Source organism: Pseudorca crassidens, chromosome 3, assembly GCF_039906515.1.
Source record: "Pseudorca crassidens isolate mPseCra1 chromosome 3, mPseCra1.hap1, whole genome shotgun sequence".
Taxonomy (NCBI): Eukaryota; Metazoa; Chordata; class Mammalia; order Artiodactyla; family Delphinidae; genus Pseudorca; species Pseudorca crassidens.
The window spans coordinates 34,131,984-34,389,687 of record NC_090298.1 but is presented as its reverse complement, the minus strand read 5'-3'; the positions used below and the strand labels follow the sequence as shown (position 1 = coordinate 34,389,687).

At 40.6% G+C, this 257,704-nt stretch overlaps 5 protein-coding genes, 1 long non-coding RNA gene, 1 other non-coding gene and 3 pseudogenes across 10 annotated transcripts; 5 read left to right on the top strand and 5 right to left on the bottom strand.

The window, feature by feature from the left end:
• Positions 1-46,269: 46,269 nt before the first annotated feature.
• MROH2B (maestro heat like repeat family member 2B) lies at positions 46,270-114,330 on the top strand. The gene is given in 48 exon segments (XM_067730210.1): positions 46,270-46,297; positions 47,432-47,493; positions 49,041-49,151; positions 50,451-50,610; positions 51,250-51,348; positions 54,016-54,096; positions 54,099-54,166; positions 57,118-57,258; positions 57,650-57,742; positions 57,835-57,861; positions 57,864-57,906; positions 59,782-59,895; positions 60,884-60,918; positions 60,920-60,958; positions 62,791-62,913; positions 63,897-64,007; positions 66,179-66,231; positions 66,272-66,375; positions 66,522-66,562; positions 67,191-67,332; positions 67,898-67,941; positions 71,793-71,900; positions 81,948-82,064; positions 84,601-84,708; positions 85,256-85,389; positions 85,391-85,406; positions 87,923-87,949; positions 88,677-88,796; positions 89,007-89,086; positions 93,980-94,115; positions 94,211-94,306; positions 94,565-94,654; positions 94,977-95,051; positions 95,053-95,107; positions 97,140-97,237; positions 100,033-100,185; positions 102,320-102,477; positions 103,011-103,137; positions 103,611-103,798; positions 105,077-105,217; positions 105,622-105,736; positions 106,369-106,524; positions 106,775-106,948; positions 111,251-111,406; positions 111,742-111,876; positions 112,556-112,658; positions 113,700-113,765; positions 114,224-114,330. Coding segments are annotated over 48 exon segments (4,758 nt in total).
• A 6,235-nt stretch (positions 114,331-120,565) lies between these two features.
• LOC137220967 (uncharacterized) lies at positions 120,566-122,938 on the top strand (annotated as a pseudogene).
• A 6,515-nt stretch (positions 122,939-129,453) lies between these two features.
• On the bottom strand, positions 129,454-184,342 carry C7 (complement C7). Of its 3 annotated transcripts, none has more exons than XM_067730594.1 (18): positions 182,579-184,332; positions 177,014-177,069; positions 175,145-175,220; positions 172,048-172,189; positions 170,020-170,167; positions 168,872-169,010; positions 161,521-161,691; positions 159,997-160,240; positions 157,824-157,934; positions 154,562-154,728; positions 151,819-152,047; positions 149,102-149,273; positions 145,499-145,586; positions 143,173-143,305; positions 138,947-139,138; positions 134,966-135,056; positions 132,112-132,296; positions 129,454-130,652 (listed from the first exon to the last, which is right to left on the bottom strand). In XM_067730594.1, the coding sequence occupies exons 1-18, from the start codon at positions 182,582-182,584 to the stop codon at positions 130,471-130,473; spliced, it is 2,532 nt and encodes an 843-aa protein (XP_067586695.1). In that variant the 5' UTR covers positions 182,585-184,332; the 3' UTR covers positions 129,454-130,470. The 3 variants fall into 3 exon arrangements, with proteins under 3 accessions (XP_067586695.1, XP_067586697.1, XP_067586696.1); XM_067730596.1 differs by lacking the exons at positions 129,454-130,652; positions 132,112-132,296 and adding exons at positions 132,350-132,404; positions 132,507-132,548 and having other exon boundaries at positions 182,579-184,341; XM_067730595.1 differs by lacking the exons at positions 129,454-130,652; positions 132,112-132,296 and adding an exon at positions 133,027-133,703 and having other exon boundaries at positions 182,579-184,342.
• A 10,813-nt stretch (positions 184,343-195,155) lies between these two features.
• On the bottom strand, positions 195,156-195,702 carry LOC137220662 (large ribosomal subunit protein eL21-like). The gene has a single exon (XM_067730063.1). The coding sequence runs from the start codon at positions 195,673-195,675 to the stop codon at positions 195,193-195,195; it is 483 nt and encodes a 160-aa protein (XP_067586164.1). The 5' UTR covers positions 195,676-195,702; the 3' UTR covers positions 195,156-195,192.
• A 2,233-nt stretch (positions 195,703-197,935) lies between these two features.
• On the bottom strand, positions 197,936-206,347 carry LOC137220661 (uncharacterized). 2 transcript variants are annotated; one of them, XR_010941731.1, is made up of 4 exons: positions 206,217-206,347; positions 200,523-200,693; positions 199,211-199,279; positions 197,936-198,210 (listed from the first exon to the last, which is right to left on the bottom strand). It is a non-coding gene; the product is annotated as an uncharacterized lncRNA (long non-coding RNA). The 2 variants fall into 2 exon arrangements; XR_010941732.1 differs by lacking the exon at positions 197,936-198,210 and adding an exon at positions 198,590-198,715.
• Positions 206,348-209,230: 2,883 nt separating this feature from the next.
• LOC137220966 (kinetochore-associated protein NSL1 homolog pseudogene) lies at positions 209,231-209,880 on the top strand (annotated as a pseudogene).
• Positions 209,881-215,757: 5,877 nt separating this feature from the next.
• CARD6 (caspase recruitment domain family member 6) lies at positions 215,758-219,455 on the bottom strand. Its single transcript, XM_067730593.1, is given in 3 exon segments — positions 215,758-218,667; positions 218,670-218,780; positions 218,783-219,455. Coding segments are annotated over 3 exon segments (1,815 nt in total). The 5' UTR covers positions 219,420-219,455; the 3' UTR covers positions 215,758-217,600.
• Positions 219,456-225,354: 5,899 nt separating this feature from the next.
• Positions 225,355-234,065, bottom strand: LOC137220965 (caspase recruitment domain-containing protein 6-like; annotated as a pseudogene).
• Positions 234,066-234,600: 535 nt separating this feature from the next.
• On the top strand, positions 234,601-237,331 carry RPL37 (ribosomal protein L37). The gene is made up of 4 exons (XM_067730592.1): positions 234,601-234,749; positions 235,487-235,622; positions 235,866-235,950; positions 237,215-237,331. Exons 1-4 carry the CDS (start codon positions 234,747-234,749, stop codon positions 237,282-237,284), a joined length of 294 nt encoding a protein of 97 aa, XP_067586693.1. The 5' UTR covers positions 234,601-234,746; the 3' UTR covers positions 237,285-237,331.
• On the top strand, positions 237,056-237,134 carry LOC137222881 (small nucleolar RNA SNORD72). Its single transcript, XR_010942658.1, has one exon. It is a non-coding gene; the product is annotated as a small nucleolar RNA SNORD72 (small nucleolar RNA).
• Positions 237,332-257,704: the final 20,373 nt, after the last annotated feature.

Below are 257,704 nucleotides of genomic sequence, written 5' to 3'. Positions count from 1 at the left end.
TTTAGGCATGAAATATTCCCACATTCAAAGGAGAACCACCAACAACTGAGTCAAGACACTTTGCTCAGGACTGACGATTCTCACACCAGCTCCACACCTTTCCGGGCTGTACAGCAAGACTAGGGGTGGGAGGGGAGCCATAGGGAGCTGCAGGCGCAGGAAGGCAGTGCTCATAGTAAGAGTCCTGTTATCTCCCTCAAGTCCTTTTCTTCTCCTTGCTGAGGAGGAGGATGCTGTAAGTATCCACTGAAGCCAGGCAACCAAAGCCTTGAAAGAATCATTTGTTAGGGCACCAACATCCAGGATATACAGTGCTGCCCTCGACGGCTGGAGGCTGTGGAATCAGAGCTGCCACTGGTGAGCAGGTTGCTGGAGGAGTTTCTGGGAGGCATGGATTCACACCGGGAGAGTTCTCTCTTACAGGAGCACAAGACCACTTCCTGCCTAGGGCATGCTGAAGGCAGGATGATGACAGAGTGGTCTGCACTGTTTCCATAGTGACAAGGGAGTGCTGTGGCATGACTGGGAAAAAGATGGATGCAGCCCTTTCTCCATCTCAGTCCCAGGGTGTAAGGAAAGAATGGAGAACTTTGGTGGTTCCCATGGCTCCCTAGGAAGGAGCAGAGAGAAGAAGAAAAGCAGGCGCTCTGAGGCCACCCTGCATCTTGGACATGAACCTACGGGAAGCATCAAATGGAGACTTAGCTGTCTCTCTCACAGGAAGTTCTGGGGGACAGTGTTGGTAGGAGAAAAGCAAACACCACCCCAGGGAGACACAGGGGCCACCAATAACACAGGACCAGATTCATTGAGAACAAGACCAAAGGGGACACCCCATCACTGACTCCTGCCGTCTCTCTGAGTCCACTTCCTTCCAACACCAGATCCAGCAGGTGCAGGGGACAAGGTGTCCTAGAATGAGACATGCCTCTCCATCACTTCTATGAGGGGTAGGAAATTTGCGAGAACAATCCTCATCAAGACCCCAAGTCCTCTGACCCAGAAGCCTGGCTGACACTGGAGGTGGGGAAAGAGATGAGATGTAAATTGGATATAAGATTAGAGACTTAAACTGGACTGACTTTTTAAAATAGTGACTGACCAGCAATCCATGTGATCTGTCTCAGACTTAATTGAGGCAAGAGAAGACAGGGATTTGGCAGAACCTAGAGAAAACCATGACTATTATTAGCTTGCTGGGGCTACCATAACAAAGTACCACAACCTGTGTGGCTTAAAATAACAGAAACATATTGTCTCATGGTTCTGGAGGCCAGAAATCTGAAATCAATCTGTCCACCAGGCCACGTTCCTTCTGAAGACTCTAGGAGAGGATTCTTCCCTGCCCCTCTGGCTTTTGGTGTTTGCCAGAAATCCTTGCCATTCCTTTGTTTGCAGATGCATCACTCCAGTCTTTGCCTCCATTACCTCATGGCCACCTTCACTGCCTTCCTTCTGTGCATGTCTGTCTGCCCAAATGTGCATCATCTTATGAGGAGAGCAGCCTTGTTGGATTAGCGTCCACTCTAATGACCTCATCGTAATTAGATTACATCTGCAAAGACCCTATTTCTAAATAGGTTTACATTCGCAGGTACCAGGGGTTTGGACTTCAACTTATCTTTTACTGCAGACACAATTCAACTCACAGCCCTGTGACTGGGAAAAAAATGTTTCCTGTTTATACCCCATAATATAATCGAAGGTTTATACCAGCTATTGCATTCATATTGTTTGATTAAGATCAGTCAAGCTTGCTTGTTTGCTTTAAAGTATTTTATTCTTTAACTTGTAGCAATCTTCCCTTTTAATGGTCATTGGTTGGTCTTTTTAGCACTTTAGTTACCTTTGTTTCAAAGGATTTTTTTAGTGCAGGAATCCATTAAAGTTTGCATTAGGCTAATTTGTATACCATTTACCCGTTGAATTTTTCACACTTTGACATTAATATTTTTTAACGTTTTTATTGGAGTATAATTGCTTTACAACCTTGTGTTAGTTTTTGTATAACAAAGTGAATCAGCTATATGACATTAATATTAATATAGCAATTTAGTACAGTGTTAAGAGCTAGTGATAAAATTGTCATCATGAAGCAGAGCGCAAAACTGAAACATATTAAATACCTGGAATTTGGACCTAGAATCTCCTGCACTGTCCTAGAAGATTAAACAAATTCTAGATCAAAGGTAAAATCTTCATCCTCTTAGGCTATTAGAGATGAATGCTAAGCTTTGGTGCCTGTAGCTTAAATAACTGGAAACCAACTCAGGTCTTTTTTTTAACATGGATTTTAATTTTTGTTGATTTTGCAAGATATTGACAAAATAAATGAGACCCCAGTTTAAAGAACTTTATAAATAGATGCGCTATATATCTCAGATGTCCTAGAAGCACAGAGTTCTAAGACTGTGCTTTTTTCCAGTCTTCTGGTGGGGTGATATTCAAGTTTAAATGATGATTTCCTCTTTTTGGCGGTCTTCAGTAAAGCTCACTAAATTTTAGACTAAATTGTTACTCTTTCTACAAAAGCCTGCAACTCCCACAACCAACATTCCTTAGAGTTAAAGACTGAGATCTTCTGTTGTTTCCAGAAGAGCACCCACAAGCTAAACAGAACCCACATCCCTTCCTAAATCCTGAGTAACAAGAATCTGACATATCATGATGGCTCTGGTTGGTGTTGGGAACCAAATACCCTGAGGCTTGATTAACTGGATTCTGAATGATTGGCTGTCTCCAAGGTCACCTTCATTCTTTTGGGATATATTGTGTGTGGAATCAATGAGGCATCCAGTTTTTAACCAAATAAATGGCCTGCAAAATTATACTTGTATCCATTTTATTTTATGAGCATGAGACAGGCCACTGCTACACTATTTGTCTTCTTAATAAGTTCTAGCTACACAGCTTCAGCCCCATGTGTCAAATATCAGTTAGCAGAGGTACGTGTCACCAGTCAAGGGACTCCAAAGGACGGATGGTACATTGAAAATCATGCTCACAAAGATTTATATAGAAGATGTTCATCACATTATTTATAATAGCAAAAAAATGACAGAGCCTAAACGTCCAATAATAAATTATGCCCCCTTTATATGATGGAACAGTATGAGACCACTGACAAGCATCTTTTAAAAAAGATTTTAAAGGACATAATAAAGTGAAAAGTCAGGCTGCAATACTATATATACTGAGAGTTGTGTAAACTGTGTGTATACACATGCCTTTAAAAACAATGACTGGGAGAACGAATCTCTGGAATTTGGAGTTATTTTTATTTTCTTATTTATGTTTTTCTGCATTTGCTAGATTTTCTACAGTCAGCATGCATTTTTTTAAAAATCTTTTTTGTTTTTATTCCAGTCATGAAGGTAACACAAGCTTATTGCAAAAACTTTAGAAAATACAGTACAAAATTTATTCTTTAATAAGTTATTTTCATTTTGATTTGTTCTCGCGCTCACACATTTGTTATTTGTTGTTGTTTGTTGTTAAATATATTATTCAGCATGCATTTTTTTAATATAATCAGTCATGAAAATCATTCTTAAATCTTCTCTTCTACTTAGGTAGAAAAAACACATAGCTAATTCTGCTTGTTTAGAAAATTGATAGCAAATAGGCCTTGGAGTTCAAGCCAGCTCAACTGGTCTGGATTGGCATGCGTAAAGCAGGTAGTAGCTTTCAGCCAGACATGTGAACCTCACACGGATGCATTCATTCATTCAAAGCATTGTCTGAATACCTGCTAAGTCACAGGGTTAGACCTATAATTGTGCAAAGATTTTGGACGTACTTACAGTACACTGGGAAGATTTTAAAGATATAATTAAATCAGTATTATACAAAATAGAAAGCTATTTAAAAATTACAGGTGCAAATAACATCTTTAGGGAATTAAAAAAAACTGACAGTTAATAAAATAAAATCAAGCCTAAATTCTCAAAGTTTTGTTACAGTTGGAGACACTGAGTAGCTGTTTGAACTTGGACAAACATCTGAGACTGTTTCCTCATATGAAAACCAGACGATACCAGCCAACTCACTCTATTTGTGCTGAGGATTGGCTAGAGTGTACTATATATTTGTATATATATATACACACACACATACATACACACAGAAACTACTAAAGAGCCTAGAATGAAATGTGCATTCAACTATTCAAATACTATTATTATTATTACTATTATTATTTAACACCAATGGAGAAGAGTGGCTGGACTTCTCCCTTTATTTCCTGTCACATGAGACACTTCCCCTATTGCCATTCTTGCCATTGAAGCTTGATTTATTAAAGAGTCCATGGACTGACTTAGATTGTTCAGGGGCGAGAAATGGCTGGAGTATTCAGACTAAATATTCAGACTAAGTTTTCAGACTAAGTTGATTAAATGTACTTGTTCACTGTGCTTGCACAGGCATGACCACAATTATCAAAATCAGCAATAAAGGTTTTAAGTTCTCTTTAGAATGAATCACCCTTTATACCAAATAAATGGAGATGGCCCAACATTTACAATCAAAAACCTAACAATCTATGATATCAAGCAATGTGGACAGAAGACCCATGATTAGAAAGTGAAGAGGAAATTAGACTGGGCAGCTGGAAATACACTCCAAGGATTACTTGCTTGATACCACCCTTCCAGTATGCAGTGACACACAGATTTGAAAAAGGCTACATTTTTACCTAACATGAGGGAAAAGCCATACCGCAGTTCAAGTCATGAGATGAGATTTTCTGTCCTTGCTGAAGCTGTATTTGTAGTCATACCAGGGTATAGAGCACCACCCTAACTGAAGCATTTCCATTTTGGTTATAACAACTGAGGACTAATTGTTCCTTAGGGCATGTCTCCCCTCCCGTTGAAAGACAGTGATACACACTGGTACATTGTTGCAGTTGTCAAAAATACTGCTCACCAGTGTTGCTGGCTCTCCATCTCCCAGGGACTTGGCAGGAACATACTTCTTGGCCCCCATGGGTTAGGGTGTCATGTAATTGGTTCTGACAAATAAAATGACTAGAAGTACATGTGTAGCTTCTGGACAAAACGTGTAATTGCTGGCGTGAAGTTTCCCCCAAGCCCCCTTTTCCCTGTGGCACATTTGAAATGCTGGCTCCCCCGACAACCTGAGTCCCTGAGTCAGTAGCATGAGCAGAGTCCTCTATACTCCATTCAACTTCTATGGGTATATGGCATGAACAAAATATAAACGTTTCTGAGATTGGGGTTGGGGGGGGTATATTTGTTACACTGTTATCTAGCCTACTTGTCTGATATTAACTGTAACAGATGACATGATGACCTGGGAAGCTGATCTCTTTCACTTGTGCAAATTTCGGTTTTCCTATGGGCATTACTGAGTAAATAGGAATTGTACTGCTGTGAACATGGCCTATAATCACTAGTATGCTTGGGACAAAAATACAGAAGAAATTAAAATTAGGAAAAGGGAGTGATTATACTTAGTTCTTAAATACATTCTTTTTTTTTTTTTTTTTTTTTTTTGGTACGCAGGCCTCTCACTGTTGTGGCCTCTCCCGTTGCAGAGCACAGGCTCCAGACGCACAGGCTCAGCGGCCATGGCTCACGGGCCCAGCTGCTCCGCGGCATATGGGATCCTCCCGGACTGGGGCACGAACCCATGTCCCCTAGCATCAACAGGCGGACTCTCAACCACTGCGCCACCAGGGAAGCCCCTTAAATACATTCTTAATTGCATCCATCATTTTATAGAGAAATTGATTAGTGGAAAATTAAAATTGAAAGAAAATAAATCCTTACATAGAGAGTTTACCTGCTAAGACTATAAAGAAACATAAATGCAAAAATGGTGAACACACTTTTAACAAACTCCTTACTATACTTGGGAAGTTTTTTAGACTCTTAGAAACACTTATTATTTTAAAAAGCATTTCAAAGTTAATTATATCTACTTCATCTTTCTTGATTACCAAATCATTACTATTATGTTTCATGTCAATTGCTTATCAAAACTACATTCTAAAGAACTTCAGGCATTTGCTAATGATGCAGATATACAAAAATGGATTTTTCATTCTAATTTCTAATGCTTGGATATAACAAAATCTAACTAGTATACTGTAGCACAGGGGTCCCCAACATGTCCGCAGCCTGTTAGGAACCGGGCCGCACAGCAGGAGGTAAGCGGCAGGCAAGGGAGCATAGGTAGCTTCATCTGCCGCTCCCCATGGCTCCCCATCGCTCACATTACTGCCTGAACTGTCACTCACATTACCACCTGAACCATTCCCTGCCCGCCAACCCCGTGGAAAAATTGTCTTCCATGAAACCAGTTCCTGGTGTCAAAAAGGTTGGGGACCGCTGCTGTAGCAGGTAGTATTTATTGCCCCTCCTCCCACATTTTTTCAGCTCCCGGCCAATGGCCAGTATTTCAGGAGAGGCTGGTGCCAGTCCCAACACCAGACCCAAGAAGTTAACCACAATTGGTTTAAGTCAGTTAATGGGGGTTCCATTTCCCTTCCACAGGTGGTTTGGACATGGGCAAGTGATGCAAATCTGATGAATGAGCGGTGAGGAGAATCTTCTGGAGGGCTTCTTAGAAGGAGTTCTCACTCTCCAAGAGTTCACAGGAAAAGATGGTCTCTTCTGAATGTTGCCATGTCTGAATGTGATGCTGGAAACTACTGCAGCCATCTTGCCACCATGAGAAGGTTTCCATTTGTGGTCTAGGCCAACCTATGGAAGAGGCTCCAATAGAGGTTTTTGTGGTCTCTTAGACCAAAACTTTTGTGGACCCTTGTGGGATCACTGAGCCACTGAATTACCCAACTCTGGAGCATCCATGCTGCTGGTCTTCCTCTTATAAAATAATACAATTTCTCTATAGCTTAAGCTATTTTTGAGTTGGGTGTTCTACTACTTGTAGCCAAAGGTATCCTGATTCAGAAATTAGGTTTGCTGTACCTTCATGATGCTGGTAGATTGATAATACGTTTTTCTTTTAAATGACTATAACTTGTTTTTAATAAATGGGGAATTCTCTCTCTTGGTTGATGATGCTTAACCTGCATCTAACAAAAAGAAGATGAACCTTCAGAAATGGGAACTCATAAGGCAACAATTTAAGTGTATAATAAATGTCTTCATTATTTCTTAGAAAACCAAAGTCGCCTCTAAATCTTCCCAGCCAACCAGTAATTAATTGTAGGCCTGTTGAGCGCTCAGTGACATGTTTAATTCTCTGAGGTGAAAGGGAGACCTAAAGCTTACTCAGCCACTACTGGGTGCCAGAATCATCGCGTAAGTATTTTATTAGGCCTCACAGCCACCCGAAGACATAGGTATTTAGAGATGAGGAGACTAAAGATCAGAGGCCAGAGCTACTTACCAAAAGTCTATACCTCATAAAAAGCAGAGACAGACTCCAAACTTGGCCAGTCTAACTCAAGAACCAGGGGCCAACGGTACTGTATCAGTGCTAAATGTATTGATTTTATAATTATACTGTGGTTATTGTAGTGGTTATAGAGATTGCTGCAAATCTTCGACACTCTTCCATTAAGATATGGGTTCTACAATTGTCCATCAGCAGATGAGTGGATGAACAAACTGTAGTATATACTACATACAATGGAATATTATTCAGCTTTTTTTTTTTTTTTTTTTTTTGCGCTACGCGGGCCTCTCACTGTTGTGGCCTCTCCCGTTGCGGAGCACAGGCTCCGGACGCGCAGGCTCAGCGGCCATGGCTCACGGGCCCAGCCGCTCCACGGCATGTGGGATCTTCCCGGACCGGGGCATGAACCCGTGTCCCCTGCATCGGCAGGCGGACTCTCAACCACTGCACCACCAGGGAAGCCCTTATTCAGCTTTTAAAAGGAAAGAAATTCTGACTATATGCTACAACTTGGATTAACCTTGAAGACATTATGCTAAGTGAAATAAAACAAACATTGTATGATTCTGCTTGTATGAGTTTCTTCTAATAGTCAAATTCATTGAGATAGAAAGTAAAATAGTGGTTGCCAAGGGCTGGGAAGAGGAAGGAATAAGGAGTTATTTGTTTTACAGGTACATAGTTTGAGATGGGAAGACGGAAAATTTCTGGAGATGGATGGTGGTGACGGTTGCACAAAAATGTGAATGTATTTAATGCCACTAAACCATACACTTAAAAATAGTTAAAATGGTAAATTGTATGTTTTGCATATCTTACCCCAAAAATTAATAAATAAACATAAATTAAAAAGATGTGGGTTCTAATCTCCCTACGCTTGAATTTTGGCAGACTTCTGACTACTTTCATTAAGGAAGTAGAGCAAAAGTGACGTTATGTGACTCTGAGGCTGTCCAAAAAAGGCCCTGACGCTTTCACATTGTTCACAGAAACACTCATTCTTAGTGCCCTGAACTGCCATAGCAGACGCCCAACAGCACTGAGGCAACCCAAGTAAGGAAACCCAGTGAGGAAACCAAGACACAAAGAGGCCACATGTAGGGTCCTGGTCAGCAGTCACAACTTAACCCAGATGTTGAGATAACCAGTCCAGACACCAGACATGTGAATGAAGAAAGTTCTAGGTAGTTCCAGATTCCAGTGTTTAAGACATCTCCAGAGGTTTGAGTCTTCCCCCTTGAGGCTCCAGACAGTGTAAAGCAGAGGCAAGCCATCTCCACTGTTCTCACTCCAAATTCCTGACCCACGGAATCCATAAGCAATACAAAATAGCTGTTGTTTTACACCATTAAGTTGGAACTGGTTTGTCATATAGCAGTAGATAACTAGAATAATTATGCACGAGAATGTCTCTGTCTCAGGAAATATACATTGAAGTACATAAGAATAAAGGATATGATGTCCACGTCTTACTTTCAAATGGTTCAGGGGTGCGAAATATATATATGAATATAGAATATATATATTCCCTCACATATATATTAAAGAATTATAAAAGTGGCAAAATGTTAACAATTGGTGAATCTGGTTGGTGAAATGTGTATCGAGTTCTTAGAGATGTTCTGTAAGTTTGAAACTGTTTAAAAATAAATGTAAAAAGAGAGAAGCCATGGGCTTCCCACCATTACACGTATGAGACATCATACCTTATAAAATCATAGTAAAAACCCAAAGCAATATCTAATTTTTTGTTGTCACATGATACAAACCACTTCATTCCATTTCTGCACATCAATCTCATTCTGGAAGGGAGATATTCAGAAGTAAAACAGATTTTCTTTTTCACCTCAGAGTAAGAGACAACCACGTAAGCAGAACACAGCATTGTGGTCTGATCTGGAACATAGGACGTATTTTAACATGTACCCATTTTCTATCCAAAATATGGCTTTGTAAAACTGTAACATGCAATTATGGTGTGCTCTCCAAAATGTTTGTTTGAATAAGTGTTTAAAAGATAACAGGCACCTAAGAAACTGAGTAGTGTCTCCCACTCTCCAAAGGAGAGTTGGGTGCTCTTATAAAGCCAAAAACCTAGGTGAAAGCAGATTAAAAAAGCAAACAAAAAGAGCTCGATTCTATTTAACTATAAACAAGAATCAGTTAGTACTCTTTGCCTGGCTGATGGCAGCTAATCATTCCACACTGAGCATTAGCGATCACAGCCCTGATTGCTCACAAGCCTCTCATTATGGGGCCTGAGTAGACAGAGGGAAAGAGCAGAGCTCTGGGGTTGAATTTCACTTTGTGGACGCTGTCTTCTTCATCCGATCAATATGCCCATTTTACTCAAGACCAGAGATCTCATTTTTCAGATTGTTGTGACTTTCTGCTCTTCTGTCTAAACAATGGCTGTAGTCTTTGGAGGACTTTACTGCTTGCCTCCCTTCCCAAAGAGAGTGGCTGGGCAGGAGCAAAGAAGGAGGATCGGGTCCAAGCCCAGTATCTTCTGTCTGTTAATGCAAGGGTACCAGAATCAATGACCATAAGACATGTTTTCGTGGAGCTACGGGCAACTGAACTGAGAGTAACTCAGGAGTGTGGCTTCTGGGTCCTCAGTCACTGGAAGCCATCCCCTTAGCACCACAGGATTGGCCAATAACACTAAGAAAGTCTCAATTGTGCCTTTGTTTTCACCGGGTGCTGCCTCTATAACAAATTAGCATAAACTTGGTGGCTTAAAATGACATACATTTATTATTTTATGGTCTGAGAGTCAGAAGACCAAAATGGATCTCAGCTAAGAGCAAGTCTGCATTCCTTCTTGTGGCTCTAGGGGCAAATCCCTTTCCTTGTCATTTACAGCTTCTAGAGATCATCTGCCTTCCTAGGCATGTGGTTCCCTTCCACCACCTTTAAACCCAGAAATCTCATCACTCCAACCTCTGCTTCTGTCATCACATTCTCCTCCTTATCTCTCTTTTCTCTTCTCACTTTCTCTTATCAGAACCCTCGTAATTACATTAGTCCCACCCAGATAATCCAGGATCATCTCCCCATTTCAAGATACTTAACCTAATCACATCTGCAAAGTCCCTTTGTACATGTAAGGTAACACAGTCAGAGGTTCTGGAGATCTGGACAGACAGCTTTGGGGAGTCATAGTTCTGTCTGCCACATCTGGTATACCCCACATGTCATTAGCCATAACAGATCAGAGTTCTCCATGAACTTGGAAGTTGTTTTTTTTTTTTTTTAATTAAAAAAATCATTTTACAAAGCAGAAGACCAACATCATTCCTGCAAATAGTAAGGATACCCTGCCCTCTTTGCTCCTGACCCCATAACAAGGGACCACAGTTGCTAGAACCTTCCAAAATACTTGGATTTGAATATTATCAAGACTGTCTCCCTATCTCATATTTAAGTTTCTATAAGCATTCTGCTTTATTCTCTATCTCCACAGATGAGCTCTATCCCATAGTAGAAAACATGATAGCCAGATTTTAAGGAAATAATGAGTAGATAAAACTTGGCTCTCTGAGTCTCAAGTTAAAACCCCAAGAAAGACTCTCATTAATCCTGCTTCAGGGAACTTCCCTGGTAGCGCAGTGGTTAAGACTCCACCCTCCCAATGCAGGGGGCCCAGGTTCGATTACTGGTCAGGGAACTAAATCCCACATGCATGCCATAACTAAGGTGCCTGCCTGCCGTAACTAAGACCTGGCACAACCAAATAATAAATAAATAAATAAATCCTGCTTCAGTAAGATGGCTACCTCTAGACCAATCAACTGTGATCAAAGAGCAAGGTCATGTAGAGCAAAGCAGCTCTGGCACTAGCACTCTGGAAGAGAGAGAGAGAGAGAGAGGTGGGGGGGTAGGGGCGCAATCCCCTTGAGATTGGATACCATAACTAATACAGCAGTGCAATGTCACAACAAGCTTCGACAACGATACCTCCCTCAGAAAGTGGAGACACTGTTACCACAATAAGAAATCTCCTAGCAGTGGTTCCCCAACCTGGTAATCATCAAAATCATTTGGAGAGCTTTTTAAAAATATTGACTCCCAGGACTTCCCTGGTGGCGCAATGGTTAAGAATCTGCCCGCCAATGCAGGGGCCACCAGTTCGATCCCTGGTCCGGGAAGATCTCACATGCCATGGAGCAACTAAGCCCATGCCCCACAACTACTGAGTCTGTGCTCTAGAGCCTGCAAGCCACAACTACTGAGCCCACGTGCCACAACTATTGACGTCCACGTGCCTAGAGCCCGTGCTCTGCAACAAGAGAAGCCACTGCAATGAGAAGCCTGTGCACTGCAACAAAGAGTAGTCCCCGCTCACCACAACTAGAGAAAGCCCACACACAGCAATGAAGACCCATCCCAACCAACAATAAATAAATTAATTAAAATATATATATATTGACTCCCAAGTCCCACCTCCATCTACTAAAATAGAATCTCCAGAACTTAAATAAAAGCACACATTCAATTAAAAGCCCAATCAGGAAAACTCTTTCAGATCTGGGCTGAGGCAGGCAATTTATAACAGGAATCATATTACCTACCTGTTCTGAGTCCTTGGACACTGGTGCTAATCCAAACTCTATCCCTCACCCACTTTCTTACACCCACTTTAAAGCCTCCACACCTTTCCCAGGTTTGTACCAGTGCAATAAGATCACTTGGCTACCTGAACCTTTCTCTGAAAGTTTGTTCCCTTACAGATTGTGCTCAAGTCCTCCACCTTGGCTGGATGCACTGGCTGACTCTAGCTTTAAGCTCAGGAATCACAGAAATCCACACCCACTGGTTAAGGGAACTATTTCATTCCTACCCATTACCTCTAGAATGTTTACTGCTCTAAAATAGCAAGGAATGGAGGAAAAATGAGGAGAGAAAAATGGTGGAGAGTAAAATGAAAGTACTATGACAGTCTGCGATGAAAGAGAAAAGAATGTGTCATTGTAGGCAATTTAGGCACAAAAACAGAGATACAGACCAACGGAACAGGACAGAAAGTCCTGAGATAAACCCATGCATATATGGTCACCTTATCTTTGGTAAAGGAGGCAAGAATATATAATGGAGAAAAGACAGCCTCTTCAATAAGTGGTGCTGGGAAAACTGGACAGCTACATGTAAAAGAATGAAGTTAGAACACTCCCTAACACCATACATAAAAATAAACTCAAAATGGATTAAAGACCTAAATGTAAGGCCAGACACTATAAAACTCTTAGAGAAAAACATAGGCAGAACACTCTATGACATAAATCACAGCAAGATCCTTTTTGACCCACCTCCTAGAGAAATGGAAATAAAAACAAAAATAAACAAATGGGACCTAATGAAACTTAAAAGCTTTTGCACAGCAAAGGAAACCATAAGTAAGATGAAAAGACGACCATCAGAATCGGAGAAAATATTTGCAAATGAAGAAACTGACGAAGGATTAATCTCCAAAATATATAAGCAGCTCATGTAGCTCAATATCAAAAAAACAAACAGGGTTTCCCTGGTGGCGCAGTGGTTGAGAGTTCGCCTGCCTATGCAAGGGACATGGGTTTGTGCCCCGGTCCGGGAAGATCCCACATGCCACGGAGCGGCCAGGCCCGTGAGCCATGGCCGCTGAGCCTGCGTGTCCAGAGCCTGTGCTCCGCAACGGGAGAGGCCACAACAGTGAGAGGCCCGCGTTCCGCAAAAAAACCCAAACAGACAAACAAGCCAATCCAAAAGTGGGCAGAAGGCCTAAACAGACATTTCTCCAAAGAAGATATACAGATTGTCAACAAACACATGAAAGAATGCTCAACAACACTAATCATTAGAGAAATGCAAATCAAAACTACAATAAGGTATCACCTCTCACCAGTCAGAATGGCCATAATCAAAAAATCTACAAACAATAAATGCTGGAGAGGGTGTGGAGAAAAGGGAACCCTCTTGCACTGTTGGTGGGAATGTAAATTGATATAGCCACTATGGAGAACAGTATGGAGGTTCCTTAAAAAACTAAAAATAGAGCTACCATATGATCCTGCAATCCCACTACTGGGCATATATGCTGAGAAAACCATAATTCAAAAAGAGTCATGTACCACAATGTTCATTGCAGCTCTATTTACCAATAGCCAGGACATGGAAGCAACCTAATTGTCCATCAACAGATGAATGGATAAAGAAGATGTGGCACATATATACAATGGAAGAAACGAAATTGAGTTATTTGTAGTGAAGTGGATGGACCTAGAGTCTGTCATGCAGAGTGAAGTAAGTCAGAAAGAGAAAAACAAATACCATATGCTAACACATATATATGGGATCTTAAAAAAAAAAAAAAAAAAAAACTGGTTCTGAAGAAGCTAGGGGCAGGACAGGAATAAAGACACAGATGTAGAGAATGGACTTGAGGGCACAGGGAGGGGGAAGGGTAAGCTGGGACGAAGTGAGAGAGTGGCATAGACATATATACACTACCAAATGTAAAATAAATCATGGGAAGAAGCCACATAGCACAGGGAGATCATCCTGGTGTTTTGTGACCACCTAGAGGGGTGGGATAGGGAGGGTGGGAGGGAGACGCAAGGGGGAAGGGATATGGGGATACGTGTATAGTATAGCTGATTCACTTTGTTATAAAGCAGAAACTAACACACCATTGTAAAGCAATTATACTCCAATAAAGATGTTAAATAAGAAAAAAGAGCAGCCACAAAAAAGGCATTGCTAACTTCCACACTATCAGTAATAAGAAAGACTAGTAACCAAGTGTGAAGACAGTTGTTTGTCTTTTTAAAATATATTATGGCAAGAAAAATCATAAGTATAATGTAAGTTCTCAAATTAAATAAAATGTTGATTCACGCTGCTACTAAAAAAAAAAAAAATTAATGGTTTTAGAATCAAGGAAATACTTTGATCCCCCAGGCCATTCATTCCTCAGCAACAGGAGTTTTAGAAGGCTTAAGGCCTATTCCTGGCCTCCCACTTGGATAGTAAAATTTAGTTTTCCTTAGATCCATTTTGTGAAGTCCTTGCGAAATCGCCAGTTTCTCTCTCTCCTTCCCCCGCTCTTTTGCTCTCTCCAGCCTGTAAAAATCTTTTTGAAAGTCAGGTGTGCTTGTCAGCGTCACTCTAGCTTCTGGCTTTGTAAAAAGATGAAATGTTCCTTTTTTTCACTATTCCCTGGAACTGTCTCAATAGTTTAGGAATATTTAAAACTTAAGATATGAAAAAAATGTACCTTTGAAAACTTTTTTTTTTCAGTGTCTCCTATGCTTACTGAGCTATTTAAACATTTCACTTCTTTCTGCATCATCTTTTTACAACTATGTAGTCCTAGAATTATTTCCTTTTTATCTAAATTTTAAAAGTTATTAACATAGAAGTCTGTAGAATATTTGTATAATTCTTTTCTGTTCCTCTGTATATATAATGCTCCTGGTGTATTCCTAATTTTGTTTGCTGAGTTTCACCTTTTTTTCTTAATTAGACCAGTTAATGGATCATCTATTCTTTCTCATTTTTTAGGAAAACACAATTTTTTTCTGCATTTTCATTTACTAATGTCTTTCTATACTTATGAATGAATTTCTTCTGCTTTCCTTTGGTTTATATTTCTTATTATTTGCTTCTTGAGTTGACTGCTGGATTCATTTATTTCATTTTTTCTTGTCTAGTAAATGGCTGGTAATCTGGGGAAAAAAAAAAAAAAGGTAGGCAATTTCTCCTCTAACTCAAAAGTTGGTGCCAAGATCACCTGTACTGAAATCATCCCAAGTAGTGCTACTCAAAATGCTTGTCTGTGAATTATTTATTGTGGTCTCCAAGAAGATAATGAGCTAGCACCAAATGTAAATCAACAAACTGCTTCCTTTATCCACAAAGTCTTGCTTAAAAAAAATAAAATAAAAAAGTAGGCTAAACTAAGCAGTGTAATTAGCAATAAAGTTCACATGCATTCTGTCGTAGACTCTTTGTCCCATGAAAACCAGCAAAAATCGGTTCTCAGAAGGCACTTCAAGTATACTTGACTTAGGGTACTTGTTTAAATAATAACAGCAACAACAACAATAATAATATACTGAATGTTTACTATATGTTTCAGTGTTATATATATTGTAAGTTTTATGAGTTGTCTACTAAAATTGATAGCACTATATATGAGGAAAGGAGCTATACTAAAATCCTTCGTAGTAAACCTCAAAATAACTGGCACAGAGCTACTGATACAGCAAGTGATCAAAATATACTTAATTGAATAAAGTAAAAGCATAAGAGAAATAAAGAAAATGTTGGACTAGAAATATAAATTTAGAAGTTATCTACCAGTGACACAAAAAAACCATATAAGTAAATAATTTCCCTAAGAGAATAAAGCCCAATTTTCTTTTTTGAATTATTCATCCACTAATTCTTTTTAGTATTTATTCATTCAATTGAGAGCTTACTAGAAGCATTATTAGGGACAAACATGACTCTTACTCATGGAGCATAAATTATTATGGAAAAAACAGAAAATAAATGATTAAGTATTAATAAGTAAGTTATTGCAAACTGCGATGAGATCCAAAGAACTGGAAGAAGCCAGACAGCACGTGAAGTCTGAGGGCAAGTGGAGCAGACAATGAGAACAGCCCAGGTAAAGACCCTGAGACGAGAAAGGCACTGGGGCCTTTCCAAGAAGTGAGGCTAATTTAACTATTGCTTTCAAGTAGGTTGGAGGCCAATATGCTGTTGAAAACAAAAGAAAAGCCAGACAAATTTTAAATTATATATTAAGGCGTAAGAAAGCTGTAGAAGCAACAAGGACCAAACGGGATAACATTTCAGAGAGGAACTTTCAAGAGGTGAGCTGAGGATTTGCTTCTGTCCCCGGGGACACATGCTGATCCTGACATTGGCTACATGCCAAAAATCAGGGCGAGGACAGGCAGGGGGCCAATGCTGGGAGACAGAGAAACCAGTGGGATCTTTTGGTTGTGCAGGATGGAGTGATAAAACTGGAGAAGTGAACGGCCTCAGGCACATGGCCACTTTCTCCCTCAAAACACTGACATTCCAAAGATACAGAACAGGAGGCTAAAACATTAAACTGAGACCTTAGAAAAGCAAAGGGATTTCTTGCAGTCTCCCAGTGCTTAGGAGCAAAAGACCTGGGAGGAAAAGAACAAGTAAGAGTCAGGAGCCCTTGAGGGAATGATGAGATGACCCTGGCAATATCTTACCACATTTTACATGAGGGCATGTGCCAATACGGAAACATCAGCACTTCTAGAAACTGAAAATCCAGGCTGGTTCCTGGCAGTGTCACAGGTGGGGTATGGAAAAGCCAGCAGAACTTTCAGCAGTCCTGTAGGCTAGGAGAGTGACAAAAATGGAGATTTACGGGCTTCAGCACAGAGTAAGTCTCTCCCTCAAGACATCTGTCAATTCTGAAGCTTCATGGGGTAGGAGGCTAAAGAGCTAAGCCCAAAACCTCTCAAAATAGCCTCAAATTAGATTGCAGTGATGGCTGCACAACTCTGTAAATATACTGAATTCCACTGTACACTTAATGTGGGTGAATTTTACAGCTCAAAAACAGCTATTAAATAAAAAACTCTCAAAATCAGAGTAGAAATTCCACACCATATCTCTCCACTGAGAAGATGCAGTTCCACAAGACACTCATTAAGAAGCCCCAGAAGACCAAGTCCTAAGAACAGGGGTGACCTGGGATAAACTGTAATCCAACCTCAACCAAGCTCAGTCAATGAGTAGACTAAGGTCATCAGTGCTGCCCTCTATCTCCCTAGCAAAGAAAAGAGTGAAAGTTCCTTGATGAGTTATAGCATTAACTGGAGCCTCTACATTTTTTAAAATATATATATACTGGGCTTCCCTGGTGGCGCAGTGGTTGGGAGTCCACCTGCCAATGCAAGGAACACGGGTTCGTGCCCCGGTCCGGGAGGATCCCACATGCCATGGAGCGGCTGGGCCCGTGAGCCATGGCCACTGAGCCTGCGTGTCCGGAGCCTGTGCTCCGCGAGAGGCCACAACAGTGAGAGGCCCGCATACTGCCAAAAAAAAAAAATATATATATATATATATATATATATATAGTCTAATATTTAACTAAAAATTACTAGACAGGATCGTATAATGGTTATAAAACCAATAACCAAGAGAAAAAAGTAGACAATAAATACAGACTGTCATGTGACCCAGATATTGAAGTCAGGACATAGGACATTTAAATAAGTATGATCATTAGAAGTATCATTATTATGATAAGACCATAATTTTATTTTATTATTATTTACATTATTATAAATAATGTATATATTATGTATATATAAATTATATATTATATATTATAAATAATGTATATATAAATTATATATTATTTACATTATTATTATAAGATCATTATAAGTATTATAATAAGTATCAACAAAATACTTTTAAAATAGAGAAATAAGGCCAATGTGGCTGGACCATACAAGAGAATGAAATATAAGATTGAAGATACAAGCAGGGGCTGATCATTCAGGGTCTTTTAAGCCATGGTAGAAAGTCTTAATTTTATTCTAAGTCATAGTTTTAAGTAAGAAAGCAAAACAACCCAATTTGCATTTAAAAAAGAAGAATCAAGGTAATCATCTAAAAAGCTATAGCTCTAACCCAGCTAAGAGATGATGGTAGCCTCGACTGGGATTGCTGTAGAAGATCTGGAGAGAAGGAGCGAGATTCAAGATATATTTTGGAGGTAGAAGCTACAGGACTTGCTCATGGTTTGAATGTAATGGATCAAAGAAAGAAAGATAGCAAAGATCTCTCAGGTTTCTGACTTGAGCAAGATGGAGTAGAATGATAGTAGAAAAGGTTAGGGAGCGGAGGGAAGTTCCATAGAAGCTGGGAGGCTTTCCTAAGATTACCAACTAGTCAGTAGCAAAACAAGGACTAGAATCCAAGTCTCTTGATTCTTACTCCAGTACTTTCTACCATAGTGAACTTACTTTCCTCTAGGAATTCTTTTCAGTACTATGATGTCTGTCTGTTTTACATAGACAGTGAAGAGTGTGTTTAGAAGTCTAGTGTCCAAGAGTAGTCAAATATTAATTTTGAAGCTTTAAACATGGGTGGAAAATGCCAGTGCTTTCAGAGCCAGGACATAAGATGGGTAAAGATTGGGTTTTGTGCTAATAGAGAATGGGGGGAGGGCTCTTTTGATGAACCTGCAGCATATACACCACCTACAGCCATTCAAATTCAATTTTTAAAACATTTTTAATTACTCTCATGCCAATGAAAACATATTTATATGCAGTTTACCAACTCCCGCTAATTAGATGCAAATATTTTTGGTAACACCTTATTTTGCCTTTGAACATGAGCAAAAGATAGGAGAGTTCCGTTCAAGGACTTTACTCTTGTCTAGCCACTTATTGGAAATGACAACGTGTTTCTAATTGCATGAATATTTATATGTAAAATAGAAGTCTAAGGTTTATTCCATAAACAAACAAAGAACTAAAAGAAGGCCATGCCTAAACCAGTGATGATAATGTATTGTGATCCAGCGACCATGATTAATCCAACCTTTTACAACCAAAATCCAAAAATCAGTTAACTGGATTATCTTGCCTGATGCACTTATTGTTCTCCTGAGATATGATACCGGGAACCCTCAACCTCATCACTTAGGAACAGACAACAGAAAGAGGAAGAAAAGCATGATTACAAAACGGAAGCTGCCAGTGATGTACTAACATACGGGTATTCAATAAGAAAGCAATGGGAAAAAATTGTGACATAAAAAAACCTAGTTTGCACCTATTTCATGAAATTGTTTAATGCCTCAAGAAAATGTTTAATTTTTGTATGTTTCAATTGGGAAGACATTCAGCTTAAATGTTTCTAGCCAGTTTTATAATTTCTAAACTCATTCATATAGAACCAAATTTGGCAGGATATCAGTGTAGTGTGTTTTTCACAAAATTCCTGAATGTCTTTTATATGTTTAATTTTTGAAAATGTATTTAATGAAAGGACAAAAATTCAATTCATTATATAATCCACAAAGCAAAATAATTAAATAAAAATGAAACATCTTGAAAGCATATGACCCACAGGATTGTCATTATCAAGTTAATATTTTAGAATTTTTATTATCACTTTTGCATCTGTTTTTTCATAACATTTTATCTTTTGGGGGGGAGTTCTCAATATATCTGTTGTGACTTGATGAATTTATTTCCTTCCACTCATTAATAAAAGTGAGCAATTTGATTGATCTATTTCTTCTGCTGTTTTGTTATAAACAGTAACTTTAGTGTGATTATATAAACATGACTGTTTCCCTTCATCTGCTTCCAAAAATATATGAATGAACATCAAAAGTATTGTTGTGCATGTAGAAAATCAAAAGCTGTCTTGCCGACAGTTTGTATGAAAATAATCTAAGAATTTTAGGTGATGACAATCTTAATGGGAGCCTACACAGCACTAATTACTAGTATTATTTCTACTGTTACTATTACTACCACTGATAATAACAGCAATACTTTACCCTAGTCAAGGTAGTATATAAGATTTTCCATTAAATAAACAACTTTAAAATAAACACATAACAATGATAAATAAAATATTTGCATATGTTTTAAAAGTTGTATTTGTGCTTAAAATGATATTAACCAGGTATTCATGAACCAGAAAGAGAATTACACTGGGTTAGGACCCCAGACCTACTAAACTTGAGGATGGAACCAAACCAAACATCTACATCAATTTCTGGCTGATTAGAAATTATAACGTCACATACATTTTAGACAACCAGGGTTAGTTTTGTGGCATGAATTCAAAGACCAGCAGAGGCTTCTTGTCTCAACAAAGTCTTTTTTTTTTTTTTTTTTTAAAGCCCATCCTATCTGGAGAGAGTAGTAGCATTTGAGACCCCAAACTTGGGTCAAGCTAGCCTGTTGGCTTACAAAATGGGTCTTTGATATTCTCCCAGCATAGTGGATCCATGTTACCAAAGTAAGGTCTGGTTCCACAATGAGGATCCAGCATACGGGGTAAAGCCAACTGGAAAATATTAATATAGAGACATGAGTGAGGCAAGGAAGAAAGAAAACACATACAAGTGCACACACACATACACATACATCCTATACAAGTTAAACTTGCAAGTAAAAATGTCAAAGCACATGAGAATAATAAACATCATAAAGCTCAACAAAACAAGAAATTACTCTACAATAATAGCAAATACTAAAACATTCTTCTAAGGACTTTAAAATCTCCATAAAGAGGAGGGGAGTGGGGAGAGGAGAATAATAATAAAGTCAACAACAAAATAATAGCAGCTAAAATGAACTGAGTACCTCTGCCACAATTCTCAAGTGGACTGATTCATTTACTGTAACAAATCAATGAGGAGAATAAAGGAAAAAATACAATTTTTACCTGGACCCCATTCTTCCACTAAAAGTAATGCTTAACTTCTCAACTTCTTGACTTTGGAATCAGCAAACACCTCAAGGAAAACAAAAATGTTGCCAAATACTGAACACTCCTTTGTGAACTTTCTCCCCTGAATCTCACTCTCACCTCTATAAGACAAAATCAATCATCATGAAACAATGACCAGAAGACAGGAAGCAAGATTTAGTAGAGCAAGAGGAAAACAAATCACAAAAATGAAAAATACAATCACTGAAATAAGAAAAGACAGAATAAGGATCTAACTGACGGGATAACTGGGGAATTGGAGGATAACAGTCAAGAATTTTCCTGGAATGAAATGTAGAGCATAAATAAAGATAAAAACTTAGAAGATGTGAGAGAAGGAGAATAGATGAGAAGCTCCAACATATACCTGACCATTTTCCAAAATTAAAGACTAGAGAATATGGCTAATAATTTTCCTGAATTAAAGGAAGACAGAAATTATCAGAAAGAAAACTCTTGGTGGTCCAGATCTCTTTGAAGGATGTTGTGACAGAAGATGAGAGAATTACATAGCCCTGAGGCAAAACTTTAAATGAATTGTCTACATGGATGCAAATTGTTTCTATTCCATTGAAAATGGAAAAGAACACATTCACCCAATAAAAGGCCACATAGTATGTACCTGAGACTTTATTATTCTGGTCTACAAATGATGTCATGTCTGGCATGGCAGATGCAATTGGGACTCCTACAAGGATAAGAGTGCAGGAGTCTATACTCACCAGCATCCATCAGATTTCTTCAGGGGCTGGACTGGCTAATTAGAGGGATAGGTTAGGTACAACCACCCAGGCATCTTTTAGATCTTTATGTCCAACATGAATATCCATCCCCCCTTCCAGGATTTTATATTTAACATCTTGTTCAAGGTTTAACACAATTCAGAGTCTTAAACTTGCCCTTCCCCATCATAGTAGCTGTCAACCCACAGGCCAAAAACACAATGTGAGGATTACTCTAACTGCCAAGTGTGTCGATTCCAATCAGTGACAAGGAATGGACCTGTTGTAAGGCAGGCTTTGGCCAGGACTCCATTTATTACTTAGCTCCCGCGTGTCTCCACTCTAACAAGAAAGATTCAATGATGCTTTGAGTCTCTGTATCAACTCAGACCCTGTGTCCTACGGTCCTCAAAATATTTGACATCCCTATTTTCACAGTGTATAGTGACCTGAATAAATGGCTGTAAGTCCTTTGGAGAAGGACTAGAGGTACTTTTATAGTATGCATTTGCCATGGCTTTGTAAGTTCCTTCCTTTTGACCTGACCACCCCTTGATTCATTGAGTTCCAGATCTGAAAATGGGCTCATCAAGGAAAAGTTGGCTGAGCAAGGGATCATGACATTTTATTGGGCAACTGTCCCCACCCTCTTGCTCCTCTGTTGTTTTTTAGTTTTTTATGTGCATCTCAAACTTCTTTAAACATAGGATTACTTCATGAAGGAATAAAGCAAACTCAAAACCCATTGATAAAACCTGAAGTAAATAAAGAAGGGAGGATTTTTTTTTTCTCTTGAGACAACAGATTACAGGTCAAAAAAAGTTCATGCTCCAGAAGATTCAGAGAAAGAAGAGAGGTGAGGACACATATCAGCTTTTACTTGCTGCATGAGAAGCCATTCCAAAACTTAGTGACTTCAAACAATAATCACTTGTATTTTTCCCACAAAGATATAGTTTGGCTTGATGGTTTCTACATTGGTCTTGCCTGGGCTCACACATGTGGCTACATTCATCATGTGAGCATATTCCACATCGATCAAATTTCCCCTCCTTTGCTAGAAGTACTCCTCTGTTCTTGCCTTCTTCTGATAGTAGAATGAAGCAGCACCCTCACTGGCTGCCCCTCTTGGGCAGATGGTCTTAATGAGTGGAGTGTTCTCTGGGTCCACCTATGCAATGCAGTCTTCTGGTGGATCTGCTGACCTCACATAATACATCTCCTCCAGCAGGCATAACTCCCTCAGCCTTTTTGCTTCCTCTACAATCTGCCTCAGCAACTCAAGCATTTCAGTTTCACTCAGCGTGAGCTACTACTTTCTCCAGGCTTTTAATAACCAATCCAGCAGTTAACTTGCCCCCATTTTCTGGGGTCCTTGGCGGGGTGTTAAATCCCATGTTTGAGAAAGTGCTCCTAAAACACTGAATTCTTGCTTATGTTGTCTTACATTCCAACAACTAGTTCAAAAACCCTAAGGGATAACACTTTAAAACCTTTAAAAATATATCAGCTACAAAATAAAGTACTTACAACTGAAATGGTTTGACACCTGTGAATTTTTTTAAAACACTCAATAGAAAAGTAAAGGAAATAAAATGCGCGTGTGGAAAGTGATAGATGAAATTAGAATACCAAAATGTTGATAAGTACTGAAGCTGGTTGATAGACTTATGAAGGCCTATGTGTGGTCCTTATTACATGTTTTCTTTTTTTGTGAGTATGTTTGAAATTTTCCAAAATAAAAAGATAAACAGCAACAAGGAATTTGAGAGCTTCAGATTTTTTATTTTCCTATGGAGTTTCAAGATGAAAACATTTTTGGATATTTTTATAGAAGGCAGGAAGGAAGGTTTAAATATAATGGAAGTGGGCAACATGAGAGAGAAGGAGAAAGCCAAGGAAGAGAAGGGGAGAAGGAAGAGACAGAGAGGGAGGAAGGGAAATCTGACATATAATAGGGGATGGAGATCCAAAACTTAAATGTAACTTAAACACTGCCCATTGGACATTCCTTTTTCACAGAGCTGCGGTCTCTGGGAATTATATGCCTTGAGAAGATGCTGTGTGTGAGGGCTCTTCTCAGTCTCATAGGTGACCACACGGCCTTTGGAAGATGAGAAACTGGTGTTCTGAAATCTCCAAGAGCCTCAGGCATGCTACCTTGAGGTACTATGTCTATGTTTAACGTGTGAAATAACTCGCTTTGCATAAGGGATTCTAATTTGGAGTCAGGTTGAGAACCACTGGATTAAGGGATAAAGGTGTAGGCACTGCCCTTCACTGGGAGGCTACGTCGAATTATGATTAGGAGCATTATTTTGGAGTCAGACAGGCTTGTGTTTGGATATAATCCTGCTATTCTTAGCAAGTCATGTAACTTCTCTGGGCCTCACTTTTCTTGGTTGTCAGGTATAAATAGCGATACCTACTTCATAAAGTTGTGAGCAGTGAATATAATACGATGTGCTATTGTTTGAAAAACATCTAACTCTACTTCCTAGATAAGTGTTCAATGAAGGGTAGCATTGCTACTTTACAAAAGGTTCGTGAAGCCAGAAAAGCCTTCAAATTTCCAGAGGAAAAAGTCTCTAATTATGAAAGAGCATTACAGATGAGTAGGGGAGATTTGGGTTGTTGTTTTTTTTTTTAAATAAATCTATTTATTTATTTATTTTTGGCTGAGTTGGGTCTTCGTTGCTGCACGCGGGTTTTCTCTAGTTGTGGCAAGCGGGGGTTACTCCTCGATGCTGTGCAAGGGCTTCTCATTGCAGTGGCTTCTCTTGTTGTGGATCATGAGCTCTAGGTTCGTGGGCTTCAGTATTTGTGGCTCACAGGCTCTAGAGCGCAGGCTCAGTAGTTGTGGCGCACCGGCTTAGTTGCTCCGTGGCATCTGGGATCTTCTCAGACCAGGGCTCGAATCCATTGGCAGGCAGATTCTTAACCACTGCGCCAGCAGGGAAGTCCTTTGAGGGGTTTTCATAGGAACCCTCAAATTACACAGGAGGCGGCATTAATCCCCATGGTTCTAAGTCTGACATCCTCCTCTTTCCACACATGCCTATATAAGGTTACAGAAAGGGGCATTTCAAAAATGTATGAGAGGGACTTCCCTGGTGGTGCAGTGGTTAAGAATCCGCCTGTCAATCCTGGGGACATGGGTTCAAGCCCTAGTCCGGGAAGATCCCACATGCCTTGGGGCAACTATGCCTTGGGGCAACTAAGCCCTGTGCGCCACAACTACTGAGCCTGCACTCTAGAGCCCGCGAGCCAAAACTACTGAGCCCGCATGCCACAACTACTGAAGCCTGCGCGCCTAGAGCCCGTGCTCCGCAACAAGAGAAGCCACCGTAATGAGAAGCCCGTGCACCGCAACGAAGAGTAGCCCCCGCTCGCCGCAACTAGAGAAAGCCTGCATGCAGCAACGAAGACCCAACGCAGCCAAAAATAATTCTTTTAAAAAAAAATGTATGAGAAAATGCAAATCAAGAGCACAATGATAAACAAATGTACCTCATATTGTTAGGAAAAATTACTCTGACAATACTGAATGTGAAAGAATAGCTATATCATTGGGATTGTTTATCTACTGCTGATGCGGTATAATTGTGACACTTGGGAAAATACATTGGTATTATATTGGGTAGCTGAGCAGCCATATACCTTACTATCTAGCAATTCCACTCCTAGGGTTGTAACCAGGAGAAATTCCTGCACGTTTTACCTAAAGACATGAAAAAAGTTCATATCATTTCTAGGTTGTAATTAAAAACAACAACAACAAAAAACCTGGAAATAGCCAGGGTGCTAAAAAAAAAATTGTAAAAGATTTAGAAAATATGGGCAAAAATAAAGAAAAATCATAATTACATTGTCTTCAGTATTTTTCCTATGTATAAATACAATTTAATGGGATAATACTACACATAGTTTTAGGTCCTGTCCTTCTGAGTTCACATATGAGTTGATATTAAGCTGGAATGCACAGTACAAACATTTCAGTTACTAAAATATTGAAATATTTCCATAGTGGTTGGAAATAGTTGCTACCCCGAGGCTTCCATATGCCCCTCTTGAATTTGGTGTGGCTCCACCCGAGAACTTACTCAGACTCCCTCACATTTCAGAAACTAGAGGAATGTGTCTGACACTGCCAGAGGGTTCCAGAACTCTACTGCAGCACAAATACATTAGTACTTGTGCCGTACCAGTAGCATTTGTGCCACACTATACTTCTACCATGCCATGTAGGATTTTAAAATTTTAAAAATGTTTATAATGTCCATGCTGTGGTCATGCCATAATTTATTCAATTTTTCCCTTATTTTTTAACAATTTTTAAATATTTTTATTTTGTAAGTATTACCGTGATAAACATCTTTGTTTCATTGCTTCTTTGGGAGATTGTGACTAGGTCACACAAGGACGAACAATGCTGAAGCCCTTGGTATATGCTTTCTAACCTTGGTGATGCTATTTGAATATGGCACTGGGTTGACTTGAAAAGAAACTTATATAACAAAGGAACCTCAAAGGCTAAAAGATCCTGAAAATGTGAGACTCCCGAATGAGGGTTTTCCTGACATAGATACAGCACTTTAACCTTTAAAAAGAACTTTCTCATTATATATTGTTTCATTTCATACTCAAAACAATTCTGTAGAAGATATTACCATTGGTAATGTGTTCCAAACGTATCAGTTAATAATCTATATAGCTGAGATCAAAACAGGCCTTGTGAATGAATGCATGTGCACTCTCCTTATTCCACAGCTTTCAACTTGATATAATATTGTATATATATGTGGATCAATACTAACCCTTTTTAAATGAATGTTGCTGAAGTTTTACTCTCATACTTGTGCTTAAGTTTGATATTACCGAAAAAAGCCACTAAGAACAAGTTCTGACTTTAACCAGATAATGGCCTTACCATCCTTAAAGTCAGATGACTTTTCTTCCATACACATAAATAATTTCCAAGTGCTGATGAGTTTAGACAAAATGTCATGGATAATTTTCACCTCTAATATAATAAAAGTGATTGTATTACTCCTGCTCAGCACTGGAATAAAAATTGCAGTGCTCCAGGAAAGGAAAGTATGATAACAGATCTAACGATTCTAGTAGAGAGGATGTATGTCCCCAGAGTTATTTTTTCACTTTGAGCAGAACTTTCATTTGGGCTCATCCTTCTATTCTGCCTCAACTGTACAAACTGGCATCCTTTCATAGCCAAAGCCCATTTTCCTAGCACTGAAAATATTCCTGCTAGAAACTAATATATTTTTTTGTTTGTTTCTTTGATGGGAATTTGATACGGCCCGTGACAATTCTGCCATGACAACAAATTTGATTCCATCCTGTTCTGTAATGTCAGTTTGGTTGCAAGCATACCACCTCATGCACTCCCAGCATGCAGCATCTCTCTGTTATTTCAGTCTGCTGCAGGATCAGAGAACACTGTGGTGTGTCTGTAATTCATGTTTATTTTTAGAGTTATATGGTTTTCATTAGAAATCACAAATCTATCTTAACCCAGTTTAGACTTGTGTTCTGACAAAAAAATCTTCTTTGTCAGGAGAGTTTTCAGTGAGCAGGCTTTGAAAAATAATTGAAGGAATTATTCTTGGGGAGATATGATGATGGTAGAATATGTTCATCTGCATCCCTCTTGTAAGATTATTAAGAGTCCTTCTAGGTAGTTAATTCATGCCACCAAACAATATCAGGTGAGGGTTTCATTAAAGATAGAGATTATAAAATGAATCTGATAAATAAACCACAGTTCCATAAAGCAAGATGAAGAGATATTTGAAAGAAAGCATGTTTGAAGAGGGAGGAACTAGCACTTATTAAGTGCCTACCAGGTTCCAAGCACTTTCTACAGCATAAGTAGATATTGTTACCATCCCCATTTTAAAGTTAACAAAACTGAGCAAATAAAGAGCAGAGCCAATGTGTGAATCCAAGTCCGTTTAAATTCCAAAACCATTTATTTTTTCAACCTTGAGAACTGTAGTGCACCTGTTGAATGAGAGTGTGATCTATCTCTTAGTGATAGATTGCCTTAATGCTCCCAAATTTTCACTGCTTCCTGTACAACCACCCTTTGCCATGTAGCTCCCAGTTTCCTGCATATACACCCTCTGCCAGGTAACTTTATAGGGCCCTCTCACTATAGATGGAGAGTAAACTCTACATCTCAAGTCTGGTCTCAGCCATGTGACTTGCTTTGGCCCATGGGATATTACTAGACATAATGCAAGCAGGCACTTTAAAGCATTTGCAAGATTGGGTTTGCCTTCTTGTACCTCTGCTAGAACCATGAGAAAGACTCACTGGTCCAGAGGGAGGATGAGAAAAACATGAAACAAATCCACCCAGCCTGGATCAGCTGAACCCAGCAAACTGCAGACACATGAGTAAATGTAGCCAAGACAAGCAGAACCATCCAGTCATACTCTGCGCCTAACTCAGCCACCCTCAGCCAACCTATAGACCTGTGAAAATAAATCCCATTGTTTTAAACCACTGAGCTTTGGGGTGATTTGTTACACAGCAGTTTTGTGGCAATAGCTGACTAATCTACCCCCCAAACCTGTCGCAACATAGCACAGGAATTGGGTTGTATTTTTCTTTTTAATCCTGCAGGTTGCAAAACCTACAAAACAGTGAATGTTGCTTCTATGCACAATGAAGGAAAATCCTTCAGTCAAACAATTATTCCTAGAAATATTCCCTAAGAGTTCTTAAAATATTAAAATGTTAGCCACACTACACAGTTAAGCAATTATGAAATAATAAGTATCAAGATCAGCAGTCGTTTGACTTCACAGAATATAATCAACATTCCAGGGATAAGGGTGATGTGTTTCTAAGAGACACTGGCCAGCTATGACTCTGAAAGCAGGGGTTATGTAAAAATTTCAACCTATGAAAATCACACTTTAAATACAATAACTGTAGGGAAAGTTTAACTAGTTTTTATCTTTTATTCCTACAGTTTCATAGTCTCTCTTCCTCCAAAGAACTTACTTAATGTAAGTAAGAGAAAAATGACTTTATGTAAGAGAAAAATGACTTTATGTAAGAGAAAAATGACTATGTGAAGATAAACAGATTAGTTATATTTTCTCTTTTTGCTTATTATTGCCCCTTATACTAACACCCAGGGCATGCTTTTATTTTGCATATTCTTTAGTGTCTGAAGGCCACTTATTAGGATAAGACTTTTTACCCATGATTTGAGACTCAATTCCAATTTTTGCTCTTTAATAAAGAGTTCCATAGATTGTTCTCTTTCTAGCCTAATGACTTGCCAACTAGCCAAAAATAATCTCTGTCCCAGAGTTCTCCCCTGGAAATTTATTTGCACTTTTTTTAGTAGTTTTTTGATACTTTCCAGTTGGACTTTGAGGTATTTTTGTGCATTTTGACCCATCTGCAATACAACAGGTCATAAATTGAATTGCCTCCAAACACCAGAAGGGTAATGATGAGTAAAGAGAGTTGACAAATGGCAATTCTGGGTGGTGGAGTTCCTGGCTATCTGAAAGAGCACATCTCTTCTGAGGGGTGGAAGCTATACTCGGGTCCACTTAATTTTTGCCAGTAGGGAAATATAGGCTCAGAAGAAAAATCTATCAAATTTAAGATTTGAGAATCCAGATTTTTCTATAAATGTGTCCACTTTTATGTGAAAATCACCGACTTTAAATGTTGTGGTAGAGATTTCATTATGGTTCTGAATTACACACCCACTGCCTTGTGGTGTAGTGTAATTCCTATCCCCACTGAGGAAGGGCTTGGCCATGTGGCTTGCTCCAATTAGTGATCATTGTATTCCATGTCTAACCAGAGCTGTAAACATGCCACTGTAGCCCCTGATCTTAAAATGAAAGACACATGGAAGAAACCCCTGACCTGCCACCTAAAGCAGAACCACCCCAGCTGACCTGCAGACTCAGGAGCAGGAAACATAGATGTTTGTGGTTGCATGTCCATGAGATTTCCAGGTTGTATTCTATCCAACATTACTGTACCTGAAATATCACTGAAACATTTGGCCATAAATTTAAAGAAGACAAAAAGCTTCTCCTTTAATACTCAAGCACCAACCCTAGCTCTCTTTGTGTATCTTTTGTTTTGAGGGAAACACTAAGGGATTTCCAAAGAATATGCCACTCGGAAATGTAGCTTATTAGCTTCCTGGCACCACAGTTATGACTTTCAGGCCTGCTCTATTAATATACCAATTAATCTTTACACCAGTCTAGCTCTCTACCAAAAAAGCTGTGTAGTCCATATGAATAGAAAATAGCTCAGGGATGTGTTTGTCCCAAGTCTCTGCTTCTTTCATGGAAGTCTTGTTGAGCTGCCAAAATGATAATAGACCTCCTCAAGAGCATCCCAACAGTCAGTGCTCAGCAGAAATTGAACAGGAGGATGCTGGGAAATTACCACTGCTGTGCCAAGATGCTGAGTGTAAATTAAAAGCAGCAGGTTTTTCCTGAAGGAGAGTAAGGTCCAAAATAAAGTAGCACTTCTGGATTATACATGAGCCAGGATATTTTAGTGAACTATGGTTTCTATTTTTAGGGTTTCCATTCTGAACCCTAATTTTTTTCTTATTTTCTTATTAATACTATTAATATCTTATGGCTATTGCTCTCACAAAACCTCACTCAGTCCCCTGCCTCCTGGGCTAATTGCTCCCTTTCTACACTGCTGCCTCCTCCATGACACCCATAAACATCAATTAAGTCCATCTTGTTTAATGTATCATTTAAAGCTTGTGTTTCCTTATTTATTTTCATTTTGGATGATCTCTCCATTGGTGAAAATGGGATGTTAAAGTCCCCTACTATTATTGTGCTACTGTCAATTTCCCCTTTTATGGCTGTTAGCATTTGCCTTATATATTGAGGTGCTCCTCATGCTGTGTGCATTAATATTTACAATTGTTATATCTTCTTCTTGGATTGATCCCTTGATCATTATGTAGTGTCCTTCTTTGTCTTTTGCAATAGTCTTTATTTTAAAGTCTATTTTTTTCTGATATGAGAATTGCTCCTCCACATTTCTTTTTTTCTTTTTTTTTTAAGCAGAGGTCTTCTTAGAAGCCCATATGATTTAAATTTATTTATTTATTTATTTATGGCTGTGTTGGGTCTTCATTTCTGTGCGAGGGCTTTCTCTAGTTGTGGCAAGCAGGGGCCACTCTTCATCGCGGTGTGCGGGCCTCTCACTATCGCGGCCTTTGTTGTTGCAGAGCACAGGCTCCAGACGCGCAGGCTCAGTAATTGTGGCTTACGGGCCCAGCTGCTCCACGGCATGTGGGATCTTCCCAGACCAGGGCTCGAACCCGTGTCCCCTGCATTAGCAGGTAGATTCTCAACAACTGCGCCGCCAGTGAATCCCTCCACCTTTCTTCTGATTTCCATTTGCATGGAGTATCTTTTTCCATCCCCTCACTTTCAATCTGTATGTGTCTCTAGGTCTGAAGTGGGTCTCTTGTAGACAGCAAATATATGGGTCTTGTTTTTGTGTCCATTCAGCCAGTCTATGTCTTTTGGTGGGAACATTTAATCCATTTACATTTAAGGTAATTATCAATATCTATGTTCCTATTACCATTTTCTTAATTGCTTTATGTTTGTTATTGTAAGTCTTCCCTTCTCTTATGTTTTCTGCCTAGAGAAATTCCTTTAGCATTTGTTGTAGAGCTGGTTTGGTGATGCTGAATTCTCTTAACTCTTGTTTCTCTGTAAAGTTTTTAATTTCTCCATCGAATCTGAATGAGATCCTTTCTGGGTAGAGTAATCTTCTTTGTAGGTTTTTCCCTTCCATCACTTTAAATATGTCCTGCCACTCCCTCCTGGCTTGCAAAGTTTCTGCTGAAAGGTCAGTTGTTAACCTTATGGGGATTCCCTTGTATGTTATCTGTTGCTTTTCCCTTGCTGCTTTTAATATTTTTTCTTTGTACTTACTTTTTGATAGTTTGATTAATGTGTGTCTTGGCATGTTTCTCCTTGAATTTATCCTGTATGGGACTCTCTGTGCTTCCTAGACTTGATTGACTATTTCCTTACCCATATTAGGGAAGTTTTCAACTATAATCTCTTCAAATATTTTCTCAGTCCCCTTTTTTTCTCTTCTTCTTCTGGGACCCCTATAATTCAGATGTTGGTGCGTTTAATGTTGTCCCAGAGGTCTCTGAGATTCTCCTCAGTTCTATTCATTCTTTTCTTTATTCTGCTCTGTGGTAGTTATTTCCACTAGTTTATCTTCCAGGTCATTTATCTGTTCTTCTGTCTCAGTTATTCTGCTATTGATTCCTTCTAGAGAATTTTTAATTTCACTTATTGTGTTGCTCATCATTGTTTGTTTTCTCTTTAGTTCTTCTAGGTCTCTGTTATATGTTTCTTGTATTTTCTCCATTTTATATCCAAAATTTTGGATCATCTCTACTATCATTACTCTGAATTCTTTTTCAGGTAGACTGCCTATTTCCTCTTCATTTGTTTGGTCTGGTGGGGTTTTACCTTACTCCTTCATCTGCTGCATATTTCTCTGTCTTCTCATTTTGCTTAACTTACTGTGTTTGGGGTCTCCTTTTCACAGGCTGCAGTTTCATAGTTCCCGTTGGTTTTGGTGTCTGCTCCTAGTGGGTAAGATTGGTTCAGTGGATTGTGTAGGCTTCCTTTTGGAGGGGACTGGTGCCTGTTTTTCCTGTAGATGAGGCTGGATCTTGTCTTTCTCGTGTGCAGAACTATGTCTGGTGATGTGTTTTGGGGTGTCTGTAAACTTATTATGATTTTAGGCAGCCTCTCTGCTAATGGGTGGGATTGTGTTCCTGTCTTGCTAGTTATTTGGCATGGGGGTCCAGCACTGTAGCTTGCTGGTCATTGAGTGGAGTTGGGTCTTAGCATTAAGATGAGATCTCTGGGAGAGCTTCACCATTTGATAGTACATGGGGCTGTGTGGTCTCTGGTGGACCAATGTCCCAAACTCCACTCTCCCACCTCAGAGGCTCAGGCCTGACACCTGGCCGGAGCACCAAGACCCTGTCAGCCACACAGCTCAGAAGAAAGGGGAGAAAAAAGAAAGAAAGAAAGAAAGAAAGAAAGAAAGAGTAAAATAAAGTTATTAAAATGGAAAAAAATTATAAAATTTTTAAAAAGTAATTAAAAAAAGAAAGAGAGAAAGAAAGAAGAGAGCAACCAAACCAAAAAACAAATCCACCAATGATAACAGGCACTAAAAACTATACTAAAAAAAAAAAAAAGGACAGGGCCCTAGGACGAATGGCAAAAGCAAAGCTATACACACAAAATCACACAAAGAAGCATACACATACACACTCACAAAAAGAGAAAAAGGAAAAATATATATAAAAAGGAAGAGAGCAACCAAATCAATAAACAAATCTACCAATGATAATAAGCTCTAAATTCTAAACTCAGATAAACATAAAACCAGAAACAAATTAGATGCAGAAAGCAAACCCCAAGTCTACAGTTGCTCCCAAAGTCCGCCACCTCAGTTTTGGGATGATTCGTTGTCTAGTCATGTATTCCAGAGATGCAGGGTACATCAAGTCGATTGCAGAGATTTAATCCTCTGCTCCTGAGACAGCTGGGAGAAATTTCCCTTTCTCTTCTTTGTTCGCACAGCTCCTGGGGTTCAGCTTTAGATTTTGCCCCGCCTCTGTGTGTAGCTCGCCTGAGGGCGTCTGTTCTTCATTGAGATGGGACAGGGTTAAAGTAGCAGCTGACTGGGGGCTCTGGCTCACTCAGGCCCGGGGGAGGGAGAGGTATGGAATGCAGGACGAGCCGGCAGAGTCCAGCGTGACGTTGCAATAGCCTGAGGCGCATCATGTTTTCTCCTAGGGAAGTTGTCCCTGGATTATGGGACACGGGCAGTGGCAGGCTGCAAAGGTTCTCGGGAGGGGAGGTGTGGACAGTGACCTGTGCTCGCACACAGGCTTCTTGGTGGTTGCAGCCGCAGCCTTAGCATCTCATGCAGTCTCTGGGGTCTGCACTGATAGCCGCAGCTTGCATTCGTCTCTGGAGCTCGTTTAGGCAGTGCTCTGAATCCTCTCTCCTTGCACACCCCAAAACAATGGTCTCTTGCCTCTTAGGCATTTCCAGGCTTTTTCCCGGACTCCCTCCCGGCTAGCTGTGGCGCATTAGCCCCCTTCAAGCTGTGTTCACGCAGCCAACCCCAGTCCTCCCCCTGGGATCTGACCTCCAAAGCTGGAGCCTCAGCTCCCAGCCCCCACCTGCACCAGCAGATGAGCATACAAGCCTCTCAGGCTGGTGAGTGCTGGTCAGCACCCATCCTCTCTGAGGGAATCTGTTTTGCCCTGTGCATCCCTGTTGCAGTGCTCTCCTCCGCGGCTCCGAAGCTTTCCCCCCTCCACCACCTGCAGTTTCCGCCCGCGAAGGGGATTCCTAGTGTGTGGAAACTCTTCCTCCTTCAAAGCTCCCTCCCAGAGGTGCAGGTCCCATCTATATTCTTTTGTCTCTGTTTTTCCTTTTTTCTTTTACCCTACCCAGGTACTTGGGAAGTTTCTTGCCTTTTGGGAAGTCTGAGGTCTTCTGCCAGCATTCAATAGGTGTTCTGTAGGAGTTGTTCCACATGTAGATGTAGTTTTGATGTATTTGTTTGGAGGAAGGTGATCTCCACATCTTACTCCCCCGCCATCTTGAAGGCGCCCAGTCAACAAAATTTTTAAACACTCAATCAATCCATTTTCCAACTCATGTTGAGCACCTGCTGGTTTCACTAAAGAAATTAAGGAAGGGAATTTTTCCTGAAGTCAGGAGATGTGAGCAAGTTGCCTGTCAGTGGAAGCCTTGGCCTCCTCAACAGTAAAATGTAGTTAAAAATAGATGCCCTTCTTTGGGGCTTTGATGAGATGAGGTATGTGTAAGCATTGGAAAGATGACAACGTACACTATATAAGCCAAAGACATGAGAAGCAAGGTATCCCCTGAACACACTGGGCATGGGATGTTTTAAAGACTCTGAAAGTCTTGCTGTCTTCATGACTTTACTCCTGCCTCAAATCTCAGAATAATCCAGCTTATCATGATACCTGAAATTTGCACACTTGTCATTTTCAGGGGTCTCAAGAAGTCCCCGTGAAAATACACAGATCTACCCTGTATCGGTAACATCTGAACCTCGAGGGCAGATGCAGAGAGACATTTATTGGATTATTCCATTCTGATCTTGCCAAGTGGAAGGCATACCTTAGAGGATGGGATATGACATAAGTAAATTTGGACTGAATTCAAGCTTGAACTATTTATGTGCTTGGGTAGGACACAAGGAGGATAGACATTAGAATCGGTCCCAAAAGGAAAATGTGAAGGCAGTACTATAGAGAAACTTCCTGTACTTAACCACTTGACTCAATTCTAGATCATAAAGACCAAGTTTGCCTTTGAAATTTAATTATCTTTCTTTCCAAGTCCCTTTCATTATGTCTTCTGTCAGCCTTTGTTTCCTCATTCGTGAAATAAGAATAGTAATGCCCACTTTATAGTTCTGTTGGAGGATTAGACATTAAAATAATTAAATACACCAAGATATTGTATCTAGCATCTAGTATGTGCTCAATAAACCTACTTTCCTTCCCTTGTACACTCTGTGAAATTTTACTGTCTGATGTTTTGATTAGGGGTGCAGAAGGAAGAATGAGCATAAAGGGGAAAAGAAAAAGTGAAAATGAGAACTAGGCTCATAGAGAATTACTTTGATAGATATGGACAGTCATAAATAAATGTACAATCTTTATAAAACAAAACAAAAGCATTAGGAGTGCCTTAAAGAGCATAGTTTTATTTCAACTGAGCAATTAACAAAAACTCTCACAACCATATAGTCAAGAGAGAAAACTATGTAATGGATACATACAGGGAGAAAAATTCATAGAATTATTGAGAATCAATCCTCAAATAGGTGGTTCATCAATGTCAATAAAGACAGAATAATCTAGGGTCCAGCCTCAAATTTCAATTCCTGCGTGATTTTCCTTGCTCCATCTGTCCCATTTCTAGAAAGTGACTCTCCAAATTCTCCCTATAGGCAGTCCAGAACCAGACCCCTTTCCCGAGCCAATCTTGACAGCAGAACATACACCAGCTTCTTGTTGTAACCTCACGTGGCAGAAAGAGGGCTAGAGACCTCTCTGGGGTCTCTTTTATAAGGGCCCTTATACCATTTATGAGGGCTCCACCCTCATAACCTAATTACCTCCCAAAGGCTCCACTACCTAATACTACCACATTAGGGGTTAGAATTTCAACATATGAATTTTTTTAATTTATTTTACTGAAGTATAGTTGATTTACAATGTTGTGTTAATTTCTGCTGTACAGCAAAGTGATTCAGATATATATATGTATATATATATATATATTCTTTTTCATATTCTTTTCTATTATGGTTTACCACAAGATATTGAATATAGTTCCCTGTGCTATATAGTAAGACCTTGTTGTTTATCCATTCTATATATAATAGTTTGCATCTTAATCCCAAACTCCCAATCCATCTTCCTCCCATCCCCCTCCCCCTTGGCAACCACAAGTCTGTTTTCTATTTCTGCTTTGTAAATAAGTTCATTTGTGCCATATTCTAGATTCCACATATAAGTGATATCATACAGTATTTTTCTTTCCCTTCCTGACTTATTTCACTTAGTAAGATAATCTCTAGGTCCATCCTCAACATATGAATTTTGAAGGAACACAAATATTCAGTCCATAACACTGACACTCTTATCCCTCAAGGTCTTCTTCCAATTAGATCCAGATCTCAAGAACTAGGAGTAAATCTTGGGCACCAGGGTAGCAGTCCTCAAAATGCAGTGCTAGACCCACTCCCTTCCCCATGCAGTCCATCTGTAAACCTATATGACCCTGTTTTCCATTAATTATTATTCTGCTCTCTTCCTTCTAGTAGCTGAGTTTTGTCCATTGGGTTGGGGTTGTTGAGGCCTTCAGGCTCCTGCTGTGCTCCTCTCTGGGACAGTCCCTGGTCCTCACAAACTCAATTCTCCTTCCTGCTGACAAGTATGTCTCTCCTCGTGTCATATGTAGCTATGATTTGTTCTATATTTGTATGTCACCTGAAATCCCAGGATCCAGAAGTCGGCTCACCTACCTGGGTAAGTGTAAGCTTATTTTCTTAGTTCTCTAAAAATATTTATCCTTCATCTCAACAAATATGTCTCTGGTCCCTTAATATTCTCTCCCTAGTGGCTGGCCAGTGTTATCAATTCCTAAATATTCCTGTGGGGGAGATACCCAAGTTATAGGCTCTAAAATATTTTTAAATGTTTATTTTAATTTATTCATTCAACAAATATTTATTGAGCACTTATTATATGCCTAGCACTATTTTAGGAACTAGAAACAGAGAAATGAATAAGCAAGTAGAATTCCTTGCCCTCATTTAAGGTAGATATATTTAATTTTTTTCTAAAAACTAGGAGGTATATTCAGTAAGTTAGGAGACAAAATGATCAAAGTAAATTATAATGATAAACCAAAATAAATAAGACTATATTTAACAAAGTAATACATTTGGGGATTGGCTTTTAAAACTCCTTTGCACAAATGTAAGTTGGGGGAGATCTGGTATGCTGGCAGTTCAAGTGAAAAAGCATCTGTGAGTTAATTACAGCATAGAAACCCAATGTAATGGAGCTGCTAACAACTACCAAAAAACAAAACAAAACAAAAAATCCTTAAATCTTATGCTGAAGTAAGAGAAATTCAATGTCCACATCAATATGAAATATTGTTATCAGTTACAGACAGTAAAGAGGGGCTTTTAAACACTAGAAAGTATTCAGAAGAAAATGAGAAGGATGGTAAGAAAGGTGGAAACCATGTTATTGGAAGAACTATTTAAGAGAACATTTAGAGAATTTCCTAGAAAACAGAAAATCTGTGAGGTGTAGAATGGTTCTGCAAACCTTTCCAAATATTTGATGTACTATCATATGGAAGCAAGAACAGAATTTTCCTACTACAAAGGACAGATCTGCAGCAAACATAGGCTTTCCAAAACCAAAGAAATGGACTCATCAGATGGGCTTTCTAATGATTTGGAGTTGTGTCAAAATGGTATAGTCTAGCTGTGTGGAAGCAGTAAAGTTCCTGTCCCTGGACGTTTCCCAGCAGAGGCCAAGTTGCCACCTGATAAGAACTGAAAGAGTGAGGAGGAGAGTAGGAGTCCTGCAGTAGACGTAGGTGAGCCTGTACAACCACCTAACATCCCTTCCAATTATAAGGTTCTCTCATACATACATGCTATTCCACCATATGCCAAAGGAAGGAGAGATATTCCCAGACAAAGCAAAATACGCAGCGAAGCCTGATGATCCTCCTGCAGTGGAGAAAGCTAAATCTAACAACAATGCAGTCAGCACAAATTGAGGCAAAATGGCCCTTGTGAGAATTTCTAGTTCAGTCGCTTAAATAAAACTGTCTAAATTTAGATGTGCATATGGTACTCATTTAATAAATCTTATAAGTGACATTTCTTGACAAGCAAGGGAAATATTTAAGTTCCAACTTCAGAGCTACAAATATGTCTAAATACTGTAACTTGTGAATGAGATATTTTGCCAATTTTTAATGCAAATAAGGTATATACATACACACACAGACACAGACACAAACATGTAGACATACACACATGCTTTTAAAAGTATGCCTTCTTATGTTGTATAGTTTATCTTTATAAAGCAAATGTTTATAGTTTAAATTGTACAGTTTACAGTTGCTGTCTTTAAGCTTATTTTCTCTTCTTTTCCTTAGTATTGTCTTTTCTACTGCACTAATGTTTTGTAAATTGGGAAAAACAATTATCCTGATATAGCCCACATGTTGTTAAGTTACAGTAGGCAGTAGCAGATTTTGATTCATGTTGGCCTTAAAATCATATGCAATATTGTTATATATAAACATATATATTTTTATCGTTCAGATAACCAAAACATATTTGTCATATATATCTGTTTTCCACCCAGGTTCCTGGCTCAGGGCTTCTAAAACCCTTGGAATTTCCTAAGTATTAAGAGTGATAAAGAAGTTTTTGTTATGTTAATAAGGTGACTTTTGGAAAGCATCAAAGGATGGGACTAGTTGCCAATAGAGCCAGCTTAAGATCGGAACTTTCAGGCCATGACCTCTGCAGATGGGAGAGGGGTTGGAGATTGAATTCAATCACCATTGGTCAACAATTTAATCAATGAAGCGTAAGCAATAAAGCCTCCATAAAAACCCAAGAGGGCAGGGTTCAGTAAGTTTCCGGGTGGGTGAACACTGGGAGATGTGGGCAGAATGATGCACTTGGGGAGGGCATGGAAGTTCCGTGCCCTTTCCCCATACCTTGCCCTATGCATCTGTTTCATATGGCTGTTCCTGAGTTATAGCTTTTTGTAATAAACTGGTGATCCAGTAATAAAATGTTTCACTAAGTTTCCGTGAGCTGCTCTAGTAAATTAGCGGAACCCGAGGAGGGGTTCATGGGAACCTCCCATCTATAGCTCGTAGGTCAGAAGCACAGGTGATAACCTGGGCTTGTGACTGGCATGTAAAGTGGGGAGTGGGGTGTGGGGCAGTCTTTTGGGACTGAACCCTTTACCTGTGGAATCTGATGCTATCTTTGGGTAGGTATTGTTAGAGGTGGATTGAACTCTTGAACAGAGAATCCAGCCAAAGGGGAAAACTTCATAATTCATGGGACTCAGTACTCAGAAAGGCATCACCTCAGTAATGGGGCCAAATTAAACATATATTAAGGTTGCCTGGTCCCCACACCTTATAAAACTTAAAAGCAAGCTCAGAAAGGATCAAATTGTTTCCAAGTGACTTAGCTGTGTCACAGGACAAAGTTCAAAAATATTCAACACTTGACAAGAAAAAAATTAAAAATGCCCATCATCTAATGGGAAAAAAAACACATTCAAAGAAACAGGAAAATATGACCGATAAGAGAAATAAAAATAATCAATAAAGAGAAACAGACTTAGAAATCACATAGTTTAGGTTGTAAAATGATCTGTGTATTTGCTTTTGTTGAATTAATATCCTATCAGGAAGCAGTGAGGATTTAAGGAATATTATTTGACAAAATATAATATAAATGAGAAATGCTTAAGAAGTAACTACTATTGAGTAACAATTAGATTGATTATATCATGAGTGTGATTATTTCATAAAGAGTCCTGGAAAAACACATTTTCTTAAAATCAGAAACCATACTCTTAAAACTTCAATAAGCATAATGCTGCTGGAATAATGTGGCCTGATTAGTCTATTTTCTGTTTACGTTATAAATTCAACAAGAACAAGAACAACACAAACAAAATAACAATAACTTAATGAAAACTTGGTGCCATGCCTTTCCCTTGCATTACCCATTTAATCTTCTCACTTAACCATTTTATAGAAGATAAAAGTGAACCTTGGGTAGATCAAGTAACTTTATTGCTAAACATCTCCCATATTTATTAATGAATATATCTACTTTTCTATTTTAGTCAGCACAAAATGCTGTCATGGGCTCCAGTTTCCTCTTAAACTGTGTGTTCATCTCTGTGCACTACAGAAGCAGAGGAAGAATTACATACATCAACACAAGGACCAGCCATGAAAGTTAGGTTTGTTTCTCAATCCTGGATCCAGAGTATGGTCTTGTGATTTGCCTTCTTTCCAGCAAAAATTCCTACTCATATTTGAGTGTGACTTGTAACCAGAAATTTTATTATTTGAAATTTTACCTAACAGTTTACTATCACTTGATTAAAATGTTTTGAACAGTTTTATTTAATAAGTTGTTTTTAAAAAATTAATTGAACAACTGTAGATTTTTTTTTTTTTTTTTTTTTTTAGCGGTACGCGGGCCTCTCACTGTTGTGGCTTCTCCCATTGCAGAGCACAGGCTCCGGACGCACAGGCTCAGCGGCCAGGGCTCACGGGCCTAGTCACTCCGAGGCATGTGGGATCCTCCCGCACTGGGGCACGAACCCACATCCCCTGCATCGGCAGGCGGACTCTCAACCACTGCGCCACCAGGGAAGCCCAACTGTAGAATTTTAAAAGTTTCTTAGTCTAATGTGAAGATATCCACATTTTTGAGAGAGTATCATTGACATATATACGCTACCAAATGTAAAATGGATGGCTAGTGGGAAGCTGCTGCATAGAACACGGAGATCAGCTCGATGCTTTGTGACGACCTAGAGGGGTGGGATAGGGAGGGTGGGAGGGAGGCTCAAGAGGGAGGGGATATGGGGATATATGTATACGTATAGCTGATTCACTTTGTTGTACAGCAGAAGCTAATACAACATTGTAAAGCAATTATACTCCAATAGAGATATTAAAAAAAAAGATATCCACATTTTTCCAGCATACCTAGAAGCCACTGAAACCATCAAAATCATGAATTAGAAATGTTTTTAATCTTATAAAAATAATAAAATTACTTATTACAAAAAACAACAGAAACGTGATTGTTTCTTCAAAAACAAGAGTTTTCTTTCTAAATACAAGATAATCACCCATAGGCAATGGAATTGTCTCTTTTTTTTTTTTTTTTTTGGGGGGGGTGGGTACACGGGCCTCTCACTGTTGTGGCCTCTCCCGTTGCGGAGCACAGGCTCCAGACGCGCAGGCTCAGCGGCCATGGCTCACAGGCCTAGCCGCTCCGCGGCATGTGGGATCTTCCCAGACTGGGGCACGAACCCATGTCCCCTGCATCGGCAGGCAGACTCTCAACCACTGCGCCACCAGGGAAGCCCGAACTGTCTCTTTTTTATAGTATTTTTAATTTATTTTCTCTGAAGTAAAAAATAATCATTACAAAAATTAATAAAGCAAAACTTAGAAATATTTGTTGGAGATATAAGAGCACAATGAATGAAAGAGCTGAAAAGAATATTGTATTTCTAGAACTATTTTTCTACTCCTTAAAAATATACTGATGATTGTTTCTTCTAAGATTTGTATACTTATGCAGTTACAGGACCCAAGTAATTCATTCTGAAATGCTGTGGTAATGAAAGAATCTTATTTTGAATTATCTAGAAACCATTAAAGGTGAACTCCTCAGCCAAAAAGATGATGTTTCATTTCTCACTAATGCAACCTGAGGGTCCAAGAGGTCACTGAGACAGTTAAGACCTAGTCCTTCTAAAATCTCTGACTAGGGTTGAATAAGCTTCAGAAAGCAGAAAACCAACTCTCATGATGCCAGGCCACCAGGCATGGTGTTCAGAGGTACAAAGGTCTCCTGTCTCTTCTCTCACTACTCCAAATTACAAAGTCAGGCTGTGTTCTTCTCCTGACACCTGTTAGTAATGAAGCTAGAAATGCCTAATATGAGAGGCTTTGGGGAAACAATTTGCTAGAAAATTACTTACTCATCTGCAGAGGCTTGAATTATTTATCACTTGAGAGTGAAACCACTTTATAAATCCATCAGCAAGTTCCCTTGTCAAGACTAAATTCTTAAGCTTCTTCTGAATTCCTGAGGGATGACTTTAAAACCATAGCCTCAATTTTAAAATGCAGCATGCTTAATAATATACAGGAGAGTAACTGCTGTTTATACATGTTTCAGATTAGCAATTCATAGCTCATGTCTCTTGAGGATTATTAATCAAGAATCATTAACTGAGGCTCAAGTCATTTTATGAGGCTTTGTGAAAGTACATTCATGTGTCTTCCTTTGCTGTCCACAGTGCTGGTTGCCTTGTATTCAATCCCTAGATGCTCCTCCAACTTCCTCTCCCTACATCACTGTCTGCTGCTATCAGTGCAAGGAAGAAGGAAGTCTCCATGCTGGGTTTATGTGGGGAAGAGTATCAGAAATTCCCTATCCACAAAAGGGCACAGTCCATACAATTCATTTATAAGTTTGTTGTTTAGGGATTAAAAACAACAGTATACCTGGTTTTGGTATCACTGAGAAAGTGAAAACAAAGTTGCTTCATGCAGGGAATGATTTTTATGTTAACTAACCTGATCATTTCATCTTTGCAACTGAAAACTCAAACTCCGTCCAGAGAGACTGATTTTTCCCAGAGTAATACAACTAGTTTGTAGCAGAATTTAGACACAATCCAAGTTTCTGAACTCCAAATCTCATACTGTTTCTTCATTTTATTTGTTTCCTATATGAATTCTGCTCTGAAGAAAAACAAGTATTTTGAATATATATTTTATCATAGTATCATGGCTGAACACTGTACATTTGCTTTGAATAGCAGTCTAAATTTTGGTAAATAAATAGAAAAAAATAGAAAAAAATCAAAATGTTATTATTTATGTTCACTATTCATATTGATGAAGAAATAGGTTAATTAGAGGTTAATAGGTTAATTAGAGGGTCTGCTGTCTTCTACTTAGAGAAAGAAGATGAGTTTCTCTGTATGTTGTCCAGAGGCCTCATCTCTACTTTCAAAGACCATCTCAAGCACTACCCTTGTGCTCTGTGGACAGAATTCACAATTCGTTATGCTCTTTGTTTATGCCTTAGCATAATTATCACTACTCTGTATCATTTCTCAGTTAGTTGTGTCAGTGGACTGGCTTCTCCCCATAGATTGCAAATTCCTTCAGGTTAGGACGTGACCTCTCATGATGGTACATCCATGCACCTCCATCACAGGGCTTCTTGCCCAACAAGTAGTCAGTAAATGTGTGTTGAATTGAACCACGCTTAACTATACTGGACATCATTCTTTTGTTGTTATTGTTTACTACAAGAAGAAAAAGCAAAGAAAGAGGAAGAGAAACAGGAAGAGAGGAAGAGAGACCAGAGAGGAGGAGAGAAGCAAAGAGAAGACAGGAGAGAGAGGAGAGGGAGGAGGGAGGAAGGAAAGAGGAAGGGAAAATAAAAAGAGGAAAATGGGAGCCCACTTACAACAGAGACATATTTAATCTACTTCTGTATGAAACTGCTATCTCATATTTACTGCCTGTTTATGTACTAGAGTACGAGGAAGTAGGCTTATATCATGAAACAAACCCAAAAAATCAGAGCCTAATTTCATTTTTAATACCTTTTATAAAATCCAGCACTTCTTCTAAAGAATAAAAAGATTCATGTTAAGGTTTAAGTGAATTGTACTCTATGATGAAACCATTAAAACCGCTAAAATTTAAAATTTTATTTTCACAAAATTTGAATTTCTATATTTTGATAATATTTTCATATATCTATTCTCCCATAGTTTTATATTTTTCCTTTACTGCCTTATTAATATTCTTGTCCGATAACACTGCATTTGGGAACATAGTACTCCTAGGGTTGGGTAGTATCGTTTGACAAGTCACACTGAAAGCAAGTGGTTACACTATACCCAGGGAGACACCTCAGTTCTTTAGCAAGTTGAATATCAGCTCCCCTGCAATCATATAACTAGAAACAATACTTCATTAGTTAGCACCTGCCATCCTATTAGCTTTGAGAATTAGGGTTTAGCACGCTTCTAGGGCTTCAGAGAAATCAAACCCATATTGTGCTAGCTTAGCATAAAGAGTAGGAAATAATGGGAAAATGACTTTTAAAAAATCTATCTGCAATATTACCTTATGAAAAGAGAGGTTGATGCATAAATTGCTTTATCTGAAAGAATATTTAGCAAAAAAGATGTTTTGATTGCCCTGATGAATAAATTACAAAGTCAGTATAAATCAATCATCTCCTAGCTTCCCAAATCTCTATGAAACTGAGAAAATCTTTATGTACAGACACTCGAAAAAATCATTTGTCACAATTCACGAAAAGAGTAAGAAATTGATTATAACAATCACCTAAATGGCTGGCTTTCTTAGTATTGATTCTGTACATTGTTCTTTAAGATTCTAAGGGTACATCATTTCCGACATTTTTATTTCCCTATAAGACATTAAGAGATTCGGGTTACCTCTCTGACCCACTAATTCGTGGTCTATTCTCCAGCGGGTGAGTGAGTCACGGTTCTGGAGATGAGCAGCTGCTGTTCTTGCCCAAACACAATGAACACCCTTCAAGTAAGTGTTAAATTCTCAATTATCGACTAGTGGGTGACTCCACAAGGATCTTGGCCAGTGCCTCTCAGACTTTAGTGAACCTAAGGTTCACTAGGGGTACTCATTAAAAACACAAATTCCAAACCCCGCTGTAATTTACCAGGTGTGAGGTATCCCTGGGAATGGATATTTTAAATACGGACACCAGATTAAATAAGGACAACTGTTACAAGACACTTGTGGGCCACACTCTGAGAAACAGTGATGCTGACTTGGGAAGCTGAAAATGTTTTTAACCACCAGCCTATTGAAGACCTCTGTAATAGATCCAGAGCAAAGTATCTATGAAAAGGAAGATGAGTCCAAAGGTTTAGTTGGAAGCAGTTAACCTTTGAATCGGAAATATCCTTAATGAAGGGAAGATGACAGCTGGAGAAGAAGCAGCAGCTGAGAACAGTCATGAGCCCCTCTCCTTGGCACCTTTCACACCCAGACCTATAGATTGCTGGTACCCAGTTCCTACTCTCTCTGACATCTGCCACCTTTACATACAATCTGGACATACATTGGAAATTGTACATAGATTTAGGATAGGGGTGGGGGGGAGTTGAGAACAGATTGAAGTACTAGTAAAGTTGAAAGCATTATAGCCAAGAGGTCTAGATAAAGAATGATTTGAAAACAAGAAGAGAGAATGGAGTCAGAGAAAAAAGCCTGAGCCTGGAGTGAGGGCAGCATCCAGATCAAATCAGGGATAGGGGACATAGCGAGGGAGGCTGAGAAAGCGAGGGAGGCTGAGAAGGCGGGGGAGGCTGAGAAGGCGGGGAGGCTGAGAAGGCGGGGGAGGCTGAGAAGGCGGGGAGGCTGAGAAGGCCGGGGAGGCTGAGAAGGCGAGGGGGGCTGAGAAGGCGAGGGGGGCTGAGAAGGCGAGGGGGGCTGAGAAGGCGAGGGGGGCTGAGAAGGCAGGGGAGGCTGAGAAGGCAGGGGAGGCCGAGAAGGCAGGGGAGGCTGAGAAGGCGGGGGAGGCTGAGAAGGTCTTGCTTTGCTGCTGTCAGTTGGAGGTTCCATTCAACTGCCCCTGACGGGCATTCCAGTCCACTGAGCATGCCCAGTTTGTGGACTGACTTTCACCAAGTAGAACAATCAACAAGATCACCATAAAGGCTTGACCAACACCAGCCCAGTAAAGTGACCACTGAAAGCCATTCCCAAATCTGTGATCAATGGACCCAGGCTTAGGGAGAAGAACTCCTTTGGTCTACCAAAATTGTTTGAGTTTCAGTCTCTAATTTCTTCCTTCTCAGATACTCTGGTCTCCACCAAAGGGACACTATTCAGTGAGATGAAGCCATTTTGTTGGTCAGCAGGAGCTCAGAAGCAAGAAAATGTCCTCGTGGTAGAATACAGCATCATCTTTCTCAGCAGCAGCCCATCACTGGAAGCTTCCAGATCATTGTGCCAATCAAGTGGTGGAGGGACTTTCATTTAAAGACCCTTATGTGAACCTTATGTGAGAAACTTGCCAACCTGCTTCTTCGATTTGTTAGCCTTATTATTTCTGATACTTAGGTGCTGTCTCTTAGAGAGCCTGAAACAGCCAAGACATGGCCAAGGACACAGAGGAATCTGCAGGTGAGCATCGTCGGATCCTGAGGAATTAGGTGTTTTGTGTCTGTGTGACGATATGCATATGTGAGGTGAGGAATGGTGTACATCACTGAGGGAGATCTGTACACCTTAAAAGGTTTTATGAAAAGCTATGCTAAAGCAAGATTGTTTCTCTCTACTCTCCCTTTATTCCAAAATAATAAAATCACATGGATTGTAAAGGACCAATGATTATGTCCTACCTTCTTTAAAAATGTATAGTCTACTCGAGGAGAAAGTGGGGCTACAACACAAAGAAAGGCAGTTGCTTATTTAATCTTCAATACTGGCAGAGTCCTTTGGAAATATTCTGCTTTGCCAAAAAAGACTGTTCTAAAGGGTTATGTTGTTTGATTTGGAGGCTTGTGGAAAATCACTACGTCGAGAAATATCTCTTCTACCAAGTTGCCATGTGGTGTGAAATTGCTCAATTCCCTGGACTCAAATATGTGTTTTCAGTTTTCCAACAAGCTTTATTCAAATAATTCCTGGAAGGTACAAGTCAAAAATATTTAGATCATTATCAGAAAAGAACAAGGTTGCATGAGCATGATACCAGAAGAGGGACCTGAGAGGGCCAGAAGGGAAGTCAGAGAGAAAGAGGATGTGAGTAAATAAGTTGGGGGGTGGGGGCAATGAGGAAGGAGGTGGAAAATAACAAGCTCTATTACACTCTTGCCCTCCCCTACTCAAGTCAGGTGTAAGGAATTCAGTTCATGGAATCTGAGAGCTGAGCCTGTCTCAAGAGGATATAGGGTGATGCCTACATGACTGGAGAGATAAACAGGGATCTAGCATCTTTTATCTTCCCCTCCACATTTAATTCAGGTTTTGAAACATACTAAGCATCTTCTATTTTCAAGTATGTCAATTATAAGAAGTATGAATAAGACACAGTTTCTGCCATCAAAGAGGTGGCAGTCAAGAGGAAGAGAAGAGTAGGAGAAAGGGAGAAGGGGAGAGAGGAAAGAAGGAGAGAGAAGGAAAGAAGAGAGGAGAGAGAGAGAAGGAGAAAGAGAGAAGGACAGAATGAGAAGGAGAGAGAGGTAACCATAGCATAGTAATTCACAGGAGGGCATTTCAGCATGTTCTTAATTCTTCTTTCCCTGCCCATTTTAGAGATTTTTGGAGAGATTAACCTCACTCTCGGCATGCTGAACAAGGAAGATAATATTAGCAAGGTAAGGAAAATAGAGAAAAGTCTCTTCCCCATTCACTTTTTCTAATCCAGTTAATGCAACATTTCATCTACATCGGTCTTTGCTTCAACTTCCCCTTTTCTCTCCCGCTTCTTAAGCGGCATTCAGTTTTTCAGAAAATGCAGTTTTAATGGAAGTCATTGTAATGTTTAAACAATGATATTTGGCATTTGAGGATTCAGAGTATCCAACTGTAGAAGCTAGCAAAAGAATGCCCCCTTACGTAACCTTACACAGATAGATGTGGAAAAAGGGAGATGTCAGACTTACAACCATGTGGATTAGAGCCTCCTCCTGTGGAATTTGAGGGTTAGCAGACATTTGGTCCTGTCCAAAATATGTCAAGGACTTTTAGGTGTGGACCAAATGTCTTATGAACGTTTTGGACAGGACCAAATGTCCTGTAAGGAATTTGAGGGCTCCTATGAAAATCCCCAAATATCTCCCCCTACTCATCTATAATGCTGTTTCATAATTAGAGATTTATTTCTCTGAATTTGAAGGCTTTTCTGGCTTCAGCAACCTTTTGTAAAATAACAACAGTTACTGTTCATTGAACACTGACCTAAGGCTGGAGAGAGCTAGATGCTTCCTAAACAATAGTGCATTGTATTATGTTCACTCCTCACAACATTATGATGTAGGTATTGTTATTTCCATTTGACAACTAAGAAAAGTGAGGCCCAGAGAAGTTACAAGCCTAAGACCAGCAGGATTAAATCCAAACACAAGCCTGTCTGACTCCAAAATAATGCTCCTAATCATTATTCAACATAGCTTCCCTGTGAAGGGCAATGCCTACACCTGTATCCCTTAATCCAGTGGTTCTCAACCCTGACTCCATATTAGAATCCCTTATGCAAAGCGAGTTATTTCACATGTTAAACATAGGCATAGTACCTCAAGGTAGCATGCCTGAGGCTCTTGGAGATTTCAGGACACCAGTCTCTCATCTTCCAAAGGCCATGTGGCCACCTAAGAGACTGAGAAGAGCCCTCACACGCCAGCACCTGCCAAGCCATATAATTGCCAGAGGCTGCAGCTCTGTGGAAAAGGATTTACAACTTCTTCTCCACAAAGGCATGAACAAAGGAAGGGCCTATAAATCCCCTTTAGGAACAAGTTTCATAACTTAGCAGCCTCTTTGGGAATCGCATTGCATTCCTTAATGCCATAGTCACTCTCTGGTAGTAAGAGCAACAATTGGGTTTTCCATTGCCCTGAGTGCCCTACAACAGTGAATTTCAAGAGACTTTAGTATGTTGGGTAGCCCACCCCTACCTTCAGTTAGATTTTGCCATAGAAATGTAGTCAAATTAAAATAGGTTTTAGAATGAACTTTGCTTTGCCTATAAGCCTTTGATTCCTAAAGATAAATATTATGTTAAGGAAGTCCCACTTAGGATATATAAAATCCATTGTGTAGTAGAGATATGTTGCTTAGTTTAACCATGTTATTCATTTGGATTTTATCTGACTCCTTTAGTTTTGCAACTCAAATTTCTGTGTGTAACCTTGTATGTTCACAGGAAGACATTTATGGTCATCTCACTTCCGTTATTCAGAATACTGACATCCTGGATGATGCAATTGTCCAAAGGCTGATTTATTATGCTTCTAAGGACATGAGAGACGACAATGTAAGTTTGATCCTTGATGATGAGTCAGTGTCAGGACCAGCAACAGGTCTTTACCTAACCCAGCTACACCCATGCAGACACCCATAAACTTTTCTACATCACTGCCAGGACCACAGGTCACTTTTATTAGTTCTTCATGGTAACCTGGATACAGTTACAGCACATATTATTTACCCCAACACAGATGAGGAAACCGAGGTAGAGTTAAGAAAGTCTTTAGGAGTAATATTCCATCCACTTGTAGATGAGGAAGTTGGTGCTTAGAGAGATTGTTTGCAAAGTAATACAGCTATCTATTGACAGAACCAATAACTAGAACCAAAGTTTCTTGGCTCCCATATGAATTCTTATCTCTTCTCATGCCTACTTGTCTATATCTACTAGACATTGTATCTGAAAAATTATTTGTAGAAATAATTTGAGTCTTAAAATAATGTCATTTCCTTCCAGAAAGAATTTTTACTTGTTTACCTGCCAAGGGCACAATCTATGATTAATTTCAGGGCTTGAGATTTTTCCGGGCAACTTCTGTGACTCAACGTTGTACTACAGTCTACGGAGAGCCTATTTAACCTTTCATATCAATGCAGCCCTTTGAGGTCTTAGCCAAAAAGATAAGAGGTGAGATGACCAGGATCTCACCATTGGTTGGCTACAAAGCAGCCTCAAAAGCAGGGCTTATCTCTCTGGATTTCCAGTCTTGTCCAGCTCTCAACTGAGTAATTCATTCCACCTTATATTGTGATCTCTTTGATGTTTCTATGAGTGTATTTTTTAATATCTTGCCCAGCACTTTTTATTTTCCTGAGCAGGAAAGTTGATCAAATTGACCTTGTTCACTATTACCAAAAGCAGAAGTCCCTCCAAATATCTCCAACATCAAGGATAATTAGATCAGGACAATACTAAAACCCAAATCTCTAGCTAGCTTTGGGTTTTTCTAGCCCAAATCCTAGCCCATTTTTCGTTCTCCATTCCCTTCAGTAATTCATATCACTTCAACATAAAACGTAAATCTTATGTTCACGGTACCTGATTAATTAACAAGAAAACATGTATTGCCCCAAGTTTACAAGAATCCTATTAAAACCTGGCTTTGAGGTGCTTTTGAATTACCTCTGCTTTCCCAGCTACTGACACCTACCCTAGGGTCTTACACGCTGGGTTTGTAACAGCCTGTTCTCCCTCTATTGAAAAGGCAAGGAACTTATAAATATTATGTAAACTATCAATATTTCCCCTCTGCTGGCTCGTTCCGCTCTTCCTAGCTGTTATTGTTATTTTCCTTTTCTTCCTCAGATCCTCAGAGAAATAAGAATGCTAACTGGGGAGGTGTTGGTGTCTCTCGCTGCACATGATTTCAACTCTGTGATGTATGAGGTACAAAGTACCTTCAGGATCCTGGAGCTACCAAATGAATTCGTTGTGCTTGTCCTGGCTGAACTGGCAACGAGCTACGGTACGGAGGGAATAGTGTCCACATTTTCCCTGGGAAACAATCATTCTAATTGTGTAAACCCAAATGGGAGCAAACAGCAGAAGGGAGAGGATCTCTCCCTTCTTTTATACTAAAGAATACTGATAGCGGCATTTGGGCTGTTGTTTATGAGCACAGATGAGCCTGTTGGCCAGTCATGGGTCCACACTGCTCTGAATTTGTCTGGACTCTCTCCCACCCTCATTTTTCCTTTCATCTGGCTTTGTGTTTGCAGAAGCACATTTTCCACAAGCCGTATTCTGCAAACCACTCAACTCCTACATGAAGTAAGGGTTTCCTAGGATGTTCTTTTCTAAACCACTTCATTTAACAGATATTTATTGAGCACCTATCACCTGTGCTAGGCCCTGGGGATACAGGCAAGTTCTGGTGGGAGGGACGAACATAAATAAAATAATTATTCAAGTAAGTAATTGCTACTAAGCAACGGGTACAGATGGCCGTATAGCCAGTACCTTATCTTAAGGTACTCTAACTACAGATTGATTCCCTAACTACAGCCTGGCATTACAGTGGGGGAGGGATAGAGAACAACTTCCCGCTGCACGTCATCTGCCTCCCCTATGAAGCCTTGAAATGCTTATCGATTCCTCACTGCAGCATCCCAAAGCATTCCCTTCATGATGATGACCCTGCTCACCATGCAAACCATGCTCAGGCTGGCGGAGGAGGAAAGGATGAAGGGAGCCTTCTGTATCGGTGGGTATCCCCGTGGTTTCCTCTTTGTTAAGACCAGACTATGAATGGAGCAAATGTCTTATTTTTCCCTTTACTTCAGTCTTGTCCTTTCTAGTAATAGTAGCTACCATTTACTGAGGGCCTACCACATGGAAGGCCTTCTTCAGGAGTTATCTCTGTCAATCCTCACAGCAGTTCTGCAAAGTACTATTAGCCCATTTTACAGATGAGAAACTGAGGGTCATGGAGGTTAAGCGATTTTCTCAGGGTGGTGACAGTCAGTGAGATGGAGAGATGGCATCCAGGTCTACATGACCACCCAGTCCATATTCTTCCCACTGTCTTACACCAGGTCCATTTATACTAGCCTCCTTCTTCAATTGGATCACACTTTTCAAAAACGATTATGAGAGCTTATGAGCTCTTAGCCATAGGCTAAATTCTGGCATCTCTTTGTAATGCAATATTGTGAAAGTGATAAGTAAACAATCTAATCAAAATACAAGCAACTATACAATCAAGGAAAATGGGTAAACAAGCTATGGTCACAAATCCCTCAACCCCAAAACTGAAACACATCTACGGTAATCGACAATCTACAGAGAAAAACATGCCCTTGAGCTCCTGGAAAAAGCATTTTCAGCACAGTGAGAGACTTCCTGGATGAGTCTGAAGACCAGGACTCTTTTCTCCGATCAGTCACTGAGCCATCAGGTGATTCTGCCCTTCTCTCAACCTCAATCTCACCTCTAAAAACAACAAATGAAGTGATTGCTAAGACCCCTTCCACCTCTGACATCCCCAGCACTACTCTTTTATAATGTTTTAAAGCCTATACTGTTAGGAATATCTTCTTTATCTATCAACCAAGTCTTTTCTATTCTATTTTACCCATTTCCTCTTGTCTGTCCTCAATAAAGGTAATATTTGTATCTGATAAATATTGAGAATTTACCATGTGCCTGGGTACTGCCTTGGGTATTTTAAGATTATTATTTCATTTAACCCTCATAGCGACCCCATTAGGTGGCTAACATTTTCTGTTCATTTACAGATGAGAAATTGAGGCTTAGAAAGGTTAAACAGCTTGCCTGCAATCACACAGCTGGTACGTGGCAGAGACACGTACAGTCAGACTCAAGGACTCAAACTACTATACTAGATTAGCCCACTTTTCAATATTTTTTATTTTCCCTACTCACTATCACAGCAAACATTGTGTCCCAGCAAAAAAATATTGGTGCCACTAAGTGCACTTCTACCTCCAATATCAATAACCAAGAAGGTAAAAGAAAATAAAATCAGAAATCATCGTGGCAATGAATAAGGGAATTCTCATCTGTGTGTTATAAATTTATCTAAGTGCGCTTTAGTCTTAAAGCAACTTTGCCCGACTGCCAGTAAAGAAAAGGTATAAAATTTAATAGCCATCCATCTAGCTATGTGTTCAATCAATCAGCAAATAAACAGACATTGTGCTTGTTGTTTCAGATACCATCAACGAACCAGGCACCATCCCTTCTCATTATAGGGCAGTGCAAGACACACACACACACCCCCACACACGCAAAATGGATTTGACAAAATGGAACATGAGGTTATCAGAGAGAGTTTGGAGGGGATAGGAATAAACCAAAACTGACCAGCTCTAAAGCTAAGATACTTGGGATCTTTTCCATAGAGTTATTTGTAGATGAGGTATTCTTGAGAGAGTAAACTACAGTTTTTTTACTATCTAATGAAAGGGATAGCATGAGGGGCTGAAGGAAAAAATATTATTTAATGCACTTGATGCAAATATATATGTGATATATATGATATTTTTGCAGGCCCAAGATTTTTTAATTTTATTAAAGTAAAACATACATGGAGAAAAACATAAAAATCAGAAATATACAGGTTGATGAATTGTCACGAAGTAGCTCATCCATTTGACCAAAACTCAGGAAAAAATTTGGACATTACTAACTCCCTAGAAGTCCCCATCTTTTCTCCCAGTCATCACCTCTCCACCCTTTCCAAGGGTAACCACAATCCTGAATTCTAACACCGTAGATTAGCTTTGCCTATTTGTGAGATTCATACATGTTTTGTGTACCTGTAGTCCATTTTCATTTCTGTACACTATTACATGTCTATACTACAATTTTTCCATTCTACCTGTTGATAGAATGGAAATTCTACCAAATATTTGGATCATTTTTTTTGTCTGAGGCTATTACAAAAATAATTGAATGGAACATTCTTGTACAAGATTTTTAGTGCCCCTATGTATGCATATCTAGTGCCCATATATATACCTTGGAGTGGAATTTCTGGGTCATAGACAAAGCATATTCAACTTTGGTTGATAATGCCAAACAGTTTTCTAAAGTGTTTGTAATCAATTCACACTCTCACCAGCAGAATGTAAAAACATCAGCTGCCCCTTAGTCCTGTCAACACTTGACATTGACTATCTGAAATTTTAGCAATTCCAGATGGTATGTTGTAGTATTTCATTATGGTTTTTAATTTACAGTTCACTACAGTGGCTTGAACACTTTTTATATATTTACTTGGTGCAGTCAAAAGATTTTATGGAAACTATTACACATTTGCTAATCATCAGTACATTTTTCTCAAATTACATTATGGTCCTACCTACCTTGATATTTTTCTCAGTCTGTGGTTGTTTTTTAAATGCAGCCCTTGAGAAGTTCAGCAGAGCCATTTACAAGTATGTCAGCCACTGGAGAGACTTCCCCTACCCCAGATTGGATGCCAGTCGCCTGACAAAATCTTCATGCTGTTCCGGTATATCATGGACAAGTGGGCCGCCACGACCTTGCCCACACAAGTGAGTGAGGTTCAGCATGCCTCCAGCTAGCTCTCCTGGCATACTGGATGAACTTCCTCTTCTCTTTTTGACATGATAATTCATCTTAGTTCTCTTGGAAAGCTGTGGGTTGTATCTTATCATGTTTATAAAATCTTTTGTTTTTCCTGTTTCAAATCACTATTTACTCATTATTTCAACTAATATTTATTGAGTCCCCATGACATGCCAGACATCATTCCCATACTGGGGATACAGCAGAGATTAAACAGACCCAAATCCCCACTCTCATGGAACGGACATGCCAAAGTGTGCAGAGAACAATAACTAACTAAAATGAGCAAAATATATGGAATTTTAGCTATATCATAACCCATATTTGGGCTGTCACTGATTAGGGAAAACACCAGTCCAGAGAAATTTCCTGTGTCTGTGAATATCACAATGCATTAAAATGATATCTAAAGAAGGAGCGTGTCTGCTTCAAAATACTGTAATGACTTATAAAGAATAGATTACAAAGTGCATTCACATATATAATCCCATCCTTATTTTGCTTAATTGCTATGATTTTTTTTTTTTTTTTGCATACACGGGCCTCTCACCATTGTGGCCTCTCCCGTCGCGGAGCACAGGCTCCGGACGCGCAGGCCCAGCGGCCATGGCTCACGGGGGGCCCAGCCACTCTGCGGCATGTGGGATCTTCCAGGACCGGGGCACGAACCCGTGTCCCCTGCATCGGCAGGCGGACTCTCAACCACGGCGCCACCAGGGAAGCTCCAGCTATGATTTTTTAATGTAGGTGAAATTATATTCTATTTCAATCTCTTTATTGCTATATTATAAAAGATTTAACACTTAGCTACCTTCTCTAGTTCAGTTTCTTTTCTATATTTTGAGCTTTTAAAGCATTCATTTTTTAACATGCTGGGATAGTTAAATCATTAGCAAACATGAAATTTTTAAAATATTCTGAGGAAGTCTTTTCTTCAAGCCACTTGAAAAACAAAATTCAATGCAAATTTGCTGACTACTTTCCTAGCCTCCCACAGGAAGTTAGGCAAGTAACAAGAAGGTGCACAAAGTAATAAGGGAGCACAGGGAGAGAAGCACTTAACCCCTGGCGAGCACTGGAAAGGCCATGGCATTGGAACTGCGCTTGCAACCCATGAAGTCATCACTACAGGAGACATGCAGTCCCTAAAGAGGGGATAAAACCCACTGGAGCATAGGTTAGGGATGGGATAACGTGATACTTGAGTGAGTCCAGTGGGAGAAGGGGAAGTGTGGAGAGGAAAGGGGATATAAAGAGGCAGAAATAAAAGAAACTCAGAAGGTGGTCTTGGCCACATAATAAAGAATGCTACACAGTACTTTTTTTTTAAGAAATAAGAAACCTTGGGGGACTTCCCTGGTGGTCCAGTGATTAAGACTTCACTTTCCAATGCAGGGGTGCGAGTTCGATCCCTGGTCAGGGAGCTAAGATCCCACATGCCTCGCGGCCAAAAAACCAAAACATAAAACAGAAGTAATATTGTAACAAATTCCATAAAGACTTTAAAAATGATCCACATCAAAAAAATCTTTAAAAAACCAAAAGAAAAGAAACCTCAGAAAGGCTTAAGCAAGAAGAATGAGATCTTAGAAACTAAGAAAGGAGTGATTTTCAAGAAGCAGAGACAGATCTACAGAGGACATTGCTATGGTGCTCAAGAAAGAAAAATCTTGAAACGTGTCTACTGCATAGAAATGTGGTAGAAGAATTCTTCCAGCTGACACACAGTGTTGAGTGAAATAAATGGTTATTGTTATTAGCCACTAAGTTTTGACATGGTTTGCTGTATAGCAAAATTTAGCTAAAAGGAAAAAAAGCATTTATTAGGTAGAAAAAGCAGAATATAGAACTATAGATTAAATGGTATCAATTTTTAAGAAATTAAAATACATAAGAAAAAGATAGGAAAGAATAGGTCAAATAAAGAAATAACTTATTAAAAATACACCAGACAGTGCTTATCTATGAGTACTGTGGGTACTGTGTTTTCTGCTTCCTCCTAATTTTTGTGATTTCTACATTTTTTTAAATAAATTTATTTATTTAATTTATTTATTTATTTTCGGCTGCGTTGGGTCTTCACTGCCGCGCACGGGCTGGTTGCGACAAGTGGGGGCTTCTCTTGTTGCGGTGCACGGGCTTCTCATTGCAGTGGCTTCTCTTGTTGCAGAGCACGGGCTCTAGGCACGCGGGCTTCAGTAGTTGTGGCATGTGGGCTCAGCAGTTGTGGCTCGCGGGCTCTAGAGCACAGGCTCAGTAGTTGTGGCGCACAGGCTTTGTTGCTCCGCAGCATGTGGGATCTTCCCGGTCCAGGGATCAAACCCGTGTCCCCTGCATTGACAGGCGGATTCTTAACCACTGTGCTACCAGGGAAGCCCATGATTTCTATATTTTATCATCAATATATTGCATTTATATTTTGTACTGGTTCATTTTTCATGTCGTGTGGAAGCCAGATGACAGTGGATTGAGAAATAAAGGGGAGGTGGGGAGTGGAGGTAAAAACGGTAGACCACTCCTTCCAAAAGCTTTGCTCTGCGAGAAAGGAAAGAGAAACAGAATTGGATGAGGATAACAGTGGGGCTAAAATGATACGGAATCAAAGAATTTTTTTTAATATAAGGGAAATTTTTAATTTGTTAATATAGTAAAAGAAAGTGACCATTAGAGAGAGGTTAAAGAAATAGAAGAGCGGGACAAATATTGAAATGAGCATCAATATAGATAGAGATGTAGATACAAATAGAACTCTCCTTCATACAATGATCTTAACCTAAACATTGTTTGAAGAAACCTTGCTCGGTTGAAAGCAGTGAGGAAAGTTTCTTGGGGGGTATCTAAAGCTTCTGGTATACTGAGAAATGTACAAAAAGCATAGTGAAGTGTGAGAAACGGTATTTGTTTGCTGCCTCTGCAGATTTGGGCCATCATTAAGGCTCACGGCCCCACAGTGAGCCTGCTGCTGCATCGGGAGGACCTCTGTGAATACGCCCTGGGCCAGGTCCCTTGGCTCCTGAAGCAGTATAAAGACAAAGAGATGGATTTCCACGTCACTCAGGTGAGAGCCACACCCGCAAGAAACCGATTCTGATAGCTGACCAGCAATCATCCTGGAGGATGTTAATTTTCAAGGGGCGGGGGGGGGGGGGGGTCAAGGAACTCAAACACGTGTTTGGGCAGCCGAACTTAAATACCTCTTGGGAAATATGAGGTAGAGAAGCGGTCGGTGGCATAGCTGGATGGTGGAAACTCCAGAAGGAATTTCTGTTCAAGCCGCTGGGGAACTAAACAAGGTAGAGGAGCAGAATCACTAAAGACAACTGGTAACCACAGAAAGGTGATGGGTTTGTTCTCCTCACAAAAGGTAGTGAGTAATGATTTGCTTTCCACATCCTGTGCTGTTGCTCCGTAGGCAGCCTCCAGCTAACCTTAGAGAGCTTCCATTCCAGAGTCTAAGACAGATAGTGACCGCGGCAGTCCTTTATGATGTTAGCCTTCCAAAGGCCTTGAGGAAGACCATCTTTATCAATTTACTCCACCAGGTAAGAAGACCATGTTGTCAGATCTGATTGTTTCATTTTCAACAGCTTTCTCTTTTTAACATCTACCACCTGAGTTTTTTCTTCTCATTCAGGTGTGCAGAGTTCTAGATCCTCCAGTATAAAGGAAAATGAAATCAAAGCTTCAGACTGTTTCCTCATTCTAGGTAGGACCCAGCATCCAGAGGGTTTTTAATTAAAATGTCTCCAAGTGATGATGACGACAAGGATGAAGTGCGTGCAAACTGTCACATCTGTTACTTTCACACCTACACACAAAATGTTTCTTCAACTCAAAGTATTCTGTGCCTTTCCCTATCTTCCCTGCAGCTGGTAGAGTGACCAGTCATCCTGATCTGTCCGGGACTAAAGGACTTCCAGGAAAATAGAACTTTCAGTTCTAAAACCAGAAAAGTCTCAGACATATTTTGGATATTAACTCCTTACTGGATATAAGGTTGGCAAATATTTTTGCCCATTCCATATGTTTTCTTTTCATTTTGTTGGTGGTTTCCTTGTCTGAGAAGAAGGCTTTTGGCTTCTTTGATGTAATCCCACTTGTTTATTTTTGCTTTTGTTGCCTCTGCTTTGGGTATCAAATTCAAAAAAATTCATTGCCAAGACCAATGTCAAAGAGCTTCTTCCTATGTTTTGTTCTAGGAGTTTTACAGTTTCAGGTCTTATGTTCAAGTCTTAAATCCATTTTGCTTTAATTTGCATGTTTGGTGTAAGGTAAGAATTCGATTTCATTCTTTGGCAAGCGGCTGTCCAGTTTTCCCAGCACCGTTTATTGAAGAGACTATTCTTTCCCCATTGTTTATTCTTGGCTCCTTTGTTGCAAATTAATTGACTATATATGCATGGGTTTATTTCCAGGCAAACCTGTAAGAGTTGGCAACCCTAAGGCTAGGAAATGCTTTTTTCTTGGCATTTGAGATTATTTGAAACTCTATCAAACCCCAGTCATCTTTTTTCCTCCTTGTCATTTCTTAGTATCTATCCCTTGTCTCTCTCTCCCTCCTTCACTCTCTCCCTTTTGTTCTTGCTTTCACATCACAATCCCACCCATCACCTGGTTAGAATACCGGACACAGGTTGTCGAGGAAGCACCAAGTTCCCAGGGTCAGGATACCAAACTATACTCTAATATAGTCCCTCAGGGCAAGAGACAAGAGCAATCCTAGACCTCCCACACCTGCACCCTCCCAAAATATGTCATTTCCTCTACTTCACTGCATACCTTTCTAGTATGGTCTAGTTCTCTCCTAACTGACCACCTCTGTTTCTATAGTTTCCACTTCTCTATGCCCCAGCCTAATTAAGTTCTTCACTTTATCTCTAACATTTCCAACCCAAACCTCTCTACTCCATCCAGGTCTCTCTTCACTCTTCCCTGCTTCCTTCTTACCCTTGCGAGTCTCCAGCTGCACAGCTGGTGAAGCATCACTTTGATCTCTGCCTCCATGTTCACAAGGCTTTCCTCTGTGTCTGTCTGTATCCTCTATCCATTTATTATAAAGACACCAGTCATATTGATTTAAGACAACCTCATCTTAACTTGATTTCATCTACAAAGAACCTAATTTCCAAATAAGGTTACATTCACAGGTATGAACAGAAGTGGGTCTAGCTCTCTTAGTGACCAAACTGTTTAATTAATTCTGTGATACTAAAGAAGTATGGACATAATAAAATCTGGTTACCAACCAAAGAGTGACTTTGACAATCCTCATGGAACGATCCTCTTCCCATTCACAAGTATTTTACCTAAGGTGAAAATGAGTTCTTATGACTCCAGTATTTCTTTTTTTTTTTTTTTTTTTGCAGTACGCGGGCCTCTCACTGTTGTGACCTCTCCCGTTGCGGAGCACAGGCTCTGGACGCACAGGCTCAGCGGCCATGGCTCACGGGCCCAGCCGCTCCGCGGCATGTGGGATCTTCCCAGACCGGGGCACAAACCCGTGTCCCCTGCATCGGCAGGCGGACTCTCAACCACTGCACCACCAGGGAAGCCCTGACTCCAGTATTTCTTAAACCCACAGCCCATTCCAGCCCTGCAGACCTGACAGAATTTTTTGATGAACAAATGAGAGGTAATAATGAAGCCACTCGAATGGGAATCTTGACTGTGTTAAGATCGGCTATCAGTGCTGAAGGTAAGCAGTAAAGATGACAGCAGACTTGTTTATTTTGTACCAAAAAGCAAACTGAAACTTGTGCATTGTCTCTAATTCTATCCCATATCTTTGGGAAATTTATAGAGCATCATATTCAGGTGAAGCTTGGTTTTCTCAGTTGTCTACAACCTACTACTTCTAAACAGGCATTTCTAGTTACCTCTCTTCTTTCATGATATTTACGGATGCACCCACTAAATGAGTAGAATGTTTGAGAATTGAATCTAGAATTTAAAAGAGCTAGTAAACTGGTTAAGTAGCCTGATAAACAGGGAGTGGGTGGGAAGAATGTACAATATTCTAAAAATTAGTACATTTAGAAAAGAGGAGAATTTAATAAATTTTCATATTTCATTAATTCCAAAAGGCACATATTTTCACAGTATCAGAATGCATCTTATAATTGATAGCATCTTTAATTATCATCAGCTACTAGAGTTTTTCACTTGGCACAATATGAGATAATGATGCCTCATAAAATATATCTTGGATTCAATAAAATGAGACAATTCATTTTTCCACAGCATTGTAATAGTTTTTTAACACCTTTATTACAGTATAACTGCTTTACAATGGTGTGTTAGTTTCCACTTTATAACAAAGTGAATCATTATAATAGTTTTTTTAAAATTCAGTTTACTCTGGGATTTACTGAAGACTTGGCAGAAGAAACATGAAGTTGTCTATGAAATTTAAAGCCAATCCATTAGGCATGATGTATTGAATCCACTTAAGAATCTAACATTTTAAACAAGGTGAAACAAAATGTAACAGAGAACAAAAAAAAGCAATAAACATGTGTAAAGAGTTGGAAAAGGAGAATGTAGGAGGGAACTGAATAACATAAAATGTTAAGGACCAGAGACTTTGCAACTATGTACCATAACTCTAATGGGTTTTCATCAATTCTAGAACATACTGTAGTCCTTCTGAAGCGGGTCTCTCAATTTCTCCCTCTATCTTTCAGAGCCCAAGTTGAGGGATCACATCACTTGAATAGAAAAAAACAGTCAAAGTCGTCATGGGCGACCTCAGTATTAAAGTAAGAGAATTAATGGGGACTTTTATTTGGATAATGATAGTTTTAGGAGTAAATGAAATGGTTTTGACTGTTTAAGAATCTGCTTATGAGATTGCTTTATAAAGAATTCAGTTATCAATTCTACTTTTAAAAGAACTCCATCTTTCCCCAAAAGATAAACTCTATCGAAGTAAAGTTCTAAAGCACATTCAGTTCAAGGGCTTCTCAGTAGAAAAAAAAAGATTTTTGCCCAGAGCATCACTCTGCCATGCTCTTCAAAAAGTTTTAAATTTAATTAGTTGAAAACTTAATTGTTAATTATAAAGATAATACTTCTTCCTCCAAAAAATAATAACCCCTGAACCCTGTTCTGAGCAGAGACATCCTATTTTCCAATCAGGGAGCACCTAGAGCAAGTCTTGCACACAATAGATTTGTCATTATTTCCTGATTATTTGATTAAAGTATTCCACGTTGGAAAAGACATAGAACTTAAATGGGAACAATTTTTAAAATTAGCAGTTGTAGTATTATTTGTATGAAAACCATATTTTGTTTGGATCAAAGCCCTACACAGAAGCCAATGAAGAGGAAAAAATTCCCCTAAGAGGCTTTGGTCACCAATAACTATGTTTAAAATAACCAAAGCTATGCAATAAATAACAATGGAGTGATTATATATAAAAACCTGACCCAGTAACTGACCAAGCCAATCAAAGAATTGCTAGGATTTAGGGTAGAATAAAAGAGCACAGAAACTTTAAGGAAGGCCAGTTAATCAGGCAAAAATAAAGAGAAAATATACCTCTTTCTCCTTAATTAGGGAGATTACTGAGTCCCTGTATGCTAATTGTTAATTGCCACCTTGTGGCCCTTCCTCCCTGTGCAAAATTATTTTCTTCTCACCCTCCATTAAAAGACCCGTTCACTAAGGAATTAGATCTGAGATTTCTATCCTCCAGGGAAGCAATCCAATAAATTAATTGAAGCCAAATTATTAAAAACCTGTGACACACGTTCATAATTCTTTATTCGAATCCGTAGAGCCAGACTTATTTCAGAATTCACAACTTTCCAGATTTCAGAAAAACATTACTGTGACAGTAGCCCACAGTCAAACCTATTAATATTTTTTCAAGAACATGTATGCATATCACACTACATAAAAGAGGCAGGGCTTCCCTGGTGGTGGCAGTGGTCGAGAGTCCGCCTGCCGATGCAGGGGACAGGGATCCGGGAAGATCCCACATGCCGCGGAGCGGCTGGGCCCGTGAGCCATGGCCGCTGAGCCTGCGCGTCCGGAGCCTGTGCTCCGCAACGGGAGAGGCCACAACAGTGAGAGGCCCGCGTACCGCAAATAATAATAATAATAAATTTTAAAAATAAATAAATAAGAGGTAAAGACTACAAATAGCTTTAAAACAGTTCAGTTTAGGTTTTGCTACCAATGAGTTGGCACCAAATTTAAGAAACAAAATTCCAGTTTTCAGAGTCATTTAGTTTGAATTTGTGGATAAGGAATTGTGGAACTTTATTTCAGTGTGGTATCTTTCCCTGAGGATTTTTAAAGCGAGGCCATGTTTTAGCCCAAAGTTACTAATGTTTCATAATATATAGTAATAGAGAATATGTCTTGGGAACTAGGAAGAAAGATTTTGGTTAAAGAGAGCTTTGCCAGTGACACTTAAATCATAACCTGTAGATTACTTCCTGCTCCATATATTACAGTAAGATCATTCAATTTATACTCTTTTTTGGAAAGATTCCACTGAATGATCCATGAAGGTTACAGAATAGGAGAATCTAATTTCTATTCAGAGTAAAATGTTGTGAATGCGTTTTCCTTACTCTAGGTGAGGAATTCCACCCTTCTCCTCAACCAAACCATGTGTGAAAAACGCTACATTGAAGCCCAGGAAGGCTGGCCACTGATTGACTACATCTTCTCGCAGTTTGCAACGTCCAACAAGAATCTGGTACGAAGAGGGCGCCATTTTGAGTGCTGCCCTGTAGCAAGTTCAGTTGACTCAACTGGATTTTAAAAAAATATCTGTGGTCCAAGTTAGAAACTGACTTAGAGGTTACATTTCAGCCTTATCACTTTCACTAATAAATTTTTCAGCTTCTAGTGTTCTCGGTTTTCTTTCAGTGATATCCTTTTTAACTTATAATAAACCCAAGGTAGGTTAAATCAGTTTTTCCTAAAAAGGAGGAAACCTGGCCTCAAAAGCTTGGGGGTGGTTTGGAGACAGGCAGAGAAAGTGAATTGTTTCTAGAAAACAAGAAACATCCATACTTGTTACACCGGTTCCTTTGGATGAAGAGCCTGAAAAACATGTGCTTAAGATCTCAGTAATCTTAGCAAATTCATTGTAGCTGAAATTACAGTCCACTCCACTAGGAAGCAGTGTCATTGGAAATTTTTGCCCCAGAGATAAAAAGGGGAAAGGCCTGGGCTTCCCTGGTGGCGCAGTGGTTGAGAGTCCGCCTGCCAATGCAGCGAACACGGGTTCGTGTCCCGGTTTGGGAAGATCCCACATGCCGCGGAGCGGCTGGGCCCGTGAGCCATGGCCGCTGAGCCTGCGCGTCCGGAGCCTGTGCTCCGCAGCGGGAGAGGCCACAACGGTGAGAGGCCTGCGTACCGCAAAAAAAAAAAAAAAAAAAAAAAAAAAAAAAGGGGGAAAGGCCTGAGGGAGAAAAGGAGTAACTGCAGTCCAAGGATCCTCACAATGTTTGCTTTTCTGCTTCAGCCAGGGGTGTTTTTTTCTAACCCATTCCTCCAAAGAGCACCTTATAACAGGATTAGATACTGGAGACCAAGATTGCTGGATTCCACAAGCCCTTTAAGTTGAGTGACTGCATCCTCCACCCCAGAGGCTAAGAACACCTCCAAGTAAGGTCAGAGGCGACCGACAGCAAGGATTATGAACAAGTCACCTATTTCATCTTTCTTAAAGAGAAACCAATAAAAGCTAACTCCCAGGAGACCGAAAAGGGAGAGAAAGGTATCCAAGAAACAAGCCTGGAGGTCTTAAAAACCCTGGACCCACTGATCATTGGAATGCCTCAGGTAAGGGGTCTTTTGTCACCACTCACAGTTAATTTGATCACCTTTCTAAAGCTCTGAACATTTAGGAGTAAAGATACGAGTTGGTACTCCATGTGTCATCAGCTTTTTGATGCTCTGACTAGAGGAAGTATGTTGGGACGCTCAGTGCCAGCACATAATAGTTCCTCAAAAACAGGTGTAAAATTAGCTAAATAATCTTTTATATCTGGATGGCAAATGGCAGTTTATAAGCATCTTAATATATTATTTTTCTTCTTCCCCTGACGTACTTAGACACGTACTGTAAGTGGTGATTCTAACGCAGTGAATGCTAAACTTTCCCCATTTATCTGGGAAGGTGTTAAAAGCACACATTCTCAGACCTCACTTGAGGCCTAATATAACCTGAACCTCAAGGGGAGGAGCCTTAGAATCTGCATTCTGCTTAAGCAAAACAACCTGAAATGTGCCAGAAATACATGGCACAGCCAGGAGACAATCAGAAGGCCAGTTTAAGGGCATCACAGGCTTTGTCTAGGATGGTTTTTTAAGGTGTGGGTTTTGGATTACCGGGGCTATTTATTTAAAATGCACATTTTCAGGCCACGTGCCAGATCTAAATGAATCAGCGTATCTGGGCATGGGGCCCATAAATCTGCATGCAAACAAATTCCAACATTTCTGATGCATATTAAAGTTTGGGGAATTCTGATCTAGCAGTGAATGATGAAAGAGTAGTCTAAGGCCAGACTCTGAAGGGTCTGAAATGCCAAATTCCTTCCTTGTCCTTGAGGAGCCAATGAAAATTTTAAGCAAAGGCTAAACATTTTAAATGATAACTGTAGGAAATCAGTGTGTTGACACTGATTTAAGAGTAGACACTGATTCTAGAGTAGACTAAGCACAAAGAGTCTATATATGAGATGAGATGAGATTCACAGGGACTGGAACTGGGTCATAATAGTAGGAAGGGCATGAGAAATCTTACAGTTTAAGAAAGACTAGGGGGCTTCCCTGGTGGCGCAGTGGTTGAGAGTCCGCCTGCAGATGCAGGGGACACGGGTTCGTGTCCCGGTCCGGGAAGATCTCACATGCCGCGGAGCGGCTCGGCCCGTGAGCCATGGCCGCTGAGCCTGCGCGTCCGGAGCCTGTGCTCCGCGACGGGAGAGGCCACAACAGTGAGAGGCCCGCGTACCGCAAAAAAAAAAGAAAGACTAGGCTTGGGACTTCCCTGGTGGCACAGTGGTTGAGAATCTGCCTGCCAATGCAGGGGACACGGGTTCGAGCCCTGGTCTGGGAAGATCCCACATGCCTCAGAGCAACTAAGCCCATGCGCCACAACTACTGAGCCTGCGCTCTAGAACCCATGCTCCGCAACAAGAGAAGCCATTGCAGTGAGAAGCCCGCGCACCACAACGAAGACCAAACACAGCCAAAAAATAAATAAGTAAAAAAAAAAATTGTTTTTTTAAAAAAAGAAAAGGATTAGGCTTAGGCTTGGTGATTAAATACAGATGCCAAGACAAAGGGAGGAGTCCAAGTGGACACCTAAGTTTCCATTAGGTGATCAGCAGATCAGCACCTGGGGACTTCCCTGGTGCTGGTGATCCAGTGGTTAGGACTTGGCGCTTTCACTGCGGGGGCCCTGTGTTCAATTCCTGGTAAAGGAACTAAGATTCCGCAAGCCATGTGGCATGGCCAAAAATAAATAAATAAATTAATTGAAAAAAAAGAAGGAGAAGATCAGCACCTGGAGCACAGCCAGCAGCAGCAGCGCAGGCGCCATCCACTCCCCGTCATTCTCACTCTGGACAGTTCCACTCGAGTCTTGGAGTTTGCAGAAATATTTGGGGGCATTTTTGGTTGTCACATTGACAAGGGGTTTAACGGCACTTGGTGAGTGGAGCCCAGCCCTCCCTGCAGTGACCCACAATGACAACTTGTCCTGTCCCAAATTCCAGCAGCAACCTCACGGAGAAACACTGACCATCACTCACTGCAAGTGGCACCTGAAAGTGAATGTGCTGTGCAGAGACTGTGTTTCATGATTTCATTTTGATTTGGCCTGAAGAGCAAAATAATCACACGTGAGAGAAAGTTTTCTAAATTAGAGGGAAACACACGGAGAGGACCAAAGAGGAATAATGAAAAGGAATAAGCAATCCTTGCATCTTGCCTTATGTTTTCCACAGATGCTATGGCCAAGAATTCTGACTCTTGTGGTACCTGCAGAATATACGGGAACGCTGTATATATACGCAGAATATACGGGAATATACGGGAATGCTGAAATACCTGTTTAATATCATCAGAATTCTGTTTATGGCAGAGGAGAGGAAGAAGAAGAATGCCAAGGACTCAACAGCACTTGTCATCTCTACAGGAGCTGGTGTGTACATTCAAAAACAAAGCAAAGCATTTCTCTTATGAGAGACTAGTTTCCGGAAAGGCTACGGGGCTTTGCTTGTAAACCCAAGCCCCATCTGATTTTTTCTAGGCCCCATAGCAGTAATGAAAATTGCTTTTTCTTTCTAGTGAAACTTCCTTCACCACAACAGCTACTGGCCAGACTTCTGGTGAGTGAGTTATGAAAAACCAACGTGGTATGAATTTAAACCAATATAGACAATTCAGCTCCAAATAAATGATAATAAAAATTACATAGATATTCCAAAACAAAAGAAACACTAAAATGGCATAATAAATGTTCTGCTATACTAATGACTCTGATGAAGATTTATTATTCGCAAGATTATCTTCTCACTCTGAAATGTTTGTTAAACTTCATTTATGATTTTTTAAATAAACATAGACTGGATCTGATCCATAAGAACCGTTCAAACAAATTCCACATCTGTTGTTTAGATTTCTCTCTCTCTCTTTTTGGCCACATATGTGCTTGAGCACTATTTCCACATGCCCTTATTTAATTAATAGATATATCTAAGTGTTGGTATGTTTCATTTATTTTTGGTTGATGGTTTCCATCTATTTTTACACCTTTATCCTCAGAAGAAAATTGGGCAGATGGATTGTCTAAGTATTAGCTTTGATCTAGAATAAGTAAGAACAGACTGTGATGGTTTGTTAAAAGATTATCTAATGAAGGATTCAAGAGAATCCAGAACAGTGATAAAAAGGAAAAGGTAGGTGAGCCTTCTAAGTATCCCTGAGTTAAGTAACAATTTTTCTTCCTTCCTCCAGGTAATATCTATGCTCGCCAGTTTAGGGAAATTACATGGGGTCGGTGCAATAGGACTTTTGAAGATATTGCCTGAGATAATTTACCCAAATTTGGTAGAGCTATGGAAAACATGCATACCTGAGCTCCTGCAGCCTCTGGAAGGTACAAAGGATCAGGTCTTTATCCAAGGAGGCAAGAACACAAGGAAATGAGGCACCACTTCTATGTCTTAAGCCATTAATGTTCACATTAGGCAATAAAAACAATGAACTTGACATGCAAGGTAGACAGCTCTATTTTGTCCTGGACTCCTTATGTTCTATTTCTCTACCAAATACTTATATTGATATTTTAAGAGGACCAGGTGTGTTACATATTTAGCAGGAACTTTTACTTTTGCTCTGGTCTTTTTTTGTATTTAGACAAGTTCTCTTTTGGTATTGTTCTAAAAAGTTATTATTCATCCATGCTAGAATATTAAGATATGGTAATTCAGTAGTTACTGTTGAAATTGGCAAAAAGCCTGGATTTTTATCATGGATTGAAGACCCTCTGTCCAGCTGACTAGCAATTTAGGATTGCCAACATAGTACATTTAATCTGAAATAACCATCCTGCATAGGGAGAAAGCTTGAAATGGAACAGTAGCAGTCAGTGCTGACCTGGATACTGGGCTGGGGTTTTTTTTTTTTTTTTTGGCACTTATTGCATCAATTTCTATTTCTAGGAAAGAACACTAGTATCGTGCTGTGGGAGACCATGCTGCTTCAGGTAAAGCTGGCTCCTAGACTAATTGTTGATGATGGGGTGATGAAATCACCGAAAGTTACCCATCTTTACGAAAAAGAATTAGATTCCAAAGGACAGGAAACAACATTTCCTTTTCTTGAGAAAATCACTAGACTGTTAGACATGATCACATAAGAATTTTATGCTCTTTAAGTCACAATTTGAACAATAATCTTCAGTCTTCAATTTGATTCAGAATTTAAGACAGTTTTGAAGATATCACTTACTAATATTTTTCTTACTAATATTTTTTTCCGTCTTTCTTAAATCTTCTCTAATTTTTGTTTTTTTCCTCTCCTTGCAATTGCATTATTTCACCATTCATAAAAAGAAACAGAGATTAACATAATTTCCACTTCTTTGCTCCTGAATACAACTCCATTTCCTCCTCTATCTGCTTCTCACTATCTTTTTCCTGATGTCTAAACACCAAAAGGCCATGTTGTACCCCTTCTCCAGAAAAGAATCTTTCTCTCATCCATAACTTTCTGGACCTTGACAACCAAACAGTGCCACAGACAATGTCAAATCCCCAAAAGAGTAAATTGCAGACAGGAGTTGGACATTGGCTTTACAGAGAGCATTTTGATTTCAGGAGCCCACAAGAGATCAAGGAACCCATGGGCAGGGAGCTTTTAATCCAGCACAGTTTTGGTTCATAAGCCACCTATATAGGAATTAACTATGGCTTCTTTATTTTTTTTTAATTGAAGTATAGTTGATTTACAATGTTATGTTAATTACTGCCGCACAGCAAAGTGATTCAGTTATACATATATATATACATTCTTTTTCTTAACATTCTTTTCTGTTACAGTTTATCATAGGATATTGAATATAGTTCCCTGTGCTGTACAGTAGGGCCTCGTTGTTCATCCATTCTGTATATAAAAGCTTCCATCTGCTCACCCCGACCTCCCACTCCATCCCTCCCCCAAGCGCCACCTGCTTGGCAACAGCCAGTCTGTCCTCTATGTCTGTGATTCTGTTTCTGTTTCATAGATAGGTTCACTTGTGTCCTATTTTAGATTCCATACATAAGTGATATCATATGATACTTGTCTTTCTCTTTCTGACTTACTTCACTTAGTATGATCATCTCTAGTTGCATCCATGTTGCTGCAAATGGCATTATTTTGTTCCTTTTTATGGCTGAGTAATATTCCATTGTATATATGTACCGCATCTTCTTTATCCATTCCTCTGTCGATGGACGTTTAGGTCGCTTCCATGACCTCCCTATTGTAAATGGTGCTGCTATGAACATAGGGGTGCATGTATTTTTTTGAATTATAGTTTTGTCTGGATATATGCCCAGGAGTGGGATTGCTGGATCATACAGTAACTCTATTTTTTGTTTTCTGAGGAACCTCCATACTGTTTTCCATAGGGGCTGCACCAACTTACATTCCCACCAACAGTGTAGGAAGGGTCCCTTTTCTTCACACACTCTCTGGCATTTGTTATTTGTAGACTTTTGAATGATGGCCATTCTGACCAGCGTGAGGTGGTACCTCATTGTAGTTTGTTTCTGTTTTTTTGTGGGGTTTTTCTGTATTTATTACTATTTATTATAGAATAGGTAACTCTTTTATTTAGAGAAAGCTCAGGGTATTTTTAATGGTTTTTAAATTTATATTTAAAAAAATACCTGTCAAATGTTTTTGAAGAATTTGATTATAAAGTTTACTAGATTTTTAAAATATTTCAATTTTATTGGATTATAGCTGATTTACAATGTTGTGTTAGTTTCAGGTGTACAGCAAAGTGATTCAATTATATGTATACATATATTCATTCTTTTTTTAGATTCTTTTCTCATATAGGTTATCACAGAATATTGGGAAGAGTTCCCTGTGCTATACAGTAGGTCTGTGTTGGTCATATATCTTAAATATAGTAGTGTGCGTGTGTTCATCCCAAGCTCCTGATTTATCCCGCCCCCTCCCCCCCAAATCCTTTGGTAACCATAAGTTTGTTTTTGATATCTTTAAGTCTGCTTCTGTTTTGTAAATAAGTTCATTTGTACCTTTTTTTAAAATTAGATTCCACATATGAGTGATATCGTATGATATTTGTCTTTCTCTGTCCGACTTACTTCACTTAATTTGATCATCTCTAGGTCCATCCATGTTGCTGCCAATGGCATTATTTCATTCTTTTGTATGGCTGAGTAATATTCCATTGTATATATGGATATGTACCACATCTTCTTTATCCATTTCTCTGTTGATGGGCATTTAGGGTTGATTTGTATTTCTCTAATAATTAGCAGTGTTGAGCACCTTTTTATGTGAACTATGGCTTCTTTAAAATGTCAGATTTCAGTGACCTGTCCATAGCACCCCACCCCCAACACCCGCCTTCCAGAATCAGAATCTCTAGGTGGGGTACCTGTGAGCTCACAGGTCTTAGTGATACCCACAGTGAATCTTATCCCATATGAGGTTTGAAAGCAATGGCTCTATGCTTCCTGGTCCTTAACTCTGGGATCCATCTCTCCTCCTATATTCTGGCTTTTTTTATCTTCCCCTCCCTCTCTCAAAATTTTTATCTTATTTTCCCCTGCTACCATTTTTTTTTATTTTCTTTTCTTTTTTAATTTTTTTTATTTTTAGCTGCATTGGGTCTTTGTTGCTGCGCGCGGGCTTTCTCTAGTTGCAGCAAGCGGGGGCTACTCTTTGTTGTGGTACGCAGGCTTCTCACTGCAGTGGCTTCTCTTGTTACAGAGCACCGGCTTCTCTTGTTACAGAGCACCGGCTCTAGGTGAACGGGTTTCAGTAATTGTGGCACGTGGTCTCAGTAGTTGTGGCCCACAGGCTCTACAGCACAGGCTCAGTAGTCATGGCGCATGAGCTTAGTTGCTCCGCAGCATGTGGGATCTTCCCCGACCAGGGCTTGAACCCGTGTCCCCTGCATTGGCAGGCAGATTCTTAACCACTGAGCCACCAGGGAAGCCCCCCTGCTACCATTTTAAAATAACTGTTCTTACTAGGAAGGAAGGTTCTTTCTTGAGAAGCCTTGAGAACAGTTCTTTTCCTTCCTCCAATCTTGAGTATACTTCTTGGCTTCTTTTTCCAAACTGTCTGCATTTGCTTTCTTCCCTTATACTGCCAAGGTTGTACAATTTTTTTCTCTTCAAAGGATCCACTCAATGAGTTTCTATTAAGAAAATGAATACAAATCTTTTCATTGGTTTTGACATTGTGTTCTTTCCAAGCTTAAGGTAGAGAAAACACAGGAGAAATTGTAGATTTTAGAAACTGCAAATGGATTTTGTCCTCCAGAAAGACAAAAACACCTTTTTTATGTATTGTTCAATGAAGAGGGACATGGGTTCAGACAACTGATTGTGGCCCTGGCTCAAAATAATTGATGAAATGAGGAATATTTCACTACTCGAGTTGAAGTTGGCAACTTGTGCTTGTATATCTAATTGATTCTTCAAGGCATTTAATTCACTATTCCAAAAATGTCCCTTTTTCTTAGTATGGTGTAAAGCAAACTAACTTTGACAAATGGAGTTTTTTTCCAAATCTACCCAAACCTTGAAAGATGTTAACTTCAATTTTAAGTTTCAGATTGGATGAGTTCCTATTTTACGTTTTTTGGCAATTTTTATTTAAAAGGAAAAAGGAAGGCACTTACACGGAGTTACTTGCCCTTCCTGTGCATCTAATTCTTAATGGGAATTCGGAACAGGTTGTTAATGAGAAAAGGAATAATCCCATGTAATATATACTTTATGCTTTTAGAATACATTGTAACAAAAAGGCACCAAGAAAGCACATTAAACCGTCACATTAGTATCTGACTTTCACCTCCTACAACAGTTGCTCAAAGAGTCGTTATGGAAGATCAATGACGTAGCCTGGACCATTCAACTGAGTCGGGATTTCAACCAGCAAATGGACAGTTACGGCAACACCTCTGTTGAGAAGGTTGGTTTTTTAGCTCAGAGACCTTAGCTTCTACTTTATGACCAAAAGGAGGGAGAAATGGTTAGAAAAATGCTCCCTTCTCTTCACCTTACATTTGACCAAAAGTTACAGGGCCACACCTATCTGCAAGGAAAACTGCTGAGTATAGTGCCTTCAAGATAAATACATGCCTAACTAAAATTCAGGGGTTCTGTTCTAGAGAAGGAAGAAAAATGGATACTGGAAGGCAAATAGCAGCCCCTACCATAGCACTAGTTAAATGCAGCTTATGCCTTGGTTTACATTGGGCCAGTCTTGTGATGCTGGCTACGAGAAATAATCTACTACAATTTTTTAACGCTTTTTTTTTTTTAAACATCTTTATTAGAGCATAATTGCTTTACAATGGTATGTTAGTTTCAGCTTCACAACAAAATGAATCAGTTATATATATACATATGTTCCCATATCTCTTCCCGCTTGCGTCACCCTCCCTCCCACCCTCCCTATCCCACCCCTCCAGGCGGTCACACAGCACCGAGCTGATCTCCCCGTGCTATGCGGCTGCTTCCCACTAGCTATCTACCTTACGTTTGGTAGTGAATACATGTCCATGCCTCTTTATTGCTTTGTCACCGTTTACCCTTCCCCCTCCCCATAGCCTCAAGTCCATTCTCTAGTAAGTCTGTGTCTTTATTCCTGTTTCACCCCTAGGTTTTTCATGACATTATTTTTTTCTTAAATTCCATATATATGTGTTAGCATACGGTATTTGTCTCTCTCTTTCTGACTTACTTCACTCTGTATGACAGACTCTAGGTCTATCCACCTCATTACAAATAGCTCAATTTCGTCTCTTTTTATGGCTGAGTAATACTCCATTGTATATATGTGCCACATCTTCTTTATCCATTCATCCGATGATGGACACTTAGGTTGTTTCCATCTCTGGGCTATTGTAAATAGAGCTGCAATGAACATTTTGGTACATGACTCTTTTTGAATTATGGTTTTCTCAGGGTATATGCCCAGTAGTGGAATTGCTGGGTCATATGGTAGTTCTATTTGTAGCTTTTTAAGGAACCTCCATACTGTTCTCCACAGTGGCTGTATCAATTTACATTCCCACCAACAGTGTAAGAGGGTTCCCTTTTCTCCACACCCTCTCCAGCATTTATTGTTTCTAGATTTTTTGATGATGGCCATTCTGACTGGTGTGAGATGATATCTCATTGTAGTTTTGATTTGCATTTCTCTAATGATTAGTGATGTTGAGCATTCTTTCATGTGTTTGTTGGCACTCTGTATATCTTCTTTGGAGAAATGTCTATTTAGGTCTTCTGCCCATTTTTGGATTGGGTTGTTTGTTCTTTTGTTATTAAGCTGCATGAGCTGCTTATAAATTTTGGAGATTAATCCTTCGTCAGTTGCTTCATTTGCAAATATTTTCTCCCATTCTGAGGGTTGTCTTTTGGTCTTCTTTATGGTTTCCTTTGCTGCGCAAAAGCTTTTAAGTTTCATTAGGTCCCATTTGTTTACTTTTGTTTTTATTTCCATTTCTCTAGGAGGTGGGTCAAAAAGGATCTTGCTGTGATTTATGTCATAGAGTGTTCTGCCTATGTTTTCCTCTAAGAGTTTGATAGTTTCTGGCCTTACATTTAGGTCTTTAATCCATTTTGAGCTTATTTTTGTGTATGGTGTTAGGGAGTGATCTAATCTCATACTTTTACATGTAGCTGTCCAGTTTTCCCAGCACCACTTATTGAATAGGCTGTCCTTTCTCCACTGTACATTTCTGCCTCCTTTGTCAAAGATAAGGTGACCATATGTGCGTGGGTTTATCTCTGGGCTTTCTATCCTGTTCCATTGATCTATCTTTCTGTTTTTGTGCCAGTACCATACTGTCTTGATTACTGTAGCTTTGTAGTATAGTCTGAAGTCAGGAAGCCTGATTCCTCCAGCTCCATTTTTCGTTCTCAAAATTGCTTTGGCTATTCGGGGTCTTTTGTGTTTCCATACAAATTGTGAGATTTTTTGTTCTAGTTCTGTGAAAAATGCCAGTGGTAGTTTCATAGGGATTGCATTGAATCTGTAGATTGCTTTGGGTAGTATAGTCATTTTCACAATGTTGATTCTTCCAATCCAAGAACATGGTATATCTCTCCATCTATTTGTATCATTTTTAATTTCTTTCATCAGTGTCTTATAATTTTCTGCATACAGGTCTTTTGTCTCCTTAGGTAGGTTTATTCCTAGGTATTTTATTCTTTTTGTTGCAATGGTAAATGGGAGTGTTTTCTTGATTTCACTTTCAGATTTTTCATCCTTAGTGTATAGGAATGCCAGAGATTTCTGTGCATTAATTTTGTATCCTGCCACTTTACCAAATTCATTGATTAGCTCTAGTAGTTTTCTGGTAGCATCTTTAGGGTTCTGTATGTATAGTATCATGTCATCTGCAAACAGTGACAGCTTTACTTCTTCTTTTCCGATTTGGATTCCTTTTATTTCCTTTTCTTCTCTGATTGCTGTGGCTAAAACTTCCAAAACTATGTTGAATAAGAGTGGTGAGAGTGGGCAACCTTGTCTTGTTCCTGATCTTAGTGGAAATGCTTTCAGTTTTTCACCATTGAGGACGATGTTGGCTGTGGGTTTGTCATATATGGCCTTTATTATGTTGAGGAAAGTTCCCTCTATGCCTACTTTCTGCAGGGTTTTTATCATAAATGGGTGTTGAATTTTGTCAAAAGCTTTCTCTGCATCTATTGAGATGATCATATGGTTTTTCTCCTTCAATTTGTTAATATGGTGTATCACGTTGATTGATTTGCGTATATTGAAGAATCCTTGCATTCCTGGAATAAACCCCACTTGATCATGGTGTATGATCCGTTTAATGTGCTGTTGGATTCTGTTTGCTAGTATGTTGTTGAGGATCTTTGCATCTATGTTCATCAGTGATATTGGCCTGTAGTTTTCTTTCTTTGTGACATCCTTGTCTGGTTTTGGTATCAGGGTGATGGTGGCCTCGTAGAATGAGTTGGGGAGTGTTCCTCCCTCTGCAATATTTTGGAAGAGTCTGAGAAGGATAGGTGATAGCTCTTCTCTAAATGTTTGATAGAATTCGCCTGTGAAGCCATCTGGTCCTGGGCTTTTGCTTGTTGGAAGATTTTTAATCACAGTTTCAATTTCAGTGCTTGTGATTGGTCTGTTCATATTTTCTATTTCTTCCTGATTCAGTCTTGGCAGGTTGTGCCTTTCTAAGAATTTGTCCATTTCTTCCAGGTTGTCCATTTTATTGGCATAGAGTTGCTTGTAGTAATCTCTCATGATCTTTTGTATTTCTGCAGTGTCAGTCGTTACTTCTCCTTTTTCATTTCTAATTCTATTGATTTGAGTCTTCTCCCTTTTTTTCTTGATGAGTCTGGCTAATGGTTTATCAATTTTGTTTATCCTTTCAAAGAACCAGCTTTTAGTTTTATTGATCTTTGCTATCGTTTCCTTCATTTCTTTTTCATTTATTTCTGATCTGATTTTTATGATTTCTTTCCTCCTGCTAACTTTGGGGGTTTTTTGTTCTTCTTTCTCTAATTGCTTTAGGTGCAAGGTTAGGTTGTTTATTCGAGATGTTTCCTGTTTCTTAAGGTAAGATTGTATTGCTATAAACTTCCCTCTTAGAACTGCTTTTGCTGCATCCCATAGATTTTGAGTCGTCGTGTCTCCATTGTCATTTGTTTCTAGGTATTTTTTGATTTCCCCTTTGATTTCTTCAGTGATCACTTCGTTATTAAGTAGTGTATTGTTTGGCCTCCATGTGTTTGTATTTTTTACAGATCTTCTCCTGTGATTGATATCGAGTCTCATAGCGTTGTGGTCGGAAAAGATACTTGATACAATTTCAATTTTCTTAAATTTACCAAGGCTTGATTTGTGACCCAAGATATGATCTATCCTGGAGAATGTTCCATGAGCACTAGAGAAAAATGTGTATTCTGTTGTTTTTGGATGGAATGTCCTATAAATATCAATTAACTCCATCTCATTTAATGTATCATTTAAAGCTTGTGTTTCCTTATTTATTTTCATTTTGGATGATCTGTCCATTGGTGAAAGTGGGGTGTTAAAGTCCCCTACTATGAATGTGTTACTGTCGATTTCCCCTTTTATGGTTGTCAGTATTTGCCTTATGTATTGAGGTGCACCTATGTTGGGTGCATAAATATTTACAATTGTTATATCTTCCTCTTGGATCGATCCCTTGATCATTATGTAGTGTCCTTCTTTGTCTCTTCTAATAGTCTTTGTTTTAAAGTCTATTTTGTCTGATATGAGAATTGCTACTCCAGCTTTCTTTTGGTTTCCATTTGCATGAAATACCTTTTTCCATCCCCTTACTTTCAGTCTGTATGTGTCTCTAGGTCTGAAGTGGGTCTCTTGTAGACAGCAAATATATGGGTCTTGTTGTTGTATCCATTCAGCCAATCTGTGTCTTTTGGTGGGAGCATTTAGTCCATTTACATTTAAGGTAATTATCGATATGTGTGTTCCCATTCCCATTTTCTTAATTGTTTTGGGTTTGTTATTGTAGGTCTTTTCCTTCTTTTGTGTTTCTTGCCTAGAGAAGTTCCTTTAGCAGTTGTTGTAGAGCTGGTTTGGTGGTGCTGAACTCTCTCAGCTTTTGCTTGTCTCTAAAGGTTTTAATTTCTCCATCAAATCTGAATGAGATCCTTGCTGGGTAGAGTAATCTTGGTTGCAGGTTTTTCTCCTTCAACACTTTCAATATGTCCTGCCACTCCCTTCTGGCTTGCAGAGTTTCTGCTGAAAGATCAGCTGTTAACCTTATGGGGATTCCCTTGTGTGTTATTTGTTGTTTTCCCCTTGCTGCTTTTAATATGTTTTCTTTGTATTTAATTTTTGACAGTTTGATTAATATGTGTCTTGGCGTATTTCTCCTTGGATTTATCCTGTATGGGACTCTCTGTGCTTCCTGGACTTGATTAACTATTTCCTTTCCCATATTAGGGAAGTTTTCAACTATAATCTCTTCAAATATTTTCTCAGTCCCTTTCTTTTTCTCTTCTTCTTCTGGAACCCCTATAATTCGAATGTTGGTACGTTTAATGTTGTCCCAGAGGTCTCTGAGACTGTCCTCAGTTCTTTTCATTCTTTTTTCTTTATTCTGCTCTGCAGTAGTTATTTCCACTATTTTATCTTCCAGGTCACTTATCCGTTCTTCTGCCTCAGTTATTCTGCTATTGATCCCATCTAGAGTACTTTTAATTTCATTTATTGTGTTGTTCATCGTTGCTTGTTTCATCTTTAGTTCTTCTAGGTCCTTGTTAACTGATTCTTGCATTTTGTCCATTCTATTGTCCATTCTATCTCCAAGATTTCGGATCAAACTTACTATCATTATTCTGAATTCTTTTTCAGGTAGACTGCCTATTTCCTCTTCATTTGTTAGGTCTGATGGGTTTTTATCTTGCTCCTTCATCTGCGGTGTGTTTTTCTGTCTTTTCATTTTGCTTATCTTACTGTGTTTGGGGTCTCCTTTTTTGCAGGCTGAAGGTTCGTAGTTCCTGTTGTTTTTTGTGTCTGTCCCCAGTGGCTAAGGTTGGTTCAGTGGGTTGTGTAGGCTTCCTGGTGGAGGGTACTAGTGCCTGTGTTCTGGTGGATGAGGCTAGATCTTGTCTTTCTGGTGGGCAGGTCCACGTCTGGTGGTGTGTTTTGGGGTGTCTGTAGACTTATTATGATTTTGGGCCACCTCTCTGCTAATGGGTGGGGTTGTGTTCCTGTCTTGCTAGTTGTTTGGCATAGGATGTCCAGCACTGTAGCTCGCTGGTCGTTGAGTGAAGCTGGGTGCTGGCGTTGAGATGGAGATCTCTCGGAAATTTTTGCTGTTTGATATTATGTGCAGCTGGGAGGTCTCTTGTGGATCAGTGTCCTGAAGTTGGCTCTCCCACCTCAGAGGCACAGCACTGACTCCTGGCTGCAGCACCAAGAGCCTTTCATCCACAGGGCTCCTTAATTTGGGATGATTGGTTGTCTATTCAGGTATTCCACAGATGCAGGGTATATCAAGTTGATTGTGGAGCTTTAATCCGCTGCTTCTGAGGCTGCTGGGAGAGATTTCCCTTTCTCGTCTTTGTTCTCACAGCTCCCAGGGGCTCAGCTTTGGATTTAGCCCCGCCTGTGCGTGTAGGTCGCCGGAGGGCGTCTGTTCTTTGCTCAGACAGGACGGGGTTAAAGGAGCCGCTGATTCGGAGGCTCTGGCTCACTCAGGCCCGGGGGTAGGGAGGGGCACGGAGCGTGGGGCGGGCCTGCGGTGGCAGAGGCCGGCGAGACGTTGCAGCCTGAGGCGCGCCTGTGCGTTCTCCCGGGGGAGTTGTCCCTGGATCCCGGGACCCTGGCAGTGGCGGGCTGCACAGGCTCCCCGGAAGGGCGTGTGGCTAGTGACCTGTGTTCGCACACAGGCCTCCCGGTGGCGGCAGCAGCGGCCCTAGCGTCTCATGTCTGTCTCTGGGCTCCGCACTTTTAGCCGCGGCTCGCGCCCGTCCCTGGAGCTCTCTCAAGCAGCGTTCTTAATCCCCTCTCCTCGTGCACCAGGAAACAAAGAGGGACGTAAAAGTCTCTTGCCTCTTCGGCAGTTCCAGACTTCTCCCTGGACTCTCTCCCGGCCAGCCGCGGTGCACTAACGCCCTGCAGGCTGTGTTCACGCCGCCAACCTCAGTCCTCTCCCGGCGCTCCGACAAAAGCCGGAGCCTCAGCTCCCAGTCCCGCCCGCCCCGGCGGGCGAGCAGACAAGCCTCTCGGCTGGCGAGTTCCGGTCGGCCCGATCCTCTGCGCTGGAATCTGTCCGCTTTGCCCTCCGCACCCCTGTTGCTGTGCTCTCCTCCGCGGCTCCCAAGCTCCCCCACTCCGCCTCCCGAAGCCTCCACCCGCGAAGGGGCTTCCTAGTGTGTGGACACTTTTCCTCCTTCACAGCTCTCTCCCGCTAGTGCAGGACCCGTCCCTATCCTTTTGTCTCTGTTTAGTTTTTTCTTTTGTCCTACCCAGGTACGTGGGGGGTTTCTTGCCTTTTGGGAGGTCTGAGGTCTTCTGCCAGCGTTCAGTAGATGCTCTGTAGGAGTTGTTCCACGCGTAGATGTATTTCTGGTGTATCTGTGGGGAGGAACGTGATCTCCGCGTCTTACTCTTCCGCCATCTTCCCGGAAGTCCCCTACAATTTTTTAAAAACTTGAAAAGAAAGAATGCTCAAAGGCCACTTCTTTCATTCCTCTCTCTCCACATGACCTCTACCAAACCCTCCACATTGTAACCATCCATTCCAAATGGGGTTTGAATCCAGCTTCTGCTACTTACTGCTTATGTAGCTTTAGGTAAATTTTTTAACCTCTCTGGAGCCTCAGTATACTCACCAACAAAATGGAAATTTTATCTACCTCTGAGGATTGTAGTGTTACGAGGGTTCAATGAGATAAAGTATATAAAGTCCCAAGTGAAGTGCCTGGCACATGGCATGTGTTTAATAAAAAGCAGATGGTGGTTATCATTGTGGTTATAGTATTCCTAATTTTTTTTTCTGAAAAAGCATTTCCTAAGTCATTAAGTGTTCCCAGTATTAAGTGTCTCTTCCCCCAAATTCTTTATTAGCAACCTCTAACTCTTCTATGTAATTTTCAAAATTCCTCTCACTGACTGACTCTCTAATTTGGTACACAGTACTGATTCTCCAAATTGGTCTATCCAGCCTGCAGACACACCCATCAGAAAAATTTGGTGAGCAATGACTCATCTTCTTATACACGAACTAGCCTTGTGCATCTCAGGTAGTACCATTCATCCAACAGTTTCCAAACCCACAAGATTAGTCCAAGATAATGGTTGTATGAGTAGGCAGAGAAATTCAAGCAATGAGCTGCTTAGATGGCTCTAAACCTTTACACTTAACACCAGAAAAGTAAGTGTACCAACTAGCTTTAGAAGCATAACAAACTACCCCTGGTGGCTTAAAATAACAGGCACCTAGTTAGCTTACAATTTTGCAAGTTGACAGTTTGAGTTGGGCTCAACTGGGCAGTCTTCTGATCTCAACTAGCCTCACTGCAGTGCACTGGGGATTGGCTGGTCTGGGATGATCTTAACTAGGACAGCTTTTTTCTGCTACTTGCAGTCCCTCATCCTCCAGCAGGCTAGCCCAGGCTTGCTCTCATGGTGGGGGCAATGAAGTATGCAATGTCTCCTGAGGTCTAAGCTCAGAAGGGGCATACTATTGCTTCTACCAATTCCATTGACAAAAGCAAGTCACAAGACCAGCCCAGATGCAAGGAATGGAGAAATAGAGTCATCTTGATAGGAGCTGCAAACTCCCATAGCAGGGAGGCGTGGATAGAGGTGGGATAGAAAGGTTATGGCTATTTTTGCAATCAATGACATTTTTTCCCCCAATTCTGGGTTTCTGATTTCTGGGATTCCTAGCCAAGTCCCCAAGTAAGAATGCACTATACATTGAACCTGACCAAATTCAGCAGAGAAGCAACAGATCAGCAGTACTGGGGGCCACTGAGGCTAGCTAGCCCTTCACACGTAAGTCATATTTCCCCCTGATCAAATCAATTTTTTCTCAGCACAAGACTTTTCCAGACTCTTTCCTGTCCTTCTCCCAAGATGGAGTTAAATAGACTCTAGCAGCTTTGACCCCAATTAATATTTACTCCAGTTCTGTAAACAGTTTTCCTCATTATGATTCCATGATCATGGGGGTCTTTTGCCTGGACAACCGAGAGTGAAGTGGCTGCTACCTTGTCAGATTCTTACTCTGGTTTTACTCTTACTCTGGTAGTTCTTCCACCTGTTTTATCACCTTAGGTCCCCCCTCATCCCAAGTCAGACTAATGTGTACAATTTCTCCTGAATGTACTAATTTAACTTCATTTGTTACTACTAGATTTTCCTCTCCTCCTGTGCCATACATCCTTTCTGATCAATAATGACCACTCCATAGCTACAATCCTCGGAGCTCTGCAGGGTCCTTAGAGTGGACTTCCAACTGGCCACTTTACTCTCCTGTGTGTAACAAGATGGACAGTCTAAATAAAGAGATGCCAATCTGGTATTATATAGCTATATATACACACATGTTCATATACCTATTTACAACCAGGAGTGTGCTATACTGTTCAAACACAAGCCACTGAGGGGCTGCCCCACACCTCCAGGCATAGCTCTACATCATACATGGCCTCTAACGAAAGATGACAGGAAGACACGACTTTCCTACTTGCCTTTTCTCCATCCCAACACTGCAGAAGTAACCAGGGTAGGGCTGGCATAATGAATCCAACACTCTCACCACCTGTAAGGGAGATGGAAGCCACAGAATGATTCCCCACATGCTCCGCCTCCGTGTTCCCCCATGGGGTGCTTTCCCTCCCCAGTTTAGAGTTCCGTACTAAAGACACAATGCGTGTGCAAAAGTTCCTATGTGAATTTTCTTTTTCACTCCTAATACCATTCTGGCAGCACTTCTGGACAACTCACTCTACTCCTGGGAGAGAGATAATAGTAGAGCATACAAAGTATTATTTTCAAAATTACTATACTCTAAATCTCCTAAACTAAGTCAATATACTGTGGAGTTTGAGAATATCTGATGACATTATCTTCAAAATTACCCAATTTTATTGAGCATGTTAATGCAATGAGCACTTATTAGCTACCAGTGACCGTCCACTGGAATTAATCAATAAGACCCTCTGCAACCAAGAACTGAAGTTCTGAGCATAGAGACAAATAAGAAAATTAAAAATTACAGTAGAGTGAAAGGTATTATGATGGTGGAGCACATGGCATAGAGGAGAGCAGAAGAACACAGGTAGAGGACAGAGCCTTGGTGGGGGGCGGGGCGGGGGGGACACTTTGAAGAGACAGTATAGGAAAGTACATGGTTAGTAAGCAGTCATAAGTTACCTCAATGTCTTTTCTTCAAATGACTGTTTTAACTCTTTCCATTTTTCATCAGTCTTGCTTTCCAACCTTTAACTGTGTTGCTTGTCCTTTGTTTTCCAGAAATTTCTTTGGAAAGCCTTGGGAACCACCTTAGCATCCTGCCAAGACACAGACTTTGTAAGCTCACAGATTAAGGAAGCTCTGGCTGCTCCCAACCACCTGGGGGATCAATGCCAGGTGGGACCCCTTTCTTTCAATTTCCTCTCATGATAATGATAATGAATTCCTTCTGGAAAACCTCTGACAGTTCTTATGTTAATGTCTTACTCATTCAGAATTATCCATGCATTCAAGAGAGTCCAACAGAATTTTTCAGAAAAATGAAACTTCCTTATTTAAATATCAGTGCTTCATTATCTAACCAGGTTTGTGAAGATATTGAAAAATGAATTTTAATCGCTCACTTAACAAGAGTATTTTAAATATATTTTGACCTTGGCTTTATAACTTAAGAGTATGCTTGTAAGTATCAAAATCATTAAACTTGTAAGCTGAAAGTAAGCTTATATACGATTGGTTTTCCACCTAGAGAAAATATAAGTATAACCTGAAGAGCTTTTGCAAAGTGTTTTTGCCTCTTCCCTACCCTAGCCTAAGCTGGAGAGCATATGTGAATGTGGAAGAAAAAGGAGAATGTCTGTTAAAAAAAAAACAAAAAACAAAACTCTGCAAGGCTAATAAAGACCAGCTAGTAAAAAATATATTTTCATAGTCTGTCTTGTTATATACTCTTCTCAGAAATTCTCAGATGTTTAGGGTCCTTTCCCCATCGTAAATGGCTAGAAACCACTAGACTTACTGAACTTTTGAAACTGTTCCTTCTCAGATATTCAGTCATCACATTTCTCATTGGCATTATTCCTAGCACCATTTTTCCCATCCTAATTGCCCTTTTAGTTCTGCTCTGGGCTAGGAAACAATGTCAGTTTATTTCAGATATAAGCATACAATATGGCCGTCATTCAACGTCTGAGGGGTTCACAAACTTGAAAAGATGAACTTTGTGACATCCATTTGAGCTTCTCAAATTCCTCTTTTACTTAACTTTACTTCAAGTTCTTGAGTGTGTCCCACACACTCAAGTCACTTAGTGAATGACCTCTGGATGGGTAAGGTGTTAACGTGTAACTTTCTTAGTCTCACTGAGCCTGCTGGCCTTCCATCTCCCGAGCGTGACTCTCTCCCTCAGGTGACACCTGAGCTCTGATTCTGATGTCAGACTAGCTGGATTCAAATCTTGCCTCTACAACATGCTACCTACATCCCTCAGGTTCTTCCAAGTAAAATAAGGGAAAATAGAACCCTTCTCAAAGTCTTATTCTTGGAGAATGCTTAGTGAACAGCTTCAGGAGAAGAGAGCTGAGGTTGCAACTGTGAGGAACTGGAGAGAGAAAATGGACTCAGGGAAAGATGTAGGACATCTGTGCAGATTTGAGGGCCCCATTGGGGGTTGAAATCACCTTCTACTGGCACCTATTTTCTCCGTGGGGTCACTTTTTTTTCCAGTAGCCTCCTGCAGATGAGGTGTAGGGACAGGTGATCGGCAAATGGGGAGTCAGATTTATCCAGGGCTTTGCCAGACTTACATGATAGAGGGACAGTGGGACATAGGTGGAAAAGTAGGGGAAGGAGTTAAAACATTAGGAAGATGGGTTGGGAGAGGAGAAACACAGAGCACTGTGGCGTGACAGGACCCAGAGGCTGAAAGACACAGGTTTATATCTTAGGCGATGGCCAAGGAACACAGAGACATCAGCCCACAAGCCTTTAAAGATCTCTTCCAAGCATCTTCTGACAATGGAGAGTATGTGGCCTGGTATCTGAGGACTAAGAACAGTGCTGGTTGAGACCTTGGTGACAGTGGTCATGGTGGTTCTAGCCGGGTTATACAATCAGATGAAATGTAACAGGACTCATAAACAAACTGCCATGAAGGTACAGTGGTGACGTGAGCCTCGAGCAAGAGAGGTGGGAAGAATGTGGGCAAGGGGGGAATATGACCACAGAGCATGAGACAGGAGCTACCAGATTTCAACATTTTAGCCACTTGAGATACAGTAAGCGTTCAGCAGGAGAGGGATCCTATAGAAATGACAGTCAACTCTAGCTCAAAAAAACCTCCACTGGCTTCCCACTAGTCTAAGATTAGAAATCCAAATGACTGGCTGTGGCCTGAAAGGCCCTACTCAGACCAACCCCCACGTCCTCTCACCTCATCCTGCACTTCCCCTTGATTGTTCCTTCTGCCCTCCTCGACGGACCTCAGGGCCTTTGCACTTACTCCATCTGTTTAGAATTCTGCTTCCCAGGTAGTCCAATGGCTCAGTCTCTTGCTTATTTCAGGACTCTTCTCCATGTCACCCTTGTATTGAGGCCTTCTCTGGGCACCCTATTTATATTGCCAACTCCCCCCAGTGTGCAGCTTCTACTTTTTTTTTTTGCTTTTCTTATCTCCATAGCACTTATCACCTTCGGACATACTATACATTTACACTTACATGCTTACCAAATTTGTGTTCACTTTATGTCACTTCTCAGTCACTTCCCCATCACTTCCCCTCGCTGCACACTCAAAAGGTTGGGGAGTTTGATGTGTTTTGTTCAATCCTGTATCCCCTGCACCTAGAAGAGTTCCTGACACATAATGGGTGCTCAGTATATATTTGTTGAATAGATGAATAAACTCAAAATGTCCTATCTCTTCTGATTTTAGGGAATAACATCTATCTTAGGATACTGTGCCAAGAACCACTTTGAAATTGTTTTAAAAGTTCTTAAAACATTCCAAGATCGGGAAAAGTTTTTCATGAATCGATGCAAGGTAAAAAGAATTTGCTCCTCCAAAGCCCTTGGTCATTGCAAAGGCAAATGACACTGACTGCTTCAGTGAATATCCTTTCTCCGTATTATACTTGCTCCCGTCCCCAGGTCTTTATTCCAGGTCAGAACTGTCCGAACCCAGGCCCTGAAGAATGACCAGCTAGGTAACAAGTCTCCTCCACTTTCTGTCACTAATGCTGACCTGGGAGGCCCTAAGGAGCTCTGTGTGTGCCTAGGTTTGTCCCAGCTGCTCAGGCCTCATGGAGAGTTTCCATTGTGTACACTCTGCTTCCCCTAAAGGAGAAGAATTTACTGAGTAAAATTTAATGCAAGCCTTCTCACAGGTACCTCTCTTAACGCCTGATAGATCCACAACACCGTCCTGTGTGTTTAAATTTATATAGGCAAGAGTGTCAGCTTCAGACTAATTGTAATAATCTCAGTCCCATTTCTTAACTCCCTAGCGGCCCATAGAATTAAGAAAAAACATGAGAGAAAAAGAAACTCCTTCAGTCATATTTTTTATGTCTCTCTTTCCTCCTCTTCAGGGTATTTTCTCTGGGAAAAAGAGCCTGACCAAGACTGACGTCATGGTAATCTATGGAGCCGTGGCCCTCCATGCTCCCAAGAGGCAGCTCCTCCCCAGGCTTGATCAAGACATTGTATCCCAAGTCGTTTCTTTATGGCCAGTGCTCTCAGGTAACAACCAACACAGGGCCACCTCGATTTCCAAGGCTGGGGTTCCCAAAACTTGGAGGGACTCAGCTCTTGGAAATCTTCATGCTCAAAGGACACAGACCAAAGGAAAGATAGGGTATGGTATAGTATGTTTGGAGGATGAGAACTTACGGAAAGAGAACATTTTATTATGAAACAGAGTTGAGTGATTTGTTTCTTTCTTAAGACCTTGGGCAGTTCACATCCCACCACTCCCGCACTGCCTTCCTAGACCAGTCGTACCCACCATGATCTCACCCTCATTTAAACTTAAAGCAATGACTCCTGTACTACATTAGGGCAGCTGGCTTATTACTTCCCTGTAATAGTCTCTGATGAGCTGCTAATGGTAGCTGTTTAACCTTTTATAGGGTAATACTTATAAGCCATCTAAAAGAGTGTCTCACAAATAGAGCCATTTATGTATTTTTAAGTGAATAAAATGCATCACTTGTCAATCTACTCAGTCCACCTCAAGTTGTACTAATTTCCCCTCCACCATCATCCCAGCCACGCTGACCATCCTTGACACTCCTCAACATGCCAAGGATGCTTCTGCCTCGGAACCACAAAACCGAGTTGGAATTCATCCAATCATTTCTGTCCCCCATAGCACTTTTTGTATCTTTAACAAAATGCTTTCTACAGGTTGTCAGTTCAGCCACTTTGCTGATTAGTACCAAGTTAGCCACCTAAGACCCACCTAGCAATCAGGTTTAAAATATGGCTTCCCAGAGTCATTATCCAGGGAGGCTGCCTCAGTAAGTCTGGGGTGGGGTCTGCCATTTGTATTTTTTAAAGGTTTATGAATGATTCTTATTCACAGCCAGGTTTAGGGGTTTTCGTTGATTACCTGCACATCTGCTTCTCCCATTAGATTGACAGCACCTTGATGTTAGGGATTGTACACTATGTTCCTTTATCTCCTCTTCTGTGTCCTCCACAAACCACCTATTTGATAAATCTGTGCTCTTGACATTTATTCATGTGTGTAGGTGAGAAGAATGGACTCATAGGGAGCTCACGGTATTGTAGATATAGGTACATGCTAGTGGAAGGATGTAGGGCAGTGATCCTCACACCTCAGCTGCATGAGAATTACCTGGAAAGCCTGTTAAAAATGGAGATCCCTAATGAATCAGTCTTCAGGGATGGATCACTGAATTTGTAATTTTAACACCTTCCTCAAAAAGTGATTCTGACATACCCAAAATTTGATAAGCAATGATGAGAACTGAAAACAAAATTTTCAAAGACGTTTTATGTTACATTAATATTTAGTCCATCATTGAGGAAAATCATTATAAAAATAAAAAAGGAAAGAGACAAAGATGTTTCAGATAAAGAGCACTGGGGCTTCCCTGGTGGCGCAGTGGTTGAGAGTCCGCCTGCTGATGCAGGGGACATGGGTTCGTGCCCCAGTCTGGGAAGATCCCATATGCCGTGGAGCAGCTAGGCCCGTGAGCCATGGCCGCTGAACCTGCCCGTCTGGAGCCTGTGCTCCGCAACGGGAGAGGCCACAACAGTGAGAGGCCCGCATACCGCAAAAAAAAAAAAAAAAAAAGATCACTGGACACTTTGAGGTCAGTTCTGCTATAAGGTAACATTTGCACAAGATAGTACCAGAAAAACCACAGGGATTATGGGAGAAATGGGGTGAGGGGAACAACATTCAAAAAAACCCCATCAATGACACATTAAAAAAAAAACGGAATTAAATTTTCAAAAGTAATTTAAAAAACATTTAGGAAATATATAAATACTACCAAGAAATGACGGCACGTTTCCTTGCAAAACACCTGAAGTCAGCTGTGCAATTTATGAGCTACTATGAAATGGTGGTGGGAAAGAGGGTTATCTGAAATCTGACAAACAGCTGTAATGCCAGACTTGAATGAGAGCAGCTCATCACACACAGTAAACTGACGGATATTCGAGGTATGTGCACAAGTCTTCCTATGCGGCTCAGTTCAACTGTTGTACCTTTTTGCTCTCACGGACAAAACTGTTCATAAGCAAACTCAAAATTCAGAATATGCTAAAAGTATTCCCTCATGTATCAATTTCGTTGAAACAAATTTGCCATTTTCAACACAGGCGTTGTCGCAGAACTAACTATATCTCAATTCCAAAGTCAGCTGCCCTATTAACTTTCATTTTATAACTTTTCACCGCTTTTTCTGCCAAGAGCTTTAATACCCTTTTTCTTACCAAAGTCTGATAGAGCCTCTTTAAAATGAGAAGGCTGAAGCCCAAAGGCTTGACATCTTTATGCTGCTTTCTGTCGTTTAGTCATGATTCACCCAGGGCAAAGAATCTACCAGTGTACAGGGTCTCCCTTTGAAACTGGGGGAGGGAGGCAACAGCTCCCACCAGTTGGAAGGACTCGGCATCCTACTTCACTGTTGTCCTTCAGGTTGATGGGTCGGTCTTTTTGTTGGGATGAGGGAACTCTAACTGCTGCTCTAGTGTCTGCTTCTGCCTTTGATTTTTTCCAGGTTCTGGGCATGGCTGTGATGAACAAGGTATGCAGCATATGTGATATATTTGAATACCTGTGTTTGAGTATAAATATATTTGAATACAAATTATGCTCCCTGGAAGTACAGTAAGCATAAATGTTCTCTTGATTTGATTCCACAGGAAAAGATCCCAAAATATAACTAATTAATCCAGTTCTGAAGCCAGGAACCCTGAACCTAATTTAAGACAGAACAAGGAGCTGTATTTGGTTCTAGGTGGTTTGGAAGTTAGACTGTAAACTAGAACAGTGTTCTTAGAACTGTGGGTTGTAAACCACCAGTAGATCATGAAATCAATTTAATATAGCTAATAGATCAAAACCAGCAAAATGTTTGTAATGAAATAAAAGAGAAATAGAAGAGTACATTGCACATAGCAATAATAAATATCATAAAACTTTTATTTCAGTTATGTATTTTATATATATATATTCACTATATTGTGCATGTAAGTACTGGGTAGAATCGTAAACTGTTTCCTATTTTGATTTCTGATCAAAAATGTTTGAAAGCCACTGCTCTAGAGAAACCTCAGTTTATGATGGGAGCTGGAGGGGCTGGAGATTGACCTTAGTTTCTCAACTTCCCTGCAACTTGGATCCGAGACTAAGGTGGAGATGGCAAAAGGAGCAGAGTGTCACTGCTGTCTGGGCACATATTTCAACCCTATTTGTAGAGCCGGGTGTGGTGTCTAAGACCCTGGCTTGCACTGTGAGTCATTTTGCTTTAGGACATGGATCTGCAGATGAGTTTTATAAGAAGTATCACGGAAACTGGCATTGCTGTCCAAGATGCTGAGGATGAGAAGTTCAAGTCTTCCTACAAGGAGGTGCTGCTGAGTTACACGCTGGTGAGTGTGCAGGGAGGATATGGGCAAAACCCTGAGAAGTTCATTACCAAGAGTGCAGGTAATGGGTAAAACTCACCAGTCCCGAAGAACAAACCTTGGGCGTATTTCCGCCTGAGGGTGCCCAACGGTCCGATGAGGTTTCCACCTCTTTGTGTCTAGAAACTCCCCTGGTCCTTCCTGAGACAGTTTACCTCCTTGTCTGTGTTGCAGGACTTCATCAGGGATGAGCCCCTGGATTCCTTGGCTAGCCCTGTTCGGTGGAAAGTCTTAATCGCCATCAGATACCTCAGGTAGAGAATTTTTTGTTTGTTCTCATTGAAAAAATATTTCCTCCCCCATATCCTCATTCTGATCAACTGACTTATCGATCGGTGCAGACTCTAGTGCACCGATCAAACATGAACACAGTTCATCAATAGGTTATTTCAAATGGGGGCTTTTTCTCTTTCCAGAGTGACAGAATTGACTGAGAGCCTGATCATTTGTTGACTCACAGGGACTAGCGGAGCTGCTTACAAGAGTCAGACTTACTGATGTATGAGGACTGAAACTTCTGTGCAAAAATAATTTATCTTGGCCTGTAGGCAAATTTTAATCGTCCCATTAGAAATATATGAAACCCTTAATCACACCCTAGTTTGGTTAGCAGCAATAAACCTGAAGATAATAATTTTAAGCACGTTTTTAAAATAATATTTTTCCCCTGCAGTAAAAGAAATAGAAGTTCACTGTTAAAACCTGGAAACTATAGAAAGTTTTTAAAAATGATAAAAATCATCCCAATCCTCCCCCCCTTATTATCAACATTTTGGTATATTTCCAGGTCTTTATTTCTAGTCTTCCATGTTGGTTACAGAGTTGAGATTCTACTCTGCATATGATTTTTTATCCTGTTTTTTTTTTCTCACCTCATCTTACATATTCCAATGTTATTACCAACTCTTCACAGACATCAGTCGTTTTTTATTAATTTTTTAAATTTTTGATTGTGGTAAAGTATACATGTTTATCATCTGAGCCATTTTTAAGTGTACAGTTCAGTGTGTTAAGTACTTTTACATTGTTGTGCAAAGCAATCTCCAGAACTCTTTTCATCTTGCAAAACTGAAGCTCTGTACCCGTTAAACAACTCTTCATTCCCTCCTTCCACCAGCCCTGGCAGCTACCATTCTACTTTCTGTCTCTGTGAATTTTATACTTTAGGTAACTCATGTAAGTGGCATCATACAGTATTTATCTTTTGACACCTGGCTTATTTCCCTTAGAACAATGTCTTCAGGGTCCATCCATGTTGTAGCATGAATCAGAATATCATTCCTTTTTTAAGGCTGAACAATATTCCATTCTATGTGTATACCATATTTTGTTAATCCATTCATCTGTTGGACGTTCATCTGATGGGTGTTTTTCACATTTTGGCTATTGTAAATAACACTGCTATGAACATGGGTGCACAGATATTTCTTCCAGACCCTGCTTTTAATTATTTGGGGTATATACCCATAAGTAGGCCTGTTGGATCATATGTCAAGCCTATTTTTATCTTTAGAGTAACCACCATACTGTTTTCTCTGGCAGTGACACTACTTTACATTCCCACCATCAGTGCACAAGGGTTCTAATTTTTCTGTATCCTTGCCATCACTTTGTTATTTTCTGTTTGTTTGTTTTTACAGTAGCCATCCTAATGGGTGTGAGATGGTATCTCATTGTGGCTTTGAGTTGCCGTTCCCTAATGATTAATGACTTCGAGCCTCTTTTCATAGCCTTATTGCCTATTTGTATATCTTCTTTGGAAAAATGTCTGTTCAATCCTTTGTCCCTTTTTTTTGGTTCTTTCTTTTTGTTGTTGCTGAGTTGTAGGAGTTATTTATATATTTTATATTCTTTCTATTCTCTGTAAGGTTATTAACCCCTTATTAGATATATGATTTGCAAATATCTTCTCTCATTCCATAGGTTGTCTTTTACTCTAAATTGTGTTCTTGATGCACAGAAGTTTTTAATTTTGATGTAGGCCCATTTGTCTATTTGTACTTTCATCATCTGTGCTTTTAGTGTCATACCCAAGAAATCATTTCCAAATCCAATATCATTCCCCTCTGAATGGTCTTGGAACCCTTGTTGGAAATCATCTGACCATATATACTAGAGTTTATTTCTGGGATCTCCATTGTATTCCATTGGTCTGTATGTCTGTTTATTTATGCCAATACTATACTGGTTTGATTGCTGTGGTCGTGTAATAAGTTTTGAAACCAGGAAGTGTGAGATCTCCAACTTTGTTCTTTTTCAAGATTGTTTTGGCTACTTGGGGTCACTTGAGATTCCACATGAGTTTTAGGATGGATTATTCTATGTCTTCAAAAAGTGTCATTGGGATTCTGATAGGAACTCCATTAAATATGTAGACTGCTTTGTATGGACATCTTAACAATAATAAATACTCAAATCCAAGGACATGGAATGTCTTTCTCTTTATTTGTGTCTCTTTAATTTCCTTCAGCAACATTTTGTGGTTTTCAGTGTACAAGTCTTTCACCTTCTTGGTTATTCCTAAGTATTTTATTCTTTCTGATGCTATTGTAAATGGAACTGTTAATTTCTTTTTTTGATGATTCATTGTTTAAGTGTATAAAAATGCAACTGAGTTTTGTGTGTTGATTTTGTATTCCCCAACTTTTTTTTTTTGAGGCTGCGTTGGGTCTTTGTTGCTGTGCATAGGCTTTCTCTAGTTGCGTCAAGCGGCGGCTATTCTTTGTTGTGGTATACGGGTTTCTCACTGCGGTGGCTTCTCTTGTTGCGGAGAACGGGCTCTAGGCACGTAGGCTTCCATAGTTGCAGCACGTGGGCTCAGTAGTTGTGGCACTCAGGCCCTAAAGCACAGGCTCAGTAGTTGTGGCACACAGGCTTAGTTGCTCCATGGCATGTGGGATCTTCCCGGACCAGGGCTTGAACCCTTGTCCCCTGCATTGGCAGGAGGATTCTTAACCACTGAGCCACCAGGGAAGTCCCTGTATTCTGCAACTTTGATGAATTTGCTTATTAGTTTTAATATTTTTTGTAGATTCTTTAGGATTCTCTATGTATAAGATCATGTCATCTGCAGACAGAGATAATTTACTTCACCTTTCCAATCTGGATGCCTTTTATTTATTTTTCTTATCTAATTGCTCTGGCTGGAACTTCCAGTATTATGTTAAATAGAAGTGGCATCTTTGTCTTGTTCCTGATCTTAGAGGGAAAGTTTTCAGTCTTTCACCATTGTGCATGATGTTAGCTGTAGGCTTTTCATATGTGGCATTTATTATGTTGAGGTAACAAACATCATTTTTAATGGCTGCCTAATATCTTGGTACATAGATATGCCTCATATTGTTACATTTAATTATTAATCAACCTCCTATTGCTACATTTAATTATTTCTTGTTTTTAAAAACTATAAGTAATACTTTGGTGAACACCCTTGTGCAAAAAGTGTTCTCTGAACTTCTAATTATAAAAGTTGACAATTCGTTTCAATAAATATTATTGAGTTGCATCCACGTATCAGACACTGAGCTAGGTTCTAAAAGGACAATGTTGAACAAAATACGGCCTTGCTCTGAAGGAGTTTTAGTCAACTAGGGGAAATAAATGCAAAACACATTCACATAATTTCTCTAAAACTCGATAAGAAGCAAAATAAGGGAAGGCACAAGCTGCCATGTTTACAAAGATGAGGGAGGTTTAAAGAAAGTGCAAATAAATCTTGAAGATCAATTAAGAATTAACCAGGCTCCAGAACAGTATTGTCAAGTAGAAATAAAGTATAATACAAGTTACATATGTCAGTTAAAATTTTCTAGTAGCCACTTTTAAACGTGTAAAAAGAAACAAGTTAAATTAATTTTAATAATTAATTTTAATCTAATATATTCAGTATATTATTTCAAGTATTTAAAATAAAGACGTAATAAAATAATTTACATGATTTTCATACTAAATCTTCAAAATCCAGTGTGTTTTACAATTACAGCCTATTTTAAATCAAACCAGCCACAACTCAAGTGTTCAATAGCCACATGTTGCTAATGGCTATCCTCACATGGACAAGACACCTGTAGAACTTGCAAACTAATCTCTAATGGCAGAAAGCAAATCAGTGGTTGCCTTGGGCCAGGGTAGAGGAAGAGACGAGCTGCAAAGAAGCATGAGGAAAAACTGGGGGATGATAGCAATGTTCTATATTGATTATAGTGGTGGTTCCATGAGTATGAAACTCATTTGATTGCACACTTTAATGGATGCAGCTGGTTGTGCATAAATTATAGCTCAATAAGTTGAGTTTTTTAAACAGCCAGCCAGACGGTAAGGATGAGAAGATTATTCAGCATCTATCAACACATTTAACACTTTCAATAGAGTTGTCCCAGCTGTTACTGACTTTTACTCTCCAGTGAGAGAACCAATTTCACCTTTCTCTGACAGTGTCATCATTTTTAACTTCTTTGTTAATTTGGTTGCTGACAAGTGGTATTGTATTGTCTTAATTTACACTTATTTAATAACAAATGGAGTTTCTCATGTTTATTGAACATTTACATTTTTCCAAGTTATGTCCAGGTTTGTTTATATCCTCGTAATGTCTATAGTATATGTCAGAAAGAAAGAAAGAGGGAGAGGAAGGAAAGAAAGGAACAAAAGAAGGAAGATTCCATTATCATTTATTCACTTGTGCATTTATAAGAACCTATAGTATGTGTGACAGTACATATAACATGAGAGGACATATGAAATTTATAAAACTCACTGCTCCAAACTTAGAATCAATCTCTCTCTCTCTCTCTCTCTCTCTCTCTCTATCACACACACACACACGCACACATAGTCAAGTGCTGAAGAAAACAAGTAGATTAATGTTAGATCATATAGTAAAGGGTAAAGTAATGCAAACCAAGTGATGGTTTGCTTATCACTCTAATAAATTAGACCTGAAGCGTGTGGACTATGCCCACCGCTACAGTCTGGTTCTATGTCCCCAATCTCTCTCTACTTCCATCACCACCTCCCTCAACATCCCAGCCCATCAGAAATGTACCTGACCCCTTCAGCCCCTTCAGACTGGCAGTTCTTGGGAATTCTACTGGGTTATGTTTTGTTTGTCACATAATATCCACTCCTCCCCGTGGTTCTCGTTTCAGTAAACTGAAACCTCAGCTCTCACTGAATGACCATCTTAATATTCTTGAGGAGAATATCCGGAAGCTGCTGCCCCTTCCACCTCTGGAAAAACTCAAAAATGAGGGCAAGACAGACACAGACACGGAGCACATTCATGTATGAGGGGGCGAGGCCCGAGGGGAGTGCAGAGTGGAGTAGAATGAATGAACTTGCTCCCCTCGGCCTGACCCTCACACTCACTTTGATTTCAGTTTCTCTACGAACGATCCATGGATGCTCTGGGGAAGCTGCTGAGGACCATGATGTAGCATAACGTGAAAGCAGAGGACTGTCAAGAAATGGTCAACGTGAGTAGGGCCACTGCTCAAACTGACTCCCATAGTCCCTAATCGGTGCTCCAAGGCACCCTCCAAACTCTGCCTCATCCTCGTCACAGGGACTCGTCCAGCGCGACCCACGTGGCCCACCACGTAGGGCCAGCCCACTTAAAAAGGGTTTGTGGGGAGGCCAGCACCCTGTTCCAGAGGAGGCAGAGCGAGAGCGAGAGAACGAGAGCGAATGAATACGAGGATACTAAGGAAAGACTTTTACTTTTTGACCAACAGCTTCTCCGAATGTGGCTTGTTTCACAAAAAGAGTGGGAAAGGGAAAGAGCCTTCCAGATCACCGCGAAAGTGCTGACAAACGACAGTGAGGTAAGGAAGCCCCTAAAATGGATGGATGGCATTGCTTGCTAACAGCAGGGACCCCTGAGGCCGCTGGAATCCAAAACTTGTGCGTGACGGATCTCCAGTCCCGGGTGGGGTCTTTCCGGAGAACCACCAGCCAGGTCTGTCCTAACCCAGAGCGTCTTTGCTCGCTTGCTCGCTTACTTGACCACTGCCCTTAAAGTCCAAGAGTCCATTCTATTCTAAGGGCCTGCACAGAAGGAACAAGGGACTTAATATCCAGCGTTGGGACTATCCTGGGACATCGTCAAGCCACCCCGTCACCTTGGGGTCCCCCTTAGTCCCGCAGGCACCAGAGAACTTTAAAATCGGCTCACTCCTCGGCCTCCTGGTTCCTCACTCCTGTGACACCTCACTCCTGTGACACCTCCATCCGCCAGGCGGCTGCTAGCTCGGCTATTAGTCTGTTCTGCATAAAAGGTGAGGGAAGGATGTGAAACTCACAGATGCAGAGAAGATACCTGTTTTCTTTTGTTCTCAGCTTTTCTCCTCGTCCATCTATCTCTCTCCTTCCTCCTCTCTTTCTCCTCCCCCAGTTCAGCCATTTCTGAATTCTGATACCTTAATTATGTCACACAATTTGTCTCTCTTGTAGATCCTTTTTCCTCAGTGGCTCTGCTTTCTGGTTTTTTAAAATAAAGATAACACCACCAGAGCATGATAAAGAGTCATTAAAGCAGGTAAAATGTTTTGAGAGAGTCTGATTTAAATCACACAGCAATTGGGCATATTAGCAAAGCTTTCTCTATCACACGGCTTTCTTCCAGAGGAAACTGCACTATTATTATGGTGCTAAAGTGCCTTTCAGAGTTTCCTAAGAGAGATAACTTTGTGGAGGTTTTTCCAGCTTGCATAGCAGGACCTCTGTCTGCTCTGCCAGGACACGTGAGTAACAGTCAATGTCAGGAAATATAAGGAATTTTAAAACATCAGTCTCAGGCTGAAACCAACACTCAGGGCTTCCTGATTAAATCCAGGTTAAATAAGCAGGTGTTTGGCCGAGCTGGGCCCTGCATCGTATGCACAGTTCTCTGCAGACCAGGTGCAGCCAGGAACACTCAGCCAGGTTGACTGCAGCTCATGCCCACCCTCGGCTCTTCATTCTCTTAGGTACTTGGCAAACATTTCTTGAGTGACTTTTCATGTGTCAGGCACTGTTCTGATGCTGGAAGCACAGAGATATTATAATTCTAAGATTCGCATAAGAAAAGTCTGTTAGGTTTGCTGTGCAAAAGCTTTTGAGCCAAAAGGTGGAATTTGGTTGGGGGCAGAGGGTAGAGTCAGTCAAAAAGGCCAAACTACTCAACAGAGCCCGAATAGGTCTCTTGGGCTATAGGACAGTCAAGGGACAGTCCCTTGGGATATGGGAAGATAATTCATGAAGGGTATATGCTTTTACCAAAGCCAGGAAAAAAAAATGAATTAAGGAAGTGAGAACTAAAGGACCATTTTAATAAGAGAAGAAATGTGCCAGAGAGGGACCTCACAGGAAGAAAGGAATTAGAATTCTATTATTGTTCTACCCATTCTCCCTTTAGTGTCCTTTATTTTCCTGAAACATGCAAAGTTCAGGTCCTTAAATATTCTTTGTTAACAAGAAATCTCACACTTCATTATTCACGATAACTTTTTTTCTTGGTTGACCAAATAAATATGGTAGAGAGAGAGAAAAACGATGATTATTTTTTTTTTACTAGATACAAGTAACTAGTGTGATACTAAATTAAATATCCATTTAATACTCATGGGTGTTGTTCAGTCAGTTGTTAAAGCAGATGAGGGATCTGAGGTTAAGAAATTTACCAGTTGCTTGGACAATTGAAAGCAGTGGAGCTGGACTTTGAGCTCAGGTCGTCTGCCCATTGGCTAGGCTGCCTTCCAGAGTGGTTCAGGTGTGCGTTTCCACAATTACTATACTCCATTCAAACAACAAACAGAATATCATTACCGTTTAGGTCTGCATTTACAAATTGATATCAACAGTCACTTAACACAGTTGCTGATGTTCCTATTACAATGGTTGCCTTACCATTTCCTCCAGAGTGGCTCAGTGCAGAATGGAGCTCCAACAGAGACAGCAGTATAGCAGAGGAGTAAGAGCCTGGGCATTGGTGTCAGACCAGGGTTCAGGTTCCAGCTCTCCTATCTTTACTAACTGCGTGATCCAGCCAAATGGCTTTACACCTCTCTGCCTCAGCTTTCTCAACTGCAAATAACCTCAGATCATCTTTAGGAGCAATGAGATCATTACATGCAGAGTATTTAGCATGCTGCTGGCATGCAGAAACTACTCAATCAGTGTTTGATCTTATGCTCACCATCTAATCAGACAGGCTTCAGTGGGTTTGTTAAAGGCATCCAGCAGCTGAATTAGTGTCACATCAAAATACAGACAGCTTCTTCAACCCCTATCAGCTCTTTGAACTCCTATGTCACGCTTTGTTGATTGTAGGCATTCACCTGGAAGTGGAAAGACTACAGGATTTGCAGGAAGGGCTGCAATGTGATGATGTGCAGGTCCAGATCAAGATTTCCTCCAAAATAGCAAAGGTGAAAGATATGGAGGACTGGCCAAGGGATGTAAGGATGATTCTGGGTTGATTTCCAAATGAGTCAGCTGTGTACACCCCGCTACCCAGGAGGGCAACAGCCTAGCCATTCTAGCTGAATGAAAGACCTTTGTCCACTCATTTATTAACTCTGGGTCCATGTGCACAGGCAACACCTGCTACTGATCATTTCATACTCTGGGAAACCTGGGGAACCAAGTGGCCCTCTCCAGGGTGAGGGAGGCAGTGGGGTGGAATGGAAGGAACAGGACTTTGGGGTCGATCAGACGCACTCCGTGTGCACTGCTTGAAGTGTGTGCACTGGGTGATCAGTCTCATCTTAAAAAAAAAAATGCATAACCTCCCTCTCAGAGCTGTTGTGAGGACTGGTCTATCAAGTCATTCATTTATTCATTCGCCTAATATGCCCTGTGCACCTACCACATGCCACACTTTTTTCTAGGCTCTAAGGATAGGAACGCCTGCCCTCTTTGAGCTTGCATCCTAGTAGATGGAGTGCCAGATAAATATGATGTCAGGTAGTGACAACTGAGAAAAATAAAATCAAGGAAGGGAATAAAGAGTACGGGAGGGGTTATCCCCTAGGAAGGCCTCTCTGAAAGGGAGAACCATGAAGACATCTAGAAAAGAACATTCCAGGCAGATGGAAACAGCATGTGCAAAGGCCCTGAGGTGGAGAAAGAAGTGGGTCATGAGATCCAAGAGACAGCCCAGAGCTGACTGAAGTGCCTTCCAGGACTTGTTAAGGATCTTGGCTTTGATTCCAATTGGAATCAAAAGCCAGCAGAGGGTTTTGAACAGAAGAGTCAAGACCACTAGGTACACTGTGGCAGCTGTGAAATGTACAAGGGCACCCTTGTGTGAGGCAGCATCATTCCTAACGTGGACATTATAGGTTCATATGTGTATTATGGCAGTTATCCACAGAAGGCAGTAAAGGGTCCAACAAACTCAGTCACTGTGACAATAACAGAGAACTCTCTTGAGAACAGGGCACTTTTCCTAATTTGCAAAAGCTCCTTATGGGCTAGTGGTGGTTCTGCGAGGAGGAATGTGACTGGACTTGTATTTTCTGAAGGGTCATCGGGCTGCCATGTTGAGACTAAACTATAGGCTGGCAAGACTGAAACTAGTGAGGTTAGTTTGCAGGAAACTGTAAGAATCTACATATGAGATTAGGTGGCCTGGACTAAGGAGGCAGCAGCGGGGATGAGAAGGTGATGAGGACATAGGAGACAAGCCCGTGGGGGACAGGGAGGGAACATATGTCAAATGCCTAAGAAAGTGTCTGATGCATGAGAGGTGCTCGAAAACATGAATTCCCTTTCTTCCTTTCTTCCTAAGCCAATATCCATCCCAATATGAAAAAAAAAAAAACATAACTGTTGAGCTTGGACACAGGCAGGCATTTCGTGTTATACAGAACAGAGGCACGAGTCTAGGCCTTGATCTTGGAGCCATGGTAACTCAGAAACCGGCTGGGATATGCAACTACTCGTGAAAAGGAACTCATTTCCGCTCAAAGATGGTGCTACCAAACATCATCGGGCCATTTAATACTGGAGGAAGTCGGTTGTGAATAGGAATGTTTTCATACCCACAAACTCATAATCATGACCATCTTGCTTGGCTAAAGCCCCAGATAATGCTCCTGGACTTTACTCAAACTTCTAACTTTTCACCTCCCCTGCCTGTGTTTTCATTCATACACACGGAGAGACATATACAACCAAACATTGTGTATAGTTCTTGTTTAGAGACCAAAATTGCAAAGTTTTTCTTTTCTTCACTTTTTATTGACTACGCTTGATCTTGAAACATGCAAAAGCAAAAGACAGCGTTCATAATAATTCACCCTCTGTGTGAAGTAAGTCAGAAAGAGACAAACAAATACCATATGCTGACACATATATATGGAATCTAAAAAAAAAAAAAAAGGTTCTGAAGAACCTGGGGGCAGGACAGGAATAAAGACACAGACGTAGAGAATAGACTTAAGGACACGGGGAGGGGGAAGGGTAAGCTGGGATGAAGTGAGAGAGTGGCATGGACATATATACACTACCAAATGTAAAATAGCTAGTGGGAAGCAGCCGCATAGCACAGCCAGATCAGCTCGGCGCTTTGTGACCACCTAGAGGGGTGGGATAGGGAGGGTGGGAGGGAGACGCAAGAGGGAGGAGATATGGGGATATGTGTATATGTATAGCTGATTCACTTTGTTATACAGCAGAAACTAACACACCATTGTAAAGCAATTATACTCCAATAAAGATGTTAAAAATAATAATAATAATTCACCCTCTGTGTGGATGCTGTGAGGCACTGGGTATTTAGCACAGCACTTAGTACACAGTGATAGATTTCCTGAATTTTCAAGCCTAGCTATTCTTTGGCAGACACAAGACTTATTTCTATGATATATGAAATGTATGTGAAAGTACTTTATAACATATAAAATGGCATATAAACATTATGCATTATTTTTCCTTTATGGGGTATGATGTAACTTCAGGTTTGGAGAGGAAATTGCCTTGGCAGGCCTGAAATTTAATAAATAATGAAATGATCAAGAGATAACTTCAAGGGAAGTTTACTTAAAGTTGAAAGGTGTTGTCTATGTCCTATTTTAGTATTGTCTCTGGTCTCTATGGCCCCAGTCACATGCTAACTTTGTGGAAATCCCAGTGGTTTCTATTATCCTAAAACCAAGAATAGGCGTCCAGATATGAAGTGAGGTGGCTGATGACATGAGTCTTTCTGGTTCGTTCTCAGATTGTCAGGAGACTCATTCCAAGTGAAGAAATGCTCATGTTCCTGGGGGAAACCCTGGACGGTCTGGAGAGCCTCAACCCCACGTGTACAAAGGCATGTGGCATCTGGATGATCGCTGCCCTGAAGGAGCAGGGAGCTGCTTTAGAAGATCAGGTGAACCAAGAGCCAATCTGACAACTGAGCAGAATTCTAACACTTCTGAGATGCCAATACCAGAAGTAGGTCGCCACTTCTCAGTTGGTCCTCTGATGGGCCACAGGCGGGAGTGCGCACGGCCTCAAGAGGCCTCAACAGAGACCCAAGTTGCGTGTGAACAGCCAGGCTCACACTGAGTGCCTGTCTAGGCACTCAATTGCTTCTCTAGTCTGTGATGATAAGAACTTTACAGACTGCCACGCTCTGGTCAGAGGCATGTGGATCATGGAAAACTGGGTTGTGAGGTCTGCAAGGATGAGCGTGACCTTGTGAACGAATGCCTTTAAGATGGCCACTGAGGGCCAAGAGAATTTTCTAATCCCACTGCCACTCTGCGAGCTGCTCTTGAACACCCCTTAGGTATTTTCTGGTAAAGAAGGCTGTCATTGGGGAATTGACTAAAAGAAAAGTCTCAGTCCCTCCTACCAACTGGAAAGCAGAGAGAACAGGATTTAAATTCAGGAAGCCTGGTTAAGAGCTCCAAATGGAGATACTCTGTTCTCTCTCTTAAAGTCAGAAACAGAACACCAGCAATTCAGAGATTGAGGAGGAAAAGAATCTTTAACTCAATAAAGGCTTTCCAAGGGGAACAGGAGGAGGAAGTTATGGTCCCCATAGCCCAGAATCAACCACCCTAAATTTAAAATTTTTCCAAAGCATGGCTTTTAGAAATGACCTCTGTGCTAATTACTGTCCAATCAGCTTTTTTCAAAATCATTCATTGAGTACATACTATGTGGCAGGCCCTGGGCCAGTCATGAGAGAATCAAAGGTTAATAGATTTGGAATGTCCATGTATTTGTGTGTTTAGCATAAAAGGGGAAGTTGTTCACACACTAAGTAAAGGCTTACAAGAGGGACCTAAATCCTCTCCAAGAATCATTGAAATGGGACTGTGTGGTATTCATGTTTGCAGGATATTTATGATTAAGGAATTATAATTCTGAGAAAATATTATATTTACCTAAAAGTGTCTATCCAAAGTAAGCGGGAAAAATTTCCACTAGAAGCAAACGTTCTTTAGCATGGAGACATGCCCTTGCCCATGTCAAAAGCCAGATGTGTAATATCATTCCCCACTGCACACAGATTAACACCCAAACTCAGAAAGGTGGCCCTCAATGCCCTTTAGCACCTGGCTTCATCTTTCCTATCAAGTTATCTTCCTTTTATCACCTTCGTTCTTTCTTTGCTCCAAACTGGACTATTCTCCTATTCCATAAACCTTTTCCACATTTGCCTCTACCATGCTCTCATATATAGATTTTATGTTTTTACAGCCATCACATTCACAGCAAAATGGAGCTGAAGGTACAGAGTTCCCGTATACCTCCCGTCTCCACACTACCCACATCCCACATCACAGTGGTACATTTGCTACAATTGATGAACGCACATTGACACATCATATAATCACCCAAAAGTCTCAGTTTACGTTAGGGTTTAGTCTTGGTGTTGACAAATGTATAATGACACGTGTTCACCACTGTAGTATCATAAAGATTAGTTTCACTGCTCTCTAAACCCTCTGTGCTCTATTCTCATGGTGTCTGATTTTACATCTTTACCTGTGCTCTTCCTTCTGATGAGGATGACCTTCCCCACCATCTCCACCTTGCCTTTTGGAATTGCTATATATCCTTTGAGACCCAGACCAGATGTCCCTCCACAGTAACCTCAGTTACTTGTGGATTCCCCTATCAGTCCTGTACCTCTTGTACACCATTTGCCATACAGAGCCTTCTGCACAGCCCTTGGGTATATGGCTGATGTCCTTTATGAGACCACCCATTCCTTTTGAGAAAGGGCTACATCTTATTCATCCCTGGTAAATGCCCCACAGTGCCCAACACAGCACCTGGCATAATGCAGCCTTTCGCTAAATGTTTGCTAAATTGATTTAAGAATAAATGCCCAATTTATCGATAATCGTCCTGAGCAAGAGATAGGCCATGTGTAGAATCAATTGCTTTTTTAACATTATTTCTAATTCATCAACCACTGCCTACAATATGCTGACCGTACGTGACCTAAGCCATCCATGTAGAGGAAAACTGGCAACTCAGTGTCTGATTTGGCTTTTTCTTTTTAGCTGTTGGAGATCTTGGGCATAATTTACCATCACATGCCGGTCCTCAGACAAAAGGAGGAAAGTTTTCAGTTTATGCTGGAAGCCATCTCCCAAATAGCCAGCTTTCACATGGATGCAGTTGTTGCCAACCTTTTACAGAAGCCTCTGCCCTTTGACAGGTTGATTCTAACTGAGTTGGTCCCTTTTCCTAGGGAAGGCCACTCTGTAAGGTACTGGGGAAGAATCTGTGGTTTGAGAGAAAGATAGCAAACAAAAGTTGAAAACACCTCACCTGAATAATTTCAGAAATGGTGTTTGAATCACAGGTAATGGTTTTCCAAGTATTTTTCAAATATATGTCCTCATTAGATGATGAGAGTTTTAGGAGTGAGTGTGTGTGTGTGTGTGTGTGTGTGTGTTTATTTAATAGGAATAAGTGAGTATTAGAAAGTGAATATTTCTTCCCTTTCTGGTTGCCTAACATGAATCTATATGAGAGGTTTCTGTCTTGATGGACATTAACAAACCTCAGCAACCCAAGGCCAGAATGCTAGATTGTTAAATAAAACATCCTTATTATCCCAGGCATGCTGGCATGTCCATCCGTCCTTGCAACTGTGATTAGTCATAATGTGGTTTTAGAGGGGATCAGATGAAAAAGCTCACATCCCAAGGAGTAGAGCCTTATCGGCTTCCTGCCGTGCTTCCCTAGTGACACAAAGACACTGTGGAAGGCTCTGGCTGAGAACCCAGCCTCCAGTGGCAAACTCTTGCGAGCCTTCATAGACAAACTGGAGAATGAGTTAGAAGATGACCTCCTGGGGACAGAGGCGATCTCCGTGAGTTGGACAACCTGCCACCCGCCCGGGATGCCACCCCACTCCATCCCACCTGGCATTGGGTGATGTAGCATTAATCGTACTTCTTCCCCTCTCATACCCCGGTTTTAAATCAATTCCAGTTTATATTGGACAAATATGGCAGTGATTTTGTCTGCAGCTGATCATGTTCAGAAGGAAATTTCTCATCAGCCCAAAGAAAATCTGTGTCTCTGTATTTCCAAATTAGTCTTCAAGATATCCACTTGTTATTGAAAGACCCCAATACTGGTGCCCCCTGGAGTTTGGAGTCACCCCACATGGTAGCCCTGAGAGAGAAACACAGCAGGAGTTAAGAAGTTTCCAGACAAATAAACCCTCCCTTTTCTATGTGCTTTTACCGCAAGTGTGGTCAACCTGGAAAGCAATCCTTTGTAGAGAAAACAAACTGGAAGATCAGCCCTGCCTGACCACAGGGTCCTTTCTCCCCTCAGGTGGCCTGTGCAATTTGTGAAATGGTGTCGACAGGCACCCCTGTCGCAGGCCTGTACCCAAAGCTGTTCGCCCTTTTCCTGAAGCTGGTCAGCTGCACACTGGGCCAGAAGATGCCCACGTCAACCCTAAACCGCCGCCAGCGGGTGGTGCAGCAAGGGGAGCGGCAGCAGACCGCAGACCCCTGCAGGTAAACAGCCAGGCGGAGAGGGACTTCCAGAGCAGTCCTGACCCGACTCCAGAAGGGGCTGGCATGGCCTCAACTACCCGTGAAGGAACAAGGCCCCTCCATCCTCGAGCCTCGTAGCTCTTCTTCCCTGGGTACCCAGCATAGTTGCCCAGAACGGTCATACAACGAATAAGCAGTTATGTCCTCTTCCCTAGAGGGCCCAATCCACTTCCTTTGTTTTCTTTCATTGAGACCTTTCAAGGAAAGTTGGAATTCTGTGATTTTCAAGGCCACCAAGGAAAGAATATAAAATAAAAATAAATACCACATTTCCTCAAATCTAAGACTTCTCCAGTTGAAGGAAGCAACATTATTTCATGTAACATTATTTCGTGTAACATTGAGAAAGGAAAAAAAAAAGAGTCCCAATTAAGTCATGAATCAGTGCTTTCTTATAAATTTGCATTTTATATTGATCCAAAAAGCTCTTTGAGGATTAGTAGGTATAGTTATCCTTTATCACACTGCTCTGCTTTCCTGTTTTTTTGCATTAACTTTTTGTTCCGATGTCAAATCAACCTTTTTTTTTTTTTTTTTGCGGTACACGGGCCCCTCACTGTTGTGGCCTCTCCCATAGCGGAGCACAGGCTCCGGACGCGCAGGCTCAGCGGCCATGGCTCACGGGCCCAGCCGCTCCACGGCATGTGGGATCTTCCCGGACCGGGGCACGAACCCGTGTCCCCTGCGTCGGCAAGCAGACTCTGAACCACTGAGCCACCAGGGAAGCCCCCAAATCAACCTTTTTAAAGACATTTTAAATAGCAGTTAGGCTCAGCGCACGTAGTTCCAATAGTACATGTAACTTTACTAAAATGCCCACAGCTCAAAGAGCCATACCTAAATCCATGCATGTACACGCATTGTATACACAGGCAATAGCAACTGCATCACAACTACTGTCTGGCCAACAATTGCAACGCACTATCCATCGCGAGATGCATCCTGATTTCCAAGGTGCTGTTTTGTTTTAGAATCAGTGAAACAACCTCCATTCATCCAGGAGTGAGCGAGCATTGCAGGGAACATTTTTTAAAAAAAGAAACACAATGTGCTGTATTTATTCTGTAGAATACAGTGTTTACGAGTGACCAGATCCACACATATCAATATAGAGCCCCAAGACATAATAAGTGAAAATACAGAATACAGACAGCTTGATGATATTTATTAAGGACTTGGGGATTCACAATTCCTTGCATGGTACTGACTGACTTTTGTGGTGCCAACTGTCTCCTTCAGGCTCTCGACTACAACTCTGAAGTGTGTGCAGGCCCAGGCCACGAAAGAAGGGCTGGCCAGAGAATCTGACGACGGGGACAACATGTGGACCCTCCTCAGCAGTCCCAGCAGGCACCACATAGGAGTCTGTGCACTGGCCAGGTAATGTGCAGATACTCCAGAACTGGATACGAAGGAAAACACTGAAGACAAAGTAAAAATGCAACGCAGGCAACTTTACTGACAGCAATTGATTCAGTAAGGACTTATAGAGTCCAGGAGAAAAAAACAGGGAAGAAAGAGCAAAGGGGTTGGGAAGAGACAGCAGGATCAGCCCCAAACTCACCAACCCCGCAGAAAATAGTGATACAATGAACACTTTTAGGCAAACTACACTTCAGTCGGGCACTTGGATAGGCTATTATAAAGTTAAGCCTTGGTGCTCTTTCCTTTTTAACATTCCTTTTTGGATCATTTAGTTTCCTGATAGAGAAACAGAACTAAAGTGTCTTCCACTGTTTAGAAAGAAAAAAGCCTCTGCTACAGTGGGAGCCTTGGTTTTCTAGGAGCATGGCAGCGTGGCAACACAGACTCATTCCGGACATCACGGAACAACTCTTCCCATCCCTGACCTCCTCCTCGGAGAACTACCGGATAACGGGCGCAGCTTCCTTCTCTGAGGCAAGGGAGCACAGCCATCCCAGCAGGCTCGTTGGGACTCAGTGGGGTATTTCTCTCAGGAGTTCAGTGGGAATTTGAGCCACGGAAGAGGGACCGTCTCTGGGATCTTTGGCAATGGAGAGATCCAGCTATTGCCGGAGACACAGTACCTGAGCAGAGAGAGGGAGAAAGAGAGGAAAAAGAACCCAGCCTCATCCTCTTCCTGCCCTGTGGTCTGCAGACATCAACTCCCAAGACAGAGAAGGGTAGAGAATCAACCTGGAAGGGACAAAACAAAATGCAACCAACAAATATATTATGGTCCTTTCAAACTCTGGGATAAAGGCTGACCCAGCCAATGCAGAGAAGGAAATTGTCAGTAACTCCTGTTTTCCCTGCTCCATGTTTCCATTTAGATTAGAAATACCTTCTTAACTAGGTATTTTGGTTCTCATCACCACATAACCTTGACCTGTGGGGTGCTCACTTCTAGAGCTTAGTTCCTGCCAGACATTTGAATTCACCCGAGGGCTCCCTCCTCTGCCCCACAAGCAGCTGGGGCCCTACTCTTTAATCATAGCTATAATGCCTTTGGAACTCTCCTGAAGGGCGGCCCTTACCTGGACTAAAGGGGAGGAGTGTGTCACTTTCAGCTCATGAAGGAGCCAATCCTTTGGAAGCACGGGAACATACGGGATGTGCTGATCTTGATGGTTCAGAGTGCCTGGGGCTCCAACGCCATTCTGAGGCAAATGGCCATCCGAGGGCTCGGTAATAGCGCTTCTGGAGCCCCTCACAAGGTAAAAGGAGTTTGGGGGGGCTCGCAAAATAGTTCATCTAAGTAGAGTTTTAAAATAATTATTTACTAACCCACACCCTGTGGTTGCATAGAAATTAAGTGAAAATCCAAATAAGTCACTGAAGTGGTGGCTCTTGGGTTGAAGGACATGTGACCCTAAAAGAATGTCAATCCCCTTATCTGGGGTCTCCTACCCTATTCCAGATACACACAGAACAATTTTCGAGATTAAGAGACCTTATTTCAAAATAGTAAAGAAGCACAAGCAGATAAAGTTAGAATCTATCGTCAGAGGCCTCTATCACCTGGCCCGCACCGACGTCGTCTGTGAAAGCTTGAAGGCTCTAAAAAAGATCCTGGAGCTGCTCACAGACCGAGATGTAAGCTTCTACTTCAAAGAAATAGTGCTGCAAACAAGAACCTTTTCTGAAGACGTAAGTGAGCCTGTTCAGGAATCTTCCCTCCCCAGAAGTGAGTGCAGGTAGTGCTTATAGCAGAAAAAGGTTCAGGTAGTGCTTGTAGCAGACCAGTTTGGTGTCCATTTGCATGCCTTGGCCTGCCCTAGAAATCACCTGCCCCAGAGGTCACCTGCCCCAGAGATCACCTGCCCCAGAAGTCACCTGTTCAATTCCTGTGCAGCCTGTTGGCTTCCTGTGTGTCTGCCTGAGGGTATTCTCTGGCCCAGGAATCATGATTGGTTTGAGCAAGGTGGGCCGGATGTGTTGGGAAAGGACCCTCAAACAACAAGAAAAGAGAGTTTGTAGATAAACTCCCTAGCTTCCTCACCCCTCAGAAGGATGGTGCTCCACTTGCCCATAGGGGTACCACACTCACTAATGTTCCCTTTCGTAGCTCTCCTCTCTTGCCTATCATGCTTCCTGGGCCCACCTCCCAGATAAGTGACTTACACCTAAATCCCCATCTCAAAGTCTGCTGTTGGGATGAACCGGTTTGCAGGGTACAAATGGAGACACAGGTGTAGAGAACAAACGTATGGACACCAAGGCGGGAAACAGGGGGTCGGGGGGATGAACTGGGAGATTGGGATGGACATATATACACTAATATGTATAAAATAGAGAACTAATAAGCCACTGTATAAAAAATAAATAAAGTTCAAAAATTCAAAAAAAGGAAAAAGAAAGTCTGCTGTTGGGGGTACACAGCTTATGACAGTACTCCCTACAGGGCTAGATGTTATTGCCTCCAACACAACCTTTTCCACGTGCAAGATTTCAAAGACTCAAAATGCTCGCGCAGTTGATTTCATCCAGGAGTCAGTATACTGCCCCATGGCTCACCGGCCAAATTCGACCTGGAGCATCTTTTTGTAAATGAAGTGTTATTGGAACACAGCCATGCTCATTGGTTACATATTATCTATGGCAGCTTTCACACTTCGTCCCGCAGAGCTGATTAGTTGTTACAGAAACCGTGTGGCCCGCAAAGTCTAAATTATTCACTGTTTGGCCTTTTACGGAAAAAATTTGTCAACCCCTGACGTGGTTTATAGCCCTCATTTAAAAAAAAGATCAGTCGGGCTTCCCTGGTGGCGCAGTGGTTGAGAGTCCGCCTGCCGATGCAGAGGACACGGGTTCGTGCCCCGGTCCGGGAAGATCCCACATGCCATGGAGCGGCTGGGCCTGTGAGCCATGGCCGCTGAGCCTGCGTGTCCGGAGCCTGTGCTCCACAACGGGAGAGGCCACAACAGTGAGAGGCCCACGTACCGCAAAAAAAGATCAGTCAACAACAATCCTAGGCAAAGGAAGGTCATTTTTCTTTACACCTTCTGGGAAACCAGATTTTATTATTTCGTTTTGGTTTATTCACTGACATCAATGTAAAAAATCTATTTCATATCTAACTTAAATCTATTTTTTGTGATCTAAACCTGCCCGCTCCTGTTATGTGGTCAGAGGAGATGGAAATTTCTGGCTGCCTCCTCCAATGCATCCTTCTTAAACATTAAGGCTTTATTAAATTACCTATTCATCTGATAGTCTCCAGACTGAAAAGTCCTTATTTCCTTCATTATTTACCATAAACCTAATTTTTCAGCTCCTTAAATATTTTATAAGCCAGTGACTGTGTTGTATCCCTAAATGAGACCTGAGAAGTATTAAATAGAATCTAAAGAAAAATTGCCTCTCAAATCCAATCTTTTCCTATTTATTCACTCCAAATTTTTTTAATCTTGCCCTTTCTTCCTGACTCTTTAGCAATTAACTACACCAACCTCCAGACTGCAGTCTGCAACACTCGCCCTCAGTCAAACGTCCTCCAGCATTGTATTTTTCAGTTTCTCTTGTTTGTGTACTAGCCTAAACCTGGCCTTTGAGAGCAGCGTTCTGCTGGTTTCCAACTATTTTCTCCAGTGTACCAATATTTACTTTTTTTTTTTTTCGCGGTACGCGGGCCTGTCACTGTTGTGGCCTCTCCCATTGCGGAGCAATGGCTCCGGACGCGCAGGCTCAGCGGCCATGGCTCACAGGGCGCAGCCGCTCCGCGGCATGTGGGATCTTCCCGGACCGGGGCATGAACCCGTGTCCACTGCATCGGCAGGCAGACTCTCAACCACTGCGCCACCAGGGAAGCCCCAATATTTACTTTTAATTCTCATCTTGTCCCCAAAAATACTTACTGGGCTCTCACTCAATTTAGTATCTTCTGTAAAATAATGAAGATGTTCTTTTTTTCATTACACAAATAATTGATGACCATCTTTAACAACAAAGGGTTAAAGTCAGCCCTACAGAGCCCCATCTGTTAGGTTTCCCTGGACTGTTGCTGATCCAATGATAGTAACTCTCTTGGATCTGAGCCTCCAATAATCACAAGTCAATCTACAAGTTTTGTGGTCAAGAGAATATTTCTCAGTCGTAATGCATAAGAAAAAAAAGAACAACTAAAGTCTATCTGGTTGTTAGGTTAGACCTTTCGCATTCCTAATAGGTATCAATTTCATCACGTTTGCATAAACGTAAAGTTTGACAAAAATTGAGTCTTAGTCATGACGTGCTATTTACAGTCCTATAACGCTCTCTTTCTGCAAATATATTCAACTATGATACTTTGCCCCTATATTTTTCTGTAGATTAAGCATACAATTCTGTAATCTCTAAATTTTCTCTTTCTTCTCTTCAATATTTAAGTACTTTGTTGAAAATCTAAAAATATGGCTACACTTTGAAAAAGCGGTAGAACAGAAAATATTGGCTGCTGTCCCATGCTCTAGGACCTGTTCACTGCTATTTCCCACGCTGGCACCTGAGTAAAACTTTAATATCTCTCCCAGCACCCAAAACACTTTACCCCTTCTCTTTTCTGTTTTTTCATCATCCCAATTGGTTGATTCTCCCTTGACCTATCATTAGGTCTTTGATTTTAGAAAATTCAGAGGACTCTTTTTAAGTAAATACCTCTCTACCTTTTAGATACTTTGTTACTGGTTTGCTTTCCTTTTCTAAAAAGAGATCTTTAAAATATATACCTTGACCTTACTCCTAGTACATTTAAAGAACAGTTCTACTTACACTTCCCTTCTATGAGGTCACATCTCATGTTATTCAATTAACTTTTCTAGCCTTTTCCTAACAAGCCATCTTTATTCTTTTATGGAAGATCTTTGTTAACTTCCTTTTTCATGGCATTTTTGTGTATGTGCCCACTTCTCACACATTTTATTTTGCCATCGAAATAAACTCCTCTATCTTCTCCCCCTCATATTCATAGGAGTGCTTTTTTATTGGCCCTTGTTTGTTGCTAATCTGAATAATATTCTGGGGAATTCCCTGGTGGTCCAGTGGTTAGGGCTCTGCGCTTCCACTGCAGTGGGCATGGGTTCGATCCCTGGTCAGAGAACTAAGATCCTGCATGCCGCGAGGCGCAGCCAAAAAAATTTTTTTTAATTTTTTAAATAAATAAATAATATTCTGCTACTCAGAATGGCTTTTCCTCTCATCCCTCTGCCTTTCTACGGGTATTTGAAACTAGTTTTCTAGATACCCCCCAAAAAAAAGAATACTTCCAGAAAATTCACCAGAACTCTGAACCATATCAACAAAGTGTCTGAGATAATAGAAGGCCATCTTTCTCCACCACCTTACCCTTTGGCTCTAAAAAGCATCGCCATACTCTGGTTCCTCTTCAGATCACATACATCCTTCATCTTTTACTAAAAAGCACTGCCCACCCTCCTGGACAACAAGCAAGGCAGTTCCATGACTTCACATACAAGAGTAGGGCTAAGCACTTGTTTGTTTATCTGCTCTCTCTCTCTCTCAGACACAAGGCCCACATTTCTGAGCTTCCTGGAATCCCTTTGGAAAGTATTTGGGATCTTGGAGAAGAGTCCTAGGCCTTGGGCAATTTAGATCAGAGGCCCCATAACTCCAGGCTAATGACGAAATCAGGCTAATTTGTACAAAGCACAGAACAAACAAGCGCCCTCCCCGGCCTTGTGCTGCCAGCACTCCCTGTTTATTACTCCTGTGGTCACATTTCCCCACTAGCTCGTCAGAGTCAGAAACCAAGTCTCCAGCTCTAAATTCATGTCGTGTGGGAAGAGAGCTGCTGGGAAATGAAAGGCATTCTTGGGACACCCAGGGGCTATGCCAAAGGTGCGCCAGGGCTCCAGCCTGCCTCTACGGAAGTGGGAAAGGGTGGGTAAGGTAGGGGTACCAGCTGGGAATGGCCTGTGTGGAGGACTCACCCACAACACGTATCTGTCAGCACAGGAGCAGGATGATGTGAGGCTGACTGCCGTCCTCTTATTTGAGAATCTGGCATCCCTAACAGGAAGAAGGTGGAAGATTTTTTTTGCTGAAGAAATAAAAAAGAGCATGATTTCGTTCCTTCTCCACCTCTGGGATTCCAATCCCAGGATTAGAACTGTAAGCGGCCCTTGTACAGACACCTGCACCTCCTCCTCTCCCCATGGCCGAGAGGGTGCCGGGAAGCCCGGTCTAGCTGGACCGGAAGCCAGGTCTGAAGGCACCACTCGCAAATGAACCTGAAAACCAATTTTCCCATCCCGGGTGCTTTTTTGCCATCACTTCCCGAGTTTGCGCTTCCATCTTTGAAACTGGGAAGGTGGCAGCACTGACTGTAAAGCCCTCACATCACTGACTTTTACTGCTCCTTTCCCAACACACAACCAGTCAGTGTGTCTTCCCATCTGGAAGGGGAGCCAACATTATGGACTGTGTTGCAGGAAACTGTTCTTCAGGCTTGCCGTGATGTCCTGATCATCTGCATTCCTTTTCTGGGCCTCCAGGAACTCTATGGGGTATTAGACCATCTCCTTGATGGTCAGGATCTACCAAGGGCCAGGGATTTCTACAGGCAATTCTGTGTGAAGCTGGTGAGTGTGCAGTAGGTGCTGCTTCCAAAAAAATGCAGGCCAAGAGTCCAGGCAAGTCCCAGAAGGCAAAGAGCATAGCAAGGAATCCCAGCCAGAGCCAGAACCATCTGGGAAGGACAGCAGTGATTCTGGGTATCCTGTCACATCACCTTCTGCTCTGTCCCCAAGTCCCAACTGGGATCTGTTCTCGATTCCTGAAACTCATCTGTTGATTAGCCCTATAAGCCCCAGTGCCACCCTGATTAAATTTAGAATGAACTAGCCATAACACACCTTCCAACAGAACAATTAATGGCTGTATGCGTGCTCACTCCTTTAGATGTGAGCACACATCTAAAGGGCCTATAGGATGCTGAATTTCGTAAAGTGTCGCTTCTCAGTTGCCCTCTTTTCTTTTTTAATTTTATTGAAGTATACAGCTATACTTTACACTATTGTGTTAATTTCTGCTGTACAGCAAAGTGACTCAATTTTACATGTATATATTCTCTTCATATTCTTTTCTATTATGGTTTATCACAGGATATTGAATACAGTTCCCTGTGCTATACAGTAGGACCTCGTTGTTTATCCATCCTATATATAAGAGTTTGCATCAGCTACCCCAAATTTCCAGTCCTTCCCTCCCCTCCCCCCTCCCCCTTTCAGTGGCCCTCTTTGTAACACACATCTCTTCCAGGCAAAGAAAAACCAAGAAATCCTGTGGATCCTCCACACACACTCATTCACCTTCTTCAGCAGCAGCTGGGAGCTGATCAGGAGCGTGGCCACCAAACTCACAGGTGAGGGCACGTCCACACTCTCCACTCACACAGGTCTGCTCTCTGCCATCCAGTTTTGCTTTGCCTGGAAGCTACCCCAGCGTGAATGCCGATATGACTGGGAAGACCAAAAAAAAAAAAAAAAAAAAGAAAAACAGGAAAGCCAGAAAGAATTCATTTTACATCTTACAACATCTTCCCTCAAAAGAACCTGTTCTCTTTGCAGACTTGCAGTAACAGCTTCTGAATTGCCAACACTCACTTTCTTTCCATCAGACCATTCTCCCTACTGGGTCCTTCGTGCTGCTTCTGGTTCCAAGTCATTGCTCCTTCTTTTCCCCAAGTCTTTGATCCAAGCCTGCTGCCCCTGCCTAAGTGTTTTCCTTTGCATCATCCCTTAATATAAACCACAGTCAACCTTCTAAGCTCAGTTCGAGCTGAGAGCTTTAGCAGCAATGTGATACTAGTGGAAAGTGTGTGGGCGTGGAGACCAGCGGACCTTGGCTCTGCTGTGTGATTCTGGACAAGTCACTTAATTTCTCTGTGCTGCCTCTCTGTCTGATCTATAAAATAAAAGAGGAAAGTAAGTGAATCTCTGAGGATCCTTCTATTAGGAAATTCTAAGTCTTATCATGAAACCCATTCCAACTAATCCAGCCCCCAGCAAATAGGCCCACTTGGTTGGCCACATTTAAGATTGAGTTAAAACCTAAGGACTCTTACTGGATCATGTAGAGGATCCCCCTAACTACACTGTAACTTTTTGGAAGACAGGGACCATAGCTTATTCACGTTTGAAACCCTGACAACTGGCGCCCCCTGGAGGACACGGTGTGAGTTTTCCCAAATACATGGTGGGTGAGTGACCACTTCCAGACATGGCACTCAAGACCCCATAGACATCACCCTCACATCATCCTGGGGGTGCAAAGGGAGTCTATAGCTTGTGCATTCACTAGCTAGATGACTTAACTTCTTACCAGGTGCAGTGTGCCCCGACCTGCTTTCCGTGGCCTGTTCCTCTACAGTGAAATCAGTAACTTTCTCTCCTGTTGATTTTAGATGCCATTGTTCTCAATTTGACCTACCAATACGTGGAGTGAATAGACAGAGAACAGCTGACCACACGCGAGTACCAGCCCTAGCTTCTGCCCAGAGCACTGTTACATTCTTAGAGAAAGAGAAACTATGCTGCTCCAAGTCCCATGCCAGCCGTAAAATCATAGTGTAAAATCGCAGTGCACCCCATTATCAAGCGTCTCTGACGCTCCCTAGATACTGGAATTTCTCCAGAGTATAAGGTGACCCCCAGCTCCATCCCACTGCAGGCATCATTCCCAACAGACTTCGATTTTCCAATTGTTTATAAACCTACTGCTCACAAGGTCAGGATCTTCTCTTCCCTTATCTCAGTGTTAAAATAAATGCTCAATTTGTGGATCCAAATCCTACCTCTTAGGGTAAAACGTGAGCATGGGGGCCTGAGCCCCACCCAGCACTGACCCTAAGCGGGAGCCTTCCTGTCCTGCACAGCTTGGGCCTTGGCTTTCTTCATTCACTGGACATTGCTATTCTCTCCATTTCAGGGCTCCAAGCACTTCGAAAAGACCCCTGCATGAGTGTCCAGAGAGCAGCCGAAGCTGCCTTGCAGACCCTCTTGAGAAGGTGCAGAGAGATGAGCAACCATCCGTAAACCATCAGGAAATAAACCGCTAGGCCTTTTCTATAACTGACTCGTCTTCATCCTCATAACTCACAAACTTGCAACATCTTGAGGAAAGAGACGGCACCTAGTGTGGGGATGTTGAAGTGGTGGCATCTTCCTTACCCTCCAGGCTCTCCCTGGTGGCTTCTGTTAGCAAAAACCACGCCCACCAATTCACTTGAGGAATAACTTGTGATTTGAGCGGTGACAGCCCCATGGCTTTGTATAGGACAGCCCTCTATCTTGGGAAGCTTACATCCCAGCAGATAATGACAGAACATGAAACAATTCTGCCGCCATTAAGAGGAGAACCACTGCCATTTCCCACACGGAGCCCTTTTGTCTCATATCTTTGCCAGCTTTGGCTTATTACTCACACTCTTTTCTCTCTAAAGAACAGTCTTACGACAAACTTTAACCTGTCTGTTCTTAAGTTGTAATTTACGCGTCGAGACTGTGCCAGGTACTTTTCTACAAAAGCCCCTTTCTGACATTCTATTAAATCTCATAGTTTCCTTTCCATTTTTATCCTAGAACATTGATCCCTTTGAACTGTGTGTATGCGGGTGCGCATGTGTTAACCTTCGTAGCATCTGAATAATAACTCTTCACTCTTTTTTCACAATGCACACCTGAAAGGTTACATACAGGCAATCATGTACAGACAAAGAAGTTTCTAACACAGAGCCTGGGACTCATTTAACATCACCGCTTTCAGGATCATACATGAGCAACATTATTTTTTTGCTATTATTTTTATCTTATTGACATTTAAATTTCAAACACTGAACTCAAGTATATGCTGGCCCTTTGTTCAGATTTTTGAAATAAAGATAAATGGACAGACAGCTTTAAGGGTGCAATGTATTTAACATTGCACGTTAAATAATTAGAGAAAATCTAAGGGGTGGCATAACTATATACCTTTATACATTTAGTAGCACAAGTATAGGGACAAGCCATGCAATTGGAGGAAAAGACCTGTTCAGGACTGAACAGAGAGGTCCTTGGCTGCTGACAGAATCCCCCCTTAACTTCAGACTTGAGAAAAACCAGGAGTCTGTCAGTATACAAAAACCACTGAATTCAGGACAAACAGTAACAGGATATTAAGGAATTGGCTCTAGCCAGTTGGGAGTGGAGGCCAGTCTGAAGTAAGCAGGGTTGGCTGGAGGCTGGAAATGTTGCAGCTCAAGTCGAGGATCTGTAGATTAGAACAGCAGTCTAGAGACAGAATGGTTAGTGCATTCTTCAAAGATCCCCAGTTTTCCAAACAAGTTCTAGGATGCTTTACTCAAACAGCGGCAACTTATTAAACTGATGTTCCTCTGTATAAATCCCTATTACCTATATTCTAACCCCTTCATCCCCAAGCTCTTTGGAAAAGCATCTTTTCTTTCTACAAAACATTTTAAGAACCAAAGGAATCTTTTAGGTCAGAGATTTTAGGCCAGAGTCCCATTTATTCATTCACTTAACAAATATTTGTTGACTGCCTATAATCTACAAAGCACTGTTATAGCCACTGGGGCTACAATCATTGAGGAGAAAAATTCTACCCTCATGGAGCTTATACTCTATGACATCTGTGTAGAAATTCCTCCTGATGGTTACGTACCCCCCTCCCACAGTGAACAGAAATGCCTTGTGCAATCAATACAACAGTTCGGAAGTAACAGTGTAACTTCCAAGCCAAGGTCATAAATCGTATTGCACTCTCTTGAATCACTCACTCTTGGGGAAGCCAGCTGCCAACATAAGGACACTCAAGTGGCCCAAAAAGAGGTCCATGTGGCCAAGAATTGATGCCTCCTGCAAACAAGCAGAGCTAACTTACTAGGCTCATTAATGAGCCATCTTGGAAATGGATCCATGAGCCCCAGGGAAAGCCTTCAGATGACTGAAGCCTCAGTTGACACACTGACTGGACTATGGGATAAAAGACAGACTGCCCAGTTAAATTTGAATTTCAGGTGAACGATGAGTAATTTTTTTAGTAAAAGTATGCCCTGATTATTGCATGGGGCACACTTCTACTAAAGAATTATTTATCATTTTTCTAAAATTCAATTTTAACTGAGCATTTTATATTTTTATTTGCTAAATCAAGCAACCCCAGTGCAGTCTAACGGGAGTCCTGGGCCGGAATCACTAAGCTAACCACTCCTGAATTCCTGAACCACAAAACTGTATGAGATAATAAATCCATGTTGTCTTAAGGCACTAAGCTTTAAGGTAATTTGCTACGCACCAGTGGATAACTATTACACAGAAAGTCTGTGATTCCACTCAAAGTTGTATGCAAATTTCTGTGCAGAATTGCATAGGTGTATTTTCTGGGTAATGGCTTTGATTAAATTCTTAATGGAGTCAGAAGCTATTCCCAAGCATAACATACATGAAACAGAGCAAGAAAAAGAAGGCAAGAGACGCAGGTTTAGTTGACCTCTTTGGTGGGTTAAGTCAAATGACATTTCCAATAGAACTTTCTGCAATGACGGAAATGTTCTATATCTGCCCTGGCCAATATGGTGGCCACTAGCCACGTGTGGCAACTGAACACTTGAAATATGGCTAGTCCATCGGAGGAATTAAGCTTTTAATTTTAAGTTTAAGTAGCCATATGTAGCTAGTAGCTACAGTATTGCACAAGACGATATCAGAACATGGGGCAAAGAGTCGTAACAGAATTTGGGCTGAGCCACGCAGAGCTACAGTACGTTCTCAAAAAGTATAAATTTACTGACACAAGACCTTGTCTGATACTTCTTTATATATCCATCCCCACTATTACTCTCCACCCATCCTAGCAACCAGCAGAGCCTTCCTTATCATTGCTTTGTGGAAATTAGGTAGAATGGCCCCACGAAACACGCATCACAGCTAAATCGTTGTCTAAACCCTAATCTTGGAAGGATTCACCCTGACAAGAATTTCCGAGTCTCTTTTCATCATATTCCAGCTTCACCCATTACGAGCTGTGTGACTTGGTAAAATCATTTTACCTCTCTGTACTTCAATTTCCACATCTGTAAATTGAGATCATAATTATCTACCTCAAGGTGTTATTGTGAAGATTAAATGTACTAATGTACATGTAAAGCACTTAGAAACCCCGCACAGAATCATTTTTAAGCAAATGTTAACTATACAATGTATATAGTAACTGTAAGGCGAGGCAGGGGAACGCAATCAGACTCACAGCTTGCATCAGACCGAAACTTTCCGGACCACCCAGTTCCAGAAACTGACCTGGAGACTTTCCAGACCACCCAGTTCCAGGAACTGACCTGGGGACTTTCCACCCGGCCCAGCCTTCCCGCCTTTCGAGGGGCGGGACTAGTGGTCCCGAGACTGATGCAACCGGCACCAGATATTGCCACGATACCCGAAAAGACCACCAAATAAGGAATACCCTGCGCCCTCCCGGATTCGCCACACCCCTTTCCCTTCTTCCCCTATAAATTCTGCCCAAACCCTCGCCCGGGCGCGACTTCTCTGGCCCCTTTCTCTCGGACCAGTGAACCTCGCCCGGGAGCGTTCCCAAATAAAGCTTGTTTAAGCTCTCCTCCGTTTCTTGGTGCCGTTCCTTACAGTAACAAATGTATTCTTAGAATCACAAATTTTAACATAAACTCAGCGACTTGCATATAAAGCCAGCTGATTATCCTTACCCCACGTGGCCACGTTCCTGGCTCGGCGAACGTTGCTGCGCTTCTTGAGAGGATGTAGACAAGGCGGCCCCTCTAGTCAGAGGATCCCAGCTCAGCTGCTCTGGCGGCCTCTTACTGACTGCAATTCCCCATCGCAGCCTTCTTACTTGCTGTCTTATCATACAGAATAAGCCACAGTCAGACTGTGTGACAGGGGAAATTTAGACCTATTTGCTCTCCCCAGCAATTATTTCTCGTAATGCCGCCCAACCACTACCTTCCGCTCTCAAAGAGTTGCCCCCCGCCCCCCCTTGATGCCTCTCTTTCCATCAGTCCTCCACTGGCCTCCATGGTTCATCTCTATGGTTCAAACACAGCCATGTTACTTGGGGCAGAGAGACCTACTGAGGGTTTTAGGGAGAAAGAGTTCCAGAGAAAAATTATGTTAAAGAACTCGTGAAGAAATTACAGATTTGTTTATCATTGTTACTCCTGCTGTTTGCCTCACTATTATTTGCACATGTAATTGGTTTTCAACTTGTGTTTACTTTAGGATAGAGATTCAACGATGTTCACAGACTGCTTAATGGGCCAGCGCTACTTTGAAGCGCTCTGAATCATATTATTTTGCAATTCAGCGCTCTGCCCTTTAACCCAACAATGAGAGCCAGTGTTCTGCTGGTAAATCAGGGATGTTTAGCTTGGCTGACCTTGCTAAGAAGGCAGTTTTACCAGAAAAGAGGAAAATAAAAAATCACAGATGGGAAGAAAGAAATAGGCTTCCAAAGAAAGAAGCCAGGGGGATTGCTTCTTGGAATTGTCCCCTTGCCGCCATAGTTTTAAAAGTTAAAATCAAGACCAGACACTTCTTCTGGAAACCTCAAGAGACTCCAAGATTGCAGCCATTTATTTTCTAAAAGTGTTTTATTATCACTTGATTTAGTCCCCAACTCTGCCACTCTCCTTCAGATTACCTAAGTATAAAACTAGAGAATGCATGTCAGTCACACATGGTAGCATCCTGTGAGCTAATCAGGAGATTTGATCTACACCCCTGACAGAAAGCAGCTCTCTGACAAGAAATCTTCTATAGCTGCAGTCTGGGAATTATCATTTCTTGGAATTTCTCTTTCTTTCTAATTTACTGCAGGTATCCCTAAGACTGGGACAGTAGAAAACATGGGTAGAGTCAGGAGCAACATGAGGGAAAGACAGTGGGGTTCATTACAAAAATGTACATGTGTTTGCGTACATATGAAAATCACCAAGTCATGACCTGAGAAATGGCGTTTACTTCTTAACTCTACTTTGTCAAACTTTATTTATCCAAAAAAAACAATCTTACTTATTTGTATTCCTTCTGGACACACCATCCTGGATTTTATTTATTGAATTGTGTGGTTATCCTGAAAGCAAGATAAATTTGGAGAGCACGATTTTCTACATATATGTGACTCATAGTTTCTTTTTCAATTTGGGAGCCACCGAAAAACACAAGATAAGAAATCCTTCTTTCTACCCTACCTACCACTTCCTCCAAATATTCTGAGGTAAATCTCGAGGATTAAATTGACCAATGCCCTAATACTTCAATTGAACATTGGTCAAAAAGAAGCTCAATCTTAAAAATGGGAAACCTAGAGAATTGCTTATTAGTCTGCAGGACAGTTTAACTAGGACTTTAAAAATTTTTCTGGGAAAGATGGGGGAGTTGAAATTTATCTTTACCTTGAGTCCAGTGGAATTATAAGAAAGTCATTAATTATCCCACATCCAGCCCTCAGTGACTCTGCTTAGGGCTGGGATGGTAAGAATGTGCCAGACCTGTGGATGGAGGTAGACAGGCCTGTGGGGCCATTATCCAGTCTGTAACTTCCATAGAAGATGGAATGGAGCCCCGTGACAATAGCAGAAATGTGTTACTAAGAGATGAAGACGGCTAAATAGCAAAGGGCCAAATATTGAATGACAAATCAGGTTACACTATATCTGGAAGACACTGGGTAGCCAGAAGAAGTTCTTGAACAAGGTAATAAAATAATAACTTAGTATTTTAGCATGTAATTACCAGATTAGGTAAACTGGTAAGTCAGACAGTAGGTGATAGACTTTTGGACTCAGGAGCTATTATAAAAAGAAATGACAGGGTGGTAAATTACTAGTAAGGAGATTGAATCAGTAATCAGAAACCTCCCAACAAACAAAAGTCTAGGGCCAGATGTCTTCTCCGGTGAATGCTACCAAACATTTAAAGGAGAGTCAATACCAATCTTTCTCAAAAGCTTCCAAAAACTAGAACACTTCCAAACTCATTTTATGAGGCCTGCATTACCCCGATACCAAAAGCAGACAAGGATGCTACAAGACAGGAAAGTTACAGACCAATATCCCTGATGAATATAGATGCAAAAGTTCTCAGCAAAATATTAGCAAATCAAGTTCAACATTATATTAAAAGGATCATACACCATGATATGCTTGAGTGAGATTTATGGCATAACTTAGTTCATAGGAATCTAGATCAACTTTCTCTTCTATGAAATATTATGTCAACCAACTGCATTGATGACATGCGGATTGGACCTAGTGAACGAGAAATAGCAACTACTCTAGACTTATTGGTAAGATATTTGTATGTTAGAGGTTGGGAAATAAATCTGACTAAACTGAGAGTATCTCAGTGAAATTTCTAGGGGTCCAATGGTGTGGGGCCATGTGGAGACATCCCATCTACAGTGAAGGATAAGTTGTTGCATCCTGCCACTCCTACAACCAAGAAAAGCACAACGTCTAGTGGGCCTCTCACTTCACAGCAAAAAAAAAAAAAAAAAAAAAAATAGTGCTGCAACAGGCCTTAGTATTTTGGAGCCAAGCCCTGCCATCCTCTGCAAATAATTACTCTTCTTTCAAGAAAAAACTCTTGGCTTGCTACTAGGCCTTAGTAGAGACTGAACACTTAATTGTGGGCCACCAAGTTACCATGTGAGCTGAGCTGCCCATCATGAACAGGGTGTTATCTGACCCACCATGCCAGAAATTTGGACATGCACAGTGGCACTCCATCATCGAATAGAAGTGATGTATATGTGATTGGCCTGAGCAGGCCAAAGCGCATAAGTAAGTTATGTGAAGAAGTGATGCAAATGCCTGTAATCCTTACTCCTGCTACACTGCCTTCTCTCACCCATGTTCACCTATGGCCCCATGGTACACGATGAGCGCCATGATCAGCCGACAAAGGAAGAGAGAACTCATGCCTGGTTTACAGATGGGTCTGCACAATATGCAACCACCACCCACGAGCAGACAGCGGTGACACTACAGCCCCTTCTCTGAAAACAGCAGTGAAAGGAAATCCTCCCAGTGGACAGAACTTTGAGCAGGGCACCTCATTGTCCACTTTGCTTGGAAGGAGCAGTGGTCAGACGTGCAATTATATACAGATTCCTGGGCTGTGTCCCATGATTTGGCTGGATGGTCAGAGACTTGGAAAGACATGATTGGAAAATTGGTACCAAGAAAATATAGGGAAGAGGAACATGGATAGACCTCTCTGAATTTTCAAAAAGTATGAAGATATTTGTGTCCCATGTAAATATTCACCAAAATGTGACCCCAGCAGCAGAGAGCTTTCCTAGTCAAGTAGAGAGAATGACTTGTTCTGTGGAACCAGTCAGCCTCTTTCCCCAGCCATTCCCATCATAACCCCATGGGCTCATGAACAAAGTGGCCATCATGGCAGGGATAGAGGTCATGCTTAGACTCAGCAACATGGAGTTCCACTCACTAAGGCTGACCTGGCCGCAGCCACCACTGAGTGATCAGTCTGCCAGCAGCAGAGACTAACACGGAGTCCTCAGTACAGCACCATTCTCCAGGGTGATCAGCTAGCTACCTGATGGCACATTGATTACATTGAACAAAACATCTATTATGGAAGGGGTAGTGTTTTGTTCTCACTGAAATTGACACTAAGCGTGCATATGGATTTGCCTTCTCTGCATCCAATGCTTCTGCTAAGACTACCATCTGTGGACTTACAGAATGTCTTATCCACACATCATTGCTTCCAATCTAGGAACTCACTTCACAGCAAGTGCTGCAATGGGCACATGCTCATGGAATCCACTGGTGCTACCATGTTCCTCACCATCCTGAGACAGCTGGTTTGACAGCATAGTGGACTGGCCTTTTGAAGATTTAGTTACAGTGCCAGCTAGGTGGCAATACCTTGCAGGGCTGGGGCAAGAATCTGCAGAAGATTGTATGTGCTCTGAATCAGCATCCAATGTATAGTGCTCTTTCTCCCATCCACTGTTCAGAAATCCAAGAACCAAGGGATGGAAATGCGAGTGGCATCACTCACCCACTGGCGTCACTCACTGTTATTATTCCTAGTAATCCATTAGCAAAACTTTTGCTTTCTGCTCCCATGATCTTATGCTCTGCTGGCCTAGAAGTCTTAGTTCCAGAGGGTGAATGCTTCCACTAGGAGACACAAAAATGATTCCATTGAATGGGAAGTTAAGACTGCCACCTGGCCGCATTGGGCTCTTCAGGCCTCTGAATCAACAGGCAAGGAAGGAAGTAACTGGGCTGACTGGAGTGACTGATCCTGACTACCGAGGAGAAATTGGACTACTGCTCCATAGTGGAGGGAAGGAAGAGCATGTCTGGGATACAGGAGATCCTTTAGGGCCTCTCTTAGTGATACCACGCCCTGTGATTAAGGTCAATGGAAAACAACAACATCCCAATCCAGGCAGGACTACTAATGGCCCAGACCTTTCAGGAATGAAGGTGTGGGTCACTGCATCATGTAAAGAACCACAAGTAGCTGAGGTGCTTGCCAAAGGCAAAGGGAATACAGATTTTGTAGCTGAAGAAGAGAGTTAAAATACCAGCTACAATCACGTGACCAGTTGTAGGAACGAGGACTGTAATTGTCCTGAATATTTCCTCTTTATTTTGTTATGAATGTGTGTGTATATTAAGCAAATATCATTTTTTTCTTTCCTCTTATTTCCTTATCATGCAACATAAGATTATTTACTTTATATCATAGTATTTAAGTATTGTTCATTTTACATCATAGTATTTAAGTTACAGGATATCAAGGGGAAGTGTAAACATCCCTCAAGTTCTCAACCCCTTCTTCTGGGGAAAGGGTTAGTATGTTTTCAGTTGTATGTAAGATAGTTGTATCATGTGAGATGGAATTTTGACCTTATTATTATCTTTATTTGGAGATTAAGTATGGTTTATAGAGATGTGTATGGGGGTTAATAAGTTAAGCCAAGTTAATAAGGGGTGGACTTGAGATGATTAATTTTCTGTGTCAACTTGACTGGGCTGTAGGATGCCCAGGTATCTAGTTAAACATTTTTTCTGAGTGTGTGTGTGACGGTGTTTCCAGAAGAGATTGACATTTGAATTGGTGGACTGAGTAAAGTAGATTGCCATCCCCAATGTAGGTAAGGATCAGTCAATCCATCGAGGACCCAAATAGAACAAAAAACAAAGGAAGTTTGAATTCTCTCTCTCTCTCTGCCTAATTGCTTGAGCTGAGACTGGTCTCCTCCTGACCTTGGAATGAGGCTTAAACCATTGGCACTCCTGGTTCTCAGGCCTTCAGAGTTGAACTGGAATTTACACCAGGGGTTTTCTAGATCTGTAGCTTGCAATGGTAGATCATAGGACTTCTTAGCTTTCATAATCACATGAGCCAATTCCTTATAATAAATTATATATATATAATTATAGGGTTCTCTGAAGAACCCTAATACACTCTACTTATATGTACAATATTTATATACACTACTTCTAAAATCAAATGAAGACTGAAGTAGCTATATTAATACCAGACAAAGTAGACTTCAAAACAAAGAATATATCAAAGAGACATTTGACTGGCAACAAATGGGTCAATTTATCAAGAGGACATAATAATCCTAAAAGTTTATTCACCTAAATCTACACAAAGTTAGAGATTTCAATACTCTCAGTAACTGATAGAACAAGCAGTCTGAAGATCAATAAGGATACAGAAGACTTGAACAACACTACCATGTTGAACTTACTGACATGTGTGGAACACCCCACTGAACAACAGAAAGCAACGACTTTGCAAGTACACATGGAACAGTCACTAAAATAGACCATATTCTGGGCCATAAAACAAATCTGTACAAATTTAAAAGGATTGAAATCATACAAAATATGTTCTCTAATCACAGTGGAATTGAACTAGAAATCAATAACAGGAAGATGTCTTGAAATTTCCAAAATATTTAGAGAATTAAATGTTATTCAAGAAAGAACAAGCCAGTGTTTATTAAATCTCCATATCCTCAAGATCAAAACCTTGGCAGTCCCATTCCTAGGTGAGTATACCCCTAGACCCATCAAAACACACACACACACACACACACACACACACACACACACACACACACAGTAGATTCATGGAGCATTAGAGCTTTAAAAATTTATTTCAATCCATTTTAAAATATCAGTTTGAGAAATTCATCATATTTATATAGCTGAATCTTTCTGAAAAGTTATGGAAATTAACTACTGTGTTTTTATTTCAGTAACCAAATCTTATCTTGAATGTTGGCTTATTTTTGAATAGGACCAAGTATTGCAAAAAATTTAGAACCTGTTAACGTCCTATATCAACAAGAAGTTCTATTACCATCTTCAACATATCAGAATAGTGGTTAAGAGTATGATCTACTGAACCAAAGGGCTTGGATTTGAATCCTGTTTCCTCCATTTGTTATCTGTGTGAAGTTGAGTAAATCACTTACTTCGCTTCTCTATGCCTCCATTTCCTCATTTGTAAAGTGAGGCTAATAATAGTACTTATTCCTAGTGTCCTTGAGCTGATTGAATGAGTTAATATAGATAAAGTGCTCCCAGCAGGTTTAGGTTTAAATATTAATGTTGCTCTTTTCCTGTATTTGTGTCTTTGCAATCCACAGCCCAAGACTAAGTTCCAATGTTCCTGCTCAGAAGAGATGGTATATCCTAGCCTGAGTTGCTTGGGACTTGTATTAGGCATTTAAAACACTGTCATTATAATGTGAGAGAAAAATGTCTCCTAGAATATGTAGGGAGAATATATCACGTTCCATAAATTTACTTTGCTCTCTTTACATTATTTGCCAAGATTGCCAAAGGGCAAGCTCGTGAGATAAGATTCCTCACCAACCCACTGGATGAAGCAACAGGTTTGACCAATAAATTACAGTAACTTATGGTCCCTTCTATGGGCTAAATGTGTCCCCTCAAAATTCATATGTTGAAGCCTTAATCCCCAAGGTGATGGTATTTGGAGATGGAACCTTTGGGAGGTAATTAGGTTTAGATGAGGTCAGAGTCATAAGGGTAGCATCCCCATGATAGGATTAGTGCTCTTATAAGAGGAAGAGACCAGAGATCCCTCTCTTTCTACGATGTGAAGATACAGCAAGAAAGCAGCTGTCTGAAAACCAGGAGGAAGGCCCTCACCAGACACCCAATTTACTGGGACCTTGATCTTGGACTTCCCAGCCTCCAGGACTGTGAGAAATAAATGTTGTTTAAACCATCCAGTCCATGGTGTTTTGTTATAGCAGCCAGAACTAAGACATTCTTGTTCTCTCTCACACCAACATGGGAAAGACTGTTGATCACACATTAGAATTCCCAGTCTGCGTTCCAGGGAACTGTTAGCTGCAGCCACCCCCGCTGTTAGAAGCAGGAAAAACAATCTCTTAATAAGCCAGCATCCCAAGATCAACTTTTCCAGAACTTAGCCTTGCTTGTCAATATCATTTTAATCTCAGGAATTTCTGTTTCTTCCTTAAATCCTCTGCCTCATTCTCTATTGCAATTCTCAAGAGCGAGCATCCTCACCCTCCATCAATCTTCCACAGGGGACATGAGACAAAATCTCCTAACTGTATTCAAAAGCAAAAAGGGAGAGAATTAAGAGGCCCACACTTCCATGGCACAAAAGATTAGTATTTCAGAATACCTGCCCTGTGGGTGTCTCAAGAGAACACTCCCACACTGCACATGAACCTGCCCCTGCCTGGCAAGACACAACTCAAACATAACAGCCACATGTCCACAGGACAGTAAAGGGGCCAGCACTCTAGTGAAACGAGATGAGCACCACCCTGGGAGGCAGAAGAGCCATTTCTAGAGTAAACCAGCTATGTCACAATGGATAATAACTGTAAAATGGCCGTTTTATTGAGTATATACAGCCAGTGTCCTGAGTCACAGCGGGCACAGAACCATATCGTCAAGTCCCTGCCCTCACTAGTCCAGAGGAGGCTTGGAGACCAGATCTCCTCAAAGGTGGCTTTCTCTCACATTTAATGAATCTGTGCACCACGTCCGTGGGAAACAGCCAATCACTGCATTTTTAAGAGACTCCAGACACTTAGGAAGTCTCCTCATCATCCTACCAAAGTATTTAATCCTACGGGGCCACAATCATCCCATTAGAGAGCTTGTCCAGGCTTACATCACACCTGACATCAGCAATTCCCCCCTCAACACCCCGGTGCTCAGTGTCTGTGCAGAGAAGAGTTTCTGGACCTAGAGTTCAGTGGGGGCCCTTTATGAACTACTGTTATGGTACACACTGAGGATGTATATGATCTAATAACACACCAATCCTGAGACTTTCATGTTAATCAGTTTCTCCTGAGGGTGTCTGATAAAACTTTCCCTTGATGAGAAAATTCCACTTCACTATTACAGAAAATTCCTTTGACCTGTCTGTGTTCCCAGCCCACTTGGTCAGCTGATTATTGCATAACAGACCCTCATCCAGCAGCACATCTGCTTTATTCTCTCAATCAATGCTTCTCTGTCTTGAGCATCATTGATCTGTTATGTACTTGAGGCCCCTCCCCTGGGATTCAGTACCAGCCCCCTCTCATAGGGATGCACGGAAATAACAGTGATAACAGAGTAGTTCTTAATGTTTGTCCTTTCACAGGAAATTGTCCTCAGCCTGTGAATCAAAAAGAACATTTTATTGTTCCTTCTGGTGCCCACCTTTTCACCTTCAGCCCACCCCTTCTGAAACGACAGTTTTCCCATCTAGTCTTGTTAACCCTTGGATGAAAAAAGCAAATTTTTTTACATGATTGATGTTTTGAGGATAAAGCTGGAGCTTTGCCTGACAGGAATAAATAAAAAGACAAATTGTAGGCACTATGGTGGTCACAGCAGGGACTCCTATCATGCCATCAGCTTCCTTGTCCCCAAATGTGTGAACTGCCTGAAAGACCAAGGTAATTGAAAAGCATGCATATACCTCGGGTTTCTCAGATATTAACGGAAATTGCCTCCTACTGCGGTTGCTTTCTGGCTCAGTGATCTGAAAGAGAAGAGGTCATTCCATTCCTAGCTAAAGTATTGAATACACTTTAACTAGTCCATCAAGGAAGAAAAGTCTCAGTGGACTGGTAGGTAGCAGGACTAATGCAGCGGCTCAATTCTGCCACTCTTGTACTAAGGATGCTCCAATCTTCCCCTCCCTCCCTCCCTCCCTCCCTCCCTTCTTTTCATTTCTCTTCTCTCCTCTGTGTCTCCTCCTCCTCTCCTACCTCAGAGAAAGAAAGAGTCGTAGATACACCTGAACACCCTAAGTATGTAACATCTTCCTTTATCTTCAAATTTACGATGACCACCTTCACTAGCTATTATGCTCATCTTACAAATAATCCAAACGCCTGTGGTGGGTCAGTATGTGTGTGAGTATGAGGGTGTAAGAAATGTTGGTAGGTATAGAAAAAAATATAGAACAAATGATAAACTGTGGGGTCGGTCCAAACATATTGATGAATCCACATATCTTAACCAAAAGGAAAAGTGATTAATAATTTATGTGCAGCTGTTTCAGGGAATGTTGAGTAAACCAGCCGCTCAGCACCTGCAGCTCTGAGTGGCTACTTAACGACAGGATGGACTCACAAGTCCCATACGAAGCTGAGATTAGCAATGACCTGCCTAGCTGAGAGGGGGAGCTCTCAATCAAATGAGCCAGTTACCTGGCTTGTTGCTAGGCAACTCAAGAGTTCCAGCTCAAGGGTTCACGTCCCCACTGTACCCCACATGAATACCAAGAAAATTCCCTCTGTTTCAAGGGACTTACAAGCACCCTGGACTGTTGCTGTTGGGAGGGAGGTTCCATACAGAGCAGTTAAGATGGGGCTCAGTAAATCTCAGGGCATTGATAAGCAGCACTTCTGTTGGTCAATTATTAGGAAGTGTGTAGGGTGTCACAGAAGGCACACTCCGACGCAATTAGACCTTCCAAAGCAGCGTCTCTGCCCAGGTGACTTACAGTGTCCACTTAAAATGTGAGTGATGGCCAGTAGGATGTGACTGAGCTCCCATGGAGCTCCCTGAAACTGGTCGATGCACCAGCTGATTCCCTCCTCTCCCTCTGTCCCCTGCTAGGTCCAGATGACTTTAACTTCAGCACTTTCTGCCTTCTCTTCCAAGGCTAGATCCCAGCCCAGCCCAGCCCACCTGGGCTGAGGCAGAGGGAAGGGCAGATGGGGACAGTCTCACACTCCCTCTGCTCTCATTGCAGTCAATTTTCATGGCATAAACAGTCCTCCCAGCTTTCCTCAAAGCCTTCTCTTCAGGTGTTCAAGAACTTATTTTGGAAGTTTCAAAACGTGTTTGAAGTCTTAATGTTGAAAGTTACTTTCTTCTTGCAGCCCTGCTGCCACGATCCTAATCCGCGCATAGACAATGTGAAGGTCTCTGTCCAACTAGAGGAAAGGTCAAGTATAAGGATGTTCGGAAAACTTAAAAAGGCATGAAATTTCGTATTTCAAGACAGCAACTCTCTGCAACCTCATTCACTGGTCCCCTCCTTCTCCACCAACTATTCACTCATCCCTTGGATAGACCTGGAGGACATGATGCTGAATGAAATAAGCCAAATACAAAAAGATAAATACTGTATAATCTCACTTTTAGGAGGTATATAAAACAGTCAGACTCATGGAGCAGAGTAGAATGGTGGTTGCCAGGGGCTAGGGGCAGGGGAAAATGGGGAAGTGATGGTCAAAAGATATCAAATTTCAGTTATGCAAGGTAAATGAGTTCTAGAAACCTACTGTATAGCACAGTGCCTGTAGCTATCAATGCTATAATGTACACTTAACATTTTCTAACAGGAAAGATCTTATGTTAAGTGTTCTTACCATAATAATAATAATAATGAGGGTGGGAGGAAACTTTGGGAGATGTTGGATATGTTTATGGTCTGGATGGTGGTGATGGTTTCACAGATGTATACTTATCCCCAAACTCATGTACAGCTCTTTACATGTCAATCATACCTCAATAAAGTAGTTCGAAAATTTTAAAAATATAAAAAAGAGCACATTAGCCATCCTTCATGGAAAGTCTTTAAAATTAAACATAACACAGATTTTAAAATTCCAAAGTATAGTATCTTTAATGAGTTTTTTAATCATTGTCATTTAAACTAAAGTTTCATTGAAATGTATCAGAAAAATACAGAGATATTATTTGTATATAAAAGCATATTTTAAATTCCATTGAAGCCCACTCATTTCATCAACTACAGCTGTTATTTTGTTTTGATGAAAGATGAATAGGGAATAAACAGATGGATCTACCTGTAGAGCACCCTGAAAAATCTAAGTACGTATCCACGTTAGAGAACACTTCTCCCAAATATGCAATCGCTCAATAGCTCAGGCATGAATGATGCTTCCTACAAAAGGAAAGGGGAGGAGGGGGACAAATTACAGGTCTTGTGTTTGGAAAACACAAGAAAAGCTCCAGAGAGAAGCCTCAATTGTAAATACTTGTTCTCAGACAACAAAGTAGAAGGTGCCCCTGTGACCGTAACATGATGGATTCCACTCTGATAGCAGTGATTCAACCTCCTGACAAGATTAGGGATCTCTAGGTGTGGTGCTTGGCATGGAATCATTGTATCTGCCTTTTTCCATTCAAGGTCCCCTTTGTATTCAGTTTCACTGAGCCGAAGCCAGCCTCTCTAATCTTTCTGTTTTCATAATCAATTTGTAGGGTGTGTTCTGGTCGGTTCTTTTAATCATACTAAAAAGAATCATAGAGCATTCAGATTTCTCTAGTCCAACCCTCTAATTTTCAGATTAAAAAAAAGTCAAGGTCCAGAGAAGTCAGCAATTTTTCCAAGAACATACAGCTCCTTCAAAGGTTCATCAATATCCTTCAGCCTGACTGACATTTAAAAAGAGAAGAAAAAGAGGATCTGGATTCAGGTTTGGGAGAACAAAGGCTTGTGTAATTATGCAGGGCCTGGGGATTGGGAGAAGTGGACCCGGAGTGGAAGGAGAAAGAATGGGCCGCGTGCTGAGAAGCTGTCTACAGGGCCGGGCGTGCAAAGGTTTTAACTCGGCCACGGGGCTGCGAGCAGGCCCACCGGCACCGGGAGCTACGGGGCTTCGGCGGCGCAGGGCCGGATGCTGGTGACGGAGATGCTCTGACCTCGGCACCTCAGGACGCCGGCCTCACACTCTGTCATCGTCCGCTCCCTGCCATTCGCCTCCACGCAGACGCTGAACCCTGTTTCCTCGCACTCCGAGGCGGCTCTGCAGACACATTTGCTGCTCTGGGCTGGAAAAAGAAGCGAGAGAGGCTTGGTGGCCCATGGTGGAGGTGGGGAAGACAAGGCGCATCACGTCCAAAGTCGTGATGTTTGGTAATTGGAGAGCTGTAGACGCTCCTGCCTCGCGTGATGCAGTCAATTACCCTCCCCTCTCCCGGACCCCCAGGAAAAGCTGCAGGATTGGGCAAGGGAGGCATTTCGCTCCACTCCGACAGAATAAGCAGGTTTTGAGGCTGCTGCCAGGCTTCCTATCGATGGGACCCCCGCGGAGCGGTTCTCTCCTCCACGCGCTGCACAGGGGGGGCCCAAACCCCCGGTGTGACCCCTCAACGCCCAGACCAAATGCAGACACCTCGGCAAAACGCCGGGCTGCGAGGCTCAAACAGAGGGAGACAAGAGAAGAATTAACTTGCTTTGAGAGAGAGAGGGCATGAGATGCAAAAGGCCTCATGCCCCATAAAGACCCATCAGAAACGAGTCGGGGAGGAAAGCCGTGTGTGCGCTGAAGGTGCGCGGCTGGAACACACCAGCCAGGCGTCCCCAGAAGGAGGGTAACCAGGTCTGCCAGACCACTGTGGTGACTGCCAAACCGAAAGTGACCCAGACGTGCCTATATGTGTCATCGTCTCTGCTGCAAATGGGACGGGAGTGAGGGGAAAGGTGCCCAGCGGGTACCGGCCAGGAAAAGGAGGGCCTGAGGATCTAGCAGAGACCTTACAGATCAAGATCGCACCGCCCGGCTCCCAACTTGACAGGTGGGGAAACTAAGGACAGTGACTTGGCTCTGGCGACCCAACTCCTCCCCCCCGCGGAGGAGGGCTGGCCAGTGCTGGTTGTCAAGATCATTGTTGAGTGCTACCTGGACACAGCACCAGCAAGTATGGAATCACAGCTTGAGAATGTAGTACCTCCTTTTCTATTCTCTTCACATCCTTCTGATTGCTTCTAGGAGAAAGTGTCAGCTTGGCACGGGTGTGCTTTCAACACACCCCTGACACTTGCTAAACACCCTTTATCACAAGGAAGCTTCATCCTCCAAGCTTTGAGCAGCCTCTGGCTAGAACCTCCTACCTTGTTTTGTTTCATTGTATGTATTTTCATGGTTACCTAATATTTATGGCAAGGGACACTTCCTATTAAAAATGTGATATAACGTTTCTTCTTTTAAAAATTGTTATTTTTATGGGAGTCTGTTTCTTTTTGAATGAGTACATAATATGGCTAATGCAAGGGCAGAGCAAAAATCATGAAGGTGGAACGTGATGTTTGGGAGGACATTCAGACCATCAGGGAGAGTTCTTGATCGACCCCCTCCCCGGGGAAGGCAGTCAGGGAGGATAGTTCATGCTCAGACCAGTCGGAGTCTTTGATATCCTCAGGGATGTGCTTTGATCTGCCGCTAAACTAGAAAACTTCACTCCTATTACTTGAGCATTTTTGTAGCTACAAATATGAAATGCCCCTTACCGTCACATTTTCCCCATAGTGGACACACACCGCAAGCTTTCTCAGCTGAGGCAGGTAGAGTACAGCTCTCCCTACCAGCAACAGTGTAATTTCTACCCTGACATTGGAGAACATGCATCTTGCAAACTGTCAGAGGCAGTATCCTTTTGCTTCTCTCATCTCGAGCACACACATCCAAGGAGGATCTGAAACAAATTTTTTAAATTACTTTATTTACAAGATTTTCTTTCTTCAAAGCTGAGACTGAGAAGTGAAAGGTGAGGCTCTGGGTTCGATGACTCAGATGTTGTCACCTACAGCAAAAAGATGGAACAGAAATGCAAATGCCCCTCATTACTAGGGCCCAACCCCCTCCAATCTTCAAAATGAACATATTTTGCTCTTTATTTACTCACAAGTTTTACAAGCTTAGATATCTAGTGTCAATGTAGTTTCATCTAGAACAGATCGGATACAGCAAATTAGAAGAGAAGGCAACGTCTGCTAGCCACAGATGGTAGATTGACGACAAAGAAGGAGGCAGAAAATCAGCAAAGATCAAAACACTCAGAGGAATGGGAGTCAAATGGGACCACTGGCTGCAGAAGAAAGTATCTCCTCCCAAGCCAGCAGCCCTGAGAGTTCAGGTCCATATTATAGCATTATCCACAGCTGATGACTGAATCCTCAAGGGAAAATGAACTCTATTTTTCAACGCTATTTTTAGAGTATCTACGTTTACAAAATAGTTTAGAAATATTTCCATAAAATGGGTTACTTTTTTTCGTATGCATTGGTGTTAAGATAGTGCCAACTATTTGAAATGTCACTAATAAAAACAACCACATTTCTGAATGCTGATGGGTAAGGAAACAATTACTGTAGCGAAACCCTAGACAGCAAGGCTGTTTTGAATAATAAACAGAATCTATATTTACTTATATATATTTAGCTCTAATGTTTACTTCTCTGAACAAGAGTTAAATTTATTTGGACATTTACATAACAGAAACAAATCCTAGTATTTCTTTTTTATCTGTTTATTTAAACTTTACAATAGAAGTACGCAGAACAGCTTAAAGGGCAGAGAACTTACAAGGCCATCTATCTTGTTATCAGTATCTGATGTTAAAACTCTTACCATATTTATAAACAGGCTGCAGATAAACTCAATGAATCAGAGAAGTTGGAAAGAGGATGAAAGTGAGTCAAAGCAAACAATGATTAATAGAGAATAACAGCACAGTCAGAAGATTCTGGGCTGACCATTTCCACTTATGCTATTCACTTTTATGTTCTCCTTCACATGAGAAGTTACTTCTTATAAGATACCACCATAGTCATCATTACCCAATGTAGGTGTTCAAGGAGATGTGTTTTGGTGACCATACTAATTGAAAGCCAAGTAATTGGCTAATAATTTGTGTTTTGATTCTTAACCTTAAAGATGGCCAGTAAGTCCTGGGGACTGGATACCTTCCATTTGCCTCTCCAGATTCACCCTCCACTCTTCTCCACCCTGCCTGGGAGGCTGACACGTATGGACCACATCAATAGACTTCCTTGTCCTCTAGCTTCAGGGGTGTTTGATCAATGGGGAGTCTGGCAAGAGACTGGAGGGAGAGAAGAGGGTACAATGGGGGGTTTTATTCCCCTGGCTCACTGCTGGGGATCTCTGAGGGCCCCAAATGAGGGACTCAACTCTTCCTCAACTAGCGCTCTGTCAACAGGTTTTCATAAGTGCTCCTCTCTCACGCCTTCTGGCTTGGGCACGGAGATACTATAAACCCGAACTGCTACCAGTCCAGGAATACTGCCCCGTGGCTTGCAGTTTTCTTTACTCTGCCCACATTTCTGTAAATAGTCCCACCAGTAAACCTCCTCTTGTCTCAATTTAATCATGCCCTCTGTATCCAACAACCAGTAATTACTCCAGATATCTTTCTACAATGGAGTGATTTCAAGTGTGGTGGTGTTCTTAGAATGCAAATCTAGAAATAAACATATTTCAAGAATCAGAAAAGTGGCTGCTTTTGTTTCTCTTGGTATCTTTAAGAGTTTACGTCTCATGGGAATTTCAGCCCCAATCTCCTCAAGCTCTAAATCCTCAGGTGACGGTTTTGTCATTTTGCCCCATTTTATGTAGAGAACAAGCGGTCTCAAGCAGTCCTTCAGCCTTTCTCACCAGCTAGATTAGATCACTGCCTAACGCCACCAATGGTCAGTCCTGGTGACCCAGGCAAATAACAAGCAGCAAATGGACTGGACTGAAATGCAAAGACCCTTAACCCATGGTAAGTAACATCTTTGAGCTAACAGAGACTGGCATCTAAGAAATCATGCCATCTATTTTTTTTAATTTAATTATTATTTGTTAACTTTTTTATTTTATATTGGGGTATAGTTTATTAACAATGTTGTGTTAGTTTCAGGTGTACAGCAAAGTGATTCAGTTATACATATACATGTATCTATTCTTTTTCAAATTCTTTTCCCATTTAGGTTGTTACATAATACTGAGCAGAGTTCCCTGTGCTATGCAGTAGGTCCTTGTTGGTTACCTATTTTAAATATAGCAGTGTGTACATGTCAATCCCAAACTCCCTAACTATCCATCCTCTGCACCCTTTCCCCCCGGTAACCATAAGTTCGTTCTCTAAGTCCGTGAGTCTGTTTCTATTTTGCAGATAAGTTCATTTGTATCAATTTTTTTTTTAGATTCCGCATATAAGTGATATCATACGATATTTGTCTCTCTCTGTCTGACTGACTTCAGTTAGTATGACAATCTCTAGGTCCATCCATGTTGCTTCAAATGGCATTAAGAAATCATCCCATCTATTTTAAATAAAACAGAGAAGAAGACAGAGCTTACCCACATTCATAAGGCATTTTACAAACACATCTTGAATTCTGCAGTTTCTCCCAGCGCTGACATTCAGGCACTTCCGGTGCCAAAGGGGCATCTAAAAGAAAACAATAATGGAGAGGCAATTATTAGGTGAAAAGCTTCTTCAGAGCAAACAAGGTATTATTTTAATTGTTGAACCAGGCTCTGTAATATTCTCAACTGCAACAAGTTTGTACAGTAAAAAATAAAGCTATAAAGCATTTTACAAGAGCTAGAGCATTCCTAGGACCACCCAATTTCATTGGTCATAATAGCTACCATTTCTTGAGCATTTACTCTTGGCCCTGCCCTTTTTATACATTGTGATATTTAATCCCCTTAATTAGTGCCCGTTTAAGAGATGAGGAAACTAAGAGACAGAAAAGTTAGGAAATTCATGCTAGTTAACAAATTGGCCAAGCCAGGATTGAAGTCCATGTTTGTCTGAATTGAAGGCCCATAGAGTAGGCTCCCTTTCATCAAGTACATGGGGGTTTAAAAACTGTTTGTTATGTGGACGTATTTTGCCCACTGTGCCTATAATGAGACAGAAAGCATACCATCACTTGACCTATACAAGAAGAACTCTCAGTATCTCAAGGACAACTATAATAACCTCTTACATGTAAATGTCCAAGTGGTCTCCCCTCAACAGTGACTAAATGTCTGGAGGTACTTACATTAATAAAATCCTTTCCTTTATTTTATGTTTCTTACAAACTGATAGAAAGCCAATCATCATTCCAGTTTTGACAGGAAAACACTTTGGTCCAACTTACAAGAGCATAATTTGCCACGGCCTAGGCTATGCCTGCCTACAATGTGAACAGTCTGCACCACCCTGCAATTTCCACCTCCTGCCAGCTTCATTACAATGGAATTCAGTGGCATACACTTTTGCATCATAAAACTAGCTACCTGCTGGATATATCTATAAAGGTCATTTGTCTGCAGGATGTGTTTTTATGGGTGCACAAACTATGGAATACTTCCTTACTTCGGAAAACATAAGAGCTTTAGACATGACAGGAAAATCTCATGAACAAGGAAGGTATAAACTTGTAAAAATGGTAGCAAGGTGAAGTATGCCTGCCGTGTCCAGCAAGGTCTCTAGCAAGTACTTATTCTTTAAACATTTTTCTTTGAAATGGTATTATCTTTTATTTTTTTTACACAGCAGGTGCTTGTTAGTCATCAATTTTATACATATCAGTGTATACATGTCAATCCCAATCGCCCAATTTGAAATGGTATTATCTTAAATGCAACGTAGTATCCTGAATTGGATCCTAGACCATGAAAAGGATATCGGTGGAAAAACGGTGATGTATGAATAGAGTCTGCAGGGTAGTCAATAGTATGGTACTATTTAATATTAATGTCTTGGTTTTGACCAACTAAATTGTGTCAAGGTATGTAAGGTGTTAATATTATGGGAAGATGGGTAAAGGGTATATGGAAACTATACTTGCAAATTTTCTGAAATCCTAAGTAATTCCAAAATAAAATATTTTAATGGTATTATCTAGATCAATGCTTCTCAACCAGGGGCAAATGTTTGCCCCTGGGGACATCTGGCAATGTCAACAGACATTTTTGGTTGTCACCCCTGTGAGACGCTACTGGCATCTAGTGAGCAGAGACCAGGGATTCTGCCAAACATCAGATAAGGCACAGGACAGGCTCCCACACAAAGAATTATCAGGGCTCAAATTCCAGTAGTGCTGGGGTTGGGAAAGTCTGATCTAAATGGACCAAAACTGAAGTTCAGTGATTAAGCCATGTACATTAGTTCTGTATTATTATTAGCAGTTTATTTGCTAACTGTTCATAAGGATAGAATTTCAAATTTTAAATATTTTCTAAAAGTTATTATAATTTCTTTGCGGAAAATCGCTTGTAGAATTACCTACACCAAAGACTTTTGCATTTAAAAAGAATATAGCTTTGTTATCTTCATGGCTTGACTAACCAAGTAAACACACTCTTAGGACCCACCTACAGTATGTACGTTTACTATTTTAAAATCAAATATCTTCCCATCAAGACTAAGTACTGATGCGGGTGCGGATAAATAACGGGCTAGTGTTTAATGGATACAGAGTTTCAGTTTGGGAAGATGGAAAAGCTCTGGAGACGGATGACAGTGATGGTTGAACAATAATGGGAATGTACTTAATGCTACTGAATTGCACATTTTTAAATGGTTAAAATGGTAAATTGTATGTTGTGTATATTTTACCACAATATAAAAAAGACTAAATACTTGTACATCAGGTATTTTCAAACTCTGGAGGCTGACAAACCTGGAACCTTTGGTTATAGGCTTATGTTAAGGGTAGTTATTATTGTTATCTAAGTCTTCTGAAAAACACACAGATCTGAAAAACATCCTTAATTAAAACCTTAATAGAATTTGCTACTGAGTGGGAGAAAATTCATACCAAATGTGTTATAAAGTTGAAAAAGACGTTTCAGAAAAAAACAAGTATATAATCTCATTTGGAAGAAAAGAGCAACCTCATCAACTGTACATTGTTCTCCTTAATTTTAGCATTATTGGTACAGGTCCATTACTTTATCCCAAATAAACTCATAGTTATACCTCAGTGCATGTAGAAAACAAAGCAGCTGTCTCTGCTCTGACAGCTACAGAACATGTGAGAACAGGCAGGGCAGCCATTCCACTGGACACGCAGCCCTCCCATTCTGTCCTCTGTGATCTATTTAACACAATCAGTCACAGAGTGCTCTCTTTTCAATTGTGAAGATCTAATTCACCTAATATTACTATTCATGGAATCAACTACTTCATCTTCACTATAGAAGACAAATTTCAGCATCGAATTAAAAATTATATACTCAAGAAATAAGAATATCATATAAAATAGAATGCAAGTGCGATTTTCTTCTTGTTTTTAATTGTTAAAAACATAATATTTTCCATTTCTTAAAAAAAATGTAAAGAAAGAGGAAGTTATTCTGAAAACAAATCTATCCCATTTTAAGTATCTCTAAAAGAAATAGTTTGGCTTTCTAAATCTCTTCCTGCCTTAGCTTCTTAAAAGACCATTTTATACCAATGGACTTATTTACAAAACAGAAATAGAGTCACAGATGTAGAAAACAAACTTACGGTTATCAGGGGGAAAGGGGGGAGAGGGATAAATTGGGAGATTGGGATTGACATATACACACTACTATGTATAAAATAGATAACAAATAAGGACCTACTGTACAGCACCGGGAACTCTACTCAATACTCTGTAATGGCTTATATGGGAAAAGAATCCAAAAAAGAGTGGATATATGTATATGTATAACTGATTCACTTTGCTGTACACCCGAAACTAACACAACATTGTAAATCAACTCTACTCCAATAAAAAATTTTTTTAAAAACTATTTTAATTTGCCATGTGTTCAAAATACTGGATATTTGGATTTCGACCTATAAGAACAACTTCACAGACCACACTACTTTTCCTTCAATAACTCTGCTTTGCAGGGTTATATGTAAGTGCTTTTATATTTTCAATTTCAATACCACTAATAAACTCTAAGAGCCCAAAAATGAAACATACAGAATTTTATATAAATTATGATCTCAACTCTATACTTCATAAAAGTACATTTTTAAAAATCAGGAGGAAACCACAAATCAGCTTTTAGAAATTCCTTGTTTTCTTGGCACCTTAACAAATATAAAGCTAATCTTTGATATGAAGGATTTAAGTTAAAATTTCAGAATCACCAGGGCTATTCTTGCCTTTCCTTGAATTCTGTGAGTTTATCTGTGCCATGTGCAAAAAAGTCTGTTACCCACTCTATGAACTGACCTTCTTGTAGCAGGGCAGGGATGGAGGGAGTGATTCCGCTTTGGAGGTTCAGTGCCTTGAGGAACTGCCGCAAGGACTCTCATTCCCTGAGTGTACGTGTCCTTGGACAGACCCAAGAGCCACTCACCTTTTTGCACACACTGGACGTTCTTCATCTCAGGGCTCCACTTAAGGCTGGATCCGCAGAGAAATGTCGAAGGACCTTCTAAGGACCTGCCACCTGAACAGGAAAAGGTCACCTTCTCACCAACGGTGTAGAAAGGTTTGTGGGGATGACTCTGTATGCCATCCATCAGTGCAGGTAGAACGCAGGCAATTTCTAAAGAGAAAAGAGAGAAGAATACAAGGGTCACTGCTTTCCTAAACCATCTTTTAAAAAAAAAAATGACAGCCTTGAATGGTGCTGATACACTTGTTCTGCTTTTTCTAATTAGAGGACAAGGAGGAAGAGGCGAGTTCACCCTTAGGATGCCCTGAAAGACATATCCCAACATGCCTGGCATGTTAATGACATGAATGACTGAAGGCCAAAACAGTTCCCATTCTCTCACCCCTGCCCTCAAAGCCATGTGACAACTTAAAATGAATAAGCCTTTTAGAGTCCTGAAGTCCAGCCTGCTGTTAAAACCAGACTTTTTACAGCTGCTACTTCTTGTCTGGTGAAGTCCCACCAGAAATTTCCCAAGAGCTGTGTTCATTTGCATATCATTAGCATGTACCCAATTAGATATTTTGCCATCTGAAATCTTTAAAGAACCACCTTTAACCTTGCAACCATAAAAGTGTTAAATCATTTTTGGTTTCCCAGTTCTATCTTTTCTTATTCCATCACATTCATTAGCTCAAATCTTCTACTTGAGAAAACAAGAAGAATGAGAAACATGCATAGTCATGGAAGGCGAGTCAGAATTCATGATTAAAAAAAAAATCTTGCCAATCTCTCTAGTGGACTTTGGACAATATTCTACAAAGTACTGCTTTATTTCTGCACCATTTTAATCAGACAATCCATTCATTCATTCAAAATCAGCATTTATTGAGTGTCTATATTTTGCCAAATATGCTGTGTGCTACTAGGGACACAAAACACTAGTCACATAATCTGCCTTCAGAAAGCTAATAATTTAGCTTCAGATTTGTTTATTTCTGGCCATGACACATTTGCTGGTTTCACACGAATGCTCCCACTAAGACATATAGAAAGGCTGTACAAAGTTAAAGAAAGAGTATTTCTGAGAGCAACAGACAACAATCAGAGCAATGGAAATTTGAAGGCCCAAGACTCTAGAAAAAGGGAAGTCTAAAGTAGTGATTACAACGTTTAGTAATGCTTCTGTCCTTGAGGTTATTTGTAAAGTTGAAAAAAAACATTTTTTTTTTAATGTGCTGAAGGGCTGCTAAACTAAGGAGGAAGCTGCAACTCAGAGGCTGAATAGCTGCATAGAGTTTTTAGCAGTCTCACAGGGCTAGGAGACCAAAAATTAGAGTCCAGTCCTGTTACAAAGGAGGAGGCTCAGTAGAAACCCCATACTTTCCCTTATGATCCCTTAATGGATACCTAAGATAAAGGTAAAGCAGACATAAACAAGCCTTGTTCTTGCCAGAAACAAACCTAAATCTTTTCTAGAGGAAGATAACATCATCCATATGTATTTTTTTTACATATAAATCTGGCATTCAACCAAAACTAATCTAACATTCAAAAATACAATAGAGGGGCTTCCCTGGTGGTGCAGTGGTTGAGAGTCCACCTGCTGATACAGAGGACACGGGTTCGTGCCCTGGTCCGGGAAGATCCTACATGCTGCGGAGCGGCTGGGCCCGTGAGCCATGGCCGCTGAGCCTGCGCATCCAGAGCCTGTGCTCCGCAACGGGAGAGGCCACAACAGTGAGAGGCCCGCGTACCGCAAAAAAAAAAAAAAAAAAAACCAGTAGAAACATCTACAGCAGATCCAGATGATGGGGTTAACAGACATGGACCATGAAATAACTATGATTAATATGTTGGAAAAATGAAATTAGAAGATGGAGAATATCAACAGAGAATTAGAAAGTATAGAAAAGTAGACAAATGGAATATCTAGAATTGGAAAATGAAATTAAGAACTCAGTAGACGGGCTTCCCTGGTGGCGCAGTGGTTAAGAATCTGCCTGCCAATGCAGGGGACACGGGCTCGAACCCTGGTCCAGGAAGATCCCACATGCCATGGAGCAACTAAGCCCGTGCACCACAACTACTGAGCCTGTGCTCTAGAGTCTGCGAGCCACAACTACTGATCCCATGTGCCACAACTACTGAAGCCCGCATGCCTAGAGCCCATGCTCCGCAACAAGAGAAGCCACCACAATGAGAAGCCCACTCAAGGAAGAGTAGCCCCCGCTTGCTGCAGCTAGAGAAAGACCGCACACAACAACGAAGACCCAACGCAGCCAAAAAGAAATAAATAAATTTAAAAAAAAGAACTCAGCAGAGTTCTTGAAAGCAGATTGTCACAACTGTACAGAGAATTAATAAACTGGAATATAGATCAATAGAAAATATTTAAAATGAAACAGAGAGAGAAAAATTGATGTAAAACAAAGAAATGTAGAGAATTCCCTGGCAATCCAGTGGTTAGGACTTGGCACTTTCACTGTCTTGGGCCTGGGTTCGATCCCTGGTTGGGGAACTAAGATCCTGCAAGACACAGGGCATGGCAAAAAAAACCAAAACAAAACAAAGAAATATATATATATATATATACACACACACACGTATGTATATGTATATACATTCTAAAAAATGTATAATTTGTGTCTCATGAGGAGACGTGAGCAAGAATGAGACAGAGCAATATTTGAGGACAAAGGTGAAGAATTTTCTAAAACTGACAAAAGACATTAAAGCATAGGTTCAAGAGTGCTTTGAAGATCAACCAGGACAAAGACAAAGAAAATCACACCTAGGCACATCAGAGTAGAGTTGCTTCTGGAAAAGAAAAAAAAATAAAAAATCTTAAAAGCAACCAGACCAAAAAAATACGATTTCCAAAGGAGAAACAATAAACTTGAAAGCTGACTTCTCACTAAAAAACAATGAAGTCAGAAGGCAATGTAATAAAATCTTTAAAGGTTTTAAAGAAAATAACTGCTAACTTAAAATTCCTTATCCAGTAAAACTATCCTTCAAAAGTAAAGATAAAATGAAAACGTTTTAGATGAACAAATACTGGGACAACTTTTCACCAGTAGATACACAATAAAGAAAAAGAAGCTTTTCAAGCAGAAGTATCTTATTAATCTTTTAAAAGAACTAAAGTTTGGTTTTAATACTCTTAGCTAGGGAATATTTATATTCTATTTTGGCAATATTGATAGTTTATTTCTTCCCAAGGACTCTAGGGCAGAGAGACAGAAAGACAGACAGAAACAGAGAGAACAAGAGGAGACCTTACAAATCAGTAAGAAAAAGACTAACAAACCAACAGAAAAAATGCCCAAAAGATTAGATAGCCACTTCACCAAAAAAAGTATCCAAATACCCAATGAACGTATGAAAACAGGCTTAACATCACTAGTCATCAGAAGAAAAACAAATTTAGAAATACAAATTAAAAAATAAGATATTGCTACACACTCACCAGTATAGCTAAAAAAAAAATTAAGATAGACAATATCAAGTGTAGGTGAGGACACAGAGCAATCTTGACTTCTCAGATTCTGTCCGGGATGTACAACCACTTGGAAGACTGGTAGCGTCTACTAACTCTAAATGTATGTATACCTGACAACTCAGAACTTTTACTAATATGTATGTACTCAAGAGAATAAAATGTACCTGTGTGCACTAGGACTTTCCTCATATAGCCTAGACCAACTGATATAGGATAAATACATCCCTGTAGTGCTGTCTATCCATCTGCTGAAGAATCTTATATTGTAGCACAGCTGAGATAGAAACCAGAAAATAGCGTTAGGGTGATACAACATGCAGAAGCACTTACTCAGATGCTATATCTAAACAAAATAGGGTCAAAAGCATTTAAGGAAGTAGATTGTGGTAAATCCCTGGTAATTAAACTCTAAAGAACATCCTGATGGTCTTAACCAGAACTGAACTCCCTGACCCATTCTAATTTGCACCAGAAACTTTAAAATTGCAATAAAATGTGCCTCACCTAACAGGAGCACTAACAACTAGAGAAAGCTGAGGGGTTTTTCAAGATATTCCTGAAATTTGGACAGGATCATATAAGCCTTTCAGGAAAAGGAGATCAAGACATGGGCATATGGTAAGCGGTTATTTATCCTGATTTATTCCTTTCCACACTATTCTTTCATCTTGAATTATATACTATCATCAAGGCCACTCACTCTGACAATGCATCTTCCCAACAAGCCACTGTAAATTTTCTCCACATCTGGCAACAGGGTCTCCAACAAGAGAGAATCCTTCATTGCAAGTATACACTATGTTTTTCCCAACAGGAAACATGGCACCTTCATCCTAAACAGAAATAAAAGATGGAGAAAGGAAGAATATCTCTTTTGCATTAACAAAATGTTTCTTTAGATATATTCAGCCTATAAATCATGACTTCTTTAATCATCAGGCAATCTACATTCAAATAACTCATTTTGGAAATTGTCTGTAAAATTATTTTTTCCTGTAGAGTCCTAGCCAACAACACTGGTACCACCATTAATTGAAATAAAGCTATTAATGCCACTGTACTATAATTTATTGACAGCTCCCCAAAACCAAGCATTATACTAAACATTTTACTAAAATTATGTTAGTGGACACTACTCAAGTAACTTCTATTATACTTTCAGGAAAGCATCGGATTTTGGAAATGTCCTTATCAGTCAACTCTTCCTAGTGAGGTGTTATGGGCTGTCCGTTGGCAATATTGACCAATAAATGTCATTATGAACAGGCAGAAATGTTCAAATGTCCTATCAACATGTTCACGAAAGTTTGAGCTTCCCACTGATGACTTTCAGGGGAAGCATGATGTTGATCTTCACCCACTACCCTCCCCAGCCCCTTCACTGTAAGGGAAGTGACGCTGAGGCTGAGTCAGATTCAAGGACATGTCATTAGCCTATAATGCCAGGAGGTGAGATTTCACTGGGAAGCAAGGAAGAATCTGAAGTCTGAGCCTTGAGGGAGTCATCATTCTTGTTTGGTGTCTCTCTTGGTTCCTTTCCTTATCCATCTAGTTCTCGGCTACTCAAGAAGATGGGGAAGAAAACTGGCCTGGGAGAGGGCGTGGAGCTGGACCAGCTCTGCTGTAGGCAATAGAACAAAATTCTGTGGCACCTTCTTCTCACAGACAGTCTTGCTCTTCCTGGCCCAGTCTGGCTCCATCATGAGAATTGGTAGGAAAAAGAGCACCCAGATTGGCATTGTGATTTGAAGAAAATGGGGAAAGATATTTGATCTGCCTTGGTTCTAGCCCCTAGGCCTTCCACTGCCTTGCAGAAGGGACTTCTATATGAGAAAATCTAACTCAACAGTGTCTAAACCTGGCCGTCTCTGTCAAAACCATTAGTAACAATTAAAAACAAAAAAACAACTCTCAGGCTCTACACTAAACTTACAAAATGAGAAAAAAAAAAAAGGAGAACAAGGGGCAAGCAGCAATCTATTGTTAAGTTTCCTGGGTGCCTATGATGTAGCCAGTCCACGGGACAGTGTTTGGAACCCCCAGCTCCTTACAGGACACCACATGCACTACAGTTGAAGACAGCAGCTTCGTGGTTTGCTGAAGTCTATGAGTCTGCCTGGCCTCATTCTATAAGCATATTTCCTTCAGGAACTTCGTGGATTGTGGTGGGATAATATGAGTGTTAGAGAGTCTAGGTTCACTTTCTCTCTCTCTCCATACACACACACATACACATCTCCCAACAGTACCTACATTTGGGGAAATTTCAGCAAACAAACACTCAGTGAGTATATGTTCAAGGGTCTGGCATTTGAGAGGCAAATTCTTCACGGAGAAACCAAGGCTGGTGGCACTGAGAAAATCCTGATGAACAATAGCTCCTATGTACCATGAAGAGATACTTCCTGGTGTTTGGAGCCAAAGCCTCATCGTAAGAAGTAGTAAGAAGAGCACACAAATTAATATGGCCCCAAAGCCATATTAATTTCCCAGAATGACAAATGGCAGATGACTTGTGCTCCTTCCTGAACAAGAAAATTGCTCAAGTATAATACAGTGACCCATATCTCACCAGACACTGGCTAAATGTCTTACTGGCCCCTGGAATAAACCTAATGCTTTACCCCAACCCTTGTATTTATGAAAAATTTAAAAAGACTCCTTGCAGTGAAAAGAACCAGGTAAGTTCTCTATGCTGAAAAACTTGCTTATAGATTCCTACTTTCGTGTTCAGAATGGAAATGTTTAGCTACCCTCTGGCATGGTTACATTTCTAATTCATTGGGTGGCGATATTGATTTCCTTTACCGCAGGAGATATATTACCTCCTGAAGAATTCTAACCACCTTGGGCCAAAGAAGAAAACTCACAAACTAAAACCCTCACTGCTAAACTAAAACGCACACATAAAATGTTTTTAGCACTGTTTCATCATGGAAGGAGGAAGCAGATTATGACATCAGTAGAGAGCTAGAACTTGGAATGAACAGTGTATGTAAAGGAAAAAAGTATCTTTTATAACCAACTTGAACATATCCGTCTTTCAAGGCAGGAGGTGATGGACAGAATTCTGTTGGAACCAAAGACAAAGGAAAACAATGTGGTTCAAGCAATCTGAAAGGAAAAGGAAACAAAACATAATTAACATGATGGATTTTCCACAATTTAACAAATATTTTACAGCACAGTGAATTTTTCATTTGCAGCTGAAGTAAGTAGTGGACACTGCTCTGTGATGTGATGTTTTTGTCATTCTCAGAATACAATATCTGATCACATCTCATGATAGAAAACACATATCAACTCACGCTTCCAAAAGATAACTACCAGATCAGTAGTATGGAAAACAAACAAAAGAAAAAGAAATAAAGCCATTGGACAACACACATGATTTATGTGATTCCTACAGGTCACCTGTCTCACACCCACTTTTTCTCCTGCTATTTGGTTCTTAAATACCTTTAACACAAAATTAATTCTGTATTGAAAATAAGGGAATTCAAGTTTGTGATCCTGCGAGAGGTAACACAAAATAATAACTATTTTTGACTGAGTGCTTACTATGTGCTAGGCATCTTGACAGATGTTCGACAAATGTGCCTCAGCTCAATTCACACTCACAGTAACTCCATGAGATATGTGGAGAAAGGCTCAGGAAGTTTGAATAACTTGTCCAAGGTTATAGAGTAAAAAATACCAGGGCTGGATTCATGTCTAGTTAAGCTCCTAAAATCGTGCTATTTCTACCTCTCACAAGGCAATCTCTAGGGGAGCTCACAGTAATTGAAACCGAGCAGGGCCCTGTGGGGCTCCAAGTCACAGAGGCCTTTTTTCATTCCCCGTTTCCTGTAGGCAAGACTCCAGCCTCCATGACCTTCCCTGAGTTCCAAAGGGCAGATGTGAACAGTTGCTAATCAAGGGAGAAGCATCCAAGCAACCACCTGAGGCGACATTAAAGGGACCAGAGAGACTTCCCTGGTGGTACAGTGGTTAAGAATTCACCCTCCAACGCAGGGGACTTGGCGTTTGATGCTTGGTCAGGGAACTAGATCCTACATGCCGCAACTAAGGAGCACACATGCTGCAACTAGACCCGGTACAACAAGGATAAATTAAATAAATACAACTTAAAAATAAATGTTTTAAAAAAAATTTTTTTAATGTTTCATTGCTGAATCATACCCCTGGGTTAGACTTCTTTATGCCACACCCCACTCTTTAATACTGTCCTTATTAACCTTTTCTGATCAGGTACTGGCAAATATTTTAGAAAGATAATTTGAAGATCATGTGAGTTGAGGAAATGTGTAAGATGCTTGGGTGTCTGGTATTAGCATAGGGAGGTGAGATGCCTTATTCCTGGGTCTTGGGTGCCTCATAATCCAACAATAACCAATATCTCCTGGCTGAGGAAGCTGGCAAACATATGAGATTCTGGTAGGAGGAGAATGTTGCCTTCAAGGGCACAGATCTCTGGGAAGATGAGGGTCTCTGAGGAGAACTCTCCCTCCGTGGGCATATTTCCTCTGCCTGTAGACATAAAGCTGGATGGACAGCAGCATCCTAAGGGAAGCACTGAGAGAATTCTCACTCTTCTTGGTGCTCAGAGGAGAGGAAATATCCTCTTCTTCCTTAGTACAAAAAGGAAAGTTATGCTTATACCTCACATCTGAGTTTCCTCAGTGTGTGGCAAGAATGTAAGGAACTCAGCTCAGAAGGCGGCAACATTCACAGGCTATTTGTAAGGCTTCCCCTCAGATTTCCTGTTTCTGGAGTGGAGATAATACTGGTGTAGAGTGACCTCAGAGGCACTGCTGAAAATCATTGTTTAATGATAGATGTCATTGTTATCATGATTATGATGCCAAAATCTCGGCATCTCTGTACACCAATGCCGAATCAAATCTCAGAGACAGAGTTTTGGGTGAAGTAGAAAAGGATAGCTTTTGTACTTTGCCAGGCAAAGGGGGATACAGCGGGCTCCTGCCTTGAAAAACTATGTGTGTCCCCCTGCCATCCCTGCCAGAGGATTTGATGAGGGGTTTATAACAACAGTCCAAGGGTGGGGTTTCTGACAAGATCAGGGTGTGTGCAGGGCTTGTCCTCCCTCGTCTCCAGTAGTCGAGCTCCTAATCTTTTCTTTTTTTTTTTTTTTTGCGGTACGCGGGCCTCTCACTGTTGTGGCCTCTCCCGTTGCGGAGCACAGGCTCCGGACGCGCAGGCTCAGCGGCCATGGCTCACGGGCCCAGCCGCTCCACGGCATGTGGGATCTTCCCAGACCGGGGCACGAACCCGTGTCCCCTGCATCGGCAGGCGGACTCTCAACCACTGCGCCACCAGGGAAGCCCGGGCTCCTAATCTTGATGAGCTTCTCTGGTCCCTCCTACCAGAATCCCGTATGTTTGCCAGCTTCCTCGGCCAAGAGATATTGGTTATTGTTGGATTACAAAGCACCCTAGGAATAAGGAATAAGGCGTCTCACCTCCCTATGCTAATACCGGATACCCAATCATCTTACACATTTCCTCAACTCACATGACCTTCAAATTATCTTTCTAAAATATTTGCCAATACTTGATCAGAAAAGGTTAATAAGGACAGTATTAAAGAGTGGGGTGTGGCATAAACAACTCTAACCCAGGGGTATGATTCAGCAACGAAGCTTTTTTTTTTTAATATTGATTAATTGATTGATTTTTGGCTGTGTCGGGTCTTAGTTGCCCTGTGGCATGTGGGATCTTAGTTGCTGACCAGGGATCGAACCCGCAATCCCCTGCATTGGAAGGCGGATTCTCAACCACTGGACAACCAGAGAAGTCCAGCAATGAAGCATTTTTGAAGATAGCTTTTGCAAGGTCCTGGCAAACAGGAAGTTAGTATCAGACACCTGGGCTAATCAGTGAAGATGTTAGCTGTCTCAAATGTATGCTTCATGCTTAGTCCAAAGTAAATAAATAAGAGGGAGTGGGGGCTTCCCTGGTGGCGCAGTGGTTGAGAGTCCGCCTGCCAATGCAGGGGACACAGGTTCGTGCCCCTGACCTGGAAGATCCCACATGCCACGGAGCACCTGGGCCCGTGAGTCATGGCCGCTGAGCCTGCGCGTCCGGAGCCTGTGCTCCGCAATGGGAGAGGCCACAGCAGTGAGAGGCCCGCGTACCGCAAAAAAAAAAAAAAAAAGAGGGAGTGGTATATCTGAAAAATAATGCAACTATTAGTGAATGCCTACTACATGCCAGGCACAGTACAAATCACTTTATATTCTTAACCTCAGGCAATATCCTATTATCATTGTATCCACTATTTTTATCGTAACTTGCCCAAGTTCACAGAGCAAGTAGGTGGCAGGTCTGCCTGATGCCAAAGCTGCTGCTCGCATCCACTGAAGCAGACTGCCTTCCAGTTCCCCACCCTTTTGTAACACCTGCGTCAGGAAAGCTTGAAGCACACAAGTGCAAATTGGCCACAGTACGCCTCTCCTTCAACTGACCCCAATGCTAAGAGCACAGCACTCCCTGATAAAAATCACCATTTAAGGTTTAAATCTTTCAATAGCAGCAGTCGTGTATTCCGTGCTTACTGTAGAGGGCACTGAGTTTTACATAATTGCCAGGAGGTCTGGTCTCTATTACCGCAAATGCTCCAACTCCTGGTCTTCGCATTGTCTGGTTTCTGACGTTTCTCCAATGCAGGATTTCCCACCCTCACTGGGAGGTGGGTTATTGCATTCTCGGCTCCTTGTTTTCTTCCCTTGAACGCAGGGGCCCCAAGAGGACCAGCAGCTCCACCCTCCATCAACCCCTCCTGTAAATAAGAGAGACATGGTTCAGAGAGTACTTGGAGAGGAAGATTTCAGAGTTCAGTGAGCTAAGCTTCCTATTATGTGGTTATTGGGGGAGGGGACGATCTGGGGTTTATTACCTTCACTCTGTTCACTGAGGTCTCCACGGTGGCCAGACTGTCTCTGCACACTGACTAGGATTGCCCGTATTAAGGCTGCATTAACGAACTTCTTGCAATACTACCTTAAATTTGTTTATTATTTTACAACGGTTTCAAAGCACTTTCACATGCATTTTATCATTCATTAATTCTCACAAGAACGAATGGAGGTGACCAAGAGGTCTGTTAACATTCTCAGTTGATAGGTGTGGAATCCAAGACAAAGTGGTTAAGTGATATGCACAATGCTGTACTGGTGGGCAAGAACCATATCCAGACTGTAACCTGGTCTTATGGCTGAGTCCAGGCTCTTTTTATCACCCCACAGTCTCTTAGTAAGGCAAATAAGTTCCTAATGTTAAAGCAGTGATTGGGCATGAGAAGAGCATAGTCTATTGCAGTGGTCCCCAACCTTTTCGGCACCAGGGACCGGTTTCATGGAAGACAATGTTTCCACGGACTGGGGAGGAGGGGACGGTTTGGGGATGGTTCAAGAGCATCACATTTATTGTGCACTTTATTTCTATTATTATTACATTGTAATATATAATGAAATAATTATACAACTCACCATAATGCAGAGTCAGTGGGAGCCCTGAGCTTGTTCTCACTTGCCACTCACTGATAGGGTTTTGATCTGAGTCTACAAGCAATTGATTTGTTATGGTCTCTGTGCAGTCGAACCTCTCTGCTAATGATGATTTGTATTTGCAGCCGCTCCCCAGCACTAGCATCTCCCCCTCAGCTCCCCCTCAGATCATCAGGCGTTAGATTCTCATAAGGAGCGCACAACCTAGATCCCTCACATGCACAGTTCATGCTGTGAGGGTTTGCACTCCTATGAGAATCTAATGCCGCTGCTGATCTGACCGGATGCAGAGCTCAGGTGGTAATGAGAGCGATGGGGAGCAGCTATAAATACAGATGAAGCTTCGCTCCCTCGCCTGCCACTCACCTCCTGCTGTGCAGCCCGGTTCCTAACAGGCCATGGACCGGTACTCATCCATGGCCCGGGGGTTGGGGACCCCTGGTCTACTGGGTACTCCAGGCTGCCAACCCCAGGGCTGGTGCTGTACAAGATGAGGAAATATGTAAGTAGGAAAAATGCTTCTACCTCCTGTCAGCACCCTTCTTCAATCTACAGGCACCTCCTCAACTTGCTCTGGCCACCTTCTACCTCAGGGCTGGTTCACAGCTCACAGGTTTTAGTATTTTTCCCATCATATTCCTTGGAGGACATTAGAGAGAATTTGAAGCATATTCTAAGAGCTTTGCTTTCCTAGTTAGAAACTGATCTCAGGAACTATTCCGCCAAAGCATTACTTCTGATAATAGATGGGTGTGTTTACTGCTCCTTAGCTATTTCTACTGTGTGACCTACATCCCTCTTCCCTCCACAGCCACTCCTCAGTATCACACACAAAAAAACTAAAATAATTTTTCCCATGATCTTCCTTACCCTTTCTTCCACAATTAGAAATCGAGTTAATAATATAGTCCCCTGAGTATGTTAATAGTAGGTAATAAGAGCTTGAGGTATTATGACTGCTACTCCACTCATCACCAGCAGGGGGAGCTTCCATTTTATCAAATAGCTGTAAATCTAAGCCTCAAAGGAAAGAATCGCAGTGGTGGCATTTTAGTTTACCAGGACAGGCCACTTGGGGAGACATTTGGAGGCAACGATGCTTTCTTGATGCTTGTCTATAAGCAGCCGTGGTTTAGTCATGTACTTATTCATTTATCAAACATTTATTAAGTGACTTTATGAATCAAGCACTATGTCAGGCTGTGGGAATAAACAAAGGAATCAAACAGTTCCGAATTTAAGAAGTAAGCTTTCTAGAGGAGAGAGACACACAAATGAATATAAAAATAAATATACACAAATCATCTCATACTTTGCCTACTCATAAAGTGAACTTCACATACTAAATACTTAAAACACCAAATTCACTGTTGAGCACACAGCCAATGTTCAACAAATATTTGTGAATGATTGATTGGTGGGACATAACACAAAATAGAAATAGAGGTGTTTCCAAGAGCTTGCCACCAGAAAGGTTAGTCAGTGCAGACACAAGCTCTGTAGACCTAAGTTATGACAAAACCTTACTGAGGTGACTATGGAAGGATGGAAGGTGTTTCAGGCATAAATCTGTTCTAATGGAGAGTGGAGAGTAGAAGGCAGTTCTGTTAGTTCAGATGGGAAAATAGAGAGATAGCAAAGGACCCGACCTCAGTAGCTACAACTCGGAGGTTGAATAGGGAGGGAGAGACATATTCAAAGCCTTATGAGACTTCCCCTTCTCCATACCCGAGGAAGCACACTCTCAGAGGCCAGAGGGAAAGGGTAATTCCCTTTTCATTGTGTCCAGCATAACTTGAGAGAATGCAGCACACTGACCTGCTTGATCCCCTACGAGGGCTCCTTGTTCACACGCCACACCAAACGTGTATGGTTTGCAATGGCACTCACACTGGGTCCCCTTCACAGTGGCCATGCCACCATTTTGACAAGGCCGGCAATGACAGGGGTCAAATTCATCGAGATATTCCTCAATGGCCCGTTTCAGGTATAGCCTTTTCACAGAGGCACAGGGTACTTCCTTTACCAGCTCATACAAAGGTGTCAGCTACACAGATAAAGACATCACGGTCAGTAATCAGGGTTTGGAGCGAGAATATTTTCCTTTCAGCATTTTGGCTCAATCTCTACTAAAACAAAATCAAAAGCCACTCTTATCTTAATTCCAACTATTTCTTGTTCAAATAAAAAGAGAAAGCAATTCACTACCTTTACAAGACAAACCTAGGGAAAATTAGAAACAGATAGGGAGGGAATATTTTTTTGTATTTTATGTGCATACATAAAATTTTAAAAAACCAACAGGATGTTCATTTTCTAGTTATTGAAAGATTATTTTGAAGACAACACATTTCCACTCCTGCAGAGGATAGAAGAAAAGGAAATTACAGTAAAGAAGCAAATGCAATTAAATTTGAGATTAAATATCCTGACTCTGAGATACTTAACATATCTCTAATGGAGACTATGATTCTCTATCCCTGAAGAAATTTAAAACAGGTAGGCATTATCGCTCTGTGTTGGACAGTTCTGATGAAGAGCAACTTCAAGACCGGAGATGGATTGGCTAAGCTCTAACAATCTGCTCTCCCAGGAACAAAAAGGCTCTCATTTGTAGCCTTTGCTAATTTCTGCAGTGTAACTACTCTCACCATGGCCAGTTTCAGGCTACCACCATGATGTCCCTGAGCACGGAGCTGGGAAGAGACCTGCACCATTGGCTCTTGAGAGAGTCTGAGTGAGTTGGCTAGAGCACCACTGCGAGTACGGAGATTAGCTCAAAGGGTCACATTGCCCTCCATCTCTGCCCAAGCTCTTCTGAACTGAACAGCATTGCATGGTTATCTACCTGTAACATGTCTCTTCTTTCTCTGTCCCTTTCCTGTCCAACTAATAAGTTAACATAGCTATGACAGTTACAGTCCTATGTGGGAAAGCACATAGTTGAGAATGGAAAAGAATGTCTGTTTTTTACCCTAAACAACAATTTAGGATTTTTAAAGATTTGTATGAGATACTGACAATGAAAATAGATCATTTTGAATATTAATGAATGACACTTTAAGGTAAGACTTCCCAGGAAAAACTGCCCCTCCCACTGTCACTGTTATTGGGAGGCAACTGGGCTCAGTATGGTGTCAGGAGGGTACCTGAGGAGCACTCGTAACTTTTGAGTTTATAAATGTGTCCAAGTTTCTTAATCTCAAAAGTCAGGTTGGGCCTTCCCTGGTGGCGCAGTGGTTGAGAGTCCGCCTGCCGATGCAGGGGACGCGGGTTCGTGTCCCGGTCTGGGAAGATCCCACATGCCGCAGAGCGGCTGGGCCTGTGAGCCATGGCCGCTGAGCCTGCGCGTCCGGAGCCTGTGCTCCGCAACGGGAGAGGCCACAACAGCGAGAGGCCCGTGTACCACAAAAAAAACCCAAAAAAAAAAACCACGTCAGGTTGGACCTGGGACACTGCCTGACTCCTGTGGCAGGGAATAGATTATATAATCACTTCTGCTATAACATGTATTTTGAAAATGTGAATTTGTTCCATCGAGATTGAGATATTAAAAAATAAAATGAGTATATCATAAATTTTGTGTTTTCTTATGTACAATTTTGTCCATAAGAAACACGGGGTGAACACAGAAAACTGCACACAACTGAACCAAGCTGCATAAGAATACACAAAACACCCACACACAAGCACACATCTCAAACACCCATCTAGTTCACCACCTGTATAATAAACCACACCAACCACAAATGGTGTTACGACTGTCTGTCATTTCTGATAGCGCTCCTTCTACCACTTCACAATAATTCACCATCTGTAACCTCCCATCACCCAGCAAGCTTCAGATCCTCTCCTAGGTAACGTGCCACCTTTATCGTAGTCCGTGCATTCCTTAGCAATTAAACATGTATAAAACTGCTACTGTTTTTATTGGTGCCTCTTTTTTTTTTTAATGAGTGTCACAAAAGTTTTTGAGTGTTGTGTTCCTAACACATTTTTTCCCATAAGCCCTGTGGTCTTTATTGTGCAATTTTGCCTAGCTCTCTGATTTTTAGGAACACATATGTTGTGTTATAAAAGAACTGACTGTGCCGATAAAACGTCCTAAAATTCTGCCAGCCAAATTGATTCTATCTTTTTAGAACTAATTTGCATGACCAGGAGCCTACAAGCCATGGCCACAGGAAGAAAGGTGATCTGACAAATGTAACACTAGGCAAGCCCTTAAATGCCTTCCTCTTGCAAGAATCTATAACTCCTCTGAATCAGGGACCAAGGAAAACATAATCAAATTTAGGTCAAAAGCTTGAAATGCAAATTTTAGCATTAATTTCTCTTGGGATTTACAAGACATTTAACCTTTACAACTGAAATATGGACATACAAGATAATGAAACTTGTTTCCTATTATGTATGCATTCATTTTACTATACAAAACATAACTGGGATACAGAAAACACTAATTACAGCCTCCTCTGTTTAACCACCTTAATTTAATCTCATTTTCCCAGTGCAAATAAATATGACTGCTTTCTGGTGCTTTCAACAGAGTGTCACATACCTTTTGTTTTATGATTTGCGGAAGTTCAGTCACAGATCCTGCCCAGCGAGAATATCTCAATTTGTTTCCAGCAGGGTTGTCCAGTTCCAGGTAACTAAGGCCAGACACAAGGCCAGGACGTCCCCCTCTGACAAATGGGACCCCTCGTAACACATTGCCCTGAGTTCCTACTCAAGGAGAAATCAAACGAAATAAGTCTGGATGCACAAATGAAATGAGAATGAGCATATGAAATTGAAAGTCAATGAAGTAACACAACCCATTCAACTGTATGACATTCTGGAAAAGGCAAAACTATGGAGAGAGTAAAAATACCTGTGATTGCCAGGAAGTGGGGTAGGAGGGATTTTTAATATTTTTAGTGGATTTTTAGGATCTTTAGAGGACTTTTAGGGCAGTGAAATTGCTCTGTATACTATAATGGATACATGTCATTATGCCTTTCTCCGAACCCACAGAATGTACAAGAGTGAACCCTCATGTAAACTATGGACTTTGGGTGATTATTATGTGTCAGTGTAGGTTCATCAGTTGTAACAAATGGACCACTAAGGCCTGGATGCTGATAACGGAGGAGGCTGTGCCTGCAGGGACAGCAGGGATATAGGGATTCTCTGTACTTTTTGCTCAATTGTTTTGTGAATCTAAAACTACTCAAAAAAATAATATCTATTAAGAGAGAAAAGAAAAAAGACACAACCATTACCTAACAGTAGATGATTATTAAGAAATTATTATTCATATTCTTAATGTTCTTAGTGTAAGAAGAAATTTTGTTATACAGGTGACTATCTTGTTTCTTAGAAGATACATGCATGTATTTAAGGATGAAACATCATGACATCTGAAACTTCCAAATGGTTCAGCAAATATCACAAATATTTTAAATATATATTTATGCATTGCTAAACAGGCAACATTATAAATACTATATGTAGATATATATATATCAAAACATCAAAATAATAATTATTGCATGTAAGAGGTGGGTACGTTGGCGTTTTTTACTATGTTTTTTCAACTTTTCTGTATGTTTGAAAATTTTCATAAGAAAATGTTGGAAGGAAAAAGTTCATTGCATCTGGAATACTAACAGTAACCAAAATGCTATTAACAGGCATATATTAACACATAAAAAGTGTTCTAAAATGTTTGAATACTAATCAAATCCTTTTTCTCATTTCTGTGCCTTATAATTTCAGAAATATTTTCATCTCCGTGTCTAATTGATTTCCACAGTGGTCATGACCAGAAGTTCTTAACTCACTGATCAGACTTACGTTGATTTTCATTTCCTTTTTTTAATTAAATTTTGCAATTTCATAACACTTTCATAAAATTTTGCAAATTCAAAAATTACACTTTTATCATCAGAAGTTATTAAAGTCTCATATTTTTAAAGAACTGCCTGAGTGCTTCCTCATCTTCCTTGTTAGTTACATTTTAAAATGCAAATAGTCACACTTTTAATGCAGTGTATTGCCAAGTTCAGTCCCTGAACTACTGGAATCAGAATCACCTAGAATGACTGCAGATTTCTGAGCTCCAGCCAAGACATAGGACGTAGCTGAGAGAAAAGTCAAGTACTCAGCATTTGAACAGGCTGCCCCAGGTAATCCTCTTGCATACCAAAATTTGAGAATCACCACCTAAACTGACATGCTTGTTTACAAACTACAGAGTCTAAGAAATCAGCTTTTATATTTATTTTTAAGCCTGTAGCCTCTCTCTCTACACCTCAGTGAGCTCTGTGCTCCAGCTGGCCCTCTTCCCCTAGACAATCAGCCTGGGGCAACAGTGAAGGGCCCAGATTGTGAAGCCAGACATTGGAATCTTGTGCCTGACCCCAACTGTGGTCTTGGGCAACCTTTCTGTGCCTCAGTGTCCCTGTCGGTAAAATGGAAATATGAATAATACCCAGTTCTTAGGTAGGAGTACATTGGTTAATTTTTGTAAATCACTTAAAATTGTGCTGGGCACATCATAAGTGCTACATGTTTGTTAAACATAAAATAAAATAAGATAAAACAAAGCAAAATTAAAATAAAATAAAATCAGAAAGCAGCTTCCAATCACCAGCCCAACTGATAACTGATGTCAACAACTTCTCAAAGCTCCCACTTTCATTTCTATTTCCAGATCAGTGTATTTCCATGTTGTTCAGAAACTTGTCCTCCTCCTTTGTCATGTCAGGTCCAAGAAGACAGGCACTTTTCCTGGCATATTCACTGCTGCATCACCAGTGCCTAGAACAATTTCTGCGTGCACTATAGGTTCCATAAATAGTTGATGAATAAAGTAAGTGAATGAGGAATTAAGCCTGGCTTAACACTCTGTCTCCCTCCTTCTTGCAGTCATCTACTAAAGGATCCTCACTTCCTCGATGAGGACTTTAGCACCTGGGTCAGTCTTCTCCTTCATCCCAATTTCTGCCATCACCCCAAGAGAACTTGAGCTCTAATGCTGCTCCATGGCTTCACACAATGCACCACAGTCTCATTTCCATCCCTACTACACTAAGAATCTCTTCATTTTAAGGCAATTAAGTCTTAATCACCAAATCCAATGAAGTCTTCAGACCTCCTCTTACGTCACTTCGCTGTAGCATTTCTCGCTGTCGATTTCTTCTCCTCTACCTTCCACGTTACTCATCTTTTCTGGTTCTTATCCTATCAGATTATTCCTTTGCGGTCCCTCTTCTCTCGCTACAACTTTATATTTGTCATCTTTCGTTTAATCACTCCCTGTATTAACGGCATCCCTTGCCATCAGGATGAAACCCAAACTCCCTAACACGGCATCTAGACACAGTCTAAATCAGCTTACCCTTCCAGTTCCTTCTTCAATCACTCAAGACTAACACACCACCTCCCGCACTCTGCCACCACCGTCACCACCACCACCATGCACCAAAAACTTTTAACTGCACTGAGCACCCATGTCACAGAGTGAAACTGAAGCTTCTCCTCTTGCTGTCATTTTTCTAGGCTTGTTTGTCAACCTTCCTCACAGGAAACAAAGATGGTGTTCACTGAGGACATAGTTACAGGACACAGAGGTACCCAGTGAAGTTTCCACTCTGCATGATGGATCACCGCCATGACATATGACAGAGAGATCAGAGGTAAAAATAACCAAGTATTTCAAAAACACAAAATAGAACACCCGCTAGAATTTCAAAGGCCCTTGGAGACCAGGAATTAACCACAAGAAAGAGGGATGGAGGTAAGTTTGTAATGAAAATTACCCCCTTCTCATTTACCTGCAGCCGATTTTAAGGCCTCTTCCATCTCCTTGCATGCGTGTTCTGATGATTTAAACAAAAACTTGATATGTGAGGAAGCACATTTCTTCTTCTTCTCTGAATCAAAAGCTGGGGAGAAAAATTTTAAAGGTGCTTAGTTTCCACATTTGTTGAAAATCTCCTTTGAGATGCTGGCCAGGTGTGAGAGTGGCATAAGAGGTTGTTTCCTATCACTGGGGCCATATAATCAAAAATATACTATACGTGCATTTTCAAGTGCTCTAGAAGGGTCAAGGGGCAGAAAAAGTGATATTTGATGTTTGTTATAAACAAAATACGATACATGCATTATATTTAGGGGTAAAGCATCACATGTCTGAAAATTACATTCAAATGGATCAGCTGCTCTTGGCTTCTATTAACTTTGACCAGAGGGTGGGGGTGGGTGAAACAGTGGAGGGAGCAAAAACTGAGCACTTCACAGAGTGATACCTTTTACCCAACTGCAGTCAGCTTCTCAGGCATAAGGCAAGTAGGTAAAAGTAGATGTGCAATGGCCTCCAGCCCACCCACTGGAGACCCCAAAAGCTGGGTTCTGGTTCTACAGCAATTAATTCCCAAAATCTTAGTTCTAGTGCCTCAGTCTCTCCATCTTTAACATCTCCGGTTTCTACATTTTCTTCCTATGACATATAATCTTAGATGGTTACAATTTCTACTCATTATCAAATGGAGTTTTGCCAATGCATTTTTTAAAAAGAGGATAGAAAATAATAAAGGGTAGAAATATATTTTTATGTAATTTTACTAACTATATTATTACAAACTCAGTATTTCTTAAAGAACAATTGGGGGCATATAACATATCCCAGAATCCTTGATTAATTTCACTTAAAACTTTTAAGAATAAAAACTGCTCAAGAGTAAAATTTTTACTCAAAATTTTTTTACCAACTCAGAAAGCTTAAAAAAAAAAATCCTCTTCGTTTCTTTTTAAGCGTTAAAGAAAAAAAAAATGGTCATGAAACTGAGTTTAGATCAAGCCCCTTTCTGGATTAATTCCTCAAAGAAATATTCCCTCTGTTGTTGCTACAAAAACCTGTGCTTGTGCATTCATTTCCAACCTGCTGAGGTTGGAAAAGCTCACATTCTAATTAAATCTTAACTGGTAAAAATTAAGCCCAATAGAAAAAAAAAATAGTCAATGGAAACACAGAAAAATATTGTAGTTCACTCACAAGAGAAGGCTACAAGACCTCCTCTGAATCTCAGGTAAGCAGTCTTACTCTCCTTCAAGGTGGTAAGAAAGCCTTGACTGAAGAGTAAGATGCTAACAAGATGATTTGGGATAGAGAAGCAAGTGTGGCCACGAGCTTCAGGACAAAGTTGGAAAGGAGCAGGTTGGACTTGGAACGTAAATAAGCCAAAAGGTCTCTGGAAAGGAGGAATGGATACTAGGATACACACTCTTCTCCAACATGGCAGCAGCTGGTGAGGAACATCCTCTCACTGTGAAGTCAACCAAGTATGAACTCAGTAGCGTGCCCTGAGTCTAATAAAAAGCAGGCAATTCCTGCAGCAACATAGCGTAAGGAAAAAGCTAAGTTGATGCTGGAGCCAGTTAGACCGGCTTACAATCAGTATGCCCTTGGATTTCACTCGGTAGCAGTGAGGATTATTGCTAACATAGGCAACCTGCCTGTCTAGAAGAAGGCATCCAATAAATTTAAGCTATTGTTACAACTTTTAGGTAGTAAGCAAACTCACGATATCCAGAGCAGATTTTTTTTAAAGGAATGTGAGTGGTAAAGAACAGAGGTAAATAAGAAAAGACTTCATTGAAACGTTTTGATTTCTGCAATATCAGTAAACTCCTCATTAGTTTTCCTCGAGGAATATTACTTAATCTGAGAAACGGAGAAGACTAAAAAGTATTCTAAAAATCCAATCAACACCCTCTAGAGATAGCAATAATGATAATGGCTTAACTCTCACTTCAGGGTACTATCCAAACGAGTAGGCAGGCTTTTTCTTAAACCCTGGAAGATTCTGAGTAGAGTATAACAGATTCTTGCAATTTTGGATTCTTTTGCAATTTAATCTCTATTTGTCATATTTCAAAGCTCTAAAGTTTAACTACTAATTAAAATCCCTGCGATGCTTGTATATAACAATATTTTTAATACTCTACCGCTTTGTTTCATTTTTTCTGAGTCCAAATAAAAGATAACTTTGTATTCTCCTCCTAAGGACCCAGACTGAAGATAATGTGTCCCATACTGGTCGATCAGTCTTCGATAGGCGCTGTAGTCATACAGAGAGGGAAGGTAGGAGAGTTCCTTCCAGAATGACTCAGCAAGTTGTAAAAAGTCCGGATTGTTATTGATAAACTGAGCCACTTCAACAGTGTTCTGAAGAACCAACAACTGATAACTCTATAGGAAGAAGAAAGAGTAAAAGGAGTTTTAGGATGAAGACTAAAAGGCAATGGAAATAGTTCCTTGTCCAATGTCTCCATCAATAGCCACCTCCATCAATGCAGACTAAATGAATTTTTATTTTGGATGCATAATGAGGTCTCTTCTGCCCACCCACTTGAAGCAATCTAAGGAATTTTCAGAATCCCAAACAGAAATAACATCTGAGTGATGACATGGTAACTGGTTTTATACACACCTTTTAAAACCCCCAAGACCAAGTTGTTATGCCCTCCTCAACTAGGAAAAAAGATTCAACATTGTTAACTGCTAAATAATCTCACAAACAGGGATATAATATCCCTAGAGTCCACAATCGTAACAATGACTTATAGGTAAGGTGACCATATAATTTATCTCCCATACTGGAGTATTTACAGGGTAAGCTACTTTATAATGAGGTCTTTTAAACCCTTCCTAAGCATCTTTTCATGTCCAAGACAGAGCTACCTTACACCAAATCCTCACTTATGTGAACAATATAATATGGGTATAATAAATGTTTTTACAGCTCATATTTCCACAATCAACTTCTTAGTCATAAAACAAAATTATATTCCTTTATACCTCGCTTATGTGATCTATTAATCAAGTTACTGACTTTAAGAATGAGATGAATTATGTATATTATGAATGATGATCAGCCTGAAAAATTCTTCAGCAGTAAGTGTGAATCAATTAGAACAATTCATTTCAACTGTTCAGGTTGCCCATGATGAAAGTTTTAGTATCTCAATACAACAGAGTATCTAAAATTAAGGCTTTTAACCTCCTCGGATGAAAATGTTGGTATCTCCAAAGTAATAAAGTATTTTAACATCTTTTATTTTCATGCACCTTCTTTAAAAAACTCTAGTATTAGTGTTTCGGAAGCATATTTCATTGGATTTTTGAAATTGTATATAATACTTAAAATAGTAGCATCAGTAATCATGAATTAGAGATTTAGGCTAGTTTTAACTAGAAGATTTGAAAGTAGTAAGTTTTTTTTTAGATTTTTAAATAAGAACAGATACTTCAATGAGAAAATAAAAAGTGCAAATAAATGTATTATCAAAGAGAATTAACAAGACAAAATCCATACCTTTTAAAGAAATATATTGGATTATCTCTTTGAAGAAGATACTATGCCCTAATTAAAAAATGAAAGCTGATTCTTTTAGTAAATGCACTTCTAATGTTAGAAATACCTAAACCAGTAAAATATGGAAAAGTTAACTAATATATTTCATACTAACCTTTTCCTTAAGGATTTCTTCAGTATCTGAAGAGTAACTGTGCGAAGAAGATGAAGAACTAAAAAAGAGGAAGCGTCCTTGACTAGATGATGAATGTTCTGTTGATGTATGTTTTACATAAGACCAGGTACTATTGTAAAATTCATAATTAAAATCATTATTTATTTTCACCTATAAAGAAAATGAAAAAGTTAGATCTCTGGGGCTTTGTTTTTGAAATGTTCTATGTGATCCAGTAGTGGATTTAAATTTCTAATTCTGTTCGACTTGAACAAATGTTAAGATTGGTATTGTTTTTCCTATGCTAGACGGTAGAAGAAAAAGTCATCCCAAACAAATTTAAAAACAGACAACAGGATAGCCACATGTGGTTGAGAAGGGACAGCTCCAGCATTCATGAAGACTACTATTTCTTTATCCTTTATTTTGTCCTAGATCAAGTGTCAAAATGAAATGCCCACAGAGGACTGGCAAGTAATATAAATGTTGGAAGCATCCAGTGGAAGGCGGGGTAATGAAGAAGTGAGCACACACCCTGTCTAAAAGGGTCTAAAAGGTACCCAACACTCAAATCCATCCAACAGTCCTATATATTACTACAGGTTCTAGCACTGACAGATATCTGATTTTTCAAGAAAAGAGATATATCTGAATCTTCATGAAAAAATCTTAAGTTTTTTTTAAATCATAGGCAACTATCTTGCTAAAAATGTCAGTCACCATGAGAATAAAACAACATGAAATATGACTCTCAGTCTGTTCTATATAAATATTCAGATCAGTAACTCTCCTTTCACAAGTATTTGTGTTTTTATTATATGTCCATACATATCTGTATTTGAGATCAAAGTATAAATAAACACAGAGAAAATTTAAATGATGAATATGATACATTTTAAAAATAAAGCTAAAATCTAAAAAAGAGTGAATATATGTATATGTACAACAGATTCACTTTGCTGTACACCTGAAATTAACACAACATTGTAAATCAACTATACCCCAATAAAAATTTTTTTAAAAATGCTAAAAAGAAAATAGAATATTATGCAGCCATCGTAAAGGATGAGTGTGAGGACAAATTGTTCATGTTAAATGAAAAAGCAAGTGTAAATGTGATATTTACAGATCCTATTAACCACAAATATGCAAGTATATGCCCAGTCAAAAAAAGACTAGAAGGAAATTCAACAAAATGCCAGAAAATATTAAAAATACTTTCATCACTACCCATGTTAAAAATTAGGCATTCATGCTAGAAGAAAGACAGAAGAGAAGAAAAAATAGATTTAACCATACCTTTTATTCCAACATTATTTTCATTATATTATGAAATTGGTTTGTTTAAAAGTCAAACGCAAAAATTCAGCTCAAGTCAAAATGAAGAATATATTATTATTCTTAACTACAAAGAGGACATTATTATTATTGAATACAAAGAGGACATTATTTTTTTTAATTACTTTATTTAATTAATTAATTAATTAATTTTTTTGTAGCACGCGGGCTTCTCACTGACGCGGTCTCTCCCGTTGCGGAGCACAGGCTCCTGACGCGCAGGCTCAGCGGTCATGGCTCACGGGCCCAGCCGCTCCACGGCATGTGGGATCCTCCCGGACCCGGGCACGAACGGGGCTTCCTTGGTGGCGCAGTGGTTGAGAGTCCGCCTGCCGATGCAAGGGACACGGGTTGGTGTCCCGGTCTGGGAGGATCCCACATGCCGCGGAGCGGCCGGGCCCGTGAGCCATGGCCGCGCGTCAGGAGCCTGTGCTCCGCAACGGGAGAGGCCGCGTCAGTGAGAGGCCCGCATACCGCAAAAATAATAATAATAAATAAATAAATAAATAAAAATGTACTAGAGATTTCTAGAGTCACTAGATAGTGTCTCAGTCCTATTTGGTTTTGGACAGACACAGAATTTAGTTTTTTCTCTCAAGAAAGAAAAGTTACCTACCTTTCTTTCAATGCAAAAAAAAAAAAAAAAAAATTAGCCTATTTTTTTCTCTTCTTCAGGTGTACAATTCAAATACTTGATTCATGATTTATGCAGATAAGCCTCTTAAGAACTTTAGTTCAGCGTCTCCTCACTCCCATGTACTCTACACATAGCCACAAGAATCCTTTCTCAAGGTAGTGTGATCTTAAATTTTCTTTAATACCCTCTTCCTTCCAGCTAAGATCCTGAAATTTCCCCACACTGAGTCTTCCTCTGAAGTCACAAATTCAAACATCCTACACTCTGACATCTCTTACTCTGTTGACACTCATTCTATTATTGCCATATCTATTATTCAACCTCATAGAGACAGCCCTTCAACTTACTTTCCCTTCTCTTTACCTATCAGCACCTTCATTTTGTCACTTCCTTCATGTTGTAGTTATGCTTCATGGCTCATGACTTCTTATTCTCTTGCCAATGAACCTAACTCCTGCCAATGAACCTTGCCTAGGTATATTCTGCCACCATATTTGCCAGGCAAAAACTCAACCTTTGTTCAGTGCTCGCAGCCAGGCACCTTAGCACTGCTATAGAAAAATCACACAACTATCGATTGGTGTTACTGTAAGTCCATTCATAATTTCCAACCTCAGTGGAATCCTCAATACATTCCAGCAACCCTAAATGTCTAGCCAATTCTTTCTCCCATTCCCTACAGTATCTATTTCAAAAGTTCTGCACCCATCTCAATCCCCCAATCTTACAATCATTTCCTTCACTCTCAGAAGATAAACTTCTTTCTTTACAAACATTCCCACTATCAGACACAGACTTCTTACACTTCTGGCTAACAAATTTACAGACTTACGAATGTCTTTCACTTCCTTTCCTGTGCAGGTGTTCCTCCCCCTGTCTAAGGCTAATTTCTCTGTCTTTTTTCTGTATTGCATTCCCTCTCACCTCTTTTTTTTTTTAACATCTTTATTGGAGTATAATTGCTTTACAATGATGTGTTAGTTTCTGCTTTACAACAAAATGAATCAGTTATATATATACATATGTTCCCATATCTCCTCCCTCTTGCGTCTCCCTCCCTCCCACCCTCCCTATCCCACCCTTCCAGGCGATCACAAAGCACCAAGCTAATCTCCCTGTGCTATGCAGCTGCTTCCCACTAGCTATCTACCTTATTACCTTTGGTAGTGTATATATGTCCATGCCTCTCTCTCGCTTTGTCACAGCTTACACATCCCCCTCCCCATATCCTCAAGTCCATTCTCTAGTAGGTCTGTGTCTTTATTCCTGTCTTACCCCTAGGTTCTTCATGACATTTTTTTTTTTCTTAACCCTCTCACCTCTTCAAAGGACTAATTAAATTGACTGATTACTCCCTGTCTTACAGCTTCAACTTTTCTTTCTCTACTGACTCATTCCTATCAAAGCTTATACACATTCTAACCCCACCTAAGTACAGCGTGCTGCAAGGGCTCTGAGCCACACTTCTAGGGTTCAGACCCCATAGTTGTCATCTACTACCTCTGTGATTGTAGGTAAATTACTCAGCATTCTTTTTTTTTTTTGCGGTATGAGGGCCTCTCACTGTTGTGGCCTCTCCCGTTGCGGAGCACAGGCTCCGGACGCGCAGGCCCAGCGGCCATGGCTCACGGGCCCAGCCGCTCCCCGGCATGTGGGATCCTCCCGGACCGGGGCACGAACCCGCGTCCCCTGCATCAGCAGGCAGACTCTCAACCACTGTGCCACCAGGGAAGCCCCTACTAAGCATTCTTTGTCTCAGTTTCCTCATCTGTAAAAATAGTAGATGACAGTACCTACATACTTAGGTTATTATTAAAAAAAAGTTCTATTTAAAGCACTTGAAACGTGCTTAGTATATAAAAGGTTCTTAATATATGTGAGCTACTTTTATTATCATTCAAATTATTTTCTGTTAACAGAGTAGATTTAGAAATCTCAGATATCTAGACACATACCAACAGAGGAAGCAGAGGATCAGATAACTAAGCATTAGTTAAAATTGCCTTTAGAATACGTTTTTGTTATTCATTTGATATACATATAGGATCTTGCTTTAAAAAATATAATGAAGTATACTAAGTGAACTAAATCAGAGAAAAACAAACATCACATATCATTTATATGCGGAATCTAAAAAAAGGATACAAATGAACTTGTTTACAAAACAGAAACAGACTCACAGACACAGAAAACAAACTTATGGTTACCAAAGGGGAAGGAGAGGGAGGGATAAATTAGGAGTTTGGGATTAGCAGATACAAACTACTATGTATAAAATAGATAAACAACAAGGTCCTACTGTATAGCACAGGGAACTATATTCAATATCTTGTAATAAACTGTAATGGAAAAGACTCTGAAAAAGAATATATATATCTGAATCACTTTGCTGTACATCAGAAACTAACACAACATTGTAAATCAATAAAAATTTTTTAATATAATGAATTACATTCAAGATCAAAACAGGAGGATCCAGGAAGTTATTTTCTCCACCTTAATCTTTACTCACTCCCATCTGCAACTCATTACATGCTGAGAATAAACAAGACAGTCTTTCAGCATCTCCCAGGCTAAACTAAGCAGGGTGGCACCTTCCCAAAGTGACTGTGGAGCTGGAATGTGCTTATGTTTCAAAGGCTTCCTTGTGGTATGAAAAGTATGAGCAAACAGAGAGTGTGCATGGCATCAAAGTAAGTGGCTTACTCAATAAGCAACTGGGTTTGTCCTGGGTAAACCACCATGCTGATTTCCAAAACAGAGATTAGAAGAGAGATGGACTGATTATTCTGTTTTATGTTTATTTACTAACATTTATGTTCCAACAAGCCAAAAGTCATGTTCCACCTGTAGAGGCCTGAATCCCCAGTGGCTCCCCTTCTATTTGAACTGAGGAGGACATTGACCGCCTCCATATTCGCACCTGGGTTTCCCACTGCAGTGACTGACTCACTGCCTATTGCTTCCACCTCACTTCCCTTCGGCTGGATCCTAAATAACAGGCTATAATTTCCCTCTACCTCTGACAAACACCTTCACATTCAGTGACTGGCAAGGCATTTCAGATGTCAATCCAAAAACCAAGCCATGCTGTAGAAGACGAACGTCAGAATTATGCTTTTATTAAATTATTTTTCTTCTTCAGAAGCTGCAGGTTTCCAGCATGTCTCCTTTCCAACCATGTCAGAAATTCTCTCCCTTATTACCTCCTCTGTTCTGTAACTTTCTAAATTTGACTACATACACACACACACACACACACACACACACACACACACACACACACACATACACATATATATGCATATATATATACATATATGCGATTCTCCCCCTTATAATTATGAAAGAATTATCAACACATCCTCTTAGTAATATGAGGAGAAAAAATTCTCTTTATATGCCTATCTCACATTCTCCCTTCTGGCCAAAGGGTAAATTACAATATAGGTTTTTCACCAAGCAGAATTTAGAGTCAAAAAAGCAGTTAATACAACACATTGGGAGAGTAAAATATACTAGAAAAATGAAGGGCTGTGAAATCTGACAGACTGGATCCAAGCTCTACTGCTTATTGATTTGGTGACTTGAAGCAAGTCTGCTGAAGTCCTCTGAGCCTCAATTTCTATATATATAAAACAGTAAAATATTACTTACTTTCCACAGATGTCGTGAGGATTAAAATTACACAAATTGCCTAAAATAGTGCAGATGCCACAGGAAATATTCAAAAATTGGTAGCTATGATTATTTTTCAAGTCAGTTCCACTTTCTACTTTCATGATTCAGTAACTCTTAAATGTAATTTAATTCCATTATAAGTCGGAGGTTGGTGGGTTTGCTCCTCATAATCAGAACTGCTTTCTGAAGATGACTAATGTTGGTAAACTAAAGCCCCTTCCTTCTGAATATCCTAATAGTTTTGGTTTACAAATTTGGGAGTCATCAGTAAGGAGGGCTGAACTGGAAATTTTTGAGCTCTGGGAAGATGGGAGGAAAGGCATGAGAGAGGAGATCTTGGAAGAGATGAGCAAGAAAGAGGCTAAAACAGGATGAGACCAGAAACTTCTTTTGGCTTAGGTTGTGGAAGGACAGACAATTTAAGATAGAGGATCTCGACTGTTTTCCTCGGATGCATTGGCACTATGAGGTAGACAATCTCTCCTCTATGTTCCCTCTAAATCTTCAGGAATTTCCCCTAAAGCCATTACTGTTTTGTGTGAGTAGATTTTGTGTTGAAATCAATCAACAGGATGAGTTTACGTGTGTATGACAGAAACAGCCTGCAAGAAGCAGAAGCCTGCAGAGGAAACCTTGAGACCATAAACAAAATTTTAAAGTGTGGCAGTGTGGATGCGGGCAAGGATGTGGAACACAGGCCACTCTTCCACACTGCTGGTGGGGTATAGATTGGTCATATATAGGTTTTGGAAACTTTAGTGAAGTGTAACCTAAACATAGCCTACAAAGCAGCAGTTCGAGTTCCTGGTGTCTGCACTAGAGAAGCTCATTTGTATGATTAATACAAAATATAAGATAGTGGTTGTATGGGCAGTACAGGTAGAGAAGATGTGACAGAGAGAGGTAGATAGGAGCCTTTAAGTCACTGGTAATATTCTATTTCTTGAGGTGGGTGGTGGGCATATATAGTCCTGTTTGTATTATTAGTTTTCTCCAAACTGCAAGTATATGTTATTCACAGCCTTTTGTACATAGAAATATTTCATAATTAAAAAAAAAAACATTTTTAAGTAAGGTGACACTGTGGCAGTGGTTAGGAGACTATCACAACCAGTCATGAGCAGGGCCTTGGGTTTTAACACCCACACAGGGACAGACCATCAGGTTCTGGACCCACATGGAGTATGGAGTTCGAAATGAGACAATGGATATTTCAGCTTGAATGACATAAATTAAAAGTATCATTGCCCTATAACACAGATTTAACGAATATATATTCCTAAATAGTGAATGTAACATAAAAGAAGAAGACTCACAGATATAGAGAACAAACTGGTGGAAAGGAGGGGGGCGATATAGGGGTGAGGGGGTGGGAGGTACACACCACTGTGTGTAAGATGGGCTCAAGGATGTATTGTACAATACAGGGAATAGAGCCAATATTTTGCAGTAACTGTAAATGGAAAGTAAGCTTTAAAAATTGTATTAAAAAATTTTAAGAATAAATAAAACATTTCTTAAAAAAAGAAAATGTATTCTTTTTAAGCCTATATAAGACATTTCTAAGAATTGACCACATATGAGGCCACAAGTAAATTCTCAACAAAATACCAAAAAAAATCAATATCATATAAATAACGATCTCTGGCAACACTTCACAGATTAGAAAGAAATCAAATCAATGTAATTAAGTACCTGGAATGTATAGGAGAGGATATTTCCGCTCAGTCTGTAGAAATCTCTCCCATCCCCGCTAAACACCTTTCTGCATTGACCACCAAAACTTTTAGTGTTGAGGACTTTGTTCCTAAACTGGCCTGTGAGCGCATTGTAACTGTTTTTAAAAAAATGAAAGAAGAAAAGGCTGTTAAAAACTAGAAACACCACTTGCTGAAACAGGCATCATTAGAGAACTCTAGATATTCTTGAAATACATTACAGTTAAACATCTCTGGGAGAGCTCAAATAAAAAGCCTCCTAGAGCACACTATGCATTACCCAACTCCCCCTGCTTGCTCTAATGGTTAAAACTAATAGCTGGGGAAACCCAACATCCTTTTAGCCTAAGAACTTATTTAGGAAACACACAGCCCTTTTGTATCTATGGCAACAGCTGGTTTTGAATTGAATCTATAGAAAAAAACAAACAATTAAGATTACTCTTGAAGAGAGAGAACTCTCTACAATGATTTACAACTAGTCGGCCTTTTAGCATGCTAACTGGTATACTCTATAAAGTAACTTTACCATTTTTCCATTAATGAATTTCATAGTAGTATAGAAAAATCACATCTAAGCAAAGAGATTATCTTAAAACCTTGAAACTTTAACTTGGGTCTGACCGTTAAAAGTTTTTCAGAATTCTTTTTAAAAAGGCTAACAGGATTGCCTCAACTTCACTTGAAAGTTCCCAGCTAGTTTAGATGATTACTTTTCAGTCTGAGTGTTCCAACACACTTTCTCTCTTCTTCCGCTGCTCTCATTCTGTTGTTTCTTCGTTCCCTTAAGTAGCCCCACATCATTGAATTAGTTCTCCCCCCTTCCCTCCCATAGGGGGACTCACTGGCCAGGATTTCCCAGGTCTGAAGGATTTCCTTAGATGCAGGACTTTCAGTGCTAAACCCAACAGTCCAGGGACAACTTGTCCCTCTATGCTTTACCACATATATTTACAGGTATATAGATAGGAATTTTTAAATTGTTTCAGGATGTGGCAAAGAGCTCTAAGCAAAGTCTTGACTATTAGGTGATTTGTTATTAGACTTACCAAACCACAAAATAAAACACAACAAAATAAAAACTACAACCCATCGATGTGTACAGGAAGACACCCAACACCTTACCCCTGTCCAGTAAGTTCTATGTTGGGAGGAGGTTTATCGAGGTCACAGGAAGGCCTGCTTTCTGAGTCCTCACACCTGTCTTCATCAGCACTGTCCTCTTCACAGTCAGAATCCCCATTGCAAACCAAAGATCTGCTGATGCACTGACCTGAACACAAGAAAAGCCACCACACAAAAATAAAAGAGGTGAAAAGGAAAACGCTACCTGCGATCAAAAGATTTCACCCTGGACCCTCAACACAACACTGATACTCTAATGTGAGTTTGAGATACACCCTCAGTGCCCAGGGAAGGACTGCTGATTATTTTGGTCCTCATTTTTCAACATGCAAATTGATTCTGACCTTGGCTGGACACAAAATTGAAAATAGAACCTGAATTCAAATTCCAGGCTCTCACCCATAGCCATTAAGCACTTTGTCTGAATTCTCCAAAATCACTCAATGCCAATCAATCACTGGGAAGACAGATTGACTTCCTGCCCTTCAACTTTCCATTTCTCTTCTGTAATCACTGACCAAGATGCCAAAGTGCTGTCTTTCTTGGTGATTTAGATATATATGCTTTGAGAGCATGAGAACTGGATTAAAAGTTTAAAATTCGACATTTCTTTAGCACCTTCTCTGTTCGGGACACTCTTGGGTGTTGGGATACAAATATGAATAAAAAGGGTATTCACCAGGGTTTTCATATACTTTACAATCTAATAGGAAAGAGTATGAAGTTAGATCATTACAATTCAGAAATGTAATTGTTGTGATAGATATAAGCCCAGGGTACCAGAAGCACAAGGAAGCACTAGAGGGTACCAGATGATCTAGCCCCGGCCTCCCTCCGCATTATATCCAACCGTTCTCTTACTAGCTTCCTACGCCCTAGTCATACTGGATCACTTACATAAATCAAAGACCAACCTTTTTGCCATCTCCACTGACTTTGCACCTACAGTTCTTCAAAAATCAAATCACATATTACCTCCTCTCAGAAACCACCCTTGCCCCACAAGCTACAATGTATGCCCTTCATTTGTGCCCTTATAGTATGCATGGCACAAAACTGTCCTGATAGCACATCCCACTATGCTGTCACTTGATCCAATGCAGCAAACATTTGTTGAGAGTCTACTATGTACCACACACTCCAGATGCAAAAATAAAAGAAATATAATACACACCTTCAAGGAGTTCAGTCTACCAAAAGATATCCAGGGCAACAAATACTTCAGATTACAGATGATACAATGTACATAGAGAACACAGAAAAGTAACCTGTTAAATAGCTCTATCAGTTGGGCTTTTAGGATAGGTCTCCCTAAGGCGGCATCATCTGATTTGGGTTTTGAAAGTACAATAGGAGTTTGACAGGTATTGTTAAAAAACACGTCTAACACAGGAAATATTTATGTACTATTTTGCCCACAAAACTTTAAGAATTTTGAGGGAAGAGGCTATGTGTTTCATTCTACATCCACAACCCTCATTTCTGTATCTGGAACATAACAAGAATAATAAATGTTTGCTGAAAGTTGTTGAATTAACCTTTCTGCACAAATGCAACATAGACAATAGGTCAAATATTATTCAATCCAAAACTGTTTCATTTCTCCATGCATAGAGATGACCCGTATTGCTCCTTGATTAACTAATTAGAGTTGCTTTTCTTGTAAAAATAAAAATAATTTGGGCAGTAATATTGTTTTTGCCCAATTTCAGTCTTCATTCCAGACTCATTCCACATCTTCACCAAAAATGCAATGTCAAGAACTGCTTGGGTCTGTCAATAGCCATATTTCTTTTTCAAAGAAGCAAAGAGTATCCCCACCTTTATTACCAGATGACACCCATGCATTTAAAAGAATGACAGTTAAGTGTGTAACTAATATGCCAATAAAAATCCAACTGATTTGGGGGAAAATTAACTTATAGGCTAATATAAATGCAGTACAATTCAACAAATACATACTGAGCAAATTAAACAAATAGCATTTGAACTTACACTCTGCGTGCTGAACCTATGGGAAGCAAATACCTGAAAAACACCTGAAACGTTCTCCACATCCCTCTTCTGTTGGACATCCTCGTGTAGGTTCACACGATTGTGGTTCAAAAGCACTTCCAACACAGGGATGGCCGCCATACTGCCCATAAACAGCAACTGACCGCCTGCGAGTCTAAATACAAACCAAATAGCTTTTCAATATCTCCAGTTTCCTTTATCTGAGAAATAAAATCTGGGATAAATTAATACAATTGGAGAAATAATGTTTGTAAAATTGTTCTGGTGTACTACAGAAGTAAAGCCTACAAAATCAATGCACCCAGAAACCCACTTGTCTTTGAGTACAGTGACACCTGGGTTATTATTTATAGAGCACTCCCAGTTATATATTTACTCTTAGGGTTGAATGAAAAAAAAAATTAGTGAATCTTTAAGAAAGTATGCTGGATAGACCAGATCACAACACAAAATGACTAATTTTTTGCCAAAGCAATGTACCAAGAGCTAATTAGAAAAGGTGAAGTGAATTTTGCTGGAGGAAGAGTAAGCATATTGGGAAGGGAAGTTAAGATGAACAGGAGTAAGGGAAACCTTTAGAAAAGTGGTGGTAATTAATTTGAGCTGAACCTTAAGCCTTCTTCAGGAAGGCAAGGTGAGGCAAAACAATCCAGAGAGACATATATGCTAACATGGAAGTCAAATTTACAAAACAGAAGCCTAAGTGGTCCACAGGTGAAGGTACATCTACAATGATACTTTACTGGACAACCAAAATTACTGACCTCTGAAATGGGAAAGATGTCAAAGGCCTATCTTAGGGTGGGGTGAGGTAGGAGGGGGTAGAAAAAAATTTGAGGAAATCTCTAAGGCAAATGAGAAAACTAATTCATTCTAAAATTCATTTACTCAATATGAAGACATGTATCTAATGTTTAAACAAAAAGAAAGATCTGCAAAATCATTTTCCTCCCCAAAGGCAATCAAAGGTGCATGTTTTAAGCCTCTTCCTATACTCAACTCTTACCAGTTAATAAAAATGGACAAAATCTGAGATTCCAGAGAATTTAAACCTTTAGCAACAGGGAAGACTAGATATACAAACCAAAGTTGAATCTATTCATTCATCCTAAATTGGAACAAAGGGTCACAGATATGTAATTTGAACTCTGAGCAGGTTTGCAACAGCCTGGGGCTTTCATTGCATCTAAGCAGAGGAGTCATAGAGGAGTATGAGTGAGGAATGGAACTCAGTACAGTTTCTTAGTAAATTTTTTAGTTTCTGTATTTAATTGATGAAGACACCTCTTATACGTGGCTTAGTAACATTGTGCTTTCCTGAAGTTCCAAAGCATAGATTGCGTTGTCGTATAAGTAATGTTTTCCTTCTCCATAGACACCAGGATGACCTTGATGGCTGTCTGCTCTCAGGGTCTCATTCTCACCTATCAAATTCTGATCTTATGACCCCTTTTTCATTTTCACTTGTCTTCTTCTGGGTGAAAATTCTGTTTTTATAATCTAAGCATGATGATCTTCACACAAAAAAATTACTCATATGAAAAATACCTTCGATCTACCTCTACTTAATGTTCTTCCTTAACTTGTTTTTAAATTATAAAAATGTTTTCTGAAGTTGGTGTTTGTTTGACTTTTGTTTTGTTATTCATGTACCTGTTTGCCTGTAATCAGAGCTGTCATCTAATATTATATTTGCCAGAAACCAAATCCTAGTTACTTGTGTAACTTGTTTTGTAAATACCCCTCATGTAGATACTAAATAAGAAAAATGAGGATAATGACGATGTTTCAAAACACAAGTTATCTTCTATAATATGGTTCTGTTATTTTAATAATTTTAAAATGATTTTAGGTGCACATTTTTATCTAAACTGAACCACCTTTAAAATCTTTGACAAATATCAAATCATGTTGTACACCTGAAACTAATATAATGTTATATGTCAATTGTATCTCAGTACAAAAAAAAAAAAATTTAGCCATTCAAATGTTCAGAACCTTTGAAACCAACATTGTATTTTTGGAATTTATCCTAAGATGATTATCAGAAAAAAGACATATCTATGTGCAAAAATGTTCACTAAAGTTTTATTCATAATAACAAAATATATAAATAACCTAAATCTCAAACAATAGGAAGTGGATAAATAAGATTGGTATATACATATAATGGAACATAATTCAGCTGTCAAAATTCATGCTGATAGTATAATGTTAAGTTAAAATAGAATACAAAATCATGATCAAATAATCCTATTTTAAGAATCATAAGCACATAGAAAGAAAATAAATTGAGGAAACACCCAAATGCCAGTCAGTAGAACTCGAATTAAATTTTTTAAATGTACATTCATACAATAAAATGCCATGTAGCTATTCAAAAAGAATAAAGCAGATCTGTGCTTACATGGAATAAAAAAGAAAAGAAGAGAAATTGAAAGAGTAAATACTAAAATGCTGACATATTGGTTTCTTCTAAATGGTAGAATTATAAGTAGTGTTTTCTTTATTTATATAGAAATAGACCATTTTATTTCATTTATAAAACTATAAATCATTTTCTCCAATGATTAATTTATAATAAGGAAAAAAATGGACATTTTTAGAAGTACTCTATAATCTCTCAGTCAAGTCTGGTATTTTATTTATATTACTTTTGTATTAAACTTTAAAAATGTTTGACTTTCCATGGTCATTCACTATTAGTTAGGTAAAGCGAAGCAGCTATTTTGCTACTCTTTAGTGTTTGTTTCAAATGAAAAGAAAAGTTGAATCCAGTAAATATGAAATTTTGAATTATCTACTAATTTCATTTCATGATATTCTTATTTCTCTGATAGTGAAAGAGTTGGTGAGTTGCTTTTAGTGTCTCTCCTATGTATATTTCTAGGCTCAAATGTAAGATTTAGAAAAGTCCTGCAAGAAAAATGAGAATGCAGAAATTTTTTATTACAATATTAAGTATGAAATAAATCATACTTTTTCCCTTCAAAATTACTAATTACATTTTCAAAAAATAAAACAACATTCAAAAGTTAATGCCATTGTGTCCACACCTAAGCTATTTCTACATATAAATAGTAAATACAAAGTTTTCACATGGTCCTACCTGAGTCTTGGTACAACCATTGCATTCTGACCAAGGGGCATAGGAAGCCCACTGGCAATTGACTGGCGAGGAGGCACTGTCATAGTGTCAAATTGTCCATCATGAAGCCGACAGAAAGGTAGGAGAGAAGACAAAAAATTGGCAAGAATAGTCAAAAATTGCTTCACAATTTTTTTCCTAAGAGGCACCAAGAGGATCCCAAAATATATAAAAATATATGTGGGAAGGACTCACTTTTTCAGAGATTTATTAAATTTCATTTATGAAATATCTAGAATGTACCAGGCACTATTTAGACACTAGAGCTATATACATAAAAGAGATAGGATACTGACAATTGGTAGAGGGGCGGATGAAGACACAGATGTGTAAACAAATAATCATAACACAATAATCATGATCCTCTGTACAGTATAGCTAATGAGATAGATTTCCTAACAGAAATGTGTACAGTACAATGCGTTGTGGAAATACACATAAGAGAGTGTCTAAAGTTGGGAGGCTAAGTGAGAACATATAAAAGGAAGGTATTATGGCCTTTGACAGGATTTGGACGATGAATTGAAGAGCTATACAGAAATTTAACTGAGAGACAACAAGCTCTAAAACGACCGTATGAGAAGTAGGAAACCAAAATCTGGCAAAGGCTAAATGGACGAGAATTGAGTTTTACGTGCTCCCCCTGTTTATCTAGGTCACTTCTCAAGCACACACCCAAGTACAGTAGCGTCAAGTTGAGCTCAAAGAATTCCACCCAAATAAAATACATGTGGAAGATGGCAAGCTGACTCTCTTACAATGCTTAACTCTGGCTGTGTCCAAGAGGTCATGTTGCTTAGTCCAAAGAGATTAAGGAAGCCTTACCTAAAACCACACTTTACAAGGGGTAGAGGAACCAGGACTCCTGCTTTCTGGACTTTGAGTACATTCCTAACCTGGGAGACATCTCAGGTCAAGGTGATTCCTGCTTAGTTAAGCATAGCACTGCCAGGTGCTGCAGATAAGGAGTGCCATTTGTGGCTCAGGTGCCCTTATGGGGCTAATCTTGCTAACCTGTCATCTTGATATGGCATCAGTGATCCAAATGCCTTAGTGTTTTTGACCTTTAAACAATCTGAACTTAATGCTATGTGTCTATTTTATCTCCCAGAGACAGGCAGAGGCCTTCCCCAAACACTGAGGCTTGGGAAGGGAAGCTCGCTTGGCCTCACCTCCTCTGTGCACCCTGTCCAGTCCCCTCACAGAGCCCTTATCACACCTGCATTGAAATCAACTCTTTCAAGATCTCAATCACCCCCTCTACTCTCAGTACCGTCTGGCTCCTCTGTGTCCCAGTCACTGGCACACCTCCAGACACATGTTCTGACAGTTCGATGAGGTAAACTGACCTGGTCCTCTCCCATCAGACAGTGAAAGCAAAGCAAGGCCATGAGTAAATGATGCTGGCTTTTTTCCAGGTCTCAAGAGCCGATAAACCTATTTTCTTAAAAAAACTCTCAACTTTTAAAATCCCAAAGACTATTTTGCAAAGATTACATTTAAAAATCAAATTCTGCTCTAAGATGTGTAAGTCAGCTGCCATTCCCTGAATTGCAGGTAAAACCATGGTACTGGGAGAAGCAGGAAACCTTGAGGTGTTTTTAGTCTTCAGGTTTCTTCCTTATAGGGAATAAAATAAAGTAAAATAAGAATAAGAATAAAACACACTTTCTCTATAATTGCCTTTTCTAAAAAAGGGAAAGAAAAAAAGTGTTGAAGGGTTAAACATGCTCAGGCTGCAATGTAAAAATCAGACCATAGTTAAGAATTTCCTTAAAATAAAAGAAATGATTGTTAATGATTTCCACACACAATCCAAAAAATTCTCACCTTGAAAAAACTTGGAACTCTCCTATAAATCCCACCAAGAAGAATAAACTTATTGCCTAGGAGGGGGAAAAAAAAACAATAAAGCAATATTTTAGTTAGCATTGCTTTAATGAGTCAAAAGTGAATACATCTGTACAAGTCAAGATTTGTGAGTTGGGAATAGAAAGAGTGAAAGAACCATGGAGAAGCCTTGATGATTCTGCTTGACTTCTAAGTTTTCATTTTACATAAAAATTTAATACAATTCTCTCTTTTATTTATTTATTTTTTTGGCCGCATTGGGTCTTTTATTGCTGCACGTGGGCTTTCTCTAGTTGTGGAGAGCAGGGGCTACTCTTCGTTGCGGTGTGTGGACTTCTGATTGCAGTGGCTGCTCTTGCTGCAGAGCACGGGCTCTAGGCACGCGGGCTTCAGTAGTTGTGGCGCACGGGCTTAGTTGCTCCGCGGCATGTGGGATCTTCCCGGGCCAGGTCTCGAACACGTGTCCCCTGCATTGGCAGGCAGATTTTCAACTACTGCACCACCAGGGAAGTCTCTAATACATTTCTCTTGAGTTCACCTCCCATTATTCATTTCTGGAAAGACAACTAGGGGCTAGGTGATGTCATTGACAAATAAATTGAAAAGACTCCCCAGAGTTAAAAGTTCACAAACATTTCTTTAGGGTCCCATCATCTTTTAATTCCTTACTCCACTCTCTTCTCTAACTTTGGTACCCATGAGGACACCAGAGAAGAGAATGCCTGGAAAGAAGAACAGTTTCAAGGGCTGAGAAGCTAAAAGAGAAATAGATTCCTAAATGGAAAAATCAAAAGTGGAGGGACATTCCTAGCCAGAGATGCCATGATACTCATCACAGTCCTTAGCTCTGCGGGTGGTTCCTTCAGTCTTTAAAACACCACAGAGGCCTTTTATAATCACATTCATGTGATAGCAGCAGCCTAAATATTGAGCATCTGACAGGTTATGAAACTGTATGTAAAATGTGATTACATTTTGTTTGAAAATCAAATGTGTATTGAAAACAAATCTACAAAGAAACATAACAAGGAGAATAGTTCATTTCTGGTTGTGAAATCATAGGTGACTTTTATTATTTTATTTTCATTTCTATGTATTTTCCTACTTTGACAACTGAAGGTGAAAGGGAATACAATTCAAATCTGTACTGGAGACTCCTTAAAAATACCAAACACATTCAATTCATAACCCAGTAAAAAAAGTCCTTAAATCATCTTACCTCACATTTTACCAGGCCAATGTTCTTTCTCTTCTCTTGATCTCCCCAAACCTCTTTTCTCTCAGGGTAGCTGTGGAATGGCTTCCCAACACTTTTTCCAGATGCTTCTACTCACCTTCCTAGATCACCCATCCTCTTATTAGGTATCTTTTTTTCAGTTGTAAAATCCTAGCTGCCTACTTCTGCCTTTTACAGCCTTACAGAGTTTTTAGCCTATAATCTGATTAACATATAACCAAAGGGCAGAGAGGTCCCAACAGCTGTGGGCGCCCTGGAAATGGGAACAGTGGTGGGAGAGGCTGTGGATACTTTTCTGATTTTTCAACAAACACGTGAAGCACATAATGGAAAGCAACACCTTTTAAACGTTGGGTTTTTTTTTTTTATTATAAACTGCAGTGGGTTGTTTCTTTTCAACAATATGTCTTTTTTTGTACTATGTCAACTCATTTTTCCTGCCCTTGGGCCAGCCTATCTCATAGCTCTTTTAGTCACTGCCAGGCGTTCTGGAACAATCTAACAGTCAAATTTCAATGTATCATCCAATTTTAAATGTCTATCCTGCTCCCAGGTCCTGCGGGAGGGGTGGGGTCTACTTCAAAATTCCTCTGCTTTATTCTCCTTCTTCTCTTCCCCACCTCCCCAGGATGCCTGTCTTCTCCAGAGTCAGCGCAGCACGAGTGAGAGGGGCAAAAGCCAAAAGGATCTTGCTTGCCCGACGCAGCTGGAGTCCAGTGCTGGTAAATCAGGGTGTGTTGGATGTTTGAATGCCAATTCTTTATCTCTCATGGTGTTTTTGTCATTCTTTGGATATCCCTCCTTTGGGAATCTACAACCACTGTTCTCTGGCACAAATCATTCGTCTCTTTGTTCAGCTCTCTTGAGTCTCACCAGTGCCTGCTTCCTGATGCTGTCTGCTGGGGTTGCTTCATCCTGCAGGCGTCTCCCAGGCAGAGTCCCTGACAACCCAAGTCTGGCCCCTTTCTAAAGGTCCACATCTGGTCCATGGGATACCTGCACACATCCTTGCCCTGTCAAACTCTGGATGTCAGGATGTAACCAACACTGCTGTGTTGACTTACTTGCTAACCACAGGGCAGTGAACCAGCCTATGCCTTTAGATTTTCTCAAACGTGAGTAGGGTATCATTCCCTATACACCCTCATGCTCCAAGGGACACAATATTGCATACTTTTGAGGATGGAGATGGCCAAAGGGTCACCAAACAAATTTAGGGCTACTCTTTTGGTATTGCAATAATACCACATTGAATGTACAATATCTCACTTTAAAATGTGAGGGTACTGAGCACCTATTATTATTGGCCTTTGACTCTCAGGCAAAACAGGCATCGTGAAAAAATCCATTTTAACATTCTATTACATATTTTTTAAAATGTCAACGAAGTTTTAAGGGATATACTTTTTCATCAGAAAAGATAACCTTGCCACCATCTTCCTTGTATATATATTATAACCCATGAAGATCTGCTTATCACAAGTTCATGAGTTATACAAGCTGAATCTCTTAACCAAAAGAATGTCTTGAAAATTTGCGAGCTGAGTACCTGAAAAATGAAGCAGTTATCATTCCTTGCCTTTGGAAAGAGTATCTCATCAAATGGACAAGATAGAACAATTATAAATTAATAAACAAATTAATGACTGATATAGACATACATCTGAGTTAACTCTATAAAAGAATTGCTTAGTTGAAAAGATATCGTATCTTTGCAGTGTGTAATGTAGCTAAGCTGGGACTACATTTCCCAGAATTCTCTTCTCTTCTTTCTTATGACTGAATGAGCATTAGCTCTACCTCCTTCCTCTGAAGTGTTTCAGCTACAACCATTGTCTCTATGCTTCTAATTTCTCCACATCTGGTCTTTTACATTTGTCTGTTGAATCATGAGCCCATTTGAGGTAAAAAAAAAAAAAAAAAAACATTAATTTCTGTAGCATACACTGGGTTCCAAATTCCAAGAGAAAAAAGTATGGAAAAATCAAATCTAATTTCTTAGCATGCCCTAATTAATATCTTGATCAATAAATTTAGAACATAGGGCACCAAACAGATGAAGAAGAAGGTAGATTTTAAAATCAATTTACTTACATCTTTATCAGAAATAGACATCAATTTGCAACACTTCTAGCGATAAAGAAATGCAAAAGGGCACAATAATATGATTTGAGTACTTTGTAGCCATTAGAAGCACGTTATAGATTGAACAATGACAGGAGAACATGCTTATGATATAGTGAGCAAAAAGATTCAGATCTAGATTGATAGCAATTTCATAAAATATATATTGTACATGCTCATATAAAAGTCTGAAAAGAAATAGATTAAAATGTTAATAGTGGTTATCTCTGAGTGGAGAAATAATCGATATTATCTTCTCTTTGAACTTATTTTTGCCAAGATGGTAGTATTAGAATCTGGAAAAAGACATTTTTTTAAAGGCACAAACACCATCACAGTATAATTGACAGAAGACAGCCGATAACATCAGATCAGCTCTGGGTGTGGCGAGGAAGCAGAAAAGCCCTCATCTGAGACATCCCTGTGCCTGACCACATCCCAGCACCATGTGAATCATGCTTTAGGTTTACAAACCCCAGGTTCTTCTCAGTCCATGGAAGAGAAAGTGAAGGTCCAGACCACAGCCAGCTCAGAGGGAAACACTTTTTGCTCTAAAGGCCTGAAACACTTCAGACCCAGTTATCTCCTATCCAAGGGATACAAAGAGAATGAAAAGAATTCTGGGACCACCTCTCTGAATTTAGTTCACATGAATGGTGGGGGGGCGGGCCGCGGGGGAGAAAAAAGAATACTTCCTCTTAAAAGGCCAGACCTGAAAACCATTTCTAGTGGTGTCTTCATAGCCTAAGTTTACCTTCTCTGAAATGTATCACAAAAGCATACCCTTCAGATTTACTGTAAAAATATGAATCTCTACTTTCAAATATAGGTGAGAACTCTGCATGCAACTCACAAAGAAATCATTTCTTTATTTGTTGATATTTTATCAACCAACTGAAAGATAAAAGTAAATATGTTACCCCAGCAGAAAAATGTCATAATAATCAATGATCCATCTTTAAGCACAAAACAATTATTAAGATGTCTCATCATAAAATAAGTAAGGAAATTGATTGATGGTTAATACAAATATTAGGTGAAAGTATACTAGCTAGATGACTCTAGGAAATGCATCCTATTCTTTTTGAGCTAACAAGCATTTTAAATTTTTAAATAAAAATACAAGATAGAGTGATAGAGATTAGATTATATCATAATTCTAACTTTGTATGGTTACTTGATGTTCTAGCATCATAACATTAAACAAATTAAATTTATGATTTGTGTGTAATTTTCAATAACTTAATTAAATGTAATTTCACCCATGAGTTACTCAAGACCCGCCTCTCACTCCGCCTCCAAAGCCCCTGGAAAGTGAGCGTAGATTCAGTATTGCAAATCGGTGGCATAGTGATGACAAAAGCAATCTAGCAGCTGACAGGGCTGAGAAATTATTGTTCCAGCATTATAATGTAAAATTTTTAAAGTTTAAATACAAACCTCTGCAATAATAAAATTGTAATAGCAGGTTCAACTTATTTTTGCATCCCATGATAGTGATTTCTGTCTTCAGTCCTGCATTTCTTTATCCTTAACATTTGGCCATTTTCCATTAGACCAATATGTGTTTTTGGTAAACTTTTGTTTACCAAACAAAGTGATTTCTCTCTTCAGTCCTGCATTTCTTTATCCTTAACATTTGGCCATTTTCCATTAGACAAATATGTGTTTTTGGTAAACCTTTAGTTTCATTCCATTTATCTGTATCTTCTACTCTCACAAGCCTTATCTTCTCATCCAGATTCCAAACTCTAAAGTTGCAAGTCTCCAAATTCACTTTTCTATAAAGCTGTTAGATAAGTCAGATCATGGGGGTTCATTGGATGACTCCAAATCAAACAAACAAAATCCGTGGGAGGGAATTTTTCCCTAAGGAATAACAATTGTATTATTGTATTTTATTTCTTAATGGCTTTCTTGGGACTTTCATAAACATTGTCTCAATCTCTGATTCCCAGACCTCTAAACCAATAAATTAACTGCAAGAAAAGAAAAACAAATTCACTTTGGCTGAATTGTTAACTATATTTAATTAAGGATTTTTTTAAAGTCACCCTCGGAGATTTCTCTTTCCTATTTTCCCATGTATTCTCTTTTTTTTTTTTTTTTTTTTGAGTTATTTAAGTTAAGCCTTACTCCCTTTTGAGTTAGCTTTGTTCACAAAAATAATGAAGTTATCTTACCTTCATGTTTGGGAAAACATTCAGGGCAGAAGACAGAAGGAAAATTTCTTCCTCCAGTGCCCAGTGAATTTTCAACAGGAGGAAGAGCCCAGCAGTCTACTCCTCGCCTGTCTCTCCCTGCTGGGGATTCACTTGGCACTCATATATAGAGCAAGTGGTTCCAAGACTCAGCTGTGACCCCAACCAGGTTCTCTGGGGACACGGAGAGCCTGCCCTGTACTTAGTCTGTGTCTTGAAACCAGATGCATCTTATCAATTTACCCAGGCCTTAGCTACAGTCAGCTGGGACTGTTTGGAAGTGTAGTTCTGAGAAAACATCTGTAAATCAAGAAAAGCAGCAAATGTTCTCACTTCAGTGTTTAAGTGATTTTCAACCAAAGGAGACTCTGTGTAAGGCAAGGGATAAGCCTCCTTCCCGTTTCGATCTACCACGCCAAGCAGATGTTTTCATGATTCTCTAAAAGGGTGTTATACAACAGACTTTGAAATTAAACACTTTGTGGAAGAAAAAATTTAAATGCAATTCTGTCACTCAAAATGTAAATGGAACATTCTGGAGTGGAATCCCCCCAAAATATATATATCCTAACACAATATAATGCACATCCCTTCATGCTTGACTTTCAATGATCAAATGATCATTGAATGATCAAAAAGAGCATCTTTTTTTGCAAACATATTTAAAGGCATCACTAATTTCCCCAAGAACAGCCCTTAATCCTATGATATTCAGATCACTCTGTTGGAAAATTCTTGTCACAGTCATCAACCATGTCTCTGTTCTCTTCTTCAGTTGCCTTGTCTTATTCTGCTAGATCTTCACTTTCCATGGCTTTGCATTGATTCTAGCACTTCTCCAACATCATTTTCATAGATTTCACAAAAGGCTGCATTTTTGCAAGATTTCAGATTTTCTATTAAAGTTGAGCTACAGTTTTTGTTTTTTTTTTTTTTGGTTTGGTTTGGGTTTTTTGTGAGCTACAGTTTTATTTGCATGGCTTGGCCAAATATTCTGAAACTTGCTGTTAGGGCATTATGGGTAGGAGTGACAGAAGTGTGAAGGAGGAAAGGAAATTTGAACTGAGAATAATTTTATAACTAAACATTCCATTCGTGAATATTTTCCAGTTTTAATATTTTTTCTTTTTATATCCAAAAAATTTGAATAATAAAGAACGACCCCCACCCTCCGTTTATAAATTAATGGTGGTCTTCCAGAGGAAAAACTTCCACATCTTTTGTTCAAACTGTTAGTGCTTTGTGTGGGAAAAAAATTTGCCACAGAGAAGATGATGTCTGATTCCTGAAAGAGTTCTTTTTTTTAATTCAACTCCAGTTGCATGAATTCCAGACGTCATGGGCTCTCCTTAAGCACTCAATGTACAATTCCACATTCAGTGGCTGTCTTAGTTTGGGTTCCCCCAGAAGCAGATCTGAGACAAGAATTCAATTGCAAGTAGTCTTTTTTTTTTTTAGTTTTTTTGGTTTGGGGGTTTCTTGTGTTTTGGGGGTTGTTTTGTGAAGTGAAAGTACTGTTGAGGGATAAGAAAGTGAGACTGGGAAGGAAAGGAAGTCAATACAAGGTACTTTAACATGCAAGATACTGAGGCAATTATAGCTCAGTCCCAATGAGGAAATCTGGGAGACATTGAAGAGCACATCTCAGAGTTATTCCAACGAGGGAGTAAGGCTATATTTACCAACACCCTGTTTATCATTGGTTAAGGGTGGCTTCTGGACTCATCAACTCTTTGACACTTCCAGCTTGAACTGGGGGTAGGTTGAGAACACATCTGTAGCCAGGAAAGAAAGAAAAAAAAGACTTCCAGTAGAAAGGTGCAGGTATTTTCAGTATTTGCAAGATATAGGCAGGACACCACCAGCACCTGCCACAGTTTTTTCATTCATTCATGCATGCGCTCATTAATTTGTTCATTCTAAATTCAACAAATATTTACAAAGGTTGCATAATATGATAGGCTAGGGGCTTTGACAGATGGGAGGCTTGAGCAACATCCTTCTTTATTTTCATCGTTTACATGCTGTAAAGGTCATAGTAGCCCATTTATAGAGTTTCCTTAGTCTAGAGGATGTCACACACATACAGATGTATCTGCGATAATTTAGAACTTGCATTGTTTGGCTTCCAGAGATTGTATGCCAGAAATTAAATCTAAAAAGTTTACAAAAACTTCCTTTCACCAAGTGCTTTGCACTTGCCCCTCTCCACAGCTTTGCTCTCATATCAACAGTGTTTTTTCTTTCTGGAATTTCAATGGAGGAGCCATTGGAACAAAGGTTTCAAATATAGGTGGGAGCCACACTGTGGGAAATTTGACTGCCGGAAAAAGTTGTGTAGACTTTATTCAAAGGACAATGGGAACTCGCTCCCTGGAAGTTTTAAGGAAAGAATCAAAGTGATGTTTTAGGATGATTTACACACTGGTAGTGTGCGGGCTACATGGAAAGGACAAGGAGAGGAAACAGGAAGTGTGATTTGGATTTTATTTCAGTAATCAGACAAGGGGCAATCAAGGTCTCATTTGAGAAGAGAAAGACGAAGGACCAGAGGGTTCACCAGACTTAGTGATTAAACATAATCACATATCAGATTGACTGAGAAAATTGGAAGAATTTAAGAACAAATCAATGAAGGAGGGAAATAGGAAGTTGATGAGAAAGAGGTAGTTTTAGAAACGGGACATTTTTATTTTGAAGAAAATATCCAACACATAACTGGAAATGTAGATCTCTTTGGGACAAAATATCTTGGCATGAGGGAGAGAGGTTACAGAAGAAGGAAAACCAAAACAATTCATTGTCAAGCCAATTGAGGGGAATTTCAAGGAACGGCCAGTCAACATAGAAAGTGCCACATGGAGGTCAAAGAGTAGTACTAAGGGAAGCCCACACCACACAGCAATTAAAACATTGTGGATAAACTGAAGGCAAAGTTACCCCACAGATTTTCCACTCTAGTCCTACAAGACAGTTCAAGAAGAGATAATTAATTTCGTGGTTGAGTGAGTATAACAAGCTGTGTATGTTATAGAGCAGGGTTTCTCAATCTCTGAATTGCTGACCTTTTGGGCTTGATCATTCTTTGTTGGTGGAGTGGCGGGGGTTGCGGGGGGAGCTGTTCTGTGCGTAGACGGTCAGCAGCATCACTGGTGTCTACCCATTCGATGGCTATAACACCCTTCCCCAGTCATGACAATCAAAAATGTCTCCAGGGCTTCCCCGGTGGCGCAGTGGTTGAGAGTCCCCCTGCCAATGCAAGGGACACGGGTTCATGCCCCGGTCTGGGAAGATCCCACATGCCGCGGAGCGGCTGGGCCCGTGAGCCATGGCCGCTGAGCCTGCGCGTCTGGAGCCTGTGCTCCGCAACGGGAGAGGCGACAACAGTGCGAGGCCCGCGTACCGCAAAAAAAAAAAAAAAAAAAAATGTCTCCAGACAATGTCAAATGTCCCCTGGAGGCAAAATCACCACCCTCCACTGAGAACCACTGTTAGAGTATCTACCCCTAGCAAATCCCCAGCCTTAGATTCACAAAGAGCAATGCACAGGGTAATGTCAATTAAATGTTCTGAAAGTTCTACAGCAAGTAAAACTTTTTAAAACTTTTTAAAACCAGAATTTCCCAAATTCATGTGACCACAGAACTTTTTTTTCTTTTTCTTTCTTTTTTTTTTTTAAATTAATTTTTTATTTTTGGCTGCGTTGGGTCTTTGTTGCTGCACGCAGGCTTTCTCTAGTTGCGGCAAGCGGGGGCTACTCTTAGCTGCAATACGCGGGCTTCTCATTGCAGTGGCTACTCTTGTTGCGGAGCATGGGCTCTAGGTGCACGGGTTTCAGTAGTTGTGACATGTGGGCTCAGTAGTTGTGGCACATAGGTTCAGTAGTTGTGGCTCACGGTCTCTAGAGCACAGGCTCAGTAGGAGTGGCGCACGGGGTCAGTTGCTCCATGGCACATAGGCTCTTCCGGACCAGGGCTCAAACCTGTATCCCCTGCATTGGCAGGCAGATTCTTAACCACTGTGCCACCAGGGAAGTCCCAGAACTTTTATTTTTAACAACCCCAAAACTGGTACATGTGACAGGCTTTGGCAAATTGTGTCTGAGCCAACACTGAATCAGTAGAAGGGGAAGCAGATTTCTGCCAGACAGTGGAAGAGTCTGCAAGGACCCAGTCCTCTCCCCTTCTGCTGCAGAGACACACTCCCTGTTCCCCACTAGTCCCCACTTCCTGAAGTAGCACTTCAAAAACTGTTACTGTCCCCAGACCCTAATGAAACTGCTAGACCACTGATGATATCAAGAAGCTGTTCTGGTCCATCTCGGAGAGATACTAGAAAACATTTTAACAAGCCTATTTCATTTACGAGTTATTTTGTTTTGTTCTGAATTGTTCCAACATATTCCACTTACTCTGGGACATACGAGGAACACACTCGGGAAGGATAAAACCTCCTTTTTTCTGTTAAGTCTGATAAAGTCAGAATTGAAACCGCCAGAGGCTGGAGTAAAGAAGCAACAGCACCCCCTAGTGGCAAGCATGCTCCAGTCCCTAGAGTTAAACAACAGCGTTAGGCTCTGGAGTCAAACCACTCAGAGGGAATGAGAAACATGGAATCGTCTTAGACTCCCAGTCAAGGGCTTGTTAAGCTAATAAGTACTCCAGATGGTATCTCTTTTTCCATTAAATTGTCACTGTGTGAATAGTTTGAGAAAGAAAAATGGCTGCTAGGCAATGACTTAGCTAAAGGAAGATTTCAGCAAAATAATTATTGTTAATGCTTTATCATTACACCTTTGTCATTACACCTAAATACTGTGATTTGTGCATTAATTTTTTTCTAATAAGACAGTTTATTCCAATATTATTTGTATAATTTTTACTTTTCTATTTTTTTAACATCTTTATTGGAGTATAATTGCTTTACAATGATGTGTTAGTTTCTGCTTTATAACAAAGTGAATCAGTTATACATATACATATGTTCCCATATCTCTTCCCTCTTGCGTCTCCCTCCCACCCTCCCTATCCCACCCCTCTAGGTGGTCACAAAGCACCGAGCTGATCTCCCTGTGCTATGCGGCTGCTTCCCACTAGCTATCTATTTTACGTTTGGTAGTGTATATATGTCCATGCCACTCTCTCACTTTGTCACAGCTTACCCTTGTGCATTAAAGTGAGGTCACTAGATGAGTATTCTCTGCTGGCATCAAGTCCTTCATAAGAATGTTGTTTTAGGTTTAAATATTAAGTAGTATGAACAGGGCTTCACACTTCCCTTTTAGGTAAGATATGCTTGCCCTTTACAACACTGGACACATTTTGCCCTGGTGGTCCTGATGGCTGCAGATGGCAAGGATCAAATGACAATCAGAAGGCGATAAGACATTTTGTCATGATGGTTTTCAATAGTGGCAGGCACTTGCTAAATTTAGGAGAGGACCCGGATTTGTTTGGGTTTCTAGCTATCATCTGGGTTTTTCAGTTCTTTGCAGTACGTGGCAGGAGCCTGCAAGTCTAAGAAACATTTCAGTTGGTTTATACTTGAATGAAGTCAAACAGCTCTGAGAAAGCAGATACGAAATGCAAAGATTTCCATGGCTCTACAACTGTATTGGGTAAAATCCTGCAGAGGAAGTGTGAATATCAAAGGGCAAGGTCATTTATTTGCTCTTCACTTTAAACTTGTGGTGCCCAAGTAAAAAAAGGTGGTTTGTTTTTTTTTCTCAGACTAAGACTTCAGCATATTATACCCTAAAATGAAAATCAATCACTTTCAGAAAATGTCAGTCTATCCCATAATTTTAAACACTACCTCCTTAAACTGTCTTTAAACAGATATATTTTGATATCAGGTTCATCATTACATACTCCACAGGTCAAGAAAGAGTAAAGAATGAGTGGTGGAAAGGAGTAAAATCCTGAATTGTACAAATTTTTCAAATGTTTGTGATAAAATCTTAGAAACCAATGGAAAACAGTTGTAAACACAACAACTAGAGACTTTTCCTTAAAAGTAGGACTTTCCCCGAAAGCAATAAAGGGTACTAGTTTGTGTTTCACTAGTACAAATATGTGCTCTAAAGGTTGACAGTCTTTGTTCAAAATCTCGAGAAAGTTGCATAGCCTCTTTGATCCTCTTGTTCCCTTATCGGAAAAGTGGAAATAATATTATCTAACTCAAAGGGTTGCTACATTAATGAACCCGAGTAAAGCAATTAGACAGCACCTGGAATATAGTAAGCTTAGTCCAATAAATGTGAGCTAGCATACAAAAGATTAGAGACAACCCAAATATTCGTCAGCAGTGGCTTGGTTAAGTAACTTGTACAGTATACACATTAAAAGAAATATTTTGCAGCTATTAAAAAAAAACTGAAGAAGTTTTCTATGCACTGATATGGAAAGATCTACAAAATACACTGTTAAGAAGAAAAAGAAAGATACAGACCAATAAGTTACTTTGGAGTTAAAAGGATGAAGGAGAATAAGAATACATTTGGGGGAGGGGGGTCTCTGCACCATCCCCAGGTGCAATGGTGCTTCTCTGGGTTTGTGGGGCTCACTGAGTGCCCAGGGAAAGTCAGGAGCACAGCTCTGCACCAGCTGTGGAAGTGGACTGTGCTTCAGTTTGGTCTATGTACCCAGATGATTTTCATCCACCTTGGGTAGTTATTCCCTTTGATAATCAGCACTGCTATATGTTTTATATGAAAGTTGTTAAGAAAGTCCATTCTAAGAGTTCTCATCACAAGGAAAAAAATTTTTTTTCTGTTTCTTTAATTTTGTATCTATATGAGATGAGGGATGTTCACTAAACTTATTGTGATAATTATTTCATGATGTATGTAAGTCAAATCATTATGCTGTACACCTCAAACCTATACAGTGTTGTGAATCAATTATATCTTAATAAAACAGAAGACAAAAAGTTTAAGCAATTAATTCAAAAAGAATACTTTCATACTTCTTTGTATTTGCATGAAAAAACTCTGAAAGGATACATGAGAAACTAATAAAAATTATTATCTGACAGGGGATACATGGAGAAGGGGACTAGGTTGTCGACTGAAAAAAAAAACGCACAACCTAGAAGTGGAGAATTACGTTTTATTCAGAGGATCTTCTAAGGGCTTAAGCCTGGAAGACAGCCTCCCAGAGCACTCTCAGGCACTGCTCCAAGGAGGCAGAGGGGAGCCAGGATATACAGGAGTTTTGCAACAGAAACCAGACAGCTGGAACATCAAAAGATTACTGTTAATGAAGAAAACCAGACATCTCAAGTTATTGAATTTAGCGCTGTTCTGTGTATGGGAAGATGCAAGAGTCTGGGCTCACTGAAATCATTCCTTTGCCATGCACCTTAGCTACCTAGGGCCAGTATCCTGCTTTTCTCCATCCTGAATCCCCTCAGGGTACACAGTTGGGAGGTGGCTGCAGTGGCTGCTGGCTTGGTGGCTGCAACATCCTTTGTTTACTGATAACATTTTTCACCCACAGGGTGAAAAGATGGAAACAGGTTAGATCGAAAAAGAGATGGAACTAAGACTTTACACCTTATATTTGCTTGTATTTTTAATATGTTAACGAATGCATTACTTATTCGCAAAAGAAATTTTAAATTATTTAATTTTATTTTGTTAGCTGCTATTACTTTTTTATTCACAGTGCAATAAGATAAGCATCCTAAAGATGCTCTGTCTTTTGTATGTCTGCTTGTTTGCTGGTTCTTTTGTTTGAAGGAACCGGAGTATATTGTGATGATACACAGAGCCATGATAGAAACAGGAATCTTATTGAAATGCTTCATGGGCACCAGGGGCAAAAGGATGGTCTGATGCAAGGTAGGTCCGGTGATTCATAGATCTTCACTTTAATGCACTGCTGGTACAGTTCCTTGATATTTACGTGACCGTGTTTCCAATGTATGCTCTTTAACAGTGAGTATATGGGACTTCCCTCGTGGTGCAGTGGTTGAGAATCCGCCTGCTAATGCAGGGGATATGGGTTCGAGCCCTGGTCCAGGAAGATCCCACATGCCCCGGAGCAACAAAGCCCGTGCACCACGACTACTGAGCCTGCGCTCTAGAGCCTGCGAGCCACAACTACTGAGCCTGCATGCCACAACTACTGAAACCTGTGCGCCTAGAGCCTGTGCTCCACAACAAGAGAAGCCACCGTGATGAGAAGCCCGCGCACGGCAACGAAGAGTAGCCCCCACTCACCTCAACTAAAGAAAGCCTGCGGGCAGCAGCGAAGACCCAATGCAGCCAAATATAAATAAATAAATAAGCAAATTTATTAAAAAAACAGTGATGGGGATATATGTATAGCTGAATCACTTTGTATAAAGCAGAAACTAACACACCATTGTAAAGCAATTATACTCCAATAAAGATGTTAAAAAAAAAGTGAGCATATGAGTGAAGTGCACTGATGGTATGTATTTAAATATACATATAGATGTAATACGTTACTTGTACTCGTAAAGAAATTAGTTTCACTCTCTTTTTTCTCCTTCTTCAGCTTCTACTAGTATGAACCTGCTTCTTGGGAGAAAATGTGGCTTGCCAGAAAGACCATCAGACAAATCTTGTCTCAAATGTAGGCTTTACTGTTTGCTATCTGAGTTATACTCTTAAGCTTCAATTTTCTTACTTAAAGGGTAATGAAACCTTCTTTATAGGGTCGATGAAATCAACATATATAAAATACACACTGCAGCATCTTGAACACATATAGGCTTCCACACCCTCCCCACCCATGGGCAATAAGTCCAGAAGGAACCTCATTAATAATTACCAGGGAGATTACCAACTGTCTGACATTAGATTCTTACGAGTCTGTGAAGATAGTTACTGGGGAACCTAGGGCTATTTTACCGGTCTAAGTTTATATGATCTAAAATGAGAATGTACAGGCTTATCAAAGTATCAAGACCCTTTTCTTTAGACTGAAATTATATCAACTGGCATTGCGATAGTGATGGTACAGTTCACGCAATGGGAAAGGCCAGTTGACAGTTGCATTACTATAACTTTGATTAGGCAAACAGTGAAACCAGTTATGTTAATAAATGCTTTTATTGTCAAAGATTCTTTCAAAACCTGTGGTCCAATGCAGGGTAAAATGAAGAGGGCACCTCATTTGTGAAAACATCAGGAAGAACTTGGCAGAACATTTAGCACTTAGAGTCAGTAGAGGTTACTGGCTTCTCCCATCAAAACTAAAGTGGGGAAACCTCAAAATGGGAAGTAGCCTTTCAACACTGTCCAAACACAGGAAGTAACCTCTCAGTTCACAGGGGAAATTGAGCAACTCTCTTGAATTGTATAAAACAGACCCACGAAAATGGACGTACTTAATGTTTGCTCTGAGGTGTGTATGAAACTGCCACTTACTTTTCCCCCAGAATAGACCCTATGTTTTTAGGTAGCAGGTTGAGAAACACATATTTTAACAGGATGGGCACATACATAAATGAATCCGTGCAATACAAGGTGATGAGGCACCTCAGAATCATTCTTGACTTTTTCTTCCTTCTCACTACCTCCCACACCCAATTAGTCAACAAGTTCTGTGGAACATACTTCGAGTTAGACACCCCTTCACTCTGTTCTACTGTCAGTGCAGAGCCAAGCCCTCCATATCTTTTACTCCTTATCTTCTGTCTGGTATATTTGCTTATTGGGATATAATTCACACAGCATAAAACTCACCCTTTTAAAATGTATAATTCCGTGATTTTAAAAATATTCACATGAGTGTGAAGCCATCACCACTATCTACAGAAATCCTGTAACCCTTAGCAGTCACTCCCTATTTTCCACAGCCTTCTAGGTCCTGGAAACAACTAATCTACTTTCTGTCTCCATGAATTTACCTCTTCTAGACACTTTATATAAATAGAATCATACAACAAGTGGCTTTTTGTTTCTGACTTCTTCACTTAGCACAATGTTTTCAAGGTTCACCCATGTTGTGGCATGTATCAGTACTTTATTCCTTTTCATGGATGAGTAATATTCTATGGCTGTACTGCATTTTGTTTATGCATTCATCAGTTCATGGATATTTGAGTTGTTTCACTTTGGGGCTATTATAAATAATGCTGCTATGAACATTCGTATAGAAGTTTTTATATGGACACATGTCTCCATGTCTTTTGAGACTATACCTAAGAGCAGAATTACTGAGTCATATGGTAACTCTTTGCTTAACATTTTGGGAAACTACCAAACTGTTTTCAAAAACAGCTGCACCATTTTACATTCCCACCAACAATGTAGGAAAGTTTTAATTTCTCCACAACTTCAGCAACACTTCTTACTGTCCAACTTTTTACTTACAGCCATCTGAAAGGGTACAAAATGGTATCTCATTGTGGCTTTGATTTTTATTTCTCTAATAGCTAATAACATTGAGCATCTTTTCATGTGCCTTTTGGCCATATGTATTTCTTCTTTGGAGTAATGTCCTTTACACATTTTCTTGTTTTTTTGTTATTGAGTTGTAAGAGTTCTTTACATATTTTAGTTACTAGACCCTTATCATATATATAATTTACAAATATTTTCTCCCATTCTATAGGTCATTTTTCACTTTCTTGATAGTGTCCTTTCGTGGACAAAAGTTTTTAGTTTAGATGAAGTCCAATATATCTAATTTTTTGGTTCTTCCCTTGCTTTTGGTGTCATAGCTAAGAATCCACTGTCAAATCCAAGGTCATGAAAATTTAGCCCTATATTTTATCAAAGAGTTTCATAGCTCTTTTTAGGTCTTCATTCATTTTGAGTTAATTTTGTATATGGTCTGAGGTAGGAGTCCAACTTCATTCTTTTGCCTATGGATATACAGTTGTCCTAGTACCATTTGTTAAAGAAACTTTTTTTTTTTTTTGCGGTACGCGGGCCTCTCACTGTTGTGGCCTCTCCCATTGCGGAGCACAGGCTCCAGACGCGCAGGCTCAGCTGCCGTGGCTCACGGGCCCAGCAGCTCTGCGGCATGTGGGATCTTCCCGGACCGGGGCATGAACCCATGTTCCCTGCATCGGCAGGCAGACTCTCAACAACTGTGCCACCAGGGAAGCCCTAAGGAGACTTTTATTTACCCATTGAATTGTCTCAACATCCTTTTTGAAAATCCTCATCTTAGGAGGAAAACTTTTTTTATTCCTTTACCATTAAATGTGATGTTTGTTGTGGGTTTTTCATAAATTCTCTTTATCATGCTGGAGAAGTTCCCTTCTACTCCTATTTTGTTAAGTATTTATATCATGAAATGGTGCATCTCACCTGCATCTACAGAGATGGTTGCGGGCTTTCTGTCCTTTATTGCTTTAATATGATATATTACTTTAACTGATGTTCGTATGTTGAACCAACCTTGCATTCCTGGAATAAACCCTCATTTGGCCATGGTATGTACTCCTTTTTATATGTTGTCAGATTCAGTTTACTAGTATTTTCTTGAGGAACTTTGTGTCTATACTAATAAGGGATATTGTTCTGTAGCTTTCTTTTCTTGTTATATATTTCTCTGGTTTTCATGTCAGAGTAATACTGGCCTCCTAGAGTGAGTTGGAACATGTTCCCTCCTCTTCAATTTTTGGGAAAATTTTGTGAAGGATTGGAAGGACTCCATCTCTGTCACCTTACCCTCCTATTAGTAAACATTTGTATAAGTAACCATTTGTGTTTGTTTGGGGTGTCTTTCCAGTGTTTCTTTCATGCAAATATAAGAAATACAAATATATGTTCTTATGATTGGATGGATGAAAAGAGAGAAGAAAGATGAAACAGTTATCCACAAGTCTTTCAGTGTAAGAAATTTGGATTCTTACAGTCAAAACTACCCTTGCCAATTCTCCCCATTCCACCCTGTCAATTATCCCTAATATATATGTCAAAACCGCAACGCTTATTAAATTCAGTCTGCCTGTTCTCTTCCTGTACCCTGTGATTGGTCTTACTTTAAAGTGACGATTATGAACCTCAAGTGGGCCTTTAAATGGTAATCACACTACTTTGCCTAGTCCATTCAATTGTTCATCCTGACTATTTCACACTTCTTTTTCTAAACCTTTTTCCACAAATTCACTCTCTGGTAATAACCTTCTTCTCTACCTCCCTGAGAAAACTGAACCAAAAGAGAGAGCTTCCACATACCCTCACTGAACCAATGTATTTTCTCTCTGGTTAGTGTGTTGCTTCTTTATAGTCCTAACTCAGTAGCTAGAAATTCTACCTCACGTTTCTCTACTAGAGTCCTGAAGAGAAGAAAGATAACTTTGGACTCATACTGAGTCTTTTTTGATCTCTAGAATCCCTGAGATGCTTATCAGAGAACATTGGTTCAGAATACTCTCAGGCAGGCATTCTAAACAAGAAAGGAGCCTCTGCCCCAACCTCAGCCCTGGAACTAAACTGGTGTCTTTTGGGGCAATGGGATGGATGTGAAGATGGGTGAGTTGATGCTAACAAGATTTCTTTTGTGTGTGTGTGCTTTAAATATTTGTTTGGGGAAGGGGGTCACACACTTCTACTCAATTAAGAGAAACATTTATACAGTCCAGGTCTTTTATTTTCTTTACACCCATTATACCATGAATTCATAGGGAATGGGCTCCAACAGTTCAGGCTCCTTTCCATTGGTTCTTACGAAGTGTGCTTCTCTGGGTGGGGCAGGCTGGCGCTTCAGTTGAACCCAAATACCTTTCTCTTTGGCTTCCTTCTTTTTCTGATTATTTTCCTTCACCCATTTCAGGAAGCTATCTCGGCTCTTAGAGGGCTTAATATGCTTGATACGCACATTAATTCTCTTGGCAAGAATCTTGCCCTTAACTTGTTCGTTTACAATGATGCCAACAGCATGCTGGGTAACATTGTAGACTCTCCCAGTTTTGCCATGGTAACATTTGTGGGGCATTCCTTTTGGAACAGCACCCATTCCCTTGATATCTACAATATCACCTTTCTTGTAGATTTGCATGTATGTGGCCAAAGGAACAACTCCATGTTTTCTAAAAGGCCTAGAGAACATGTAGCGGGTGCCCCTCCTCTTTCCCTCTGTGTTGGTCATTTTGGCGAATTACAGGAAGATGGCGGTTCCAGCTGAAAAGCCTAACAAGATTTTAAGTGGCAGGAACAGAGCTCTCTCTTAGCCCCATAAGGCTTAGTAGAATCAATACTGGGCTTAACCAGTGTTTGTCTTGCATGTCTATGCCCTATGACATTCCTCTCTTACTTGTCTTGTCATGAATCTTTCTTTACTGGTTTTTACTTAATATTGATAAATTGGGATGCTAGGGATAGGTAGGGGGTGCAATGGGGAAAGCTGGTGCGTATAACTTAGACTGAAAAAATCCAGGAATTCTTACACTGACTTGTTGATAACTATTTCATACTTACTTTCCCCGTCATAGTTTCAAGATCTACTATCTCACATTTGTTCTTAATCAACTGCTTTCTTATTTCATTGAAAAAATGGAATCAATTATAAAGGACCTCCACACACTCCCACTGTGCAACGATGCGCCTACCAGCATCTAAGCCCAAATACTCTGTCTTACACTTTGTTACCACAGGTGAACTCTACGTGTTACTGAGGCCAACTCCTCCAACTGTTGACCAAATTCCATCTTGTTCACTCACATTTAAAACCTGCAGAGCCAGCGTTCATTACACTTAAAAACTCTGCTTAGAAACAGTCCTGCACTCAGTGAGATCACATCCCCACTCTCTTTTACCATTAAGCATTGCATGGTGCAGTGATTATGTGACCCTTGTTCCAGCAGAGATATTTAAGTGTTTCCCCAAACAAGTACATTTCCAAGACTCAATGATTCTCTGCATTTGGGCCCAAGGTAGGTACTCAGAGCATTTTGCAGAATGAATAACATTCACAGACACAACCCCAGATCCCAGGGTTCAACTCCAGCCAGAGAGTTTCTAACTCTCTCAGGAAAAGTTTTGCCTAGTGTTTGATTCATTATTGATGAATGCCCCCAATAAAGTACAATAAAGTATGTTGATTAGGCCTATTTCAAGAAGAAAGCTTATTATCCTTTTAAATCCAATAGGTTCCCCACACCTTATACCAGAGGAACTTTTTTCCACTCTCATAACAACTAAGCACTCTGCTGAGTGATACGCCCCCTTGGTTAAAAAAAGAAAAGATAAAATTGACCCTCTACTTACCCTGTTTCTTCAGCAAGAGTATAAAAAATATGATGCTGCCCATAAATAAAATTGAATTTCTAAAACGTTTTATATTCTATGTGAAAGCATCTTTCAAAAATATATGGGAAAAAGATGCCACTCATGATTTAAGCTCCCAGGTAATGAAAGGAGCTATTGAGCCTAATTCTTCTAGGATAAATTCAAGACATTAAAGCAGTATTTCTCATGAATTAGTGGCAACATTAGGTCATTGAAAAAACTTTTCCATGTGTCCCAGCCTCTGTCATCTGCCCTCTCTTTTTTCACTTCTCTTTCAACCCCCAAAAATTCCCCCATGTCAATTTTCAGGCATATTTTCCAGATACCCTTAACCCCAATATTTATCTCTCATGACACCTGAAATTACAACTTTAACAATTTATTCTTTGCTTCAAACCATCCTCCCCCAGGCTGGACAACTTAAAAGTCCTACTTGAAAGAATACTGACTATGTAGAGGGAAAGAGAAAAGAAAAGTAAGGAAAAGATATAAGAAAGAAATTAAGCATATTAGCCTTTCAGTCTGTGTCAGGGCTGAGCCAGTGATACCAACATTCCTGGATCTCAAAGCTCCCACTCTGGCCTTAAAAGCTCCTCCAGCCCATTCTGCTGCCATGAGTAAATAGGTCATCTCCTGTCTGTATAGTGACAGATGGTAACTAGACTTATCATGGTGACGATTTTGAAATGTATAGAATATCGAATCACTATGTTGTACACCAGGAACTAACATAGTGTTATAGGTCAATTATACTTCAAGAACAAACAAACAAAAGAACTCATAGAAAAAGAGATCAGATTTATGGTTACCAGAGTCAGGGGCTGGGGGAGGAGGAATTGAATGAAGGCAGTCAAAAGGTACAAACTTCGTGTTATAAGATAAATAAGTATCAGGCATGTGATGTACAATGTGATTAATATAATTAACACTGCTGTGTGTTATATATGAAAGTCATTAAAAGAGTAAATTCTAAGAGTTCTCATCACAAGAAAAAAAAGTATTTTTCTTTTTCTTTTATTTTGTATCTTTAGGAGATGATGGATGTTTGCTAAACTTGTGATAATCTTTTCATAATGTATATAAGTCAAATAATTATGCTGTACACCTTAAACTTATACAGTGCCTTATGTCAATTATGTCTCAATAAAACTGGAATAAAAAAAGGTTAAATGTTGGGACTTCCCTGGCGGTTCAGTGGTTAAGAGTCCATGCTTCCACTGCAAGGGACACAGGTTCGATCTCTGGACGTAGAACTAAGATCCCGCATGCCACACAGCACGGCCGGAAAAAAAAAAGGTTAAAACTTGAAAGGTCGTCTACTTTACAAGGGGTTTCTTGACTGCAGCATCACCGCTGCCACCTCCAAGGCTGCAGTGGTCCGATCAAGTGGGCGAAGCTGCAGCATGGGAACAGAGAGGTTACTGCTAACTCCTTCTACAAAGGCAGAGTGGACTGTATATTCCATCTTCCCAAAGAGTAGGAGTATGTTCCTTCTGGAAGGGCACCATGACAAGTGTCAACAGATGTTTCCTTACTTGAGCCCTTCACTTTGCTTTAAGTATAACTACAAGCAGAGGTTCTTAGGAGGAATACAAGCACACACAGCACCAAGGCATTTTCGTCCTTCGTGCAACAGCTGTAGCCACTTCACTCTTCTTCTTCCCCTCATCAGATTTTCCCAGAACCCAATTTGTATCTGATGTTGGAAAATCTGCCAAGGCAGCAGAATTTAAAAGCCTAGGTGGTTTCCTACCCCCGTGATACTGTGAGCCAATTGTTGATGTTGTAATGTGGGCACAAAGGAGTTGATGTTGTGTCTCCTGGGGTCCTTGAATGCTGGAGGAAGATTTTCAGAAATGCAGGCGGGGACATCCCTGGTGGTGCAGTGGTTAAGAATCTGCCTGCCAATACAGGGGACATGGGTTCGAGCCCTGGTCCAGGAAGATTCCACATGCCACAGAGCAACTAAGCCCGTGTGCCACAACTACTGAGCCTGTGCTCTAGAGCTTGTGAGCCACAACTACTGAGCCCGCGTGCCACAACTACTGACGGCCATAAGCCTACAGACTGTGCTCTGCAACAAGAGAAGCCACCGTAATGAGAAGCCCGTGCACGGCAACAAAGAGTAGCCCCTGCTTGCTGCAACTAGAGACAGCCCACGTGCAGCAACGAAGACCCAATGCAGCCAATAAATAAGTAAATAAATAAATAATAAGTTCTTTAAAAAGAAAAATGCAGGCACATAAGCCTTTTTCTAGGCACTTTATTCAAAATTCTTAGGGGCTGCATGGAGCCCCTGTGTTTGTCCTGTACGATAAATTGAAGAAAGCCATCTAGACGCTGTCTAACTAGAAATGGAAACCAAGGGAATCATGTAGAGTACTCATCATACTTACCATATGAACCACTGGCCTTTGAGAAATTTCTGGTGTCTTTTTATCCAAGGCAGGTTGCTAGGGAAAGCTCTAGAAACAAGAATCAATTATGATCACACCCAACCACTGGCTCTGATGCTTCTACATACTGACTATTTCAGTTTAGGCAGGGAAAGAATAACTGTAATTTGGGGTCTAGATATAAGGCAGCTCAGCCAATTGGATTTAAAGATAATCTAATTGAAATACTATTCTGTAAGACCTCAAATTACATTCAAGTATTTATCTTGACAAATTATGTTTTCCATTTGAACTTAAGTCCTACATACCATTTTGCACAATTGAATATTTTCAGTTATGCTCTACATTGGACATTCTGTTGCAGAAAAATAAATACACAGAACACACTTTAGAAAACATCTGTTGAAAAGGAAAGCACAAGTTATGAAAGAAAAGCTACCTTACTTATCACCTCACACTGGTCAGAATGGCTATTCTCAAAAAGACAAGAAATAACAGGTGCTGGTGAGGATGTGGAAAAAATTGGTGCAGCCACTATGAAGAACAGTATGGAAAATTCCTTTAAAAACTAAAAGTAGAGCTACCTTATGATCCAGCAATCCCACTCCTAGGCATATATCCAGAAAAGATGAAAACTCTAATTCGAAAAGGTACATTCACCCCAATGTTCATAACAGCAGTATTTACAATAGCCAAGACATGCAACCTAAGTGTCCACCAACAGATGAATGGATAAAGAAGATGTGGTGTGTATATATATATATATATATATATATATATATATATATACACAATGGAATATTACTCAACCATAGAAAAATGAAGTATTGCCATATGCAGCAACATGGATGGACTTAGAGAATATCATACTAAGTGAAGTAAGTCAGACAAAGACAAACATTACATGATATCACTTATATGTGGAATCTAAAAAATGGTACAAATGAATCTATATACGAAACAAAAACAGACTCACAGACATAGGAAACAAACTTATGGTTACCAAAGGGGAAAAGGAAAGAGGGATGAATTAGGAGTATGGTATTAACAGATACAAACTACTGTACATATAATAGATAAGCTACAAGGATTTACTGTATAACACAGAAAACTATATTCAATATCTTATAATAACCTATAATGGAAAATAATCTGAATATATATGTATATATGTATATATATATGAATCACTTTGCTGTATACCTGAAACTAACACAATATTGTAAATTAACTATACTTCAATCAATAAATAAAATATTATTAAATGCAAAAGGAGAAAAAGAATAAAGAAAAGAAACGCTACTTTACTTACCATTTTGCCTATAGTTGACCTTGGATGAGAGAACTCTTTCTTATTTCTCTCTTGGCTCTTCCAAATGAGAAAATATATGTGAAAGTATCCATTCAGGTGCCTGGCACATTGCCAGAAATAAATAAATACTCTTTTCCCTTAAGCGTTATCCCCTCAGCTCACCGAGCATTGCTATGGAACATAATAAAACCCAGAGTAAGGTACAAAAATAGCAACCTTTGGAACACTAACTAGAAATTATGAGTAGTAAACCATACACGGATGACTTGAAATAATTGATGTTACTCCACCTAACGTCTATTTAGTAACTGGATCAGAGACTGCTTCTGGTCCCTTTATGTTCGTTCTCCCCTTGTTATACAGTAATGGAACTCTGATGTTGAACTGGACACACTATGACTTGAAATAAAGACTACATGTTATAATCTCCCTTGCAGTTAGGTGAGGCCATATTGCTAACTTCTGGCCAAAGTGATATTAGCAAAGGTGGTGTGTGCAAATTCCTGGAAGAGACCTATTCCAGCCCCTCCCCCTAAACACAACAAAACCCCAAGCCTCTCTTTCCCTGCTCTCTCAAGCCATTTTTGGACCAGCTGGAAAGCCTGCCCAGGTCTTTTTTCCCCCAGAAAGCTTCATTACGTATTCTGATACTCTCTTGATACGTGTATGCATCATCAGTTTTGATGTCCAAACCAAATTTTGGGGTGGAGGTCCATTTATGAGGGTATATAAACACATAATGGAGCTTTCTGAGGATCTACTTTTTTGGGGGTATCTACATGTTTAGCAAGATCCCAGGAAGTTTCATAACCACTAAAACTTGGGAAGCACTACTCTGAAGTGTACAAATTATACAGAAGAGCAAAACAATAGTAAGCTAACATGGCACAGTCAAAAAGAAGAAAAAAGGAGCAAGAAAATCTTCTGGTCTCTCAATCTAGGTGTCAAATGTTTGCTGAGAAGTTAATATGAGCTGTCTTATAGGCCTCAGGAGATAACAGTGAACATAATAGAGAAAACTCCTGCCCTCACGGGGCTTATGCTTCATATGAGTGTGAAGACATTACAATGCAATTGAGAATTTTCAATGGAAGTGTTGAGTGGGAAGGATGCTTGCCTCTGTCACTTGGTCAGAGACCTACCTTTATTGTCCTCTCAACATAATAAAAATAACAAGAGTTATAGTCAACCTTTTTTGAGTATTTATCAATAAAATATGCCAGGCAGTGTACTTGGCACTTCATATGTATTACCAAGCATTCTAATATAGGCATATACACCTGTATGTTTTTCCCTTTTGATGCATTTGGGTGTAATAAAAAAAAAAAGCACTGCATCCAAATTCAGAATATTTGGACTCATTTCCTGATTTGACCATGTGCTTAACTTTCCTCACTTAACTTTCCTCACTCTTAATTTCATTAAATAGAATTATTGTCTATATACTGTCTTTCCAAAGTCATGGAGAAGATGAACTGACTTCTCACATGCTAAGCACTTAGGACAGCACTTAGCACATAGAAAAGACTTGACAAATACCAGTCATGATTACTGTGCCTAGTCAATCTTTTATTGTTAAATAATAAAGGTAAGTAAAAAGACATTGCATTGTAAATTTGGCTTCATGGCATGGATTTCACAGAGTACTAAGTTTTTCTCCCCGTTAGTTTAAACTTTTCTTGAGTAGAAACCACAAAATATAACTTACACTCAAACTATCTTTATCTTATTTATTGTACCATTGATTATGAAGCTAAGATTGAGGACTTTATTGCCTCATGTTCCATTTTTTAAAAGCTGAGTTTATCACTCTTTTAGAGGCAGAAATCCAAATGTAGTTTTTTGCTACATAAATATCTGTTAGTAAAAAATATGAAAGAGTATTTAATTTGCATAGCATCTTCCAGTTCTAGGCCAAAATATTTTAAACAAACCTCTTAGAATATCAGTCATTATTCGTTATTATTACCAGTGTATTTAGAAATACACCATTATTTTTAAGCACCTTCAAAGAACCACATTGCATAGATGTAGTAACATCATTTACTTAAGCATGCTGGGTTTTTCTAGTCCTTTATAAACAAGGTGAGATTATACATCTTATTCAAAGATATATACATCAAAAAAGTTACAGATAGTTTATTTTTACTTTTTAAATAAGCAATCAAATTGCCTTCCCAAAAGTGCGATAATTTATACTCTCACCAGCAGTGGAAATGCTTTTCTAGCCAACACCTCTATTAACATTAATTTTTAAAACTGTCATTGGTTGAATGACAGTTGAATTATTTGTAAATTTTAGCTATGTACGTTAGCCTCCATCCCCTAGAAACAAAAATAACTGACCTCTAAATACATCTACTTTTTAGCCTCTATATTTAATATGTATTAAGTTGTTTAAAGAAAATTTTTCCAATTAACTAAAGAAATAATTTTAATTATACAAAGTTTAATATGTCAGCCCTAGATTAGAGTTGGACGGATGTGGTTTTAAATATCTATAGTCATTGATGTGTTAGCATTCAAAAGATCCAGAAGATGGCAGTATAATGATGTTTTCCCTAAATTTTAGAGAAAAATTTAAGCAGGAAAATCTGAAAATATAGATTCTTCCCATTTTTATTTTCTCTTTTCTTAAAATGTTGCAAGATCACTAGATGTAAGGCACTAAGGAATGTGTAGAGGAGACCTCACACTTACAGGAAAGAGAAGTCATAATGGGTGGAACGCACAGCAGACAGGGAATTTGAGGACTCTCCCTTCAAATTTCAGCCCTTTGGGCCAGGACACTCTAAACCTACACTTTCCTGTAGGTGAAATCATCTAGCAACACCCTCCCCTCAAGACTATTACGAAGACTAAATGAGATAAAATATATAAACCCGTGCAGCACTGAGAATGTAATGAGCATTTTGGTTTTAATTTTTAAAATCCTCCTCTGTTAGAGATATCTACTGAAATATGCATGGTTGAAATAATATGGCATCTTGGGGCTTCCCTGGTGGCGCAGTGGTTGAGAGTCCGCCTGCCGATGCAGGGGACTCGGGTTTGTGACCCGGTCTGGGAAGACCCCACATGCCGCGGAGTGGCTGGGCCCGTGAGCCATGGCCGCTGAGCCTGCGCGTGCGGAGCCTGTGCTCCGCCGCAACGGGAGAGGCCACGACAGAGAGAGGCCCGCATACCGCAAAAAATAAATAAAATAAAATAAAATAAAATAAATAATATGGCATCTTAAATTTGCTTTTAAATGCTTTTTTAAAAAAGAAAAATGTTGAGATTAAAAAAAGATTGACAAGTTATTGATAATTTTTGGAGTTGCTATGATAAGATTAAGGGGATTTGTGATACTACTCTATTTGTTTATATGTTTTAAAATTGCCATGTGTATACACCATGTGTGTATACCTCAGTCTGGCTGAGATTCAGAGACTGGGCTGCAGGGCGGCAGCAGCGGACGCAGAGAGGGCAGGTAGAACGCTACTGCAGTGGTGCAGTGGTCCACGTAGGAGGTGATGGTGGCTTAGATTGGACTAGTGGGAGTGGAGATCTTAGAGAAGTGGATGGACTCAGAATGTTGTGGAGATAAAATTGACAAGACTTCTTGGTGATTTGGGATGGAGGGAGGTGGAGGGAAGACACTGCCAGAAGTCCTGGGTTTGGGCATTATTATAATTAAGGGAGTGGGCTATGGAGGAGGGTTGCAAGTTTGGGAAGGGTTGTCTTTTGCCCATGATAAGTTTGAGATTTCTATCAGGCATGCTATGGAAATGTTAAGTAAACAACTGGATGGAGTTCATAACACAGGTCAGGACTAGAAATGTAGATTGTGGGGAGCGGGTGGCGGGGGGGACTTTGCAGGCAAAGTCATGTAGATAACACTCACAGTCAGGGGACTGAGTGATGTCACCAAAGAAATGAAGAAATAGAGAGGGAACCTCAGGATAGATGTGCAGAGACTGAGCAAAGGAGAAGCCAACAGAGGATTGATCTCCCCGTCTGTATAATAGGACTGTCTTAGGGCTATTGCAAGGAGTATATAGGCTTTTTGTATGTAACACCCCTTGTGGCACATAGTAGGGCTTCAATAGCCATTATTCCTCTTTGCCCCATTCGTTTTTCACAGAGGACCTCTCCTCCTACTTCCCTGGGGAAAGCAGAAAACAAAGGCCATCAGGTGGCAATACCATCAACTTCTAGTTTCCCCCACAATTCAAACCTACCTGCAAGTCTATCATTCACTCCCTCTTCCTTCCAGTGTCCCAAGAAGACAAATTTCCTTTTCTTTTCAAAGTTCATTTTTCCCATCTGCCAATTCTATCCCTCCTACCTCTTCTGGGACATTGTCCTACCAATTATGACATTCTGTCTTATACTTTCTATTCTTTCCCCTTTACAGATTCTTCCTCTCAGTAACTCTGTAAGCATGAGTTCATTCCATCTTTAAAAAAAAAAAAGTCTTCCTTATTTCTTTTAGTGATTTTTCTCTAAAAAGTGCTGCTCAATTTTCATTGTGCGTATGAGATACAAATGAACTTATTTACAAAACAGAAATAGACCCACAGGCATAGAAAACAAACTTATGGTTACCAAAGGGGAAAGGGGGAGAGGGATAAATTAGGAGTTTGGGATTAACATATACATATACTACTATATATAAAACATATAAATAACAAGGACCTAGTGCATAGCACAGGGAACTATACTCAATATTTTGTAATAACTTATAATGGAAAAGAAACTGAAAAGAATATATATATATATGTGTATATATATATATATATATATCACTTTGCTGTACTTCAGAAACTAACACAACATTGTAAGTCAACTATATTTCAATTTAAAAAAATCAACTGACCATAAATGTAAAAAAAATTTGTTGTGCATATGAAATATCAAGGGATATTGTTAGCATGCAGATTTCGATTCATTAGGTAGAAGGGTTGCAGAGTTGAGGTTCTGCTGATGCTGATACCACTGGTCCACAGGCCACACTTCGAGTAGTGGTTCTCAACCTTGACTGTGTGTCGTTATCACCTAGAGAGCTTTAAAGAATGCTGATATCTGGGTGCCACTCCCAGAGATCTCTGTATCTTTGACACAGGCTGTGGGCTCAGCATCAGGATTTTTAAAAATCTCCCCTGATGATTCTAATATGCAGACAATATTGAGAACTCCTGCTATCCAGAGGGTAGAATTATGAGGGACTTTCTACACCATATATTTCTATATTGTTTGAACTTTTTGTCAAATATTATGTTACCTTGGACTTAAAAAAAAAAAAAAGAATTAGAAGAAGAATGAGGATGGGACTTCCCTGGCGGTCCAGTGGTTAAGACTCCACATTTCCAGTGCTTCCACTGTAGAGGACATGGGTTGGGTCCCTGGTCAGGGAACTAAGATCCCACATGCCATGCAGCACAGCCAAAAAAAATAAAGAAGAAGAAGAAGAATGAGGAGGAGAAGGAAAAGGAAGGGAGAAGAGAAGAAAAAAGGGGGGAGGGTGAGGAAGGAAAAATTTTCTTGATCCAGTAGGTACAGCACTTTCCTTTAAAATCAAATTTCTTGAAGTGTCCACTTCTTCACTTTCCATTCACATCTCAACCCTCCCCAGTCTGGCTTCTGTGCCCTTTTCTCCCTAAAGCTGTATTGACAAAAGCCACACAACGCAACGGGTCACATCTCAGTTCTTACCTTACTAATCTTTGGCCAATGTTGCAAGAGGTCCCAGGAACCTAAAGCAATATCCCAGCACACACCATATCATTAATGATTTTTTTCTTCTTTCTTGTGGGCTACAAATGAGAATAGTAAATTATGAATGATTCCTCATTGTCATTAAGCAAGGAACAGAGCTGACACCTGGCAACAGATGAAATATGCATGCATGCAAAGCTCTTGTTAAAAAAAAATCTCCACATCCAAAATTAATGTCCATCCTAAAGGAACTAAAAGAGTCAAAACATTTCTCCCTTTTTGGAGCAGACTCTCAAGAATTATAGCAAAGCTTCCCTGGGTCTGCTTTCTCACAAAGGGGGAGGGGGAGAAGTAGGTGTGTCCAAGACTGCTCAGACACTGAAAGAAGAAGAAACAGTTTTCACAAATAACTTGTGCCAGTTCAGGTCCTCCAGGAAGCAGACGCTAAGATAGAATTCAAGTCCGTGAAAAGTCTGTGACACAGAAAGGGAGGAGGGCGCAGAAGTGGGGAGAGCTCATACTGCCTGCAGGTCAGACAAGGCAAGAAAGAAGGGAGTGGGGACTGGTGAGGGAGAGCATAGGACTACAGTGCAGCTCAGAAAGTTTCAGCCAGGCCAACAAGGAGCCCCAGAGCCAAGACTGCCTGGCAGGGTCCCCACACGTGGGAAGGACTGGCCCGGCTCCGGGACCCTCACCATGCTGAGTCCCTGACTCGGAAGAGCCTGCCCAGAGTGCGGTCTCTGGACCACTGCGGTGGGTCCCTACAGAGGGCTCTTGGCCGGCAACTCTGCTCACAGCAGGATCCCCAGCAGCACACTCCCAGTTTGCCCAGGACTGCACTCGCCTGGTTAGTATTGGAATAATTTTAATATGGTTTTGGCAGAATAAAGAGGCAACAGAATAATCCTTTGACAGTTCTATCTCTTCGTTTCTAAACTTTCATCTCATTCCTTATCTTAAAAACACCAAAAGTAGGTCTAGTCTAAAAGTAAGGAAATTGGCCCTAATTTGATAAGACAGTCTCTGCTGACTTCCTGAAACACCCCACCCAGAGCTTCCCCATCCAGTCCTCCTCTGTATACATCACTGATCCTCTGCCTGTCCCTTAAATTCTGCCCCTCCTCAAGCTGCGCTTGTCACTCTGTCCACACTACCTGGGCTACTGTTTTGATGGAATGATATTTGAAGTATTAACTGATGCAGTTTTTTATTAATAATATTTCCTCCTCTCTTGCATGATCCCTTCACCCATCCAATTATGGGAAGTGTGAGAGATACTAAAGACATGCGGTATTCGAATCTCTCTTTGGGTTTTATTGCTCACCTGGGGCCTAGGGGTAGGGTTGGGGGTTTACCCAGAACTGGGGATAAGGGGCAGGGGCCCTCTGGACGATATGCACGTCTCAGTATCTTCATCTATTCTCCTTTCTCTCTGCTTCTGCATCCCAGAGAAATTGATCTGGTCTGCGAGGCATAGAGAGGCAGGGCTGTCAAATCAGGACCCGAGCCAAAAAGTATAGTGCATTAATCACTAGTAAAGTTGTCTTCCATTAGTGACAGAATGATACTACATATACAGGTGACACAGGACAAAAGGAAGAAAGAATTGGGGCTTGAGCAAAAAATCAAGCCTTAGCCATGGAACAAAGAGAAAGAAGCACATTTTGAAAAATAAAAGGATGTCTTTTAGATTTAATCAGATACAAAACTTGCAGGCAAAATGAGAAGTGCTCGATACAGAAGCCTATAGGTAAAACAGCTCTAATCTTTTTTTTTTTTTTTTTAATTTATTTTTGGCTGCATTGGGTCTTCATTGCTGTGCGCAGGCTTTCTCTAGCTGCGGCGAGCGGGGGCTACTCTTCGTTGCGGTGCACGGGCTTCTTATTGCGGTGGCTTCTTTTGTGGAACATGGGCTCTAGGGCGTGCGGGCTTCAGTAGCTGTGGAGCACAGGCTTAGTTGCTCTGCGGCATGTGGGATCTTCCCCAACCAGGGCTCCAACCTGTGTCCCCTGCACTGGCAGGTGGATTTTTTTTTTTAACATCTTTATTGGAGTATAATTGCTTTACAATGTTGTGTTAGCTTCTGCTGTAAAACCAAGTGAATCAGCTATACCTATAGCAGACAAATTCTTAACCACTCCATCATCAGGGAAGCCCAAAACAGCTCTAATCTTAAACAGCTAAAAGTTTCTACCTCATTATCATATTACACCAGCTTTTCAGTGCCAGATTTTCCAGCAGAAGAGGAATAATGAGTTTAATAAGAATGATAATGAGGAGAAATTATCCCAGCCTGGATTTCTGGCCCAGATGAAAATATCTTTCTCTGAGCGCCGGAAAAACAGGTTTGCAGCCCAGTCTGGATCTGGGTTTTTCAGAATGTGGCCCCAGGATCTTCTGCCTCAGTGAGTTCCTGTTAAGAGGCTATTGCATAGACCTACTCCAGACCTCCTGAGTCAGAATCTCTGCAGGGAGCCCCAACAATATACAACTTTAACAACCACCCCGAGTGATTTTTACACACACTCTAATTATGAAACCTCTGCTTTAAAATTTAAGAAGATTTGCGCAAAGAGTGTGAAGAATGTTAACACCTTGGATTAAAGAGACAGTCTATTTTATAGTCCCATTATAGAGTAATAGAAAACTTTATGGCTCTTGTGCAGTCTAGGGTCAGGAGCAGGCAATACCCAGACCAGATTACAATGGCAATTTTATTATTATATATATATATATATAAGATTTTATTATTATATATATATAATATATATATATTATATATATATTATATAATATATAATATATATAATATATTATATATTATATAATATATATAATATATATTATTATATATATATAAGATTATATATATTATAATCTTATATTATTTAAAAGAGTAGATACTCTAAAATCCTCTCTTCATTGCAGCACCATTCAAAATCTTCTCTTCAGACAGTTGAAGCTGGAAAACAGGAGAGGGCTTTAGTCGGTGGCTCTCCCCTCTGTGGGACATGGAGAGAGTAGCTGCGATAGATGACAGGGCCTCGGTCCCTGCCACCTCCTGAAAAGACTTGCAAGTGCGCTGCACCTCAAAGCGGGCAGTGATGGAAATGCTACAACTGGTGGCAGCTCTGCGCAAAACCTCGGGGACGCGCTGCCAGAGGAGATTCGGGAGCCCCTGCTGCAAGATGCGCAGTGGACTTTTGAATCAGCTGTGCAAGAGAATGTCAACATTCATGGGCAAGCATGGCAGGAAGCTTCAGACAATTGCTTATGGATTCTGATATCAAAGTCCTTGAAAACCAGTTTGATGAAATCACAGTCCATGTAGCCACAAAACAGTAAGCAGTATCCCAGAAAGATCCTTCAATGTGTCATCAAAATCATAAAAGCAAAACAAGAAATTCTGAAGCAGTACTAACCTGTTGTACATCCATTGGACCTAAAATATGACCCTGATCCAGCCCCTCGTATGGAAAACTTGAACTGCAGAGAAGAAACAATAGCTAAGGAGATGAGTGAAGCTACGAAGTCCTTGCCTGCATTAATTGAACAAGGAGATGGATTTTTCCCAAGTTTTAAAGATGCAGCCTATTATCCGGCTCCAGAAAGTCCACCAAGAAGTCTTCTTCGGGGGCTTCCCTGGTGGCGCAGTGGTTGAGAGTCCGCCTGCCGATGCAGGGGACACGGATTCGTGCCCCGGTCCGGGAAGATCCCACATGCCACAGAGCGGCTGGGCCCGTGAGCCATGGCCGCTGAGCCTGCGCGTCTGGAGCCTGTGCTCCACAACGGGAGAGGCCACAACAGTGAGAGGCCCGTGTACTGCAAAAAAAAAAAAAAGGAAACCAAATGTTAAACCTGAGAGCTTTATAGCACAAGTAAAAACCACACCAGTGGAGACTTCTGCTAGGAAAACCACTGACTTGGTACTGAGAAGGAAGGGAACTAAAGACTGCCGCCAGAGAAAATGGTATCCGTTGAGGCCAAAGAGAATCAGTCTTGATACATAAGGTCTTTCTGTTTATCTTGGGAGTTGAAATTAGGCACTATCAACATTTAGATTACAGCTTAATGCCTAGACAGGACTTCAATTAAAACAACAGATAACTAGTGATTCCTTTATACAAATATAGTAGCTCTATGCTGGGGTATGATGTAATATTGTGTTTCTTCCCTCACCTTTTCATCTATAGTCAATGAAAAGCATATATTTTTTTAAATATTTACACAAAGTCTGTCAATGGTCATTAAGAGTGCAAATTTTTACTGTCCTTAAATACCATCAACACTTGGATGCCTTATAGGTTGTTGTTTTTTTTAATAAATTTATTTATTTTTACATCTTTATTGGAGTATAATTGCTTTACAATGGTGTGTTAGTTTCTGCTTTATAACAAAGTGAATCAGTTATACATATACATATGTTCCCATATCTCTTCCCTCTTGCGTCTCCCTCCCTCCCACCCTCCATATCCCACCCCTCTAGGTGGTCACAAAGCACCAAGCTGATCTCCCTGTGCTATGTGGCTGCTTCCCACTAGCTATCTATTTTACGTTTGGTAGTGTATACATGTCCATGCCACTCTCTCACTTCTTCGTCACAGCTTACCCTTCCCCCTCCCCATATCCTCAAGTCCATTCTCTAGTAGGTCTGTGTCTTTATTTATTTATTTTTGGCTGGGTTGGGCCTTTGTTGCTGCACGCGGGCTTTCTCTAGTTGCTGCGAGCAGGGGCTACTCTTCGTTGTGGTGCGCGGGCTTCTCAATGTGGTGACTCCGCGGCATGTGGGATCTTCCCAGACCACGCTCGAACCCGTGTCCCCTGCATTGGTAGGCGGATTCTTAACCACTGTGTCACCAGGGAAGTCCCAGCCTTACAGCTTTTTATGGAATTTCAGAAGTAACGTGTTTCATTGTGTTTCCTGGATATACATCTTTCTTTAAAAAAGAGCTGTGTAGGGACTTCCCTTTAATTAGCACTTAAAGCCACCCGTTAAATCAGATGCCTGAATCCTCAGCAGTCAGTGCCATGTTTATCCTCCCCAACACACACTTTGTTTACATGGGTCCTATATAGCAAATACTGGAAAAGGAACTATACCTTAATCACAAAAGGAGACTACAAAGAATTCCAAGACATGAGGAAATGAAAGAGGTCACCATGAATGCAGGTAAAACCTAGATGTATGAGACTAATAAGGATTTATGAGACAACTTTGTCCCTGTGGCCAGTCTTTGTGTCACATTGGAGTACACTCCAGCATTGAAACGAAGAACACACTTTTTAATGTTAAAAAAGAAACAATCTTTATTTGCTTTCTTGTTCAAAATGTAAATTGATTTAAGGTGTTTAAGAAAGGATTTTCAGGTGTTGAAAAAGATAAATCATTGGGCAGACTCTTCAATCTGCTAACAGCAAAAAAAAGTCACGTACAAATTGAATGTTCTCAACTTAGTTAAATTGTACACGTGGCTAAACAAATGGTTCTGAATTTTTGCATTTGACTTAAAACAATCAAGACTTGGGACTTCCCTGGTGGTCCAGTGGTGAAGAATCAGGGGGCAGGTTCAATCCCTGGTCAGGGAAATAGATCCCACATACCACAACTAAGAGCCTGCATGCTGCAACTAAAAGATCCCGCATGCTGCAACTAAGATCCCGCACGCGGCAGTGAAGATCCCACATGCTTCAGCTAAGACCCGGTGTAGCCAAATAAATAGATAAATATTTTTTTAAAAATCAGACTTGTGCATTATACAATAACACCCTTCCACTATATTTCATGTCCTGAATGCAGACTTCTTTTTTTTTTTTTTTTTTTTTTTTGCGGTACGCGGGCCTCTCACTGCTGTGGCCTCTCCTGCCGCGGAGCACAGGCTCCGGACGCGCAGGCCCAGCGGCCATGGCTCACGGGCCCAGCCGCCCTGCGGCACGTGGGATCCTCCCGGACCGGGGCACGAACCCGCGTCCCCTGCATCGGCAGGCTGACTCTCAACCACTGTGCCACCAGGGAAGCCCCATCCTTTTTTTTTTTAAATCAATTATTTTATTTTTGGCTGCGTTGGGTCTTTGTTGCTGCGCGCAGGCTTTCTGTAGTTGCAGCGAGCACGGGCTACTTTTCGTTGCGGGGCGTGGGCTTCTCACTGCGGTGGCTTCTCTTGTTGCAGAGCATGGGCTCTAGACGCGCGGGCTTCAGTAGTTGTGGCTCACCAGCTCTAGAGCAGAGGCTTAGTAGTTGTGGCGCACAGGCTTAGTTGCTCCACGGCATGTGGCATCTTCAGAGACCAGGGCTCGAACCCGTGTTCCCTGCATTGGCAGGAGGATTCTTAACCACTGCACCACCAGGGAAGCCCCAGACTTTCTTAAGACATCTGGAAAACCAATATTTCATCCCGTTTATACTGCCTGCCCCAACACTGTTTGACTTTGCCACAGCAACCCTGGTACAGACGCAAAAATGTAATAGAGTACTGTCTGTAAATTCATAAACAGAAAAAATACATGAAAATGTTATTAGTGAGTTAGAGGACTATATTACTAGCTACTCTAAGTGATGAAATTACAGATTACTTTTTTTTTTTTTGGCCACACTGCACAGCATGTGGTACCTTAGTTCCCCAGATGGAACCCGCACACCCTGCATTGGAAGTGCGAAGTCTTAACCACTGGACCACCAGGGTTAAGGGTTACTTTTATGTTCCTTTCTTCTTTGTCTATTCCTGCATTTTCAAAACCATGTATAATGAGCTTATAGTTTTACAATAGGGAGGAAACACACAGATTTACAGGATCTCACAGCTATAGTAGGATTCTCATTCTGTTTCCATGTCTTCTCAGTTCTGAGTCCAATGACTCACCCATAATAGATGCTCGATAAATAAATATGAGAGAAGGAAGAAAGTAAACAAGAGGAAAAAAGGAAGAATGGAATGGAAAGAAGAATCTGTTGGTTACCCTCTGTTTGCCCCTCTGGATCCATTCTCCACCCTACTCTGAACCCTAAAAGGCTGACCTACATGAACAGCCTAGATGGCCTCCTTGTTCTCTGTTTTCTGGTTGGGTTTGGTCAAGGGGGCGTACTGGCAGATCAGAGGTAAGGAATAGATATTTAACAGTAAGTCTCCTACATAACGAACCTTCAAGTTGAGAACTTTCAAAGATGCGAACGTAGGACTTCCCTGGTGGCACAGTGGTTAAGAATCCGCCTGCCAATGCAGGGGACGTGGGTTTGATCCCTGGTATGGGAAGATCCCACGTGCCGAGGAGCAACTAAGCCCGTGCACCACAACTACTGAGCCCGCGAACCACAACTGCTGAAGCCCACGCACTCGTGCTGCAACTAATGAAGCCTGTGCTCCTAGAGCCCATGCTCTGCAACAAGAGAAGCCACCGCAATTAGAAGCCCGCACACTGCCTTGAAGAGTAGCCCCCATTCGCCACAGCTAGAGACAGTCAGAGGGCAGCAACAAAGACCCAACACAGCCAAAAAATAAATATATAAATAAATAATTTTTTAAAAAAACCAAAAAACAAAGATGCGAACGTGCATCCGGTTCCAGCAAGGCTGTGCCATCAGCGTCAGGCGTGAGTGAAATGGCAGCTCGCCCTCCGTCTCCTATTGCTGAGGATCCTTCAGCTCTACCATCTCCCACCTCCTCTCCCTCCTCCAGTCAGTAACTCTTCTTGCCTGTTCACTCGATGCCAGTTCCTTATGCCAGCTGTTGTACTGTACTACTGAACTTTTCATGGTACAGTATTATAAGATTAAAAATGTTTTATTTTTTGTGTTTGTTTCTTACGTATTATTTGTGTGAAAAGTATTATAAACCAATTACGGTACAGTACTATATAGCAGATTGTGTTTGTTGGGTACCTAGGCTAACTTTGTTGGCCTTACAAACATGCTCTCAGAACAGAACTCATTCATTTGTAGGGGACTTACTGTATTCCCTGGAATACCTCCCTGTGGGTCACTGCAGCCACCCAGACCCAAGACCCTTCCCACACAGCTCTTCTGATCAGGGAAAGCACTCCCCCCACCTTCCCTTGAGACCTTGGAGTAGTAATGTGCCTTGCTTTTACTAGATCCGGGGTACTGCACTCTCCTTTGTACTGTTTTTACATATTGCCTAGCCCTTTATAAATAGTCCGTTTATTAAACTCTCCTGAAATTGTATAATTTGAATGTACCATATATATATTATTAACCCCAGGCTGATACAGAATCTATTAGTGACAATAACCCAACAAGTTCTGTCCTCCAGGAACTAATCTTGAAGAAGGATATAGAGAAAAGTTTTTAAAAACAGCACTACTGGGCTTCCCTGGTGGCGCAGTGGTTGAGAATCCGCCTGCTGATGCAGGGGACACGGGTTCGTGCCCCGGTCCGGGAAGAACCCACATGCCGCGGAGAGGCTGGGCCCATGAGCCATGGCCGCTGAGCCTCCGCGTCTGGAGCCTGTGCTCCGCAACGGGAGAGGCCATGACAGTGAGAGGCCCGGGTACCACAAAAAAAAAAAAAAACAGCACTATTATTGCTCATTTCAAAAGTTTAAACAACAAAAAGGTTATTTTTGTGAGAAACTTCACTTTTACACCAAAGATTCTGTAGTTTTGAACTTAATCTTTTATTATTATGCTTTTTTGCCTGCCAGAAGACAAAAATTCATATGCATAGTCCTCTATTTCTTTCTTCACCCTTACAGTAACCTTGAGAGAGATTGAACACCTTCTAAATACTCAATATTGATTGTTTAATACATGCACAAATGAAGGATACCTATTGTCATATGGAAATGTTTAATTAAACATTTTTAAGAGATTAATTGTTCCTTTTCAAAGATCATTTCTCATCTTTTTGTTAATAGGATTTTTTTGTGTGTCTTTGAAGACAATTTTTGATTTTTTTTTACCCAGAAAAGACGTGGGCCTATTTTAGTACTTAAAACTAATGTTAATTTTATAAAAGTTACAGATTCAAAAAGCAGGGCTCTTTATGCAACTTACAAATCCTATTATTTTATTTCTAAATCTAGTGAATTTTAACATCTTTCTTTAAAGTAGACTTTTAGATGTTGCAAGAATAAAATTAAGATAATATCCATGAAGTCTTTGGAGACCCTTGTAACAGAGATATTAGATAAATGTTTCATTCTACTGAGAAGCTAAAGCAATCTGCTAAAACCCCACAAAATTGTTTTTTTTTAAATTAATTAATTTATTTATTTTTTGGCTGTGTTGGGTCTTCGTTTCTGTGCGAGGGCTTTCTCTAATTGTGGCAAGCGAGGGTCACTCTTCATCGCGGTGCGCGAGCCTCTCGCTATCACGGCCTCTCTTGTTGTGGAGCACAGGCTCCAGACGCGCAGGCTCAGTAATTGTGGCTCACGGGCCCAATTGCTCTGCAGAATATGGGATCTTCCCAGACCAGGGCTCGAACCCGTGTCCCCTGCATTGGCAGGCAGATTCCCAACCACTGCGCCACCAGGGAAGCCCAAAATTTATTTTTTAATTGTAGAAATTTGAAAGCTATTTGGTTTCTGTTATAATTATAATACTTAAACACACAAAAATCAAATTAAAGTTAAACTTATTTGCTAAAAATAAATAAATAAATAAAGTGGTCTTTTATTAATATTTGGTGTCACTCACAAACTTGGTTAATTAAACCTCATTTAAATATTTTAAATTTAATATTCCTTCTACTTACTGCTTCTAACTAGCAGAACTTAACCAAATGTTTAGAATAATGTATCTAATAAATTAAAGTTGAGAATTATGTGAATCTTAAGTTCTCTTAAACATTTCAATGCTTTTTACAAACTGTGTAAACCTATCTTAATCTTTTCAACTTAAAAAAAATCAGAACTCTAAAATTAAAAATTCGATTATATATTTTAAGTTAGAGTCATGAGGCTAATATATCAGATCCTCTAATTAGCCAAATTATCTTAACCACTACAAACATTTAAAATATGAAACATACACAGATCATTCCCAAAGATAAGGCAAAATAATTAATTTCATTGGTTGTTAGTTCATTATTTCTATATGTAAGGGTCAATTGAGTTTTATCATCCGAGCAATTTGGGGCTATTATCACAAGCAAGTTGATTTAAACATTCCAAACAAACAAGGTTACCTGCTTAGCAGCTGATATCAAACCAAAAATGTTTGACCAAAACACCTCTAGAGCAGCCAACATCTAGGGCAGTTTTTCTTGCAACACTGACGCAACTTGCGCCCTATTTTATGGTCACTTTGCAACTAAAGGCATCATCCCCACTCTTTTCCAAGTGAAATTGTCTTACAGCCCCCATTACCTGGATTCAGGTTATATATTACCTAATACTCAAGGTTGTATTCAATTCGTTTATTTACTGCTTGATTCTATTCTTTACTCTTTTCGTATTTTTCCTTTTTTTTAGGGACACAATTCTTATAGATATTTTTATGATATCCAATTAGGCTGTGCATATCTTGCTATCTGTGTCATGCTAATGATAGTACTCTTTTACCATCACTGCCACTCTTCTTCAGGTTACTATATATATGATAGGAAAGGCCTGGGCAAAGGATATATTTCATAGGTCTCGAGAGTAAGGACTTTAATGCTTCCCTACCCTCTTGGGCCCTGCTCTTGGGTCATATGCCTTAGCCTGAGAAGGACCAGTCAGAAGTGACTTGGGTTGAGTGGGTCTGGGCTGGGAAGGCCTAGATTGGGAGGATTGGGGTTGGCGTGGCTTGGGCTGAGTGGGTCTGGATGGAGAAGGTTTAGCTTGGGAGGTCTAGGGCTGAGAAGGCTTAGATTGGGAGTACTGGGACTTGGAGGGCTGGTGCTGAGTGGATTTGTCTGAACGAGTTTGGGTTGAGAGAACACAGGTTGAGAGGGTTGTGCTGGGGCTGCTTCGCCTGGCACGACTTGGGCTGATTGGATTTGAACTGAGAGCTGAGCAAAAATTTGCTGTTGGACATAGGATTGAATCCCATTTGGAAAGATGGATTTGAAGGCCCACCTCCTGTCTTCAGCTTAGCTCCTTGCTGAGAGGCAGTCCTTATGGGTTTTTGTATGGCTCCTGCTGCTTGAAATGCTTGATGGTGAGGATTTTCAATATGGGATTTTGTTCTCATGAATTTTCTAATTGCCTCATTTGGCCGTGTTCCCTAGGCACAGACTTGCCTAGGCTGTGACTTCCCAACCGCTCTTGCTGGCTGTGAACCCAGGGAACGGAGGTGACCTCCCTGGGAGTCCACTTCCCCAGATCTTTCACGGGCTCCCATTTTCTGTGGTCTCTCAGACCAGGCCTGTACATGCTGACAAATGGGTCTTGGTGGTCTCCCAAAAGTTTTATCCATGTGACGTCCCTGAGCAGTTCTTGAAAATTTCATAAATCTTTCACCTGAATAAAATCTCTGAGGTTGGAATTATTGAATCCCAAAACTTTACCCGGACTATGGGCCCTTGTATTCTGAAAGGGTGAAGGATGGAAACTCTGAGACCTCTGCTCTAACCAGAACTGGGAGACCATAACCCAGGGGGCTGTCAAAGAAACACGGTTAAAATTACCTCCATTTCTGGTTGGTAAAGGACAGCAGTTTTTCAGAAGAGGCATGAATACTGGGGTGAGATGGAAATTCTGAAGATTTGGGCTGATCTCACATCTAGCCTCAGCCTCTCTTACTGACATCTAAGCGGGGCTTTCAGATGAGTTTTTTGGCTGACTGTGTCTTTGTGGTCCCTCATCTTCAGCTGTTCCAGCCAAGTTTTCAGTAGGGGAAACTTGAATCCCCTGCATGTTCTCAAAGTCGTGGTCTGTCTGTATCCCCAACTCCCTGGCCAGGGGTGCAATGTCCTCCACAGACATACATCTGAGTGAAGAGGACATCACTTCTTTCAGGGCAGCTTGAAGACCCTCCATGTTCCTCCCTGTCTCTCCAGCTTCCTCCTCCTCCCAAAACAGCAGCTGTGATGGCTTCAACTTCAGGATCCTCTGGGAAATCTGAGCCTCCTCATTCCCCCTGGCCCGTGGACTGAGGACAAAGTAGCATCTTTCAGTGGCAGCTTCTCCTAAAAACATTAGCAAGTCCCATTCCTTCTCACCTAGGCAGTCAATGAAAAAAAACACAGCAGAGGAAACTTCCATCAAGAAACCAAACTGTGTCCAAAAACTTTCTAGATCCCCACGAAGGTTGGCCACAGCAACAGCTTTCTGGAAAAAACTGGGGTTTTCCTTTAGACCATCACTATCAGGAAAACTCCATGTTACCTCAACCAGGCCATCAGAGATCTGCTGGGGAAGCACCAGAACAGGCAAATCCTGATGGAGAAAGAGTTTGTGTGATTTCAGGTGGGCAGGGCTGAGCAGTGTGTTGAGGTTTCTGGACTTGGAGAAGCTACAGTATCCTAGACGCACAAAAGAGATGACAGGCATCTTCATGAGAGTCAGAAATTTTCTGTATCCCCTGTAGGCCTTCCTGAAGACTGCGTTGACTGCTCCTTCACAATGTCCTTAATGGCCCCCAGCATTAAAATGCTTTTGTGCTTTTCTGCATCTGGCAGTAGCAAGGAAGGGCAAACTGGCACTGATACGTGTTTGACATGACTTCACGTTGCAAAGAGCTATCTGAATACAGCACAGAGGCACAAAGGACATGAAGGGAATTAATGGTTTCTGTTTGTCTAATTTCCAAATTCTCTACTCCAGTCAAAAATTCCCCTTTGCTGGGGCTTCCCTGGTGGCGCAGTGGTTGAAAGTCCGCCTGCCGATGCAGGGGACACGGGTTCATGCCCCGGTCCGGGAAGATCCCACATGCCGTGGAGCGGCTGGGCCCGTGAGCCATGGCCGCTGAGCCTGCGCGTCCAGAGCCTGTGCTCCGCAACGGGAGAGGCCACAACAGTGACAGGCCCGCGTACCGCAAAAAAAAAAAAAAAAAAGTCCCCTTTGCTATCTTCACCCAGAACCTGTGTCTGAGGACTGAATCTCTGACTGTCATATCCAGTGCTTGAACTTTCATCAGGAAGTTCCAGGCTAAGTCACCTGGAGTCTCAGTCACCCACCTACATCCTCAGTCTAAGAAGAATTGTTTAACGAAATCTGGCAGAAGCTTTCTGTTTGTATCCGGGTTTAAACAGGACAGGACATCTTTAAACAGTTTTTGCTTTCCGTAGGAAATAAGATAGTCAGGGAATGTCGTGTTCAGCATCTAAGCTTCCTTCAATGACTTTTTAAATTAAATAAGTTATTGACATTTTCATTGGAAAAAAAAAGATGAAACAATACAAGTAAAGTTCTCTTTCATTGCTCTGTCAATTCTATTTCCTTCTAAGAGATATGTCAATATAGTATGGTATGTTTCCTTCCCATCCTTTTTCTATGCAAGTACATAAGTATGTTTGCATATGTAGAAATACACAGTTTGGTTTAATGGATGCTATTTTATTTTATAAATGATATTATACTGAATGATTCTTCTTCGGTATAAAACTTTTTACTCAGTGGTATTCCTTGCAAATTCTTCCAAGTAAGTATATATAGACACCAACTTAATTCATTTTAGCTAATCCGTTGTACTTCATGGTTTGGAAGAACCATTATTTATTTAACAATTGTCTACTGGTGATCATTTAGGTTTTCCAATTTTTTTGGCTAATGTTTGTATGCAGCAATGAAAAACCCTGTTAAAGCTTCATTACACGCATGTATGAGGAATTCTCTAGGTTGATACCAACTTATTTCTTAAATGTTAACTCCTGCTAAAGTTTGGAGAAATGGAACATTTTGTTATCACTGAACTTTTCTCAGAATTTACATGTTGTACCTAATTTCTCCTGATGTCATTTTCTAATTTATCTTCTAGCCACTTCTTGGGAATACGGAGACAGTGCTTAGTAGAGAAAGAAAATCAGAGAGCATTTTCTGCTCCTGATGGATAGCAAATTAGCATAAGATTCTTGGATCCCCTATAAAAATAGCCTAGAAGAAACAGTAGAAGTGAGAGAAAGTATGGATTTCAAGAATTAACAAAAGTAAGGATTCCCTGGTGGCGCAGTGGTTAAGAATCCTCCTGCCAATGCAAGGAACACAGGTTCGAGCCCTGGTCCAGGAAGATCCCACCTGCCGCGGAGCAACTAAGCCCGTGCGCCACAGCTACTGAGCCTGCGTGCCTAGAGCCCGTGCTCCGCAAACAAGAGAAGCCACCACAATGAGAAGCCTGCGCACTGCAACGGAGAGAAGTCCCCGCTGGCTGCAACTAGACAAAGCCCACGCACAGCAACAAAGACCCAATACAGCCAAAAAAATAAATAAAATTTTTAAAAAAAGAATTAACAAAGTAACTCTAAGAAATCCTTGGATGGTCTGAAAGTTGCTTGAACTGATATATATGATGGATAAAAAGTAAAAAGGTGAGGGAGGAGTTAAGGCCAGCATGAAGGATTCCCAGAGGAGGCACTGAGAAGATGGGTTGCAGAAAGCATTTAATTTCTGCTCTTGCCTATCCCCTGCTTTTCCTTTGGACAACCATCCTCTGCTTCCTCAGCACAGAAATCAGTACTCACACAGCCCATGCCAGATGCCTAACGTTGACAAGGTAATAGCAGGCTACTGTGGAGCAGTACAGGGATATACCTAATAAGCATAGAGATGGATGAAAAATTAAGAAGCAATAATGTCTAGAACCCAATACCATTTATGTAAATTAAAAATTCATGAAAATAGCCCATGTGAGGCAAAAAAAAAAGATCAGAGATTTTAGCTGCCACCCACTGAAAGGAGACTGAGTTTTGAATTTGAGTCCAGTCAGGTTAATTGAGAACTAAACCAACAAAAAAAACCCAAGATACTTTGGAGAATTTCACAATCCAGAGTCTCTATAACTGATCATACACAATGCATAGGACAAAATCCAAAGTTACGAGACATAGGAAGAAACAGGAAATGTAACGCACACTTGATCAATGGAGACCCACTCCAGGATGACCCAGATGTTGGATTTAGCATATAAGAATTTTAAAGCAGCTCTCTTAACTATTTTCAAGAATGTACAATAAAATAAACCCATAATGAATGATTAAATAGCAATTCTCAGGGGAAAAAAAAAAGCATTTAAAAATTGAAATTCTAGAATTAAAAGTGACAATACATGAATTTTTCCAAAAATCAGTAGATGGACTGAAAAGGAGATTGGAAATGACTGAAGAAAAATTCAGTTTACTTAAAGATATAGCAGTAGAAATGACCCAATCTAAAGAATAAAGAGAAAATTAAAAAAAAAAAAAATGAATGGAGCCTCAGGGACCTCAGGAAAGATATCAGAAACTCTAACATACATGTACTTGGAGTCTCAAAAAGAGAGGAGGGAGCAAGTGGGACAGAAAAATATTTGGATAAATAACAGCTGAGAATTTTCCAAATTTGGAAAAAAAATTCCAAATTTATAGATTCACAAACCCTACGGAAGATGAAAACAAAGAAAAGCACACCTAAGCATTGTAAGGCCAACTGGCCCGAGGCAGGGGAACACAGTCAGATTCACAGGTTGCATCAGAACGAAATTCTCCGGACCACCCAGTTCCAGAAACTGCCCTGGGGACATTCCGGACCACCCAGTTCCAGGAACTGACCTGGGGATTTTGAAACCAGCCCAGCCTTCCCGCCTTTCGAGGGGCGGGACTAACGGTCCCCCAGGATACCCGAAAAGACCACCAAATAAGGAATACCCTGCGCCCTCCCAGATTCACCACACCCCTTTCCCTTCCTCCCCTATAAAATCTTGCCCACTCGCCCGGGCGCGACTTCTCTGGCCCCCTTTCTCTCGGACCAGTGAACCTCGCCCGAGAGCTCTCCCTAATAAAGCTCACCTGAAGCTTTCCTCTGTTTCGTGGTGCCGTTTGTTAAGATCCGACCTTACAAGGATGTCAGAGTTAACCGCAGAAAAAAATTTTAAGAAAAAAATTTTGAAATCAACCAGAAGAAAAGTAACACAACACTTAAGGGGGAACAACGATAAAATGACAAGACTTAGCATCAGAAACAATGCAAGCCAAATGACAGGAATGACATCCATAAAACACTGAAGGCAAAAAATCTCCAATCTGAAATTCATTACAGCAAAAATATTCTGGATTGAAGGCAAAATAAAGACGTTTCAATAAACAAAAAATAAATAAAATTCTTCAGGATAACAGGAAATAACATCAAATTAAAACCTGGATCTTCAGGAAGAAGAAAGGGCAGAGGAAATGGTAAATATATGGGTTCCTACCATCGACTGACCCCAACTAGTATAAGCTAGAAGGGAAGGGAGTTGATTGATATAGTCTATATACAAGTTGACCTTATACATTGCAGAGCACACAGGCAACGCCTTAAGTCTTCCTGAGACTTTGACTTGAGACACAATGATGGGCCTGGGGGGCATAAAATTTAACATGACAAAAAGCGTGAAGATCCTTGTCCTTTGACTCAGATGCATTTGGATTCCCCGCCACCCCCCCACCCCCCGTTCCCAGCTGCATAGACAAATATTACTGAGGAAAGAGAGAGAGGATAGCCACATGCCTCCAGTCAACTACAGTGGATTGGTAACCATTAGAACTATATTGCAGGTCATAACCACATTATTACTGAGATTTTTCTTGACCTATTTTCTTAAAGGTGTTAAATTGATTGCAAAAATAGCCCCAATTAATGGCTTTCTGGCATCCATACTTTTTGCAATACTACTTCACAAGAGGTGGAGTCTATTTTTCCCCAACCCTTGAATTCGAATTAGCTTTGTGACTTGCTTTTGCCAACAGGGTGTGGCAGAATTGTATGTATGCGTTATGGGTTGAATTGTATCCCCCCCAAAGAGATATGTTGATGTTCCCAGTACTTCAGAATGTGGTCTTACTTGTGGATAAGGTCTTTACAGAGGTCATCAAGCTAAAATAAGATCATTAGGGTGGGCCCTAATGCAATCTGATCAGTGTCCTTATAAAAAGAGGAAATTTGAAAACAGAGACATGCACCAAGAAGATGGTCTACAAGCCAAAGAACACCTCAGGCTACCAGAAGCTGCGAGAGAGGGCTGGAACAGCTGCTTCCCTAGTGTCTTCAGAGAGAGTATGACCCTACCAACACCTCGGTTTCAGTCTTCTGGCCTCCATATCTGTGAAACAATATATTTCCCATTGTTCTAAGCCACCGTTTTGTGGCAGCCCTAGGAAACCTATCATACAGATGGCGTGATAGTTCTGAGCCTAAGCCTAAAAATGCCTTCACTACTCTGTCTCTCTCTGTCTCTCTCTGACTACTCTCCCTCACCATAAGAATGTGCCTCGCGGAGTTTGAGAACAAGTCCAGACTAGCTTGCTAGATGAGAGATGAGCCTATGCCAGCTGACCACAGATATAGGAGTAAACCCAGCGAAGACCAGAAGAACTGCTCTGCCAACTATAGACACATGAACAATTACACACTCTTATGGTTTTAAGTGACCCTAATTTTGAGATGCTACGTTGAGATACTATTATTGTGATAAATAAATGATACAGAAAAATCATGTAAAACAAAACAATATCATGCAAGAAACACATAATATTAGAATGTTACCTATGGGGGCTTCCCTGGTGGCGCAGTGGTTGAGAGTCCGCCTGCCGATGCAGGGGACACGGTTCGTGCCCTAGTCCAGGAGGATCCCATGTGCCGCGGAGCGGCTGGGCCCATGAGCCATGGCCGCTGAGCCTGCGCGTCTGGAGTCTGTGCTCCGCAACGGGAGAGGCCACAACAGTGAGAGGCCTGCGTATCGCAAAAAAGAAAAAAGAATTACCTATGGAGGAAGGTGAATGGGAAATAGAGAAAAAAATGAAATAGATGAACAAAAGGGGCTTTTTGCAGAATAATGAGGGTAGTATGCAATGACTAATTAATTCAACCCTATGCAACAACTGTAATATATTTAAAAAATTAAGAATGAGGTCTAAAAGTAACTACATATTGGGAAGGTATGGGGGTGGGACAAGAGCTGTGTTATGGGTTGAATTATGTACCCCTCAAATTCGTATGTTGAAATCCTAAGCCCCAGTACCTCAGAATGTAATGGTATTTGGAAATGGGGTCACATGGTAGATGTAATTAGTTAAGATGAGGTCATTATGGTGAGCCCTAACCTAGTATGACTGGTATTCTTATAAAAAGGGGAAATTTGAACATAGAGACATGAACCCAGGAAGACAACCATGTGAAGATGAATGCAGATTGTGGGGGTAGGGTGAGGGGGGCGAGGGTGGAGGGGATGCTTCTACAAGCCAAAGAAGCCCAAAGATTTCCAGAAAACTACCAGAAGCTAGGAACAGATTCTTCTTTACAGCTTTCCAAAGGAACCAACCCTAGAGTCACCTTGATTTCAGACTTCCAGCCTCCAAACTGTAGGACAATACGTTTCAATTGTTATTGTTTAAGCTACCAAGTTTGTGGTGCTATTTTGTTACAGCAGCCCTAGTAACTATGTCAAGGTGTGCTGAGAAGGAAATTACTCTTTTCTGACCCATAACTGGATTATGAATTCCCAGGATTTGGACTGAATGTGAGTTGGTATTTACCTTCCCCTTCTGTACTCAGAACTTGGTGATGTTTATTTTCCCAGACAATATCTCTCCAAATTAAGCATTTCTCATATTTTGAATTTTCATTGAGAAATATTCAAGACTTCCTCATCAAAATGGCAATATTTGGACTGGATCAAGACAAGCTTTGTTTTGGGATTTTATCCATTTATCACAAATTCCTCTCCTGTGCCCACTTCAATAGTCAGGTTCATAACCCCCATATTCCATTGGTCACAAAGGAGCTAAAATGATTAAAAAGGCTTAATCTGAGAACAGAAGGTAACAGCTAAAATTAGTGGTTCTATGTATGATGGAGGTGACTGCAGAAACCTTTAAGTTGATAGTCAATATTTACTTTAGCTTATACTGTCTGCTGTTCCTAGGTCCTGGGTTTTCCTCCCAGTCAACACTCACCTCTGAGGAAATTCCAAGTTAGAGAGGTCCAAGAAATTTTTGTATAGCTGCTTTTCTGCTGCCATCTGGTGCCTTTCCTCAGCCCCTCTCCCCATTATGTCATGGCAACCTGAAAATAAGTTGTTGCCTAAGTAACTATACACACATCATTCCCATACCTTCCATACTTTTCTCCTCTTCCTCCTCCAATGACATGCCAGTTTCTGAATCCTCATAATTTTGTTCTTCATCAGAGAACTCCATGGTTTCAGAATACAAAGAGTCCTCTTTGCTGTCATAGATAATGCACTCTGGGTCATCATAAGCATCCTCTTCCACGGGGGTGTCTGCATCTTCAGAGTACCCAACAGATTCTAGATATTCCTCTTTTCCTAAGCGTAAAGAATCATCTGGCTCCTCATATCTCTGTTCATCCTGTAAATACTCAATAGTTGCTGGAAATTCACATTCAACATTCTCAACCAATTGCAGAGATGTGAATTTTGGTGTGTTGTATTCCTTTTCATTTTCCCTTGAGGACCAAGCAGTTTCCCGATAACCAGCCTTCTTGTCCGTGAAAGACTTGTTTCCAAATCCAAGTGTTCTTTCTCTTTGTAGGACATGGTGATCTCAGGATTCTCAGGCTCTTTCTCTCCAGGAATAAAAAATACCTTCCCTGCTTACCCCCACAGGTTGCGGTGGCTCTATATACTCATGTTTTAAAAGTTCTGGAAGGAATAGGAAAGGTTGGGGGATTTTTATTTTCTTTTTTTGAAATTAACAGATGTTATATAATAACTTGACTTTCCATGACCTCAAAGCATCATCTCCTTTATTTCACTGTATAACAGGAATACCTACCACCTGCTACATAAACGGCAACGGCTCAACTGTCAGAACTTCCTCCCACTGAAAAATATCAGATCACACTCCTGCCTTGCTCAAAAGTTCGAGTCTTTCACAGCAAACTCAAAGGGTAAGTAAGTGAAATAGAAAACTTGAATCCTGTGTTTACTTGTGGATTTACTGTGACCCCAAACCAGCTCAGACTACATAAGGCCATTGCTAATGAAATCTGATCCTAATAATTTCTAATCAAGAAGCAAATAGCTCTGATTTGGAATAAGTCCTGGAAATAACAAGACCTATTTCTCTAAGCATACGGGTCCTATACTACATTAGAGACCATTAACATTAATCTTTTTATCTGAGCCTCTGCCTGTCTAACATCTCTTAAAATAATCTTCACTATTTTTTAGAAAAGGAGCTACACCTGTCTCTGGTAGTAATTTACAAAACTGCTAAACAATTCATTCTGGAAGAAGTGTGCCCTCATTTGCCACTAATTATCTTTGAACGTTGAAAAATTAGAATTTGATTTGCTCCAGAAAACTAAAGTTCTGCTGGCATTCTTCTCACAGAGAAAACGAAGTTGTGGACTTTCCTGGTGGTGCAGTGGTTAAGAATCCGCCTGCTAATACAGGGGACACAGGTTTGATCCCTGGTCCGGGGAGATCCCACATGCCGCAGAGCAACTAAGTCCGTGCGCCACAACTACTGAGCCTGCGCTCTAGAGCCTGTGAGCCACAACTACTGAAGCCCGCACGTATAGAGCCTCTGCTCCTCAACAAGAGAAGCCACTGCAGTGAGAAGCCCACGCACCGCAATGAAGAATAACCCCCGCTCGACGCAACTAGAGAAAACCCATGCGCAGCAACGAAGACCCAACACAGCCAAAAATAAATTAAAAAAAAAAAATGAAGTTGCTAATCTACTACATATGTGTGTTAAAAATTATTTTTCCTATATTTTCAAAATGGCTATACTAAGTGAAAGATGCAGCTTTTGGTCTTGAGGTTGTTAATACCCATGAATTCACTTACTTCATAAGGAAATCCTGATGTGTCACTAACAGTAGTCTCTTTCCAACTATGAGTATTTCAGAATGTCACTGCCAGAATAATAAGTTTATACTACCACTAAAACAAGTGCAGGTTTTGGGGACATTCCCTGGTGGTGCAGCATGTAAGACTCCATGCTCCCAATGCAGGGGGCCCAGGTTTGATCCCTGGTCAGGGAACTAAATCCCACATTCATGCTGCACCTAAGAGTTAGCATGCCACAACTAAGGAGCCCACCTGCCACAACTAAGACCCAGTACAACCAAATACAATAAATAAATATTTTAAAAAAAACAAAAACAATTGCAGCTTTTGGATTGAGTTTGAACAAAAAATTATAAATCCCTTAAAACAATAAGATACATCATTCCCTGCGTTTTAAATCTTGGACACTTTTCCCTTTTATCATATCTCAGTGAAAATTATCTCCAGGAGAATGACGAATGAAAATAAAAGGTAAAAATTTTCTTTTTTTCAGGAAATCTGCCTCCTCCCTCTCAGCCCAAAAAAGTGTAGAAATTTAACTTACCGTGATTTAAGTCCCAAATGGTAGCTGACTCTGAAAAAGTACTAAGTAGGGCTTCCCTGGTGGCGCAGTGGTTGAGAATCTGCCTGCCAATGCAGGGGACATGGGTTCGAGCCCTGGTCTGGGAAGAGCCCGTGAGCCACAACTACTGAGCCTGCGCATCTGGAGCCTGTGCTCCGCAACAAGAGAGGCTGCAATAGTGAGAGGCCCGCACACTGCAATGAAGAGTGGCCCCCACTTGCCGCAACTAGAGAAAGCCCTCGCACAGAAACGAAGACCCAACACAGCCAAAAATAAATAGATATTTTTTTTTAAAAAAAGTACTAAGTAAACAGTTGACAAAAAGCTGACCGCTCACTTCTCCCTTTTTCTGTACCAAAATTAATAGCTTCCAACTTTTCTTCATGGGATCTGTAATATTCTCCAGAATCTCATACTCTTCCTCAGAAATTAGCCTCTGAGAGGTTAATGTATCTAAGATACAATCAGGATCTTGTTGGAGGAGTTCAAGTAACTTTTCTCATTCTTTTTCTATGATTTCTGAGGGAACACTCCCAGTAGCCAATGTTCCTGTTTTCTGCAGAGTAGGAAATGAACTATGAAATAGTTCCAATGCATAAATACAAGTTTTGGGGGAGTTTTTTTGTTTTTGTTTTGTTTTTTTTAAGGCACAGAGTAATTCTATTTGGCAAAGATTAACTATGTCAATGATGCCTAGTGTTGGAGAGGGTGGATAGAAACAAGCCAAAGCGGAGGGGGAACCCAGCCCTCAGCCCCCATGGACCCTGGCTCCCTGTAGGTTATTTATCGTTTTTTGACGACTTGACTCAGTTTCATATGACTTAGCCCCTGAGAACTCCTCTGAGTCAACTCCTCTGAGAAGCCTCTCTTGAACTTCAGATTGGACTAGGTATTCTCTACTCTGGGCTCTATCTGCGATAATAAGAATGTGAATTGATTAACCGTTTTGGAGAGAAATCTGTCAATATGCAGCAATAAATAAATAAATGTGACAGATAAAAATCAAAATTCATACCATTCAGTGCAGCAATCCCACTGCACTGAATAGGAAATTACCTTATGGAAATAATCAGACAAATGCCCAAAGATGTATGTGCAAGAATCTGCATTACAACATCTTTATAACAGCAGAAAATTGAAAATAACTCAAATATCCACAAATTGGGGGTTTATGGAACAAATGTTGATACATCAACAATGGTGTTACCTAATCAGGTCTGGCTGTTCACCACTCAAAAAATCAATACTTGAGGGACTTCCCTGGCTGCACAGTGGTTAAGAATCTGCCTGCCAATGCAGGAGACACAGGTTCGATCCCTGGTCCGGGAAGATACCACATGCCCGTGCGCCACAACTACTGAGCCTGCACTCTAGAGCCCACGAGCCACAACTACTGAGCCCACGTGCCACAACTGCTGAAGCCTGTGCGCCTAGATCCCATGCTCCACAACAAGAGAAGCCACTGCAGTGAGAAGCCCGTGCACTGCAACGAAAAGTAGCCCCTGCTCACTGCAACTAGAGAAAGCCCGTGCGCAGCAATGAAGACCCAACACAGCCAAAAATAAGTAAATAAATAAAGGTTAAAAAAAAAATACGAGAGAGAGAGAGAGAGAGAGAGAGAGAGAGAGAGAGAGGGGGAGAGAGAGAGAGAGAGATGTTGTTAGGAAAGTTGCTTTTAATCAGAATGCTGGCAATCTGGGGAGATGGTGGACTCAGTGTCCCCAAAATCCACCTCTGAAACTTATGCTTGGCCATGAAAGTTTTTATGGGGAAAAAGGGAAGTAATCTCAATCATTGAGATAGGGGTGGGAGTCGCCATCCCCCACTGTGTGCAGACTTGTATGCAGGCTTGTCAACTTCCTGTGATTTTTCTTTAGATGCTATCTTGTTCACACAGTTTGTTTGCAAGATTACTGAAGGGGAAGCTAGGGAAGAGATCTGGTCATCTGTTAATGACTTATTCTTCATTTCAGCTTCTTTGATCTATAGAAAGAACCAACAGATTAGGCAACATATTGTATGATCAAGATTTGAAAGGCATGCTAGGGCTGGAGATGAGTACAGCATGGGGGTGCCTGGTTTCAGGTTAGTGACAAGGCAAAAGGGGCCTCCTGGAAAGAGGTCTTTCCTGCAAAAAGCTTTCTCCTGACAAAAGCTGCTTACAAATCCCCACGTGTCAGAACATCATTCCATTTCTACGGGATCATGGGCGAAGGTCTGTCTTCTGTAACTTCTTCATTCTGACAAAGGGCACCGTATTCTTAGAGTGGAAGATGTCAGCACGGGTTTGCAGCATCTCTTTGCTGACAATTTTAGTTGCCCACTTACATATGCAGGCAGAACAAGCTACAATTATTTTGATGCCCACCAAGATATAGATTATTATGAGCAATAGTGTTAATCCCATTCTCTTAAGGCCAGTTCTTGGAATTGTACTAGCCATAGATTCAGTACTGCTCAAGTTAGAGCAGCTTATGTCATGGCTACAATCTAGTCATCATGCAATTAGCTTTTCCCCTCTGGTGGCAGTTATAGTATCTGTAAAACAACTCAGCAATGTGCATCAGACACGGAGTCTGTGACTCTATTGTCCTAATCATTAATGGCTTGAGCTTGCTGTTTTGTGACTCAGGGAGGCCTGGGAGACTTCAGCTTTTCTATAAACAAGAGGCAGGAGACATGAAGGAGCCTTTGTGCTTGGGGTGGGGTGGGAGTGGGGTGCAGAGTTCTGCTCAGTTCCAATGTAATACCAAAATGAAGTTAAAAGTGATGAAGTAGGGACTTCCCTCGCAGTCCAGTGGTTAAGACTTTGCCTTCCGATGCAGGGGGTGCGAGTTCGATCCCTGGTCAGGGAGCTAAGACCCCACATGACTCACGGCCAAAAAACCAAAACATAAAAGAGAAGCAGTATTGTAACAAATTCAATAAAGCCTTTAAATAGATAAATAAATAAAAGTACAAAAGCTACAAAACCGTCTGCCCTCATCCCATATACCACAAAAAAAAAAAAGAAAAAAAAGGATGACATAAATCTACACATATTGACAAGTAGTGATACCCATGATATATTATGGAAAATGGCAAGTTATAGATCCCATTTTTATTTAAAAAGTTAATATGTGTATAGTGTATGTATACAATATGTGTATATACATATACATTATATTTAAAAGAAGACAGCCAGGAAAGAGATACTCCAATTGTAACACTGGTATCTCTGGTGATATGATTACAGTGGTATTCATACCTTCTACTTTAAATATTTCTATTTATTTTAATAGTTTACATTTTTTGTCTTGTTAGCTGACTTTAATTTTTTTAAAACTATCTAGTTGGGGGCTTCCCTGGTGGCGCAGTGGTTGAGAGTCCGTCTGCCGATGCAGGGGACATGGGTTCGTGCCCCGGTCCGGGAGGATCCCACATGCTGCGGAGCAGCTGGGCCCGTGAGCCATGGCCGCTGAGCCTGCACGTCCGGAGCCTGTGCTCCGCAACGGGAGAGGCCACAGCAGTGAGAGGCCCGCGTACCGCAAAACAAAAAAAAACAAAAACAAAAAAACTATCTAGTTGGTTTTTATTTTCAGTTATAGTTCACAAGAACCTGAAAACAATCTAAATAACTATCAACAGGACTGGATGAGTAAACTGTGGTATCTCATATAATGTAATATACAGCATTGAAAAAGAATGAACTTCAGTGACCCACAGTATACATAAATAAATCATAACAATATTAAGGGGAAATTTTAAGTCCCCAAATATTATATGTTGCATGACACCCTTTTCGAAAAGCTCAAAATAATGTAAATACAGACACATACACACACATTTTAGGAATACACATGGAATCGGTATAATTATATAAAATGAGAAGTACGGAAATGGGCTTCAGAAGGATGGCTACCTTGGTTAGGGGAGGCTAGGGATGGGATGGGATTGGAGGACAGGGAAATCATGGAGTTAGACATAGGATATCATCTGGGAATGAGTTTATAGGTGTTTATTAAATTATTAAAGGTAAATAGTTAAACGTGTAAGTGAAAGCAGGCCATGCATGGACCAATGCTGAGCATAACAAAGGAAAATGATTTATTAAATTCTGGCATCCCTAAGGTTGAAAAAGAATATGAGAATCCATATATGACATTAAAAATTAACTTTAGGTTGAGAGTTTTAAAATGTGTCACAAAGGTATGGGTTTCAAGAGATGTATCCCACCTAATACTAACAGTTTGATTGGCAATGTTAGTAGGTTTGCCAATCTTTTTTTTTAATTCAACTTGGTTGGTAAGGTATTCTAATAACCAGCTTCTCAAACCCCATCTCCTCCCCACTGCTCCCCATAAATACCCTCCTCTCCCACAAGAACCTGCTCCAGGAGATCTCAAAGCTGATGGGAAGAAAAGTGTTTATTTGAAGTTGCATATTTCACAGTAAAATGTAAATTTAGGGGAGGAAGTTTAAATTCAGTTCCTTGGTAACAGGAAATCTGCATCGCACACACTTTGAATGCAAATGGAAGTGAACAGGAAGGGGGCAGGGCAAAACCTTTTAAAAGAATAACATAGCCCGAGGACATGACGTAAATTAATTAGAACCAAATAGGTCCAAGATGGTAGACTAGTCTAATTCCACTAGACCTTGAGTCTCAGTATATGCTCATTGTAACACATCTGCAAGCTAAATGACACACCCATAGGCGCCATGACAGTTCCAAGGCCAACCATAAAGGTCAAAAAGTAGGCCTGGGCTTCCCTGGTGGCACAGTGGTTAAGAATCTGCCTGCCAATGCAGAAGACACAGGTCTGAGTCCTGGTCCGGGAAGATTCACATGCCGCGGAGCAACTAACCCCGTGAGCCACAACTACTGAGCCTGCGCTCTAGAGCCCGTGAGCCACAACTACGGAGCGCGTGTGCTGCAACTACTGAAGCCCACGCACCTAGAGCCTGTGCTCCACAAGAGAAGCCACCGCAGTGAGAAGCCCGCGCACCGCAACGAAGAGTAGCCCCCGCTCGCCGCAACTAGAGAAAGCCCGCACACGGCAACGACCAAAGCAGCCAAAAATAAATACGTATTTATTTTAAAAAAAGTAGGCCCAATTCCTAGAAATCCCCACCCCTTCCCCCAAATAGCTGGAATACTCCTCCTACTCATTAGCCTATGAAACTACCCACCCCTAAAAAACCTGACAACCCCATACCCTGGTGCCTTTCTCGCCTTCTGATATGGCTCACACTCTGTGGAGTGTGTTTCTCTCTAAATATATCAACTTCTTACCTATCACTTTGTCGCTCACTGGATTCTTTCTGTGATGAGACATCAAGAAAAGACCGTGGGTCTAAATCCTGAGACCAGGTGTGTGATCTCAGTTAAAACACCGCGGGTTCAAGTCCCAATCTGGGTTTTGGCTGGGTTCGGGTCCCAATCTGAGTTACACGGTTTCAGAAGTGAGCTGGGGGAAGTGTGGCCAGGAGATGAATATTTGAAAATACATCCCTCTGGGCTTCCCTGGTGGCGCAGTGGTTGAGAGTCCGCCTGCCGATGCAGGGGACACGGGTTCGTGCACCGGTCCGGGAAGATCCCACATGCCGTGGAGTGGCTGGGCCCGTGAGCCATGGCCGCTGAGCCTGCGCGTCTGGAGCCTGTGCTGCGCAACGGGAGAGGCCACAACAGTGCGAGGCCCGTATGCCGCAAAAAATAAAAAATAAAAAAAGAAAATATATCCCTCACATCAAATACAGTGAAACAGGTGTAAAAATTTTGTTTGCAGCTAGGAATTTAAATTATGTGATTTTTTTTTTTAAAGAGAAAAGTCAGCACTAATTTCACCTATTGTAGGAAAAGAAGGCAGGTCAAGTCAAGAGACCTGAACTATATCAGAATAACAGATGCAAGATTTATGAACTCTCTATCATTCTCTGTCAAAAGGCAAAACACCGTAAGTAACAGCAGAGATTGCAACAGGGAAGACCCAATTTTGACTCCATGTTGGATCTGTTTCTTTGACTTTAGCATTTACTTTTCGTAGCTTTTGTTATTATAATCATACATAATGGACTGCCTCAGGGAACCCTACCCACCTGTGAATGGCTGCAAGAAAGAAGAAATTAACCATCCCCTCCCGGAGGCTGGTCATTCCAGAAGATGTTTATCCTTTTCACTTTACTTCCTCCCCGCATCTCCCTCTCTATTCTGCCTTTTTACTTTACTTCCCTCTCTGATTCTATGAAAGAAACTGGCATCCAGACCCCGCTAAGATGGTTTTTTGGGGACCCTAGTCCACCATCTTTTCAGTCCGCCAGCTTTCCAAATAAAGTCGTATTCTTTGCCTCAACACCTCGTCTCCCAGTTTATTGGCCTGTCGTGCGGCGAGCAGAGTGAGCTTGGACTCTGTAACAAGATCATCTGTTTCAGAAGTCATTCCTGCCGACCTAAACCTGGCATCTGGATAGAAATGATCTCGGCTTGTGGGATCTTCCTGGACCGGGGCACAAACCCGTGTTCCCTGCACCGGCAGGCGGACTCTCAACCACTGCGCCACCAGGGAAGCCCAACACTATAGTGTTTTGAATGAAGTACAGATGTCCAAGCCCCATCCAAAGATGCTGAACCACATTTCCTCACGATAGAGTTCAGGAAACTATTTAACAAGTTCCACGTCTGATTCCTTCGCATAACAAGATTGGGGATCAAATCCTTTGCCTCTAAAGTACTGTAGTTAGAAAAAACATTATTTGCCTTTCTCTTCATATCCTGAGCCCAGCTCCGTCCTCCTAGCAACCTCTCAGCGATGACCAGCGTCAGCCGAAAGCTTCCGGCGGGACTGCGGAAGAACCTGGCGAAGAACCCCAGTCCCAATCCGAACGCTACACAGACGCCCACCCCGGACCCAGAAAACTGTGAGCCCCGCCCCTCTGAACCTTCTATTGGCCCCGCCTGGCTCGGGATCCTCCTCTCGACTCCACCCACGCTGCAGCAACGGACGCTTGAGAGCGGTGCACCGCGTGCCGGCGGAAGTACTTTCCTGGGCGGAAGCTTCTGAGCGCGATATAGCGGAAGTGCCTTCGAATTAGCTCTCTTTGGCCTCGGTGGCAGAAGCGAGATGGTGAGTTGTTTGCAAGGGCTGTCGGAATCGGCTTCCATCCTAGCGCCCTGCGCCGCGTTCCTTGCTATCCGTGGGGGCCCGGCAAGGTTTCCGATAAGGGGAGCTGGTGGGCAGGAAAGGGACTTGCGGTGGCCCTCGAGAGGCAGAATGGCCCCTATCTGTCTGGGAGTGCGGGGCCTGCAGTCGTGGAGCTGCAGCTGCTCTAGGCACCTTGCTTCTGTCTGACTTTTGGGGAGCCCGCACAGCCCTGTCTGCCTATGGGAAAGGACAGAAGAAGCATAGTTTGAGAGTGGCTCTGTACGCCAAGGAATCGTTGGCGGTGGTCTCTGGGCGGGAGCTCTTAGATTTTGGAGTAGGGGTGGTAGGAAAACCACGTTATCTCGTCTTTTGCATTATATCTTTTTTTTTTAATAATATAGCGGATTTCAAAACACAGCAGCTCTTGCAGGGGGCATTAGATGACGTGAAATTCCGATAGAGGTCTCTGATTTAGCATTTAAGGAAAGTCAGACTCTGCTATGTTTATAGCATTTGAATTGTTAATACATTGCAGTCGACTTGAAAACATGTAAATAAAATAAATACACCACATTTTAAACAAAAAGAAAAGTCAGACTCCCACAGTTTGAGACCTTGTGGTTGTCATGAAATCTTATCAATAGTTTCTTTAACTGAAAACGTAAGAACGTGTGTAGAAATTGCTAGATTGAAGAATCGTCTGTTCCCTTAACTTGTAGACGAAGGGAACGTCCTCGTTTGGAAAGCGTCGGAATAAGACGCACACGTTGTGCCGCCGCTGTGGCTCTAAGGCCTACCACCTTCAGAAGTCGACCTGTGGTAAATGTGGCTACCCTGCCAAGAGGAAGAGGAAGTGTAAGTGCATGTTTACTAAACTCTGATAGAGTGTATCATGGCGTTGAGAATTCTCCCGTGTTTGTTTTGTACCTCAGTGGGGCATGACTGAGCATTTGGTGGCCCCTAGCAGAATGGGGCATCTGTATAGCGATGAAGTGGGGTTAAAACCCAAGGTGGGCATTTTTAAGTATATTGACCGACAGAGCTTACAAGGTGTGTGGGGAAAACCGTTTACAACCTTCACCTGAATGTGTGTTTTAGATAACTGGAGTGCTAAAGCTAAAAGACGAAATACCACCGGGACTGGTCGAATGAGGCACCTAAAAATTGTATACCGCAGATTCAGGTACAGTTTTTATGTTTCAGTTGTAGTTGGTTCTGTGAGCTTGCATAATTATCCTCTCAAATGCCCTGGTTGGTGGGATGAGGTGTTAGCAAGGGATTTTTTTCTTCTGCCACCATAAACTTCAGATCAGTTAGTTTAGATCTTGTGAATATTTCAGTAAACAGTAGTATGAACTATACATGCTGGGGCTTAGTTGGAGCTAGACTCCAGAAAATGTGATGACATTTGTTAGCATACCTACATTTCACTTTCCTACCAAAATTTGTCAAGATAATCGTGCATAAAGGAGACTTTGGGGTTTTGTGGCTTTGGGCAAGTGTGCTATAGAAAACTGTCAGTTGCTATTGCGTTTGTGTCGAAAGAAATTTTATAGTCTTGTATTACTTAAAGACAGGCCTTAGAGTTTTAATTTCAGCCCCCATCTAGACTAAACAAACTGCATTTTAGTGGTAGCTTTTGAGGGGTTAACCCACGTAAGGTCTCAGCTGAGGTGATTTCTTTGTTGGGGAGGGCGGTTGTCCTGTGCAGTGTAGGATATTTAGCAGAATTTCTGACCTACTGCTGAATTCCAGGTTTTCAAATTTTAAAAAACCTGAAGACAGTTTGGGGGTTTGTAAACACAACACCCTTAGATGTGCTTGTGTTCATTTGCTAAAGTGACCTTTCTGTGCGCTTTGCGCTTCATAATGTGTAAGACTATTATACAGTAGTATAGGCTTAGGATTCAGTGGTCTGCTAGTTCAATGTAAGAGTTAAGAGCATGAAGTGAAGCCAACTTTAACCTGTCTGTCCCTCAAAAGAGGGATAACGGTACACTTCAAGTAGGTGTTAATATTAAATGAGTTACGTTATAGAGTAGTTAAGCAGTTGAGAAAATGTCTACCATTAAACACATTGTTTTTCCTTGGCTAAAGGAAAGTAGGATCTCTGGCTCGTAATTTAAGAACTCGTTTTCACAAATGCCTTGGGAATCTTAAGTGGTGGGGAAATACTGGCCCAGTGATCAGTACAACCAAATATGTTGCCCTTTTTTCTTTTTTTTTCCGATTAAAGTTATCTGTGTTCCTGAAATGGCTACCTTGAAGCAGAAGGAAGTAAATACTGCAGCTTATCAGTGATGTTGTAAAAATAAATGTCTGAACATATGAATTCAATAATGATTTCAGATTTAACTGAGATAAGCTCATAAAAATCTGTTATAGCAAAAATTAAAATGTATGCATTTGCATTGCTGAAGTAACTGTTCTTGTTTTTAACGGTGCAGGCATGGATTCCGTGAAGGAACAACACCCAAACCCAAGAGGGCAGCTGTTGCAGCATCCAGTTCATCTTAAGGATTTCAATTATTAGTCACGCAATAAATGTTCTGGCTCTGAAAAACTGTCTGGTGTGCTAAGGTATTTTTAATAGGCTTGTATCGATGATTTGTATAGGTTTGCGAATGGGACAGCTTAAAATCAGATTTACTTGTTAAGTGGCTGTTTTGGAACAGTAACTTTTGAACTGGGTTGTGATACTGCTTAAGAGGACAAGGAACAAGCAGAATTCCAGGATTCCTTCAAGCAGACAACACTGGCATATGATGTGAAGAATATAGTGAATTTACATAGTACAATTCTTAGTACAACACATATGGATATTTAAAATGTTAGAGTGAGTGAAAGAGCATAACTTCATTTCTTTTAGGAACATCTATGGTCTTTGGGGAGTGGTTATCAGTCGTTACGATAGGCTTTGGAGTACCGGTGAGAACGTGAAGGTTAGGAGTTAAATGAACTCTATTTTAGAAAGGTGATTTTTTTCTTTTTTCTTAAAATGTTTACTGGAGTATAGTTGGTTTACAATATTGCGTTAGTTTCTGGTGTATAGCAAAGTGATGCAGCTATACATACACTTTTTCAGATTTTTGGAAAGGTGATCTTAACTGTTGCTTGGCACCTAGGTTATAGGCTGTGCATGCCGTTTAAGGTGGTCAGCTAAGTGAAAAACCAAAGCAACCTGCTCAGTGTGAGTCAACAACAAAATATGGAAGAAAGTTTGTAGGGCCACGGGCAAATACGGTGGATTGAGTAGAATGTAAAGGAAGGCCAAGTATAAACTTATATTTGTAGGCTAAAGGCAATGATAAATAGATCCCTGGAATTATTTTAACCCTTAGCTGGGTGATCATTGATTTTCGGTGCTCTGAATTTTTTTGCCTTGCTTTCCCAGTTCTAGTGTTACTGCCATTTGAAGTGAAGACAAGGCTGACTTTGTTGGACTGCTGAATGAGAGAGTAGAACATTAATTAAACAGCATAAGTGTTGGAACAACTGGCATAAAATAGCAGTGTGGCCAAGCTGTGCTCTCCTACCTTTTAGCTTCCCATTGTATTAAGTATAACGTCTTTAACCTGACCTTGAAGGGGTCTTCATGATCATCACTGCCTCAACAATCTTACCTTTAGAATGCATTCCCAAAATTCTAGCTAATTCCTTTCCTCCCGCTTTTTTCCTAACTCATCCTTCAGGTCTTAGCTTACATTTAACTTCTACAGAAGCCACTGCTGATCTAAATCTACATTGGGCTTCCTCCCAATATGTGAGACTCAACATAATGACTCGGTACTCTGTACTTTAGGGATGCATAATTGAGAGCATGGTTCCTGGATCCAGCTGACATGTGATTTTACTGCTGTGCCTGTGCCGCAGTTGTAAGCTGGAGGTCTTAACATTATGGGCTTCCGAGTTCAGTGAGTGAAGGTGCTTCTACAGTGGCTGCGGGCTAAAGTTGGTATAGTAGGTTCAAGTTTATGAAATTGCTTTTGACCTACAAAAATAGTGGTTTTAATATATTTTGGCTTCAGAGTACTGAAATAATCTAACTTGGTGTTAAGATCTTTCTGAAATCTTCCAGTGTTAACTAATGGTTGATTCCTGAGTGATGGAGAGGCCCATTAAGATAGGTAATGCCCAGGATGGAATAAATATTAGGCCTTGAGGTGAATGGGCACTGACCTGAAGACGTGGAATTTCTAAATCCTGGGCCAGAAAACAATTGGCACAAAGGGGTTGTGAGAGAGGTGGGAAGTGATGCATTAAGAAAGGCCTGTGTATTTGAGTGTAAGGGGAGCTTATCTCTTGTTTGCCAGTGCCTGTGACCGTTGACAGACAGGTTGGGTTTCAGTGGGAGATTGTCTGATGCAATGGTAAGTATCTCCATAGATCGTAGGTGGCTCACAGACCAATTGAGGCTGCTCCAATCACAGGTAAAATTAAGACTCAGGGAGCAGCAGTGGGAGGGAGACGGAGCTGGGTTAACACATTCAGTATAGAATGCAATCAGGTGGATTCAGTTCATTGAATACTAGTTTGCAGGAAGTTCACATCTGACGTATCTCATGTCCTGAGGGTCAGAGTTGGTTTGGACAGTGGGCCTCAATCTGACAAAAGATGCCTAGGGCCAATGCCACAACTAAGGAATTTGTGTTTCTTGGGCAGAGGATACTCAGGACCAGATGGGTGTCACCAAAGGGTATCTGAAGTGAGACCCAGGAACATGTCTTAATGTTTTGTGTGTTTACTTGGCCTTTCAATCACAGATACTGTGGTTTGTCAGGTCTAGAGAAGGTGAGGGGGTTGGTAAGAATCTAGAGGGGTGAGGATCAGATGTGGAAGGTCTTGAGTATTATACTAAGGAGTTTGGACTTTAGCTTGAAGCAATGATAAATCATTGGAAGGTTTTAGGCACACACAATGGCATGATTAGTTATCATTAGCAAGATTAATATGGTGATGGGAGGTGATGGTATGGATGTGATACGTTTTGAAGCTGGAAAAGCAGGCAACAGGTTCTTAAATAGTCTGAAAATCGTGAGGTTGTGGACTAAGGTAGCAGTGGGGCTGGCTGTAGGGGGGATGTCTCTACTGAGAACATGTAAAACTTGAATCAAAGGGAGTAGCTTCCAAGCCCCCTCTTCTGTATCAGGCTGTGTGAGGCTTCCATGAGATCACATGTATAAAAATATAGCGGGACTTCCCTGGTGGTCGAGTCGTTAAGACTCCATGCTCTCAATTCAGGGGGACTGGGTTCAATCCCTGGTCAGGGAACTAAGATCCCACATACTGCAACTAAGCCCGCGAGCCGCACCGGAGACCCAGAGCAGTCAAAAATGAATAAAAAAATAATAATAACTTAAAAAACAGCATTGTGTCTAGTGCGGTAGGCCTCAGAAATATTGGAGGTAGGAGTCTTGGATGTTTTGGACTAGGGGGCAAGGAGGTGGTGCATTCACTGGGAGGGAATATAGGGTGGAGGCAACAAGGGGGAAAATTAGAGTTAGGTTTTGTTGCCTGTGCGATACCAAGAGGAAGTACATGGGAAGACGTGAGTAAGCCTGGTGGCCGTTGAAGTGTAAAGCCTGGGCTAGAGGTCTGCATTTGGAAGTAATGAACAGAGAGTTGTGAAAGGGAACTGATTTTAGGGGTTAAAATGGTGAAGATAATTTAAATGGAGGTATGAGGTGATGGTGAGACCTGGTAGGCATTTGGAAATGATGAGAAAAAAAGGACTTCCTTTTTTCTTTTTCTCTTTTTTTAAGGACTCAGTTTCTTGACTGATGAACTTCAGTAAACCATCCTTGACTCAGTAATGGTTGAAACCATTTGAAAATACAGATACTTAGAAAGAAAAGACAATTTGGAGAGGCTCAAGGAAAGATTTGGGGAGATGTCCATAGGAGACACGAGGGGAGAGGGTGGTTCATTAATTTGTTCAACATAATACATATGATGATGCTACTATGTGCTAGGCAATGTTAGAGATACAGTGGGAGCAACAACTGACATGGTTGAAGTTGACAGTTGACTCTAGTGGTTGCAGAAATAGCCCAGGAAGTAGGATAGGGTTGAAACCAAGTATTGTATGTGGCTGAAGCCAAGGAGGAAAAGATTTTAAAATTAAAAAAACCTTCCAGGATTTGCAAAATTTAGGTTAGTGTTTACTTCCATAAACTTTGTTTCAATAGAGCAGCAAGAACAAAGCCAACTTGCTAGAGGTTCAGGGGAGATTGGGCAAGGAAAAACTGAGAGTTTAAAATTAAATATACTTCTGGAAGAACCTAGATGTTCTATGATTCCCTTTCATTTCTGTTGATACAGTGCCACTTATGAACCAGATCTGGTGACCTCTAAGTGCCAGAAGCAGGTCTAGGCCAAGGAGATACAAGTGGAAAACAAGGCAGACAAGGGTCCTTGTCTAACAAAGATTTCAATAGCATGTGTGTGTGTGTTGGGGGTTGACAGACCTAGAACAGGTAAGCAATTTCGGGTAGTGATAAGTGCTGTGAAGACAAAGATATAAAGAGTGTGATAGAGTGGGAGTGGAGGAACCTTTAGAAAGGTGGTTAAGCAAGTTAAATTATGGGAATTCTGTGGCGGTCCAGTGGTTAGGACTCTTCACTGCTGAGGGCCCGGGTTCAATCCTTGGTCAGGGAACTAAGATCCCAACCCTAACTTTTACCAAGTTAAATGATAAGGAGCTTTCTCTTTCTTATTCGTACTACATATGGATTGTATTTCATTCTTTTGTTGGTTTTTTTTTTTTCCTCAAAACAAAAGGTAGTTCAGATCATAATCTAAGAGAAGCACAGGGCAGAGGCTATCAACCTCAGGAACCAAGAATGGAATCTGAAGCAAAAGCTTCCTTGTATGGTAAGGTAGAGGGATGTCTTGTTCAAAGAAAATACCAGTGAAAAAAAAATGGTTCTCATGTATGCAGGTGGCTTGTAGATTACCACAGGCATGGTATGTTGATTGAGGTAAAAACACAGTTCTTATTTTTGTGTCCTCATCTTTATACAGTGGAAATATGGTCCTGTGCCCCAGGATGAAGACTTGGTCTGACCCTTGTTTTTTTGGGTTATTCACAGATAACAAAAAATATCCTCCAGTCATGATTAGTTGTAAAAAGTTTTATTTCAGTAAGTTATTTTTTTATTTCAAATAAAATTTCCAGTCCTTTGTTATAGTCAGACTTCAAAATTGACTTAACCTTATCTCACATCTTCCAGCTTGGGCCTCCTTTGGGTTGGAGCCAGCAGTGGAGAAGGGGGCATGGTCCCTCTGATCTCAGCCTTCTCCCTGTATACATTCTCTGGGGCTTGTGAGCTGCAGTTGCACTCCTCAGTGGGGTTAAAGAGTAGACAGGAGGAGGAAGGAGAGGTGGGGGGATGGGGGCTGGTTCTTCCTTGGTTGGGTGGGTAAACAATGTCTGGACCCTGCAGATGATTAAACTTTTCCTCTCTTGGGCATTTGTATGACCTCTCCTGTAGTTCCCATCTTAATTCAGAATAGTCTTTTGTGATTCCTTCCTAGCCCCTAGGATCCAACCTCTTTCTCCTGAGGTCTTCTCTACCTCTGAGGGCCCTACGGACAGGATTCAAAATTATCCCATGCTGTCCCTCTCTCCTGAGTGGCCCACATCTTGTCCACAGGAAACATTCCCACCTCCCTGGCCTGAACAAGTTCTTAAGTGCAGGGAGATCTCAGGCAGCAGCACTTTCCTGGCCCCCCACCAAAACAGTTGCAGGAAGCAAATTTTAAAGCTCTCTGAGTGGTTCCTTTGAAGTTTCCTTCCCTAGGTTTAGAGCTACAAGGTAGTAACCCCCTTTTCCAAGAAGGTTGAGTTGAATACTTAAAACTCTTCAAAGAAATTTCTTTACCAGTCTTTCCCTTGGACCCCTCTATATCCTTGATCTTGCTGAGGATTCTAAAGGCTGTGACCAGATGTAAACTACTATAGAATGGATGAACAACCAGGTCCTACTGTATAGCACAGGGAACTATATTCAATATCCTCTGATAAACCATAATGGAAAAGAATATTAAAGAATGCATATATATGTATAACTGAACCACTTTGCTGTACAGCAAAAATTAGCTCAACATTGTAAAACAACTATACTTCAATTAAAAAAAAATGTTTCTTGTATACATTTCCAGTGTGTGTGTGTGTGTGTCTATCTGTCTGTCTAATTTGGTACTTCGGGCCCACTGCAGTGAAAGCGCCAAGTCCTAACCACTGGACCACCAGGGAATTCAGAGCCCTAATCTAATAGTGTTACATTATATAGCTCTGCAAATAAACATCTAACACATGTAAAAAGTGTGTGATTTGCCCTCAAAAATGTTTAAAGTGATTTGGACTCGAGTTATGTGGAGGAAATTAAGGCCTTTAGGGGAAATGTCTTTTGTAAAAAAGACAACTGATAAAACAGGGTATTGGAGAAAGGTCCATCTTCCTTAAGTTACGGCAAGTGGTAGAGGTGGCTGAGGAAGAAGCAAATGGGATTAATACCAGGTGGCCAATAGTTCTGTTTCAGAAACACGACCATCTTGGGCAAATGGGAGGAAGGATGGCTTGTCAGTAAATGGCTCAGTCACCTCAAGAGTGGAGAGGGCATAGTCAGAGCAGAAACTTTATGGTCCCTGTTTTGCAGGGGAGCAGCCCTCAGGAGAAGCAGCTCCCCAAGGCAGGAGAGAGACAGGAAGACTCAGAAGTACTGTTCAATTAGGATGACTGGAGAGAGAAACCTCTGGGAACATAGATCTCTGAGGTAGCACAGCATGGTGCAGTGCTTTTAAATTTGCAAGAGACTTGAGATGATGTAATAAAACTCCTTTATTTTGGAGAGGAACAAACTAAGGCACAGAGAGATGGTGAAAGGTATATATTTTCTTTTTCTGGTAATAAGGATTCTGACAATAGTGAGTGTTATTGGAATGCATTTAATTAATACAGACATTGTACAATGTAAGATTCCTTTTGTAGAAAATTTGTCTTTATTAAATAGAATACTTACTCATCTATGGCCTAGGTGTGGAACCACAGTGCTAGTCATACATCATATAGTACAGACATTAACATATGTAATTTTAGCACTGGATTAACTCATTAAAGGTAATAGCAAGCTATTTTACGGTCATAGGGATCAGAGCAAATCTGCCCCTTCCTGATTCCTGCCCTCTCCCCCCCAAAAAAGTCCTATGAGAATATACTACAGAGTTTTAAATTTTTGAACAGCTCTAAATTTTGAATAAATTTCACATTCATCAGAGACAACTCTTCGAATCTAAGTAGATGAACTATAGGCAGATTTAAAGACTATCACATGGGACTTCCCTAGTGGCGCAGTGGATAAGAATTCCAGTGCAGGGGATACAGGTTCAATCCCTGGTCTGGGAAGATCCCACATGCCGCGGAGCAACTAAGCCCGTGTGCCACAGCTACTGAGCCCTCGAGCCTAGAGCCCATTCTCTGCAACAAGAGAAGCCACTGCAATGTGAAGCCCGCACACCACAACGAAGAGTACCCCCCGCTCTGCACAACTAGGGCAGGAACCTGGCACTGGAGAAGCCACCAACACTGCAGGGGCCTGGCATTGGGAAAGCCCCCATACTGTGGGAGCTTGGTCCTGGAGAAACCATAGGCCTCTTTCTGAATCACCAAGAATCATTTTGATACAGCTTAGAGCTCTTTGTCAGATTCAGTATGAGTAAAATCTGTGCTGAATTGGCCAATATAAATGTCTATAAAATGTGCTAGACAAGCATCTAGTAGAAATATAACACGAGCCACAAATGCAAACCACATATGTAGTTGTAAATTTTCTAACAGCCTCATTTAAAAATGTAAAAAAGGTAAAGCTAATTTTAATAGTATTATTTTATTTAAAGTTTTGTCCAGCATAGTATTATTTATCTTGTAATCTTGTATCTTATTGTAATCTTGTATCTTATTTATCTTGTAATCAGTATAAAAATTGAGATATATATATTTTTTCATACTAAGTCTTCAAAATATAGTGTATATTTATACTTTCAACACATCTCAGTTCAGACTAGTTGCATTTCAAATGTTCAACAGCTACGTGTGGCTGGTGGCTATCCTACCGGGTAGCCCAAACCTAAACAATAACAAGTTTAGTGTTTTGGGGTTGAGTCATCATTTGGTAAAGTTGTCTTCATCTAAAATAATGCTGGGACTTCCCTGGCGGCGCAGTGGTTAAGACTCCATGCTCACAATGCAGGGGACTCTGGGTTCGATCCCTGGTCAGGGAACTAGATCCCACATGCATGCTGCAACTAAGAGTTCACATACCACAACTAAAGGAGCCCACAGGCCGCAACTAAGGAGCCAGTGCAACAAATAATAAAAAAATAAATATTTTTTAAAAAGTAAAATAATGCTGCATTCACCATGTAAGTATATAGGTAAAATCAAAACAGTTGCTAGCTTTTAGGTCAGTTAATTAACTTAAGCCAAGATTTTTACCTGTAAAATGGTACAAAAGTTGTGAAACGGAGCAGGACCGTATGGTCCTTGCCCCCCATGTCCTCAGCCTGCCTTTTGTCTGTGAAAAACTTTAGCCAAAGAATAAGTTTCATCAGAGAAGTGAGAAAATGCAGAAACAAAGACAGTCCAACAAGACTAAATAATAATAGTTGAGTCATTAAGCAAAGTCAAGGACTTTTAGTTCCCCCTCAAGGGCTATAGATAATATTCTGAGCCATGTCCTGTGAGCTGTCTTATAGATACGGAAACCCTCACCAGGTGGAAGAAGTTAACTACATGATGGCCAGAGTGTAGCCATGACATAAGTTGCCACAATTCCGAGAATTGGCCTCAAGGAAATGGGAACAAACCAACCCTGGAACTGAAGATTAAATCGTACTTAAAACAGTCAAGATGACGCTGGTCAGACCACCGATGACCAATTTCAAGATGACTGTCAGAGCTGACTGTATTGTTTCTGCATGTAGCCCCTCCCTCAGCCTATAAAAGCTCTTGCCCCCTGATTGTCAGCTGGGGGGGAGTCGGCCTTTGGACAGGTATCCGCACCCCCCCCACACCCGGGTTGCCGGCGTCCAAAATAAAGCAAAGTTTCCTTTCCACCAACCTTACCTCTTTATTGCTTTGATTGGCGAGCAGCTGGACCCCACTTTCAGTTACAGTTGTACCTACTTCATAATGTTCGTTGTGAAGTGTTGCTATGAGAATAAAATGGGATGGTGCATATAAAGTGTTCAGCATGGTGCCTGGCACAGGGTAAGAGTCTGATAAATGTTAGTGATCATAATTATTACTATTATTACTATATTCCTGGATAATGGGTGTCACTGATAATAGCAGGAAGACAAAACCCTATAAGACAACATGTATCTTGGTGAATTCACCGTGGTCAGTAGTGTCTGCTATATGCTAGAGACTCTACAGCACTGTAGGCTCAGAAATTTGATTTGATCAGAACAAAGAGGGTGGCTTATCTCTCAGGGGAAGCTCTTGTTAACCAAATCAAGATAAATGTATATTCAATAAACTAAATTTTAACAATATTCTATCTACAGATGTAAACTGTACCCTGTCTATGTGCTAGCCACTGATCTAGGCATTGGGAGTATATCAGTGAACCAAGAAGGGTAGGAAGAGGGGAAAGTGGTCATGCATAAGCCCAAGTCATGTTTAAAACAAAATTACAGTCAACTCATTATTCAGGTAGGGTGGGTTAACCACTGGGGGATTATCTTTGATTGAGGTTCAGAAGTTACTTGTTGTGGATTAGGTTGAAAGGCAGAGGGAGCAGAGAAAGCATGGTCCTGAGATGCCTACCACTTGAGCTCAGTTTCAACCTCAAGGCCTTAATTTCTCCATCTACTCAACTTCTCCACCACACCATGCACTTCACCCGCCTCTATGGTTAATCAGCAACTGATTAATCCAATCCCAGATTAAATTAATAATTGTTTGAAAATGGGCTTGCCAATTGATCAAAAGTATAACTGTCAAACAGGCAGAATGCCCCTGATGTTCTGACAAACACTAACTCTGACAGCACTCTTATTTTTGTGTTCTCGAGGAAGCATCTTTCTATAGCTCACATGAACTGACCAAAGAGGAAAGCAGGAAATCTTTGCTTTAACACATAGGCTACAATGCATTGCTCAAGATCCGTATCTTAGAACACAGTGTCAGACAGTGTCTTAGAACACAGCCAAGCACAGCCTAGTTACTTACACTATAAGTCTTACCCAAATGGATCTATACCTGAAACTAGACCCAATTACTAGGGGAAAATGTGGGGAACACTGATCCAGCATTCCCAATTCTAAACATGTACCCTACACAAGCATTATCACAAGGGTACAAAGTTATATGCCCATGGGCATTTGTTGCATTATCTGTAATATAAAAAATAGAAACAACTTAACCCCCTAAGTAGAGGCTGAGTTAAGCAAATTACTGTACCTCTTTACAATGGAATAGCAATACAACTGCTTAAAAACGGAACAAACCAAAAAAAAAGGCTTTACTATAAAGCTGCAGTAGTCAAGATAGTGTAGTATTGGGACTTCCCTGGTGGCACAGTGGTTAAGAATTTGCCTGCCAATGCAGGGGACATGGGTTCGAGCCTTGGTCCGAGAAGATCCCACATGCCACAGAGCAACTAAGCCTGTGTGCCACAACTACTGAGCCCGCATGTCACAACTGCTGAAGCCCATGTGCCTGGAGCCCATGCTCTGCAACAAGAGAAGCCACCGCAATGAGAAGCCCGCGCACCACAAGGAAGAGTAGCCCCCACTCGCTGCAACTAGAGAAAGCCCATGCGCAGCAACAAAGACCCAATGTATCCAAAAATAAATAAATTTATTTTAAAAAATAAAAACAAGACACAGTCTTGGAGAAAATATATGCAAAACATATATGATAAATGACTTGTATTCAGAACTTAATAATTAAAACATAAATTGCCCAATTTTTAAAATGGGCAGAAGATTTGAATAGGTAGTTCACCAAAGAACACATATGCATGGCAAATAAACACAGGAAAAGATGTTCAACATTAATATCAGGGAAATGGGGGCTTCCCTGGTGGCGCAGTGGTTGAGAGTCCACCTGCCAATGCAGGGGACACGGGTTCGTGCCGCGGTCCGGGAGGATCCCACATGCCGCGGAGCGGCTGGCCCGTGAGCCATGGCTGCTGAGCCTGCGCGTCCAGAGCCTGTGCTCCACAACGGCAGAGGCCACAACAGTGAGAGGCCCGCGTACCGCAAAAAAAAAAAAAAAAAAAGAAAATCAGGGAAATGCAAATTAAAACCACAATGACATAGTACTACACATCTACTAGAATGGCTAAAATAAAACAAATAAATAGATAAAACTGATAATACCAAGTGCTAACGAGGAACAACTGGAATGCTCATTCTTTACTGGTGGAAATGCAAAATGGTACAGCCACCTTAAAACAAGTTGGCTGTTTCTTAAGGTTAAATATATACCTACTATAACCCCAGCACTCCTACTCTTGAGTATTTATTCAAAAGAAATGAAAATGCAAAGACTTGTATGTGAATGTTCATAACAGCTATTCCTGCTCCAAGAATTAGAAATAATAAAACATTGAAACTAGAGAATGGATAAATATATATATATATATATATTTTTTTTTTTTTTTTTGCTCGAGCCACATGGTTTGTCAGGCCACAGCAGTGAAAGCACTGAGTCCTAACCGCTGGACCGCCAGGGAACTCCCCAAGAATGGATAAATAAATTTTGGTATATCCACACAATGGAATACTATTCAGCAATAAAAAGCAATAAGCTACTGACACATGCAACAACATGGATGAGTCTCAAAAGTGTTATGCTAAGTGAAAGAAGCTGGATGCAAAACACTGTATATTGTATAATTTCTTTATATGACATTCTGAAAAAGGTAAAATTATAGTTACAGAAATTAAAAGGTCACAAGGGAATTTTGGCAGGTGATGCAATTATTCTAAATCTTGACAGTGGTGATGCTTACACAATAGTATACATTTTTTCAAAACATTGAAATCTACACCTAAAAAGAGTTTTATTTTATGTCAATTACACTTCAAAAAACTTGTCTAAGAAAAAGATGGGAAGTTAGAAGATAATGGAGCAATGACTTCAAAACCCTCAAGGAAATTCTTTACAACTTAAAACCCTATGTCCAACCAAACTATAAGGTGTAAGGGTAGAATAAAGACATTTTCAAACACATAAGCTCTCAGAAAATTTTACTTCCCTGAGGCTTTCTCATAAAACTACTGGTGAGATTGTTCCACCAAAACCAGGGAGAAAGGACAAAAACAAAAACAAACAAACAACAAAAACGGAAACCACGGCATTAGGAAACAATAAACCCAACATAGGAGAAAGGGAAGGGACTCTCCAGGACAATATTTAAGGGGATTCTCAGATGAGAACTCCGACACAGGTATAGAAGGCAAACAACTGAAGCAGGTACGAAAGCTCTAGGAGAGTTCAAGAACCTCAGACTGATAATACACATCACATGTTCCATGTCTTTGAGAGATTTTAGACAACTGGTGCAAGTTCGGGTTGAATCAATAAGTACTTAGAAATCTAAGCAAGTAAAAACCATGACAAAGTATTAATTCCAGGTGAAACAAAAAGCCTTTTATAAAGGTCAATTATAATGTACATAATCCAGTAAGGCGCCTAGAACATTCTCCATGTTAAAATTTCAGAGTCAAGCAATCTAGAAGCATTTCAGTAAAAATAAAATATACTAGACTTAGAAAAAATTCCTAACATATAAAAAACTCCTGAATTTCCATATAAAACCAACTTAATTTTTGAAATTAAACACTCTACACATGTTATAATGTACTTTAATTGTGCTTTATGTAAGAGAAATAATATAGAGAATATGAGAATTACATTAGTAATTTCACATGATGGTCACACAGGTAAGGAATAATATTCTTTACTAAAAAAAATCAGGTCTTTAACTCTCTTTTCTTTCTTATATAATTTATTAGTTTTAAGGAATCCACCAGGGGCTTCCCTGGTGGTGCAGTGGTTAAGACTCCATGCTCCCGATGCAGGGGGCCTGGGTTTGATCCCAGATCAGGGAACTAGATCCCACATGCATGCCGCAACTAAGAGTTCACATGCCACAACTAAGGAGCCCACCTGCCACAACTAAGAAGCCCACATGCTGCAACTAAGGAGCCAGTGAGCCACAACCAAGACATGGCACAACCAAATAAATAAATAAATATTTTTTTAAAAATCCACCAAAGCTATATTACAGCTCAGTTCTTCAGAGTATATCCTCAACACATTTAACAACTATTTTTCTTTTTTTTTTTTTTTGGCTGTGCTGCATGGCATGCGGGATCTTAGTTTCCTGACCAGGGATCAAACCACTGTCCCCTGCAGTGGAAGCGGTAAGTCCCTTACATAACTCTTAATAAATCTCTATCATAGTAAGATTCTTTTAGAAAGTATAAAATATTTCAAAATATTTGAAGAAAATATTTTAGAATGGAGACCAATCTTTTTAAACATTTTTAAATAGTTTACATTTTCCTTGTTTCAAAAGCCTTTAAGTGTGACAGAAAAGGTATAGATGAACCTTAAGGGAAATTGCTAAGGGAAAGAAGACAGTCTGAAAATACTACGTGCTGTATGATTCCAATTATATGATATTCTGAAAAAGACAAAATTATAGAGACAGGAAAAAGAGGAGAATGGTTGAATGTGTGAAGCAACAGGAGATTTTTTAGGGTAGTGACACTATTCTGTATGTATTTTATATCCATAATAGTGGATACAAAAAAAAAAATAGTGGATACATGACATTGTTGAAACCCACAAAAATTTACAGCACAGAGTAAAGCTTAATGTATGCAAATTTAAAAAAATCACATGGAAAGTCGTAGTATAAGGCCTAATATAAGGTCTCAATATTATGTGTTGCCTTAACAGTCATGTTTATTACCTGGGAAAAATGGGAGGGCCTACAATGGCCTATCTGTATGTCCCTGTCCCCACTATTGCCATAGATAAGTTCCTCTAGCTAAACCTCTAACTCTCCATGCTGAAGGGACCAGGCACACTCAGTGCTGATCCCTGAGTAGTTAGTTTCAGTTCCCTGCCAGCTTGTGGAATTATTCAAACAACTAATCAAATTCTTCACAGGAACCAGAGGGCACCTCATCCTCTTGATACTACAAAACTCTCTCCCACAGCCTCTGGTTGTTCCTTCTGTTCCTGAGTGCGACTTCCGTGTGGCAGTGCCTTCTCTATGTGGTACCCTCCTGCCCGAGAGACTGTGAGTATATGTGCCCAACAGACTGCTGTTGATGTCATCTGTCCTGTGTCGGGTGTTGTGTGTTTGGCTATTCCCAAAACGCTAGGGAGGGAACTCTTCCCTCACCAGCAGGGTGACTAGGAGGCAATTAAAACAGAGGTTGGGGGACCCGAGGATGGAATGCAGATTGTGACAACATAATCTGTCTGTATTGAACATATATGAAACGACCTCACTGAAGAGGGTGGAGGAAATAGGTGATTACCTAAGGAAATGGTGGCATTCAAGATTACCACTTGGAAGTGAGTGAAGTCGGTAAAACTAAAGACAAAAGCAACTGCACAAAAGCACTGGACTCAAGTTGATACAACTGTTATCCACAGGAGTAGGGTTAATAATTCTGATACTTCCATAAATGTACACTCATATTGAGCAATTAGGTAAATAGAAGTTAAATGATGGAAGCTAGGTTTCTCACTGTTGGAGCAGGAATTTACAGATAAGCAATGGGAATGGCTAGAATAATCTATGCGGCAATGAATTAGAGTTGGTTGTATGGATCAGTATGAAGTCATGCTTAGCTTAATATAGACAGGGGTGGTTCCACATAGAGAAATAGAGATATGGGTATATTTATTAGTTAGAATACACACATATATTTCCTTGCTCTGTCAGCTGAGAGGGTCTAGAAGCAATTACACTCCAAATACCAAATCTTGGGTTCTAATACCACTCTCCAATAAAAGTAACAAGGACATCTTTGAGAAATGGCTGATCCTAGGACCAGGACAGGAAATATACAAGTTCAGCATCTTGTAGTGTCAGTAAGTAAGTGACAGACAAACAAAAAACAAAAACAACATTGATGGGCTTCCCTGGTGGCGCAGTGGTTGAGAGTCCGCCTGCCGATGCAGGGGACACGGGTTCATGCCCCGGTCCGGGAAGATCCCATCATGCCGCGGAGCGGCTGGGCCCGTGAGCCATGGCCACTGAGCCTGCGCGTCCGGAGCCTGTGCTCCGCAGTGAGAGAGGTCACAGCAGTGAGAGGCCCGCGTACTGAAAAACAAAACAAAACCAAAAACAAACAGTATTGATGGAGGCATGTCAAAGGGATACAAGAGCCAACTGAAAGAGCACCCAATGACCAAAGCTGGAACAATCTGAGCAATACAATGAAGGAGTATTGGATTATAACTCAGTGTATAAAGTAAATATTCATGAGTCTATACTGCTATAAATAAATGATCAAATAAATAAATGGGAGAGAAGAGAGAAATCTCCTGTGAAGAATTCCAAATAATTTAAATAAATATCCCACCTTAAAGGAGACGGAGCATAACTCCCCAATCCTTAAGTGTGGGCTATGCTTAGTGATTTCCTTTCAAAGAGTACAGTATGGAAAGGAGGAAAAAACAAGTGACATTACTATAGAGAAACCCAAATAGACCTTTGATGTGGTTTGATTAAGATAGACCATTGTTTGTGTTCTTCCTCCCCAAACCCCATAACGCCAATCTAGCCATGAGAAAAACACCCAATTCCAATAGAGGGGCATTCCAGCAAATATCTGACTAATACACCTCAATACTGTCAAAGTCATAAAAAACAAAAACCAAGATATCTGAGAAATTGTCACAGCCAAGAGGAGCCTAAGGAGACATGACAATTAAATGTAATGTGGTATCCTGAATGGGATCCTGGAACAGAAAAAGCACATTAGGTAAAAACTAAAGAAATTGGAATAAAGTATGGACTTTAGTTAATAATAATATAATATCAACACTGGTTTATTTTTCTCATTAATTGTAACAAATGTACCATATAATGTAAGGTGTTAGTAATAGGGGAAGCTGGGCATGAGTATATGAGAACTCTGTAGTATCTTTACATTTTTTCTGTAAATCTAAAGCTGTTCTAAAAATAAAGTCTACTTTAAAAAATGCATCTGGGAAGCCTAGAGAGTGCTAATATCCAGCAAAGTAAATAATAAATAAATAAGGAACTGAGGGGAAGGAAAATACGTTAATCCAGGGATGAGGTTAGAATACTAACATGCATGCCTTTAGCAATGACGTTCTTGGTTAGAGGTAGGCTGTACATTTGGGTCCGCAGAAGTAAGGAAGCTTTGCATGTCTGTTTCTCATAGCAGCCCTCAGCACCCTCCTGCACTGAGGACAGAGACAGCAGCAGAAGAGCAGACAGGCCTGAGCTGGGCTGCTGCCCGGAAGCCAGTCTATAAAGGACACTGCACATCTCGGGGGCTCCAAAACGTCACTCTAATCTTTACTTACCTGAGTTCTTCTTGGAAGGATGCGGCTAAAAAGAACTACTTTGGTAAGTCACTTGGGGTGGGATAAAACCTCCTCACCCCACAAAATGCATGCTTAGATGGCCTGTGGACTGCTGCCTAAGAAGTTAGTGTCTGGGAACAGCAGGGTCTTTGTTTCCTGGGACACCAGACATCCTTTATCTCTGCCTTTCCACTTAAATAAACGTTGAATAAATTTTTCAAGAATACTGTTTTGAAGGGAACCAAATTACTAGTTGGAACAGAGAGCCCAATTATTAGCCTATTAAAGGCGTCCACATGTTATCAGCCCCTTGTATTACCAAGTTGAGTAAAAACGAATCTAAAAGTAACCAGAGCCAGACAGTCCAACGACCTCTCTCTGATAGTCTCAGATGGTCCAAGGGCACAATTTAGACGATCAGCCTACCCTTCAGGCAACCATCCAAGGACATTATTTCCCTTAACTGATAAGAATAGGGCAGCAAAGAGTTTGGAGTTACATTTTTTTGGTGAATGACTATTCTTCGTGCTGCTGATCACGGACAGATGCACGTGCCTGATGCTTAGTGAATCAACTGAGAGGTGGGCAGGGTTGACATTTTCTTATTAAAAGCAAGGAACCCAACCAGGACTAACCAACCACATTTACCTAGAGATGGACCGAGGGAGTCCTTGTGAACAGTGCTAAGATTTTCCCTAGAAAACAGCTCTGGGCCTATTTTTACAAGGGTAATTGAAGCTTAAAATTCATCATCATGAGGGGGTTGCAAAAGTGTTAACCTAAAAATATTTCAAACCAGGAGTTGGGAATCATCAACCCTAGATAAATAGGGGAAAACTATCCGCAAACTAATTTTAATCACTGTAACTTCCTAGAGAATATCTAACATAAATTGGCTTTTTTTCCTGTTTCTTTCATAGGCTCACATTGCTTCTGGATCTTCTTAATTATCCATATTCTCTAAGTGAGCGTTCCGTCCTTGGGTCCCTTAACGCTACAACCTGGGGAGATCTCACCCAAATGCACTGCCCTACTCTGCCACTTGTTTGGTGAGGACACCCAATCTGTATCTCTACACTGACCTTTTTTTGGGCTAATAGACCTGTATTACCCGTACATTCCTGGATATCTTTCCTGAAGGTCTCTCAGATGCCTTAATGTCACAGATAGAATTCATTATTTCTGCTGAACCTCCATTCCCCATCCTCCTGACAATCTCTCCAGAAACCTGGGAGGTAATTAGGATTCCTTCCTTTCCTGCTCTGTCCACACCAATCTCTGTACCTCACTAATTTCATATCTAAATAGGTCTTGAGTTTTTTCCTTTTTTTTTTTTTTTTTTTTTTTTTGTGGTTCGCGGGCCTCTCACTGTTGTGGCCTCTCCCGTTGCGGAGCACAGGCTCCGGACGCGTAGGCTCAGCGGCCATGGCTCACGGGCCCAGCCGCTCTGCGGCATGTGGGATCTTCCCGGGGCACGAACCCGTGTCCCCTGCATCGGCAGGCGGACTCTCAACCACTGCGCCACCAGGGATGCCCAGTTTTTTCCTTTTTATACATGGTACCTGCCTCATCATTTCTTCACTAGGCGATTGCAAGTCTCTTGTCACACACGTTGGTCTTGCTCTTCTCCAAACTATCCTCCACACTAAAGTCAGAGTTAAAAAAATTTTTTTCTAACAGTTAATTTTTTCAACTCTGTAATATATGCATAAAGTTTAAAACCAAAACGTTACAAAAGAGTACATAGGGAAAAGTCTGCACTTTGCACCTGACTCTCAGTCACCCAGTTTGCCTTCCCAAAGGCACCCATAGCTATCAATTCCCTTGGTAAAGATTGTATTTCTAAAAGGCATCTACTTCACATCTTCCCATGGCTCACCACTGTCTATAAGAAAATGGTGAAACTGAGAAGCCCATATGAGGCCTCTCAGGGTTTTGTCCTGTTTCTCTTATTTCTTCTAGTCAGTCCCTCTATCCATCCAGATTTTGTCTGCTGTAAGCATTTTGCTCTTCCCTAAAAAGTCTAAGGCTTCCTTCCCTCTGTGATTCTGTATATGCTGTTTCTCTCACCTGGGATGCCTTCCCCAAGTTCCTTCATCCCCCATGCCACCCTTTTCTTTGAGTATAAAGTACTCTTAATACTCCTCTAAATATGTTCAATTTTAAAAGACTTTGTGGACCTCTGCAGATAAAGGTTATGCCCTTGTCTCATGAAGCCCTTTTAGGACCATATGTATATATATTTTTATTATAGCACCTATCACATTGCTTGGCCATGTCAAAGGCAGTACTATGTTCCTTTGTTCTTTGAGTCCTCAGAGTTTAGCAGTCTGCCTAATACCTAGTTGTTGTTGAATAAATATTGAATATTAGTTACAATGTAACTACTACTAAGGATATATTAGGCTGCATTAATAGCAACACAGTACTTAAAATTTTTAGTTCTGGCCACCACATATACAGATAGATGTTGAGGAAGTATAGCATCTCCCTGACAATGTATGGTTTACTAACACTGTGATGGCCTTAACAAGAAAAGACTAACAGGGTGCACAGCTCCCTCAGAATCTCTGAAGGGCTAAAGAGGAAGCAGCTGACAACAAACTAGTGAGTTTCCCCATGAGACCAGAGGTTCTCCACCACAGTGTTCGGTCATCTTGGTTTGTCTTCATCAGTGCTGAAAGGTATTGTAACTTATTTGTGCTAATAAAAGTTAAAGTACTGAAATTTGAAAACAATTTACTTTTCTCCCCTCCTAAACTAGACTGGATTCGAGGTTACTTCTACAAAGTCACTCCTGCCCACTTCTATTCCAATATACTTTGTTGAGATAGGGGTACAACTGATGGGTCCGGAAACTGGGCATAAGTCACAGTTTACCTTATCTTTACTTCCCCCCCGGAAGAATGCTGAACATGTGAACATTATCTATTGTGGGGTTGGGGGGATACAGAGAACTGCCCTCCTAGATTATGAGCTTCTCCAGGGTAAGGACCATGACTTTTCATTTTGTGTCTACCCATAGTGTCTGGGAAGGAAGAAAATGTGACAAAAACTTTTAAAAAGGACTGAAGGAAAGAGAAAAAGCAAAGGAATAAAGGAGGTTTATCATTTACTTTCTTAGAAACTGTTAATTGAATTCCATTTTTAACTCAGCATAAGAAACAAACAAAAGAAAAAACAGCAATAAAAGCTGCTTAGGGACTTCCCTGGTGGCGCAGTGGTTAAGAATCTGCCTGCCAATGCAGGCCACACGGGTTCGAGCCCTGATCCAGGAAGATCCCACATGCTGCAAAGCAACTAAGCCCGTCCGCCACAGCTACTGAGCCTGCGCTCTAGAGCCCGCGAGCCACAACTACTGAGCCCTCCTGCCACTACTGCTAAAGCCCGTGCGCCCAGAGCCCGTGCTCCACAGCAGGAGAAGCCACCAAAATGAGAAGCACGTGAGCCGCAGCGGGGAGTGCCCCCCCACCCCGCTCGCCGCAGCTGGAGAGAGCCTGCGCGCAGCAAGGAAGACCCAACACAGCCCCCAAATAAATAAATTAAAAAAAAAAAAAGCTGCCGAAACTCACATTACAAACAGTAAAGGTGAAGAAACAACAGAGCAAAAATTACAACAGTAACCACTGCCTACCCCCCAAATATCTCAGTAATCAAAGATTTCTTAACTTTCTGGCTCTTCAAAATATGTGCAGTCCATAATACAGTAGGAAGTGATTATCTATCCAAGGCTAGTTGTAAATGTCCTCTGATTATCTGATGTAATTCTAAGCTCAAAGGTTTTTGCCTCTCCTGCAGTACCTTGCTTGGAACAAAGCTGTGCTTAATGCATATTACTTTTATTTCATAAATATAAAGTATATAAAAACCAGAAGAGTTGAGTAACTTTCACTTGGAAGGAAAAAGGTAACATTTTTCGTCTTTTTCTTTTTTATATTATTTTCATGAAGAGTCTAACTCTGCCCATTGACACCTGTCCAAATGCTATGACACTGCAAAACTGAGATCACATAAACTTTTTTTGGACACTTGATTTTGCCCATGTTAAAGGAATATAATTGAGTAACACACTCACTTAAAATTCTATTACAAATAAACATACTTTCTCTACTCCCCCTGTGATATGCCATGATCCCATCTGTATAGACTAACTTTTACTCACTGAAAGTACAATAAATATTTGTCGATTGATTTGGTTGATGCAACTGTAAGCCTTGTTTTCAGTTCAAAGTCTACATTTTACTGGTAATCTAAAAATATTAATTCCTATACATCCAAATGTCTGGGTAGCATCCTGCTTCCCGAACACACACACATTCACCCTTAACCCCAACCTGCT

Bases quoted from the DNA above. Each gene is read 5' to 3' on its own strand.
- C7 (XM_067730594.1), bottom strand. The intron at 170,168-172,047 runs GTATTTGCTTCC...TCTTGTGTTCAG, and splicing joins ACGTTTCAGGTGTTTTTCAG to GTCAGTGCATCAGCAGATCT. The intron at 145,587-149,101 runs GTAATAGAGACC...TTTTCCTTTCAG, and splicing joins CAGGAGTTGGAGCATTTGCG to ATTGCTTGAACCACATTGTT.
- LOC137220662 (XM_067730063.1), bottom strand. From the start codon at position 195,675: ATGACCAACACAGAGGGAAAGAGGAGGGGCACCCGCTACATGTTCTCT.
- RPL37 (XM_067730592.1), top strand. The intron at 235,623-235,865 runs GTAAGTGCATGT...TGTGTGTTTTAG, and splicing joins TGCCAAGAGGAAGAGGAAGT to ATAACTGGAGTGCTAAAGCT. The intron at 235,951-237,214 runs GTACAGTTTTTA...TTAACGGTGCAG, and splicing joins ATTGTATACCGCAGATTCAG to GCATGGATTCCGTGAAGGAA.